Genomic DNA, 288358 nt, shown 5'->3' on the forward strand with positions numbered 1-288358 from the left:
AATTTGCATAGTCAATCCTCCAAAGGGGACTGCAGGGGGTAGAATTTCCCAAACATGTTTTAACCACGGGGCACCTTTTTCATTTAACATTTCATCAGCTACGTGTTTGGTCCTGGAAATACAGCAGTAAATAAGATAAGAAGTTTCTTTGCTCTTACAGAATTTGTAGAACTCACATGTCAGTCATTTGCCCTGCTAGAACATGAGTAGAAACGAGCACTGACATATCACATGCCTAAATATTTAAAAGTTATACATTAAGCTAACAAATTGTTAAAACGTGTTCCTGCTCTTACCTTGACTGATATATCTGCAAAATGACCTGAAAGGCCAAGCTTTTATTTAGAACTTTTGAATTTCTTGGTGTTTGTGCCCTCATGGTAAAGGGAGAGCTTGTTCCTGGCTATCTGCTCCTGGCCTCTTTCCCACTTCTCTTCCTACCCCAGGAGAAGTGTTGCTTGCATATTTGTAGACACACAATCCCTTTATCCAAAGTCTACTCCCTGCCCCTGAGGAAAGCCAAAGCACCAACGGTGGAGGGGGGGGCCCTCGGGTAGGGGCCCCTGTGTCTGGTTCCAAGGGTAGTACTGCTTACCATATATCACCAATGGATACCCTGTGTTCTCAGGGATGTGCTTTGGGAAAGTGATCGAGTGCATCATTTTGAAAACAATAACAACCTTGCGAAGACAATGCCATAGAATTTTGGTTTAAATATAGTTAGTGTTGTCTTTTGTAATAGACAGATTAGAATGTTGAAACAGTTAACATAAAGGATTGGAATTATAATAAATGAATCCACTACTTTTCTAGAAGTCAGATTTAAACTATGACATATTTTGTCTTAAACCTGGCAGTAACTGTTAAAGGCTTCTGAACACCAAAGACCTACCCAGAGCACAAGCATTTTGTTCTGTAAGAGAGGTTGAGAGCTACCATTCAGTCCTCACTCAAATTTTGAAAAATAGCCAGTGTGTATCACTAGTAAGTTGAAATAATAACAAATAGCAGGGAAAAGAGAGAAAATGCAAAAAGTTGATGGAAAAATTATAAAAGCACAGTCATCAGTGGTCATGTAGTATATAGGAACAAACAGCCTTACCCCCTCAATCCTTGCTCTATAGGACTTAATGGTAGCTCCATGAGTCTCCATAGATTTAGAGTGCAATTATTTTTGTATTATTTTTTATTAAAACAGATAATGTGGTACAATAGATTTTTCCAAAATGTTTAAAGTGGAAAAAAATGTTTTGAGATAATGGCTTCTGTTATTAGTAATATTCACTTATGTGGCATACCTAACAAGGGAATTAATGTATCTAATAGTTGCTGAAAACTTCCAGATTAATGACTTTCACTAGGATAACAATTACCACTCTTACGCTTAAAATCCTGGGCAGCATGACTTGTTTTTCTTTTAAAGGAGGCTTCTCTTTTCCAGCGTGCTCCTGCCCACACTGCACAAAGTCCTAGGAAGTCTTTTAGAGACAAGTGTTGATCTCTTTATTGAAGGATGTATTAGGAAGAACTCAGATCATCCCCTGATAAGGATGCCTTTGAATACTTGATGGGAGAACTCTTTCTGCCCACTGACTAACAAGTTTTTGGGGGCTAGAACGGTATTTGCTGAAGGATATTGACTGGCTGGATCTATTGCTTATAGGACCTGACTAAAAGTTGCCTTTGTTTTCTTTAGAATGTGTTGCAGACATTTTCTGAAAGTGTTTTGTGATTTACTCTGACAAAATGTTTACCTGCCGGTATGTTTAGTGGATGAGGCGGTAGAACAACGAATGTGCAGGTATTATGTACGTGCCATCAATGTAAGTTGTTGACAGACATCAACTATGACAATACTGTGCCACAGATGTCTTTATTCTTTGCAGCTGAGCTTCAGAGACACGAATTACTCTTGATATTGCACAATATCTCCTCACAGAAATTATAAAGCCATTGCATGCCCTAACAGTGCTTATTTACACAGAACACCCTAGTTCGCTATTTCCCCTCTGGCTTTTCTTAAACAAGCAATTTATTCTCAACAGTTTTAAATTTGAAATCAATATTTCTAATAAAATAGTTTTACACTTTTCATCTTTATGTATGGACATGTATTGGAAGAGAATCCAAATGAGTTTTAGCAGTAAAGATGAGGCTATCAATAAAAAACATTCTAGGGGAGTCTATGAAAATGAAATATTTCTGCTTATCTTTCAACACAAAAAAATATGTGAATGGACATATCGTGTAACTTTTATTCATTCACTAGATATTAAGTAGTAAAATGGATTTTAGGGAAAGGAAGTAAATTGATTGATGTCAAATTAAAAAATGCATTTGGTAGTTTGAAAATAATTTAAGCAGTTTGTTCTTTTAAAGTAAGTACTGAGTACTCTTCATTGATGCCATGCTCCAGTAGAACATGCAGAGAAAATTTACTTTGGGTTCCAGGGCTTTATAAGCAATCCTGAAGCTGCTCAAAGTACTTACCTGAGATACTGCCTAAATTATTCTCCACTAATTTGGGCAAGTGGGATGACACGTTTTTAAAACCACTTAAAATTACACAGGTAAGAAGAAAACTCACAAAATATAAATAAGTAAACAAAGAGACTAAAAATCACAAATAAGTAAATGAACAAAACAAAAATCACAAAGAGGTGAGTGTCATTAATATTTTGCTCTGTAGTTTATGTGTGTTTACAAAAAAATGATCATACTACATATTTCTTTAATCATTTTGTTGTGAATTGGTAATACACTTTTGTGATACAAAATTTTAAAAATCTACCACAGTATACATTTCGAAGTCTAGCTTTCACTTCAATCTGTTTTCTATATGACCCCAACCCATTTTTATTAGATTTTGGTGTATCCTTACACTGTTTCATTTTTTAAATTAAATTAAATTAAAAATTTTTAGGCTACTTTTTTATAGCAGTCTTAGGTTTATAGCAAAATTGACAGGAAGGCACAGAGATTTCCCATATATCCCCTACCCCCACACATGCAGCACCTCCTGTATTATCAACATCCCCCACCAAAGTGGTATATTTGTTACAATTGATGAACCTGCATTGACACATCATAATCACTCAAAGTCAGTAGTTTACATTAGAGTTCACTCTTGGCATTGTACATTCTATGGGTTTGGACAAATGTATGATAGTATACCTCCACCTTACAGTATCATATAGAGTATTTTTACTGCCCCCCAAATCTTCTGTCCTCCACCTATCATCCTTTCCCCTGCCCTCAACCCCTGGCAACCACTCATCTTTTTAATGTTTCCATAGTTTTGCTTTTTCTGGAATGTCATATAGTTGGAATCATATAGTATGTTGCCTTTTCAGATTTGCTTATTTCACTTAGTAATATGAATCTACGTTTCTTCCATGTCTTGGGTAGTTCATTTCTTTTTATATTGAATAATGTTCTGTTGTCTGGATATACCACAGTTTATTTATCCATTCACTTATAGGACATCCTGCTTGCTTCTCAGTTTTTGCAATTATGACTAAAGCTGCTATAAACATCCATGTGTACATTTTTGTGTGCACATAGTTTTCAATTCCTCCGGGCAAATAGCAAGAAGTGTGATTGCTATATTGTATGGTAAGAGTATGTTTAGTTTTTTGAGAAACTGCCCAACTGTCCTCCAAAGTGGCTGTACCATTTGCGTTCCCACCAACAATGTAGGGGAGTTCCTGTTGTTCCACATCCTTGCCAACATTTAGTGGTGTCAGTGTTTTGGATTTTGGCCATTGTAATAGGTGTGTAGTAGTAGCTCCTTGTTGTTTCAATTTGCATTTTCCTAATGACATATGGTGTAGAGAATCTTTTCATATGCTTATTTGCTGTCTGTATATCTTCTTTGGTGAGGTGTCTGTTCAGGTCTCTGGCCTGTTTTCTAATTGGGTTGTTTGTTTTCTTGTTATTGAGTTTTAAGAGTTTTCTGTATATTTTGGATAACAGTCCTTTATTAGAAGTGTCTTTTGCAAATGTTTTCTTCTCATTTTCTTGACATTGTCTTTTGCAGAGCAAAGTTTTAAATTTTAATGAAGTCTAGCTTATCAATTCTTTCTTTCATGTATCATGTCTTTGGTGCTGTATCTAAAAAGTTATTGCCATACCCAAGGTCACTATGTTTTCTCCTATGTTATGTTCTAGGAATTTTATAATTTTATGTTTTATGTTTAGGTCTGAGATCCATTTTGAGTTAGTTTTTGTGAAAGGGCTGAGGTCTGAGTCTAGATTAATCTTTTTGCCTGTGGATGTTCAGTTGTTTCAGCACCGTTTGTTGAAAAGACTATCTTTGCTCTGTCAAAGGTCAGTTGCCTGTGTTTATGTGAGTCTATTTTTGGGCTCTCTATTCTGCTCTATTGTTCTATTTGTCTAATTTTTCACCAAGTACCACACTGTCTTGATTACTGTATCTTTATAGTAAGTCTTGAAGTCACATAGTGTCACTCCTCCAACTTTTAAGAAATTATCATTTGTCAAATTTTGGTATATTATCAAAGAACACCCACAATTATCTGACAAGACTGGTAAATACTCCACCCTTTTCCAACCACATATCTGTGTGAGGTTGGACTTCTTTCATATACTTCAAGACAATATATTCTAATGGATTGAATTCAGAAGCATACATGAGAATCCAGCCAAGTTCCATTAAACCAGACAATAAAGACATTTGCACAGTGTAAAACGCTTCTCACTAAATTTTTATTTTGGAAAATACAGTTCCTTTCATGAAAACTTGCCATTTGTATTAACATGTAATGAGTTTATGTTACTTTAAAATGAATAAATATTTAACAATTTTCTGTTTCAATTTCTGATATGATAAGTATCAATATATATAACCCACCTAAACAAAAGCTCTTTGGGATCATCAATAATTTTTTAGAGTCGGAAGCCCCCTGAAACCAAAATGTTTGAGAATCATATTCTTGCTACTCTGTTAGGGTTGGGCAATTTGAAAATGAGTGAGGTCTGAAGGTTCGAGGCTAATCATTCATTAGGCTTGTTTTTGTTACGTGCATCACCTATTCTCCTAGTCAATCACGTCTCCATTGCCACAAGTGGAAATTTGTTTGCTTTACAGTAGCGCGTAACCTGAGCTGAACTTTTGTGAACATTTTTTTGTCTTTTCCTCCTCTTCCAATTTTTACCATTTTAATTGCAGCCAGATTATCTTGTTTATATCAATGCCTCAAGTAACCTTATTTTTATTCTTTTATTCAGAGTTCTCCAGGAAGCCCACTTTGTCCGTGTCAGCTCTGAAGCATGGGGTACTACATGGGAATGGGATATGGCTACACACACTGGTGCCTGAGGCGCTGCCACAAAGTTCTGTAGGTGACAGTAGGTTGTGAATGAAAATAAATCATCATTATCATCAGGAAGAAAATCAACCGTAACTTGATCCATTGAGCATCTTTATATCCTCTCTTTCTCTTTTTTATTGCATCTGGGAAAGTTCAGAGTTTGGAGATAAAGAATTTGTATATATATATTTATGAGGATATGGCATAAGTTTCTGTCTAGGAGACAGATGTTTGGTTACATATTCCTTTTAGAGAAGCGCTGTAGTTTGGTGTTTTAGCCTCAGTATTTGGCCAAAATTTTTGTCTTTGGCTTAGGCCAAGGCTATTGGAAGGCTGACTAGCCAAATGCCTATAGCCATTGTCATCTTAAATGTTAGCAGAATCAGCGTTGTGGTCATATAGGTTATTATCACGTTGAATCAACATAACAATGTCAACAACAGGAAAAAGGCATATCGTTCAGATTTATTGCTACTATCTGAATATTCTCTTTCACACACAGATATGCACTCTATATGTAGTTTGGAATGAAAAATATCTTTATAGATTTTAAATGTTGACACTCTATCAATCTGTTGAAGTATATAAATGTAAAGGTTATCACAAAAGTAAAATGTAGCAATAATTAATGATGATTGTGAAAATTGCTAACATTGCATACAAAATAATCAGAACATTTCAAATAACATATGTATAAGGAAATAGATTATATGTAAAGATTAATGTTAAGAGAGACTATGTTAGCTAGATAACTTTAGGAAGAATACTATATCCTCAGAGTCAGTAAATATTTATAAAATTTAAATAATACAAGAAAGAATAATAAAAATATTATAAAGGTTAGAATTAACCTTTGAAATTATTTCATTAGTATTCAAATATTAATGAAAATAACCTTTAAAATTATAGTATTTTTTAGTTTTTTAATTCCATTTAGGCCACCAATCTTTCAGGAAGAAGTTCTCTTGCGAAATTCTTTGCATCTTGAAGGGTGGATAAAAAGCAAAATGTTAAAGTTTGCCTTGTTAAAATTCCGGAAGGCGGGAAAACAACCCAAATCACGTACAACATCTGTGATAAATCATCTTTGATCTAGGCATAACAAAAAACATACGGAATAAAGGAAGACAGTGTTAAAGAAAAATAGAGAGCTCTTAAAATAGTATATTGCTCTACCAGCCTCAGTTGGAAGGCTGCATCTATTTAGCATCACTGATGAGGTGGATCGTGAACGCAGGAGCAATCTGTCAGTTTGATAGTACAGAGAAATTGTTCTTCCTGTTTTATGTCAAATTTAAAAACTCTTACTACTGGTTTTAATGATTAAATTGTAGTAAAAATTATTTTTTGGATAAAATTCCAAAATTTTTACATCTGAGAAGTCAATCTATGATGAACTGAGGTTTTGGTCTTAGTTTTGGCTGACTATTGATTTTATCATTTGTTCATTTTGCATTACCTTATAATTTGGTACACCTCTACTTCTTTAGAGCATTACTTCTCCAATGTGTAATAAATCAAGAAGGAAGAGCTCACAATGCTACTAATAAGGCTGGACACTTTCCTCTGTGCTTTTCTCTGTTGTTTGGTTTCATTATTTTCTCCTTCTCTGTGAAATGTTTATTTGCCTTTTGCCTATTTTGGGGGTAAACATTTATCTTTTTTCTTTTTCTCTTTTTTTTAACAACTCTATTTATTTATTTATTTACTGCTGAGGAAGATTTTCCCTGAGCTAACATGTGTTCCAATCTTCCTCTATTTTGTACGGAGGTCGCCACCATAGCATTGCCACCAACAAATGGTGTAGGTCTGCCCTTGGGAACTGAACCTGGGTCACCAAAGCAGAGTGTGCTGAACTTAACCACTAGGCCACAGGGGTGGCTCCTTATCATTTTTCTTATAGTTTTGTCAGAGATCTTCATAAATTTTGTTTATCTTTGTTTTATTATTCATTTTGTGGCTTTTTCTCCCCCCACTCTGCTTTTGATGAACATAAATTTTACATTTTAATTTGTCATATTTCTTGGTTTCTTTTGTTTGAAAAGTTCTTTCCTAACGTGAGGTCATAAAAGTATTCTCCTATATTTTTTTTTGCAAAAGTTTTGAAGTTTCACCCTTTACATTTAAAGCTTCAATCAATCTGGAATGATTTTTTTTTGTGTATGTGTTAAGGTATGGATCCAATTTTGTTTCCATTTGAATAACCAATTCTTCCAGTACTGTTAATTAAATAGTCTGTTTCAGTCACCATCTCCAGCATAAAATAAAGTTCTGTATGTGTGTGGTTCTGTTTGGGGTCTCTTTTTCCTGTTCTATAGGTCGATTTATCTATCCCTTCACAAATACTACAAATTTTAGATTACAACAGGTTTATAATAAATCTTGATTTTGGTGCAAAAATTGTTTCTCTAATTGTTCTTTTCCTCCTCTTTCTGCAACAGTGTCTTGACTATTTGTAAGCTTTGCTTTTCCTTACAAATTTTAAAATTGGGTTGCAATTTATTAAAAAGTTCTGCTGTGATTTTTGTTTCTCGAAGTAAACTTTACATACAGTAAAACATGCATCTTACAGAGAACAGATTGGTGGTTGCCGGAGGGGTGGAGGGTTAGGAGGGAAGTGAAATGAGTGAAGGAAGATTAAGAAGTACAAACTTCCAGTTACATAGTAAATAAATCATGGGGATGCAATGTATAGCATGGGGAATATGGTCAATAATATTGTATTAATTTCGTCAGGTGTTAGATGGTAACTAGACTCATTGTAGTGACCATTTCACAATGCATACAAAAGTTGAATCACTATGTTGTACACCTGAAACTAATATAATACTGTATGTTAAACACCTCAATTTTGAAAAAAGAATGGTAAAAAAGTAAAGAATAAAACACATATCTTAAACGTACAATTTAGTGAATTTTTAAAAGTGTATAACCTTACATAACCAATTGCCAATCAAGACATCAAATGTTTCTATCACTTCAGAAAGTTCCCTCGTGGCATCTTTCAGTTAATCCCTACCAGCCACAAGCAACCACTGTTGTAGTGTCTATTTCCATAGATTAGTTTTTGTGTTCTTGTATTTTTAATAAATAAGTTCATTTGGTATGTACTCTTTTGTGTCTGGCTTTTGTTTTTTGCTCAACATAGTGTCTTGAAATTTATTCATGCTTTGTACATATCTGCAGTTCATTATATTTTACCATTGAGTAATATTTCACCATTTGGATATCCCACAATTTGTTAATCCATTCTCTTGTTAATCATCGTTTAGGCTGTTTTCCTTTTTTTGGCTATTGTGGATAAAGCTGCTATAAATTCACAAAGAAGTCTTTGTATGAATATCCATTTTCATGTCTCGTGGTAAGTACCTAAAAAGTGGAATTGGAGGGTCATAGGGTAGGAATATGTTTAAATTTATAATAAACTACCAAATAGTTTCCCAAAGTGGTTGTACCATTTTACATTCCCACAAGCAATGCATGGGAGTTCCAGTTGCTGCACATCCTTGCCCAATGTTTAAGAGTGTCAATCTTCTAAATTTTAGCCATTTTAGTGGGTGTGAAGATCTCATTGTTTTTTTAATTTGCATTACATTGATGACTAGTAATGTTGAGCACCTTTCCATGTGGTTATTGTCCCCTCATAAATGTTCTTTTCTGTAGTGTCTGTTCAAGTCTTTTGCCTATTTAGTAAATTGGAATGTACATCTTGTTATTATTGAGTTGGATGATTATTTTTCTATATTCTAAATAAAAGACTTTGCCATTGTGAATAATTTCTCCCAACCTGTGGTTTGAATTTATTTTTATATATTGTTCACTAGCAGTTGAGGGCTTCTGGTTTTAAACTGTCTGTGTTTTTGTTCATTTTCAAATGTCTTTATTCCACCCATTTGGGATATGTTCACTCGACATAGAGTTCTATCGTGACATTTTTCCCTCAACAGTTTAAAAATGTCATTTCATTGTCCTCCAGCTTCCATTATTTCTGATGCCAGGTCTTCCTTTGTTTGTGTTGTTGTATATTGTGTATCTTTTTTTCTCTTACTACTTTAGATTTGCTCTTTAACTTTGGTGTCAGCAGTTTGACTTCATGTACTCAGGTTTTTTCCCCCTTTGTGTTTATTTTGTTTGGGGTTCACTGAGCTTGTTGGATCTATAAGTTAATGTCTTCCAACACATTTGGAAAATTTTGGTCATTAGCTTTTCAAATATACATATATTTTGCCTTATCTTCTCTCTCCTCTCTGTCTGGGACTCTAGTTACACAGCGCATATTACACATTTTATATTATAGTACAGGTCACTGAGTCTCTGTTAATTTTTTAAATAATTTTTCTCTCTTATTGGATAATTTCTTTTTATTTGCTTTCAAATTCACTATAACATTCTTCTGCAGTCTCCAATATACTAAGCCCGTCTGGTAATTAAAAAATATTTATCAGCATAATTTTCAGTTCTAGGACTTCCATTCAGCTCTTTTTAAAAACTAGTTTCTAGGGGCTGGCCGGGTGGTATAGTGGTTAAGTTCACCCATTCTGCTGTTGCAGACCAGGGTTCGCAGGTTCAGATCCTGGGCATGGACCTACACACTGCTCAACAAGCCATACTGTGGTGGTATCCCACATACAAAATAAAGGAAGATTGGCAAGAATGTCAGCTCAGAGACAGTCTTCCTTAAGCAAAAAGAGAGAGAAGAGAGCGTTTGGCAACGGATGTTAGCTCAAGGCCAATCTTCTTCATATATATATATATATATATATGTTCTATTTCTCTGCTAAGATTCCTTATATGTTTACTTATCATGACCATCTTTTCCTTTAAGCCCATGAACAAATATATAATATTTGCTTTAAAGTCCTTGTCTACTAATACTAACATCTGGATCATCTTAGGTCTGAGTCAATTGCCTGCTTTTTTTCTTGGTTATGGGTCATAGTTTCCTAACTTTTCATATGCCTAATAATTTACTATTGTATGCTGGACATTGTTATGACACATTTTTGGGAGACTGGATTTTTTTCTTTCAAAGGCTCTTGAGTATTGCTCTGTAAGGCACAATAAATTACTAGCAGATCCCTTTGGTCCTGACAAGTCTGCTGTAATTTTTTCACTATATTGCACTTATTTTTGAAAATTTCAAAAATCTCTCATATGTGTATTTACACACACACCTACTTGCGTGAAGTTGAAACACCTCGTATGACTTGAAGATATATTACTAATTCTGAAATTATTACCTTCTATTATTATTCATTTCTTTGTAAATATATTCTATTTTCTTAATTACATTGTGAGCCTCAGGGATGGATCTGTATTTTATATCTCTTTGTAGTCATGGCAATTGACACACAGCTGGCACTTGATAAAAGTTATTGTTTTTAATGACTGTGAAGAATGTCTTGCTGTGGTCCTTTGGGCTTTGCTCCAGTTCTTCTTCCATAGCTAGTCTTACTCCACTTGTGTGAGTAACAAACATTGAGTTTATTCATTCATTCACTCATACATCCATTCATCTCTTCACTCAACAACTATTTACTGAGAACCCACTCTGTGCCAGTTCCTGTCCTGGTGCTATGATTACAACAATGAATGAGATGAACAGTGTTTACACCCTCATAGAATTTATGACTTAGTGGACGTCGAGAGTTTAGTGAAGCTACTTCATGGTACTGCCACTTGCACATCCATTTTGTTTGGCCAGCAGGCCTGTGAGGGGCTTAAATTGACACCCCCATATGCAAGAACTGGATAACAGAGTCACAAGTAATTGTAGGTTCTTGATATAACTTCCCCGACAGCTCTTATGATAAACAATTTCCCCCACCCAGGGCCTTCCCCTTGTGTGCCCCTTAGATAAGCCCCCTGGGGAGCTTACCAAAAACCTGCTTTTTTGATTTGAATTGACCGAGCCAGGCTTAACTCAGAAGTCCCAAACTGCTCCACCCATGTAGCCTAAACAAAGCAGGTGCCCCAGGTCCTGCCTCTCTCTCTGCCTGCACCCTGCCTTGACCTCCCTGTGTGACCCTTCAAGGTATGCTGTGTACTTCCTCCAGGACCCATGAGTAATAAGCTTCAATATTTCAGTTTCTCTGTGGTCTTCTTTTGCTCATATCATCACCCTGTGCTCTACTTAACAAATATTAATTGAACAAAATCATAATGGTGGGAGAGACAAGTAATAAGGAACTAAATAAATAACCATATAAGATAAAATTAGTGTTCTATGAAGAACACATAAAACAAAGGAAAGGGATAAAAAATAAAGGAGGTATCTACTGTGGTGATGCTGATGCATGTGTGTTTTCAAAAATAGAGTTGTGAGGCAAGGCCCAGTTAAGTGAGCGTATATAAACAGAATAAGGGGTCAATTATCACATGTGATTTCAGGGGCATTAGAAAGGCTGCATTCTCCACTAAGCTTCTGAAATCCAGCTGTCTGAACTTTGTTCCTTTATCTTAAGACTTTATTGCCTTAAAATGCACATCCCTTTGGGAAAGTTACTATTTAGACTTTTACCTGTCAAATATTTCTGTGTGAATGAGTTTCAGAATTTTTATGAAGAGATGAAAATAATACTGCAAGAATGTATGGAGTCAGTGTAGTATAGTTGTTAAGAGTGTAAAGTGCCTGGGTTTTCAATCTTGGCTCTGCTACCCACCAGCTGTGTGGCCTTCATCAAATTACTTAATCTCCTCGTGTCTCCATTTCTTCAACTATAAGATGGGGATAATAATAACATCTATCTTAGTATCATTGATAGGATGATGGTATGTTATATTTTCAGAATTTTCATGGCCCCTCTAGAGGGATTACGCTTTCTCTGGAGGAGGATTACCCATCCCTACTCCATTGTCAGGCTTGAAATGTGAGTGTAAGTGATGTATATAACTTATGAGCAGAAACTTTAAGAGCCATTGTATATGTGTGCCTTTCTCTTTTTACTCTCTGTCATAAGAAGGGTAATGTCTCACAAAGGGGTTTCCTCAGCCTAGATCCTGGAGCACAGAGGACAGGAAGCAAAGCCACAGCCAAAGTGAACATATAAGTGAGAAATCTATTGTGTCATCGTGAGCCACTGAAATTTGGGGTAATTTCTTATTGCTGCGTTCTATAGCCTAATCTTACAGATACATACGAATTATTTCAAACATGCTTATAGCAATATCTGGCACATAGTGTACATTAAATAAATAAGTAAGATCTTGAGGGAATCTGGCTGTTGAAGAGAGGCTGTAATAGAATTACAAATTTGCGAAGGCAGCAAAACTAAACTTCTTATCTACTTCTTTATTCTATCATAATTTTGTGCTACAGATATAAAATATGGTGTTGTGTTATTGTTCTTAATATCTGAGCCAGATATTAGAAATAAGACGCTGGCATTGAATGATTTGCGAATGTGCTGCGTTATGACTGTTTCCAAAGCATTTCTGATGGAGTCTTTACTCCGAAGCCCCTCTGTACCCTTCTTAAGAGTAGAGATTATATGGCCTATTAAAAAGTATGTACATCATGCCTGTTACAGTGTTCTCACAAAATGATCTCTCCTTTATGCTTTTTGACTAACTGGATAACCGATAGTTTGAAAAAAGGGGAGTTCTGTTCATCCTCTACATGTTATGAGAGTGACCATGATTTTCCGAATCACATTCTACTTTTTTGTTAGCTAAGTAATTATAGCAAATTCTGAAGCTTATATTTCTCCTTAGACTTTTTTAACGGAAATTTAATTATTTCCAAGTTATTTTCACAGAAATTGTTTCCGATGGATTAACTAGGTAAAGGAAGAATGAGGAATATTTTCTCTTCATGTTTGCATCTACCAAAAAAGTCATAGGTTTAAGAATATATTAGAAGTTGATCAAAGCAATAATACCTTTTTAAAAGGGTAGATTAAAGGAAATTGACTTGTAAAGTCATCCAACAATTTAAGTTTTGAAAATCTCTTCTATTAATATCAATATCTACTGAAAATTAGAGAAAAAATCCCAAATTACTGAATTGTTAAATATGCCTGTCAAATTGAATTAACTGCATTTCATTTTTAAACATTTAATTTACATTTGTATATTAAACATTTGTAGTATATAAATGTTCATGCAAAATATGTCAATGCTTTTAGAATTAAGGGCATTATGAATTTAGTGTAATTACCTGCTGCTTAGAAATTTGTCAGGATTTTAGGCTTGAAGTCCTAGTGGCTACCATATGCCAGCACAGAACACTTGGCTGGGCAGTGTTGGGCTCATAGCAGGCATTATTGACTGATTTTGCTAGTTCTATTCATGGGTAAGTGATTTGCTGGTAAGAAGTTAGACACTTTAGGTTAATATTTCTCTGAGGGAATGAAATTGTCTTTTTCAGCTTGTTACTTAGTAATTCTAGGTTCTAAGCTTTAGTCTCAAATATGTACATTTAATAACACATGTGCTTGTTGATGAATCATGAATGTGTAAACATAATTTTTTCTTTTTTTTTTTTTTGGTGAGGAAGATGAGCTAACATCCATTGCCAATCTTCCTCTTTTTTCTTTTTCTTTGAAGAAGATTAGCCATGAGCTAACCTCTGCTGCCAATCCTCCTCTTTTTTTGCTAAGGAAGATTGGCCCTGAGCTAACATCTGTGCCCATCTTCCTCTATTTTATATGTGGGATGCCTGCCACAGCATGGCTTGATAAGCAGTGTGTACGTTCGCACTTGGGACCCGAACCAGTGAACCCTGGGCTGGTGAACCCTGGGCCACTGAAGTGAAGCATGCAAATTTAACTGCTGCGCCACTTCTTTTTGCTTGAGGAAGATTGTCGCTGAGCTAACATCTGTGGCAATCTTCCTCTATTTTGTACATGGGATGCTGCCACAGCATGGCTTGAGGAGGGGTGCGTAAGTTCTCAGGGATCCAAACCTGCGAACACCAGGCCGTGGCAGCAGAGTGTGCAAACTTAACCACTACGCCACCAACTGACCTCCCATAATTTCTTCTTTTTGATATTAGTATGCTTTACATTAAGATAAATTAATGTAATTGAATTCCTTTTCCTATACTCAAACTTTCTGTACTTAAATTGTGAATTGTCTACGCTCCATCTTGGCCATTCTTCTTTAACTACCATGCTCTTTTGACTTCCAAATTGTTACCTCTAGCCTGACTTCTACTCTGAGTTCTGGACTTTGATGTCTAACTGCCTTGCTGACTTCTCCTGTAGAAGGTTTAATAGGCGTCTCACATTTGTGTCTAAAGTACAGCTTTTCATCTCACTCTCAAACTTTGCCTTTCCCGTCTTAGTAAATGGTACTACCAGTCAAAAAATTGCTCGAAGAAAAACTCTAGGATCCCTTCTGATATTCCCCTTTCTCTTGCCATCTCTATCCAGTCTCATCAGCAAATTTTGCAGATTGTGCCTTAAAAATATATTTCAAAGCATTTGCTTTTGTCCATCTTCATTGACCCCCTTTTATTCTTAGTGACTCTCATCTGTCTCTTGCCTGGATTACTGCAGGAGACTCCCAACAGGTCTCCAAGTTTCCCCTCCTGCCCTCCTCTATTCTCTTCCCTTACACAAGAGCCGAAGTTGTCTTTCAAAAGCATAGATAAGTTCACATCTCTTCCATGTTTAAAAGTTTGGAATGGCTTCCCTTTGGTATGTAGAATAAAATCTGAATTCTTTATTCTGATCTGAAGATATTTATATGATCTGGTACCTGCCTATTTCTTTAACTTCATCTGGTGCTGCTCTTTCCCACTCATTCTGCTCATTCAATTACAACATCCTCCTTTGTATTCCACAAGCATGCCAAACTATTTCTTGCCTCAGAGCCTTTGCATTGCTGTTCTCTGCTGGAATGCTTCCTCTTTTGGCTTTTCATACTGCTGTATTCTTATCTTGCAGGTCTCATCTCAAATGTTTCTCCCTCAGAAAGTTGTCCCCTGATGGGAAGGTGTTCCCTTCTCCATTATTATCTATCACATCCCATTTATTTCCTTCAAGCTTTTATAACAATCTGTCTTGTTTATTTACTGACTTGTTAAGACATCGTTTGTGTCCCTCACCTTGAATGTTGGCTCCATGCATGTTGCCTTTCTGTCTTGTCCACTATAATGGACAATATCCTTAGTGCTTGTTGCTTCAATAATGACAGTTCAGGACATGTAGTTTAAAAGCTAGAATAAACCTGTGGCACCTTGACAATTAGCAAAGGTGAATACATAACTGCATCGGGAAGCTTGATTTTGAATGAATTATGCCACCTTAAAAATAAATTATAGTTTTCTACAATGTGTGAGATGAACCAAATAAAGACTTAATTTCTTATAGCTCCGATGACTTCTGTCCTTCCTTCTTTCCCTTTCTTCTTCCCTTTTTTTCTTTTAACCTAGATTGAACCTGAGTACATAGTTGAATGGCAGATTTAGTATCAGAAACTCTTTGAGCTGGAAAGGATGAATAATATCATGTAGTTTATTTACTGAATAAGAAACAGAGGTTCAAAAATGAGAGATTTTTTTTTTACCCCAGGGTCATAGAGGGAAAAGTCCAGGAATTATTTTTTCTTCTTATATATTCTTTTTATTATGTCAATAATAAATGTCCATTGGAAAATACAGAAAATATAGAAAATTAAATTAACGTCACCTGAAATTCTATCTTTTAGATATAACAACTATCAATGTTTTGTGGTATATCTTTCAGGAACTGCTTCTGTGTATATTCAGTAATACAAATAAACCAATCCAAATTTCAGGAATAGCTCTGAGACATATTCACTAATATAAATAAACCAATACAAACCTACATGTATATTTATATATATGTATATCTATATCTATCATCTATCTATAGATCATCTATCTATCATCAATCAATGTATCTATGTACTCATTCTAAATAAACACATCTTCTTCCTTTGCTTAATAATGTTATAATATCCTTCTTTTCTGCCATCAAATATACATCTAAGTCCAGGGGCGATAGTCAAAATCCTTAATGATTACTACTTCACAGGCACCAGGCAGTCAGTAACCTGGGGGTTTAGTGCATCAGTCTTTTAATCGCTAGATCAGGAGGTAGGGCTGCGGTCACCCAGGGGGAGGCTCAGGAGATTATCCAGGCATTGGATAGAAGGCAGTATTAGTTGCCAAATGCTATAGAAATATTTCAGTATAACTAGTTTACATTTTCGAACAGACAAGCTAAATATCAACTTCATAATCATCATTTTTAGTTATTGTATATTGTTCCATGATGTGGTAGGTAGAATTATGGCCCCCTACAAATGTCCCACCCTAATCCCAGGAGCCTGTGAATATGGGGAGATATCACTTCCGTAGTTGTATTATGTTATATGGCAAAGTTGGCCTTAAGATAGTGAAATTATCTGGGTGAGCTTAATCTAATCAGACGAGCCCTTAAAAGCAAGGAACTTTTACTGGTGTTGCAGAAGGGGAAATTAGAGAGCTGTGAAGCCTGAGGACTCCCTCTGCCATTGTTGCTTCCAAGATGGAGGTGGCCTCAATTGCTAAGAATGGCCCTTGGCTCTCAGCCAGCATAGAAATAGAGACCTTAGTCCTATAACTGCAAGGAACTAACTTCTGCCAATGAGCTAATTGAGGCTGGAAGCAGATTTTATCCCAGATCTGTCAGATAAAGAACACAGCTCAGCAGATAGCTTGATTTTGGTCTTGTGAGACCCTAAGCAGAAAACCCAGCCAAATCTGCCTGGACTTTTGACCTATGCAACTAATAAATGAATATTGTTCTAAGCAGCTAAATTTGTAGTAATTTGTTACAGCAGCAATAGGAAATTAATATACTTAGTATGAGGGTACAATAAATTATTTGACCAATTATTTATTTTTAGGTGTTTAGGTAGAATCTTGATTTTGTCTGTTTTTATGCTAGCATGAGAAAGAAACATCAATAAGTAGTTTTGTGCTTTCATCATTTCTCATTTGTCTGATTATTTCCTGAGGTAAATTCTTAGAAACGGAATTGCTGGGTCAAAATTTTTAAAGGCTTTTTGTACACACTGTCAAATTGCTCTCTGAATTTTTTTCTTTTTTTACAATTTACTTTTCTACCCCCTTGTTTTACCCACCATTGTAACACTGGTTGTTTTTTATTCTTTTTAGTATTCGATGATATGATAGGCAAAATGTTAGTACTACATTGTTGTTTTAATTTGGATTTCTTTGATTACTAGCGGATGCAGAACATGTTTAAAAGTTTAGGGATGATAAGTGGTGATAAGCTTATTGTTCTCTGACACCAAATGTATTCAGCCACGGACATTCTAGATTGTAAGCAAACAACTAATGAAAAGTTTAAAAAAATATTGAGTTAATTCACATATATATACATATATATATACTCAAAATTTGGAGGACAATAACAAGATATTAATAGTCAATCGCAGTTTCATAAAATTTACACGTAAGATTCTACAGAGAACTGTTATTTCAGATAGAGGTTGAGAAGTTAGATACAAAACCAGACGTTTGGAGAGAAAAGAAATTTTTTTCCAATTATTTTATTAAGGTCATACTGTTTTATAACGTTGTATAATTTCAGGTGTACATTATTATTTATCAGTTTCTGTATAGACTACTCCATGCTCACCACTAATAGTCTAATTTTTATCCATCAACATACCTATGTGCCCCTTTCTCTCAGCCACCAACCCCTTTCCACTTTGGTAACCACTAACCTGTTCTCTTCGTCTATGTGTTTGTTTATCTTCCACATATGAGTGAAATCATGCAGTGTTGGTCTTTCTCTGTCTGGCTTATTTTGCTTAACATCATACCCTCAAGGTCCGTCCGTGTTGTTGCAAATGGGACAATTTTGTCTTTTTTATGGCTGAGTAGTATTCCATTGTATATAAATATACCGTATCTTCTTTATCCATTCATTAGTTGATGGACACTTGGGTTGCTTCCACATATTGGCTATTGTGAATAATGCTGCAATGAACATAAGGGTTCATAAATCTCTTTGAATTATTGATTTCAATTTCTTTGGATAAATACCTAATAGTGGGATAGCTGCTTCATATAGTATTTCTATTTTTAGTTTTCTGAGAAATCTCTATACTGTTTTCAGTATTGGCTGCACCAGTTTGCATTCCCACCTGTGGTATATGAGGGTTCCCTTTTCTCCATATCCTCTCCAACAATTGTTATTTTTTGTCTTGGTGATTATAGCCATTCTAATGGGTATAAGGTGATATCTCAACATAGGTTTGATTTGCATTTTCCTGATGATTAGTGATGTTGAACATCTTTTCATGTGCCTATTGGCCATCTATATATCTTCTTTGGAAAAATATCTGTTCATATCCTCTGCCCATTTTTTGATCAGGTCGCTTGATTTTTTGTTGTTGAGTTGTGTGAGTTCTTTATATATTTTGTTGGATATATGATTTGAAAATATTTCTCCCAGTGGTGGGTTGTCTTTTTGTTTTCTTCCTGGTTTCCTTTGCCTTGCAGAAGCTATTTAGCCTGAAGAAGTCCCATTTATTTATTTTTTCTTTTGTTTCCCTCACCCAAGTAGACATGGTATTTGAAAAGATGCTTTTAAGACAGATGTCAAAGAGTGTACTGCCTATATTTTCTTCTAGGAGTTTTATGGTTTCAAGTCTTACCTTCAAGTCTTTAATCCATTTTCAGTTAATTTTTAACAGCAACTTTGCTGTAGTTGTTGATTACTTTTAATAGTTTTCTGATGGGTTCTTTAGAACTTTCTATATATAGGATCATGTCATCTACAAACAGTGAGAGTATCATTTCTTCTTACATAGTGCTAGACAATGGTCTACTTTTGTTCTTTTGCGTGTGGCTGTCCAGTTTTCCCAACACCATTCATTGAAGAGACTTTCTTTTTTCCATTGTATGTTCTTGGCTCCTTTGTTGAAGATTAACTGTCCACAGATGCGTGGTTTTATTTCTAGGCTTTCAGCTCTGTTCCATTGATCTGTGTGTCTATTTTTGTGCTAGTACCATGCTGTTTTGATTACTACAGCTTTGTAATATATTTTGAAGTCAGGGATTATGATGTCTCCAGCTTTGTTCTTTTTTCTCAGGATTGCTTTGACTATTCGGGGTCTTTTGTTCTTGTATATAAATTTTAGGATTCTTTGTTCTATTTCCATGAAGACTGTCATTGGGATTCTGATTGGGAGTGCATTGAATCTGTAGATTGCTTTAGGTAACATGGGCATTTCAACTATGTTTATTCTTCCAATCCATATGCATGAAATATCTTTCCATTTCTCTTTATCTTCTTCATTTTCTATCAATAATGTCTTATCATTTTCATTGTATAGGTCTTTCACCTCTTTGGTTAAATTTATTCCTAGATATTTTATTATTTTTGTTGCGATTGTAAATGAGGATTGTATTCTTGACTTCTCTTTTTGCTAGTTTGTCTTTAGTGTATAGAAATGCAACTGATTTTTCTAAGTTTATTTTGTACCCTGCAACTTTGCTGTAGTTGTTGATTACTTCTAATAGTTTTCTGATGGATTCTTTAGGACTTTCTATATATAGCATCATGTTGTCTGCAAACAGCAAGAGTTTTACTTCTTCTTTCCAATGTGGATAGCTTCAGTTTCTTTTTCTTGCCTCATTGCTCTGGCCCAAACCTCCAGTACTGTGTGGAATAGGAGTAGTGAGAGTGGGCACCCTGTCTTGTTCCTGTTCTCAGAGGGATGACTTTTAGTTTTTCACTGTTAAGTATGATGTTGGCTGTGCGTTTGTCAAATACGGCCTTTACTATGTTGAGATAATTTCCTTTTATACTTATTTTATTGAGAGTTTTTATCATTAATGGATGTTGGGGGCTGGCCTGGTGGTGCAGTGGTTAAGTGTGCATGTTTCACTTTGGCGCCCTGGGGTTCACTGCTTCAGATCCTGTGTGCAGACATGGCACTGCTCATCAAGCCATGCTGTGGTAGGCGTCCGACATATAAAGTAGAGGAAGATGGGCACGGATGTTAGCTCAGGGCCAGTCTTGCTCAGCAAAAAGAGGAGGATCAGTGGCAGATGTTAGCCCAGAGCTAATCTTCCTCAAAAAAAAAAATGGATATTGGATCTTGTCAAATGTTTTCTCTGCATCTATTGAGATGATCATGTGATTCCTATTCCTCATTTTGTTAATGTGGTGTATCACATTGATTGATTTGCAAATGTGTGTCCCTGGTATAAATCACACTTGATCATGGTGTATGATCCTTTTAATGTATTGCTGTATTCGGTTTGTGTATACTTTGTTGAGGATTTTTGCATCTATGTTCATCAGCAATATTGGCCTGTAATTTTGTGTTGCCCTTGTCTGGCTTTGATACCAGTGTAATGTTAGCTTCATAGAATGAGTTAGGAAGTGTTCGCTCTTCTTCAATTTTTTGGAGTAGTTTGAGAAGGATAGGTATTAAATCTTCTTTGAAAGTTTTGGTAGACTTCTTCAGAGAAGTCATCTGGTACTGTCCTTTTGTTTTTTGGGAGCTTTCCGATTACTGTTTCAATATCTTTACTTATGACTGGTCTATTCAGATTCTCTCTTTCTTCTTGATTCAGTTTTGGGAGGGTTTCATGAATCTAAGAATTCATCCATTTCTTCTAGATTGTCCAAATTGTTGACGTGTAGTTTTTCATGGCATTCTCTTATATTCCTTTGTATTTCTGTAGTATCCATTGTAATTACTGTTCTTTCATTTCTAATTTTATTTATTTGAGACTTTTCTCTTGTTTTCTTAGTGAGTGTGGCTAAGGGTTTGTCAATTTTGTTTATCTTCTCAAAGAACCAGCTCCTAGTTACATTGATCCTCTCTACAGTTTTTTTTTTTTTTTTTGGTTTCAATTTCATTTATTTCTGCTCTAATTTTTATTATTTCCCTCCTTCTGCTGACTTTGGGCTTTGTTTATTCTTCTTCTTCTAGTTTTGTTAACTGTAGTTTAACGTTTTTCTTGTTTATTAAGGTAGGCCTATATTGCTATGAATTTCCCTCTTAAGACTGTTTTGTTGCATCCCACATGAGTTAGTATGGTGTGTTTTCATTTTCATTTGTCTCCAGATATCTTTTGATTTCTCCTTTAATTTCTTCAATGATCCATTGGTTGTTAAGCAGCATGTTGTTTAGTCTCCACATATTTTTCACTTTCCAGCTTTTTTCTTGTAGTCGATTTCTAGTTTGATAGCAGTATAGTCAGAAAAGATGCTTGATATGATTTCAATCTTCTTAAATTTATTGAGACTTGTCTTACTTCACAATACATGGTCTATCTTTGAGAATGTTCCACGTGCACTTGCTGAGAAGTATAGAGCAGAATCTTCTGCTGTTTTGGATGAAATTATCTCTCTATATATCCAATAAGTCCATCTGATCAAGCGTTTTATTTAGATCCACTATTTCCCTGTTGACTTTCTTTCTGGATGATCTATCCATTGATGTAAGTGGAGTGTTGAGGTCCCCTACTATTATTGTGTTGCTGTCAATTTCTCCCTTTAGGTCTTATATATTGTTTTTATATGTTGCTTTATATACTTTGGTGCTCCTGTGTTAGGTGCATATGTATTCATAAGTGTTATACCCTCTTGGTGGAAAGTCCCTTTTATCATTATATACTGTCCCTTTTTGTCTCTCTTTGTCTTTTTTATCTTGAAGTCTGCTTTTTCTGATATAAGTATGGCAACACCTGCTGCCTTCTTTGCCATTTTCATGGAGTATTGTCTTCCATCCCATCACTCTGAGCCTGTGTTTGTCTTTAGAACTGAGATGTATTTCCTGAAGTCAGTATATTATTGGGTCTTGGTTTTTTTTTTTAAAGATTGGCACCTGAGCTAACTGTTGCCAATCTTTTTTTCCCCCTGCTTTTTCCCCCCCCCCCCCCCCCAGTACATAGTTGTATATATATATATTTTTTTTAGTTGTGGGGCCTCCTAGTTGTGGCATGCGGGATGCCGCCTCAATGTGGCCTGATGAGTGGTGCCATCTCTGCACCTAGGATCTGAATCAGTGAAACCCTGGGCCATCAAAGGCGGATTGTGTGAAATTAAACACTTGGCCATGGGGCTGGCCCTGGGTTTTGTTTTTTAATCTATTCAGCTATTCTGTGTCTTTTGATTGGATAATTCAATCCATTTACATTTAGAGTGATTATTGATATATCAAGGCTTAATACCGCCATTTTATCTCTTGATTTCCAGTTGTGTTATCTTTCCATTGTTTATCTTCCTTTGTATTGCTGACTGCTATTTCGGTTTGGTGGTTTTCTATGGTGGTCCTCTCAGTTTTCTTTTTATTTATTTATGAATTGTGGGTCTGCTCTGATCTTTTGTGTAGTGGTTACCGTGAGGTTTGCATAAAAGATCTCGTAACTGAGACAGTCCATTTTATGATGGCCTCTCATCTCCATTAGCCTAAGCAGGTTCCATCCCAATCCTCTTCCCCTTCTGAGTTATTGTTGTCACTAATGATTCTGTTTTGTGTTATGAGTTTGTGATTAAATTGTTTATAGTTATTTTTGATGCTTTCCATCCCTTTATCTTTTATGTTATAATTGTTTGCTAACCTGTTCTGATAGAGAGCTGCAGTTTTCTGATTTTGTGTGTCTATTTCTTTCCCTGCTAAAAGCTTTGTAGACCTTTGCCGTTTTGTTTCACGTATGAGGGCTTCCTTTATCATTTCTTATAAGTGAGGTCTAGTGGTGATGAACTCCTTCAGCTTTTGTTTATCTGGGAAAGCTTTTATTCCTCCATGATATCTGAAGGATGGTTTCACTGCATAGAGTATTCTTGGCTGAAAATTTTTGTCTTTCGGTATTTTGAATATATCATTCCATTCTCTCCTAGCCTGTAAGGTTTCTGCTGAGAAATCCACTGAAAACTTCATGGGGGTTCCTTTGTAGATTATTTTCTTCTGCCTTGTTGCCCTTAGTATTTTTTCTGTTTCATTGACTTTTGACAGCTTTAATATTACACGTCTTGGAGAAGGTCTTTTTGCATTGATATATTAGGAGTTCTATTGGCTTCACGTATTTGTAAGTCCATTTCCTTCCCCAGGTTTGGGAAGTTCTCAGCTATTATTTCTTTGAACAAGCTCTCTGCTTCTTTCTCCCTTGCTTCTCTCTGGAATACCTGTAATCCTTTTGTTCCTTTTCCTAACTGAGTCAGCTATTTCTCAAAGACTTTCTTGATTTTTAAAAAATCTTAGTTCTCTCTCCTCCTCCACCTGAAGGATTTCTACATTTCTATCCTCAAACTCACTAATTCTTTCCTCTATAATGTCAGCTGTATTTTAAGGACTCTATATTATTTTTTTTATCTCATTAATTGTGTTCTTCATATCCAGAATTTCTGTTTTTTAATTTTTATAGTTTCAATCTCTTGGGGGAAGTATGTCTTCTTCTCGTTAATTTTCTTTCCTGCGCTCATTGAACAGTCTTTCTGAGTTTTCTTGTGACTACTTGAGTTCCTCTATGATAGCTATTTCAAATTCTCTGTCATTCAGATTGTAAATTTCTGTGACTTCAGGGTTGATGTCTGGAGATTTGTCATTCTCCTTTTGTTCTGAATTATTGTTGTAGTTTCTCTCGGTGTTTGATGAACTAATCTTTTTCTGGCTCATTTGTGGTAGTTTCAGGTCACAGATTCCACCTACCACCACTGGGGGATGGAGGGGGGAAGCAGGAGCTGTGTTTCTGATCCTGCTGCATGTGCTGGAAGTTGTGCAGGCATGGTGGCACTCCTGCAGCCTGGGATAGCATGCACATGCATGTTGGCTGTTGCTGCCTCTGCTTATAGTCACGCTGGCTGCTGTGCTTAGTGGTGTGGCTTCTTCACTCAGTCTGAGCCAGAGTCACTCATTGGGGCAGCAACAGCATGGTGGGCACTCTCATAGGCTGGGATAGCATTTGTGCACATGTGCGGGGCTGTTGCCACCTCTTCTTACAGTCACACTGAGGCGTGTTTCCACTTGTGGAGCCATGATGTGCTCCCACAGTCCAGGATAGTGTTTGCCCATAGTCTGGGCTGTCTCCGCCTCCTCTTATAGTAGCACTAGCCTGTCATGAGAGGCCCTGTGACCTTGTTTGCTGCTGTTGGGGAAGGTAGGGGAGTGCTCACCTATCTCCACTGCTTCCCAGGGACCCAGTCCATCCACCTTCAGATATATGGCTGTGTGGTTGTGTTGTGGAGGTATCCTCCATTGGTCAATGAATGTCTGTTTAGTTGTAAATCAGAGGGGGAGAGACAGAGGGAATAACTCACTCCACCATGTTGCTGATGTCCTCCCTCAAGAAAAGCAATTTTTAGTGAAGTATTAATGAAACCTACAGCATTTAAGTTTTTTTCTTTCTTTAATTTTCAGCCAATTCAGATTATCTTTTTTTTAGTAAAGTCCCATGGCAATACTACTCTTCAGGGTATACTTTATAATTGCTATGGTATGTGTCTGTGTGGGGAGGAGAAATAATATCAGTTATTGATAATAATAATATAATGTAATCACGAGTCCCTTAATGATGGGGATTATATTTTTAGAAATGCATCATTAGGAAATTTCATCATTATCTGAACATCACAGAGTGTACTTCCACAAACCCAGATGGTATAACCTACTACACACCTAGGCTCTATGGCACTAATCTTATGGGACCACCATTGTTGACTGGAATGTCATTATGTGGTGCATGACTGTATAGTCCTTGAAAAATATCTGGGTAAAGTAACTTTGGAAAGAAACCATCTAGTGCTTTTTACCTTAGGGGAAGCTATGTTCATTTCTTTTCCCAAAGACTCCTTCTATTTCACCTATAAATGTGACTCTTGAAAGTTAACCAAAAATGTCTTCTACATTCTGATATACACCATGCCCTCTGTGTAGATATGCTATCATTATCCTGTGAGAGGAAAGGAAGGGCCCTGTAAAAGAAGCAGTGCAGGGAGGGAAGAAAGACAGAGTCCTTCAAAATTTAGGTCAATGGATATCTACCAGTATATTTTCAGTGCTACCTAAAATATGGGAGCACAAGATATTTGCTTACTGTAACCTGGGACACATTTTTAAAATTTTTTTTACCACTCTTAGAGAATCTTATTAGAGAGTAGAAAAACAGAAAAGGTGTGATATCATAGCAATTTTTTTAAGGTAGAAACTGAAACCTAAAGTAATCATAGTACATTATGGAATGTTGTATTTTAGGCACTGTCATTTTGATAAAAAAGGAATTAGAGACGACTGTAAATACTTATTCATTTTCAGTGAGTGGTCCTCCCTGCATTATTTATGGAAGGACATTTTATAGATAAGAAGTAGCATTTGATACAATTGTGATTTGCATCTGTCATCATCAAACCTTGATTTTGTCTTCAGATTTGTTTTCACTTTCACAAATAAAAATGACTCAAATTGAAATTTAAGGAGAAACCTCCAAAGAAACCTTTTGATTAAATCTATCAGAAGCAATAGCAGTGTGGCTGTTTAGCATGTAGATGTAAATTCCTGTTTCTATTGACCTTCCCTGCAGGTTTATGTTTGATATATCTAATTTCCTGAAGTGTTTTCTAAGTTATGGGCATTTTGATTAAAAATATGCTCACAAAACTTTCCAGACATCCTTTCAAGGGATCTTAGAATTTATTTAAGATGACACTACTATAGCAAAATGCTGTTGGTACAGAAAAGTCTTCAGAAGAAAAAATACGATTTCGTTATTCAGATTTAGAGCTTCAAAGCTAGAGTTGTTCTTATGAAAGGAAAAAAGTTTTCTCATGGTTAATCTTACTTTTTAAATAGAATGAGGTGATGGGGTATTTGTAATGAAAATAGTTAAGGAAATACTTTACATCATGGTAGGAGAATGCTTTTGTCTTCAATATTTTTTATTGTTAAAACACATACACACAATGTGTAGTGATGTATGTGGAAAAAAGTTAACCAATAAAGATGTATAAAAAGTAAAATTATTCCCACTTTCCCATTTCCTAGAGATAATAACAGGTCACATTTGGGTTTAGATCACTTAGTACCTTTTTCTATACACATATAAATACACACATAACCACAAATATACACAATTGTATGTAAATGACAATGTGATCGGGTTGAATTTATTCTATCACCACATCTTCCTTTTTGGTTTTTGTTTTTTTTAAAGTCAGATTTATTGAGTTATAATTTACATAATAAAATTCACCCTCAAGTGTACAGTTCAATTACCTTTGAGAAATGTATATGGCTGTACAACCACCACCCCAATCAAGATACAGAACATTTCTCTATATAGAATTTCTATGTATACAGCTCCCCAAAGTTCTCTCATATCCTTTTATAGTCACTTCCCTCCCTCTTACCCCGGTTTTTGGCAGCCACTGATCTTATTTCTATTCTGTAGTTTTGTCTTTTCTAGAGTATTATATACATGGAATTTTTGTGATTGGTTTCTTTCACTTAGAATAGTGCTTTTGAGATTCACCTTGTTGTATTTATCAAGAGTTGCTTTCATTTTATTGCTGAGTGGTATTTCCACCTGTGACTATATTTTTATATTGTCACAAATGTCTAAAAATGTTATATTTATATATATTTTATAATATATATAAAATGTATATATTTTATATATTGTTTGTCTATTCACCAGTTGATGTACATTTGGGTTATTTTCTATATTTGTCTCTTATGAATAAAACAGCTATATATATTCACACACAGGTCTTTATGTGGACATATGTTTTCATTTTTCTTGGATAAATACCTAAGAGTGGGTTTCTGGTCATAGTCGTATGGTGTGTTTTTAAATTGATAAGAAACTACTAAACTGTATTCCAAAGCAGCTGTATAGTTTTGCATTACCATTAGTGATTTTGAGAGTTCTAGATGCTCCACATCCTTGTTAGCACTTGGTATTGTCAGACTTAAATTTTAGCCATTCTAGTGCATATGTAGTGATATCTCATTGCGATTTTAATTTGCACTTCTCTAATGACTAATGGTGTTGAGGATCTTTTCATGTGCTTATTTTCTATATGTGTATCTTCTTTGGTGACATGCCTATTCAAATCTTTTGCCTATTTTTTTTTTTTTGTGAGGAAGATTGGCCCTGAGCTAAGATCTGTGTCAATATTCCTCTATTTTGTATGCATTGCTGCCGCAGCATGGCTGGATGAGTGGTATAGGTCTGCATCTGGATCCGAGCCCACAAACCTGTGCCACTGAAGCTGAACTTAACCACTATGCCACCAGATTGACTCCTGCCTATTTCTTAAATTGCATTTTTTGTCTTATTATTGAGTTGCAAGTTTCTTTTATATATTCTTGATACAAGTCCTTCTCAGATATGTTTTGCAATTGTTTTCTTCCAGTTTGTGATTCACCTTTTCCTTTTCTTTTTAAAGAAATCTATATTTAAATTTTTTATTTTTTCCAGTTTTATTGACATATAATTGACATATAACTTTATATCAATTTTAGGTGTATGACATAATGATTTGATATATGTATGTATTGTGGAATGATCACCACAATTTGAGTTAACATCATCATCTCACAGTTACAAATATTTTCCCACTTGTGATGAGAACTTTTAAGATCTACTGTTTTAGAAACTTTCAAACATACAGTACAGTATTATTAACTATAATCACTATGCTATACATTACATCCCCAGAACTTATTTATCTTATAACTGGATGTTTGTACATTCTGACCACCTTCACCCATTTTACCCACTCTCCATTCTCTGCCTCTGACATCCACCAATCTGTTCTCTGTATCTATGAGTTTGGTTTTTTTAGATTTCACAAATAAGATCATATAGCATTTGTCTTTCTCTGTTTGACTTATTTCACTCAGCATAATGCCCTCAAGGTCCATCTATGTTGTCACAAATGGCGGGATTTCCTCTTTTTTATAGCTGACTAGTATTCCATTTATTCTATATCTTCTTTATCCACTCATCCATCAATGAAAACTTAGGTTGTTTCCACATCTTGGCTATTGCAAATAATGCTGCAACGAACATGTGGGTGGATGTAGTATCTTTTTGAGGTAGTGATTTTCTTTTTTTTAGATATATAGCCAGAAATGATATTGCTGGATCATACGGTAGTCCTATTTTTAATTTTTTGAGAAACCTCTGTACTGTTTTTCACAGTGGCTGCACCAATTTACATTCCCATAAATAGTGCACAAGTGTTTCCTTTTCTCCACATCTTTGCCAACGCTTATCTTGATAATAGCCATTCTAACAGGTGTGAGGTGATATCTCATTCTTATTTTGACTTGCATGTCCCTGATGATTGGTGATGTTGAGCTCTTTTTCACGTACCTGTTGCCCATCTGTCTGTCTTCTTTGGAAAAATATCTACTTAGATCATTTGCCCATTTTTAAATTGAATTATTTGTTTTTGTTATTGAGTTGTATGAGATATATTTTGGCTATTAAATTCTTATCATGTAAATGGTTTTCAGATATTTTTCTTCTATTTGTAGGTTGCCTTTTCATTCTGTTGATGGTTTCCTTTGCTGTGCAGAAGCTCTTTAGTTTGACGTAGTCCCACTTCTTTATTCTGCTTTTATTGCCTTTGCTTTTGATGTCAAATCTGAAAAAACCATTGCTAAGACTGATGTCAAGGAGCCCACCTACTGTTTTCTTCTAAAAGTTTTATCATTTCAAGTCTTGTGTTCAATTCTGTAACCCACTTGAGTTTATTTTTGTGTACAGTGTAAGATAGTGGCCTAGTTTCATTCTTTTGTGTGTGACTGTCCAGTTTTCCCAACCGCTTATTGAAGAGACTATGCTTCCCCCATTGTATATTCTTGGCTCTTCTGTTTTAAATTAATTAACAATATATGTATGTGTTTATTTGTGGGCTTTCTGTTCTTTTCTACTGATCTATATGGCTGTTTCTATGCCTACAGTATACTGTTTTTATTACTATAGCTTTGTAATATAGTTTGAAATCAGGAAGTGTGATGCCTCCAGCTTTGTTCTTTCTCAAAATTGCTTTGCTTATTCAGGGTCTTTTGTGTTCCAGACAAATTTTAGGATCGTTTTTCCTATTTCTGTGAAAAACGCCCCTGGAATTTTGACAGGAATTGCATTGAATCTGTAGAGTACTTTGGGTAGTATGGGCATTTTAACAACATTAGTTCTAATCTATGAGCATAGAATATCTTTCAATTTATTTGTGTTGTTTTCAATTTCTTTCTTAATGTCTTATAGCTCTCAGTGTATAGGCCTTTCACCTCCTTGGTTAAATTTATTCCTAGATATTTTATTCTTTTTCATGCAATTGTAAATGGGATTGTTTTCTTAATTTCTCCTTCTGATAGTTTGATATTAGTGTATAGAAATGCAACCAATTTTTATACATTGATTTTGTATCCTGCAGCTTTACTGAATTCATTTATTGGTTCTAAAGGTTTTTTGATGGAGTCTTTAGAGTTTTCTATATATAATATCGTGCCATCTGCAAATAGAGACAGTTTTACTTCTTTTCTGATTTGGATGACTTTTATTTCTTTTTCTTGCCTAATTGCTGTGGCTAGGACTTCCAATACTATGTTGAGTAAAAGTGGTGATAGTGGGCATCTGTGTCTTGTTCCTGATCTTAGAGGAAAAGATTTCAGTTTTTCACTGTTGAGTATGATGTTAGCTGTGGGCTTGTCATATATGGCCTCAGTTATGTTGAGGTATGTTCCCTCTATACCCACTTTGTTGAGAGTTTTTTTCATGAATGCATCTTGAATTTTGTGAAGTGCTTTTTCTGCATCTATTGAGATGATCATATGATTTTTATCCTTTAGTTTGCTAATGTAGTGTATCACATTGATAGATTTGTAGATGTTCCACCATTACTGCATCCTTGGAATAAATCCCACTTGATCACAGTGTATGATCCTTTTAATGTATTATTGAATTTGATTTGCTAATATTTTTTGAGGATTTTTACATCTATGTTTATCAGTGATACTGGCCTGTAATTTTTTTTGTCATAGTGTCGTCTGGTTTTGGTATCAGGGCAATGCTGGCCTTGTAAAAGGAGTTTGGCAGTGTTCCCTCTTCTCTTAGTTTTTGGAAGAGTTTGAGAAGGATTGGTATTAATTCTTCTTTGAATGTTTGGTAGAATTCATCAGTGAAACCATCCAGGCCTGGATTTTTATTTATTGGGAGGCTTTTGATTACTGACTCAATCTCCTTACTAGTAATCAGTCTGTTTAGATTTTCTAATTCTTCATGATTCATTCTTGCTAGGCCATATGTTTCTAGGAATTTATCCATCATTTCTAGATTGTCCAATTTGCTGGTGTATAATTGTTCATAGTAGTCTTTTATGGTCCTTTTTATTTCTGTGATATCATTTGTAATGTCTACTCTTTCATTTATGATTTTATTTATTTGAGTCATCTGTCTTTTTTTCTTGCGAGTCTAGCTAAAGTTTGGTCTATTTTGTTTATGTCTTCAAAAACTAGCTCTTAGTTTCACTAATGTTTTCTGTTCTCTTTTTAGTCTCTATTTCATTTATTTTCACTCTGATCTTCTTTATTTCCTTTCTCCCACTAACTTTGGGCTTTGTTTGTTCTTTTTCTAGTTCCTTGAGGTGTAAAGTTAGGGTTTTTTTTGAGATCTTTTTTTTTCTTAACGTAGGCACTAATCACTATGAAATTCCCCTTAGAACTGCTTTTGTTGCATCACATAAATTTTGGTATGTTGCATTTCCATTTTCCCTTGTCTCTAGGTATTTTTAAATTTCTCTTTTGATTTCTTCTTTGACTCATTGGGTGTTCGGTAGCATGTTGTTTAATCTCCACATATTTGTGAATTTTCCAGTTTTCTTCTTGTAGTTAATTTCTAGTTTCGTATTATTGTGGTCAGAAAAGATGCTTGATATGACTTCAATCTTCTTAAGTTTGTTAAGACTTGTTTTGTGGCCTGATATATAATATATTTTGGAGAATGTTCTGTGAACACTTGAGAAGAATGTGTATTCCATTGCTTTTGGATGGATATGTCTGTTAAGTCCATCTGGTCAAACGTTTCATTTAAAGCTAATGCTTACATATTGATTTTGTCTGGATGATCCACCTATTGATGAAAGTGGAGTATTAGAGTCCTCTACTACTTTTGTATTGCTGTCTATTTCTCCTTTCAGGTCTGTTAATAATTGCTTTATTTATTTAGGTGGTCTGATGTTGGTGCATAAATATTTACAAATGTTATATCCTCTTGCTAGATTGACCCCTTTATCATTATATAATGTCCTTCTTTGTCTCTTATTACAGTCTTTGACTTAAAGTCTATTTTGTTTGTATAAATATAGCTACCTTAGTTTTCTTTTGATTTCCACTTGCATAGAATATCTTTTGTTACCCCTTCACTTTCAGTCCTGTGTATCATTAAAGTTGAAGAAACTCTCTTGTAGGCAGCATACAGTTGGGTCTTGGTTTTTGTTTTGTTTTTACCCATTCAGCCACTCAATGTCTTTTGATTGGAGAATTTAGAGCATTTATATTTAAAGTCAGTGTTAATAGGTATAGCCTTGTTGAGACTTTTAAAAAAATTTTTAACGGAAAACAAAACAGACTCTTTCTGGCCATTATGTAATTCTTTGGGGGTTTTTTTCTTCTCTCACTCTATTCCTTTGTGACTTGATGATTTTCTGTAGCAGTATGCTTAGATCCCTTTGTCTTTCTCTTTTATGTATGCTCTAGAGGCTTCTTCTTTGTGATTACCATCAGCGTTACATAAAACATCTTGTATTTTAAGCAGATAAGAACTTAAGTTCAAATATAATGATGTGTCCTTTTTCCTATTAGGTTGTCTTTCTTTTCTTCTTCTTTTCCCCTTATTCCTCCTCCTCTTCTTCATTATCTTTTTTTCATAAATTATTTGTATTTTACGGTCATTAGCTTCTTTGATGTTGCAAATTCTTTCTCTGCTATCATTGGTCTTTCAACTTTGTTTAGTAAGCTTTTCACTGTATGAATATTTTTAATGTAGTCATCTATGCTGTAGTTGTTGTTAATTCTGCACTTGACCTTGATTTCTTAATTAAGAAGGTGTTCTCCAACCCAAGATTAGACACATAGTCTCCTGTTTGATTTTGGTATATTTATAATTAGATGATGTGAGCTGGGGAACAAATTATGGATATTGTTCCTGTATAGATAGCCAATGGTTTCAGCACATTTATTATATACATTATCCTTTCCCAATTGTTTTGAAATACCACTTTTATCATATACTAAATTTCTATATATAATTTGGGCTATTTCTTAATTCTCTTTTCTGTTCCATTGATCTGTTTCTCTGTTACTAAATAGCACCACCCTTTTAAATGATTCTTCCCAGCTAAACCATAATTTGAAAAAGAAGACATGGTGATCACTATAGAAGGTATTAAAAGATAAACTGAGGCATTCAAAACATTTTAAGAGTTTATTTGAGCAAAAATCAATTCAAATTGGGCAGCCAAACTGGAAAATGTTAGGAGCACTCCACCAATGGAGCTAGTGAAGATGTGGAGGCAAAGCAAGGAAATTATTTGTTTAGCTATAGCTTAAGCAATTGCCTTATTTGGGAAAGCCTAGTTGGTTATTTATAATTGATCCTTAATTCCTATTTCTTAACATGGAGGCATTTACAGGCTTAGGTTTTCGTTTGTTTATGTAGGTTGCCAAGTCTTTAGAACCATCTCAGTCTAATGGCCTCCTTGTTTGTCAACTTAACAAAGGTGTATTCTCAGAAACCTTCCTTAACCACTTTATTTCTCTGTCTCAATATTTTGCAAGACTTGATGTAGACAAATGAGGTTGATTTAAAGAGACAATCACACTTTAATTCTAATTTCACAGCAAAACAATACATGGAAGTCTCTTCTATTTGGCTGTTCATCCATATCTTTTATTATATCCTTTATAATAACTGGAAAATGTAAGTATGTGTTTCCTTGAGTTCTGTGAGCCATTATAGCAAATTATTGAAGCTAGGGAGGTTGTAGGAATCTCCTATTTGTAGCCAAGTCATTCAGAAGTACAAGTAACAACTTCGGACTTGCAATTGGCATCTGAAGTGAGGATAGTTTTGTGGAACTGATCCCTAATCTGTGGGGTCTGTGCTAACTTCTGAGAGTTAGTGCCAGAATTGAGTTAAGTTGTAAGACACCCAGTCAAAGTCTGCCAAGAATTGGAGAACTGTTTGATGATGAAAAACTCATGCATTTGGTGTCAGAATAGAGGAAAGACTTTTCTTTTACACAGGTAAAGCAAACTGTTTTGAACAGTACTTACTAATATAATTGTCTTTATTGCTTATAATCCTTTTATTTATGTTGAAAAGCTTCCCTGGAATTTTAGTAAAATTTTCCCACATTTATTAAGCATAGATTTCCTTAAGCTTATAATTATATTCTCATTAGACACAACCAAATTTTGATTGTATGATAGCACAGTTTCTTGTGGAATAATGGATAAGAGGAAAAATTTTACAATTTATTATATGGATAACTTCTGATATTTCAAGCTTTGGAATAAATTTTATTTTCATGGATTTGGATGTTTTAGAGTAAATTCTGCAATACAGAAGCCAATGAAAACATAGTCAAAGTGAGTTTTATTATAACTCTATCTGTATTATTTGTAACATACTCCTATTACAGGCATCAAAGACTAAAGTGACATGATAAATTTCTTCTTGCTTTATTGCTGACTCAAAAGCTGGTTTAAGTCTCATTCTTTTGGATATCCGGAAATCTGAAATATAATAAATTATATAATTAAATTTGATATTGAGCTAGAAAGTGAAAGACACTTCCTTTGAAAGATATTATTTTGTTTTCTGTAATTTTCAGATATAGTTTGAGATCAAAAGTATTTAACATTATATGATATTTAAATATAAATCTGATTTTTTTTAAAAACAGTGTTTCAGTATTAGTTTGTCAAGTGCTAGATGAACCTACTCTTCTTGTGTTTGGAGAATTTGATTACACTTAGTATTTTGCACAATGAGGATACTTAATGAAAGCTTTTTACTTGATTTATCATACCCACTTAGTTCTTCTTCCAAATGCTCTGAATTTTGACGTAAATTTTCCATTGTGGATCTTCTAGACTCTGCCAAAGAAAAAGAGAAGAGTAAATTTAATGGTTTATCACAAATACAGTTTCTAGTTATTTTGAGCTTGAACCTAGGAATCTCTTTTCAGGGATATGTACTCATATCACCTGTGTCACCAGGGAAGATTGTATTGATCAAAGATGGCCACACTGGTATCTCCCACTCTACATTATGACCTTGCCAGTCCTCAACAAGAGGTGGAATCTAATTACCCTCTTGAAATTGGGCAAGCCTTAGGACTCTTTAGTAATCATTAGAATGTGGAGGAAGTGACTGCATGACTTCCAAGACTGGGTCAGAAAAAACTATGCAGCTCCACCTGGTTCTCTTGGAATGCTTTCTTTGGAGGAAGACAGCCACCACATAAAACGTCCTACCACCCTAAGACTGCCATTCGGGAGAGGTCATGTACAGATGCTCCAGTTGACAGTCCCAGCTCACCCAGCCATCCAGCCATCCTGCCAAGGCTTCAGTTTGAGTGAAGCTGTCTTGGACCCTTCAAACCAGCCCATCTGTCAGCTGAGTACCACCATTGGGTGATCTTAATTGATCGCTAGCCAAGCCATACTCAAATTCCTAATCCACATAAACTGGCAACTGGAACAGACACCTTTTGGAGATAAGATGACTTGTTAATGCAATCCTTAGAAGGAAAATTAATTTAGAGAGCAATATAAAGCATCCAAATAATGAAATCAACTATGGGAAGTTTATGTATATAGACATGTTAATTTGTTACTTACCTTTCTTATCTGCCGTTTTACTTTTAACTTGAATCCACTGGGACTAATCTAATAAGATGCTTTTTATCCTTGCTTAAGACTGGCCTCAGTCTCCCGGTTCCCCTTCATTTCCTGTGTTCTATTTTTCATAAAGTTCTGTACATTTCTTATTTTGTCCCCATCTCCCACCCACCACAACTCTTGAAATATTTCCACTGTATCCTCACTCTATTTTCTGACATTCCTTTTACTTTCTTGCTCTAACAGAAACTTGGCTGTCCTCTGAGGGCACTGCCAGCCCAGATGCCCTTTTTTGTTTTTCTTTTCCTCAGTCTTCATACCATTGGACCTGGAGATTAATGGGTGTCCTCCTCATCAGCCTCCCTTCTTCCTTTCCTGAAACTCATGTCATCAGTTTATACAATCAACTGTTGTGATTTACCTACAGCTGGAGTCATTCTCAGTTGATTTTATCACTGGCTAATTGTCACCTGACTAGTACTTTCTTAATTTAGCAATTTAAATGTACATGTAGAAGATTCTTTCCCCCTGGGCCTCAATTCCTTGAGCTCTGATCTTTTAGATCTTGCCCTTTACTCTACCACAGCCATTAATTCCCATAGTCATACTTAGAGCTTGTCATTACCAGTAACTGCAAGCCCCCTCAAACTTAGTTTCCAGCATTCAACTACTTGACTGCCAGCTTTTATCTTTCTAGATCACTCCCCCTAGTACCCCAAAATCATAAATTCTTCATCTTCACTGGGACCTCCAATCCTACTACCTTTCCATTGTTCCTCCCCATTTTGATATCTTCTTTCCCTTCTTTATACAATTTAAATTCTATGGTCATTCACCCCCTTGCATATAGCCTGACTTTTTTACCCTTTTCCCACTTTGTCATACACACTTGGCCAAACTATAACCCTAGTTAAATCCACCTCTCTTCCCATTCCTCTCCTGTACTGTATAGCTCAGTGTGGTTGGAAACAACCATATGACCAGGCCTCACTTTAAATTTATGGCCTTAGACATAAGGTGGACCCTAATGCTTTAGGCCATCCTATTAAACATTCCTAGTCCATTCATTTTTCTACTCTCCTAAATCACTGTTTAACTCTTTCTTCTGTTTTCTCAAACATCTAACTGTCCATATGCATCACCATTCTCAGCTCATCATTTATTTTCCAGTTTCATGGAGGAAATAAAAGACAGTAGGAAAAGTGTCCCACAAGCACTGTATCGAGAGTTACTCACCTACTTGCTTCTGTTCTGTATGCTCAGTCTTCCCTATGCTCTTATCTAAGGCCAACTCTTATATTTTTTCACTAGATCTCATCTTCTTTTGCCCATACAAGACATGGCTCCAGTAATTCCTTCTGCTTCCCACTAATCAGTTTTTTTTGCTCTCTACTCAATCTTCCCCATCAGCATATAATATTTAGGTGAAGTCACATGAATGTGGGCAGAATGATACATACTGCTTCTGGGTCTGAGTGCTAGACATGGGCATTAATTCCTCCCTACAATTTCCCTTTTCCTCAGTCCTGAAGATGAAACTATTACTGTGATTTGGTTTCTGTTACGCAGACAACGACAGCCCCCTAAGTCAATGGTTCTCAACTGGGGGTGATTTTGCCCCACGGGGGACATTTGAAAATGTGTGGAGACATTTTTTTGTTATCACAACTGGTAGATGGAAGTCCCACTGGCATCTGGTGGATAGAGGCCAGTTATGCTGCTAAATATCCTACAATGCTCATCACAGCCATTCTCCACCCACCTCTCCAACAAAAAATCATCCAGCTCAAAATTTCAATAGTGCAAGATTAAGAAACCCTGCCCTAGGGGATGGTGGGGGAACAAGATATAAGATCATGGTCCCCTAAATACCTGCAGGGCTCCCTTGTAAATGTAGATGGCTCACTTCAGGATTAAGGAAGAAACAAACTTTTATATTCTTAAATTATTGTACTTTTGGGACTCTTTATAATAAGCTTAGCCTTTACCTTAACTAATAAGTTCTATCATTCTTTTAGGTAAAGAACCACCTTGGGCTTCTCAGTTTAATATTTTTCATTGCATCACAATATATAGAAAATTCTAACATCCTAATGTCTGTTTCATACCATCTAAGGTCTTAAACTCAGCATTCCCTTTGGTTTGGCAGGATATAACAATATCTCTTAAGCTGGAGAAGTCTTTCTAGATTTTCCAAGTTCGAGATTATGCTTGATTGGTCCCAAATAATTGTTCAGCATTCATTTCCCAGATGTTGAAGAAAGGTGATTTTTATTGCAGAATATTTCCCAAGTAGATTCTCCGAGAAGAATAGCTATACCTGTAGCTATTCTTTTACTTAACTTAGGCCACAATTGCTAGTTTAAACAAAAGACATTCACACTCTCTTTGTACTAGGAAATCTTAGCAATGATTAATTTACACAAAGGAACACCTGAACTCATCATTCAGGTGTTCTGATATTTGTATTCATTTCTAACAAGGTGAGCACCGCAGGATTATTGGACTCTTGGTTCCATCATTGTAAAAGCACTCATTTTGATTCTTAACTTAAGTTTTGTGCTGTGGGTCTCACTTATGGTGGGATTTGAGATGTTTGATCTGTAGGACTTCAAGGAAGCTAGGAGAGTAGGACCAATAACACTCCAGCAAGGGAAACCAGAACCACTACAAAGCTGAGAGTGTGATATTTGTTTATACTGTCTACCATTTCAGTAGAAATAGGCACTTCTCTGTTTCTAATAGTAAAGACTCTCAAATGGTAGATTCCATCAGTAGGCAACAAAAAGATCTCATTTATGCCACCACTTAGCCTATATTGTACCAAAGAGCAACAGAATAAGTCATCAGATGCTGAATGGCAGTAAGTCTACCATCCCATCTCTTTACTTGAAAACAATGGTACATAATTTTCATATAGTACAGACTATATATAAATGAGATTTTTAAAATGTTATCTGTAGAGGAGTATGAATTGAAATGGAGGAGACACTATGTGGTAGTTTTGTGACTGAAAAGGCAAATGAATTTTTATAATTTTGGCATGCAAAACAGTTTTAGTGGCCTTATTCTAGAAAAGGGTAAATAATAACTTATACATAAAGGTTGTGTCAGAGTTTATAGACCAGACCCTTGGTAATGGATTCAACCTTTCCACAACGAATCAAAAGTATTGTTGTATGCTCACATGAATATACAGTAGTCATTACCTTAAATTTAAAACTCACTATAAGCAGCAAACACATAGAGCAAGATATGAAGGCTGTATTGTATCAGTGTAGTCTGCAGAGAATTTCTTCATATGGTTTTTGCCTTGTTGAAATATATGGTGCAGTTCAAAGCTAAAGGGATTACTTCTGAATAGTCATCACAGAGGTTGATTACATTCGTATATCATATTTAGCTGGACCCTGCAGGCTATTATTCCATTAGCTGTGCTGGTCCTGCTATTGTCAAAAAGTTGATCACCTAATGTTAAAAGACTGCTTTCTGTTGATCTTATCAAAATGACTCAAAAGGTTTTGCTAAAAAATAAAACTGAGATTGTGTTTTATGAAAATGATTAAGAATAAATACTATGTATAAAAGATGCTCATATCTTATGGGTGATCTTAGCATTATGCCATTATTAATGATGAGATTATATTTTGCTTTAGTATTTCAGCACATTTTACCTAAAGTCATAAATTCAATTTTAGTAGAAATAGTATTGATAGTAGAGCCTCAGAAACTGATTTCTAAAAAAGGAACAGAAGTCTCTCCCTCCTCCCATGTATTCAAACCACACAAAATTAACACCATGAATAAGCCCAGTATATCAATAGCAACACAATAGTACACCTACAATGAACAAATTATAATATGGTTTTCCAAGGGAACTGTACCAAGGAGAAAAGAGTTTTGAGGAAATATGCACATAAACTGAAAGCTTGTCATTCATACTTGATAATCAGAAAAATCACTTCAAATTAATTAATTAATATTTTAACTGTTTATTCTTTAGACAATGGTTGCGTAGTTTGACATTTAATCACAACAATTGAAAAATTTTAAAGAAATGAGTTAAGCATATATGCTTATAAACCCTAAATCCCGTTATCAAAATAAGGCATATTTCAATAAGCTTGACTTATAATGTATGTTATTATGAATTAGCTACAGATTAAGTAAGGAAATGAAAGTATATCTTTGAAAAAGATATTGACAGGTATGACTTTATTATTTTAAATAACCTATGTAAAATTTTCATTATAATCACATTACAAAAGCTGTCCTCTGGGAACAAAGATGATTATGAAGCAACCTCAGTTGAACAGCTAGTCTTTGAATTATGTTCCCAGAAGTGGTGACGGATTGGCATAGACTCATGTGTACTTTTTGGCATGGTCTTCCTTGCAACTGATGGTGTGTGAAATGGCTGGTCAGGGATACAGCCTGTGATCCTGGAACACAGCCAGACACTAATTTTGGCCTCATTAGCCCTGTTCTCTAATCAACTGAATTTTTCAGCAAGTGGAAGTTTCCTAATATTTCTTGTACTTGTCTTTAGCCACCCCACTTCATACTCAAAATAGAGAAGGAGTGAGTGTCAGTCAAGAGGAAACAGATGGCACATTTAACTGGGATTTTGAAGAAACTTTAATGAAGGGACAATTGAGAGACGAGGGCAGGGCTAAGGAACCATCAAGGGATGCAGAGGCACCCAGTGACTTGCATTAGAGGGATGCCATGCCATTATCTTCCACAGGGCTGAAGGGTAAAGAGGGAGAGGATGGTGTTATTGCACCTTGAGTTAGAAACAGAGATTTAGAAGAGGGGTCACCCAATAAAATCTAGCAGCTGCAGTCATAGAGTGCCACAGCTGTCAGAACTGAGCTGAAGTCAGGGCAGAGGAATACCTCCCTGACCGCTCCACCTTCCTAACTTCTGATCTCCTGCTAGTGACTCCCTTTGGATAAATCCAAACCAGGAAGCCAGAAGGCAAGTGAACCTGAATGATACAGTCTGAAGTCAATCTCCTCGGAGACAGAGAAGACAAAGTGAGAGAATGGATCTTGGAGGGCATGTGTGGCAAATAGTATACAATAATTGCAAAGTGCAACTGTCATCAATTTAGTCATGTAAAGCATGGTTTACGTGTCAACATATTTGAGGCTACTATATGATTTGATGCTTCTCTTTTCCTTCTCTTTCCTTTCCTCTTTCTCTTTTACCTTCTTTTCCTTTTCCTTTTTTTTTTTTTGTAATATTGGTTTGTCATTCATGGTGCTTCTCATCTTACAGTTCTATAAAAATTCTGTGAAAAAAAGCCTGAGATTATAGGGTTAATCTCACTCTGCCAAAAAAAATATGTGAACTCTCTTGGTAATACTTTCCTACTTTTTGTTAACAAACAAAGGTAATCTGTTCTGTGTTTTGAAGCAGAAATCATGATGTGCTTATTTCATATCCAATGAGTATAATGGTCAAGATATAAACTTTGAAGGCAGGAGGCATCTTTCAAGTTTGGGTAGATTCTCTTAAGTATCAAAAGCTGATGTGTATTCTTTCATATTACAGATTCTGGTGTGTAGCAATTCCCTTTCCAAGGGGTTTTGTTAATATTTGAGGCCTATTAAAATTTATACAAGGATTGGAAATATATTCTAATTCAAAATTATAGATTCTTTTTTTCCCTTAAGCATTATTATCTTAAATTGATGAAATGGAGCTAGACCTGGATGAAGCATTGAAGATACCATATTGACACAGAATTATACTGAATTTCTTCTTCCAGATATATATATATATATATATTTGTTTTTGAGGAAGATTAGCCCTGAACCAACATCTGCCACCAATCCTCCTCTTTTTGCTGAGGATGACTGGCCCTGAGCTAACATCTGTTCCCATCTTCCTCTGTTTTACGTGGGACGTCTGCCACAGCATGGCTTTATAAGCAGTGCCATGTCGGCACCCAGGATCTGAACTGGTGAACCCCGGACCGCCAAAGTGGAGTGTGTGAACTTAACCACTATGCCACCAGGCCAGCCCTAGATAGCTTAACTTTTAGTGAGAGTCTCTGATTTAGGTGTATCAATCTGTTCAGACACTAAATACTTTCATAAGATGAATAAATAATGTCGATGTCTTCATATAATTCTTTGGAGGAACCTAGCAGACTCCCTTAGTTGAGGAGATGGGGTGGAGAGTCTGAGAAAACCAAGGCAACAAGAGTTAGCAACTAGTGTACTGGAGAGGAGAAAGCTGCACACAAGGAGAATTCTGGAGATTTGTAGAGGCTGCCCTCAAGTATTCAGCAAAGCACAGATTAGAGCATAACCCAAGAGTACATGAATGAATAGTACACAGTGTCCACAGAAGACTGGGAATATTACCTGTTATCACCAGCCAGACTGGAAAACCTCATAATTCATGGGGCATTGGGTAGGGTCCTCAAAAGGATCTTGTCTCAGAGGTGGGGAATAATTATCTTTACACTCAATCTTTCTCTGACCCCACCTAACAGATCATAAAGGCAAAAATTGAGAGGCTCAAACTGCCCCCAGGTAACTTTATTGCATCTCAAAAGAAAAACTTGAGAATATTCACAGGAATGCAAAACTATCCAGCACCAAAAAAAAAAAATAAAGGTAAAATTCACAATGTCTGGCATCTAACAAAAAATTACATAGCATGCAAAAAAGTATAATGAGGAGAAGAATCAATCAATCAAAACTGACCTAGAGAGACCAGCCCAGTGATACACTGGTTAAGTTCACATGTTCCACTGTGGCAGCCTGGGGTTTGCCAGTTTGGATCCTGGGTGCAGAGATATGTACCGCTTGTCAAGCCATGCTGTGGCAGGCATCCCACATATAAAGTAGATGAAGATGGGCACGGATGTTAGCTCAGGGCCAGTCTTCCTCAGCAAAAAAGAGGAGGATTGGCAGCAGATGTTAGCTCAGGGCTAATCTTCCTCGAAAAAAGAAAACTGACCTAGAACTGACACAGTTGTTAGATTTTGGAACAAAGACATTAAGATGGTTATTATAACTACCTTTTCAACATTAAGAATGTTAAGTAGAGACATGGATGGTATAATAAAAGAAAACACTAGTGAAACTGAAGACAGAGTAGTAGTAACTACCCAAAATAAGACAAAGAAAAAGAATTAAAAAGATGAACAGAACATCAGTGAGCTGTAGGACAGCTTTAGGCAGCTAACTGTACATGTTATTGGAGCTCTGGAAGGAGATAGGTGAAGGATTGAAAAATGTTTTTAAAAATGATGCCTGAAAAATTTTCCAAAACTGATGAACGTCACAAACCTACAGATCTAAGAAGTTCAACAAACCCCAAGCTCAAGACAGAGTACTAAAAGAAAAAAAAATCTGGATCGCACCTAGAATTTTATACCCAGTAAAAATATCTTTCAACAATGAAGGCAAAATAAAGACTTTTCAGACAGACAAAACTTGAAGCAGTTCATCAACAGCAGATTGCAGAACAGGAAGGACAGAGTCCTTAGTGAGAAGGACAATGCCACCAGATGGAAATCTGGGTCTATGCTAAGAAATGGTAAGTACATGGGTAAATATGAAAGATTTTTTTACTTAATTTCGTCAAATGACATTTGACTGTTTAAACAAAAATAGTAACAATATAGCATGAGATTAATAATATATGCAAAAGTGTAATGTATGACAACAACAGTGCAAAGGCTGGGAGAGGAGAAATGGAAGTATGTTATCTTAAGGTTCTTATACCATGCGATAAAGGTCTAATGTCACCGGAAGATAGACTCATAAACTGAAGATCTGTGCTGGTCATCACTTTTGGTTTTACATTTTAGTTTACATTTTTCATTTTAACTGTTTTTGTTAAAAAAAAACCCAAGATTTGAAAATCAATATTCCTCAACTTCGAAAATGATAAAGTCTGTCTCAAAACATTCACTTGAAAACTTATCCTTCTCATATATTTCCCTGCACTAAAGTTCAAGAATAAGTTAATGAATTAAAAGCAATAACCATTTCATTATCACTCTCAAAGTTTAATTCTCTTTGACCCAATTATATAAAGTATAACATATGTAATAGGAACCTAAATGCTGATAGATAGATTTGGATTTTTTTTCTGGTGCCTTTATCAAAATATGAAGTTTGGAAAATACACAATATTTTCCAAATGTACGCAAACTCCATGTTCTTTTCATGAACAGACTACTTTAGAACAGAGGATTATATAGGAAATGATATTTTTAATGAATAATCTAGAGATATAAAAATGTTTTTGCAAAATTTGAATTTTTAAATGTACGTTGAGACTTACAAAGAAAAGATGTTAGATATACAATATCCAGTCCAAATACAGTAAGATGAGTAAATGTGTACCTTATCAGCAGCAAAGTAGTTCCTAGAAATATATCTTCCTTGAAAAACAAAACCATTTCCCCCACCAAAATCCAAACTCAAAACCTTATAGATCCCAGAGGAGGTAGCCTTCATTGTTAATTTTCATGAAAACGAGTGACCCAGGGTCTATTTAAAATAATGACAAAGAGAAATAAAATTTGAAATAAATACCATTTTCCATGTGACCTACATGTTTGTGGTCTAGAAGTGTGCTGTCCAAACCGGAAGCATCAGCATTACCTAGAGCTTGTTAGAAATGCAGACTCTCAGGCCGCATGCTCAGTAAAGGAGTAGTGGTAGCTGCTTGTCTTTTGTTCAGTTGCAACATTCAGATTATAAGTAAAAATTAAATTTGCTTCCATGGATTGAGAATGTGTTTTGTACTAGGGAATGTGATATGGACTTTTAAAAATCTCCCAACCACCATGCCCTAGATGTTATTATCCCCGTTGTACAGATAAGGACACCAAAGGTTGGAGAGATCAACTTGCTCAGTACCACATAGCTGAATGGCTCAGTGGAGATTCAGACCCTGGTCAGTTTGGATCCAAAGCCCATGCTCATAACTTCTATGCTCATTCTCACTCCAGTGAAGTCAGAGGAAGGAAGGCAAGCAACAAGAAAGCATCCTAGACAACTGCATTATGCTAGACTTGGAGAGGTTGACTTTGTGGCAAACTGCGCTGGAAAGCCTATTTAGTTCTTAATTACTGTTGGTCTATTTAATTTCTTGTCTTCTAGAGGCTGTTTCTAATGCAGCAGTTAAAAAAATTGCCACATGCCCCAGAGATCTCCCTGAAGACCACTAATCTGACACATAGGCCAGGACAACAGAGCTTGGACTAGCGAGAAACCTCAGCCAGGGTTTCCATCATGTGACTTGTTGCCTTTATTTCATTATACTTTGACTCAACCCCTAATGGATTCAGCTTCATAAAGTCAGAAAAAGAGGGAAAGAAAGCAATTTATTCATGTTTTCACTGGAGCTCACTGCAGACATGAAATTTCTCTAAAAATGCAAATCATTTGGTACAACACAAGAGAAACTCAGTAGCTAAAGCTCTTAGAGGAAAGTGCTTTCCCAGGGCTAATGTTTTTATGCCCAGTGATTGAATAAATCAATCCATTTATTACAACATCTTCACTTGAGTTTTTATCCCTAGATGAATGCGTCTAAAGGTACTAGAGGACTTTTCTTTATCACTAAGAAAATTGATTACACTTGTTAATTTGGCTTTTAATCTTAGATATATAAAAATAAATACCATAAACAAGTGTAGAAGAAATCAATATAGATCTGTTCAATATCAGATTGATCAAAAAAGGATTTAGAAAGACTCTTAGATGTAAAATACTAATGTACACACTAAGCCTTTGCTTATGTAATATGACTTTAGACAAGCTCAGTATCTGAAAGAAACTATTCCTGAAAACAGAAATGGTGCACTTTTGTTGCATTAAAGAAAAATCCCCAGAAGGCCTAACTATCTAAGGTATTTAATGTGAACCCTCGTTTTTAAAAGATTTCTTATCCTTTGTCCAGCCATTCTTGTTAACTCATGGGGCACCATATCATAGGTTTTGTTTTGTGTGTATTACATAAAGCAGAAATTACACTTAACAAATGTAAGGTTGATCATAAAAAATAGATGAAACAACACTCTGGAAAGCTCAGATATCACAAGAAAAGGCTATCAGTCATTCTTCTCAGAGAAGGTGAGGACAATGAGAAATAAAAATCATACACAAAGACTCCTGAAATTCAACTTAGACCAGCTCTGGGCCATTATGATGTGTTTTGTAGAACTCAAGTAGCAAACCAATTGCTCAGTGGCCAATCTTTTGACTAAATGTATTTCTTATTTCACTTGTATAATAATGAATGAGACAGAGATTTGTGCTACTCCACTCTCAGAATGACACAGATTTTAAACTGCTTTTCCAGTAATGGCTATAGTTTACGTTGAATAGACACCGTGTTTGTCAACTGGTAACCCTCACTCATTTGTCATTCATTCAACAGATATTCATTGAGCACCCACACATTTGAGGGATAGGTGCTGGGCTATAATTTGTAGTAGTGTTCAAATTAGACGGATCGAGGCCTACACGGCTGGGTGGGGCAGTGGGAAGCTTAATCTGCAATCATGGCATAATACTCTCTGGATTAGTGCCTGGTCTTCAGAGAAGAAAGGAGAGTTTTACATGCAATTTTTTAAAGCAATTAATTTACGATAGTCTAGTAGGGGGCAAAGGGTTTCAAAACAAACACTGAGACATTAATAGAATATATACAAGTGCATTTAAATGCTTATCTCAGGAAAAGTAAGCCTGTTGGGTTGTCCACGGTAGGACTCAGATTCTTTGATAACATGATTGGTGGGTCAAAAGTTTGAAAAGCAGAGAATCTCTGTGTTAGAGCATGTCTCCTCAACATGTGCACGTTATACAACTGTGCATATATTTTGACTTATAGACAAGTAGAAGCCATTTTTGAAAAACTGCTTGTGGTTGGAAGTATATATAACCACCATTTCTTTGTGGTCTTCAGATTATGGACTTCCCTCTTTTGAAAAGTAATATATTGTCCCTGTAGCTGCAGTACCTTGCATGATGTCTTAGAGATAGTACATACTAAATGTTACCTGAACAAACACAGTTTGTAGCTTATGATTGACTTTTAAAAATATGACATAATAAAATGTCACTTGGCACATAGTAGACAAGCAATAAATGTCTGTTTAAAAAAAGGACAGAATGGGGCTGGCCCAGTGGCATAGCAGTTAAGGTCATGCACTCCACTTCAGTGTCCTGGGGTTTGCTGGTTTGGATCCCGGGCATGCACCTACACACCATTCATCAAGCCATGCTGTGGCAGGCATCCCACATATAAAATAGAAGAAGATGGGCACGGATGTTAGCTCAGGTCCAATCTTCCTCAGCAAAAGGAGGAGGATTGGCAGCAGATGTTAGCTCAGAGCTAATCCTCCTCCTCAAAAAGAAAACAAAAAAACGACAGAATGAATGAATATGTCTACTCTTAAACATTTAGATGAGATCACAAAAGATATGTAATGAAGACAAAACTATTGGTTTGAAATGCCAGATAATTTTTAAAAGAATTCTCCAGCAAGATCTAGAGACAACTCTTTAATGAGTACATAGAAATAGTTTTTAAAACTGGTTTTCCTCTTGAATATATTATCTGCTCATCTTGCAAGTAAAGCAGGAGAAGTCTAAACTTTCAGTCACAGTTTTCTGAAGTGCTACAGAGAAGAAATGAGATTTTGATACACAATTGTTTAAAATAATTTAAAAATTAAATTTAAAGAAATATTTAATTCTTGCTTCCTGTCTTAATGAAAGAAGGTTTCAGCTACACAATTTACCTTAATTTTCATGGATTCAATTGTTTTAAAGAGCAAAGAGGGTATCAAGTCACCTTTCCCCATTTCAGTTATTAATTGTAGTACTCATGGGCAGAGAGAGGAGAAGAGAAAAAGAACAGAGAGTCGGAAGGCTGTTTATCCTTACTACACAAATCATCTCCTCCGAGTTTACCTTCTTTGGCTGTATTGCACTGTGGTTGGGGGAAAAGAAAAGGTAGTGTATCTTAAAACCAGGCATATTTTACCTGGAATGACATTACACAAATTATGCTTTAATGAATGAGAGGATATTAAAAATGATAACAATATGTATTCAAGTGATCTAAGTTACTGGAAAAAGACTACTCTTATGGCTAATCCCATGTGAATGAATTAGGTTGAAGAAAAATATAAAACAGGCTTTATAGGGCCGGCCTGGTGGCTTAGTGGTTAAGTTTGTGCGCTCTGCTTTGGTGGCCTAGGGTCTGTGGGTTCGGATCCCAGGTGTGGGCCTACACACTGCTCATCAAGTCATCCTGTGGCAACATCCCATATACAAAAAATAGAGGAAGATTGGAACAGATGTTAGCTTGGGGTCAATCTTCCTCACCAAAAATAAATAAATAAATAAATAAATAAATAAGGCTTTTCAGTGATAAGACAATATAATATGTATATATCTATATAAAACATATAGATATCTAGGGGTTGCCCAGTGGCATAGTGGTTAAGTTTGCATGCTTTGCTTTGGTCTCTCAGGGTTCACAGGTTCAGATCCTGGGTGTGGACCTAGCACCACTCATGAAGCCATGCTGTGGTGGCATCCCACAGAAAATAGGGGAAGATTGGTACAGATGTTAGCTCAGTGACACTCTTCCTCAAGCAAAAAGAGGAAGATTAGCAACAGATGTTAGCTCAGGGCCAGCAATCTTCCTCACACACACACAAAGGAATTATATAGATATATAAATATTTTATATATAAAGAATATAAAGATATAAATAATATATAAATATATTAACATAAAAATGTTAAAATCTATATAGTGTAAACATAAGATACATTAAAAATATATATTCATCATTCTTGCTGTTTTTATCTGACCTTCAAAACTGGGAATATAAAAACCAAATACTCTTTCTAGGTAGTTTAAAGTTGTGTTGATTTGATTCAGCATCATACAGCATTTCTTTACACATGTTGGGAAAGCCAAGTAAATTACATATTGACTTGAATAGAGCCCTTTATATCTATACACCTAAACCACCTATTTAAAAAATTTCCCTAATACAGTCTCTGATCTCATATCTCAGTTATCTCTTACTCAGGCTGATCTAGCTTTTTTATTTAAATATTGTCACATAATTACACTTTTCTTTTTGGTACCTAAGATCTTGCTCTGGGCTGAGTGATACTTTTCATTAAGATGGTATACAAACAGCATATTTGGAATGACACTAAAGAGAAGTGATATGCTTTATGCATAGTACTGACGACTTTATGAGGCCACTTTTTCTAAACTATAAAATATAAACTAGGTGTAGTACAGAGGTTTAAACTTTAGAAAATAAAATTAATAGAATAGTCCCACTGCACTGACATTATTATGAAGGGAGAACTTTATTAAATCCTTTGTGAAAGAGAGGAAAAATAATAGGCCCTACGATAGATTGAATGCTTGTGCCCCTCCCCCCAAATTCACATATTAAATCTCAATACCCAATGAGATGGCATTTAGGGGTCAGGCCTTTGGGAGGTGATTAGGTTGTGAGGGTGGAGCCGTCACGAATGGGATTAGTGCCCTCATAAAAGAGGCCCCAGAGAGCTCCCTCACCCCTCCACCATATGAAGACATAGCAAAAGGACAGCCAGCTATGAAGCAGGAAGTGGGCTCTCACCAGACCCCGAATCTGCCAATGCCGTGATCTTGGACTTCCCCGTCTCCAGAACTGTGAGAAATAAATTCCTATTCTTTATAAGCCCCCACTCTATGGCATTTTTGTTACAGCAGCCTGACGGTCTAAGACAGGCTCTAAGAAATCTGTAATTATTCTCTGCACATCATATTCTTTACTTTAAAAGTTAACTATTTTTTGAATAGGTGATACATGCACATGATGCTTTTTTTAAGGTTGGATAGTGAAAAATCTGTTTGAAATCCTCAATCCCCAACTACTTATTCCCCCTCCCCCGAGGCAACCACTGTTACTGTTTCTTGGGTATCCTTTCAGAAACATTCCATGCATATTTAAAAGGATAAAAGAATCTATATTTACATATAAATATATAATACATATTTATGTCTTATTTATACACAAATGTCATCATACTATGCACATATTTCTGTGCTTTTTCAGAAACAGTATATATTGGATATCATTCTCTTTCTCTTTTTAAAAAATATACTTTACTTCTTACAGCAGTTTTTAGATTTAGAGCAAAATTGAGCAGTAAGTATAGAGAGTTCCCACATACCGCTTACCCCCACACATGCACACCCTCCCCCATATCAACATCCCCCACAGAGTGGTACATTTGTTACAATTGATGAAGCTACATTGGCACATTATCACCTAAAGTCCATAGATTACATGAGGGTTCACTCTTGGTATAGTGCATTCTATGGGTTTGGGCAAATATATAATTACATGTATCCATCCTTATAATATCATACAGAATAACTTCATTGTCCTAAAACTTTTCTGTGCTTTACTTAGTCATCTCTCCCCACTCCCAACCCCAAACCCTGGGCAACCACTGATCTTTTTACTGTCTTCATAGTTTTGCCTTTTCCAGAATATCATACAACTAGAATCGTACAGTAAGTGACCTTTTCAGATTGGTTTCTTTCACTTAGTAATACACACTTAAGGTTCCTCCATGCCTTTTCATAGCTTGGCAACTCATTTGCTTTTAGTGTTGAGCAATATTTCAATTTTTGGATGTAACACAGTTTATTTATCCATTCACCTACTGAAGTACATCTTGGTTGCTTCCAAGTTTTGGCAATTATGAATAAAGCTGCTGTAATGATCTATGTGTAGGTGTTTGTGTGGGCTAAATTTTCCATGCCTTTAGGTAAATGCCAAGAAGTGTGGTTACTGGATGGTATAATCAGAGTATGTTTAGTTTTGTAAGATACTGCCAAGCTGTCTTCTAAAGTGGCTGAACCATTTTGCATTCTCACCATCAATGAATGACAGTTCCTGTTGCTCCCCCTCATCGGCAGCATTTGGTGTTGTCAATGTTCCAGATTTTGGCCATTCTCAGAGGTGTTTACTAGTATATAGTAGTATCTTGTTGTTTTAATTTGCAATTCCCTAATGACATATGATGTGGAACAACTTTAAAAAGTCTGATCAGGTGATATTTGATTAAAGTTATAAAGGAAGTAAGCTGTGGGAATATCTTGAAGAAGAGCAATACAGACGAAAAGAACAGCAAGTAGAAATATCCTGAGGTGGAAGCATGTCTGTTATGCTCCAGGAGCAGAAAGAAGACCTTTGTGGGAAGAGGAGTATAAGGGAAGGTGGAGGCGGGGGAGTAGTGGGAATGATTATCAGAGAGGTAATGGGGGCCAGATCATGCAGGGTCTCTTAGGCCATTGTTATTATGTTAGGTTTTGCTTCCTAAGAGATGGGAAATCATTTGGAGGGTTTTAAGCAAAAAAGTGACATAATCTAACTTACATTCTAAAAGAATTACTCTGACTATGGTTTTGAGAACAGACTATATGGGAAGCCATTGCAATAGTCCAAGCAAGATGGTGGGGAGGTGGTGGCTTGGACCATGCTACTAGCAGTGGAGACAGTAAGAAGGTGCATGATACTGGATATACATTTCAAGAAACAATTGTTAGGATTTGTTGACAGATTTGATGTGAGGAGATTAAGGATGCAACCAGATTTTAAATTTGTGCAAGTGGAAGGATGAAGCACCCACTAATTGAGGCATGAGAGTCTGAAGGGAGCTCCATTTGGGCCTATTTGAGGTGAGTGATGAAAGTATGATTTTGGGCATTCTCAGTTTGAGATATCTATTAGATATTCAAGTGGAGATGTCAAGTAGCAATTTGTGTTTACAAGTCTGGGATTTGGGGGAGAGCTCCAGGCTGTATATATAAATTTGAGAATCGTTAGTGAATAGACAATATTTAAGGCCATGAAATTGGGTGAGATCAATAAGAGAATAAGTGCAAATAGAAAAGAGAAGAAATTAAAGTTTGAGTCATGGGTCATTGTAACATTTGAAGATCAGGAAGATTAAGCGGAACCAGTAAAGGAGATTGAAAAGGAGCAGCTAGTGAAGGAGGAGCCATTACGGTAAGCCAACTGAAAAGAATATTTAAAGGAGGAAGGAGTGAAGAACTATGTTCAGTGCTGTTGATAGGTGAAACAAGATGAGGAAGACTGAGAAATGCCTATTAGATTTGGCAATGCGAAAATCATTGATGAGTTTGAGACAAGCAATCTCCGCAGAGCTTGGGCTAGAAACCTGGTGTGAGTGGGTTCAGGAGAGAATGGGAAGAGCATAATTAGAAACAACTAATATAGATGATTCTTTTAAAGAGTGTTGTTATGAAGTGGAGCAGAGAAATGGGACAGTAACTGGAGGGGAACGTGAGGTCAAAAGAATTTTTTAAAGATGAGAGAAGTTACAGCACGTTTACATACTGATAAGAATGCTCTACACACCATTTGATGTAGATGGAGAGAGACAGAATTTTTGGAGGTAATAGCTTTGAGAAAATGAGAATGGATGAGATATAGTACACAGTTGGAGAGGTTGGCCTAGGCTAGGAGCATGACAGTCAATCTTTAGTAAAAGGAGAGAATGTATATTAAGCGGAGATGCTGGGGGCTGGGTAGATGTTGTGATGACATTTATGGAAGTTCTTTTTTGATTGTTTTTTGGTGAAATAGGAAGTATGGTCATCAATTAAGAGTGAGGATGCAGGAGGAGGTGTTGGAACTTTGAGTAGAGAGGACAAAATATGAAATAGTTAGCTGGGAGAAGGGGAGAGAGAATGAACTAGGGAAATATTGGGATTGGGGTTAGCATTAAGGGCCCTCTTGAGGTTAGTGACCATGAGTTTAAAATGAGATCAGTCAGCATGTCTGTATGTTTTTCTGCAGCAACATTCTGTTGTAAGGATGCAAACAGGAAGCACAGAGTTCAATTTAGTTAGTGTCATGGTTTTACAATATGAAAAAGAAAGAGGCACAAGGGATGGACCACAGACTTTAAGCTGCTTAAAGACAGAAATAGTGTTTCCATGTGGCAATTTCCTCCTAGAATTTTTCAAGAAATTTGTATGTTTTGTTGATTCCTGAATCCCAGAAGAAAAAAGATAAGTTGATAAATTTGGAAAACAGGTAAAAGAATTATAATTTCCTGTGAGAATTACAGCTTAGTTACATAAAGATGTTACTTTTTCTTTTTTCGAAGGGATCTGCTAGCATCAAGTTGAAAGCAAGAGCAGGAAATGCTGACACTTCGGATCAAAGTTAAGGTTGAAATTTCTGGAAATGTAATGAGAACATGTAAGAGAGAAATAGTCATAATCTAGTCAGTTAGTCTTTCTTTTAGCTGTCGCCATGTTATAAGTACGAGTTTGTGGCATTGCCTGCTGCTACTGGTGAGTTGTTCATGCAAATAACATAAACGGTACTTGGCTTACGTGAGTAGTATACTTTATACAAATTCTATGAGTTGTGATCCATGAAATAAGTTTGGAAGCAAAAAGAATCCTTGAATTCGCCTTGATATGTGATCCTGAGTAGTGGTGTTAAACTGCTAAGAGATTGGAATGTTATATTATTTGAATATTTACCCAATAATGTTTGCTGGCATTTTCTAGTGTTTGAATATTCACTATAGGTAAAAAACAATTTTACTCAACAATATTTCTTTATATATCTATATTTTTTAGATTATAGACTTTATTTATTTATTCTTAATTTTTATTTTTTTGAGGAAGATTAGCCCTGACCTAACATCTGCTGCCAATTCTCCTCTGTTTTGCTGAGGAAGACTGGCCCTGAGCTAACATACATGCCTATCTTCCTCCACTTTATATGTGGGATGTCTGCCACAGCATGGCTTGAGAAGCGGTGCATAAGTCCGCACCCAGCATCTGAACCAGTGAACCCCAGGCCGCTGAAGCAGAATGTGCTAACGTAACCACTGTGCCACTAGGCTGGCCCCTAGATTGTAGACTTTTTAATAAATTGATAATAATTCAAGAATATGAAGACCGGAAGTATTTAAGAATAACATAATTTAGGGAATTCCTAAGAATTCCTAGAAATTTTATTTCTCATTCCCAAATCCCAAAGAGTAATATCCACTGAGAATTTGGAAACACTAGACAGAAGTATGGAGAGAGGGAATTGAAGAAAAACAAAAAGGTGGTAGGATCAACTTTCAATAAGCCCTGACAGGATCCCATTTATTATACAAGGTAAACTGGATGGTTAGGAGATAGCGGGATGTTTGAAAATGAGCTTATAAAGGGCAATGTGGTTTTTGCTATTGAAAAGGTCTAGGTTTAACTACAGGAATGAATAGGTAAGATAAGGTGGAAGACAAGGTCATTGAAGGAGAAGAGGTCAAGGGAGTGAGAGAAGAAAATGTTGGAAGGATCATTATGTGGAGTGACAATGAACCAGGGCCAAAGATTCAAGAGATGAGGAGGGGATACATGGAGATGGATGATTGCAATTAGAAGAGGTTGAAAAGTATAGTGTCATTACTTGAGATTTAAAGGTAGAGTTTTAGCCAGCAAGAAGTGGCAATAAGGTCAAAGCTATTTGTCACACCTGTAGGCCAAATGGCCCCCAGGATATGGGAGAGAAAACAGCCATCACTTGAGAGCACTACAGAGAGAGCAGTGTCCTTGGGGGACAGCCAGGTTTCAGTTAACACAAGGCAGTAAAAGGACTATTGGGAGAAGAGGTGGAGAACATTGTCTTTCTGCCGTGAATTTTTGAGGCTCACCGGAAGGATTTCAGTAGTTGAAAAGGGTTGAGAGATAGGATTAGAAAAAAGGGTATGTAGAAAACCTTATGAGTACAGGACAGTCTTGGCTTCTTAGGATTTTTTATCATCATTGCTATAAACAGTGATAAGAGAGATAGTGAGATTACTCCTCACAGCCTCAGGCAGATAGTGGAGGTAAAGCTGGGGTGATGAGCCCAGGCAACTGTAGGAATTTTGCCTGGAGCTCACAGAGATTGGGGTGCCCTCGTTACTTCTGCCAATTTTGATGTCAAGCAGAGATGAAATGACATTATCCAGAACACCTGGATCTCTGGTTGAGTAGGAGGAGCTCTGGGACCCATCTGGACTCTTGCAGTGGAGGCTGGGGGAAGGGCAGTCTTATCCCAGTCGCCTTGGGTTATATTAATAGATTTCCTAATATTGGGCTGTCTTCACACTCCTGTTACAAACCTCAGTTGGTCATGGTGTGTTATTCTTTCAATAGTCTACCTGATTTTGTTTATTTGAAATTTTGTATCACTGTTAGAAAAAGAGATTGGTACATGATTATTTTTCTCTTTTAGTGCTTTGTCAAATTTTTGTATTAAATTTTATACTGGTTTCATAAAAATAACTGGATGCTCCCCTCTTTTTTTTTTTTCTGTAACCTTGAAAAGTTTAAGCAGCACTGGAGTTATCTATTCCTTAAAGGTTTGGTAGAACTCAACTGTGAATGCTTTTTATATTTTGAGGATTGAAATGTTGCTATTACTTGTTTTTATTATATTGGATTATTTGGAAAGAAAATCTGTGGTTTATTTTTATGGCTTTAGCACCTAGCCTGAAATGAACTATATTATTATTGACATTACAAATTACGATTCATATTTCAAGAGGAAAAAGTATAAGTTAAAATACCTTAACACAGGGATTTTTATTAGCCATTTCTCTCCATTTTCAAGGCTTCCACTTTAGTTTAGCCTCTATTACCTGGTCTGTTATAGCAGTCTTTTTTGTTGTTGTTGTTTTGTTTTTTTAATTTTTATTTGTTTCAGATGTACATCATATGTCAAATTCTGTATACATTACATCATGTTCACCACCTGAACACTAATTATAGTCCATCCCCTCACATGTGACCCTAATCAACCCTTTTTCCCTCCCCACTCCCCCCTTCCCCAATGGTAACCACCAGTCCAATCTCCAATGCTAGGTGTTGGTTTTTTTTTTGTCGTTTTTATCTTCTACTTATGAGATCATATGGTATTTGACTTTCTCCATCTGACTTATTTCACTCAGCATAATACCCTCAAGGTCCATCCATGTTGTCACAAATAGACAGATTTCATCATTTCTTATGGCTGGGTAGTATTCCATTGTGTATAGATACCACATCTTCTTTATCCATTTGTCCCTTGATGGGCACCTAGGTTGCTTCCAAGTCTTGGCTATTGTGTATAATGCCACAATGAACATAGGGGTGCAAGTATCTTTATGCCTTTGTGTTTTCAAGTTCTTTGGATAAATACCCAGCAGTGGAATAGCTGGATCATATGGTAGATCTATCCCTAATTTTCTGAGGATACTCCAAACTGCTTTCCATAGTGGCTGCACCAGTTTGCACTGTCACCAGCAGTGAACAAGGGTTCCCTTCTCTCCACACCCTCTCCAACATTTGTCATTTCCTGTCTTGTTAATTATAGCCATTCTGACCGGAGTGAGGTGATACCTCATTGTAGTTTTGATTTGCATTTCCCTGATAGCTAATGATGTTGAGCATCTTTTCATATGCCTGTTGGCCATCTGTATTTCTTCTTTGGAGAAATCTCTGTTCAGATCTTTTGCCCGTTTTCTAATTGGATTGTTGGTTTTTTTGTTGTTGAGCTGTATTAGTTCTTTGTATGTTTTGGATATTAACCGCTTATCTGATGTGTGGTTTGCAAATATCTTCTCCCAATTGTTAGGTTGTCTTTTCGTTTTGTTGATGGTTTCCTTTGTGGTGCAGAACATTTTTAGTTTAATGTAGTCCCCTTTGTTCATTTTTTCTTTTGTTTCCCTTGCCTGGTCAGACATGGGACTTGAAAATATGCTGCTCAGACCAATGTCATAGAGCATACTGCCTATGTTTTCTTCTAGAAGTCTCATGGTTTGGGATCTTACATTCAAGTCTTTAATGCATTTTGAGTTGATTTTTGTGCATGGTGTAAGGGAATGGTCTACTTTCATTCTTTTGCATGTGGCTGTCCAGTTTTCCCAACACCATTTATTGAAGAGACTCTCCTTTCTCCATTGTATGCTCTTGGCTCCCTTGTCGAATATTAGGTGTCCCTAAACGTGTGGGTTTACTTCTGGGCTCTCAATTTTGTTCCATTGATCTGTGTGTCTGTTTTTGTGCCAGTACCATGCTGTTTTGGTTACTATGGCTTTGTAGTATAATTTGAAATCGGGGAGTGTGATACCTCCAGCTTTGTTCTTTTGTCTCAGGAATCCTTTGGCTATTCGGGGTCTTTTGTTGTTCCATATAAATTTTAGGATTCTTTGTTCTATTTCTGTAAAAAATGTTGGAACTTTGATAGGGATTGCGTTGAATCTATAGATTGCTTTAGGAAGTATGGACATTTTAACGACGTTAATTCTTCCAATCCAAGAGCACGGAATATCTTTCCATTTCTTTGTGTCTTCTTTGATTTCTTTCAACAATGTCTTATAGTTTTCAGCGTACAGGTCTTTCACCTCTTTTGTTAAGTGTATTCCTAGGTATTTTATTCTTTTCGTTGCAATTGTAAATGGGATTGTATTCTTAATTTCTCTTTCTGCTACTTCGTTGTTAGTATATAGAAACACAACCGATTTTTGTACATTGATTTTGTATCCTGCAACTTGACTCTAATCCTTTATTATTTCTAAAAGCTTTTTAGTGGACTCTTTAGGGTTTTCAAGATATAAAATCATGTTGTCTGCAAAGAGTGATAGTTTCACTTCTTCTTTTCCAATGTGGATCCCTCTTATTTCTTTTTCTTGCCTGATTGCTCTGGTTAGGACTTCCAATACTATGTTAAATAAGAGTGGTGACAGTGGGCATCCTTGTCTGGTTCCTGTTCTTAGAGGGATAGCTTTCAGTTTTTCTCCATTGAGAATGATATTTGCTGTGGGTTTGTCATATATGGCCTTTATTATGTTGAGGTATTTTCCTTCTATACCCAATTTATTTAGAGTTTTTATCATAAATGGATGCTGTATCTTGTCAAATGCTTTCTCTGCATCTATTGAGATGATCATGTGATTTTTATTCTTCATTTTGTTAAGGTGGCGTATCACATTGATAGATTTGTGGATGTTGAACCATCCCTGCATCCCTGGAATGAAACCCACTTGTTCATGATGTATGATCTTTTTAATGTATTGTTGTATTTGATTTGCTAGTATTTTGTTGAGGATTTTTGCATTGATGTTCATCAGTGATATTGGCCTGTAATTTTCTTTATTTGTGTTGTCCTTGTCTGGTTTTGGGGTCAGGATAATGCTTGCTTTGTAGAAGGAGTTAGGAAGCCTCCCCTCCTCTTCAATTTTTTGGAAGAGTTTGAGAAGGAGAGGTATTAGGTCTTCTTTGAATGTTTGGTGTAATTCACCGGGGAAGCCATCTGGTCCTGGGCTTTTATTTTTTGGGAGGTTTTTAACTGCTGTTTCAATCTCCTTACTGGTGATGGGTCTATTCAAATTTTCTACATCTTCTTGGTCCTGTTTTGGAAGGTTGTATCTTTCTAAGAATTTATCCGTTTCCTCTACATTATCCAATTTGTTGGCGTATAGCTTTTCATAGTATTCTCTTATTATCTTTTGTATTTCTGAGGTGTCCATTGTAATCTCTCCTCTTTCGTTTCTGATTTTATTTATTTGAGCCTTCTCTCTTTTTTTCTTGGTGAGTCTAGCTAAGGGTTTGTCAATTTTGTTTATCTTTTCGAAGAATCAGCTCTTGGTTTCATTAATTTTTTCTATTTTTTTTGTCTCTATTTTGTTTATTTCTGCTCTGATTTTTATTATTTCCTTCCTTTTGCTGATTTTAGGCTCTGTTTGTTGTTCTTTTTCCAGTACCTTTAGGTGCACTTTTAGATTGTCTATTTGGGATTTTTCTTCTTTGTTGAGGTAGGCCTGAATTGCTATAAACTTCCCTCGTAGAACTGCTGTTGCTGTATCCCACAGATTTTGGCGTGTCGTGTTTTCATTTTCATTAGTCTCCAGGAATTTTTTTATTTCTTCTTTGATTTCTTCATTGACCCAATAATTGTTCAGTAGCATTTTGTTCAATCTCCACATTTTTGTGGCTTTTCTGGTTTTCTTTCTGTAGTTGATTTCCAGTTTCATACCTTTGTGGTCAGAAAAAATGCATGGTATTATTTTGATCTTCTTAATTTATTGAGACTTGTTTTGTGGCCTAATATGTGATCAATCCTGAAGAATGTTCCATGGGCATTTGAAAAGAATGTGTATTCTGTGGTTTTTGGATGGAATGTTCTGTATATATCTACTAAGTCCATCTGGTCTAATATGTCCTTTAAGGCGAGTGTTTCCTTATTGATCTTCTGTTTGGATGATCTATCCATTGGTGTAAGTGGAGTGTTAAAGTCCCCTACTGTTATTGTGTTACTGTCTATTTCTCCTCTTGTGTCTGTTAATAATTGCTTTATATATTTAGGTGCTCCTATGTTGGGTGTGTAGATATCTACAAGTGTTATATTTTCTTGTTGGATTGTTCCCTTTAACATTATGTAGTGCCCGTCTTTGTCTCTTATTACAGTTTTTGATTTAAAGTCTATTTTGTCTGATATAAGTATTGCTACCCCCGCTTTCTTTTCTTTGCCATTTGCATGGAATATCTTTTTCCATCTTCTCACTTTCAGTTTGTGAGTGTCTGTAGGTCTGAAGTGTGTCTCTTGTATGCAGCATATACATGGATCTTGTTTTTTTATCCAGTTGGCCACCCTATGGCATTTGATTGGAGCATTTAGTCCATTGACATTTAAAGTAGCTATTGATAAATATGTATTTATTGCCATTTTGTCACTTTTTCTTTTTTGGGGGTGTTTTAGTAGTTCTTCTCAGTTCCTTTCTTTTTCTCTTGCTCTCTTCACTTGTGGTTTGATGGCTGTCTTTAGTAATATGTTTGATTTCTTTTGTCTTACTTTTTTTTCCTGCTTGTTATAGATTTCTGGTTTGTGGTTACCATGAGGATCCTATTTAATATACTATGCATATAACAGTCTATTGACCTCTTTCTAAAAGCTCTAGTTTTTCACTCCCCTCCTCCCACGTTACATGTTTTTCACATCATATATAGTCTTTGTTTAGTGTGTGTATCTCCATCACCCTCTTATCATTGAAATAGCTAATTTTAGTACATTTGTCTTTTAACCCTCATATTACCTTCACAGGTAGTTGATCTACTGCCTTTACTATAGTTTTACCTTACAAGTGATTTTATTGCCTGTTTTTTCTTGTGGTTGTTTTGCGTTTTTTTGATAATTTTTTTCTTTTATCTCTATTTGTGGTCATTGCTTTCCCACTTAAATAAGTCCCTTCAGCATTTCTTGTAGAACTGGTTTCTTCGTGGTAAACTCCTTTAACTTTTGCTTGTCGGGAAGCTCCTTATCTTTCCTTCCATTCTGAATGACAGCCTTGATGGATAGAGTATTATTGGTTGTAGGTTTTTTTCCTTTTAGCACTTCAAATATGTCATGCCATTCTCTTCTTGCCTGTAGGGTCTCGACTGAGAAGTCCACTGACAGCCTGATGGGCTTCCCTTTGTATGTCACTTGCAGCCTTTCTCTTGCTGCTTTTAGGATTCTCTCTTTGTCTTTAATTTTAGACATTTTGATTGTAATATGTCTTGGTGTGGGCCTCTTTGGGCTTCTCTTGTTTGGAGCTCTCTGTGCTTCCTGAACTTGGATGTCTGTTTCCTTCCTCAGGTGAGGAAAATTTTCCTCTATTATTTTGACAAATAAATTTTCTGCCCCTTTGTCTCTCTCTTCTCCTTCTGGGACCCCTATAATCCGAATGTTAGCACGCTTGATATTGTCCCAGAGCTCCCTTACACTGTTCTCATTCTGCCTAATTCTTTTTTCTCTTTTCTGTTCTGCTTGGGTGATTTCCTCTAGTCTTTCGTCTAGCTCGCTGAGCCGTTCTTCTGCTTCCTCTACTCTGCTATTGAGTCCCTCTAGTGAATTTCTCATTTTGAGTATTGTATTCTTCATTTCTTATTGGTTCTTTTTTATATCTTCCAATTCTTTGCTGATGTGCTCACTGTGTTCATCCATTCTTCTCTGCATATCTGTGAGCATTCTCATTATATTTTGTTTGAATTGTTTGTCAAGGAGGTAGCTAGATTCTGTTTCACTTAGTTCTTTTTCTGGTGTTTTGTAGTGTTCCCTTGCTTGGAAAGTATTCCTTTGCCTCCTCATTATGCCTCTTTCTCTGTGCTTTTTTCTTTGTACTAGGTGAGTCGGCTATGTCTCCTGATCTTGGAGAAGTGGCCTTATGTATGAGATGCTTTATGAGGCCCAGCAGTGTGCTTACCTCTTGTCACCAGACCATAAGAACCAGGAGTGACCCCTTTGTGGGCTACTTGTGTTCTTCTGCTGTGGCAGGGTTGCTCCCACTGCAGGTACCCAGGGAGTCTGATCTTTCCTTCCCTGGCCAGCTGTTTGTAAATCCGGTTTGGAGGGGCCTCAGCACTGTTGGCTACAAAGTCTATTAGCACACTCTTATTGCAAGTGTCCTCTTAATTGAGTTGGTACCCAGTGTAGCTGGTTGCTAGGCTCAGGGTGTACAGTTGTGATAGGCCTGAGGCCAACAAGGCTGATGTCACTTCTCTTAGGAGTGCAGCTGGGTAGGGCTAGCCCTTGGCATGGAGGCACTCAGTTGTTTCAGGCTTTGGAAGGTGGGGCTGATCCTTTTTATGGCTATTTGTGAAACACATGTCTTCTGCCACTGATAAGCCTCACCCCTCTCTGGACCACATACACTGTCAGCACAGTCCTGGTCCGTGCACACTTCTCAACCCCTGCAGCATACCCCAACACCACACTGCAGAGGCCCCCACCTCTGCCCCAATGGCCCCCACAGTTCACCTGGTCCTCACACAAGCCCTGCCCCACAGAGGCAGACACCTTTGCCTGCCTGTAGAGGATCAAGGCACTCAGTCAATGCAGGATGAAAAGTAGCCTGAGGGCTTGCTGTTAGGTGGGGCCAGTCCCTAGGATGGGTTGCCTGCCCTGGCTGAACTGGATTAAATCTGTGCTCTAGTGGGTGTGGCAGACCCCTGGGCTAACAGCCCAACGGACGCACCTCAATGGCCCCCACCTGTGTCATATCTGCACTCCTGGACCAGCTCAGAACAACGGCCCCCACCAATGTCTCAGTCTCCGGAGAGGATCCTCCTCTCACCAAGATGCCCCCAGAGCCCACCAGGTAAGTCTTGTTTCACCAAAGGACAGTCAGCCTTCTCTCTGGTGATTTTAGGTTGCTGCAATGAGTGAGTTTGTGCGTGGGCCCTTTAAGACCCGGATCTTTTCAGCTTTCGGCCGATGGCTTTTCTGGGGTGTCCTCGCTGCAGTTAATAGCCAGCAAAGCCAGATAGTAAGACCCCCCTCTCAGTTGGGCTGAGTCTGAAGGATGGTTATAGCAGTATTGCCCCCCGCTCCGGACCTCACTCCTCAAGGGAGGGCAGCGTACCTTAGGGTGGCTTCCGCCTGGTCTGCTGAGAAGCTCCACTGCTCCCAAAGGTGGCTTTTTTCCTCTCTGGCCGGAGTTACTGCCTCTTCTGCTTTCATCAGGACTGTCCCTTGTCGTGGGGGTTCTTTTTATGCAGTTTTCAGTTTTCAATCCAGGGTGATTCTTCCTAAAATTGTTGTAACCTGGTTGTGTTCATTGGAGGAAGCGAGTTCAACGTCTGCTCACAGCACCATCTTGACGAGAACTCCTCTGTTATAGCAGTCTTTAACCAGTCTCTCTGGCTTCTCTCCTTTTCCTCTCCAATATCCATCTTACATTCTGCCCTCAGATTAATCTTCTTAAAGCGCTGCTCTGCACATTGACCCTCTGCATGAAAACGTTGAGAGGCTTCCCAATGACTAAAACACAGCCCAAACTTTTCAATGCTCTCCATCTTAACCCACCTCACCTTCATTTCCCACTATTTCCCCGCAGGAACAGTATGCTCAGGTAAACTGGGTTCTTTGCCATTTCCCATACAATTTTTGTGTCTTTTCATTGTTGTCCTTTGTTTATACAGTTCCATTATTTACACTTTTTCTTCTATTCCCCTGTTCCTACTGGCCAAAGAGCCCTGCTCATCCTTTGAATTCAACCCCTCCATGAATACATCCATAATGACAGAAGCATCTCTCATAGTTCTTCGAAACACTCATGTATATGTATCTAGTATCCTCTATTAAATTGAAAACTTCCTGAAGGCAAAGATCCTAACTTAGAGATCTTTAGAACACTTACAGCATTTATTCAATAATTAATTTTTGAATGAGTGAATTGATAAATCTATAAACTGATAATGATTTATTCTAATAATTTAAGGTAAATTTGAAACATTCTAATTTAGTATGGATTTGACATGCAATGGAATTTAGTATATTTTGACTAACAGATGAACATTTGGATGAAAATATATGTTTTGTATACTTCTGTAAGTATGATATATATCGCAGTTAAAAAATTAATGAGCTTGTGTGAAATAATGAGAGGCATAGACCTAATTTAAAACTTGTTTTCCTTGAAAAAATAATAGATTAGTACTTAATGGAGCCTAAGAAGCATATTTTAAAATATTATTAGACAATATTTAAATAGAATCTACTTAGTTATCTTACTTTGCGTTAGTGTGTTATTTAGCTCTAGCAATGGATGATATTGCTTAAAATCAACTGGTTTCATCTTGAATGACAAATGTCTACCAAAAATGTCTTTCTAAGTGGCTTTCTCAACACCTCAAATAAGGGCTTGAGGAAATACAACTATTACATTGATGATTTTCAAATAAATATTTCAACAAGCCAGGCTGTTATTAGCATGTGAACACAATACTACATCTTTTCAGTGTACCTAGACATTTACTTCTGAGAGACCACTGGAGTCTCTTTTACCATATCAGTGAGGTATTTAAAAAAAATCAGATATGAATATTCATGATACTATCTAGCTTAAATTGTAGCCAGAATAGCATCCAATCACTTGAAATGTTTCTTCAACTTTTAAAGAAGAAAATAATAAAGCAATTCTTCCTTTCCAATAAATGGAAATGTTAGATAACTAAAGAAGAAATGTTAGACTATTGTCCGAAGGATAGCTATAATTTTTTTAAATCCCAGTGTCTCTCATTTCACTGAAATGATTGGTCAATTAAATCATATTTTGTGTGATTTCTCTATTATTGAACTTCTTCCTAACTAAGGATTTGAACACAATTTTAGCTACAAATTTTTATAAATACATAACGTTCACTTTTTCAGATTTAAAAGAAGTAAACATGAATTTCCAATAATATTTAAAGCCTATTACATTGGCTAGATAACTAGATTATATAAGTGGTCCATTTATATTACAGGATGAAGATTATGAGAAAAACTGGAAAAGGTGGACATATATTAGGATTCAACAAAAATAGTAAGATCTATTGAATGCTACAGAAGATAATTTTCTGTCTTTACTGAGGAGAAAAAACAAAATTTTAAGGTTTGACTTTAGTAAGAATCCTAGGTAATGGGAGAAGTCACTAAGGGAAATTTCAGACAGTGAAGTACTTTAACCCAACATAGAGCTTTATTAATGAAAAACGTTCTCACTGTTACCTGCTGAAATCCAAGCAACGGCCTTTCAACTTTTTATCTTGCACATAGTAGGTACGCTTAATAAGCATTTGTTTTGCTGTTGGCTGTATGAGTGTGGTGTGTTTTGATATATGAATGTGCCACCTTTGGGAATACTATGCTTTCATGATTTAATGTTATTAAATAAAGCATTTGGAGCTTTGCAGTCCTTCTTATACTGCTTATATTTACTTTATCAATCCATACTTAGTCTACCATCTATTTCCACAGGTTAAAAAGTTTAATGCAATATTCATTTTGATAATGTATTCCTCCCTAATCCTCATACATACCTCATGTTTTCCTGTTTTTATGACTTTACTTATGCTGTTTTTTCTGCTGATCTATGTATGGCCAATGTGACCTTCAAGGCCTTGTTCAAATGCCCCCTCCACCATGAAGTCATTCATTATGCTTCCAACTGAAAGTTATCCTTCTGTCTTTTGGAACTCCTGTAGCACTTTTTTCCTTCCATTGCACATATTATGTCCTACCTTATATTCTGGTTATATGTATGCACGATTTTCTTCCAAATTTTGAAATTAGGGCTTTTTAGTCAATCTATCTCTCCTTCCTGGGGCTAGGAATTCCAGTGATGGTTCTGGGGTGGCCCTTTTGCTAAGCATATAAGTGGACATGTTGCTCTTGGCTGGTCAAAGTCTGACTTCCAGGTTATGACCAGGTATACCTTGTGACACCAAACTCTGCTGCAACCCAACTATCAGAATGTTTTTGTGGCACTTTTGGAATAGCATGAGAAACTGTATTGCTGAGGGTTAGTAAAGAACTCTAGAGAGCACATGAGGATTCTTCTCATTCTCTCTTTCTGTGAGGAAAGAATTCTTGCATCTCTTACAGCTGAGATGGTATAGAAATCAGTTTGTATAGTAAATAGATAGAATTAGAAATAAAAGAAATACTTCAAAGCACTGAAGAAAATTTTTGTTTACAGATATCAACATAAACTAATTTTCTTCCCTCCCTCACTCCTTTCTTTCTTCCTTCTCTCTTTTCTCCCTCCCTCCTTTTTTCCTTTCTTTTCCTCTGTCCTCTTACTTCCTCTTTTAAAACAAAATAGTTGATCAGAGTACTAGATTGAAATAAAGGTTAGATTAGATCCGGCTACATATATAAAACATCATTTAATGATGTAATATTCTTTTCAGAAGAGATTTCAATGGAAATATAAAACAAACGAAGATAACAGAAAACACAGTGCAAAACAAATTCCTCAGATAGGACTTTTTTTCAGCAAAAACATTAGCTAACTTGTCAGGCTGACATCACAAGAGAAATCAGTCCTCAGGCCCTGAACCTTTTATTCTTTACCTACATTAGTCAAAGACCTTTGTCCTAGCAGGAAACGCCAGGCAAAGGCTCTAAATCTCATGTGGGCAACGCTCTCAGGAACATGGGTTTTTAAAAAAGAAAACATACAAGAAACCTTGAAAAGCATTTTATAATAGGCCTTAGGAGGGTGGGAGAATGTAGTTCATAATTAATTTCATCCAGACAATCAGATTTTATCTGGAGAAGTGTTTTCACTGCTCTAAATTGGAAAATTTCTATTACCTCACTTACAGATCACTGAAAATAAGTGCCTTGCCATGCTCTACCCAAGGTACAGTCACTCTGTTTTCAAGCTCAAAACAGATATTGATTTTCATTTCAAACTCTAATGCCAAAATTAGCGGTGTCAGGTTGAATTAGAGGTGGATGGTTTATAGAGTTCAAAAAGTGAACAAGCAGCAGAGCCAGACTGCTTTTTCTGGGTTATTCTTTTTCTTTTCATGTCTTAAAGACAACAAAGCCTGGAATACAAGACATCTTTCAGTTTTTGACACCCAAAGAAATGTTTAGTCCAATTCCACTCATATGTTTTTCCCACATCTGTTTCCTTCAAGTGTCAGTTCAGGGGTGAATACCCCTAGTTTGAGAATTATTATAGATTGTTTTGACTTTCTTCTGCTGGGCATTTTGCTTCTTATTTAGCTTTTGAAAAACCAAAATTTGTATAGCAGTTTAAATCGATGGAGCATTTCATCTATAAAGGGGGTAGGCAGCACAGTCATTGAATTGTTCCATCAGCAGAGTGTGGATCCTTTAGTTCTGGGATTGATTGAAGGAAAATAACTACAAACTGGGCTGGTGAGAGTTTCCCTCACATGGAGCAGTCAATCACGGGAATGGATGGAGCCCTGTAATAGGGACATTTGGAGCGTTCATTCACTACGAGGAGAAAATGCCCACAAACTTTAGTTCCTCAGACTTGACTTATCAATAAGGAAGAGTGGCTTATTGCTAAGTGTGGCTTATTTGTCATAAGGAAAAGTATAGCCAGGATGGCTTCAGGGGACAAAGAGGGAAAGAAATGAATATTGATATCCTCTGAAATACCCTATGTGTCTATACAAATAATATCTCAATGTTTCTGGTTGTTACTTATTCTTACTCTGAGTGAAGAAGACTTTTATTAGATGGCTCCCATCCAGAGATGTGTGTTTGGAGTGTGTGTGTGTTTGAGTGTGTGTGTGTTTGTGTGTGTGTGTGAGAGAGAGAGAAATAGACAGACAGACAGAGACAGAGGAGGAAGGGAAGGGAAGGCAGAGGAGAGAGATGAAGAGTGAATGGGTGAACAGTAGCAGAGAGAGACCTGGAGCTTCCCCACATATAGATTTTACAGGATAAAAAGAGATTCATGTAGTAAGTGCCTACAAATTTCCCAAGCTGTCTTCTCATATACATTCTAGGCCCACAAAGGGTGTAGCACAGTTATCGAATTATTCCATGAACATACTCTGGAGACCTAGTAAACAGCTCTAATGGGCAGGATGGGTGGCAGGCTCTCTGTGCCCTCACAGGTGTCGTGTGTGCCACTGTCATCAACTATTGAAGTATGTTGTCGTCTGCTTACTTGTTGGTATATGAGCTCTTTGATGGAGGAAGTTGCGTTTTATTCATCTTATATTTCCAGGGCCTAGAAAGTGCCTAGCTTATAGTTCGTACTCAAGTGTGGTGAACGAATGGCTTAGTGGGCTATATGGCTACACCCTGTAGGGACGTGTGAGTATATATTAGAGGTGTAGAGGGGGAGTGGTCCCCTCACTCTATAATATTTTAGGAGTGAAAATTTGAAAAATTAAAAGGAAAGTGGAAAGAGATTTCCACTCATTCATCATCAATACCCACTTGACCAAGATTCAGAGAGCAAATAATGCTGAACGTCAACACCCAGATCTTTGGTGTGGTACTGGACTATCACCAATTTTGATCAGGCACATGCCATATTCACCAGTGGGGACATTGGATAAAGGATCTTAGGAAGACAGTGGCAGAAGTTGGGGGACCCACGGGTAAAGCAAGAATGGGGCAGGGGCCGCAAGAAAAAAAGAGCATAGGGCATCCTGAGCCAAGGGAAAGCAGAAGAAATTTGTTGGCAAGAACTAAAGCCTTCTGGAAATAGAAGGGAGAATGAAATGCTGGCAGGTAGGTAGAGACCCCCTAGTCACGGAGCTGGGACTGGCATGTAATATTGGGTGTTGAGGGAGCTAACCTCAGAGTAGCTAGCTGTGGCAAGGTTCTCTGTTGGTTGCAGCAGGGAGCTTGGCTGGGCAATAGAGAAGAAATGAATAATGCCATTAAATACAGTTTAGCTAAAGTCTGAACTATAGACTATAGTTTAGCTATTAGCTATAGTCACATTTCATACTTTATGAGTGGAAGACTGCTTAAACTATAGCTGATAGGAACAATCTTTGTGTCTTTAGAAACCTCAGGTCTTCTGATATAAAATATAGTGCTCTTCTGCTCACCCTACCTTGACTCAGGCTGTACTTATGTTTTCAATAATTTATGGAACAGGATAGTCACGTATCAGCAGTGTGGAGTACATAAAGACTACTCAACACTTTGAAACACATTGTGTAAGGTTTATTACTCAAATGTTAATATCAAATGGTGCTAAGTTTTTAAAACCTTTTTTTCTGTTGCCTTTAGTACCAGTTTCTAGCACTCACACGGAAAGAAAGGGCACTGTTACCTCACAATGTATTTCTCTTTTTGTCTAAAGAATGCCACAATAGGAAAACCTATTTGCAAAGAGATACTTTGCTTTCTATGTTGCAATTGGGAAGCACAGCTAGTTTACTCTGTCTAAACTCCCAGCTCAGCGATTGATGTTAGAGAAAGAAGCTCAGTCTCCTAGAGTGAGTGGAGTTTACAGACTAGCCTTCAGCTTGTAGAGCCTCTGTACCAGCCCTAGGGGAGGATAGATTTTATAAATAAAATATTTGTGAACAGCAGTAGTCACAGCATTATTACAAACTTAAAAAAAAAAAAGATATCAAAGGGCATGGTTACATGAAGCAAGCAACAAGTCAGCATTCACTTCTCTGAACCAAACAGGGCTACAACACCATGCAGGACTTGTTAGTATTCTCAAAAAAGGATGGAGAGTTGCACTGAAAATTAGAGATGTTAAACATGTTGCAAATTCCAAATAGACTTGGTACCAATTTTTCAATCAGCTTAACAAGATGATGCTCAGGATTTGTGAAGCAATTGTGTGGTTGGATGGGGAACCCTAACCTGAGAAATTCAAGTAGCAGTGATTTTCCCTGTAGTTTGATCCTGCTGCAAACATGTGAGCACAGTGAAATAATGGTTTACAAGTATTTTCCAGATAGTTTTAGTTTAAACAAAAATACCACTTTCAGGTAATTTTTATGTGTTGTTGTTGTTGGGGGGGGGGGGTTGTAGTTGTGTGTCCCCCCCGCCCCACCCCCCAAGACGAAAGAGTATGTTTGGAGAAATGCTGGAGGGAACTGTTCCTCACTTCTCCAGTTCTGTAGGTTGGTCTGGTTTCTGTCCCCATCTAGGCGTGATTGAATACACATTTAAGGTTTCGCATTACAGGTCCAAAGGTAGCTCAAAGAATGACCCAGAACCAACTCTAGCCTATTCCAGGAGCTGGTTTATCTCTGGAAGCTTCAATTCAAAAGACTTTTTGTTTTCTTAAGACTAATGTTATCTTCTGACTCAACATGTTATAGTTTACTGAAATTCAACTCTCATGTTCAAACAGACTCAAACTCCGTGATTTGCTTCAGCAAAGTCTTTAGTCAGGTTTGGATGCCTACTTGTATTATTATGCTAATGTTTCAGAAATCTTAAGTAGACATCATATCTATGAAGTTTAAAATGATACATGTTACGGATAGCATTAGCAAAACAGAATAGAATTAGGTATCTGGAGTCTAACATGATTTTGCCCAAAAAGTATTCTGTGGTTAGACTATCAAAAGCTTCACTGTATGGGGGCCAGGCCAGTGGCACAGTAGTTAAGTTTGCCTTCTCTGCTTCAGCAGCCCTGGATTCACAGTTTCGGATCCCAGGCATGGACCTACACACTGCTCATCAAGCCATGCTGTGGCAGCGTCCCGCATATGAAATAGAGGAAGATTGCCACAGAAGTTAGCTCAGGGGCCAATCTTCCTCACCAGAAAAAAAGAAAAAGCCAGCACAAAAAAACTTTCACTGTCTGTTTAGGAAGACATTATTGAGAAAAAAGAGGTAGCTCTCCACTGGGATTAAGAAAAGGTGCCTCCATATGGACAAGTCGATTTTCAATACAAACTAAACATCTTCCACACCGTTCAATCATAAACACAGTCTTAGATGGATGGCAGCTACATAGTGCCTTTTCCTCTTTTTATAGTCTGGGAAATAACCCTCAATTACACAAATTAGAGTAGGTCAATTAAAGAACACAAGGGCACAAAGATTATGAAGAAGATTCTCTTGTGTCACAAATTATGCATGAAAAACAATTCTTCCTCTCCTATTCTTTAGTAATTGGTAATCTTTCTAGAACAAATATATTCAAGTAAGCTTCCAACGCACACTTTGTACGTTGCATGCATAATCAATGTTGAAATAAGAGCTGGATGCTGGTGAATGATATTTTTGGAGTCAGAGGGTCAAAGCTGCCTTGTATTCCTCTGGGTAAGATGTGGAAGTTGCAGGAGATTTTAACTGAGTATTATCTCTAAACAGGTTTTTTTTTTTTTTTATAGACTTGCCTCTGTGCTCCCTTTTACTTATTTTTCCTTTAGTGTGGTGTAGTATACATAATTTAAATAACCAGGGAATGTCTTTGGGCTCAAAACCACCTGCTGGCTTATATTAGCTAATTAATGGTGATTTATCTGAGCTACTAATTTGAGTGGAGCTGATTGCCTTTAGGAATTTGGGAAACGCTGTAAGAATTCTGATTAAAATTATGCCTTTGTGATGGACAGTCTCCTTAAAAAGCTTAAAAAATGTTGCCTGTTAGCAGATTTAAAAAAACAACTGCCCAATTGATGACCTCATGTTCTTTTCCAGCTCAAATTGTGTCTTATGGTAGCTTGCTTTTCTTTGCGATTCAATTTTATCTCTGCCAGGCTTCTTCTCATTTTGTCTCTTACATTAGGGTTTATTTGCCTTTGCTTGAAAAATAGAACTGATCTTGAGTCCATAGAGCTTAATAATTTTCACAAAAACTTACACAGTTGATTCATTTTAGCCAAAACTGTTCATCAGCCTGCCCTGATTCCCAGGGCCTGAACCTTTGCATTTAATGGTGGTACAACGCCTGAGGTAGGTATGTTATAGAAAGCTCTCAGCGGTCTATCTATTGGATCAGTGTAATTTCTTTTTTCTCTGCTGGTCTCAATGTCTCTTAAGGCAATGTAGTCTGTAGACAACAAAAGCTGGTTTCTACTGTGATCCCACTGCTGTTCCAGTCAACCAAGAATCACCTCCCTAGATAAAGTGTATCGTAGACCACTGCTAATACACAGTTAGGGTTCGCTAAAACATTAATTTTATTAACTGTATTCAATTTTGATTTCAGGAAAATGTGCAGTAATGAGCACATGATTACTACTTTGAGACTTTTGGATTTAGGAATGGTTTATCTAACCTAGGCATGCCCCCCTGACAATTCCTCTCTCCTCCCCCCAAAGTAATTCAAGTTATGATAAAATGCATAGTGTTTAATGGATATATGTTTTCCACATCTACTTATTAATTTACACATATCTTTTAAAGAAGAAGGTACTTTTCACACAGATACATTATTATAGTTAAAAAATTTAACTATTGAAAAATAGTCATAAAATAATTCAGGGTTAGAAAGGAGATGAGAACTGAGTTCTCAGTGACCTCAGACTTACGGTTTGTCTGGCTTGTCCAATACCATGGACTATAGCTGAAGTATGATTTGCCATTTTTTTTTCTGATTTCTGATACACTTCTAGGACACGAACACCTTTTTAAAAAATATATAAACATTATATGCCCATATTCTGTATCAGTTGTTAAATTTGACAACCCAAACAGAGCTTCGTTATTTCAATTTTGAGCTGCAAATATTTAGCTAAAGTTATTTCTGGATTTGGGGCTTGCAGTCAGTTTCCTAGGGATGCAGTTTTTATAGCAGTCTGTTCTTTTGCATTTTCAGTAGTTCTGCTCTCCTCTTTCATTACTCAGACTCAGGACTTTTGGTACCCAAACTCCTCTCATCTCTCTGTATTTTAATTGTGGTCCTTTCAGTTTCTTAGGACCTGCAAGGCTCTTTAGCCATGCTGAAGTCAACCAATTCTCTGTTGCTTGTGCTCTGCTTCTGATGTTTTCTTTCTTTTTCTTTTCCCCCCGTGAACTATGACTGCTTTAAGTAACTGAGAAGCTCTTCTTAATCTCTTCATTAATTTTATGTTGGAGAGTCATATAGTCTTAGGGATATGAATGAAAAATTTTTCTAGTTTCTCCCACAGATACTTGGTTCTCCTATTCCTGACTTTACTAAGTACAAGGCATTGTTGTTGAGGGCAATTCAAAGTCCAGCTCATCGTGTGGCGGTTATAGATCTCAGACATCCCTGCTCCAACCCAAATGTAGTGTAGAGTAGGGTAGAACATAACATGCCTCCACATTCAAATTACTCTTAGTTTACTGTGAGATTGAAAAGGGATTTTGTTAAAGGTGATGAGCAATTGAATTTAGGTTAGTGCTCTTAGGTAACACAACGAGCAGTGTTCTTATCTCCTAACTTTCAGATAGAGTTAGTAAAATGACACATTTTTTAAAAAGGTAAAATCATTCAATAGTTAACTGATTGAAGGTAGAGAGCACAGCAAAACAACAGAAATAGAGGTGATACCAGTTTATTTATCTTAGTCACCATCTAAAATGAGTTCTGAAAGAGAGTCATGGACTGTGACCTCCAAACTGGCTGCACGTACAGACTTCACCAAAACACCTCTTTTTCTTCCATCTATACCTTATTCCTTTTTTGGATATGGCCCATTAATATTTATAGAGTGACTTCATGCAAGTTCTAAACTTTGTTCTGGGGAAAAGATCACACTAAATAATGGGGCTGATTATTGGTAAGCCAGAGGGGGGACAACGATGACACACACTCGAACTTAATTTTCACATTTCCACTTCTTCTATGGCAATGCAATGTAACGCTGTTTCCAGAGCACAAAGTGGAGGACGTACCCCAAAAGCATCTTAATCAAACCATTTTTGGAAAGTTTAGCATATGCATTTGAAGTTCTTGGTGATTTCCAACACTCAGAACTAGTTTGGCATTAAGTATTTCAATCACTTTGTGATCTGTTCCCTTTCAAGAGTGGTGTAGGGGAGAAAATAGACTCCAAATCATAGCTACTGTCTTGTGAAAGGTTCTTATTAAAAACAGCAGATTCCTGTAGCCCAGAGGGCTGACAGCTTCTTCCAAAGCAGAAGCACTGCTCTAAGCTAACCTCAAGGGGCTACTGGAGAGAGATGCAGCCTTCAGCCCCTCCCTGGGGGTGGAAGGACTGAGAGTAACATATCCCATCACAACCCCAAGCCTCAGTCACCCCAATAAAGAATATTCCTTAAGGCATTGCTGACATGCAGTTCCCTGGTTAATTGGTTTACAAGGATTTCAGTAGAATAATTAATTTTAAAAAGAAAGAAATCAGGTAGGGGCGGTACATATACCTAGGCTCAGTTAGGTAGGAGGTTTTTCTTTTTTTATTGTGTTCAAACACAGACATCATTTGCTTCTATTACATCACTTGTGCTTGACATTTTATCTACAGATGATCAAAATATAATAAAAGGATCACCTCCAGACTAAGGCTCTTACAATGTTGAGTAAAGCGATGCTTGGAGACACGATGCTGAGGAACAGAAATGTACTGAATAAATTCAGTTCAAACAGAAAGATCATGTCCTGAGGTGCCACTAATGTGAGTGTTTTTGTTACTGTCTGCTAAAAGTGACAGCAACTATAAAGAGAGGTGTTTTTTTCTTTTTTCTTATTTTTTCCAATGGAGATCATCAGTTTCCAGTTTACCAATCAGGCTCTTTCACTTTCCATGCATAGGTTTGCTGACTTTAAGTTTGGCCATAAGCATGATTTATGTATTTTTATATGTGCTACAAAAAAAATCTTCATCAATGTAAGTCAGATCTTAATGTACTATTTCATCATTCTATAGATTTAAAAAAATGCAATCAAAAGTTTGGAAGAATTCTAGGGCTCATTTAAAAATAGTTAGCCCTCTATATCTTAAAGGCATATACATATAGATATATTTTAAAGTGTAACTGTCTGCTTTTTTAAAATTTAAAACATTACATCCTCACTATAAAAAAAGAGAAGCGTATGTATTAAGGCAAATTCACATGGAAGAGGTAAAATTTTCATAGAAAGTAATTCTTCATAAAGCTAAGTTGTAATTTAAATGCCTAGTTATTTCTTTAAAAGAAACCAAAATTGCAAGTTAACATTTAGGTAAAATGCATTCAAATTTCCAGGCTTTAATATCTAAATCAAAGGATGGGCTAAATTTGGAACTAAAACTACAAAATGAGAGCACATTAAGTAATTTCTTCCTGAGAGCATCTCTGCATATGAAGTACATGATCCTTCAGTGATGACAAGGGATCATTCTTCCCACTTCAGCACTAACACAGTTCATTTGGTTTGTAATGTGGCCCCAAATAAAGTGAATCGATTGGACAGGCAGCCTTCAAAAGACAGGCAGACCTTGGCACTTGCCAAGTTTACCATTTTAAATTTTAAGTGATGATGATACTCTATGGCTGGAAAAAAAAGAATAATCTTGGTCTGGGAGTGCAAATTCAAAGCATATAAATCAACTGTCAATAACATTGACTGAAATGTTTTTAAAGCTTCAACTCTCTAGAGAGGACTGTTGCCCAGAATATATGGCCTCTGCTGTAAACACATACGCAGGTCAGAGAGCTGAAGTCTCAAGGAGAGCAGAACACCAAGGGCAAGTTGAGGGTTTCAGAATTGGAGTAAATCTAGGGAGCAGAGAGGTCTTGAGTCAAAAAGTTATTTACTCAGACTCACAGTGTCTTAGTTCAGCTGTACTCAGCTAAATGTTGGGAAGAAAGCCGTCAGATCAAGCCAATTAATTCTAATAGATGAATGGCCATAACCTTTTACAAATGTTTGTATTTAAAAATGAATGTTTGTTAACTTAAAAATGTCTAATCACTGAACCACAAACCGAGAAGCAAGATGTATGTAAGCAAATAATTCTGACACACGAGGAAAGATGCTTTTGATCAAGAGATGATTATGTACAAGCCTGGTCTTTGAGTTGGCATCTACCACAGAACACATTTCTCCTTTTATTTGTTACTATGTTCATAGCTGCTTTTCTTTCTCTACTTCTACACCAATAGGTACCCTCAAATATAAAGTTTTCAATTCTTTTCAACATTCTTATGGCATTGATGATGGGTAAGGAGGCTGCATTGTTTGGAGGGGATGGGTAGGGCTAAATATTTCTAAGAGAATATTTTATAATATGTTTATTGCACATGGACAGCCTGTAGGATAAAAAAAGAGAAACAAGAAAACTGAATTAGTATTTTTTTAAAGTGGGTTTGTGATAGAGCCAAAAGTCTCATAATTGCAAAATTCCATTACAGTGATTTTCAAAACTGGGTTAAGTGACATAAATACATTTCAGCATTAGGTTTTATGGGATCTTTGGCAGAGGATGAAATCACAGGGTTTAATGAATTGTTAAATAACTTTTTCTCAATCAATTTATAACCCAAAAAGGAAATATAGCCTCTAGTTAGGTTAGAAGAGTTTGTTAGAAGGATTGTGAATTGAGAAGAGGCCTTAGTGGGTAAAATTGGTGTTATTAGGACGAGACATTTAGAAGTTGTTCAGTTCTTAAATGAATTGTTTAAGGTTAAGAAAGATGATTCACAAATTCCAATCAGAATTCCTTTGAATCATTCACTGAATCACGCTGTAAACAAAACGTTTAGTCCATCATTGTGTCGGCAAGTTGGCATTCTAGATCTTTAGAGCTTCCTTAGTTCTCGACATGAGAAAAGAATGTTTTCTTATGATCTTAGTGTAAAAATCTTATTCTACTTATGATACCCTAAATCATTCCCCTTGTAGTTAATCATGTCTGGTCTCTGGGATCCAAGAGCCCTGGTTTCAATCCTAGTTCTACCACCCTCTGGCTAGTCCTGGGGTCGAATCACTTTATATCTACAAACCTCCCTTTCCTCAGTGGTAAAAGGGCCTCCCCAGCTCCATTTTCTTTCTGCTATTTTTAACAACCATCCTTGGTCCCTCACTCTTCTGCTCTCACTGCCAAGGCCTTGGATTTTTCTCTACCTTTTTTCTCCCCTAAATGAAAACTTATTGTTCTGTCCCGTTGCCTCAAGGCCTGGCGAATGTGTTAGCTAACTAATAATTCCCCTCCCAGATAACAAAATGCCTTAATTTAGTGGAAGCAGACATTCCTTCTTAATGATAATAACTTACATTTGTATTATGATTTATAGTTTACGGTGCTTACTCATATATAATCTCAGTTAATTCACCCGGTATCCCTGAGGTAGGATATTATTATCTACATTTAGTGGGTGAGGAAACTGACACTAACAAGAGGTCAAGTGATTTTCTCAAGAATATGTGCACAATTTGGGACTCAAGTTCCCGGCCAGCTGACCCTATGTTCAGCATTCATTCCAATTCATGGATGTAATCAGTAAAGTGCTCAGGTAATATTTAGAAATACGAAAATTTCAGAACTGAAGCATGGCTGATATTGCAAAAAAAATAGTGGAGAGTCCTAACTGCCACTCATAGCCAGGTGTGTTAAGGCAATCTATTTAAGCTGTGTGGGCCTCAGTTTCCTCACCTTTAAAATTCAAAATTAGGTCCATTTCAGTTTTAATATTCTGCAACTTTATGAACATATGCATATGCATTATGAACATATGTAGTTGTAATTTCTACATCAATTTTCATTTTATTTTCAGTTTATGTCAATAGTTTGCATAGAGAGTTTAGTTATCAGCAAGCACGATAGTATTTCAAAATGTATTGTTGTATGTAATATTTTTAAGAGAAAAGAAGAGAAAGGACAGAGAATTGACTATTAAATTTAAAGATTCAAATAGGAGAGTGTAGCTACCAATTTCTCTTGATCAAACAACATCTTCTGTGGGGTTGTCCCCTGTATCCAAAAGTCCTTACTTTTAGGAGGGATGTACACAGAGTAGTGAAGAAAGAAGGGGACACACGTAGCCATCCCAATGACCCAAATCAACTCCAGCCATCAGGACGGTAACTGATGTGGAAATAAGATCTTTGACATACATACGCGTGGATCAAATTTTAAAAAGTCAGATGCAAAACAGTACTAAGCCATGTAGTCAGTGCTGATGTTGCCTAAGTTGAATACAATTCTCTATTTATTATTATAAACTGTCTGAAAAAATCTGGCTTGATTTTACAGGACAGGCTAAAAGCAAAATTAGAGAAAAAGATGACATCTTGAAGGTTTTTTTCCCCTCCCATTAACACAACTAGGCTGGCTGAGCTGTGAAACTGTGATGGAAATATTAGAGCTGTTGTGCCTGAAAAAAATGCTGTGATCATTTCATTCTTCCTGTCTTTTAATGCTCCAGGGTTTTGGAGACGAATAGGAGCAATAAGTTCACTTTGCAGAATTAATGCAGTAATTCTTTATCATAAGAGCAGAGCATTACCTCAATCTGATTTTGCTACAAAATGGTTCAAAGTCTATTTTTAACGATGGCCCTAATTTGTTAACACCTTTTAAATTATTAATCCCCTTTATATTCAAGTAGTTATTGCATGTCATAACAATGTATCTATGCAGGGAAATTTAATAGTATTTTCTAGATGTCAAGAAAAGGCTTGTTCTGCAAAATGCTATTAAAACTGATAATGAGCTAAATATTTGCCATAGCAAACACTGAAATTACTATATCAATCAGCATTGGGCTTTCTTATTCAATAAACAGAAATTAACCTATTAACTATGCCTAACTTTCAGCAACAAAACGGTTGCTTTCAAGCATTTCTCTCCTCTTCAAATCTTTCTTTTTTTAAAACTACATATTGCTCTACAATATCAGTTTCAAGTCAAATCCGTAGTGTCAGTATTTATGAAATTGAAGCTACACAAGGCATAATATCATGAATGTTTTGCTCTAGTGACTGCAAATATTTTTGGCTTTCCTTTTAGATAGACACTGACGTATACACAATAAAAATATTGTATATCATAAAAATCAAATACTCAAATTATGTTTTGGAATATTTTCTTGATTTCTAGGACTTAAGAAATATTTATATTTTACTTTATGAATTATGGAGTTTTACTAAGGTGTACCTACAAAAAATATACTGAAAGGTAGTGTAAGAGTCTACCATTGGTTATTGATAGCTTTTAGATACTAAAATAAGGATATAGGATATATTTTTCATGCATGTCCCAAATAAAGATGTACATCCAAAAGCACTGTACACATTATTAAATACAAAAGAAAGTCAGCCCCCATTTCTGCTGTGATTTAAGCAATATAGAATAAATGCATCTCCACCTGGTGCGTGTACTCCACACCCAACTACCATCTTAGTTACACTTTGGGTTGATAATCAGTGTCACACAGAAGTGACCCAGAATGGGTTTTCATCCTGATATTTTTCTCTTACTCCTCATACAGTTTAAGGAGACTGTAGATCTTCAACAGCTTTCATAATTTAGAAATTTCTAAAAAAAAAATTACACCATACACTCTAGCTCATTTAAAATAAGGCTAACGTTAACAGTCAAATGATGAACATTAGAGATTACCCCTGTAGTTAAACACGATAAAAATAATAAAAGTAACATGCACACTGTGCTTTAAACTTTCTCAAAGCTTTTTGTGTCTATTTGTTACAACTTCCCTGAAGCGGGCAGGGTAAATATCATCTTCACTGAATAGATTAAAAGGCAGACCTAGACAAGGTCGATGATTTGTTCAGCTAGTGGGAGCACTGGGAAAAGAACGTAGACTTTATAATTTTTAGACTGACAGTTCTCATGGTTCTCAACCCTAGCTGCTCCTTAGAATCACTTGGGGAAGCTTTCGAAAATTACCATTGTGTGAGTGCTACCCAATTAATGCCCATTTAAACCCAAATCCCTGGGTGAGAGGTCTCTAGATCAGTAGTTTTAAACAGCTGACAGAAGATTCTAAAGTACACCAAGAGTGAGAACACTAGAGATCTTGTTAAAATGCAGATTCGAATCCAGTAGATCCAGGTGGATCTGAGCTTCTGCATTCCTAAGACTCCCAGGTGACATCCACACTGCCAGGCGCAGACGCATTTTGAGTAGCAAGACCGTACTTCCTCCTTCAAATCAGTTTTCTATTACCACCTTGATGGGAAAACTTAAAATATCTTCACTTTTTAAAAAAGAGAATCTTTTATGTTTAAGGAATTGGAGGCAAATATTTCCTTGAGCGGGACTGTAATTTCTTTGACTTAGATAAATTACGATTTGCTTGACAGAAATACACTCAACTGAATTCTGATCTTCACGGAGTTCAAAACTAAGCATAACTTAATAAGAGATAACATCCTCCTGATTCAGAAAATTTGGGGTCAATGACCAAATAAGGCAAAGATAGTGGTTCAAAGCATGGCTTCTGCAATCAAACAAACCTGGGTTCAGATTCCAGTTCTGTTGCTAACAAGCATGTCTCCTAATTTCCCGACACCTCAGTTTTCTAATGTATAAGATAGTAGCAATAATAATATTTGTTCATTTATTCGATAAATACATCCAACCCTTGCTTGATACCAGGCACTGATACGGGGAAGCCAAGGTCCCTGCTACCAAGAAGCTTACCTGTACCTAACTCACAATATCTTTGTAGGACTAAAAGAGATACTGCATAGAAATTGCTTAGTGTAGGACCTAACATGTAAGGGCTCAATAAATGTTAGCCATTATTTTATATTAGCTCCAAAGTCTTAGCTGTTATTATGTCCAATTAGCACATACTGTTTTGATATCTTGATAGCTCCAATAAGGACAGGAACCATTGATTAAATACACTAATCATAATTTTGGATACAGAACAGAGCTCACAGGCATATTATGTGACTATGCCCAGGAGCAGAGAGCTAAGCCTTCATTATTAAGAAATGTGTGGACTCTAGTTCTTAGTTTTATGGTCAGTTTTTGGTCAAAGGTTGTATGTTGTTCAGATGTTTCTAACAAAACTGATGAGTATGTCTGTAAATGTGGTCAATAAATGAAAGTGATGGCAATATTGCAAAAATATTTAAAATTTCCTTAAATGCAAATTTATTGATAAAAGCTTTGCATCTCATTTGCTTAATATTTTTGGAAATGGCTCATTTAATTATGAAATATTTTCCTTTTTAAGCAGAGTTTCCAGTTTTTACATTTTTAAAGAAATATGGTTTTCAAGAGGTATAGTTTCAAATATGAAATTTCTCTCAACTGCAAAACTTGAAATGTGGAGAGCATAAAGAAAGATACTTTTGCTGAAAAAGCCCTTAAAGATGGTTGGATGTAGGAAGGGCACAGGATTAAAATACAAGAATGTCAATATTTTTCTTTTGTATCAGACTTCAAGCAAGGTGGGCCATTTTCATAAGCCAGACTTCACAGAGGTAGAACATAGAAATACCTTATTCTAACACATATAATGAGAAATATACTTTAAACCAAGCTCCTCGTTTGCAACTTAAAGCACCTACAAGCTTTTCTGGATGAATGATTATAGGCTAGGGTTCGATTGCCCCCCCCCCCCCCGTACTGTACCCTGCTCCTGGAAGCAAGGGTCCTCGGAAGCAGAAGATACTTCTGTGACCACAGTAAGTCTACCTTCCTCATTATAGAAAAGAAAATAGAAGCACAGAGAGTTGTAGCGTCTCTGCCAACTCATCTGCCAGGTGGCAGAGCAAGGACTAGACTCTAGTTGGATTTTCATATACCACCCTGACTTCACTTTTAATTAGGAAAGGGGAGATTATATCTTTCTTATTTATGTGCCCTGGGTATTTCTGATTTGAGCAGAGGAGTTCTAAGACGAGAAAAGAAAAGCTGTCTATATTCTAATAACTAAGAGGGCATGTTAAAAGCATAGAAGTAATCCCCACATAATCTTCCCATTTCCTTCACAATACTTTTCGGCAGGCTGTTTACCATTTGCTTATCTATCCTTCACCAATCCTCTCTTCTCCAGCTGCAGTTTTCTAAGCCTCTCATTTTTCTTTTGTCTTACTAGAGTCTTAACTCTATGAATCCAATATATGGTGCCTTTGAAGTTTCATGCCAATGTTGGCATGGCTAAAATTATATGAAGATTCTTAATAGAACGCTTGTGGGGTTTCTCTGCTTTAGAGAAGTCCCCGAGGTATCAAAATAGTGAAACAGCCAAAAAATTTTGTTCGCAAAGTGGAGGTGGGGTGTGACGAAAGAGAGAAGTCAACATGACTCCAAGAGTTTTGCCTTGAGGAACCAGAAGAATGGATTTGGCATTTAACTGAGAGAAGATGCTCAAGGAGCAAGTCTGAGGATGTGGAATGGGGGTAGAGTGAAGGATAACCAGAAGCTCACATTGAGTCTGAGGTGTCTATTAGACATCCCAGCAGAGATGTCACGTGGGCAGTTGACCACGTTGACCTGGAGTTCAGGGACTATCTCAGGGGATACACAAATTTAGGAGCTCTCAGCTGTATTTTCCTTTTTATCTTTGTGTTCTATTTCATTAATTTCTATCCTTTTCTCTATTACTTCTCCTCTTTTACATTCTTCAAGTTTATTTTGTCATTCCAGTTTCTTAATTTGTATTTTTAGCTACAAATGTACATTTGTATGTTTAGCCACCTCTTTCCTAATACGAAGATTTAAGGCTATAAATTCCCCTATAAGAGCTGCTTTAGCTCTATTCCACTAATTTTGATATTTTCACAGATATTCAGTACTAAAAAATTTCTAACTTCTTCTTTGACTTTTTTTTGAAGAGGCTATTTAGAAGTTTTTGTAATTTTCAAACAAATTTTTGTTTAAATTATCCTAATTTGACTGAACTTTGGACAGAGAACACGGTCTGTGTGATATCCATCCTATGGATTTTGTGAAGGTTTGTTTCACAGACATCAATTTTTAAAATGGTTCATGTGTGCTTGAAAATAATGCATATTTTCCCACTGTTAGATATAATTTTATATATGTTCTTTATATCATACCTTTAAATTTGATTGTTCAGATCTTTATTTTTGCAGATATTTTGGTTTGCTTAATCCGTCAATTACCAACAGAAGAATGCGAACATTTCTTATAATGGTAGAGTTGAAATTTCTCCATGTTTATTCCATCAATCTTTGCTTTATACATTGAAAGCCTTTGACATTAGGCCCTTTGCATCAAGAATTTTGTATCTTCCTGGTAAATTGAACTTTTTATCATTGTGTAGTAACTCTCTGTCTTTAATGCTTTATTTTGTCCAATAAATAAAAGTTTCATTGCTTTCTTTAGTATTTGCTTGTATATCATTTCCTATTCTTTTATTTTTCAACCTTTCTGGTTTTAGGTGTATTTCTTATAAACATCATATAACTAGATTTGTTTAATTCAGTCTGATAATCTTTGTCTTTAATAGTTCACAAGATAATTTAATAAGATAATCTAATCAGTTTATATTCATTGCAATTATGGATTTATTTTTAGCATATAATTTAACACTTTTCATTTATTCTGATTTTACTTATGTTTTGGGTTTTTTCCCTCCTTTTGGTTTGTCAAGCTTTTTCACCTCCTTTCTTCCCCTCTTGTAGTCTGTTTCTTTTAGTTGTTATCTCAGATATATATGTATATTGATGTTTAAAAAGCGGAAGGTTAATTAATGTGTTGAACCTAGCATTCCATCCTGAATTATATGTAATTGTTGCTTAGAAATTTTCCATCTTCTTTGCATCCTTCAAATTGGATTTTATAATTTTTATTTTTTTCAATGATTGTTTAGATTTACTTATATGTTTATCTTTTTCTCACCATTCTGTCTTGCATTTCAGCCCTTTCTTCTGAGATGGCTTTCCTTTATCCTTTAGTACATACTTTAGAATTTGCTTTAGTGTGGTTCTGTGAGTAGTAGACTGATTTGTTTGAAAATATCTTTCTCCTGCTCTCCAACTCTAGCTAAGTCTAACTATCTTTATACTTTAGTGCCCTGTACCAAAAATTAGCTTAACTTTGTTTGAGAGAAACCACAACCATGCTGATTGGCCTTTGTATTCATGAACACTAACCTCAAGTGGCCCATTAGATTTGCCTTAGAATAATCATATCTTGACCTAGTCCACGTACTCTCTCATTCTCCTAGAAAATGATTTGTATCTTCTCTTTTCTCCGTAAACCTCTCAATCCGACCTTTAGATAATGATGTTGTTTCTTATTTCACTAAGAAAACTGGAGCAATTAAAAGATAATTTCAATAAATTTCCAATACATCTACTCACCTCACTTGCCTTGTGCCTTCACTCCTGTTTCAATGGAGGTGTGTCCATGCTGCCATTAAAAGTGGACCCTGCTATTTGTGGGGGAGATCCAAATCTCCCTTGCGTAGACAAGAACATTGCTCCAACAATTCTTTTCTCTCTTTCATCATAATTTCTTCCCTTTCTATTGGATCATTCCCACCTTACCCCAGCCAATAACTCTGGGACCTCATATCCCATCACTTGTCTTCTTGCTCACCCCTCTTAAACCAAAAGTGACTTTTTGCTGTTCCTCAAGCATGACAAGCACATTATGTTTTTGTTCTCTGGGTATTTTCCTTACGTTTTCCTAGCTTAGCCATTCATTTTTAAAGTCTTAAAAATATTTGCTCCATATTTCAACAGAGATAAAGTGTTTCATGGATATGTTGTCATCTGTGCTCTTTTCTGAGCTCGACTGCTAGCTCCTCCTTTAGAACCCAGCTTGTACTTGTAGAGTACTCTTGTTCTCAGACCTTGGCCATTCTCCTCTTTTGCTCTGTCAAGGTTATTTCATGAAGCACTACTGCTTCAAATACTATCATAGCTGTGACTCTTAAATTCATATCTGTAGCCCAGTCCTCTCCTCTGAGCCCCAGACTTACATATCCAACCCCTGCTTGAAATCTTTAGTTGAGGAGCTAATAAAAATCTTGAATATCTAAAACATAACACATCTGAAACAGAGCCCATGATTTTTTGCAGTCAAAATCATCTCTACCCAGTTGCTCAAGTCAAAAATTTGGGAATCATCCTTTATTTTATTCTTCACCTCAAATGTAACCCATCGACAAGTTTTGTTGTTTCTAGATGAAAATATATCTAAAGATTGTCTGCTTCTTTCTATCACCACATTCATGCTACCACCTTGATGACAGCCAAATTTTCAGAAAGGGACAGAACTTCAGTATGTCATTCATACTTTCTTTCTTTTTCCTCAATTTTCTTTTAGAGAGAATTAAGTTCGAAAATCTCCTTCCCACTTAGCTTTCTGTATTCTTCATTCTTAGGTTCTTATAGATTCTCTTTTGCAGAGAAATAGCTGCACGTGTACACACATCAAACAGCAACTTCCAAACCCACATTCAGGCACAATCACATCCCATATTTGCATCTGTACATGTGCAAGTACACATTTCTACATCAGGAAAGAAATAGACAACATATTGAGTTAGTTTCTAAAGATGATGAGCAATTTGTAAAAAGCAGTTTTGAAATGCTCTTCTAAGATTTATAGGCTGGGCAGCAATGTCTTCAAACAATAAGAGGAGGAACCTAAATCTGAATTTGTATTTGGTCCCAATATGACCTGGTGAGAACCCCTGTAGTAAAGATAATGTGTAAATATAAGAAAAAAATAAATGTCACATTCCAGAATTATTATGAGAGGGCTTTTGAAAAATATTTTATGATAATCACTTATTGCCAACCTCAGTGGAGTATTTCCTGGCTATAATTACATTTCCATTATAATTTGATTCCTTTCAATTAATTTCCAAATTTTCCCCAAATCATTTCTTACCATCCCCGTGTTTAGGTATACCTTGATACCATAAACAAATAGGAGCAATAAATTTTTAAAGGACTTTACTGTAGCTTACAAAAAGCTTTGAAATAATATTGTAAATTGAATTCAAGCAAAATATGTGGCACATTCTTACCCTAGATCCATTGGTAAACAATGTATAATATCTGAGATTTATCAGTGATTTAAAATATTGACTTAATTAAATATTTTAAATAAAAGAGAGAGATATGATTCTCTGTTTTAATTTTTGTTACAATAGCCATTACAGTCTGGGGTTCTAGAATAGATTAGAATTAGATTAGATTTGGCTCTATCTGGCTGAGTCTGGGCATCACTACGTTTACGCCACAGTCTTTGGCTCTCAACTATTGGCGAAACTGCCAAGGGCTCCTTTTACTTCCTTTACATTGGTTCTGAATTTCCTCTTAATGGAATTCTACCCTGGAAGCTAGTCAAAATAAGATTGAATTTATAGATTTTCATGTAGAATGGAACCACCTGCTATTTCCACTGCTTTTAGAGCCTCTTATAACTAGATAGCTAAAGCTAGAAAGTGAATCTTAAATTCAACACTACATTCAAATAATCTTTTTGGCTGATAAGATGCTATATTTCATCCCCACCTCATCTTAGTAATGACATTTATAGCTGCTTGGGATTCTAGACCTGTAGAGAGTCTCAAAAATTGGAATATTTTACAATTTGAAAGTATTACATATATTTCTACTTCTCTTTGAAATGTTGAGGATAGTAAACACAATTCTAACTCAAAATTTTGGCTTTAAGAGAAAGCAAAGAACGATTAAATGTGTATCAATTTTCAGTATGAGAGATAAAAGGAAATAATGTTTAAGACATAAGGTTACCTGCTTCCTTCTAAAATCCTCCCATTTGAAAGAAATGTGACATTATGTTTTGTAGTCGAACTTTTAAAATATTTTAATTAAATTTAAACAGTTGTGAAAGGGCAATTTTAGAGATAAAAATTCCCAGAATTCGTATATTTTTCCAAATCTGCTAAAATCTATCTGCTTCCCCCAAATAAAACTTAGTGTACTTCTTTTCAAAGTACATTTATGGGTAGAGACCACAATGTCCCAGTCATTTCAGTAATATGCAGTGTTGGGCATCTTAATGGGTATAGAATGGTCAAAGGAATACTTTTCTGAATGAATCTTTCTAAACTTGCTGTGTGTGTGTATCATGAAGACCTTCATTTTTTGCATTATAAATATACATTCTTATCATTTAAAATGCCTAAACTGTCCAACAAGTACAAAAAGAACAAACAAGAAACATGTTCCACTGCACTCTCTCCCGGGACCAGCATCTCCAGCTGTCTTCCAGGGATCATGTGTCCCATTTGGACAAATGAGATAAGACATTCGGGCATGTACACACTGCAGAATGTCTGTAGGAATTTCTTTTTCTCTAGGATTAAGTGCTCTTCTTTAGGTTAGTTTCAGCTTCCACTCCTTGAGGCTTCTCATGGCTCTATATTTTTGCTGCTGAACAAATATTTATTGAATGCTTTATATATTCAATATATGTGTATCTCACTGTGCCAAGTTTTTTCACACTCAATTCTTCCAACAGTCCTGTAAAGTTGGAGTGATTTGCTCATATAAAAAATTAGAAAATGGAAGATCAGGTAGTAAATGGCTGGTATTGTATTAGAGTCCACACTTCTCGTGTCTTGATACATATAACTTCTCTTGATTCCATCCTAGGGGATTAGAGCTTGTGGATTTGCATGAGTCTCACAAACATCAAAATATCCTGACAATCTTGGACTATAATAGAGGATTGCAATAGTCACATAAACTTTGTGTAATTTACTAGTCAGGTGTGCATGTGCAATAGAGAGTACACAAGAAAGGCAGTGATTTATAAAGGAAAAGAAAATGGCAGCAAGCATATTTTGATATAAAAATACACCTTCCCCTTGTTGAAATAGTGTATGTTCAGAAATAGACTTGTCAATATAGTGTTTGGAACAATAAAATGAAAAACAATAAAATATATAGCCAGATATGAATAGAAAAATTGCTACATTGGATAATCCACAGTATTAGAGGGCTTGACATCTTTCCCAATCCAAAAACATATATCCAATAAAATATATAGAATGTGTCATACTGAAATGAGTTAACTTTCATATTAACCTCGAGAAAAGGGATTAAAGATTCAAGCTCTGAACAGCAGATTCCTTTCTTTCAAGACTCCTGAAGCTGAGATTTTGAAACCACAATAAAAAATATGGCCCAACTCCATTATCTCTAAACAAATGATGGTTGAAAACACATGCAATTTTATAGTTTAAGATTAAAATCTTGAAATGCGGGGCTGGCCTTGTGGCCGAGTGGTTAAGTTCTTGTGCTCTGCTTCAGCAGCCTGGGGGTTTCGCTGGTTCTGATCCTGGGCGCAGACATGGCACCGCTCATCAGGCCATGTTGAGGTGGCATCCCACATAGCAGAACCAGAGGGACCTACAACTAGAATATACGACTATGTACTCGGGGGCTTTGGGGAGAAGAAAGGAGGAGCAGGAGGACAGGGGAGCAGGAGCAGGAGAAGGGGAAGAAGATTGGCAACAGATGTCAGCTCAGGTGCCAATCTAAAACAAATCTTGAAATGCACATGACAAACAAATCGGTAGATTGTGAAGTTTGCTCAGCACAGTGTAAAGTTAACATAAGGACTCTGTTGTGAAAGACTACTCAATAAAGGCAAGCATTATATAAAACCAATTCTTATATTTTGGGTTTAGTAGGACTTCATTACTAGCAAGCTTCACTAACATGCTACTCCAGTACTGAAGTATCTGAAATTATTCACCTCTGGTGTAGGACTACCAGAAAATGAAATTTTATCACAGTAGTATTTTGAAATGTTTTCACTTTGGTATCTTTAGAAAATGAAATCCACCTAGCTGTGCACATGGAGTGCCTCTCTACATGCTTCTCCTTTTATGCATGTATGGATTATTAAAGAAATTCGGTGGTAGAAACTCAGTGGTGAATTAGATGAGGATTCTGATAACTAAGAGAAAACCTTGACTTGTAATTTTCGACAAACAAAATTCTAAAATGACAACCACAAGCAAGTCACCAGGCCAATTGCTGCTAGGAAGCAAACCAATAAACAAAACAAAGGCAGCTATGAAATATGCTGTTTGGCTAATGAAAGCAGTACCTACAATGACATCTTTTAGATGTAAGATCCTCATTCATAAGTGAATCTTGTGGCGCAACTGTCATTTACAACTTCCATATCTTTACTTTTACTTCTACAAATTGATTTCTGACATCTTGATTTAATACACAATGAAGACTCTGAAACTTCTAATTTGTAGCACATTTCTTCACTCCTTTCACACAGTAGTCTTATCTTGTCTCCTAATAGTCCCTTCCCTGCCACCTTTGTGCAGAAAGTGACCACTTCTAAAATAAATTATTCAGTTCATTATTTTACAGATATTAAATATTATGTCTTGGCCATTCATATGGAAAATATCCTTATTTAAAATTAATGGATTGTTGAGAGTGCATTAATTATCAAAAGAAGGGAAAAAGTAAAATAAATAAGATAAAATGACTGTTAATTACATTCCTATAACGTTACTTAAGAAAAAAATATTTATTATGTAACTAGTTTTCTGACATTACTCTGTTGGAGAAACAGAGAAATATATTTGGGGGTATCACATTCAATGCAAAAACTAGCTCTTTGTTTTTGTTTAGTAAGAAATGATAGTGACTGGTGATGAAAACTTTTTTTTATGTCAATGCAATCTATTACATGATGTAAAATGCTGTCAATTATAATATTTTGTTGTTTTTAAAACTATCCTATAATACCTGCAGGGAAATGTCCGTGAGAGTAGAAAATGACAAATCTAACCAATTTATTTTGTATTTATTACTTTGCTATGGATGACTATTTAGAATAGGATATAGGAGCCTGAAGGCAAGGAAACCTGTTTTATTTAAGTTAACTAAAGTTTTAATCACCATAGGCACGCAAGTTAACATCAGCAAAAAAAGACAATTTGGATACAAACACATAACCTGAAAAGAACTTATAAACCCAGAAACCCATGTGGTCCAGTTCCAGAGTTCTGTCACAGGAGAGGAAATACAGTCCAACAACAAAAGCAGTTGACATGCAATTCAAATTCTTATTTTTCAGATATCATCAAAGGGGATTCAGTCATAATCCAACATACCACATTATAATCTCCCATTTCTTTCATTATACAATTCCTGTACACTCCCCACACCTCTCCAAAACTTCACACAAACCTCTCTCTTCTCTTCTCTTGCTTAGCATCTTAGTCTGTATCACCATTCACTTTGTTCTTCATTCTTTTTATTTTTATTTTTTTTAAAGATTTTATTTTTTCCTTTTTCTCCCCAAAGCCCCCCGGTACATAGTTGTATATTCTTTGTTGTGGGTTCTTCTAGTTGTGGCATGTGGGACACTGCCTCAGCGTGGTTCGACGAACAGTGTCATGTCCGCGCCCAGGATTCGAACCAAGGAAACACTGGGCCGCCTGCAGCGGAGCGCGCGAACTTAACCGCTCGGCCACGGGGCCAGCCCTGTTCTTCATTGTTTTATGAATGAAGACTTAACCTCTATGTAAATCAACCTAGTCTCTCTCTTAGCCGATGAAAATCTTTTTCCTTTGGGGAGGAGGAGGTGGTAAAATGAGCAGGGATGGACATGAGGCCTGTAAACACTCATACACTAACACTTTTCAAGGCACCATGGGAAAGGTTTTATTGTAAAATATAAATCTAAAGTAATCTGCTATCCTTAACATCACTTCTCTAACATCTGTTAGCAAGAAAGACAGTCATTTAAAACATGCGTTAGAAGAAGAATGAATGGTTTCAACTGTTCATCACATTTTTGGTTTCTCAACTGAGAAAGGAGCAAAATTTCAGGCAAAGGTAGAACATCGACTGCTCAGTTTCTAAAGTGGGAAGAGGCAGCCTCTTATATCTAATATTAGGAATGTCTCTGATATATGTCTTCTATATTTGTGCTAAACAATACTGTTTCTTATAGGCTATAGCATGACACATTTTTACAGATATTATCTTAATTATTCTCTCAAGATTAAAAAAGAAAGCTGAGTCCATGGATTAATGAAAATTTAACAGGGCAATTAACCCAGGACCCTACTCTTGAATGGTGCTTCCAACTAGCAACCTTAGACTCATTTCTCTCTCTAACCTTTCTAAAGACTTGTGATTGAACAATTAGCTCAATAGGTGAATTAATTTTCAAATACAGTATCCCCTCATTTTTCCAACATCTTTCAAGAAGGTAAATGGTGAACTTTTTAGGTGACTTAAATTTGCTCCACCTAGTACCAACACTAAAAATATTTAAAAATAGTGCAACTGTTGCAGACAGTACAGTAAAATGGACAGTGTGAGATGTGCTCCTTGAAGATATGTATTCAAGTTCTGACCCTGCCACTTACTCTCTTTGACCTTGAGCAGGATGCTTCATCTTCTGTGAGCCTGCTTCTTCATCTGTAAAATGGAGGATGAACTAAAAATCTGGGGATCTTTTACCTCACTAAAGTTTTACAAAAGAAAATTTCCCTGCATTCTTAAGCAGACTAAAAATGAGTGTAATTTAATCTTTTCTTGATGGCTGAGGGTCATCAACAGAAAAATTAATTATGTGATATAGTGAAAGCCCATTCAGTTTGTAAGGTCTTTCAGGTCTCAGATAAATGGCCCCAGACTTTGGGTGCTTGTATGAATGGTTGTGTGTGTGTGTGTGTGTGTGTGTGTGTGTGTGTGTGAATCTTTTTATTTTCCGCTATTGTTTATTGATGTTGTCACTGGGTCTAGTTTATCACTTGCCGCCTTGTTTTAATACACTATTGAGGGGTGTATTTACTCTTCTATAAAGTAGGTTGGAATTTCCTCAAGGGGGAATGACAACAACAAAAAATGTTTGGTTTGTTGAAGTCATCAAATTTTGACTGATGGACGAGTGAGGTATTTCTACATTATAATCAACAACAGAGGTCAAAAATCAGGTTCTGGTGCTATAATTGTAAGTCCATTTTCTTCTGCTCCGTCCTCTGAGAAGATCGAGGACAGTTGTGAAAGTATCCCTTCGTTCATGACACCTATTTGAAGACAGTTATCAGGTTATTAGAGAAGCTTTCTTTCTCACAGTTTAAAGGAGTCTCAACTTTTACTCATGTGTCATATTTTCCAAATGGCTAAACTTCTTCATTATAATTTTGTGAATTTCTTTCAACACTTTCATATCCCTCTTGAACTGCTTGATTTCAAAACCGAAACTTTTGTCTAGCTTAATAATAAAAGATTTGTTAACAATTCTGTCAATAGATCTTAAAGTAATCTTAACACTTTTGATATTATTTTCATTTTCCTAATGGTTAATCTGAAATAAGAATTCAAGGTCACCAAATTAGTGCTACTGAGGAAACCATATCCTATGTGTTAGAAATGGCTTATTAGAGATTTTATATATGTGTGTGTCTATACACACACGCATGCACACACACACTCCCAATTGAAATAGTAAACTTGGAGGGTTTGGGACACCAGAAGAATTTTCCCTTGAGTTTCTTAAAAGACTTGATATCAGTAGTTTGAGTGCTCTCTGAGAATAAAACTGAGGAGTGTGACTGCGTTTTGGAATCAGGTCATAATTTTGAAGGAAGAAGACTCTTCCTCTTCCTCCAATGCATCATCTTTGGAAGTCCCACCTTACCTTACGGGTGTGTGTAAGCTGTAATGCAGGGCTGGTTGCTGTCTGTTCTTCTATAAAAATTTCACACAGCCAGGTGATATTTTGGGTAATAATCATAACTATGTTTGAAATACATGCTTTAAAATAACATAGTTGAATCTACTTGTAAAGCTTAACCCAGTCTAGTCATACTTGATACAAAGATAATTTGGATGTCACCTCATTTGTTTATGCTCTTTGGGCCAGCATAACTTCCAAAGAATTCTCCCCACTGAAGGTCCTACTCTGAAATCCCAAGGCAGTCTCATGTCACCACATTCTGTACAATGAATTTAAACCTGTTTCTGAAATCCTATTTGTACTTCAAGTCTTTCCTGGTTATTTTGACATAGCATAGGGTAACAATCTATTTTTCTTTCTATTCCCTACTGCAACATCTGTAAGTATTTGGCTAACATTTTGATCAATGTCCCAGAAGTAGTGCTTAGGGATTGAAGGAAGTGATAGATTATCAGTTAGAAAATCTGTGTCAAATTTGGAAGCTGATATTTAGGTTCAGAAAAAAAAAAAACTTTATAAAAGCCAAGAACAGAAATAAGAAAAAAGAACATTTTAGATATATTGTTTTCATGTAAATACTATTTAACATAGAATCTGTTTCTGAGAGCCACCAAACTCATTTGTGAAGGGAGGATGGGAAATTGTTCAAAATAAAATGAAGATGATGATACATGAATATTATCTTATTGCATTAGGATAAATTGGCAGTAGTTTATTTGAGTTGTTGAGATAAATTCTCATAAGCTTAAAAGTGGGACCAATGAAAGAATTCTATTCAAATCATGCTCAAACATAATGCAACATAATTTTATGTATACTTATTATACTTGCCATATGTCAGTTTATAAATTGGGTGTGTGTGTGCATGTGTGTGTGCAGAGGGTTGAAATGGCAGTAGTGATAGTGAATTTATTAAGCCAAATATTTGAGTTGTTTCCCCGAAAGGGGGAAATTGATTTACATGATTGTTTGCTATTAAGGCTCAAATAAGTCTACCACGCTTCGGTTTTCTCTTATGTTTTTCAATTTCTGACAGCTGTCAGTATATAGATGTGATTACTTTATCTAAGCACCACAAACATTGCATTAGTATCTTCAGAAAATATACTGTGAAAGCTGCAGTGTCACTGTCCCAAATCAATTACTGCATTCTTAAACTTGCAGTGTATTCATTTGTGGGCACTGAGGCAGCCGGTGGGAGGGTATTGATTGGAGTATAATGTCATGTGTAGCAGGAGAGAAAGATGAAAAGTGTTTCCTGCTTAATGGGTTGGTATTAAGTAGGTGGGAATGGCTTCTAATTAGCCAACAATTGCTGTGTTTCCCGGTTTCCCTCCTTTCCCTCCTCCTGTCGGTCACCAGCTGCCAATCTGCCCCCATTTTTTTTTTTTATTTGGAGTTCATTGCTCACTGCAGTGAAAGCCTTTGTTTAAGAAAGAGGGCTCCCAGGGTCTCAGCTGCCTGGGTACAGCTTGCTGCCTACGATGAGTAGCAACTGTCAGTTTATTTTATCTCAACCTTTTCATCATTCTGCTGAAACTGATCGACTGAAACCACCTGAGAGACCTGAGGATTCCGTACCTACAAGTCATTAGCTAGGACTGCAGTCTCTCACCACAGAGCAAGTCAACTGAACACTTCCTGAAATGCAGGCCACTTTAACCCCATGTTTCCCCACGAACACATAAGAATTCTGTCCCTGTTTTGTTTTTGAAGCTGAGTCGATGGGAGATGATTCCTTTGACATACAGACATATAAGTCAGGATATTTTGCTTTGGCTAAGGGATGAGGATAATGTCCCTGTGACCGGCTTTGCTATGGTGATACCACTGATATGGGGGACATTGTTCCATCCACAGCAAACGTGAATGTGAAATGGGAAAACATTTCACAAAGTGACCTTATAACATCAGGTCTTAAGCCCCATTCTTTACAAACATGGAATGTGCCAGATTGAAGCCTGATTTTGCATGAGCGTGATCTATAATATAGCTGCTTAGAGGGTTTCCTGTTTCATTTTAGAACCAAGCAAAAAAAAAAATTTCCTACATACTTTAATGATACTTTGAAAACCTTTTTTAGAGAAACCATCTAACCTGTTATATCCAGAATGCATAAAAACAGAGTGACAGACATGATTGGAAAATTCCACTCATGCCACAGTGGAGGACATTGTTTAGTGAAAATCAATGACATGCGAAACTATTGACCAATGATGCTGTCATATACTACTTAGAATTGTGGGGTTGTGAATGCGTGGAATTTAACCTCATTTCAACATGGGTAGGTAGGCTTCTTGGGGAAGTGAAATTTTAGAAGCATTTAAAAGAAGAAAGGAAAGGTAACCTAGCAGAGAAAAAGATTATGATTTCTGATAAATGATTTGAAATAACAAATAAGAGTTGGACTTTCACTTGATTTAAAATAGACATCTAAAGGAGGTGAAAGGAGGGGCTGGCCCCGTGGCTGAGTGGTTAAGTTCACACGCTACGCTGCAGGCGGCCCAGTGTTTCGTTGGTTTGAATCCTGGGTGCGGACATGGCACTGCTCGTCAAACCACGCTGAGGCAGCGTCCCGCATGCCACAACTAGAAGGACCCTCAACAAAGAATATGCAACTATGTACTGGGGGGCTTTGGGGAGAAAAAGGGAAAAAAAAAATCTTTTAAAAAAAAAAGGAGGTGAAAGGAATAGATGCACTGATTTAAAGTGCTTTCTATATTTCATATGTGAATTTAGAATATTGCTAAGAAATGTTACCTGAAGACCCACTAAATGGGTTTAAATGTATTAGTGAAATATCATGCATTCAGGAGAAAAAAGCTTAAAATATTAAAAAACTTAAAAACACTACTCACACATGAGAATTGCCTGGTGAGCTTGTTAAAAGCAGATTCTGAAGTCCCTTCACTGGAGATTCTGAGTCAACAAGTCTGTGGTAAGGCCCTAGAATATGCATTTATAGCAACGCCTCCCACCACTACCAATCCCATAATTCTGATGCAAGTGGTCCTTGAGTTGCATCCTTAAGGAACTGCCTAAGGCTTATTGTGAAGTTTAATTTTCCACAGCGTATCTTAAAATACTTGTATCACAATAGAAAATGCAACAGAATATCTTGAATTACCAATAAGCCATTCTTTTTTTTTTTTTTAAGATTGGCCCTGAGCTAACATCTGTTGACAACCTTCTTTTTTCTTCTTCTTCTTCTTCTTCGTCTCCCCAAAGCCCCCCCAGTAAATAGCTGTATATTCTAGTTGTAGGTCCTTCTGGTGGTGCTATGTGGGACACCACCTCAGCATGGCTTGATGAGCAGTGCCATGTCCGCACCCAGGTTCTGAACGGGTGAAACCCTGGGCCACGGATGTACAGTGTGAGAACTTAACCACTCAGCACTCAGCCACGGGGCTGGCCCCTCAATGAACCATTCTAATTTCAATGTCATTTTTTCCTCATAAGAATATTCTACTTATAATTTCTTTAAAATCATTAAAAAATGAAATAGACTGGACTAGATTACACTAGAAAAATAGTAGACTGCTTCACATGTAGTAAGTATTGCTTTGTCAAACTCTTGATTCAGTTATGTATTCTATGTCACAAGGTAAAACATATTTCTAACTGTAGGTTTTAGTCAAGAAGGCTGCTGCTTTCCAACCTATTCGCACAGCAAAGTGATTTTTTGGAAAAGTCAATCAGAGGCTTATTTTCAGACCTCCACAACAGTTTTCCATCACAATTGGAATAAAATCCAAAATTCATCACTATGGCCTGAAGGACCTAAATTAACCGGCTGCCTCTCCAAGCCCAATTCTTCCCTCTCTCCTCCTCACTCCATTTGCTCCCACCGCATTGGTCTTCCTGTTGTTATTGGAATAAGCCTAGCTTTACCCGGTTTTCTTCTCCCCGCCCTCTAGATATTCACACAGCTTGCTGCATCATTTCAATCAGGATTCTCTGCAAACCACACTTCTTTTGAGAGGCTTCTCTGACCCTTCTGTTTAAAATATCCCTCCTCAAACCCATTACTTTCTACCTTTTACCCCGCTTTATTTTTCCTTCATAGCACTTAGCACTATTTGTAGTCGTCACCGGCCAGCATCTAAATATCCGTTTCTATGCTTAAGAAATTCTCTACTTTCTAAACGTAAGTGGAAAGTTGAGACTTTTTCTCACACTAGCTGTTGAAAAGCCAGATACTTTCCCAGCCTCCCTTCAGCTGGGCAGAGTCATGTGAACCAGGCTCCACCAATCAGCCGTACACACTCCAAACTTTGCACGGGAGCTGTGACTTGTTAAGCTGGGCTGTGCAGAATCCAACCTGGCAGGGCATGGCATCAGGTAGGATGCTGTATCATAAAATTTCCATATTAGTTCTCATGACAAGAAATTGACCCGCCAATGTGTATGCACTAGTTAATTTTTTTTTCTGGACATTTTTTGCTGTTATATAAACATGGCTCAAGTATATGCAAACCTGAAAGACTTGCCTTAAACATTTTCATTTCTAGAACAGGGCAGTTAGTTCTTTTGTATCCCTGTTAACAAGTTTGTATAAATATTTACATGGATCTAAAAATAGTTACTTAATTACACTTGCAATTGGATCTATTTGTGAATATAAATCGTTGCATTTATAGGTGTTTAAAATTTGCTTTAATTTTAGTATGTGGCTTGATCTTTCTCTGTTTTCCTTCATTTGATGTGCTAAAGAGAGTCAAGAAGAGATCCTGAAGAAAGAGCAATAGATTGATTTTGGTCTATCTTTTACAGATTATATTTTTCTTGGCATGTACTCAAGAAGCTAACCAGTAGAAACCTGATATTTTTAAAATAAGAAAAATTCCTATGTTAGATATAGAAACTGACAGTATTATGCATAATTATCTGTGCAATTACACTTGCACATGCTTGAAAATTTTTAGCCAGGAATGCTTAATAACATTTGCATGGTTAAATGAGACAGCAGAAACAACTGGAAAGGCCTCAGGGCATGGTCATCTATTTAAGCATCCACTTGAATTTTCAACGTAATTAGTCATATAATTGTGTGCCTAAGCTTAGTAGATTCGTGTAAGTAATTATAAATTATTAAAAATCTGTGTGTGTAATGTTTTGCTCTCTATTTCCTGCCAATCAAATTGCTAGGGAATATACTATACTAAGGTTTCATCATATAAATCCTCCTAATTTCTAGAAGAATATTTGCATGAAGAGCATTTATTTTTTCTATTAATTATGCTAAAGAACCTAGATTATAAAAACATTCATTCTTATCTGGGAGTCAAAAATACAGGGGGGACAGAGTAAAAGAATTTAAAGAAAATTAAATTCTTGGACCAGGGATATAATTTTTTATGTTCTGGTTACAAAAATCAAAATTCATAATAATGAAAATACTAAGATGAGAAGTTATTAGAAAGGAAAACTCCCACACAATATTCCAAAGCAGGGAAACTTTGGAAGAAATTAGAAGCAAACAAAATTTGTGCCTTCAACATGTTCATGTTTTAAATAACGTCACTTCTTTTTTTCAGAAGAAATCGTATGGATCAAGAATCAGTAGAATTGTCCTAATAGAGCCTTACTAAAGAAGAATTAAATCCACATAGCAGAGGATCTTTTTGTCCCCAAATTCTAGCAATGGTAGAAAGTGTTTAGCTAAATTGGCACAGAATTTGGAATCCACGACCACAAGTAAAAGGACTTAGTTAAAAGTGGTGTAAGACCCCCTCCCTGGGAATGAGATTAATATAAGCAGGTGACAACAGGGTTCCCCCCGGAGCTTTAAACCCTAGCCTTCTACTGGTACAGCTCCAGCATCTACTCTGGTTTGGCCATGGTTTAAACAGCCAACAAACTTTTCATAAGCTTTTCAAACTAGCAATTAAAGACAAAATTGAACTAAAACCAGACTAGAGAAACCCAGCTACATTTTCCTTGAAAGTGGTGAGTTCAGTGTGTACTGGAAACTGAAAACTGGTAACACCATCAGCTACCAAGAACTGTGAGCAGAATCTAAAACAAGCATAGTTTTTGTTGGAGCAATCAAGAATTCTCTTTTATTGAACTAAGGCAGCAGATAGAGAAGGAGACTCTCAGAGGGGAAAAAAAGAAAAAGGAAAAAAAACAGATCTTTCAACCTGAGGGATCTAGAGCTACATTATTATCTCCCAATGAAGTGAGCATTAGTTTGCTAGAGAAATACTTGATTCCTAATGAAGCAAACTTGTCACTTGTGTTGTAGAAAATATATGAAGATGGGTGAACTGTATGTAAAGGAGGAAACTTGAAATTCAGGCTCAAATTCTACTATCTTTTTTATTTAAAAACAATTAAGTATTATTCTGCCTTTTTCAGCATATTTCATTTTTGGAATTATTATATTTTCTTATGAGTTGCAGAAGTCATTGAATTCGCTAACCTCTTCTTGAACTTTATTAGAAGTACATTTTGTAATCTATCACGATTTAAATGAAGTCAGCAGAAAAGATGCATATCTTTCTTAAGCTTTTTGACAGTAGCAGAGAGTATATAAAGAATATATTTTAATGTTTCATCTCCCACGTGTCTTATCAAACTTGTTTTCTGTGTCTAGAAAGGGAAGTAAAAAACACAGGATGTTAAAGATCTCTGCCTTTAAAAAAATTCAGGCAGACCCACAACCTATAAATAGATGATTTATAAATCGTCATAGAGAGAAAAGGCTATCCTAGTTCATCCACTGGAGCTCCCACTGTTGCTACCTAGAGAGCTGTCATGAAGAATCCTGAAGCTTGTGGAGTCAGCAACGCCTAAATTAAGCTGTGGTAAAAATCCCACTGGGTCATCACAATAAAGGATTAGTCTGTGTTCCCACAAAGTCTGCTGCAGATATAAACGGTTTTCTAGGACAAATGTTCTACATGTGGAGATTTAGCAATCCAGGCTGCTTTGATCTTGTGGCTCCATAACGTTTAATAAGGCTTCTCGGTGATCACTGCAGCAGGCAAAGAATCAGCTGCAAGGTCTCTGATGGGCTCTCCTCTGCTTAAGCCCAGAAATAAATTTTGCCCCTCGGCCAGGACTAGTCACAGAGCCCTGTCTAGTTGCCAGGGGCTGAGAAGTACAGTGTTCCATGTGCCCAGAAGAGTAAAGAATCAGATACTAGTAAGCACTTGTAATTTCTACCCCCTTAAGCAGTGGTTACTGAACCCTCTAACAATTATATGGAGTAATTGAAGTGGGGAGAGAGACCTTAGCTTTCATCAGATTCTTTAAGGAGAGAGTGTTCTGTCATCTAAAACTTCTAAGAAGTTTTTTTTTTAAAAGGTATAGATTTATATTGAAGAAAGTAACACTTTGAAATTCAGGAATAGCTTAGAGAAGTTGAATTTAAGGGTAGATTCAACTTTTTGTTGAAGTTTTTTCAGACTTTAGAAGACTGGTCCATGTGTTGACATCATTATTCATCATTATCTTGCCCCACGTTGCCTGAATGATTTCATTATATTACAACTATAGACACTATATTACAACTATCCTAAGTTTTAGCAATAGGTAATTTTCCAACACTTGAAAAATCCTAATTGCTCTGAATAGGTTAAAGCACTTTCATCAGTCATTCATAGTACAGTGTGAATCAGTTTAATCAGATTGATTTCTTCCTAACAACACCCATAACTTTGATCCTCTGAAGGAATATGTGTCTTAATTAGGAAAGGAGTTAAGTTGGGAGGAGGGATAAGTAAATTTAGAATATGGGTGTTTTTAAAATTTGGAGAAAATGTCAGATTCTGAGATACTGCCAATACTTGAAAAGCGAACCTAATAAAAAGTTGGTTAGTCCACAGATAGTCTACAGTCTGGGTATTCCTTGAACACAGTTATGTGCCAGGCATTGTGCTAGTTGTTGGGGCTACAATAGCAACCACAGTTGCTACTCTGTGCTGTGATAATGGGTCAGCACTACCTGACATTTTATTGTTAGAGCGCTTTTAGCTGCAAGTAACATAAGACTCAGGTAAAAGTGGCTTAAGTTATCTCACATAAAAATAAGTGGTGGTGGGAGGGTTAGTTAATTCAGCACGCAAGGATGTCACTAGGATCCAGATTCCTTTTATACTTTCTCGCTGCCATCTTCATCATTTTGATAGCTTAGTTGCAAATGGGCTATAGCAGCTCCAGGCATCACATATTCACACATCAACATTTAAAGTCAGGAAAAAGGGAATCTCCTTGTGCCCCTTTTTAACAATGAAGAAAACCTTCCTAGGAATTCCTCAGAAGCTTTTCTTCTCTTATATCATGAATTACAATTGTGTCATATATGCTCCCTAAAGCCGTCACGTGGCAAGTATAATGAGGTCATAGTGACTGGCTTATATTAGTAAATATTCACTGGGGATAGAGAAGGGCTTAACTTCCCCACAAGAACATGGCAACTTGAGAAGAGAAAACAATCAGGATTCTCTTAGCAGGAAAGAAGTTGGCAATAACTGCTGGGTTGGCAACCAAGAGGGTCTTTCACACAGATACATTACGTCATTGGACCCTCAAGGCAACCTTGTAGGGTAGGAACTGTCATATTCGTTTATAGAAGAGATAACAGAGGTAAAGTCACCTAGGTTTACCAGCTATGAAGTGAAGGAGCTGGGATTCAAACAGAGATTGTCTGACTTCAAAGCCCAAATTCCTCACTGCGCAGTATCTGGTGAACTTGGTCAAAGAAGACTGCCCATCACTGAAACACGCCTTTTCCAGATTCACAGCTTTGTCTTCAATAGATCTGCCTTAATTCTGTGCTTTAGTCTATCTGTCCAAAAAGCCTCAAAGAAGTGGTATTGTAGAGTATGACTAAGGAAATTTGAAGTAATTGTGTTCAAGATTATGTAATGATTCCTCTCACATATCTTTATTTTTTCCCTCCCTCCTTTGCTATATGTTGATACACTTGTAATATTATGGCAAAAACAATGTAAAAGAGTCATCGTTTGGGGTTTAATGCAAATCATATTGAGGACATGATGCTTTAAAACCCAGAGTAATTCTTTCAGTTTTCAAGGTTTCCTGAAATTCAATTAGAGTAAAATGAAATCTAAAAGCATAAGAATTTTCTCAGAAACATAAGAATCACAGATTTAAGGAATAAAAAGAAATTCAGAGATCATATAGTTTAATCACCTCCTCATACTGCAATTTTACAAATGAGGAAACTTGTCCAACACTGAAAATTCCAGTTTACAAGGATGCTGGGAACAAAAGACTTAGCATACCAAATAATTATCTATTTGATATATCCTACATCACACACAGAACAGTCTCACAACAAGAAAACCAACATCAATACCAATTATATAGCTACTGGAAACAGTTTATGCTTTTTTTGGGGGGTGGGTGGACATTTTAGGATACAGCCAACTAGAGACATACAGTCAAACTTCTTTGTTTTGAAGACACATAGAATATTCCCTTTCTGTGTGATTATACCACCAACTGGATACATATTTAGGATCATTCATTTTATTTTATTTTAGATTTTCAGAGATTTAAAAATTTACTTTTGTTAGGGCTCCTTGGAGAAATGACTGATTCCAGATCTGAAGTCAAAGATATATATGATGAGCCTCAAACAATTTCTCATAGCAGATAGCAAGGAAGCCATCAAACCCAGAAAGCCTACACCAGAGGTTGTCTGTGGGAGGCTGTGATGATTTGGGGCCAAAAGATACCCAGGATGAAAAACAGATCACTCAGCGTAAGCCAGATTGTTTTTTCAATCTGAGAAAAAACAAGATGGAAATAAAACTAAATACCCTTTAAAGAGATCCAACCACTAGGCAATGAGAATATGGCTTCAAAAAAAGGGGGTTCCCACAGAAGAGATTGATGGGGTGAGCTCTAAGAAATTCAGTCCAAATATCAAGCCGTGGTGGTTCCCAAGTTGGCAGCTGTCTGCCTGGTTGAAACGGAGAGTGCCTTTATGGAATGAGATTTCTCCATTTATTTACATTTAAATCCACCTTTGTTATAAAGTCCACAATACTTTGTTGTTATTTCTGCTTTCAACAGTCTATTTATTTTTTGAAGATTGGAACCTGAGCTAACATCTGTTGCCGATCTTCCTTTTTTTCTTTCTTCGTGAACTTCTTCTCCCCAAAGGCCCCCAGTACATAGTGGCATATTCTAGTTGTAGGTCCTTCTGGTTGTCCTCAACAGTCTATTTTTTAAAGCAATTTTAAGAAGAAAAATTATTTTACTTTTACTGACATATTTCCTTTTATTTTTGGTGGGGAAGATTGGCCCTGAGTTAACATCTGTTGCCAATCTTCCTCTTTTTTGCTTGAGGAAGATTGTTGCTGAGCTAACATCTATGCCAATCTTCCTCTATTTTGTATGTGGCACACTGTCTCAGCATCGTTTGATGAGTGGTGCGTATGTCTGTGCTCGGGATCTGAACTCAAGAATCCAAGGCTGCTGAAGCGGAGTGCACAAACTTAACCACTACGCCACCAGGCCGACCCCCATATTTCTCATTTCCACATTCTTCATTCCTTAACGTAGATTCAGATTTCTCTCTAGATGCATTTTCTTTCTGCCTGGACGAGTTTCTCTAACATTTCTTGTACTGGTGAGTTAGTGATGAATGCTCTCAGCTTTTGTTTGCCTGGAAAAATCTTTATTTTACCTATGTCTTTGAAAGATATTTTCACTGGGTATAGACTTCTGTGTTTAATTGTTTTCTTTTAGTACTTTACGTAAGTTGCCTCATTCTCTTTTGATTTACATTGTTTCCAGTGAGATTTCTGCTCCTATTATTTTTGTTCCTCTGTGTGCAATGTGTCTGTCATCTCCCACCTCATCCTCACCCTCACTGCTTTCAGAATTTTTTATCATGTGTTTTAAGCACTGTAATTATGATGTACCTTAGTTAAACTGTTCTTTATGTTTCTTTTTCTTAGAGTTCACAGAGCTGCTTGGATCTGTGGGTTTATGGTTTTCATCAAATTCAGAAAAAAATCAGCCATTTATTATTTTTAAAAATATTTTTTTCTGTTCCCTCCTCTTTTCCTTTCCTTTGGGGTCTCCAAATTACTCAGATATTAGGCATCTTGAAGATGACTCACAGTTTTCTGACATGCTCTATTCATTTCTTTTTAGTATTTTTTTCTCTGTATTCATTTTGGATAGTTTCTATTGCTATGTCTTCAAGTTCGCTGATATTTTCCTCTGCATTATCTACTCTGTTGCTAATCCCAACCAGTTTATTTTTCATTCTGGACATTTTATTTCTTACTTCTAGAAATTTAATTTGGCTCTTTTTAAATATCTTCCCTAACTCTAATCTACAAGTTTAATCTTTCCACTACCTCCTTGAACATGAGGAATATAGTTTTAATAACATTTTTATGTCCTCGTCTGCCAGTACTATCATCTGTGTCATTTATGAATTACTTGCTATTTATATATTTCCTCCTCATTGTGAGTCATATATCTGCTTGTTGGCATGTCTACATAACTTTGATTGGATGCCAGATATTGTGAATTTTACCTTGTTGGGTGCTAAATACTTTTTATTCCTACAAATATTTTTGAATTTTGTTTTATGATTCAGTTAAGTTACTTAGAAACAGTTTGATCCTCTTGATCCTAGTTTTTATGCTTTGTTAGGTGGACCAAAGTGGCTTTTCATCTAGAGCTAATTTTTCCTACTATTGAGGTAATGCCTTTATGAGTCCTCCACCTAATGTCCCATGTTTTATGTGGTTTTTCCATTCTGGCTAGTGGGGGCACAAACTATTCTCAGCCCTGTTTGAGCTTAAGTGATTGTTCTTCCTAATCCTTTTGGATAATTCTTTCCCTAGCTTTTGGTAGGTTTTTTACATGCACATACTGATCAGTATACAGCTGAAGACTTTGCAGATCTCTGGAACTCTCTCTATATATGCATCTCTTTCATTTCCAGTACTCTTTGCTGTGACCTCTAGCCACCTTGGTTCCCTGGACTCCCAATTCAGTCTTCTCAACTCAGTGAGTCTTCTGGGCTCTGCCGTGGCTCCCCACTCCTGTGTGGCAGTACAACTTTCTCTAGGCAGTACGCTGGGAAAAACACGCAGCTCAGCTCATTTGTTTCCCCTTTCTCAGGGATCACTGTCTTGGATTGCCCGTCATCCAATTTCTGCAAATATTTGTCTTTGATGTTTTCTTAGTTGTTTAAGAAAGGAGGGTAAATCTTTTCCCTGTTACTTCATCTTGGATCATATAAAGTAGGCTAAGTAAAGTCCCACATATTTCTTTTCACTGTGAATATTTTTATGCAGACCTAAATTTAAAATGTAATCTTTTTAAATGTTAGACATGGCTTTTATTAACTATAACGTGATATGTAAGAAAGTGCAACAGATGGAAAGAATCTTGAACTAGAATTCTAGAGAACTGGATCATAGATCCATTTTGTCTTTCAGATTATTGCATGACTACATTTCCCTGGACCTAAAGACATTTGAAAATAAATGCAGACCAAGCAATTTCTTTGGTACCACACAACTGAATCATTTCATGATTCTATAAAGCTCAAAAACGTTCAAGAAGATTTTAACTCATTTTCAGAAGATAGAAAGAGTTTGTAGGAGTGGTATCAGATTTAGGAGTGCAGAGGCAGCTACAAACTAAAGTGCATGATGAAGGAATAATGATGAGTGAAGAACCAGGCTTATTCAAAAATTAGGGGCCCCAGGAACAACAAGGAAAGGGTAGATGTTGAGGAAATGCTGTGGGTAAGTACCACATAGGGTTGAAAGCAGGAGGATAAATTGAAAGTCTGTAGAGGAAATAGTTCCCCATGTTTAGCAACCTCAACAGTGCCAACCAGGGAAAAGGAACATTTCAAATGACATCAGATAGCTAGAAACTACTTTATTATAAATTCTAGCAGAAGGATAAAATATTTACACCTGGCATTTGTATAGCTGTTTCACATATTATAATACTAATACTGATACTAATAAAATCCCTTTTGTGGAAACCCACAGAAATTAGTGTGTGTGGGGAGAAAACAACAAATAAAATGCTCATGAAAATCTAGATTGCACTCTTAAGAACTATAGAATATCATATTTATTTAAAAGATGCTCTTACTGAGGAAATGTGGTCAGTTCCAGGGGAATCTTATCAATGATCTATTTAGAACCCCAGATAACAGGCTAAAGAGCCTTGAAGTGAAATCTTTTGCCAAATGTCGCAAAGCTAATTAGCATTCAATACAGTATTAGAACCCAGGTCATTGGACTCTTAACAGCCTGTCTCAATGACACCAAGTTGCCAGCAGGGTGAACTTTGATTCAGTCATATTTTTCTCCAAAATCTTCTTTGTATTTGTCATGTTTTGAACACATTATTAGAGACAGAGGTTTGCTCTGTGATGATAGGATGATATAAAATCTTCCTGCTGACTTTTTAGTGAATTTCATAGCATTGCTCTCATTGTTATGGTTATTTAACAAACAGAAGTAGATCATCAAAGTATAATAGAACATGAGCCTCATTTGTGAATGTGGCTTTTTCACATTCTTTAAGAAGGTCCAGTTTATGAATAAAAAATACAAGCCAAGAATAGGGTAGGAAAACGTGGCTCAACATTAAACCAAGGACTCAGCATTAAGCCAACATAAACCAAGGACTGAGACACATTCACCATCTTGATTGCTTTTCTTAAAGTATATTAAATGATTCACAAAACTAGAGTGATATTTTTGGCACTCAAGGAAACCTTTACATGCCATTTTGTAGGAAACAGTGCCTTTAAGTATTGACTAGCCAGTGTATTCATCTATTTCTATACTCAGGACTTGACATCCTATTTCTGTGATATAATTTACACTTGGCTACAATAAGAATGTGCATTAAAACTGTGATACCGATTTGATCAGTGAAGTGGTTAAAATGTTGGCATTTAAATGGCTATAATTACATTTCTAGATTAACAGTACTATTAAGTTGAATAAGGACAGCTTTTGCTTCTGTGTTACTGTTCCACATCTGGATTTGTAGTATCCAAAAGGCAAGATAAATTAGCCTTTCATTCAAAAACATAAATTTCATGATTGTAGAGATAATGGTTCTAGTAAGGAAAATAAACTACATTCTGGAGAAATCAGCAGAAGTTCATAGGTCCTTAAGCCTTCGAAAGCCAACCAATTTCTGCTGCTTCAGGCTTGAATAATGTTATTGAACTGCAATAAATTTGAATTCCTTCTAAATTTCTAAATTTGGGAGGAGGATCTATTCTTATTTTACTATTGGAAAGGAGGAATATGCAATCATTCTAATCATATCTAAGACTTGTTAGAATAGTATGAAGACTTCTATATTTGCTACGTTCCCTCTGAAAGGTACAAAGATGAGAGATGATTGCTGGTGAATCACCGTTCTATTTTATCTAGAGACCTGAGTGCTCTCACTGCTCTATTCCCTTAGGGGGTCATGTTCCTCTGCTTAAAAGAATATTGCCTGCTCTGTGAGCTAATGATTTGTTTGGAGGATGTAAGTCTCAGAGGTGAAGATAACTGCACAGCTTTTATAATGTATCCTTCAAATCTTTGATCTGCTCTTTTCTGAATACATGGGACCCCTCAATAGCAAGAGATTAAAGATGCCTCTTCGGAGAAGAAAGGCAAAGTTTGAAAGCCTAAAAGCTCCTCAGATTTCCAAATAATATTTCTGTATTTTTTCATTTTGTCAACATTATACTTGGTGTTATCCTACATTCACATGATAATTAGATGGTAATCAAAATATAGTATTGGATCTTTAATTTTTTTCCATATTCTCTAAGGAAGTGGGGAGCTATGAATCTTGTTTTCAAAAGTGGTTAGTGCCAACTAGTTTATGGCTAGGACATACGTACTCATTTTGAATTCTATTTAATTTGACAAATATTTACTTGGTACTGCTAGATGTCAGACATTGTGCCTGCTTTCGTAGGGAATACCAAGAATCAAGACCTGTTTTCAGAAACTCACACTCTCATCAGGCAGATAAGGCAATTACAGAAATGGTCATGATAGGATGCAGAATCTGATAAATAAATGCTTGGAGAGAAATGAATGACATTCACTGTGGGGGCAGAGAAAAGAGACGGTGTGCAAGTAAGGGGGGCATCAGGGAAGATTCTAGCATTTGAGAAGGACCTTGCAAGATGAATGAGATTTCTCTGGATGGGGCTGGAGCTGGAAGTAAGATGATAATAAAGTATGTTGTGTGTTTGTGTGTGTGTGTAGGGGGTAATCAGGGAAGAGAGGTGGTCCAAAAATGTTGAAAAACTTGTACTTAACTTGTAGGCAGTAGGGAGCTAATGAAGATTTTTAAGCAGAGCAAACATAGAATAATAAGAGTGGTGGTTTAAGAAATATTTTTGAAGCATTTTAAAGCAGATCTTAGTGTATTTGAGGTAAAAATATATCTATAAACAAGCAAGTGTTTTGATAATGTCTTACAGGTTTTCAACTACCACTAAAAATGTTAAACATGCCAGTAAGCGTGAGAATTAACTTCTCATTTATATTTGAAGCTGAAAAATTATTTTTCACTATTATAATGGCATAGCTTATCCATGCATAGATTTCTAATTTCAGTCAAATGATTCAGTAAGGGGTGTACTGTTTATAGCATTGTGGAGAGTTTAATCTTTTCCACCATATGAATAGCTGAGTTTTCACTGTCTGAATAATATTTTGAAATGCATTTTTTTGTTCTGTTCCTAAGTCCTTTAGAACACAACACATCCTTACCAAAAAAGTGGAGAGAGAAAATGTAAAAAAAAAATAGAAAAGTAAATGGGTTTTTATTAGAGTAAACAAAAGCAAAAGAGATTTTTCAAAAGTCGAAACCTTGATCACAGCAAATAGACGCAAGGCTCTGCTCAGAAGCTAGTTTTGAGGAGTATTTTTTTCATGATCATCATTGTGAAGGTTAGAGTTTATGCAAGATAAATTTGGTACCAAGAATGATATGAAGTCTACAGTGTTTTCAGAAACAAACGACTTACCAGTGATTGGATCAGGGGCAATGTTGCTTCTACTCTCCTTCCATGACAGCAGGTAGTCAAGGCTGGTGAGGTCCGCAGATTCTATGTAATTCTTCACTGTCTGCATCATCTGATGAGCTTTTGCTATTCCATAATGAACTTTTGTCTCATCCATTAGAGGTATGTTTGTGAGCTCTGCTGTTGTGTCAAAAGCTTGCTGAAAATATTCAGAAGCTTTGTTGTAGTATCCCTAAAAATGTAACAGAAATAATTTTTTGCCTAATTTTTATTTTACCATTCTGCATATCTACCCATTTTGGCATGTGCCACACTGATCTTTCAACAGTTATAGCAGTTCATGTTCAAGAATAAATAGATGGAAAGTGAGGTCTCTATTAGGATAAGGTTCTTAAAAATGATTACTAACCGTGCAACATCTTGAAGTTAATTTACTAAGAAAGCTGTATCTACCAGGTTGAACTGTGTGAAACTTAAGTGTTTTGGATAAAAAATGGTCAAATATTGGCATTTTCATATGGTCCAACCTAATATATGGTATCAAAAAGAAGTTTGGGAAAGAGTAAACCAATACACATTGATTTGGATGGAATTTTCTTACTCATAGCATTGGACTTACCTAATGAAATATTTTTGTTGTATTATTTTTTTAATTATTTTTTGAGGTCATAATAGTTTATAATATTGTGAAATTTCAGGTGTACACTATTATTTGTCAGTCAACATATATCTGTGCCCCTTTACCCCTTGTGTCCACCCCTTCAACCCTCTGGTAACCACTAATCTGTTCTCTTTGTTCATGTGTTTTTTTTATCTTCCACATATGACTGAAAAAATGCAGTGTTTGTCTTTCTCTGTCTGGCTTATTTTGCTTAAAATCGTTCCCTCAAGGTCCATGCATGTTACTGCAAGTGGGACAATTTTGTCTTTTTTATGGCTGAGTAGTATTCCATCATATACATATACACCATGTCTTCTTTATCCATTGATCTGTTGATGGGCACTTGAGTTGCTTTTATGTCTTGGTTATTGTGAATAATGCTGTAATGAACATAGGGGTGCGTAAGTCTCTTTGAATTGTTCATTTCAAGTTCTTTGGATAAATACCCAGTAGCGGGATAGCTGGATCATATGGTATTTCTATTTTTAATTTTTATGAGAAATCTCCATATTGTTTTCCATAGTGGCTGCACCAGTTTACATTCTCACCAGCAGTGTATGAAGGTTCCCTTTTCTCCACATCCTCTCCAACATTTGTTATTTTTGTCTCGGTAATTATAGCCTTCTCACAGGTGTATCTCTTTAGTTTTTATTTGCACTTCCCTGATGAAGCTGAACATTTTTACATGTGCCTGTTGGCAATCTGTATATCTTCTCTGGAAAAATTTCTGTTCATATCCTTTGGCTATTTTTTAATTGGATTGTTTCTTTTTTTGTTGTTGAGTTGTATGAGTTCTTTATATATTTTGGAGATTAACCCCTTGTTGGATACATGATTTGTAAATATTTCCTCCCAGTTGGTGATTGTCTTTTTGTTTTGTTCTGGTTTCCTTTGCCTTGCAAAAGCACTTTAGTCTGATGTAGTCTCATTTGTTTATTTTTTCTTTTGTTTCCCTTGCCTGAGTAGACATGGTATTCGAAAAGATGCTTCTAAGATAGATGTCAAAGAGTGTACTGCCTATATTTTCTTCTAGGGGTCTGATAGTTTTCTCTCTTATTTCCAAGTCTTTAATCCATTTTGAGCTAATTTTTGTGTATGGCATAAGATAATGGTCTACTTTCATTCTTTTGCATGTAGCTGTCCAGTTTTCCCAACAGGATTTATTGAAGAGACTTTCTTTTCTCCATTGTATGTTCTTGGCTGCTTTGTCGAAGATTAGCTATCAGCAGATGTGTGGTTTTATTTCTGGGCTTTCAATTCTGTTCCATTTATCTGTGTGTCTGTTTGTGTACCAGTACCATACTGTTTGATTATGATAGCTTTGAAGTATATTTTGAAGTCAGGGATTGTGATGTCTCCAGCTCTGTTCTTCTTTTTCAGGACTGCTTTAGCTATTTGGGGTCTTTTGTTGCCTAATGTGAATTTTAGGATGCTTTGTTTTATTTCTGTGAAGAATGTCGTCGGGATTCTGATTGGGATTGCATTGAATCTGTAGATTGTTTTAGGTAATATGGACATCTTAACTATGTTTATTCTTCCAATCCATGTGCATATAATATCTTTCCATTTCTTTATGTCATCATTGATTTCTTTCAGTAATGTCTTATAGTTTTCATTGTATAGGTTTTTCACCTCCTTGGTTAAGTTTATTCCTAAATATTTTATTCTTTTTGTTGCAATTGTAAATAGGATTGTATTCTTGAGTTCTCTTTCTTTTAGTTTTTTATTAGAGTGTAGAAATGCAACTGATTTTTGTAAGTTGATTCTGTACCCTGTAACTTTGTTGTAGTTGTTGATTATTTCTAGTAGTTTTCTGATGGATCGTTAAGGTTTTCTATATGTAGAATCATGTCATCTGCAAACAGTGAGAGTTTCACTTATTCCTTACCAATTTGGATACCTTTTGTTTCTTTTTCTTGCCTAATTGCTCTGGCCCAAACCTCGTAGTATGTTGAATAAGAGTGGCGAGAGTGGGCACCCTTGTCTTGTTCCTGTTCTCAGAGGGATGGCTTTCAGTTTTTCACCATTGAGTATGATGTTGGCTGTGGGTTTGTCATATATGGCTTTTATTATGCTGAGGTACTTTCCTTCTGTACACATTTTATTGAGAGTTTTTATCATAAACGGATGTTGGATCCTGTCAAATGCTTTCTCTGCATCTATTGAGATGATCATGTGATTTTGGTTCCTCATTTTGTTAATGTGGTGTATCACATTGATAGATTTGCAGATGTGGAACCATCCCTGCATCCCTGGTATAAATCTCACTTGATCATGGTGTATGATCCTTTTAATGTATTGCTGTATTTGGTTTGCCAACATTTTGTTGAGGATTTTTGCAGCTATGTCCATCAGCAATATTGGTCTGTAATTTTCCTTCTTTGTGTTGTCCTTGTCTGGCTTTGGGATCAGGGTGATGTTGGCCTCATAGAATGAGTTAGGAAGTAGTCTCTCTTCTTCAATTTTTTGGAATAGTTTGAGATGGATAGGTATTAAATATTCTTTGAATGTTTGGTAGAATTCTCCAGAGAAGCTATCTGGTCCTGGACTTTTATCTTTTGGGAGGTTTTTTTCTTACTGTTTCAATCTCTTTACTTGTGATTGGTCTATTTAGATTCTCTATTTCTTCTTGATTCAGTTTTGGGAGGTTGTACGAGTCTAAGAATTTATCTATTTCTTATAGATCGTCCAATTTGTTGGCATATAGTTTTTCCTAGTATTCTCTTGTAATCCCTTGTGTTTCTGTGGTATCCACTGTAATTTCTCCTCTTTCATTTCTTTTCTTTTTTTTTAATTTTTATTTTTTTCAGATGTACATCATATTTTGAATTCTGTATACATTACATCATGTTCACCACCCGAACACTAATTATAGTCCATCCCCTCACATGTGAGCCTAATCACCCCTTTTGCCCCCCTCCCCCTTCCCCAAAGGTAACCACCAGTCCAATCTCCAATGCTATGTGTTTTTTTTTTTTTGTCGTTTTTATCTTCTACTTATGAGTGAGATCATATGGTATTTGACTTTCCCCCTCTGACTTGTTTCACTCAGCATAATACCCTCAAGGTCCATCCATGTTGTCACAAATGGCCGGATTTCGTCATTTCTTATGGCTGAGTAGTAGTCCATCATGTATAAATACCACATCTTCTTTATCCATTCATCCCTTGATGGGCATCTAGGTTGCTTCCATGTCTTGGCTATTGTGTATAATGCCACAATGAACATAGGGGTGCAAGTATCTTTATGTCTTTGTGTTTTCAAGTTCTTTGGATAAATACCCAGCAGTGGAATAGCTGGATCATATGGTAGATCTAACCTTAATTTTCTGAGGATACTCCATACTGCTTTCCATAGTGGCTGCACCAGTTTGCACTGCCACCAGCAGTGAACAAGGGTTTCCTTCTCTCCACACCCTCTCCAACATTTGTCATTTCCTGTCTTGTTAATTATAGCCGTTCTGACTGAAGTGAGGTGATACCTCATTGTAGTTTTGATTTGCATTTCCCTGATAGCTAATGATGTTGAGCATCTTTTCATATGCCTGTTGGCCATCTGTATTCAACGCAATCCCTATCAAAGTTCCAACAACATTTTTCACAGAAGTAGAACAAAGAATCCTAAAATTTATATGGAACAACAAAAGACCCCGAATAGCCAAAGGATTCCTGAGAAAAAAGAACAAAGCTGGAGGTATCACACTCCCTGATTTTGGAGGTATACTACAAAACCATAGTAACCAAAACAGCATGGTACTGGCACAAAAACAGACACACAGGTCAATGGAACAAAATTGAGAGCCCAGAAGTAAACCCACACATTTAGGGACACCTAATATTCTACAAGGGAGCCAAGAGCATAAGACGGAGAAAGGAGAGTCTCTTCAATAAATGGTGTTGGGAAAACTGGACAGCCACATGCAAAAGAATGAAAGTAGACCATTCCCTTACACCATGCACAAAAATCAACTCAAAATGGATTAAAGACTTGAATGTAAGACCCGAAACCATGGGACTTCTAGAAGAAAACATAGGCAGTACGCTCTATGACATTGGTCTGAGCAGCATATTTTCAAGTCCCATGTCTGACCGGGCAAGGGAAACAAAAGAAAAAATGAACAAATGGGACTACATCAAACTAAAAAGCTTCTGCACCACAAAGGAAACCATCAATAAAACGAAAAGACAACCTAACAATTGGGAGAAGATATTTGCAAACCATATATCAGATAAGGGGTTAATATCCAAAGTATACAAAGAACTAATACAGCTCAACAACAAAAAAACCAACAATCCAATTAGAAAATGGGCAAACGATCTGAACAGAGATTTCTCCAAAGAAGATATACAGATGTCCTCTTTCATTTCTAATTTTATTTATTTGAGTCTCCTCTCTCTTTTTTAGTGAGTCTGGCTAAGGGTTTTTCAATTTTGTTCATCTTCTCAAAGAGCCAGCTCTTAGTTTCATTGATACTTTCTACTGTGTTTTTGGTTTCTATTTCATTTATTTCTGCTCTAGTTTTATTATTTCCCTCCTTCTGCTGACTTTGGGCTTTGTTTGTTCTTCTTTTTCTAGTTCTGTTAGGTGTAGTTTAAGATTACTTATTTGAGATTTTTTTTGTTTGTTAATGTTGGCCTGTATTCCTATGAAATTCCTTCTTAGGACTGCTTTTGCTGCATCCCATATGAGTTGATATCATGTACTTTATTTTCATTTGTCTCCAGATATTTTTTGATTTCTCCTTTAATTTATTCATTGATCAATTTGTTGTTCAGTAGCATGTTGTTTAGTCTCCATGTATTTGTCAATTTTCCAGCTTTTTTCTTGTAGTTGATTTCTAGTTTCATAGCATTTTGATTAGGAAAGATGCTTGATATGATATCAATCTTCTTAAATTTATTGAGGCTCGCCTTGTTTCCCAATATATGGTCTATCTTTGGGAATTTTCCACGTGCACTTGAGAAGAATGCGTATTCTGTGTTTGGATGGAGTGTTCTATCTACATCTATTAAGTCCATCTGGTCTAGTTTCATTTAATTCCACTGTTTCCTTGTTGACTTTCTGTCTGGATGATCTAGCCATTGATGTACATGTATAATGAAATATTTTCAACCAGCTTTTGTTTTTGGTCACAGCCAGAGATCATTTTGGCCAATCCCTTTAGTAAATTGCCAGTGAAAATAGATGTATATATCTGCTGATATGGCTATTACTCATGTTTTCCTGTGTGCATGTGCCATTCTTGACTGAGAATGTGGAGGTATCTATGATTTTTAAACAATGTGATCCTGATAGCGCTAGCATGACTCAAATGATCATTTAAATGTCTCTCTTCTAGTCCTTTACAACATTTTAAGTTGCAAAAAATCAAGGTTTTGTCTTTTTTTGTCATCCTTACTTCTCCTAAAAGCTGTTGTCCACAAATAAATAATGTTTACCTAACTCTTATGAAGTGTCAGGGCCAGTGCTAAGTACTTCATATGTATTATATCATTAGCCTTCATAATCACCCTATAAGGAAATGTTGTTATTTTACGAATAATGAATTTGAACCTCAGCACTGAGACTATCTTCTACCACCCCCAGGTCTTCTAAAAATCCTCATTAAAAGCTCCTCCCTTGGGGCATGGCCTAGTGGTTAAGCTCATGAGCTCCACTTTGGTGTCCCGGGGCTTCACTGGTTTGGATCCTGGTCATGGACATGGCACGGCTCCTCAGGACAGGCAGCGTCCCACGTAGCACAACCAGAGGCACTCACAACTAGAATATATAACTATGTACTGGAGAGCTTTGGGGAGAAAAAGAAGATTGGCAACAGTTGTTAGCTCAGGTGCCAATCTTTAAAAGCAAAAAAAAGCTCCTCCCTCAAAGAAGGATATTATTTTTAGGATTGAGCTATACTAGCAAAGACTCTAGGGAATAAAATTTCCTTTCTTCACTGACATGTAACCCTTTGGGCTCCATCTTCTCTTTTCCGCTCTCCTTCTCTCTCTCCCTCCAGTCTCCTCTCCTTCCTCTCTTTCTCTCATACACACAAAAACATGCATGCACACTTTTTCACAACAAATCCTTGCAAGACAGAATGTTTTACTATGAGTTTTCAAGTCATTTTCTCACAGCATTTTATTAAGGAACTGGGAATAAAAAACATCATAGAAAGTTTTTTTTTTTTGAGGAAGATTAGTCCTGAGCTAACTACTGCCAGTCCTCCTCTTTTTGCTGAGGAAGCCTAGCCCTGAGCTAACATCTGTGCCCATCTTCCTCCACTTTTTTATATGTGAGACGCCTACCACAGCATGGCATGCCATGTCCGCACCCAGGATCCGAACCGGCGAACCCCAGGCTGCCAAGAAGCAGAACATGCAACCGTAACCGCTGCGCCACCTGGCCGGCCAGAAAGTTTTATAACCTGCACCATCACAGGTAAAATGCACACTCAGCTCCATGCACCTGTGTATAATCATGGGGTTCACAGAATAGTCAAACTGATTGAATAAAGAGGTTTCTATCAAAGTGAGGAGGGGGAGAAACAGGGCTTATGTGACAGTTATGTTATATACATGAACAGCACACATAACATTATGTTATATGCCCAGAACAACAGTTTAAATGGTTCATTCCAATCAAATTTACTGATTTAAACCAAGTACCTCTATATTATACCAATGGTAATTTTTGTTTATTGAGTTGAATAATTTTTTCTCTTTCAAAGTATAAAATTTTTCTCTTGCAAAGTATGAAACATAGAATTTATATGAGAATAAGATTACTTAATTAGGAAAAAAGAAAACTGTATCAAAGATATTTGTATGTCAATTAAATAAATTATATTGATTGAGACATAATATAACTATTGAAGATAAAAATAAAACTAGTTAAAATTATATATTGTCCTGCTAGACATCAATGATATAGAACAGAGCCAGCCCTGGTGGCCTAGTGGTTAAGTTCAGCACGCTCCGCTTTGGTGGTCTGGGTTCAGTTCCCAGGCATAGACTTACACTGGTCTGTTAGTGGCCATGCTGTGCTGGTGGCCTACACACTAAAAAATAGAGATAGATTGGCATAGATGTTAGCTCAGGGTGAATCTTTCTCAGCAAAAAGAAAAAAAAATATGTATATGAACAAAATAAATGAAAATATATAACTGGACCAAACATTTCTATTTTTGAAAACAGAGAAGTAGAAATATCTAATTGTTGTTCTAGTTATAATTCTGAGTGTTAGGCTATTTATTGTTTTGGGTGAGAGTCTCAATTAGAAAAATGAGGGACCATAAATAATGGACATATTTGAATTTCCAGAATTATTTTACATATCGTTATGTTAGAATGAACTCACTCATTTGTCCCTTCATTCACTGAGCAACTACTTTGTGCCAGGCCCTCGCCAGGCAGTGGGGATTCAAAAGTGAACAGAGTTTATGGTCAAGTAGGCAAGCTGCTGCTAGTGGAAGTATTAATCTGCCTAAAACTTTTATTAGATCTTATTTAAGAAGTGCTTCTTTTCTCCTAAAATAGGAGCATTACAATTAGGTAATTATTCTTCCCTCAAATTGTGCCTAGTATTTAATCTTTAGACACACACTCAATTGCCATCAAACTGGTATCAACCTAAATTTCTCTAGTTTAAAACATTATTAAGGAAATACAACTTTAATTCTTGTCAGAGGCAAGAAGTTTTATACATACCATTTTGGGATGAAATTTCACTAGTGTGCATTGTATTTCCAGATTTTTATTCTTAAAGAGGTCAATATCTAAATTTAATTTCTTCTCCAAAGGTTTTGTCCAACCTTCCATAGTTCCTTTCTATTATCCACTTAATCCCTATCCTATTATAAAATTCAGAAGATTCCAGTAATTAATCCTGGCAATCTTAAATATGAGTTTGAGAATATGCAAGTGAATTTATGCACTTCATAAATAAAAACAAAAAGACAACTTTAATGTTATAAATCTCACTGATAAGCATTTAGTGGACAATTTCAGGACAAGATCTTGATGACATCATAGATCTTGAAACAAAGTTTGCATTATTACACTATAACATAGAATTTTCACTCACTATTCTGATTCTTACCAGATCCTTCTCAGTGCCTAAAATGTCACTGTATCCAATGAGAAGCTCAAAATAAAAAGGTGTTTTCTCAGTTCTAAGGAAGAATCATTTCTTACACATTTTCCCTACTATTTTAGTGTTGGAACTACCATTGTTTTAACTATGCAATTATTCTCTGATCTTATTAGGGAAAGAGAAATCTCATAAAGGGTCTATACCTAGTCATTTTCCCCAAAACATTCTCATTTGACTCCTTTACATTAATTACATATTTTCAATTAAAAGTCCATCAAAATATCATATCAGGAGAGTGGGATGGGTGACCCATCTTCCACAATTATATTCTAAAAGGTAAACTGAATAAAGGATATTTTTAAGATGTTAACTTTAATCATAATAACTCTATAATAATTACAGAAAACAGTAACTCCAATATTTTTCCAAATATAGTTTTGTATTATTATTATAGTCTCTTAGAAATTATTCTTAAGAATACAATTAGAATACATTGCATGAATAATATGAAGCCAGAAAAGATATGATGAGGACAGTTTATAGAAAGCCTTAAAAGGTAGATTGACAAGTATCAGCATTATTAGATTTGCTTTTAAAGATTCAGCATGAGTTTTCAAAATGGATAAGAGTGAAATAGAAGTTTGGCATTTCAAAAGTGAGAGATTACTACTCTCCAGTGGTATAAAACTGGTGCTTTACATATATTGACTCAATACCTACAACAACCGTATGATGTGAGAAAACTGAGGTATCCAGAAGGTAAATAACTTGTCCCAGGTCACAGATCCTGTCAGTGAAAGAGCTGGGCTTTCAACTCAGTCTGGTCTCAGAGTCGTTGCTTTTAATCTGTACCTCCACAGCCTCTCAAAATGATTAAGACAAGGTGGATAAACACAGTTTGAGAATGTAACTACCCTCAAAAATGAGAGATCCTATTCATGGTCAGAAGAGCAATTACAACAAGAGAAACAAGCCTCCTTCATACAGTTTCTAAAGGATAATCTAGGTAATAAAAGATAAAGTCAGGAGAAAATAGATCAAAAGTTCATCACAAACAACGCATTTCACTAGTAATGACCTCTTGAGTGAGATACTTTCATTTTAGACTTTTTTCTCTTCTTTCTCTCTTCTTTCTCATAACCACTCTGCTGCTAGAATTCCATATTTCCTTCAGAATTACTCTTGGGATTGTGCCTTCATCTTCTGAGGGAGCTTGCTGGGGCATTACGGCTGGATTGATAAGAATTTGGAGCATGAGAGCGGAATGCTAGTGTCAGCAGATAGGAGCCAACTGTTATAAATGAAATTCCTTTGAATTGAAATATTTTAATTGCTCTTCAAATCCAAAACCACTTAGAGTCTGCATTGGCTGTGAAGATATGAATCAGTGTTAGCAGCTTGTATTGACCGTGCCCAAGATGGCGCTCAGGTCCGGGAAGAAGAGGAAGTAAGGGGCGTTTCTCCTCCCAGTCACTGCCTTGTCCTGCAGTCCTGGGGCCATTCTGCATAATATATCGTGCGAAAGATCAAGTGAGAACAGGATTTTAAACTCTGCAAATTTCTCCCTGTAAGCAAGAAACACACATACTCACTTTTTCATTGTAAATGTCTCCAAGCATTGTACTTGCTCTCACAACATCTAGGTTTTGAAAATTGTTTCTTGCAATTTTCACGACTTTTTTCAAGTATTTAATTGCTTCTGTCATCTCTCCTTGGCTAGAATAAATAAAATAGGAGACAGTTGGAATATCATCTCATGTAATGTCGCAGTAAAAAGAAGAATTTTGTGTCTTTGCTTTAGATCGTGCCAGATGGTTATCAGGATAATGAAATGTAAAGTGTAAATTTAAAAAATATATGGCTTGTCTTTGTGGGAGTAGACAGTGAGTTAACACTTAAACCTTTAATCTCTCATTCATTGCTGGTGGGATTGTAAAATGGTACAGCTGTTCTGGAAGACAACTTGGCAGTTCCTCAAAAATTTTAATATACAGTTACCACATGTTCTAGCAATTTCACTCCTATGTATATACCCAAGAGAAATGAAAACATATGTCCACACAAACACTTGAACACAAATATTCATAGCGACCTTATTCACAATAGCAAAGAAATGGAAAAAACCTAAATGTCTATTAATTGAACAGATAAGCAAAATGTGGTATATCTATACAATGGAATATTATTCAGCCATAAAAAGGAATGAAGTAATGATATATGCTACAACATAGATAAATCTTGAAAACATGCTAAGTGAAAGAAGCCAGTCACAAAAAACCACATATTGGTGTGATTTCATTTACATGAAACATCCAGAATAGGCAAATCCATGGAAACAGAAAGTAGGTTAGTGGTCACCAGAGGCTGGGGATAGGGGGAAATGGGGAGTGGCTGCTAAAGGGCATTAGGTTTCATTTTGGAGTGACGAAAATGATCTGAAATTAAATAGTGGGGATGGCTACACAATTCTGTGAATATAATAAAAACTACTGTATTATAGAATTTAAAGGGTGAATTATATGGTATATGAATTATATCTCAATAAAGCTATTATTTTTTTTAAAAACCTTTAAAAAGTTTTAAATTTTCCATACTCCTTTGCAAATGAAGCTGGTCCTTTGAGGGGAGGCATATGTCATTTCATGAAATACCTGTTGGGGGTATTAGAGAAAATACGATGAAAATTGAGTATTCTGAACTCCCCCAACCAGGACTCCAAGAAAAGAGAGAGAGATCTAGCCGCAAGATGGAAGGAGCTTGATTTCTGGAAGGCACAACACAAGTATCTAGCAAAGTACAGAATTTATATAAGCAAGAAATAAGATTTTATTGTGATACGCCACTGAGATTTTGGAGATTAGTTAGAGCAACTTAAATGACCAAAACTGACTAAAATAAGTGACTATTTTTTTTTTCATAAAGAATAGAGGGGCACATCATTTTAAAGATTTCAATGAATTATTTTCATAAACTTATCTGAATTCTGCTCTTATTTTCCAAATCTGAGTCCCAAATACTCATTAGTTCCTCACGAGCTGAACGCCACCCCGTGGAGGTACAAATCTTAGTTTCACATGAGTGAAAGTCAAACTTGAGTAAGGAGAGAGGAGTGGGAAGAGTCTAAAAATCTCTCTAAAGGAGAATTATTTGAAAGCCAGTCTAAAGAGACAGTTGTAGTGATGTCCTATGTGAAGAATACTTGGGGCCCACTTGTGTATGAGAGGCACACTCTCATACAGCAAATGAGATTAAGGACCAAGGTGAAAAATATCTGAGCAACCAAAGAGAGAGTAATTTTTGGAAACAGCTATATCCAAGGTATAATATGCTGTGACTGCCTTTGCAGAGGCAGTTGAAGCCAAAGTCCAGCTCAAGGAACATTTGGCTGGTGATTCAGGGATGTGCCCCAGGAAATTAAAATGGTATGGACAAAGAAAGAAGTGATTTCAAAACAATGGATCCAAATTAAGTGAGCTGAAAAAATTTAGTATCTCTTGAATGTCTGGAATTTGTCTTTTGGTCAATCCCTAAAACACAATGGAGAATCTGAGATTATACGTAATCCCATTGTTAAATCATGTCAGAACCAATGAAATGTTTTATTAATGTGACAAAATCCAGAATTTAGAGATTTAAAAATAACAGCAAAGGGGGCTGGCCCCGTGGCCGAGTGGTTAAGTTCACGCACTCCGCAGCAGGCGGCCCAGTGTTTCGTTTCGTTAGTTCGAATCCTGGGCGCGGACATGGCACTGCTCATCAGACCACGCTGAGGCAGCGTCCCACATGCCACAACTAGAAGAACCCACAATGAAGAATACACAGCTATGTACCGGGGGGCTTTGGGGAGAAAAAGGAAAAAAAAATAAAATCTTTAAAAAAAAAAATAACAGCAAAACCTGTAATTGTGTTCTTCAATGGAGTATAAGAAAGGAGAAACTCTTACTTACTCCTGAATGTCTCTGAGCCCCTAGAACTGCCCTGCTTTGCTTTCATAGGTCAGCAGTTCCCAGTGAGCATCTGTGCCATGACCCTTAATAAACCACGAGATGAAATCCTGAAATGCAGAGGTTGTTTTGCAGTTGAGCTGCTTCTTGCATGGGCATTTCTTTATGTTTATAGGGCAAAGTTTTACTTCGACGAGCTCCAGGTAGTATGGTGACAAATGTGGCATATAGAGAAGCTTTGCTACAAATTTTTAAATTATTGCAATTACAGAAAAATTTAGCGATATTATTATCATATTTCATTGATTCTAATACCCACATTTTACCATATTTTGACATTTCTAAATCAGGATCTTTTACAACAGGTGGCATCTTATAATCTCCATCAGACAGGGAGCAGTCAAGTCATAGCTGTTGCTGCAGGGATGAACTAGGTTTATATTGCTGAAGACGACCCAACAACTGCAATGCCTTGATCTTTCCGTCAACAACTATTTAAAGATAACTTCAGGAAGGAATGCAAAGACTGGCTGTTTTCTAAAAACCTTTCATTGAAACCTTCTGGAAGACAAGAAAGTGCCAACTTCAAAATTGGCAGATTGAGTGTCCATGAATTGAAAGAAAATACTGGAGATGAATGATGAGCACTATTTTAGGAAAGGCTATAGTACCAACATTCGGGATGACACAAAAGATGATATATATGGGGGGGAAGGTAGTGACAATTCTGAGTTTAAAAGTAATTCAAAAGAATTGGACTTTGAATGCAAAGATGTTTGAGGAGTATAATAAATTTATTTTGTTTATATTTTCTGTTTACATGAATGCTCAAGAGTAATTATAAAAAATCTTTGTGTAAATGAATCTAAAATAGCTCTTTTATTAAGTATAAAATAAAAATTCTAAGTTATAAGAAAGTATTATGTCACATTTTAGTTAGAACAGTTTTCTCTCTTGGTAGTATATAAGGTGTAGCTTCCAGTAGAAAGAATCTTAAATTTAGTGAAATCTGAAAATAAAGCTACTCCTTCAGCATAATAGAGTAGGTTATTTCATTGGCTAGTAAATCTTTGATTAAAATTTTCTAGGAAGTTTAAAATTCACATTGAATTTATATATACATAATGTGACTAGAACATAATAAGATTGAACAACTCTAAAATTGGTCTAAGTACTTTGTGGTTCTTGTAAATCTCTACCTGTATTGATTTGTTTCATTTAATTTTATGCAAAAATTACCATAACTAATTTTTTGTGCCTGTGTTTGTCATGTGTGGAGAGTCATAAAGCGATCAAATATTCAACAGTGTTCTACTTTTACGATGGGCATCAAAATATCAACAGGTCTAGTCTTACAAATTCATTTGCAAAATGGCACTCATTTTCCTGGCTGCAGTTAAAACAGAAAAATTTAACATTCACCCAAATCTCTGAGGAAACAGAACTCAACTCAGAATAATTTTTTCCATGAATGTCTATGTTAGATGATTGATGAGCTATATTATTACCATATGCAATAAACAGTTGAGAAAGCACTTCTTGAAAAAGTAATATAAAAGATAATACTGTATTTTCAGTGGCAAGAATTTGAGATTTTTCACATCAGAAATGGTTAGTATATGGAATAAGTAAGTTCATGCAAAAAATATATTAATAAGATTAGAATATTCACAAAATAATCCCATGAATGTGGTGCATGTGTTAGAGTCATTACTGGGCAAATTAAAAATTGTTTGGCTGTTATACAAAATTAACTAGCATCAGATGGAAAATTATGCTTATAACCAAGAGGAAGAGTTATCTAAGATTAGAACTCATATTCATCTTGGAAAAAATGTCAAGCTACGTTTAAACACTTACTAAAATTAAATATTTTGTCTACATGTTATTTTTCTAGGATCTGTATGGGAATAAACACAGCAGCTCTGTGCATTATTATCCCATAGTCTTTGCTCTATGCTAAATATTTAATAAAACTAGCCTTCAAACATCAAAAAAAGAGGGGCGAATTGTATGGTATATGAATTATAGCTCAATAAAGCTGTTATTTTTTTTAAAAAAACTTTATCTTTGAATAAAAGAATGGTTGAACATTTGGGAAGGGAAACATTTATGCAGTACACATAAAAGTTAAGATTCCAGGTAGAGTGTGTGAATCTCAGTCACTGGATATCTGGAGTCCATGACTGTAAACTCCTGTCTGTCTCCTTGATATTTCAGTTAACATCAAGAATGTCTTTTTATTTCAGTAACATCTTTGAGAGACTATCAAATGCCCTACAATGTGCTAGTTGCTGGGGAATATGGATCCTGCCCTTAAAGAGTTTCACTGTCAATTTGGAGAGATAAATGTATATATTCATACATGGGATTAACTGTGATTGGCACTACAAAGTGTGTATAGCACTTGGAAACCTGGATCACATACATTTAAATATCTTCACAAGAGCAAGAGTAGTGTTTGTGGGGCAAATTTGGTCTTAAAAGGCAGTCAAAAAGATGTGGAGCCAAATCTAGTGAATACAATGGTGATCTCAAAGCATCTATATAAATTTGAAAAATTATAATATGTATTATACTATGTACCTTTGAATTTGGAACTGCATAGAATACTTAGTGTGTTTAGAGATTCGCAGGCCCCTTGCTCTACGCTCATGCTTCTTCTTCCTCCAGCCTTACCCAGGTCTTCAGCATAGGTTGGGAGTCCCTGCTGTTAACCGATCTGTCTTTCTCGCAAGGTTTCTCTCTCTCTAGTATGTAAGCACTCTCAGCTGATCTCTAGTCTCTCACTTCTCCTGTGTCTCTCATTTTCCTGGATCTCACTGACATTGAGGTCTCTGCCTACTCAAAGTTGGCTGTTTCCAGAGTTCTGTCCAAGGCCTTGCTCTCCCCTCCCATTAACTGCTAACTAATGGCAATTTCATGGACTCCTAGGGCGTGCCCTAACTCCCATATGCACATATCTGGCAAATCTATATTTCTAGCCCTGATTTTTCCCCTGTACTTCTCATCCACATCTCCAGTCGTACAAACATACTAAGCATGCAAATAAAAACGGTTCCTTCCAAGTGATGTCATTTAATGATGAGGCTGATGGCATTTGGGGAATTTCTCTTTAAGCAACTCCTCATAGTGCAGGGGTAGGAAGCATTAATAAGTAAGTTAATAAATTTTGTTCCAAAAACTGAGGTTGCCCATAGAGATTATCTACCATGCTTTCTAAATGTGACTGTAAATCCTTTTGGCTGTTTCCAAAAGATCCAACCCACTTCTCAACAATGATGTTCTGTTATAGGGATCATTCAAAAGAAGATGCCACAAGCTCAGAAGCACATCAAAGGAGTTCGATCTGAAACAGGTAGTAGCAGGATTAGAGGTATCAACTTTCATAACCTCCCAAGGTTTGATGAGGACAACATTCATTTTCATAGATAAACTGTGTATGTTTGCAAAAGTAAGTTAGATTGCTTTAAAGTCACAGTGCGCTATGGTGGATATTAGAAAGACCTAGGCTTCAATCCCAGCTTGGCCTCTTAGATGAGTAACTTTGATCACATCTGCACTCTTTCTCGGCTTCAGTTTCCTCATTTTGAAAATGGCCATAAATTGCTGTGAGATGAAAACTTACACACATGTATAGCCTGGCACATAGTAGCAATTCAACAAATGGCAGCTAGTATTATTATTACCTCTCAGTGAAATAAAAAGCCACCATACCCACAGCTCTCTACTTGATATTATCTACTAAAAGCCAAGAAGAAAGGTCAATTTAGCCAAGCATTGCTTTTTGAAAATCTTCCATCATGCAATGAATTAAACACCATGATGTGAACATACACTCGGCAAGACAAACAGGCACATGAAGACCTGGCATCTGTTTTCTGGGGGGCAGGGTCAGAGAACTAAGATATTTTGTTTACTTGAGTATCAGGTATGATCAAATGCATTCTTTTTTCCTTTCTTTTTGGTAAAAGAAATAGAATGGAATTTCACATTGCTGAAGTTGCGAATATTGTTTTTTATGGTTCTGTTCTCACTTCTTCCTAACAAAATTACAAATAATCTCCTTCCAGATTGAGGCATAGCTCAATTCCCTAGGAAAATTGAGAACTGTTTGAGGAATATTTCAAACGCAGACATGGAGTAAAACACCACGAGAGGTGCACTCATTACTTTAATTTAAAAATTTGTTTTGTGGGACAGCTACAATGGTATTGAGAGAGATGAAGAGTATAAAAATATTAACATATAAAATAGCGTATTATTTAGAATTTTGAGCAAACGTGTGGATTTCTAGAACTAAAAATGTTCTATCAAATTGATGTTAACTCTCCAAGCTCTTTCTTTGACTGTAGTAATCAAGAAAAAACTGATGAAATAATAAAAAAAAAGTAGAGACTTCTTTGCATATCATTTTAAAACCTTAGGGAAAAATTATTTTTATTTAGCTAAAATGGACTCGCTGAAGCTCATTTATGTTCATGTTCCTAAAAGCTGATATGTTTTTGATGCAAGTGCATTTTGGATTAGGTTTGGCCTGCTGAGGATTGTTAAATCACAACATACACAAACAAAAAAAACAAGTTCGGTGAACAAGAAATACAAAACAGTATAAATAAAACCATTGCTGGGTGAGTCGAGTTCTTTTTCTCCCAAAGGAGCAACAGAACTCTAAAACATCCAAAATTATCTAGAAACTGCTCTGACAAATAATGCTAGAGAAAAAGTCTTTCTATTATAAATTATATGCTCCCCTCAATGAATGCACAGTTTTATAGCCAGCAAAGTTGTTAATATACCATCTGAAATATAAACATTCTATATTGTTTAAACGATTTCCAAATGCAAAAGTTAGCAATAGATTTAGAAGCCAGTCTTTCTTTGGAAGGGAAAAAAATCAAATATTTTCTTACAGGAAAGCTACACGTTATTTGCGTAAGTTAAAGGACAAGGTTAAAATGTTAGACAAATATTAATTCCAGTTTTCTATATGCAGTGCACAGGTGCAACTTGGACAGCATATTATATGGTATAATCATTAAATTCATTCAACCAGACCTTAGAGAGTTAAAAACATATATTCTGAGGAACAGGACTCCTCGGTCCAAAGAATGAGAATGAAACAGTGCAGAATATTTGTGTATCAAGGTGATTCCAGTTTCCAACTGGGAAAACAGGACTGTTAACACCCACATCCCCTGACAACTGTCCAATTATGTATATCACACTTGGCCTACTGTTTGCAGTAGAAGTAATCAATAAAGGATGTGGTTGAGTGAACATAGATTTTGGTTGAACCAATGCATGAAAACTTAATCATTTACTCAGAGAGAAGAAATCAAATAGAGCAGAGATGAAACAGCCACTAAGGGGTTTGTTGATTGTGCCACCAAGTTTGTGGGCTACAGATGAAAGTAATAAGGCAAATGGAATCAGTGACAGGAGAAAATGTAAAAAGCTATTCTTAATTTCATGAATTAATAGAAATGTTTTGATGTATTTTGGAGGGTCATTTTTAGGAAATTTCGCATCAAAGCCTGGACGTTCCATTTTAAAGAATATATGAAAATTACCAGGGCATGTCATTCCTCTCAAGCAAGAAGAAATTAATTTTCAGCTTTAACAGAAAGGTAATTTTCACACTTGAAACTTTGTACAGATTGATTTAAAGATCTCTACTGTGGAAAGTTTTACAGGAAATAATTTAAACCGAGTTTGCAAGAAAATTTACAATTGGCATGGAATAAACCAGAGACTGGCTGGTTGTAACAAATGGGTCTTGAAGAACTCTCATTTTTGTGGGTTTTTTTTCCCCCTAGATTCTTTTTAACAGTCATTATTTGGAGAGTTGTGGCATTTTAGTAAATGACTAATTTCAGTAAATGAGGCCAAAAAAAATGCCATGAGGCAAAGTGAGGATTTTTTCCCTACGTATTTACTCAAATTGTCTGCTTATGTAATAATAATATTTACTTGGTAATTTCTCAACTCAGTCTCTTTCTTTTATACCGTAATTCTATAGCTGTGTCATAGACAATTGTTATCATTTTAGAATATCAACTCTTCTTTCTTTCACTAGTATTCTGAGTAGGGAAAAAAAGACACTGCAAATGCTTATTCTGTTACACTGCTTAAACCATTGTGCAATTAACAATATTCAGACCAATAGCAAAAATAACAAACTCTGTTCTCTATTAAAGCCTTCATCGGTAACTCTAATGCCAGGGCTGGGTCTAGCATCACCAAATGGGCAACTCTGTACTTTCAAGTCCCCGCTCTCGGGGGAATGTGGCATGTTTTTCAGTTGAAGGCTCAGTATAAACTCTTATAACCATTTTAGAAGTTTCCAGCCTTAGAGCTTAGTCACCTTTCATGCATACTCAGCTGATGGGCTTAGATACACGCTTATCCTAAACATGGCTATTCTCTTCCTCTTCCTGTCAAGGGCTACGATTGCTTTTATCCCTAGCAAGGAAAATGTTTGTTTATAAAATCTCTGTTTACAGAGATAGGGCTACTGTTAGCAAAACTTTTGCAATTGCACAGGTTAGGAAAAAGAGATTTGGAGGTGATGCTAAGCTTCATATGCAGCTTGATTTATTTCTCAGCCTCCACCACCATAATTTTGTCTATTTTGGTTGTGTGCCATTTCTTGCATGTTGCTGCTAATCTGAGGACAGTTTGGGACTATGAAAGAGATATACGTGTGTTTGCATGTATGCATGCATGTATGTATCAGGGAGCACCAAGCCCTTGAAGCAAAATTTTCTAAAAATGACCACAAAATTTATATCAAAGCATTTCTAGTAACTAATGGACTTCATTTAATACGGCTTCTCAGATATATAGGGTGCTGTTGTCTACCTGTATAAAATTTTTGTTTTTGAAACCTTAGTCTCTCTCATGAGTTATTTCGCCCAAAATGGTAAAAGAATGTACCAAGGCTTAAATGCCTCCATAACCACCAACAATGCTGCAAAATGGCAGCTTTAGATTGGAAATCTTGCTGTGGCCTTGGGACACTTTTTCCCTATGACCTTCGAAGAAGAGTCTCCTGTACTCTTTTGTCATTGCCTAATATTATAAAATTAAGAACCCATGTCTACCACACAAATCATTCATTGATGGCTTCATTAGTACTTTAGTAGATGGGAATTCTTCTAAGTGGAATTCATTTCATTTGGTGTAAAAGTGAGATGGGGATAAATCTTCTTGCCCATTATCTGTTTGCCCCAAGGCAGGTTGCTGGACTGTTGAGAGTGTTGGAATAGAATTGTCCTCATTCCTACCAAAAACCCACCTACTTCATGAGATATCAAATATAGCTGTATCCTCTTCTACATCTAAACCCCAAATAATACTTAAGCATATTAAAACATTAGATTGTCTGATGATGTTGTTGCCAATATTCATCAGAAAGCTGTTCAACAGACAGTTAGCTTTTACTATATAGACCAGGAATTCAAATCCTGGAGTGGAGACTAAAATATTCCAGATGAGACACTAGTTGAATAGGTGAGAATTATTTTAAGATAATCTCATGTCTCCAGAAGTTTCAAAAATAATTATAAAGACTATCAGTAGCCAAAGGGGCATTCCAACACTTGTCTTGTCCTATGACATAGTAAGTACTCAGTATATGTTTATAAAAGAAAATATTTTTCCCTGGAGTTTTATCTCTTTAGTTATGTTGGGACACAATGTCATTTTGTAAAAAGTATTTTATAAACATGTTAAGGGAGGAATTTATCTAACTCTGCAGGCTTCATCCAGGTCTGCTACCACAAGGCAAGACAAATAATCCAACCATTTTCTACTGATGCTGGGCAGTGTTAGCAGCAGAGTGAAGTGATTTAATAATCAAAATGAACTCAACAAAAGGGCAGAGTTGGTGTGTTCCAAACAGACATAAAATTGAATAATTATGAATCTCTTCTTTGTGTTCAAATATCTGCTTCTTTCCAGGTGTTGTTTGGAAAGTAAAAGTTTAAGGAATAGCCAGATTGATCTTCCATGGGCTAGTTACCAACCTTTATTTGAAGGGACCACAGCACTCACAAGTTGCTTGCTTTACCCACGGCTGGCCCTTCCTTCCTTGAGCAAACGTCCATATTCTCCATATAAATATGTCTGCGTCCCTAACCATTTATCCAGTGATGACTGCTTTGCATTTTATTTGGTATTTTGTAGGGCACCTTTAATTTCATTGTATCGGTATTTTAATATTTAATTAATTATATATTTAATAGTTAATTATTATATTGGCAATGGTAATTATATAATGAGGATCCACTTTCAGTTCACTAGGCAGTTAATGTTTTAAATGTCTTTCAAATAACAATTTTACCTTTTAAAACACCACCCTGTATGTGTTTACAACTGAAATACAAATGAGAAGAAATTAGAACTTGACACAGTCTATATGATTGTTATTATTATTACTAATATACCACTATTAAAAAGCTATATCTTAGATATAGGATATATCAAAAACCAAGGCCTTAACTTTGATAACTTTTCTTATTCTTATTTTATCTTCACGTAAATCATAATGCTACTATATAACGCAACAATTAAATGGAGTGCACAATGATCAATCACAATACGATGAGTGAGGGGCAAACCACATCTTTTCTGTGGAAAAAATTGCATCAGAAGTTGTTCATGTATACTTTTGTTACGTTTTCAATTTTAAATGAAATATTGGGAATATTGTTTTTCCACCCAATTGTTTATCCAGATATGCTCAAAGGAGAGATGTCTTAATGGAAGAAGTATGACTGAAGCATAAATGGAAACTTTCCTCAAAGAAGAGATCTGGAAAGGTTATGGTGAGCCATGGTTACTGAAGCGTACTATATATTTCTGTGCTCTCTGATTTTGTAACCTGTGAGATGTGACCTGATTTTTCCCTTTCATTCAAGGTCATCACTAAACTTACAGAAAATCAAAAATAAAACAATACAGAGGAGGAATAGACAAAGAAGAGTTTAGGTGCATCTCTTAAAATACCACATTGGTTTAAAATAACTTACGATGAAAGGGTCACTTAAGAAGGGCACTGCTTAAAATTTAAGCAGGCAGTAATGGAAAGCGACAGACCTCAAACAATTTAAGTCTTTCACAGCTGAGTGAATTCACAGTGACAGCAAGACAAGGCTGTGCTAACGTACCTCTGCAGGACCTTGGCGATGGCCTCATATGCTCTCCCCAGGCTGAGATCATCATCCAGCTCTGTAGAGATTTTACTGTAAGTGTTAAGGACCTATCAGAAGGAGAAATACATATTAAACAAAGAGCATGACCGGATTCACTGACGTTTCATTTCATACCAGAAAAGATTAAAATGAATAGTTGTTTTTAATGTCTCCATAAAATATTTTTTGTTTATTAAAACTTCATATTGGTTTGGTTTATCTACAGTATAACTTGTTTCATAGCCATCTCTTTAAGCCATGACAGTGAGGTCTTACTTTTGTAAAACTAATTCTTTTCCTGCACAATCCCAAATCTTCCAATTTATATAACTTAGGTGTGAATGAATAATTGAATGGTTTACAACATTATTTTAAAATATGGTACTATTATCTAAGGTAATATAAGGCAGATTATACTATTCTACAATGGCAGCTTAAATATCACTTTTCTTTCTATAAATAGCTGTTTGTAAAGCATGAATTTAGATGCTGGGCAACTTCTAAATCTATCATTTTATTAGATGCATATCTCATAGTTTGTACACGTATTCGGTATACACTAAAAATATTTCTTGCAAATGTAGTTTATTAGCAACAATCTCTTCAATAATCTAAAGATTACAGCTGCCACAGCCAAACATATGATCTTAATTTAATTTAACACTGACATCATCTGTATGGTATAATTTTCCTTTTTATTCTTTTTCCCTTTCAATGGCTAGAAGGAGGAAAATATGTGAAACAAAATCCCCATTCTTTTTTCTTCCTTCATTGTTACTTGACCCAACCTATTACACACATGAGGACACAGGAAATCTCCAACGGCCTCTATGGAAATCCTTTTTGCACATTTTCTAGGAAAGAATTAGTGAAAGTCATTTGACAGCGTGTGAGGGGACATATATACACGCTATGTGCTACTGACTGCATGAGGCAGCTTAGAAGGCAGATTTAAGGACTAGAGGCAGTGTTGATATTTGACTTTACTTTCTTAAAGTTAATATTTGAGAAATAATTTCAATGAGGCCATTGTGATACCTCATAAAATTTGTTTTATTTGTGGTTTACAAATGACTGCTTGACACAATATTGATATTAAAACCTCCTGATACATATTGATCCAGTGTTTTAATTCTTCTTAAACCTGCAAAGTTCAAAATTTTGATTCTTACTTTTAAGCCTCTTAATAAACCTTGTATAAACCTGAGAATATTCTTTTCACTCTGTCTTGGATAGCTAATAACACCTAGATTAAGTCTGACATGACTTCACAAAAACCTTTCTGAGACAAGGGGCAGAACCCCTAAAGTTTGAGAATTTATAAGAGACCTTATTGAATCCAAATATCAAAACACGGTCACACAACACTTAATGACAGGGATACATTCTGAGAAATGTGTCGTTAGGCAATTATGCTGTTGTGCAAACATCATAGAGTGTACTGAAGAAGACACCCCAAAATATCTCTTTAACACGAGGATGTTAAAAATTTGCCACGCCAAAATATGTCTCTTTAACATGAGGATTATTTTAGGCTGATTATTTTTATGAAGTCTTAAATGGGAAGAAACATGCTTGCCGCCCACAAGGCATTTACAGTCCAGTGGAAAAGAGTTTGGACTGGTGCAACTGTGTGAATGAGCAATGACTGAAGACAGACTTCTCCAGAGCTTAAACTGTGCTTATACTGCACCTCTCTCCCACGTCCCTGGCCACCATGAGCCCTGAAGCAGTACAATAACATCCAGAGACATCCAGTATTATCTTAGGGATGTGACTCTGTAGTCCACGGATAGGAGGGTAGGTGCCAAAGAAATTACAGGTAAATATTTCAGTGTTGACAGCTCCTATCCCACATGAGTATGTAGTACTTCCAGGGAGCAGCAGGGGCAAAACCCAGCTCAGTCTGGGCTTTTGGTTTTGGCCTCAGACTTGATTCCATAGGAGCTGCCTCATGGAGCCAGATGTGGTCTACTGGAATGAATGCTCACCTTAGAGTAAGAAGACTTGGGTTCAAGTCCTAATTCTTCCACACCCAACACATGTGGTCTAGGAAAGCTCCCTGAGAAGCTTTCCTTAGAAGTAAAAAAGAAAACCTACATCTGAGGGTTGTTGTGAGGCTACTATGAGATAATATAGAGTGCTATGTAAAATTTAGGACAAGAATTCTTTGGGAATCTCTTAACTAGTCATCAGTGAACAACTGCTGGTGGGAGTTTCCCTCTTCAAAGTAAAGACAACACATTTTATTTGTTGCTTGAGAGAATTCATGTATCAGCTTAAACACTTTACCTAAAAGCAGGAAACATATAGGCAATAGGAAGAATATAGATCATTATTGGCCCAATAGGGAAATAACCAATTACAGGAAATCCATAGGACCTTGAAAGTGCTATAGAAGAGCTCCTCTAAACCAAAGACAAGGCCTCTGTCCCTCAGGAATGTGAGCTCTACTGGGAAAGAGTAAATTCAGACAGGAGAATCATAAGAATACAAGGTAAAACTCAGCAGATTGGTGAATCATGTAGTTCAGCCTAAGTGCACTAGGAAGGACATCATTAAAACAAAAAGAAAAAAGCTCATAAGAGTAAGTGGAAAAATAACACGAGATTGCAAATTCTGTAGAAAGTAAAGATGTTTTACATTAATCTTATAGTAAGCTATCTTACCTGCTTTTGAAAGTAAGCAAGGTAAAATTTGGAAATTAATAAATATTGATCAAACTGAATTCTTAGAGAAAGAGTGGAACCTTTTTCACAAAGAATACTTCACGTGAGAAAACGCAGTGTGGCAGTCTGTGAGATCCACTGTACTTGACGGAATATCCCTGTGGCATACAGTATGTTTAAAACAGATCCAGGGTCTGGAAGATTAAATTCTGTCATCACAAACCGAAGATAAGAGGTGAGAATGAAGAATCTCAGGTGCAAAATATTTTGATGAATTGAAAATTTATTATATATCTCTAAATTTTATGGGCAGTGAACCTAATCAACCTTTTCAAGCCAGAGGAAAATTCTGATTGAGAATGCTACTAGGTAAATTTCAGTGAACACAAAACTGTGCATGATAACAAGGTTACCAAAGTTGGAAAAGGCAGTTCACATACCTAATAAAAATTACATGCTACATGGCCACTCGATCAAATTGCTCCAATAATTTCAGTGAATAACAGAGATGAACCTTTGAAAACTATTTCGCTAGAAGTTTTAAAGCCAATGGACTTTATCTTCCCACTAAAAAGAAACTGATTTACTGGGAAAGATGTTTTCAAATAAAATCCAATTTCTTAAAATGAGATAATTTCTATTGGTCAACTTAAAAAACAAACTTGTAGAATGCTTAGCATAAAAAATGAGAATGTGCAAAAGAATAATGCTTCAATACACTACAAATTTTTTGAAGAATTGTTTGCTGTAAAATCAAATTTTAAGGATCATTAATTTCTTTTGCTGCAATAGTCTTCAAGGGAGCGTTGCATTTAAGTCAAAATTGTTACCTGTCAACAGAGTGAGTGAAACACGTTTATATATTCATACATATATGAAATATATATGTGTAAATATATATATAGAGAGAGAGAGAGAGAGATTGATAACGAGAATAGACAATTAGGCTTGTCCTCCCGGAAGATTTTAAGAATAAATTCTATGCCTGAGCTTTGGCACCTTTAAGGGAGGTGCCTAATAAGAAGGCATTCTTATTTCTAATAATTTCAAACATGCAATTGTTTTCTTTCCTTACATGTTTAGTATCTCCAGTTATGAGGGAGCGTTGGAACAAAAGAAAATGAACTATTTGATGTGGACCCTCTCTTCCTGTCTTCCTCTATTTTCCCTTTCCTTGTCCACTGCAATTCCTCTCTTACAGTCCCTTTATTTTAGACAAGACTAAAACAGGAAAAATTCCAGCACTCATGGCCTTTATATTTGCTTTCACAACTGAAATTTACTTTAAACCGTTATGATGACTACCACTCTGGTCTCCTCATCCTGCTGCCCAGCCAGCCATTATCAGAAAACACTGTCCAAGTTCATTTGTTTTAAAATCTCTTTATATTAAGATAATTGTAGATTCACCTGCAATTGTAGAAATAATACAGAGTACTCTTATATACCCTTCACCCAGCTTTCCCCAATGGTAACATCTTGCGTAACTATAGTACAATATCACAACCAGGGAATTAGTGTTGATACAATGCAGCCACCTTATTCAGATTCCCCCAGTTTTACAGGCACTTGTGTGTGTGTGTGTGTGCGCGCGCACGTGCGCATGTGCAGATCTTAATTTTATGCTATTTTACCACATGTATATATTCATGTAACCACCCCACAGTCATGATATAGAGATGTTCTGTCACTGCAATGATCCCTTGAGCTACCCTTTCCCAGTCTATTTTTAATATATTTGCTGCTTAGAAGAGAAAGAAGAAAGAGAAAGGGAAAAAATTTTCTTTTTCTCTTTTCCTTCGGTGAAAGAAAGGTCTGCTTTGGGAAAAGTTCTGAAATAACTTGCCATCTGCCCTCTTCCCTTTCGATACACCTCCCCCACCTGTGTGTTTGTATTTCCCCTAGGGAATTTCCTCATCTTACTGACAGAAGAACGTAGCTGATTAAACTAATTCATACTTAGGTATGAATGACTGAAAGATCGTTAACTCTGCCAGAAGTTGCAGTTTTAAAAGGAGGGTGCTTGCTAGTCCCAAGTCATTTCTTCTGGGTGGAGTTTTATGCAGTCTAACAGAGTGAAATGAAACAATTCAGAAAGTGTGTGGCAGGATAATTTGGGGCAAAGTTTATTAAAAAAAGGCCAGCCTCTTGAAATCTAAGCCCATGATATGATCCCTTAACCAGGGACCGATATTTATAACCTCTTGTTTTGTTTTTTTTTTCTTTCTGCTTTTTCTCCCCATATCCCCCCAGTACATAGTTGTATATTTTAGTTGTGGGTCCTTCTAGTTGTGGCATGTGGGACGCTGCCTCAGCGTGGCCTGGTGAGTGGGGCCATGTCCGCGCCCAGGATCCGAACCAGTGAAATCCTGAGCTGCCGCAGCGGAGCGCGCGAACTTAACCACTCGGCCACGGGGCCGGCCGCATTGTTTTTTAAGTCTACTTTTGTACCTTCAGGTTTTCTAGATGCTCCACATGCTTTTCCACATGTTCCTCATCACAGTAGCATGGAAGAGATGAAAAAAGGGAAGAGGGGAACGGGCGGCAGCAGATGTGGGAATCAGGCATTTGAGTCACTGATACCTGAAGAGGTAACTACTTGCTATTTTCAGTCCCTCTCATCATCACTTTCTTCACAATGTTCACCCTTCAGAACCAATGTATTATGCAAAGAACTCTTCCAGTACATTCCATTAGATCATTAGATATGACTGCAAGATAAAATTATATATATATATATATATTTATATAGGTACATTAAATATATATATAACATATATATATATTTATAGATCTATTCCTTCTCTTAAAGACTTTACTATCTAAAGCAATAAGACTTACAGGCTTTGAAATTATATAGTACTGTAAGTCTGTGTAAAGGGCTAAAAATTTAGCCCAAAGACATTATTAATTCACTAAACAAATACTGAGTGTCTACTATGGGCCAAGGCTTGTTCTAGGTGCTAAGACTACAGCAGTGAACAATGCAAAATCCCTGCCCTCACCAGTGTATGTTGTATTTAGGTGATGGGGAGAAAATTTGTAGTTAAATAAATAAACGAGTGAATTTTAGATGATTGGAAGAATAACGAACAAAACACAACCGGAAAGGCTTCCCATAGGAAGAGAAACTCCATCTGCATTTTAAAGGAATGACAGGATTGGGTAACTAGGAGGAGGGCAGCTTGAGCAAAGATTTGGAGATGGAAATGAGTAATACAATGAGAAAAAAAGGTTTACCAGAATGCATAGAAGTGACAATGTCCAGGGGCCAGCCCAGTGGCGCAGCAGTTAAGTGCACACATTCCGCTTCTCAGCGGCCAGGAGTTCGCTGGTTCGGATCCCAGGTGTGGACACGGCACTGCTTGGCAAGCCAAGCTGGGGTAGGAGTCCCACATATAAAGTAGAGGAAGATGGGCACAGATGTTAGCTCAGAGCCAGCCTTCCTCAGCAAAAAGAGGAGGATTGGCAGTAGTTAGCTCAGGGCTAATCTTGCTCAAAAAAAAAAAAAGTGACATTGTCCAACAGAAAAGTTTGCTTTAAGGTTGATGCAAAGAATGTTTTGTCCAGAAACACGGACCAAGCAATGACTGTTTTAAGTGATGGGTATTAAGTGACAGACTTTCAAGCTGCAATTTATCTTTTTTATTACAAAGAAAGAATTTGATTATTTTGAAGGTAAGATGAGTCATTCACTTTCATCCTTTATTCTATGTGCATGTAAAAGTAATCTTTTGAAGGGCTTTTTTTATTCATGGTTTTGTTTTTCTACCTTCTAGGCAGCTCAACGTTGTTTGGTTAAAATATGCCACATTCAAGACGGTGCAGCTGGCTGGCTTGTGTCCCATTATTCCAAGTTTTCAAAATGTTATGCTGAGTTGTTCCTGTGACTAGGGAAAGGAGAGGACATATTTTCTTTCTCCTTCTGGCATAGCACTGAGTATGCACAACTCATACTAACACAGATCAGTAACACGAGGATTAAATGGGCCGCCACGCTCTGGCTGGTGACCCTAACTATCATTACTTTTGTAGGAAAATAACCCATAGAAACCACTATATAAAATAAGTTCTGGCATCTAGCCCATTTGAAACGGAAAATTTGTAATTTTGCAAAAATTTCAATGACCTCTAATCCTACTTTTACTCCATATTCTTGGTATTTTGTCCTATATACATTCCTTTCTCCACTTACCACCCTCCCCCTTACTGCTCTCTTAGTTAATTCAATATTTGAAATCAGTAGGAACACCTACTCTGAGGGCCTAGATCAGGCTTTGGAGGGACCTTATGGAATAATTAATCAAATCTCCCCCTGGGTGTTCAAAATTCTTCTAAATATCATAAGCTTTTGAGTAATGCAGGTGTACTACTGAGCTGAGTGACATGTGTCAGGTGACAATCTCTCTGAGCCTATTTCCTTGAGAGGAAAATGGAAATAAATAAAGTCTACCTTGAAGGGATGTTATAACTTTCCAATAGGATGAGGTATTTAATAGTACCTGCTAAAGATTTGAATGAAGCAACTGCTTAATTTCCTTAAGTATTTATCTTACTTATCTAAAGTGGTTCTCAAATGGGGGTGATCTTGCCCCCTAGGATATACTCAGCAATGTCTTGAGGAATTTTAGGTTGCCAAAAGCGGGAGGGGTGCTACTGGGATCTAGTGAGTAGAAACCAGAGATGCTGCTAAATACCCTACAAAGCGCATGATCGCCCCCATAACAAAAGATTATCCAGCCCCAAGTGTGAATAGTGTCGCTGTTGAGAAATCCTGATCTAGCCTTCTTTTGAACAATTTTCATGATTGGAAACTATTCCCTTGTGAGGCTAGCCACTCAATCATTGCAGAGTTATGTGAGAAAACTATCGCTTAAGTTGAAGCAAAATCTGTAACTTCCACCTGCCAGCCAAGGTTGCGTTTTGTGAGACAACACAAGATAAGTCCATCCCTCTTCCATGGGAGTCTTTTCAATATTTAAAGAGCTGTTTTCCCTTCTTACAGTCCCCAAATTTATAGTCTTCCAGGATCTGTGAAATAAGTGAGAATGAAACCCCAAAAGTTTAGTCACAGTTGAATGCCTTATTTCTAGTTTCACCCACAAGTCTGAATTCTAGAAGAGTTTAAGTAAACTGAGTTGGACCAAAAATGTCTGTAAAATCATAAAGAGGCATCCATCTGGTTTGTCTGTAAATAAGAAGTTCTGAGTCCACTGCTTAGGGTACATTTTTTTACCTTTTTTCTTCCTTACCCATCATAAAAAAGCAGCACAGCTAACATTTTGTTATACATCTCCTACACAAACCCCAAACTGTGCCATTTCATAACAAAAGTTCAGCACTGTGCTTAATACGGTGCATTACTTTGAGGAGAAAAAGACAGTGATACAGATTTATTCTTGTGCAATAAGAAATACAGAAATAAAATTTCAAGTTTGCCATCTTCAGCTTGAAATCATTGTCAAATCTTATTGGAAATACATTTATTCTGATTTCTGGCAATCTAACCTCCTTTAGTCATTTCACAGTTGGTGAGCAGAAAGGATGTTTCTGCCTCATTTACAGTGTCTGAACATGATTCAGACAATCAACTGCAACATTAGTCAAAGAAATCAGTGGCTAATGATTTCTGACAAGCACTGCAGTAACAGGCTGAGAACCAGACTGGGCAGCAACAATATTCAGAGCATTTACTGGAGCCAGCAAGAGGATTAAAATGGGGTAAACAGAACTGGTCTCACGTGACCTAAAGGCCCTTATACATGTTTGGCAAAGGCATAGTATCTGACATGCAATAAATACGGTAATCCTGTTTTATAACTTTGTTATATTGAATGAACACTGAGGATAATCAAATGTGCAGCTCTGTAAACAATAATATACAAAAGTAGTTAAATACTTTGCATTCTGCTGAAACTATATTCTTGTTAGGAGAGTCTAGCTTTACTATTTATATTGACCATTTGGAGCATGTACTCTTTCTCCCTGAAATGCATTACTCATCATTTGGACTATCTGTCACACACTGAATGTTTACATCACCCAGCACATAACGTGAAGGCTGTATGGCCTAGGGCAGAAAGGGCCGAGTGTCAAGACACGAGATCCAGTTTCCCTTCCGCCATGAGCTCAGGGTGTGGCCTCCGACAGGTCACTTGGTTACCCTGAACTTCAGTTTCCAAGTCTGGAAGATAATGGGGTGGGACCAAATGATCTAGAATTCTCCCTTTCAAAAGTATGATTTGGATTTTAGGAGTCTACATTGATCTATTTAGCAATTTAAGATATGCCCTAATTGTTATCAATAATTTATCCTTGGTTTTAAAATCTCATAAATTCTTTGTTTTTTTAAGCTTTAAAAAAAAAACCCCAAATGACAAGTTATTTCATTCAATTGAAATTTTATTTTCATACTTCCCCTTCATTTGAAAAATCTGGCATTCTCTTAATGAACTGCTCTTTAAAATGTCCCTACATCAGATAGGTGACAGCAAGGAGAGCTGAACCTACAACGCTTTTGGTTCATATTAAATAGCAGTTGTTACAAGTACAATGATCAGTGCTTTCAAAATTTTCTTTTATAGTCTGAAATTTTTAAGAATTTGATGAAAATTCAAGGTTATCCTTAAGTTTCATAAGCTGAGCTAGAACTGCTAGTTAATCTCTCACATTCTGGGAGTTTACATGTATTTTCAAAAGCTGTAAGGATAGAAATATATCTCAAAATATTTCCAAGAATCTTCTTTCACCTAAAACTCTCTCTCTACACATCCAATATACAGATGACTCTCAAACCCCAGAATAAGGAGATAGAATTCTTTTATATTTTATAGTTAAAAATGTTTCCTCAATAGTAAATTGGAACATATTGCTAAAAACTGCCATTTCCTAAATTGCTCATTGTAGTATTATAGTTTTGTACTATACTAATGAGAGACATAGTCATGAAGAATTTTTATTCTAATTATTGTTATTTTCTATACTGTAAATCAGAAAGCTTGGAAATACTGACCCAGTACAGCCCAATCATAGTGTGCATTTTTTTTTCAGGTATGCTTTTTTTTTGGTGAGGAAGATTGGCCCTGATCTAACATCTGTTGACAATCTTCCTCTTTTTTTTTTCTCCCCAAAGCCCCCCAGTACATAGTTGTATACCCTAGTTGTATGTCCTTCTGGTTCTTTTATGTGGGATGCTGCATTAGCATGGTTTAAATAAGTGGTGCTAGGTCTATGCCCAAGATCCGAACTGGCAAACCCTGGGCTGCCAAAGCAGAGCATGCAAACTTAACCACTCATCCACGGAGCCAGTCCCCCAGAGTGTGAGTTTTATTTACAGTTCCTTGAAAAGAAAATTTCCCTGCCCTTAATCTCCATTGTTGGCTTTGTTTTATATTTTGCTAGAAGGCCCTTGACCAAAGGCAGTCCAGTAATCGGAAGTGGCCTGACATAAAAATTTCTATTCAGTGGAAGATCATAGTGATTAGTTAGTTCAATCATGCTTTCTTAGGAAATTCAGACCCATTGAGCAGTTGGTCAAGGCAGAAGCGAGAAGGTGCTCAAAGATAAATGAAACCAAGAGAGTGATGGAATCATGTCAACAGAGCGAGTCAGACTGGCTGCTGCTGCTGTGGGGATAGTAAGAAAACTCAGCCTCTTGTCTTCCTTGGCTCTTCCAGTTCCCTAGAAACTTTCAATCTAGGAGGCCCAACTGTCCACTGATCCTGAGTATTCATGGCATGTGATCGCTCTCTCTCATTGCCACAGGAATCTTTACAACCAATTCCCTTACCTGAGGTAATACGAATGTCTTTCTCATATCCAAAGAATAAACCGGAGAAGTACCAAGAAAGAAAAGGGTTCTCGAGAGCTAAACTGCCAAGTAAATCACTTCAAGCCTTTTCTCCCTCCATGTTTATCAGTGAAAAACAATACAGGTTGATTCTTTCTGTGGCAATAGGCCAGTAGACACAGGTTATAGAAAATCATTGGAGATTTCATTGTCAGAAAAGATGTGAGGGAGAAAAAAGTTTGCATATTTTTTTAAACTAAGAAATTCTCAAACTCCACTTGGTTACATTTACATGAAGATGAAGAGTCAGTGTGACAAATGATTCCATTGTACCTATGGTGACATTACCAGTGATTTCAGTTCTCTGTGAATTATGGTCTAAAGATGGTGGTGGCAAACAGAATCAAATGAAGTGCCAGTCCAATTGAATTTGACCAAACATGCATTGTCACTCACTTTGCCAGTGCAGAAATGTCAACATTCATGTCCTGCTGGAATGTGCAGGATGCTGGGGAACCTCGCTTCAGCCACACAAACCTTTCACTATCAGGAATGAGCTCAGTTCTCTCCACCTCCACGTCCCTCTACCTGCAATGCTCTTTCTGATTTCATGCCTGACTCTTCCAGTGCTTGTGCACAGACACACACCACTTCTTTGTGCTAGTCTAGCACTTACCACTGTGTCATATGTATCTATTTGGTAATATTTGTCCCTCTCTAATTAGCTCACAAGTGGCAGGAGTACAGAAACCTTATCTGTTTTGTTCTCCATTGTGCCCCTAGCTCCTAGATGTATGTTAATATTGAATATTGTTGAATGAATATGGTAGAGCTCTTGGAAGGTACTGGTAGTGAAGTACTTGCAGAAACATTAATGTAGATATAATTAGTTGTTGTATGATATAATTATTAGATATTATAATAATTAATAATAAATCATAATTATTTATTATAATAATGTTATATATAACTAATAGGCTTAAAGAAAAATAAGCTTTTATATAAATTATTATATAATATTGAAGTATATTGTATATATTATAGCTTATATATTATATTAATGTTTCACATTATATCTCACCCAATAAAGGGAAATATATGGCACTTTATAACAATGGTAAATGGAAAGTACGTGAAAATTTTCAGTTAACAGCCAGTCCAGGAGAATTCAAGTTATCAGCAAACAAGTCAGGTTCCCAAAAGAGGACTTAAATGACATTTCAAAACGACATAAGAACCCCCTCTCTATATGTGTGCTTGTTTTATCCAGTCCCATTCTCAGATAAGTAAGTCTCCCCCATTACTAGCCCACGTGGTCATTCTGCTCTGTGAGGACAGGAAGATCCGAGGCTGAAATTACATTAGATTAGTCATGGTATCATGAGAAATAATTCTGCCTATCTCTGGAGGGAATATAAATCATTTCTTCTTTTTCTTTGAATCTAGAATTATGAGAGATAAATACAGTTTCTACCTTCAAAAGTAACAAGTTAAGACAGAGATAAGCAGTGAAAAGTCACTAGCTCGGTAACAAACCACGTTCCTCAGCTTCCCCCAAACTGGCTGCTCATCAACCTTCTTCCATTTGGCTGCTTTGAACAAAATGGTTTCTGGCTCCTCAGGGAAGGATCAAGGAGTGCTCTACGTCAGTGAATGACTACATAGATGGTTTTAATAAATACTGTGGTTTCACTAATACTGTGAACATTTCTCTATTTTTGCATGAACCAATTACCACCAGGAGATTTGTCTTTCCTTTGGCAGTAAAGCTATCATCTATTCATAATCCCTCCTACTAGATTTCTTCCTCATTTAAGGCAGGATTCAGTCAGATTTCATTTTGCTTCCCCTTCTCCGAAATCCATGAAAGCCTTGAAAAACATTTGAGCATCTTCTCTCTGGACAATTTCATATCTTTTCTACCACAAACCATTATTCCGGTAAACTCGGTAAACCCTAATTTCGATCCCTGATGTAATGCTTTCATATCAGGCTGTGTGAACACGTTCCTTTAAAATAAAACATGGTAGGAAAGTCTTCCTCTGAATGCCTGCACACAGAGGAAGCTTCATCTATTACCCTTTCACCATGATAGAAGAGACGAGAAAACAATTTATGAGTCATTTCCATTCTGACAGATGCGACAATGACTGGAAATGCAATGCCTGCCAAGAGCTTTTATCAAGTAGGTTATAACAACTAGTAATAAGTGTAAATAATAAATGACTGGAATCTTAGGGGAAACGGTGGCAATACGGAATGATTTTTGGTACTTCTGATGGGGCTCTGCTACTCCTGGAATTCCCTGCCTTCCCAGTAGAATTTTGGCCTGACAATAAACAACAGTTTAGTACTTTATCTAATCCCAGCCAGGAGGTGAGTTCACCAGCAAGCTTTTGCAGATGTTCACATCCAATAATCTATCCATAATTGATGAAACAGGGAGGTCAGATGTAATGGCTGCTACTATTCCAGCAACAAATAAATGGTTATTGACAAAACAAGCCAGTGTGGCGCAGAGCGCTGAGCAGTGACAGGCACGCGACGGTGCTGAACAGAGGCAGGGAAGACTACACGGATTCCTCAGCAAGCCATGTCACAGGAGGGCCACAGTGACACATAAGCAGATGCAAGTGACTTAGAAAGGAAAAGGGAGGTTACTGAAGTACAAAAAAGATGAAGACAGGCTGAGGCAGAGAAGAAAATGATGAGCAAGCCCTGGGCGAGGCTGAGGACCCAGGTAAGTACAAATGCGTGAACAGTTCAGAAATGCCTTTGAATGTGTGCACTGTGATCCAGACGTGTGGCTGCTTTTATTACCAGTGTGTCTTCACTCGTATAGCTGGCTGTCAAACTGCACAGCCTAGGTGACTCTAACGCTAAAGAGCTAAGAGTCTAATGCGTGCATGGGACGTTTTGGGTGCCCAAACATTCCAACTGAAGGACATGCATGGATATTCCATATAACACTGCAGATACCTTTTCTTTCCTATGTCCTAAAAAGAAAATCTACGAAAATCACGGATGCAGTTTGCACAATATTTTCAGATAAGCCCAAGACGCAAAATTATGGAGCTAGAAAATTTCTCAAGACTGGGATTAATCCTGAAATCCGTGCTGCTTAAAATCAAATTTACTGCAAAAGAATGTGAGTGGAAGGCAAAGTTTTCTTTAATAATAAAAAGCAAACGCTGTGCTCTATTCACCTCGACCTAGGCAAAGAGTATAATAAATGCATTAATCGAGTCTACTTTTATTGGCTGAATAAAATTCAAGATATTTAAACGTAAATAAACAGCTGAAATCCTACACCTCTATTCCAGTGCTAAAAAATAATGTTTTTACACAGTTTACTATGTAATATTATAAGATGAAGAATGGTAGAATGAAATGGTAGTCATTATTGCTATAGGTAGTCATAAACAGGCTTGGGACAGAGATGTTTTAAATATTAATATTCCTAAAATCACTTAAATCAATTTAACACTCTTTAGTGGTTTATTTAGAAGTGTGATTTATTTTATACTTTGCAACCAATGCCTTTGATCAGCTCTGAAATAACATATGAGCTGAAAATAAAAGAGCAAAACAAATTGCTGCCAGGATTCTTTTAGTGAGCTTTAGATTTTATAGCGTAAACTAGAAAATTACCATTATATTTGGCATTTTCAAATTATTTACCAATACTTAGAAATGGAGAATTACGTAGCCCAGAAGGAAAGGTGGAGATCATTGCTGTAATAACTCGCTAGTTGCTCTCCTTCCTGAGCCCTGCCATCCTCCTCCCTGGGGTCCTTCCGTTTAGCAACTTCGACCTGCCCCCGTCCCTGGGACCATCTCCGTCCCTGGTCTAAGGCAGAAGCTTGGCATCACATCAGCGTGCCATGGATCAAATTATGATCATAACCTTTGTTAAAGCGACTGGGCCCTTGCCATGTCTCTTGAGACCAAGTTCCCAACATGTGTCCCAGTCTGTTCTTCTTGCTTGAATCTCTGTCTTGGTACCTAGTCAGGTCCCTGCTTATGCAATCTGGAGATCTACCTCACTTCCATCAATATGCCTACATCTGGAGTCTCACTCCTGAGCCCCAGTCCCTGTGGCTTGGTGCCTGTCACTTGCCCATGGCAGTCACTACTGTTTATTGAGCAAAAACTACCTGTGCAGAGTGTTTTATATTCGTGGTGAATTTAATCTTCACAGAGCACTTTGAGATCAATGTTAATATTCCTATTGTACAAATGAGAAAAATGAAATGCAGAGAGGTTGGCTAACTCGCTGTAGTATACACAACCCTGAGTTGGAGAAGGAGGAAGGATTTGAACTGGGTTTGTTGAAGTCCTTGTTCTTACGCACTGTGCTATGCCTGCTGCTGGTTCACTCTGAGCCTGACTGTTCTGGGCTAGGCCTTCACTCACAGCTTTGCCTACTGGCACAGCTCCCAGCTCCCAGAAGCCATTCTCCTCTCACCCACTGCAGCCCAGCGACTGACGTTCTCGATGTTGACCTCATGTTTGCCTGGTTACAGTGTTGCCTATTACAAGCTGCTATTTTTTCATCACATGGCTTAATTATAATAGCTAATAATAGTCCATACAAACTGAGTATTTACTATGCCATTCCTCTGCCCACAGAGACCCCCTTTTCACTCAGGAGAAAAAACCTGGCTTTATAATGGCCTACAAGTCCTTCCATGATCCCATCCCTTAACTCTTTGACTTCTCTGCTGCCCTTTTGCTCTTCCTCAGCTTCACCGGTCCCAAGCTCTCCAGGCATATTGCTGCCTCAGGGCTTTGGCACTGACCATTACCTCTGCTTGGAAGGTGCTTCCCTCAAGTATCCACATGGCTAACTCTCATCTGCTTCCAGCTTTTCATCAAATGTCACCTCAATAGGCCTTCTCTGATCACCTATTTAAAATTCCCCCTACTCACTGCTTGCTTTGGCACTCCTCAATCTTTCCTTTGTTGTATTTTTTTCTTTTTTCTATAGTGCTTATTATCGTCTGACACACTATCTAGCTCATTTGTTTATTACCTTTCATCTTCATTGTCTGTCTTTCTCCAATGGGAATGCAAGCTCCATGAGGATAAAGATCTTTGTTTTGCTAGTGACATATTCCAAGTGTCTAGAAGAGGGCTTGGCCATTGGTGCTCCAAAACTATTTGCTGGATGAATAAGTCACAGGTTGTTCTTAAGACAACATGTATTAACTAATTTAATCTTCCCAATGCCCATGAGTAGGCGTTAATTATTATTATTCTTATCTCTTTTTAAAGGTGAGAAAACTGAGTTACATAGAGAGGAAGCCACTGGGCAAGGATCAAACAGTGGTAAGTGATCAAGAAAGCACTTGAACCATAGCTGTCTGATTTCAGAGACAGCACTCTTATCAGGCCCTCCCTCCCAACTCAAAGCCAAGATGCAGCCTGACAATGCCACCACGCAGGATGGGTCCAAATTCTGGCTCCCTTTGTCACCACCTGTCTTATCGTTGACCAACATTATAACATGGCACCCTGCAACAATGTTGTTCAGGAAATTGAACTAAGTTTAATGACGTGACCAAGGCCAAAGAGCTGGGTGACCAAACCATAGCCAGAACTCAGGATGTCTGACTCCTAATTTGGTGGTCTTTCTGGTACTTTCAAAACTGATTTTGAGGATTATAATAAAAACCTGGATAGTACTTCCATTCTCATATAATCTATTACAATAGACAATTAAAAAGTAATTTTGGCTTTGCAACCCTGTGACAAATATTAATGTTTATTTACATAATATTTTAAAAGGAAAATGTTTATTTTTGTCATATCTATGATATTATAAACATAAAAAATGAACATAAGAAATAATCACTGCTGTAAGCTAATATAAGCTCATAGGGAAAATGAATATGTTTAATTAAATTTAGAAAAATGTATAGTTAAATCATTTACAGTATAATAATAAGAACTAATAAACCATTATCTCTTTACTATTCCACTGGAATTTTCATCAACATGGTATATTAATAAATATCATCTTCATTTTACAAAGCAGAATGCTACAAGATTTGTCTGTGCTCTGGTAAGTCAGTGATGGCAGCAGGAATAGCATAATCCTTGCACTAAGGCAGCAAATCATACTTTTACTATTCTGCAATATTCACCAGCATTTATTGAAAGAGTATAGCATGCTAGACATAGTTCCAAGTACTTTCTATATATTAACCCATTTAATCCTCACAACCACCCTATGAGTTGGGTACTAGTGAAATCTTCATGCTGCAGGTGAGGAAACTGAGGCACAGAGAGGTGAAGTAACCCACCCAAGGTCACAGGATTAGAAGTGGCAGGATCAGGATTTGGAGTCAGGCGATGTGACTGCAGAGGCCATGCGCTTAATCACTGTATCACACAGTGATAATAATTGAGACAATAACAGATGGAATTGAAGTCTACTGGAAGGACCCCATCTCCCTCCCTCTATTTCATTTTTTCCCAAATTATAAATATTCTGTCCTACTAGATTTTTCAGCTGAAAAAACTAACAAACAGCACCTTTTGTGCTCTTTCCCTTGCCTTTACTAAGTGTTGGCAGTAGATAACAAATTTGCATCAGGAGCAAGAAGAGACTGGCAGTTGTAGGAATACTGTGTTGAACACACTGCTTTTGGAAAAGAACTCTATTACTTTGTCCTCTCAGACGTATTAACTTAGTGCTGTGACATATTTCATTGTCAGAAAAACATCCAGAGAAAACACAGCAAATTCAGCTAAGCAGTTAAGTCATAACCAATGAAGAATCCATGGTATGCCATTATCTGTGACAAAGGAGGGTAGGAGGCAGATGGGAGACACAAATGAGAGGTGAGAATTCCTGATGTCTCTTTCTCTGGAGAAGCTATAAAGCAGTGGGTCATTCCCAGCCTGATGCCACTTCCACTTCCTGCATCCTCTCACCCTCTTCCCCAAACTCTGTGCTGATTCTGAACTGGCCCAGCAGGAGAGAGGTGATGTGGGTGTTTTTTTAAGCTTCAAGTGTTATTCAACAATAATTTCTACTGGACAAGAATAACAAAATGTTATTTATACTGATCAGTAGTTCACGAAGCAGAATAGATGAAAATGTTATCAAAAATTTATATGGGAGATTTGTGATGAGACTCAACAAATAAGTCTAAAATCATCTGACTGACAACCCTGCCAGTTGCAACAGCACTATCTGTTGGGAGTGTGGCTCCAATCTGGGCTCTGTATTTGCTAGCTTCGTGACTGTAGGCAGCTTATTTAATCTAAGCCTCAGCCTTCTGTATGTGTGAAATAGGAGTAAGAGTAAACAGAAGAATACCGATAACATCTGCCTCTTAGGGTTCTTGTGAGTGTTAAATGAGATAAAGCCCGTAAACGACAAGGTTGGGTACAGTTCTAGACGCACAGCACACGAAGACACATTAGTTGTTATTGTTGTTCATGATGATGCTATTCTGTCATCTAGGGCTCATTCAATTTCATGGGAGAAAGACCACTCCAACCTAATTTAGGCAAAAAGGGAAACTAAGGACTCAAATGCCACTAAGAATTGTTCTCTCCATTTTTCAGCTTGGTTTCTTTCTCTGTGTGTTAGTTTTATTCTCTCAGTCCGCCATCCTCCCTGGCTCTGGGAGCTCCCAAGCTAACTCCTTCCTACCAAAGAGGATTGGCTCTGATTTGAAAAAACAAAATTATCAAGTAAGCAATCTGATTGGCTTAGTTTGTTCAGGGACCATCTCCTAGAGATTTTCTGGGGTGAGAAGTAGTGGTGGTAGTGATATTGGTAACCCCAAGGTTATAGACAAGACAATAGCCAGCAGAAAGGTGACAAGGGGAATGGAGCAACGTTCTGGGAAGACAAAGACAATGGATGTCCTATAATTTCTATTAACAATTCTGCATAGTTGTTTCTTCTGTGGCTTCATCTCATTTAATAGACCGTCATATTTTGGATTACTTAAACTAAAAACTTCAGATTCATCTTTGGCTCCACCTTGTCTCTATGCTTTCATCTACCCAGCCAGAAAAAAATATAAAATTGTAAAATGCCTCTCAAATGTGCCTATTATGAGCTACATCGCCATCACTTAAGTTTAGGGTTGCATCATTCCTTCCCTGAAATATTTCAGAAGAGCCCTACAATCAGTCTTCACTCCTCCAGTCTCTCTATCTTCAATTTGTCCTACACACACTGCCAGGCTGTCTTCCAAACAAGTTTCTGCCCTACTTGGAGACTTTTACTTCTTAACAAGGCCCTTGAAGATCTCATCTCACCACCCTGTCTTTCCAGCCTCTCCCACAACAGTCCAACTCCCGCAATGCTCACCTTCCAGTGGGAGTGGAATGTATTTTCTGCCCTCCCAGGTCTTTACTCAAGTTGCTTCCTCCCCACTGAGGAGACAGCTACCATTTATCTTGCACAATTCAATTCAAATGTCATCACCTTAATCTCCAAATGAGACAAAGCTTCCCTGTTGCTCTTCAGCTCTTGGTCTCTTGGTCCCCACTACAAGTATGGTACAAGTATATGCCAGTTGTCTATTTCTCCCATGGACAATGCAGTCTCGCAGCATAGTAAGAATCTACTTGAGTGTAAAGAAATTGCCCAGGCCTCATATTCAACACTGTGCACCAAAATAAACTTTAAAACGAATAATACCCATTATCAAAATAGTTATTACCATTCTTGTTCATATGGATTTTGGCCAGACTTACTTAGGATACCAAAAACTGTAGGGCTATGTTTTTCTCACTATTTAATTGTTTTTGCTTTTTAATTTATATGATTATCTTCTCACTTTACTGGATTATCTTTAAATGTCCTTTATTACTTGTTAAACATTTAATAACTTTAATGTTTTGGGTTGAGATGAGCTGCTAAAATGACTAACTGCTATGATTAATCCTATGCTGAAGATTTTTACTATGAATAGTCTATATAAAATCTGTTGAAAATATTAAAGTTTTTAAGTTTTAATGGAGTAGAAAGAAATAACAGGTTACTTTTTTCTTATTACAAAATCAGTATATATTAACTATAAAAAATTGGGGCAATATAGATCCATCACTTCCCAAAAAATAGAAAATTAAGGTAATCCATTATTTCAGCTTCCACAGATAACCACTGAAAACAATTTGGTGTTTCTAGTATTTTCATATATATGTATGTCTTATATGTATGTATATGTATGTGTGTAAACATAGGTAAGTACTATAGAATGCACATTGTTTCATATCCTGATTTTTTGCTTAAAATATCAATAATACTTTTATTGGTATAAAATATTTACTTGTGTCATTTTTATTGGCTGTATTGTATTGTATTACAGGGTACTCAACAATATTTAATCAATTTGCTATGTACATTTACTTTGTTTCTGGAGTTTTCACCATTATAAACAGCCTTTATAACATTGTATATAAAGGTTACAGCTAAATCTCTGTATATATTAATAATTATACAAAGACAATATTATAGCTAAATATTTGTATACATTATTTTCTTCATATAAATTCTGAAATGTAAGATGCAAGATTGTGAGACTTCTTAGAACAAAGCTACCATTTATTGAATGCTTACTAAGTGCCAAGCACGTTACCATTTTACCTCATTTAATTCTCACAGCAACTTTAGCATCCCCATTTTACAGGTGTGGAAAAGGAAGTTTAGAAGTCAAGTGATTTGCACAGGTATAGTCAACAGTGTCAACGCCCCTCCCATAATCTCTGCAGCCAAAGTCTGTTGGTGCCAGCACCTGGAACTTTCTGTTAGATGGCTGGGCTCATGGAAAACTGGAATTGCCAGAGAATTAGTGTCCCTGGAAGCAGCTCCCACCACAAAAGGATGGAAACTGGTGGATAAATGCACCAGCATCCTTGTCCCTCCAGTGGGATAACCACTTGTTTATACACTGCCTCCCAGAGTGTTCTAACAAGACAGAGCTCTGCGTACAGTGGCAACACATCTTCTGTGGCTTCCTTCTTTTGCTTCACTCCCCTGCTGGCAGAACCTCTCCCAAATAAACCACCTGTACGCAGATCCATTTCTCAGAGTCTGCTGCTAGGGAAACACCAATCAAAACATCAAGGTTGTTAGTCCAATAGTGCCAAAATGTCCACCTATCATGGCCCATGCTTTTACAGAAAGAATGCTTTGCGAACTTTGCAAAAAATATCTGAAGATGCTTATTTGAGCAACAACCTTGAGACACATTAAGGCTGCAATCAAAAGTATTTTGTGATTAAGTTATTTTATGTTATTTATTTATTTTGAAACTCTAGCACATAGAATCAAGTTAGCTTCCCTCTTTAGAGCAGGACGTGCTTTTATTGGTCTGTGCATGCCCTCTCGATTGTTTTTAATAAATTTTCTCCTTCATCTTCCCTCCCTACTCTTATTCCCTTTCCCCTCATAGGCCTTCTCTAATATGTCGCTGACGAGTTTCTCTGTGGATTGGGGCTGACGCACCGCAGGCTAATCATACACTGAGTCTCACCTCCCCGCCCCCGCTCTCTATGCTAGCTTCCACTTCTAACCACAGTTCCTGTTGTCTCGCATCCTTGCCAGCCTTCAATACTATTTGACTTCCTAATTTTTTGCCTCTAAGTCATGCTTTTATGTAAAAGAATATTAACCTTCTCCCTTGAAATGCTCACAAATGAAAGCCATTATACACATCTATACAATCAACTCCTGATTATTCAGGAACTGAACATCATTTTGTTAATTGGTTGGTTTCTTTGTTATCTTCCTCCCCTTTCTCTGACTATCCTTGGCTATCATCATTTTCATTTAGGGAAAAAACAAGAACGTCAATAGAAGACATTCATGGGAAAAATGAAGATTTAGTCTCACCCAGTCTATTTTATTAGTTATTAACTAAACTTTTGTATGTTTACTTAGGGAGAAAGTTGAAATTACTGGGTAAAATAATTTTTTAAGTATATGGATTCAATATCAGGAATATAGTATTACTGTTCTTTTAAAAGTCCAGTATATGTCATTTTTATTGAGCACTAATTATACTAAATAATCTCTAAAAACATAGCTGTTAAATGAGGATCAAGTCATTGTCTATGCTACAGACACATTTGAGAATATTTTGGATAAGTTTCAAGACGTTGAATTACATTTTTTTTTCTGAAGTTACCCCTTTCGTGTGGTAGCAGAAAGATATATAATTTGGCTCACTCTATAATGATGAAGTACGATGTGCACACTATCGCTATTTAACACATCTAATCCTATAATCATCCCCGCGCTCTTGCAGGTGTAAGGCCTCTTCTTCTTTCACAGCCTCCAGATCCACGTGTGCTAACAGCTGTGCCGTTGCCTCTAGGTCTGTCATACAATTAGTCTTGTGATGAACTATGCAGGTTTCTTTATTGCTCCAGAGAACATTTTCATATGCTAGGCCTTGAACTTTAAGGAGTATACATACATTATGTTCCATATGTCACTATTCGGTATAGTTGATTAGAGTACTCAATTTTCAGAGTCTCGTAGTTCACCCTCTTTAAAATGAACCAAATAAAAATAATTATCCATCTTGTCATTTTCTCTCAAAATGAATATCAGAAATTTTCGCAGAATTTCTTAAAATGTGAATGACTGAGAACAAAATTTTCAGCAGCTTTGTAAAGACCTACTGGAGCAGCACTTTGTTTTTACAATGAATAATAAAAATAATCATCAAGTTTTGGTTAAAGTGGTATTCTAGATCTCAAGGGAATCTAAAACCAATTTTCACATTTCAAAAAAATCAACAAATTTTATTACTAGGAAAAAATGATTATATTAATTTAGGCCATGAACTTCCTTTCCTGACATAAAATGCCTCTTCATTTCCATGAAAGTTTACAACTTGTAATTTTTTGCCATACAGATTACTGTTTTAAAAAAAATTTTAATTTTTTCTTGAGTTTTCTGATTTTTCTATAACACTTTAGTCATTTAAATGACAAATACTATAATTTATATGAGAAATACCATAAGGTATTCATCACTTAAAAAGAACAAAAAATAGCACACATGCTATTTTCCTAAGCCATAACATTGTAAAGAAAAGAACCATTAGGAAAATTAAATAGAAAAAACATTTAGAGTTAAACTTCTCATTAATGAGGAAATTAAAAAAACATTCAATTTACTAAGATTCTAGTCTGCAAATAATCTTTGCTATAGAAATTTATATTAAATTATTACTGTAACCTTATCTGTTTTAATGTTTTAGAAAGTTCATAACTTTACATACAAAGATAACAGTAGCAAAATTGTTAGTGAAAAATTTTACATTTTCATAATCTTCAAATTATTAAAATATATTTTTATGAGTACTTTAAAAATGCTATTTTCCAAGTAAGGTCAATTATTCACAAAGGTATTAAATAAGATCAGATGTGAAATACATGATTATACCAGGCTTTAAATATTGCTTAAAATTTTGAGTAATATCGTTTTATGTGGTTTGGAAATAAATCTATTTTTTCTAATTAGAAAATAGGACTATTTTCTTCTTATAATGATATTTTTTCAAATCCTTTCACCTTTCTTTTGCTTGTCAGATAATGGATATTTTAAACATTTCTCTACTTAGCAAAATGTATGGAATGAAAAAGGAAGTAAACGCTATCTCTGTACTGGTGGGAGTGTGTGTGGGGAGGCGGTATGATGCTAAACAGAAGAGGTCTGAGCTGCAACAATTGGGGGAAATAGGATCTGTAACAGCTGCTCCTTCGGATTCCCGAGAAGGAAACTGCCTGAGGTGGGTCAAGGGACAAAAGGATAAAGCAGATGAAAACTCTGATGTAAAGCAGGAAAATGACTGCTGGGACCCCCTGAGCTTACACCTGAATCGTCTCAAGCTGAGTGACGAGCTCTCCGTAGCATGCTTCAGAAGCCGCTGCTGAACTACGCAGGACCAGGAGGCAAACTGGCTGCAAGCAGGATCGTCTGCATGTTATGTATAATGATAACCAACGGTCCCCTGGGAGAAGGAGGCCATGATTTCCTCTGTGCGAGCATCTGAGCTCCCCTCAGATACTGAGGCCATTAAACAAGAACAGAAGAGTCAATTTTAGGTAATGATTTCTAATTGGCAAGTAAAGACAACTTCTATTTAATGGGTAGTGAATAGCTCTGATCTTTAAATAAAACAATAACTCAAATTCCGTTTTTTGGATAAATGCACTTTTTTTTACTCAAGGAAAAGTTATTAATAAATTAATATTACAAAGTTTTCCATGAAATGTTGATTTGTCATATTTCCATTATAAAAATGTGTGCCAATAGGAAGATAAATTTAAGCACTACGTAATTTACATATGATAAATTTAGTAAATTACAGCTAAGGAAAAAATAAGTATAAAGCAGGCACTTTGAATAGTAATAAATGTTACCTACCAGAGTATCATTGCTATCATTATTCAGTGCTAACTATACCATAGCTTGTAGTAATAATAGTATCTTAGATTTGAAAACTGCTTATAAAGTGTAAACATACATTTTTTTCATTTGATCTCCACAAAGATACAGTGAAGCTGCCATTGCCATCCTTATTTTACAAATGAAACTGAGCCTCCAAGAAGTTAAGTGACTAACCTGAGGTCAACAGCTGGCATGCGGCAGATGGACTACGATCCATGTCTCCTAGCTCCAGTCTCACATGTTCCTTCTATACTATAGTCGCCTCTGATACGAAGATTGTACATCAAATCCTACTATCTGTTCAAACATTTGACCACTTAATAACCAGAGACCTATTGCTATGTACACTTGAACTACATTCCATAAAGTAAAGATGCTCTTTATCATGTAATATAATTCCTAAATAAAGTCCTACTTTAAACACCTTTGACTATGTAGAATTTCACCTCACATTTAACATTTTCTCCTATCTTAACTACTGGTTTGGGAATACTTGGGTCTAGAGCAAAAATCAGAAGTCATGATTTTGTAGATATATGACCATCTAGGACTTTGGAAAATAATTCTCTTATACATATTAATGGTAATATAATAGTTAACGGTTTTCTATATGTTAGACCCTATGCCACAAACTTTATACCCATTTTACTACTTAATTCTAACAAAGCTGTGCTAAGCTAGGGAGTAGTATTATCCCCATCTTATAGATGAGGAAATCAGTCCTCAGAAAGGGTAAGTCAGTTGTGCGATGTCACGTAATGGGGTGGTAGCAGAGCTGGGATTCCATCCTGGTCAGCCGGATTTTAAAACCCATCATCTTAACCATTTTGTTGCCCTCTCACTCCAAAGAGCTGTTAAATGTACTCTCGAAAAAGCATGTTGAGAGCTCCTCATCTGAGAAATGCTAGTATTTACCACTTTTACTTTAGGCAAACCTCTAATAATCTCAAAGATCCCACGCAGATGTGAGCATTTGCATCCATCCCAGGCAACTCTAACCAAATATCATGATACCATCTTAAAACTGGCTCCAAACTGTCTTCTCAGGGTCATTTGCACAGAGCCGAAAGAAGATAGGAAAGCACGAAAGGGCAGATGCAAAGAAGTGATTGCTCTCATAGACAAACTGATCTGGACTGCATACATTAGTAGGTGTGATCCATCAGAGATTTATCATATCATCGCATAGTGTAAATGTACAGAACTTTCTAGGGTTGAAGTACTTGGAATAATGCACAAATGACCTAAATGAAGATAGAGCCTCAGATAGCATCTTTCTTGATCTCTCCTTTGCCTTGACTTCTTTACTTTCTTTCCCTCTCTCTCCTTTCATTATTTTTTCTTTACATTTTTTTTTCTTCTGACATGTACTTTTAGAGAATCTGTCACATATAGTGCAAGAAAATCAAAAATGATTAATGCAAGAGTGTTGGCTTCCTTTCCTTTCCCAGCCTACTAACTCCAGCAGGGCCTACCTGGCATTTCTTCTTTCCTCCTCCAAACCAGTCCCAGTCCTACTGGGTTTTATTATGCAGGTCAGAGTTAGAATTTTGGAAGGTGAGTAGGGATGTAAGAAGCAGAAATGAGCCTGCTGAAAAGAGCCAGGATTCTTGACCTGAGAGAGAGGAGGAGGCAGAAGGAGAGAGGGAAGGGAGAGGAGTGATTAACCACCTGTGAGTGGAATACAGGAGGGAACTTTGGGGTTTAGGAAGTGACATGAAGATATAGGCTTCAGAATACCAAGGGATAGACAAATTGAAAAATTTTAAAAATGGAAGAAGAGAGGATTAAAAAAATAATGTTGCTGTGAGTTAAGAATTCTATCCCTTTACTGTTCTTTGAGGACAAGTAAGTAGAAGTTGAAACTACTTTTCCTTTAGCTTGCTGGATTTTTTTCTTTTATTATGATATGATACTGAGAGAGAGCCGTGAAGAACTCAGATTTATTGGGGTTGCATAATGGTTTCAGTGGTAGATAAAAGTCTTCATTAATAAAAGTGACCAAAAGGAAAACTTGTTTTATGTATGTGACTGGAATATGCCAAGGCATTTGTATGTCAGCTAGATTATCATTTGGGTTAAGAGCCCACTGCTTTCAAGGGTGGAGCAACTTCTAAGGTAACAAACTAAATAGAGAAAGGAACTAAAAAGGAAAGAACCATCTTCCCCCAAACTTTCTGGTGGCTGAACATTACAAATAAAATAAGTCACTCTGCTAGAAATGTTTCTAATATATAATGGCTGTATCTTTGTTTGCATCTATTGATTTGAAAGAATAAATAAAATTTAATTATAATCACTTAGTGAAATCCTAAGAACATATCATTTTACAAATATGATCCATATCCTCTATTGTGAATATTTAGCAACAATCCATGAGTCGCTAGAATATTAGTGTAACTATTTTTTCTGATACTTTATTTATTTGCATTTTTCTAGAGGATGCTGCTGATGAGGCTAGAGATTTAGGTTAACCATGTATACAAGCTAACACCAATGTCAGAAGCATTCTAAGTTATTATAAAGATGCTGATATGTATGTAAACATAGAGATAGCTACTCTTTTGTATATGCAATAATTAAATAATAGTACATATGATAAATCTTGTACTAGGAAAAGCAAATGAAATATTAATAGGATGACTTTTGCTTTCATAGTATAATTTTTGATAGGCTACATTATTGCTAAATAATAGGAAGCAAATAATTCACTGAATGTACTGATGATTGAATAAAGTTGGTGTTCCTAAAATAATTAGTCAAATGGAGTACAGATATTCCTTGACTTATGATGGGGTAATGTCCTGATAAACCCATGTAAGTTGAAAATATCATTAAGTCGAAAATGCATTTAATACACCTAGCCTACTGAACATCATAGCTTAGCCTAGCCTACCTTACATGTACTCAGAACACTTACATTAGCCTACACTTGGGCAAAATCATCTAATGCAAAGCCCATTTTTTAATAAAGTGTTGAATATCTCATATAATTTGTTGAATATTGTACTGAAAGTGAAAAACAGAATGGCTGTATGGGTTCAGAACGGTTGTAAGTGTATTAGTGGTTTGCCCTTGTGATCTCGTGGCTGACTGGGAGCTGCGGGTCACTGCCACTGCCCGGGATCATGAAGGAGTATTGGTATATCATATCACTAGCCTGGGAAAGATCAAAATTCAAAGTATGGTTTTTGCTGAGTGGGCATCTCTTTAAAGTCAAAAAATCATTAAGTCGAACCATTCTAAGTTGGGACCGACTGTAATTAGAAAGGAAGAAAATTCATGCATAAAAACACAGTGATGGGGAGGCCCTTCCTTTCTCTTAAAATAATTTTATGGTTGCAATACTTGATTGCGGAAGCTGGTCCAACTTTGCACAAAGTCTTGAAGATGATTTTTTGTAAAACATTTTGTTCTTGGAAATCTTAGGACTTCATAAGATACATTTACCTTTTAAAATTCAGAATTTACTTTACTTAGAACACTTACAGGTCCAAATTGATGATGGCCAAAGGGAATTACTATTTCCTTTCTCAGCACCTAATATATGCAAGTAGCATTCTCCTCTTTAAATGTCAGGGTCTCCATGACCTCCTGCTCAGGTTTATTAGAGTCACTGTCGTTTCTCTTCACCAAATACTTTCCTCATTAGTAGGTATTTCAGGCCTAAATAAATCCGTTATTTGTTTTTAGTTTATCTCTATTCTGTCATTCAGTAAAGAACTCTTTATGAGCAAAAAATGGATGATGAAACTTGATTCATAATCCTGTCAACATATTCTTCTATTATATGTGCTAATCATTTATTAACAAATTAAAGCCTTTAAATTAAGATGCGTTAGGAAAATTTCAAAATTCCTTCTGTTCAGATCATTAGAACTATTAATTAGGAATATTTACTTGTGACAGGTTTCTCTAAGCCAAGTTTCTTTGAAAAAAATCATGTAAAAATCTTTTCACAGATGAACAACATTATTGGAAGGGAGAAATCTGTGAGAGGTAGAGGTTGAATCCAGAGGCAAGATACTGAAAATTTGAAAATATTCCAAATTATAAACTTAAAATACAAGTGAGAGAATGGAAACAGTGTATAAGAATAAAGACAGACTGAATATGAAAAGGGAAGGGAAATGCTAAATATAACCATACACTGTCTCATGCTGGCTCCAACATGACAAAGCTGATTTCTGGGCAATCTTTCCCCTCTCCACAGCCACACTGTGAAAGAAACACTGTCAGTGCTTGAAAACAGACTAAGATAGTGTTGGCATGATGGTGCAGAGTGGGAAAATGGGTTAAAAGAGGCTTTCAAAAGAAAAAAAATTTTTTTTGTTGAAGTCTTACTCTGTGATTAGATAACTTGGCAGATATCTAATCAATCAGTCAGGGGATCAATCCTATTTATTAATTGATTATGTAATTTTTTACAATATATTCACTAAATAAAGGAGCACTCTGTCCTGTTGTAGGTTTCTAATTTACGTCTTGTAAACTAGAAACATTGCCGTCAGAGGGAGAGAGACTGCGGATGGAAGGACACACTATAGTTTGCAAACAGATGGCTTATGTAACATGATCACCTTCACCAAGTCCAGGAATAAAAAAGCGGAAGGAGATTCAAATGAAAGTCAAGAATGTCCTTTATCTCTGGAAGGAAGCAGGAAAAAGTGACTAAAGTAAGACACTAGTGAGAATGAAAAGACATGGCCTTCGATTTGAAATCATAGCAAGATATCAGGTTTTCTGGGAATCTATTTCAGGGTAACAGCAAAAACTGCTGCCCTCGAAAATCAGTCAGAGCTGGAAGACCTCCATGCCCCGAATCAGGTCAACTGCTCAGCATCCATTTACCACCCCAGCCATACCCGAGCCCTAACTCCCTATCACTTGGTGATTCTTTGGTACCAGTTCCCTGCCTCCTGTTTTACAGTGGTGAATCTGATGCCTTCTCCACTTTCCTCTTGGCATCTTGTATCCAGACCTGACAACAGATCCTTCACTGGCGCTGGAGCTCTGCCTGTGGGTCTGGCCCAAATCTTATGCTTGGTTCCTGCAAGTCCTCAGTTCTGCATGAGCTGTGTTCCAAAAAGGAAACAATATTCTGCCATGAGCAAGGCCTGGCCTCTGAAGACAGCACCTGGTTCTTTCCAATTGCAAAGGCTACTCTTAATGGTAGTAGTGAGCTAGAGACCTTGAATATGGCCTGCCTGTTTTCCCAAAGCCCCCAGCCTGGCTGGAAAATTAAATGACGAGAATTAACTAAGCCTGACTCTAACTGAGGCACACACCCAGGGGAGGGGGACTGAGTTCTTACTAGAAATATTTGCAAGGAGCTCTCTCATCCCAGCCAAAACCTGGGACAAGAGGCAGAAGGAGTTTGCATGTTTCTGTCTGTTAGACACGCCCAGTTTCCTTGGCTTATATGCAATTGCCTATTCCTGGTTTTCTTCCTACCTCCCTGGATACCCCTGCTTAACCTCCTTTGTACCTCCTTTACCCAGCTTGGCCCTATGCCTTTTTCATTCATCACTATCAACTCTCTCTAGGAAATCTCCTCCGATTCACAGCTCCAATATGCTGAAAACTTACAAATTTATACAGTATCTCCAATCTAGACTTCCTCTTGAAGGCTTCCTCTTCCAGACCCCCATCTATTTGAGCTCTCCTTGGATATCTCAAAAATTCCTGAAATTCAACATATTCAAAACTGAATTCCCCATTCCCCCCCAAGCCTGCGTGTCCTTTAGCATCCCCTACCTCAGTAAATGACATCAGCATTTCTCCAGCTCCAAAGCCAGGGACCTAGGACCCATCTGGACACCTCTGTCTCCCTCACTTCCCATATTGAGTGTATTACCAAGTCCTTCAGAACTTTTGAATCTGCTTCCTTCCATCTTCACTACTACTAATAAAGTCGAGAGACGTAGGTTAATGTAAAAAAAAGTAAGAGTTAATAATTATCAAAAGTTTATTATATAGCAGGCAGGCACTCTTTTAAAACTTTATATAAAATATCTCTTCTAATCACCCTAAGTATTAGTTTCATAAAATTGATGTAACAAATTACCACAAACTAAATAGCTTAAAAATAAAAGGAATTGATTCTCTCATAGTTTTGAAGGCTAGAATTCTGAAATCAAGGCGTCAGCAAGGCCACGTTCCTTCCCAGGGCTCTCAGGAAGGATCCTTCCTGGCTCCTTCCAGCTTCTGGTGGCTCCAGGCATTTCTTGACTTGTGGCTGCATAACTCCAGTCTCTCCCTCCATCATCACATGGCCTTCTCTGTGTGTAGGTGCCTTCTTGTCTTCTGTCTGTTTCAAATCTCCTTCTGCCTTTTTCTTATCAGGACCCTTGTCACTGGATTTGGAGCCCACCCAGATAATCCAGGATGATCACCTCATATCAATATCCTTAAATTAGGGGCTGGCCAGGTGCGCAGGGTTTAAGTTCGCACACTTCACTTTGGAGGCCCGGGGTTTGCCAGTTCATATCCCAGGTGCAGACATGGCACCGCTTGGCAAAAGCCACGCTGTGGTAGGCATCCCACGTATAAAGTAGAGGAAGATGGGCATGGATATTAGCTCAGGGCCAGTCTTCCTCAGCAAAAAGAGGAGGACTGGCAGTAGTTAGCTCAGGGCTAATCTACCTCAAAAAAAAAAAGATCCTTAAATTAATTACTCTGCAAAGACCCTTTTTCTAAATAAGGTGAAATTCACAGGTTCCAGGGACTACACCCTAAAAAGTAAGTTATTAGTCCCACTGAATAAATGAGGCCACTGAGACTTAGAAAGTTTAAGGGACTTGCCCAAGATCACGCAGTTAATACGAACATGAGGTTCACATTTGCTTTATGGCTCCCTTATCTCTAGAAAAACAATTTCAATACTTTTCTTAAAGGAGTAATTGTTTCAAGAAATCTGTCCCTTGGACGCCAAATATTGTTTCCTCAACTCATTCATTACTAGAATATTCTACACCACTAGTGTTGTCTTCCAGAATTATAGATCAGATCCAGAGCCTGGCATGATGCCTGTAGTATAGAAGGTGCTCAATAAACAACTGTAAATAAATTAATGAGATCAAGCCGCTAGCCTCATCAAAAGTCATCAAAAATTCCACATTGCTCAAAAAATGAGCCTTACACTCTTCAACAAAGCATTCAAGACCCTCCACCCTCCAAAGATTAAAAAAACAATCTTGTAATGAATGTAGCCTTTATAAGAATGTCCAGAAGTCATGCAAGAAGAGATTGATAAATTTGGCCACATACATATCTAAAAGTTCAGCATGGAAAAATTTCGTAAACAAGGTAAAAAAACAAAGGCCTGAAAAAAAATTCACAACACATATTACACATATGCCTAATTTCCTAAAGACATAAACAGCTCTTGAGGAAGCAGGCACCTTCATTCATTGTTATGGGACCGTAAACTGGTGAAGCTTCTTTGACAGGAAGTTTAGAAATAAAAATAAAAACATAATTCATCTCTCTGACCCAGCATTTCCACCTCTAGGAATTAATTCTATAGATCATCTCTTCTTTTGACACAAAGCTATTCACCACACCCTTTGCAATAAAAACTGATTGGAAATAACCCAAATGCCCACCAATAGGAGATGGTTAAATCCATTATGGGACAACTATACCACAGGATACCATGTGGCCCTTTTAAAATGAGGCATGTCTATGCACATTAGTATGGAAGACGCTAACTCAACATGAAGAACAGTGTGCATGAAAGGCTACCAATTTGTAAACAACAAAAAGGAGACATATGTATATGCTATGAATACATGTGAATAATTTTGGAAGGATAAACCAGAAACTTGTAACTATATTTGCTTTTGAGAAAAGAAATGTGAGACTAACTATAGGGGTGGAAGAAAGATTTATTTTTCATTGTAAACTCCATTGTATTGTTTGAATTTATTTTGCCATGTGCTTGCATTATCCATTAAAGAGAGAGAAAATCTATAAGCTAGTTTTCACCTAATTTTCCAACCTGATCTCATAGTGTATCTTATCTTGCACCTGACAATTCATTGATTCTGAAATATGCTATGTTCATGCTGAGGGTGTATGGGTGTGTATCTAATGTTCTCTCATCCTTTACTCTCACACTTTCTGCCTGTAGAAATCCTGTCCCTCAAAAGCTTTTCTGTGCAACCTCCCTGATCTTCAGTGTTGGAACCAACCACTCTTAGCTCTGCACTCAGAAAACACACGTTCATCCTGCTTTGAATTATAGTTATGTTTACAAGTTGGTCACCCTCATTAAATTAGCTCCTAGAGGAAAGTGTGCATCTTGTTGACCCTGAAGTAATTGGAAAACAGTTTGCTTAGTGCATGTTATTAAGAAATATTAAGCAGGAGAGTCATCTAGGAAAATCTAAGTTTCCTATGATGACCCAATTTTAAGGGTGATAGAGAAAAGTATCTGGCCAAAATCCAGGAATCTTACTTAGCATGAATATCTAAAGAGAAAAGAAGAGATTCTAAGATCTTTATTTTCAAATAAGAAAATGAAACCAATGCCGTATATCAAACAGGATCATCACAAGAGATGCATGTGAAATGAAATAGGAAGCTACACTTGAAATATAGTAGAGGAGAGAAAAGAATGAAAGAAAAATGATTTCAGTTATAATATAGAAAAGATAGCTCTTGACATTTTTTTGTTTGTTTTTTGGTCAAACATATCAAGCCTGGTCACAAAATAGGGAGACACTGATTTTTATCATGAACCAGGCTACTTCTCAGATTGGGACTAACAATGCCCTCCCCCGGTGATGCCTTCTTCCTCACCACCTCACCTCCTCACCCCAACACTAAAGGTCCATGACAATGCAATTCACTCTGTTGCTTAAAAATCACAATCTTTTCTAAGCAAATTTTCTCAAATCATGTTATAAGTTTACTGTAATTTTTTTTTTACTATTTACTTTTGCTGTCATTTAAACCCATTTCCTCTTGTCCCTGGTTATATGGTGGTGTACAGGGTCACATTACTCCACATATTTAACTTTCATATATCCTAAAGCATTTCATGGTAATTGACTACATACTACCTTCCACCAACAGTTAAACCAATGTTTTCTAAGCTTCTAGAATACTGCTATTTTGTTTTAGTCTCTATACATAGGTACACTGACATCAGGCCCACCCCATTTCTTCTGGCCTTATAACAAGATACAATAAAGTAAAATAAAGATAATAAGACAAAAATTTTAAAATGGAGATGATTAAAAGTTTACTTCAACTTACTGTTAATGCTGTTTCATATTCTCCAGCAGCCAGGTGTGCTAAGCCCAAGTAATAGGAAGCTTCTCCTTCCATCTTCCTGTCATTTCCTAAAGTGAAAATGTAGAAAAATTACTATGGCATTAAAGACATTGATTTATTACAACAAACAGAATATTTGCTTTTTAAGAGAGTAGAAAGTTATTATAACAAAGTATACAGATTTATCAAAAATCTCTGAAACCTAACTGTACTGATAAAAAAAAAAGGCCGACGTTAATACAATTTACCTGGATCACACGTGTTGGAGTAAGGTACATTAGCAGTATAAATACGAGGATTTTAGCTCTACATACACAGCCCAGTATTATTATCTTGACATTCATATATGATTTCTATACTGGTCCAACATATAAAGACCTACAGCTATTCAGCACAGTTGCTACTGCGTACAGGAAATATTTGTAAAAGTATTAACCTTACGTGGTGCACAAACACACATACACAAACAGACTGACGTTCAGCTAAGTATCTAACAGGGAAGATAATTAACAAATTAAGAAATTGCTGTTTTGACAAGGTTCAATTTAAAAGTTATTGGTTAAAACTTGGGTGAGGATGATGGACGAGCCTGGGCTCTTGGTACAAAATTCCAGGCATATTTTGAAATCCAAACATTTTGCTTTGCTAATGACTGGTGATGCTTCTCAACATCTCAAGGAATTTAGCCTTTCTAATTTCTGTGTAATGTGTTTTATTCCAGGAATTATCGAATTCTTTTTTCCAAAAGCAAAATGTGGACACGTGTAACATGTGGTTCAATAAGACACACATCATACCATCTAATAAATGCATGATTTACTTACATTTGATATACTAAACATGACATAAATCTAATATGCTTACAAGAATAATTAAAGGTTCTTATTTTTGAAAAGAATACTATCCTATTCATACTTTGTAATTCTTTGACTTTCAATGTTACCTAACTCCTGGGCAATGCAGATGCTGACAGAACCACCCTCATTTTTGATCTTTGGAAAGTAAGCATCTCTAGATTTCTGAACTCTGCTTTTCAACCATGATGGATTTCAGCAGGAGTTAGCAGTTCTCTCTGCTGCATTCATTGTCACCACTCTCTGAATGACCACTCATGAAGCAGTGGCTCAATTGGAAGGCTGCAAGAAAACAGGATGCCAAATGCCAGTGACAGTATTTTTTTTTCTTCTCTAGCAATTTCACCAGTTACAGAGAATTATACCCTCAAGATCTCACTTCAGCAGAGTTGTAGGTGCCAGGGATCCAGGCTGGGGAATTTTATCTCTGATAATTCAGCTGATCCTAACTTTTTCTCTGCTTTAGGTTTTGAGTGCTGGGGATAGGACTGGGATAGGGAAGAGAAAGATGGGGTAGAAGAAAGAGGCTGTGAAAGGAAGTTGCCTCTTGGATAATTAAAAGTTGGTTATACGTGATTTGTACCTGCTGTGTTAAATTGTGCAGCCATGGTAAAGCACTAGCAACGGCATGCGCTAACTCATTATTTGCCTCTAATTTTATGTAAAGGACATCCCAGCAAAGAGGAGGAGAGAAAGAAAAATCTAGCCTTGCTGATAGAAAGATATTGAGGCAGCTAATTGAAAGAGTCAGGTCACACCAAATACTAGTTCTAAAACAGGGTTTAAGCATAAGAACTTTTCCAGCTTAACAATTGAGACAAAGTTAGGATAAAGTGAAAGCAACAAAATAATGGAGAAAAATATCAGCATTATTAAAGCTGAGCAACACATATACTAAAAAAAGGGCAAAATGCTACTTATATTGGGTAGTTTATTTGAGTGGGTTAAATTAATATTGACTTTGCCATCCAAATCAATAGTCATTTATCTTAAAGAAAATACTATGATTTTATTTTCAAGACCTAAATTATCCATTCTTATGCTAGTATGTCTGCTAGACAGTGTAGAGAGGGGATCATCACAGGTGGCAGGGATAATAGATATAGACAACGTACTTGGGAGCAACTCAAATACTTCATTAAAATGTACCCTAAAACTTTTATTTGTTATTTGGCTAACATATGTTCATTCATTCATTTATTCAATGAATGTTTATTGAGGACCTATTCTGTGCCAGGCACAGCTCTAAGCACTTGGAATGCATTAGTAAATTAACCAGACAAATTCCCAGTCCTTGGGGAGCTTACATTTTAGAGGATAGAGACAGAAAGAGACACAAAATAAACAATAAACATAATAAATTATGTGGTAAGTTGTATAGTGATAAGTACTCTGGAGAAAAAATAGAGCAGGGTAAGGGGAATTGGGAGTGCTAAGTGGGGGTACAGAGAAAAAAAGCAGGTTTCAGTATTAAATATGTTTGTCAAGGTGGTAGATCCCACTAGAAGATGGTAGTCACAAGATAATGAAATTAGAAAGAGATAACATAAAAATTGAGAAACTCACAACTATGTGGAAATTAAACACACTCCTAAATAACCAGTGGATCAAAGAAGAAATCAGAAGGTAAACTAGAAAACACTTTGAGATGAATGAAAACGAACATACAACAACCCCAAATTTATGGGATCCAGCTAAAGTAGAGCATAAAGGGACATGTATAGCTATAAACGGCTGTTTTAAAAAACAAGGAACATCTTTCCACCTTATAAAACTAGAAGAAGAAGAGCTAACTAAACCCAAAGCAAAGAGAAGGAAGAAAATAAAGACTAATGGAAACAAATAATAAAGATTAGAGTGGAAATAAATGAAACAGAGAACAGAAAAACAATAGAGAAAATAAACAAAACCATAAGTTGTTTCATTGAAAAGGTCAACAAAATTGACAAACCTTTACCTAGACTGAACAAGGAAAAAAAGAGAGAACTCTCAAGTTACTAAAATCAGGAAAGAAAGAGGGGAAATCGCTACAGACCTTGCAGAAATAAAAAGGATTAAAAGGTAATATTATGGACAATTATATACCAACAAATTAGATAAACTAGATGAAATGGACAGATTGCTAGAAAGACAAACTGCTAAAATCAACTCAAGAAATAGAAAATCTGGATAGATCCCCAACAAGGAAAGAAATTGAATTAGTAATCAAAATGCTTCCCACGAAGACAAGCCCAGGCCCAGAGGGCTTCACTGGTGAATTCTACCAAATATCTAAAGAATAATCATCACCAATACTTCAGAAACTCTTCCAAAAATTAGGAGAAAACACTTCCCAAATCATCCTATCAGGTTAGTATTATTTTGACATCAAACCGGACAAAGGCATCACTAGAAAAGAAAACTACAAACCAATATTCCTTATGAATATAGACAGAAAAAAACTCAGTAAAATATTAGCATAGTGAATCCAGCAGCATATGAAAAAGGCTATACACCATGATCAAGTGGGTTTATTCCTGGAATGCGAGGTTGGTTCAGCATGTGCAAATCAATCAATGTAATATACCATATTAAGAGAAGGGACAAAACACCACATGATCATCTCAATAGATGCACAAAAAGCACTTAACAAAATCCAATCCATATCCATGATAAAAATCCTCAACAAATTGAAATAGAAGGGAATTTACTCCATCTGTTAAAGAGTATCTAAAAAAAACCCATAATATGTTATACTTAATGGAGAAAGACTGAAAGTTTTCACCCTAAGATCAAGAAGAAGACAAAGATGTACCCTGGCACCAATTCTATTTAACATTGTACTGCAGGTTCTAGCCAGTACAACTAGGCGAGAAAAAGAAAAGGCACTGTAGGGGAAGCAAACTTTTACCTCTATCTTTGGGTTTTTCAGCTGGCCTGAGAATTAAATTGCCATAAGACAGATTAATAGGAGAAAAGCACACAAATTTACACAAGTTTTAGGTGACACAGGAGCCTTCACAAGGAAAGAAGAGCTAAAGAAATTGCCAAACCTCTGTGCTTTAACATTGGGTTGAACAAAGCGAGACAATTGTGAAAAAGTAACTAAACAACACAGGAAAGTTAAATGAAAATAGGAATATTTTGACAAGATCTGTTTGTACAGAATTTTCTTAGGGTTTTTTTTCTTCCTTCTTCTCTCTAAAGCCCCCCAGTACATAGTCGTATATTTTTAGTTATGGGTCCTTCTAGTTGTGGCATGTGGGACTCTACCTCAGCATGGCTTGATGAGCAGTGCTAGGTCTGTGCCCAGGGTCCAAACCGGCAAAACTCTGGTTTGCCAAAATGAAGCATGCAAACCTAACCATTGGGTCACGGGGCCAGCCCCCAGAATTTTCTTAGTGTTGACTCCCCATCAAAGAATGTTTCTTTTTTCGTTGTACAGAGAGGGCATCTTTTCACATGGCAGTATTTATCTCCTGTTTTCAGGATGAAAAAGGGAGATTAGAATGTCCTTCTTGCATCTGTTGTTTTTCAAGTGCCTTTAGCTCAAAAGACTCCTTATGTCAAAGTGGTTTTTAGGCTGGCATCTTCTATCACTCTTCAGCATCAAGATCAGAAAGGAAGACGTAAAACTATAAGTGCAGATGACATAATATCAGATGCAGAAAATCCTAAAGAATCTGCAAAATCCATGAAAGTTAATAAATAAGTTTAGCAAGGTTGCAGGACACAAGATCAAAATACAAAAGTCAACTTCTACACACAAACAATGAACAATCTGAAAATGAAAGAAAAATTCCAATAGCATCAAAAAGAATAAAATAGCAGAAATAAATTTAACAAAAGAAGGGCAAAATGTGTCCACTGGCAATTACAAAACATCATTGAAAGAAATTATATAATAAGTAAATAGACAGTAACCCATATTCATGGATTGGAAGACTTAGTTTAAGATAGCTATATTTTCCAAATTGTCTGACAGATTCATTGCAATCCCTATGAAAATCCCAGCTGTCCTTTTGGCAGAAATGGATACACTTTCCTAAAATTCTTGTGTAAATTAAAACAACACAGAATAGCCAAAGCAATCTTGAAAAAGAACAATATTGAAGACGCTTTTCCCAACTTCAAAACTTACTACAAAACTACAATAATCAAGACTATGTAGTAGTGGAAGAAGGATAGATATGTAGATCACCTCAATAGAATTGAGTGTCCAGAAAACAACCCTCACGTTTACAGACAATTAATCCTTGACAAGGGTCTAAAGACATTTTATTGGAGAAAGACAGTGTTTTCAACAAATGGTACTGGGACAACTGGATATTCACACACAAGGCATGAAGTTGGATCCTTCTCACACCACACACACACGCACACACACACACATACACACACACTTAAAAATAGATCATAGACCTAAATATAGGAGTTAAAATGATAAAAACTTTAGAATAAAATGTACCAGTAAATATTTGTGACCTTGGATTAGGGGAAGCCTTCTTAGTTATAATACCCAAAACATAAACAACAAAAGAAAAAGTAGATTATTTTGGACTTCACCAAAATTAAAAACTTGTTCCTCAATAGATATCATCAGAAAGTGAAAAGAAAACTCAATATTTTCAAATCATTTATCTGATGAAGGACTTGAATCTAGAATATATAAATGATACTTAACAACTCAATAAAAAAAAAGACAATTAAAAATGAGCAAAGAATCTGAACAGAGATTTCTGCAAAGAAGTTATACAAATGACCAATAAGCACATGAAAAGATGCTCAAATCATTAGTAAACAGGGAAATGCAAATTAAATCCACAGTGAAATACCACTTTATACCTACTAAGATGACTGTAATCAAAAAGATAGACAGTAACAAGTGCTGGGGAGGAAATGGCTAAATTGATACCCTTACATATTGCTGGTGGGAATGTAAAATGGCACATCAACTTTGGAAAACTCTTTGCCAGCTTCTCAATAAGTTAAACACAAGAGTTATCATATAACCCAGTAATTCCACTTGTAGGTATGTAAACAAAAAAAACTTGTACACCAACATTCATAGTAGCCTTATTCATAATAGACAAAATGTGAGAAGAACATAAATATCCATTAACTGATGAATGGGTAAAGAAAATGTGATACAACCATAAAATGGAGTATTATTCAGCCATAAAAAGGAATGAAGTAGTGATATATGCTACAAGATGGATGAACCATGAAAATATTATGCAAAGTGAAAGAAGCTGGACACAAAAGGACACACGATGTATGATTCCATTTATATAGAACAGGTAAATCCATAGAGACAGAAAGTTGATAAATGGTTGCTAGGGGATAGGGGAAGGTTGGTATGGGAGGTGACTTCTAGTGAGTATGGGGTGACTGTTGGTGGTTGCACGACTTTGTGAATATACTAAAGACCAATGAATGATGAAAATAACAGAATCATAAGACCATTGCATGTCTCATGCTATACTTGTGCATTACACCAAGGTGCCCTGACTAAGGAGCTGGTCCACAGTGGATGCCAGTACTGCTTAAATATTACACAGACCAATGTGGAAGGCATGCCTTATCCAGGCAACCATCAGTTTGCTGCTTCAGGCTCCCTAACCAAAGTAGGAGATGAGAGGAAGAAGCTGCTGTCAGAGCTCTGTAAAATATTGTGCAACCCCTTAACCTATCTACCTTCTTATATGGAAAATATGGGGACAAATGTTTATCAGTCTTAAAAGATAATGAAAAATTATTACAGCATAAGAACTAAGGTTTCTCTTGTTCTCCTTATCTGTGCTTTGGAAAGTAAGAGATGCTCTCAGAAAGGAGACTGCCCGGCAGGCTCCAACTGTTGGAAGAGATCCTGGGAACCTTCCTTTCTTTGTGAACTACCTTACAATTGAGCAAATGTGAACCTAAAGTAAAATACCTTCTCCTAATTATACATGATTTTACATTGAAATTCCACATAACTTTTCATGTGACTAAAGTTAGCTGCTGAAATTGATCTAAGAGCTAACTATTTATGTCCGTGTTCACCCCTTTGGGAAGGTACTAGATCACCATTCATTCAACAGCAGTTCATTCTGTGGGCTACATTTTTCAATGGGGGTGATTTCCTGTGGGTACTCCAACTAATATTACTAAAAGAAGTAACAGAGAGAATAAGCTGTTTACTTTCACTCTTTAGAAAATTAAAATCACACTCAGAAGATCAGTCTTTCTTACCCCAAATAAGCCATCTGTTACTCAATAAACCAATTAATTAAATATATCCATGGGCCAATAAACCTCAGTTCAAGAGCATAATTTCTATCTTTTTCTTCTTCATGAAAAGTCTACTCTATTAATAAATTATTATATGGTAATAAAATATCCTTGCTTCTCACAAAGTAAAAGCTTATGAGTATGTTACAAATTTTTTCTTTATAGTTTATACATATGCAAATGATATGGAATATTAAGGACATGATCAGCTCTCACAAAAGCATTTTTACTGCTGTCAGGGTGCATACAAATCACCTGGGGATCTTGCTAACCTGCAGGATCTGATGCAGAGGTCTCGGGGGTGGGACCCAAGATGCTGCTTTTCTCACAAGCTTCCTGGTGATGCTGATGCTCCCAGTCCAAAGGTCACGCTTTGACAGGCAAGGGTCTAAAATATATTAAGGTTCTACTTTCCTGTTACTCCTAACTAAATATTTATCATATCTTCCCTATGACCCGACAATAGGGAATTTACAAACAATGAAAGATCTCTCAGATTGTAAGAAATATATGACCTTAAACACACACACATATACCCACACACAACACAACACACACACCCTTAACTTTTGCAAATGTCCATACCTTCTCATTATAGGTTCATTCTTTTATAACACTGCTCCCAGAGGGTTGTAATTTTGGAGATAAAGGTTTTCAGGAAACTAATGCATTTCTTGTTGTCAGCACTAAGGCACCTCTGTTTTACAGTGAAATTTGAAAGTATATTGATGGCATTTGTCTTTGCATTTCATAGGAAATAATCACCCAAACACTTGAAGATTTTTACTCCACTCTTGGGAGAAGCAGTGTCTGCCCATTAAAAGAAGCAATGTGAGAGAGTTTTTTTCCACCCACCTTCTTTGGCTATTTCAGCAGCTTTTATTAGAATTCTGATGGCCTGTTTGTATTTTTTATTTTCCAGCATCTTGTCTGAGAGTAATCTGTAAGTCCTCAGGAGACTCTCACAGGCCAACAAGTTGAGAAAGCGGCCTGTCTCATCTTTCCACATCCGCCCATGCGTCAATTGATGGAATACTTCATAATGCTCAGCAGCTTCCAGAAGCTGACCTGAAGAATAAAAGCCATTCATAAATATAACCCACAGGCCAGAACATATTTTCAAAAATTTTGCATACATTATATGTTTTACTATTAAAGGGGGGAAAGCCACAAAATACAGTCAAGGATTTCTAAGAATGAAGAGGATTAAGCTGGGAAAGGAGCTCTCTCCATCTGGACCTCAGATTCAGCACTGATGTTGGATGGACACCTGCTAAACGGACATACTTCGGCTAGTAGAAACTGACCAGGATTATATACGTTTAGAGACAGTCTGAAAATCCAGTAATAATTATTAATAACCATATTAGCTAGCATTTATTTAATATTATGTATGCAACACACCAGCGCTATGAGTTTTATATGCATTCCTCATTTAATCTTCAAAGCAGTCCTATGGAATAGGAATTGTTATGATTCCATTTTACAGAAGAGAACGTGAGCTTAAGCATTTTGCCCAGATTGCATGTCTAGTGGGTGAGTAGATCCAGGAGCCCATGCACTCACCACTATCCTGCACAGCTTTCTCAATAGCCAGCCAGTCCTCACTCTCAAGAAGAATTCAGGTATCTTGAGAAAGGATTTTTTTTTTTTTTTACAAATTTCAAATTCAAATATTATGGAGCTTTAAAATACTTCTCAAAGTTTGACTGAGTTTCCAAGCAGGCACTTCTAGACTCTGTTTAATTTTGAATAATTAAAATGTAACTTAACTGCATTTCTGGATTATATTTTACAATATTGTCCAAAATACATCTTCACAGAGCCAAAACTCTAAATTAGCTCTAAGTCATTTCATTCCTTGAAATATGAGCAAGCACACTGCTGGAAGAGTGGTTTGCAGCTCCATGCTGTGGCTTGTGTTTCACTTGTGAATTGCCTTGTGGAAACGTTCACAATATCCTGTAATGTAAGTACTCTTTTATGGTATTGAAGTTACCTAATTGGAATTAACTGACAAAGCACTTATACCCAGGCATTCCAACAGCAGTGGTTAAGAGTGAGTGCAGACTCCACGCAGACAGTCTGAGTTCCTAGCCCAGCTTTACCCTCTTTGCTGTTTAGCCTCAGGCTAATTACTACCCTCTCTGTACCTGAATTTAATTCTTCTGCAAAATAGGATTATAGTGTAACTATTTAAGGAGTTTTTGTGAGAAATGAATTAATACACGTTCAATGTCTGATACGGACTAGGTGCTCAATAAACATAGCTACTGTTATCAGTTGGCGTAGTGATAATATTTTTCAAAAGTCCAACAGGCCAATTGAAACATAGCCACAAATTTGGGTTTTTAAAAATTGAAGTATAACTTACTCTTTCTGCAGAAAACCCATAATTGAGTCCTTATAACAGTATTATCATGACTGATTAAATTAACCTATGCAGGTCGTATCACACTCAATGTATTTCCTCAAGTAGGTTTCACTGGATATTACAGGATATTGTAGCCGCTGCCATGACTACTGCATATAATTTCCCACTATTTTTGCATTGAATTTATCAAAATTAGTATTAAAGTTTTAAAGAACACACACATAAACAAGGATAGTATTCACAAAGAAACACAACAAACAGAGGTGGATAATCAGCAAATCATCTGTACAAAAGCTCAGTAAAGGCACGGCCAGTCTATGCCCTTGCTGCTCCGTGCAGGAGCGCCTAGCAGCCAAGACACACAGCGAGGGGAATGCGTACTGCAGAGATATTTATAACCTTGTACTATGAAATTTCACATGATAGAAGACTACAAAGCCATAAATATGATGTTAGACGTTATAGAAGAATATTTCATTACAGGGACAGGTGTTTACGATAAGCAAAAATACTGGAAAGCATCAGAAAACATTTACAAAGCATTAACAGCGTTATTTGGGTGACGGATGGTTTCCTTTCTGCTCTTCTTTTTTCTTTCTGATGATTAGCATTTTCTAACATTTCTATCATCAAAATATGTACATGTTTAAATAAGAAATACAAAATAGAAACTATTTTTAAAATAGCGTTCAATCCTTTTTCATTTTGATACAAATACTCCAGGTTGAAGTTCACTGCTCTAATCTATCTTTACACTTAACTGACAATTTTTCTCCAACCTGCCACAAAAGCAGGCATACTTTTTCATTCCTCTCCTGTAGCACCTCTCACTAAAAACATCTTTCTCCAAATACCCATGACCCCCGTTTTTTTAAAACTTGAATGAGCGTTGCCATATATGCGCGTTATGTTTCCTCTGTTAACTATATTTCTACCTGTAAAGTGCAGCTCTGTGTCCCTGGAAAGATGTATACGAGTTCCTTTTTTTCCTCTCCAGTATCCATCTATTCATAAAGTACAGATACATATTTCTCTTTGGTCATGTGAGTAGGGAAAGGTAGATATAGGGAACTGTGAGTAAACCAGATAGTTCCAGAAAAAATTGGGACTGTAAGGAGGCTAGGAAGGACCTAACAGCCCATCTGTGGTCACATACAGTAACCAGATGGAAAGAGAGTCCAGAGGTGTGTTATAAAATAACAGATTCACTAAAAATTCCAGGAGGAGAGCCAGGAGACGAAGCTCTGGATAACCGAACAAATTACAATGAGATGCAAGTGAGGCATAATGAGGTAAATAGAATATGAGAACCGATAGCCATGTCCAAGATTTGATCCACATGGAAGCAGAAAGAGGAGGTGGGGGAGGGGCGAAAGTGGGGAAAGGAGAAGTGGAAGAAATGGGGAGAGAGATGAAGGAAGGGAAGAATGGAAAAGGTGGGGACTGTGTTTTGGTGTTTTATATAAACCAGTCCTCTCTCCGTGTTATTGATGCCATTCGGCATCCTGGACAGGCTGTGTAAGCAGGGATAAAGTAAGGGAGGTTCTGGGGACATCGGTTTCAGTTGGCTACTATGGAAGAAGGCCTTGGAATGATTGAGAAATAGTCTTTTCAGTTGAATTTGATTTTTTCTAGAGCTTTAGGGTCTGGCATCAGTGCATCACTGAGCTCATGATTATTGGCCAAGGTTCAGCTCTCAGAAGGGTCTCCTTGAGGTCTCTGATGAGGAAGGTGCCTGGTCCAAAATGCTCAAGTAAAAGAACAGAGCACTATTCTTTCCTGAATGCCTACTGGGTACAGTCAAAATGGAAGGTTTTTTCCCCTGTACATTATCTTATTTAACCTTCCAAAAACTGATGAAGTAAATACGATTATTACTCTTGCAGTAAAGATGAAACTGATTAAATGACTCAAATAGCCAAAAAGCAATGTTTGGGATTTAAACCCAGGATCACCAAAAACCCACACCACTTGGTTCCACCACATCAGGTACGAGTCAATGAACCAAGAGTCAGGAGTCTCAGGTGGAGTAAATCTCTCAAGCGAAGAACAACGTTTGAGTTATGTGATTTCCAGTCTCCTCCAGTCTATAATTCTGTGACTCTACTCAGGCGATCACTGGTACCCTCTAACATAAGGCACAGATATTAACTCCTGATGTGCTTCTCATCGGTCTTTCTGCAGGGATTTGAGGTATAGCCAGCTATGCAGCCTGCATCTAAATTCCCCACTTTAATCTAAAGGATGCAATGACATCTGTGGGAGCACCTGGAATTTCTCAGGTGCCCCAGATTCAGTCATCAGTGGCCACATCCAGCTATTCACGGTTTCACTTCCCCTTCCTTAACCATTTTGCCACAGATGGTCGCTGAGAATTCTCATCAGCACTATTTTAAAGCACAGTGCCTACACAGAGGAAGTGGAGTTTTCCAATCCTTCTCAGAGATCTAGCTATAATTTCTAAAGGCTGGTCAGAATTTGAAAGTACACATTATAATATAGAGTAATATTTTATTTAAAAATATTAAAATATATGTCTATAGTATGAAGGGAGCATAGAAATTTAACTATGCAAGTGTTTCCCTTTAAGCATGATTAACAGTGATACGATTTCCATCCAATTTATGTTTCTAACTATGAATAGGATTTTAAAGATTTTCTCACTTTCTGACTACAGGCTCTAATGTTAAGACTAGATATTTATTAAGATATAATGCATCCTGTTTTTATCTAAAATTTTAAAATTTAATATACATGAGAGAAATACTGTAAAAAGTCGTCAATATAGTGATCATTTTGACAAAGTGAAATGTAAACATAAATGAAGATCATGAACCGGTTTTTCAAATTTGGCTCATAGCATCCCTTTATAACTTCTTCAAAGTGTTCACATGTGTCTACCTTTAGTTACCCATAGACCCAGGTGAGATTTCCAGATCCCAGCATCAATCTTGTTGAAGGACAAGTGTCTACATAACTGCCCCCACTGGAATTATCAAGTGCTAAGATTATTTTCCATTGAGGAAGAGGGCAGAAAGAAGAACAGTTACACCAAGCTGTCACGAAAATAAAAGTTAACTGAAAACAGGACAGAAAAGAGAAGGCCTCGGGAATATTCATGAATGTGAAAGGTCCCCTGAGGAGACATGAGCATTACCATGTTGTACCAGGAATTACGGCCAATCTTCATCATCACTGTGAGTAACAAGGTCACAGGAGGAACCATGATAAGGAGGACATACTAACTATTGCTCAACTAAGTGCCTGGAAAGCATGGTTCTCTGCCAAGTAAAAATCCAGAGACTCCACTAATATTGCAAATGAATCAGGGAAGCAAACGAAGTCAAATGTTTTGTTGGCGGGGCTAGAGATGACCCTCCAGCAACACTATCAGTGATCAATTTATCTCAGTAACATGAGGTAGTATCAGAAAACGCATCTTAGGAGACATGCTGTGATCCACTGAGCAAAACAAGAGTATCCAGGTCTGGATAGAAGTAGCCTAAGCCTCAGTTTTTCATTTTTTTCTTAACAATTATGTAACATCTACATAAACAATAAGGAGGGTGGTATGCATTTGTAGTTTTTCACCTAAAGCAAAGTGCGCTCTTAAAATAGAACTACTCCCAAGGAGTTTCACTTTACCTAAAGCCCACACAAACAAGAAATACATCCATTTATTTTCAAATACAAACAAAACTCAAACAATATTGTAAACTGCAAAATGCTTGCTAGATGTCAAGACAAACTCTATGCAGAGAAAATAAGATTTTATATATTTGGGTATTACCCAAATTGTTGCTTACCCCTCTCCCCTGCACGACATCTCTGAAAGTTTATAGATATTTGTTGTATCACAGCAGATGTCTAGAACAAATATTAAGCAAAGGAGAATGTATATGATCTCTCCCATTTTAGTTTTTTTTTAAAGTAGGAAGATTGACTAGATATTAACACAAATGGGTTTAAATGTGAAGCTGCCATAAAAGCAGGAACATAAATGTAATTCTCCCAGCCGCTATTTTGATGCACATTTTTGATTCCATGAATATTTTATGAAATGGCCCAAACTAAAGCCATATAACATTCCTGCATTACTGATGCTTGCGCCCGTAAGCTACGAACATTAGAGGCATGATTGAGTGCATTAAAATGAACTCATTCAGCAGTGCATTGATTACTCGAAGGGGGAGGGAAAAGAAAAAAGAAAAAAAAAAGAAGTTGCTCCACGTAAGAAAGCAGCACACAAATCTAAAGTTTGCAATGTAATCAGGGCAAAAGAAAGTTTGAATAAAATAATATTTTATAAGTAAAGTGTGACTCTGTCTAGACCTGACACTAATTAGGCAAGGTGTTAATTATGTCCAAAGATGGCTCCTGGTATCGTTCACGTAATTTAAAATGTCACAGTCTCTAAGATGCACAGGCCGGCCTGCTTTAGCTCTATGCATCAGCAATTCTGAAATTAGCTAATTATTTCCTTTTCTATCAACTTGTGCATTTGCCAGTAAAAATAATGCCACAGAAACAATTGCATGAAAATAATTTGACGGGTCCATAAGGATTATTCCTTCAGCAGCACTGGCATACGTCTTAAGCACATGTAGTTCTAAATTGCGCACATTTGTTGAGGAATTTAGCAAAATAATCCACTTTAGTTTAAAACAACAACCTAAAGGAACAATAAAGCTTTATGCATATTATGTTGTATTTTAATGTGGAGCTACTGGACATCTTCAGCATTAAGTTGCTATTCCATACAATGTAGACATAAAATCTGCTAGAAGCAATATTGGACAGGAGCAAAAAGAGAAAAATGTTACTGAGCATTTGTAAAAACAAAAGACATTGCTTTCCATTTCAGTTTCACTGCATGAACAATTTATATTATCTTTAGGTTTTTACATTCAATTATGATAATTATAACAGCACTAAACGTGCTGAAATAGTTAAGGGCTTGTCAGACTTCCCAATGGAAACTATCAGTTTCAAAGGTTTAACTCGAGAGGAGATTTTTTTCTGTACTATAACCCACTGCACACCATTGTAAAATGGAATGCTGGAAAACAGAGATTTTGTTCTGTAACTCAATAGCATCCCTAATTAACCGGGAAGAAAACGTGCCCATAACTTTTCAGTAGGTCTTTTGGGATACAGAGAAGAAACTTAAGATGCTACTTAAAAAATAGAATCTTTTCTTTATCATTTTGAGCAAAGATTTCAGATGGATATTATAGGAATGCTACTACAACCCCGTTAATTGTGTTGGTCACTAAACTGGACAATGAAAAGGATTCCAGGAAAATAGGTGTGAAAGAAACTCACCAAAGACTTTACTACTGATATTAGCAATACTAGAAATTAATTTACTTTTTTTGGTGAGGAAGATTGGCCCTGAGCTAACATCTGTGCCAATCTTCCTCTATTTTGTATGCGGGACGCTGCCACAGCATGGCTTGATGAGCAGTGCATAGGTCTGTGCTTGGGATCCAAACCTGCAAACCCCAGGCCACTAAAGTGGAGCATGTGAACTTAACCACCACACCACTGGGCCAGCCCAGAAAGTTAATTTTTAACATCCAGAAGATTTGCCTGGATCTCTAAAATATTCTGGAGGAACTGTTATTTATTGTTGTTTTTTGTGATTTTGGATAGCTGAATTGTGGTCAGCAATTGAAACAGTGTACAAGCTTGACTGTTCCATGTCATAACAAACCTCAGACAGTTGGTTTCTAAGCGTTGTAATTTCTAAGGATTAAGCATCAGGCAGCTTTGCTCTTAAATGTTCATAATTGGAAGTATTGAAATTACTCAGTTCTTAAAAATGTGAAATGCTTGTATAATGTATAAACAATAGGAAATTAATACCAGCCATTATAAACCTTGTAGAGCTTATAGAGTTTACTATTTTCCTCATGTAATAAATTGCTTTGCTTTAATGGTTTCCATCTCACTTTAAAATACTAAGTAAAAAGTGTTGACAAGCATAAAAGTCTGAGAAGAAATAAAGTCGATATTGACATTAGATCAACTAATGAATTATATTGCTCTAGACTTAATCAATAATGTAATTCTTGCTTGAATTATATATTACTCATGATTTTAAATAAACCACATTCTGATTATGTGTATATGTTTATATGAGCAAGGAGAAAGGTGTGGAAGCATATAGTATACCGAAGTATCAGTATTGATTAACTCACAGAAGATGGAGGTGAGCGAGGAGAGTATTAACATTTCCCCTTAATTATACATCACTATACATCATGATACAATGTTACACATCATTGTTTTGATTGACAATTAGCATATGCTAGTTAGGATATCACAAAAACCTGACCAACTGAAAATAGTTTATCTGGGTGAGTATGGAGGGAGAAAAATAACGTTAGTTAAGCACTTATCATGTGCCTAGCACAATGCTAGCTACTATATATATATATATATACATATACATATACATATATATATATATACATATACATATACATATACATATATATATATATATATATATACATGTTAGCATCTGCATTTTAGAGATGAGGAAAATCAGCCTGGGGGGTTCTCTTGCCTAAATTGACATACCAAGTAGGTGGCAGAGCCGATGCCCAAAGCTCATGGTGCCTTTTCTTCCTCAAGGTGACCCCATTTTAGAATTTGTGTCCAGTGTTTGACTTAAAGCAGAGACTAAGGTTTGAACCTCAACACCATGATACAATCGGATGATTCGCATCCTTTCTTTAAGGGCTCTGGAACAGAGATAACAAAGCCAACCTTGGAGTGTGTTTGCAAGGGGCATTAAATCAGCTGTGTTGGCACCAGGTATGGTGTCTGGCACTTTGCAGACATTCAGTAACTTTTCATGCTGTGTTATCTCATTTTTTTCCAGGTTTGCCATTTAGAGTGAACCTGGATGAGCCTATTATATGGAATGCTTTGAAACCTAAATGTTATGGAGCAGTGTCCCTTATTCAGATGAGGAGCCATTTAAGGCACTAGCTGGAAACAGTACACTTCATCCAACACCCCTTTCCCTCTTGGTCAGTGGCGCCTCAGAAGACATATTTCTGGGGCAGCCCCTCTTCTCAGGTAGTCGGAGGAAATCCTGCCTCTAGAACAGTTTATCCAGTGTGGAAAGAACTATAGGCTCAGGGCAGCTGTTCAAGACCTCGCAAAGCTTTGAAAAAGAAAAACCTGCTGCAGAGCAGGCACCTCTGAATGAAGCTTCCTCTCTGTGCTACTCGTTAAGCAGTAAATAATTAAAACACCCTGAAAAAGACAGGTAAAATACAAGCAGCCATGTCAGTAACACAGACATGAAAGAGAAGGGGAAGAAAATGAATTTAAAAAAAAAGGCAATGAAATAATTCATTTGAAGCTCTAATAAAGTTTCATTTGCAGTCTTGTTTAAAGATATATCAGACTTTAGGGATGTAACCTAATTACATTTTTATTCTAAGTTCCATTCAAAGATCTTGGACTTTGATTCTTTAACATAGATCAAACATGGAATAATTTTCTTGTGGCTATCAATACTTAAAAAGGATCTCTTCATTAAATACTATAAGGTCTTATGAACATGTACACAGAGTAGATGGAGAATAAACTGACATGCCCCAAAAAGTGACAATTAATTTATATAGAAATAGTGGTGCAAATTCACTTAACTTCTGGAAAAAAGCTTTCCAACTATTAAATTCACTTTTATTCAAACATAAAGTGACTCAGTTTCTAATACGGATCTAGTCAGATACACCTTAGAAAATGTATATTAGTACCCACTTTCTAAATCCATTCTTGGAATTTACTCTGAAAATGAAGCGCTGGAAGTAGGAAGCCTTGCAATCATGCAGAGATTAAAGAGGAGATGCTTTCAACAGGCCTGCAGTCAGCCTGGCAGCCTCAGTGACGGGTGGGGAGCGGGTATGTTAGAATCGTCAATGTTCATACTTAGACACTTCTTTTTTTTACATTTATTGAGGTCATAATAGTTTATTACATTGTGAAATTTCTGTTGTACATTATTATTTGTCAGTCACCATATATATTTGCCCTTTTACACCTTATGCCCACTCTCTAACCGCCTTCCCCTCTGGTAACCGCTAATCTGTTCCCTCTGTCCATGTATTTGTTTATCTTCCACATATGAGTGAAATCATAGGGTGTTTGTCTTTCTCTGTCTGGTTTATTTTGCCTAACATAATACCCTCCAGTTCCCTCCATGTTCTTGCAAATGGGATGATTTTTTTTATGGCTGAGTGGTATTCCATTGTATATATATATATATACACTACATCTTTATCCATTCATCAGTTGATAGGCACTTGGGTTGCTTCCATGTCTTGGCTATTCTGAATAATGCTGCAATGAACACAGGGGTGCATAAGTCTCTTTGGATTGTTGATTTCAAGTTCTTTGGATAAATAGCCAGTAGTGGGATAGCTGGGTCATATGGTATTTCTATTCTTAATTTTTTGAGAAATCTCCATGCTGTTTTCCATAGTGGCTGCACCAGTTTGCATTCCCACCAGCAGTGTCTGAGGGTTCCCTTTTCTCCACATCCTCTCCAACATTTGTTGGTTTTTTGCTTAGGCACTTTTTGGATTGGCTCTATTTCATACTGTTACTAGGAAATCTGAATGGAATAATGGTTTGCTCTTCCAGAGAATCTTTTTGGAAAAGTTTCCTCCAAAGGGACTTTTAAGATACAAACTTAGAAGCAGTTTAAAAGGGAGGAGGGGACAAAACATAGGAATTATTTTTTAGCTATTAACAGGAAACAAATGCTCCCAATGACCTTATGGGGTTGTACTAGAGGTGCCAGTAGGCAGGGAAAGCACACCAGGACCTAAAGCGCCCAGCAGGAAAGCCTGCAGAGAGTTTTGGTCATGATTCAGCAGCAACACTGGGAGGTTTTGCTGGAGGTTTTTTTGTTTGATTATCCCCCCCTCAAAATATTGACAGTGACAGTGCCCATCGGTGAATCTATGTTCAAGGATAAACACTGAAGGAGTTGCCCTTTGTTGATTCAAGGGCTGCTTTCTCTTACTGAGTTCTGTTTGTAAAGGAGGCTTCACTGTTACAGATTTTAAAATATGATAGCAATTTAAATAGAAAATAAGAGTCATTTAAAACCAAAAATAACCATATTATGCATGTCAAAGTCTATTAATAGCAAATAACAAAGACGTTATTGTCTCATCACTGTTTGGTGCATGAATAAAATACTAGGTTTATAAAGACAGAAGAAAATTTCCATGTTCACTAAATTTAGGGTGACGGATCCACCCGGGTTTCCCCGGGACTTCTCTGGTCCAAACATCAAAAGTCCTGGCAACGCCCTCAGTCCCAGGACACTGGTGTGATTAGTCACCCTAACACCGACCCAAAATACAAAAGAATTTTGAAAATATAATTAAATAAAACATGAAAGTGATATTTAGCAAAAGTATAATGCAATATACATTTTACTTATTTTAAAGGCAAAATTATTCTATCAGCATGAATGAAAAATCTTAAAAATGACTAACACTGGCCTCATCAATCAATCAAAATGATTTTATTTTGGTCAAGAATCATTCTCCTCCTTTTCTATATCGATGCATAATTCTCAAAGAGTTGTAAAGAGATTAATATAATTTTTCTGCTTATCTAAATTATTTTATTAGAACTTTCCATATCACTTGTTTTCACAACAACATTTTAAAAGGCTGCACAATATTTTGGGGGTGTAATGTAAACTTTAATCATCTGTCTAGTGCTTAGATATTTAGATTATTTCTCCATTATAAATGATGTTTCGATTAATACCTTCATATATTTTTCTATGTTGTAAAAATTTTTTAGATTCTAGAAGTGAAATTAATAGATAAAGGTGTATGGAAAATTTTATGGTTGCGATGTATTGCCATATTATTTTTCAAAATCATTTAAATGATTCACATGATCACCAGCAATACACATAAGTATTACTTTAACGAATCATGATTGCTTTTTTGGTATGTTTTAAGAAGAGTTAAATGGCATTTTACAATTATTCAAATTAATTTTTAGAGAAGTTCGTTATTTTCCTACATATTCAGTAACATATCGTATTTCCTCTTTGGTAAATTGTCTTTTTCCATTAAATTATAGTCGTATTAACATTTTTCTTGTCAATTGGCAGATATTTTACACAGAATACAGCTACTAATTATTTGTTGTATATGCTGCATATAAAATTATGTTTTCTCCTTTCTCTGACCCCTTGCCATGTATCCGAATACCGATGCTGTCACTTCTGCTGTGTTATCTGGAAGTCCTCCTTCCTTTCCATCCGTTCAGGTAACAGACCAGCCCACTCTCCTTACCAGTCTCAAACCCTCCTAAATCCTCCCCTGATTCCAGTTCCTCCTGTTCTAGGTCATCCCACCAACAGTTACTGAACATCCTAATTCACACAAGGATTTCAACACATGATGGAAAGGCTTGTTATACAGCCACCCAAACTTGCCTCTCCTCACTCACTCAGTTCACTAAGCATTTTCTATTCCATTTTGCTCTCCATATTTGAAAGGCGCTCTATACTGTATTAGCCTTCATGGATTTGGTTTTCTTAGAGAATCATCCCATCCTTCATACACATAATCTGGATAGGCTAAAATGGCAGTGGAGATTAAGTCATGAGGGGGCCATGTCACTAGTAACCACTGATGGAATGGGATCCTCACTGAACACTACATGGGAATCTTGGGTAGGTTAGGGCTGGGGAAAGGACCACGAAGGCAAATGGTTGGACAAATTGACAAATGACAGAGGACATAAAGGAGATACAATGTTTTTATTCATAATTTTATCAGGGCCGGTTTTATTTCAGAAGCCTTTTTAAATAATAATTTTAATAAGAATAAAACAAGGAAAAATAAACCCAGAAGGTCAACTTTGTGAAGTCTCTGCTGGGCAAATCTTTGTATAGGGAGGCAGTGTCAGGTAGTGGGAAGAACACTGAACATAAGATCTGAATACAGATCCTACCTTGGCTCTGACATGCTTTATTTGTCATTTAACCTCTCAAAATCTATTTTCTGCAAATCTGAAATGGAGAATAACATCACCTACATCATGCATGAGAAAAAGTACTTCATATATATATATATATGTAATATAGCTTTCTGTGTGTGACTGCCATTATGTACATTGCAGATAAGTTTGATTTGTCCTAAATCTGTCTAAATGTTACTGTTAAATCAGTCTGAAGAACCACACACCTATAGAGACAGTTTGTGTGTATTTGTGTTGAGTATGACATAGAGAGGACAAAGGGAGCTGACGGATATGGAGCACTGGATCAATCTCTTGTACCTGCTACTAATAGACTATGTGGCCATGGCACAATTGTTTAATTACTCTGTTTCAGCTTCCTCATCTAGTAAATTAGGGTCTGGACTAGATGACTTCTAAGATCCAATACGGCTCTGAAATTCATTCATCTAAAAGAACTGAACAACTTAATTTCCCAACCCAACTTTAAACAATTGAGGACTGTTTCACAATTTACTAAATCCATATCCACCTGTTATCCCATAGAAAGGAGTTTTTCCTGACTCTTACTGCCACCCTTACAGCATCTCTTCTTGAACACCAACTTTTAGGAATCATGAACACTTCCAAAAACTTAATCATCAGAGAATGATTCTTCTCTTCTTCTATTCACCCCCAAACCACTACTCTTCAAAGTAGTACCTCATTTCTATGCAGGAGTCCAGCATCCAAGTGGAACAACAGGGACAGGCATAAAAAGCCTTCAAGCTCTTGAGACCAAGAGAATAGGTACCTACTAAGTACCTCCTGCACACACAAAAGTGATCCTACCACTTGGAAAGGAACAGGGAAGTTATTAATGGAGGAAGGCCTCCCCTCTCCATATATGCTTAAAGTTCTGAATGAAAAGAAACAAAAATCCTCAACAAAACTGGAGAAGGTGGTCTTTGATTTTTAAACAAACACAGCCCAAGAAGAAAACTTTAAAAAGAAGTTTCCTTAAATTGCTTAGTGGTAGCTTTGCATCCTCTATGTAGACCTATAGGGAGATCTTGGAGGGCATCACCAGCGCAGCAGAAGATGAGAGGACTGAGAGAGAAGGTCGGGAGCTCAAAGGAAGAATGAGATGAGATGAAGAGAGACGTAAGGGGAAATAAGAGCAGGGGCACCAAGTTAGGGGAGTTGAGCTGGTTCACCAACACAGGCCTTCTGTATCCTGTTGCTCCTGGCTTCCTGTGCTGGCCTCACTGAGCACTTTCTCCACTTGAACTGGGGATTCACTGGAATTGCTGCTTGTCGACCTGATACTGAGCTTTAATAGCATTATAACTCTTCGCAGCCTACTTTAAGTGATACCCACACCCTGGGAGGGAGAAGAGACAAGAAAAGAGAAGGCAGCATTGACACAGGCCTATACACTAAGCAGAACACCAGGCACTTCACTCATCTCATTTAATCCTCAAAATAATTCTCTGTAGAGCTAGAATTGATTTTTTTTTTAATAATGAAGAGTGGTACAAAGAGGTTAATATTAGGCTCCATCTCTGCTTTTCATAAACTGACATTTTTCTTTCCCTTATAAGTGAAGAAGTTGAAGAGTTTTTAAGTTTCCAACGCCCTCATGTTAGAGACAAGGAAAGCAAGATCCACAAAGATTAAATAACTCACCTAGATTCACATAGTTAACTAGCAAACGGCAGTGTCAAAGAAAATCTAAATTTATTGCCCAATCTGATAGTTTCTCCTCTTGTAGACTTCACCTGTAGCCTTATGCTCAAATGCCATGTGTGTTAGGTTAAGTATCTAGACCAAGATAGCCATTCAACGTCTATCAACTGTCACCAATTTAACTCCCGTGTATGAATTTGCAAGTTTCCAGTTTATATCTTTATTGAAAGCTTTTGTCCCACATTTCTAATATGCCCGTACATTTGGGCATTATCTGAAAACCAATCAATAATTAACATTTCTCCCCACTTTTCTACTTCATTAATAATGTGATTGGATCTATAATAGTTCTTTGATCTTAACAATTATTTCTTACCAATGGTAAAACTCTGCTCTCCTTTTCAATATTTTTTTAATTCAATGACATTTTTAAAATTAGCTAGTTTTTCTAGCAATTAAAAAATAAAACATGCACAGGTAACCAATTCTAACAGTGCAAAAGGGCGTATAATGCAAAATACGTCTCCCATCATTCCACATCACCAGTGCCCTTCTCCAGAGGCTGCCTCAGTTGAGATTTTGTGTATTTGATGGGTTTTAAATCCTCTCAACGGCACTTACATTTCTATTAATTTTTAATAAAATGAAAGAGAAAATAAAATACCACACTAAAAACTGATATATCTTTTGCATTTCTTTTAGTTATTAAAGCTGTTTTTCTAACAAACTGGCGTGTGTTATTCCATGACAAATAAGAAATTACCATGAAATTTCTATTAATTTTGATAGTGACATCTTTGGTGATATTAAAATCTTCGATATTATTGTATTTTAACCTTTTTTTTTTGAGAACTGAATACTGTGATGATAAAACTTCATTTCAAATGAGGAAGAATAAAAATATCTGCCAGAAGAAGTCACATTTATAATGAAATATAGAATAAGGTAAAAAGTCAAAACTCTAGGAAAAGATTATTTCTATGAGATATTAAGGAGTTTTTAGAAATTTCTTTACACTATTTTAGATAGTATTCAATTGATCACCACCCACGATAAATGTTTTATCTGTCAGAGTTTGAAATAGAGGAACATTACATTCTTCATATCACTCCACTATTATTATATTCTCTTTTTTTTTTGGTGCTGAAATAACATCTTTTTTTAGTTGGGAAAATGACTGACACCATATTGAATATTGTATTAGTTTCCCGGGGCTGCCATAACAAAGTACCTCAAACTGGGCGGCTTAAACAACAGAATTCATTCTCTCACAGCTCTGGAGGCTGAAAGTCTGAAGTCAAGTTGTCAGCAGGGTGGGTTCCTTAGGCTGCAAGGGAGAATCTGTTCAGTGCCTCCCTCCTAGTTTTTGGTAGCTTCAGGCTTTCCTTGGCCTGTGGATGGTGTTTTCCCTATGTCTTTACATCGTCTTCCCTTGGTACATGTCTATCTCTGTGCCCAAATTTCCTCTTTTTATAAAGACACCAGTCATACAGGATTAGGGCCCACCCAAAGGACCTTATCTTATCTTGATCATCTGCAAAAACCCTGTTTCCAAATAAGGTCACACTTACAGGTACTGGAGGTTAAGAATTCAACATCTTTTTGGAGTCTCCAATTAAACCCATAACAAATATGGTTGAAAATTTTCTCTCAAATGAGAAAACAAAAAGTACCAGCAATGTATACAACAGGTGTCCTGTCTTAGTAGTGTAGTTACTAGGAACTGTTAGTAACGACTCTGGAGAAGCAAAGCAAGGCAAAGCAGGGCACCATGTGTGACTCCATAAGGAGAGGCTACAGGCAGGATGTAAAAAGGCTTGCCCACCAACCAAAGAGACAACTAGAATCACAGACACAGTTAGAAGCGAGGTGCATGTGGGAGCTCAAACCCATGGTAAATCTGAGGTCAAAGCAGAGAGAGGAGACAGGGCAGAAGGATCAGGCCATATATGAGGCCAATCCTAAGAGGTTTCATTGCAGGAGGCCTTCCTTTGAAAGAATAAGAGCTGGCCCTTCCAGCTGTGCCTCCAATTACCCTAATGTCCAGACTGATGCACACAGGAAATGACATTCCCTGCAGACATAAAGTGCTTGGGCTTTGTGGAATATAATCAGTCACTGGGAAAGCTGACACAAGACAAGGGGTTTGCTCCAGGAGCCAGAAAGTTCTTTGGTTAATGCACACTTTGATTTCCCCAGGCCAATAGCAATGGAGTTCAGCTCACATAGCAGCGTTGGGAGGTCTCAGTTAACTACTAAAAGGCCCATTGGAAGAAGAGTCCAGTGAAGGATGGGGTCTCATGGTCTGGCAGATGATGGATTCACAATTATAAGTGTACATAGAGAGATACAGAAGGGAAAGAGAGAAGAAAATCAGATTGAGGATGGCAATGACACAAAGGGTCTCAAAAGTTTACTAGTCAAACTTTGGGATGGATGGATGGAGCAGAGCCAGGAATTCTACCCTACACTGTGTTGAGGCCCAATTGTGTATCCCAATCCACTCTACAATGTGCTGCTGATAGTTTGTACAAGTATAAACAACCAAAGTTTTCGATGGTTTACTTTTTTAATGTATAATGTTGAACTGTCATTATCCATTTTAAAGAGTCTTACTCATTTGAATTCCAATGTGCTTTGTAGGTGGGAGAGAAAAGCTGTAGAATTACAGGTAGCACATAAACCTCAGCCTGTTTTACTTTGACCAGAGCCCATAATTGGTGGTGGTATTTACTACTCATGCTTTGAGGGAGGAGGGTGTGTTTAAATCTCAGTATTCTCACAGGAGTGTTGTCTAAGTCAATGTTAATAACCACATTTGTTCTGGGAGAGAGAAGGATGAGAACTGCTACTATTGGTATAGCATCAAGGCCCTGAGTTTGGGGAAGCTGGGAGATAAAAATCAAAGGATGCAGAAGCCCATGAATGTTAGGTGGTGAGCAAGGGTACAAGGACTTTTGATATTAGGCAAATATACTGACATGGTTTGAGGCCATCAGATATTTCTAAGGCAGAGCAACACTGTGGCACAGTCAGAGCATGAGGGTCTGTGTGCTCACGGTAGGAAGCTACAGGCAACACATCTCTCTAAAGCTGTTCTTCAGCAATGGAAGCCTATTTGGGGTATGTCCACAGAGATTTAGAAGATATTTCTAGTTGTATGAATTGCTGCTTGGGATGATGGTTCAAGTGGAACTGGATGACAGAGATACTTTCAGAGTGACTTATCTTGAGGGTATCAGACCAGACACTCCTGATTTCTCAGATAAGGCATCTGTAAAGAATCTGCTAAATCTGTTAAATCCCTTCATTTGACTGAATTTCTGAGATGCCTACATGCAGTGTTCAATGTTGACAACCATGATGACGGTGCCTGCTCCTCTGACTCCTTTGTTCTAATGGTTGGTTTTTCTTCCACACTGGGTTACTGACTTGGCCTGGAGGGAGCTTCCAATAGATTTGAATGAAGGGAATTAGGAGTCCAGGACTGAGTCAGAGAGCTCGAGTTTTGAGCAGTAGATCTCAATTCCAAGAAGAACCATGATCAGCTATTGAGTCTGCACTAGATGGAGACACTCTGAGATTGGGTCAACCAAGGGGCCCACTATTTCCTCCTGAGTTTAGTCTTGAGTAATGATAATCATGGGATCCTGAAACAGTTTAGGACCCCATATATCAGGCAAAACACTCTTGTAGACTTGTGATGGAATCATTTCTATATCAGCTAGCTTTAAAAAGTTGTATATTTTAATTTTGGAGGGATCATAAATTTGCTACACATCTACTATTTTCATACAATACACAAACATAATGGAAAAAGTAAAATGCATCTATTTTTTTCTATATTAAAAAACAGAAAAGTAACTTTTAGAAGACCAAGTTATATTAGTAAATTGAGGAATTTGTGCATCTAAAAATGTTAAAATGGAGGTTTTCAGAGAAGTACAAAGACATTAGATATCACCTTCCAAAGGGAATCTTTAGACCGTTGCGTGACATTTTCAAGGAAATTACCAAAAACTGTTCACAAGACTTGTGAAATTCCTCATTGACAATAAGGGCATATAAATGTTGGAGACTGTGTCAGTCAAAGTTAGATTAGGCTACACTGTGGTAGTAAATAGACCCTGAAATTCCAGGGCCTGAGACAAAGTGATTTTCTTGCTCACATGAAGTCCTCTGAGGGTGGGTGACTCTAGGGCAGCTCTGCTCCAAATGCTCATTCAGGGATCCAGGTTGTTTCCATCTCATGGTTTCATCAACTCAACCTAAGTTCTCCATGGCCATCATGGCAAAAATAGAGATAGCATGGAGGACTCACATCTGCTCCTCTAAGCTTCAGCCTGAAAGTGACTGCTCAGAGCCTACTGACCAGAATTAGCATTTTTATAGTGACTGACACATAAGACTCAATAAATGGTAGCTCTTATAATTTTAGCTACTGGAAAACAGCATTTTGAATGGCTGGATAACAGTTCATCGTGTGTAATTACCATAATTAATTATTACTCTAACATAGGACATTTCTATTGTTTCCATTTTTTTTATTATTACAAATGATACATAAAGACATAATATGTAAATCTTTGTCTTCATGTCTGATTATTTCCTAGAAGCAGAACAACATGGTTAAAGGATATGGACGTATTTTAAACTCTTGATATATATTCCCAAAATTGTTTTCTAGAAATGTCAGCTAATTTATTCTGTCGCCAGCAATGTAAAAAACATGCTTACCAAAATTCCACAAGCATCAAACGCTGTCTTAACCCAATAAATCAACCACTTTGATTTCTCTGCATGGGAATTTGGTGCACTTTTTACCTATCCTATCAGCACTCTCACCCACATTACTGCAGTTATCATAGCACTGACTTGCTTCTTCCTCTAAAATGTAAGCCTCTGAATCAAGGGGCCATAAATACCTTTCTCAGCTATATATTCCCAGAACTTAGAGTCTTGTACATAGTAGGTAAACATTTGTTATAAAATTACAGGTGAAAAGTTGCATAACTTTAGTGCTTTAATTTGTGCTTTTTTATGATCAACATTGGCTTTTTTTCATATTTATTACCCAGTTGAATTTCTTCTTTGAATTGTCTTCTTAGTTCCCCTACCATTTTTCTACTGGTGTGTTAGTGGGTTTTCTCACCAATTTGTAAAAGTTCTTTATATAATAACGATATTAATTTATCATATTTACTTCAAATATCCCCAACGTTTTGTTTATCTTTTAATTATATGAGGTCTTTAATAAATCATTTTTTTTTTAAAGTACATGTCAAATCTCTCGATCTAGCGGATAGAGGGCTATTCCGCTAGCCTCGCGCTTCCATGAGGGGACTCCATCTCTCCTTCCTTCTTCACCTCTCTTTAAGGAAGAAGGAATGACGACGTATCTGGCTGGTGGAATTGTGAACTCTCGTCCCCTCTAGACTCAGTTCTCAAGGAGGTGTGACCTCCGAACTCCATGCCGAAGCTCACAGAGCAGGCATAGAACCTGGAGGAGAGTCTGAGCTTGACCAGTCTTCCAGTAATTAGGTGGTTAAGATGATCTGGGGGGATAATAGTCTGATTTGAACAGATATAAGCTCTGTTCCCCAATTGGCCTTAACAATTATGATCTGTCTGATTCTCATGTTTCTTCTGAATTGGTTCTGAACTTGGCTCAGGGAGAGGATATAATTATCCCTCGATAAATCCCATTATTTTCCTTTGTGCTTTATTCAATTGTTTTTATGTTTCGAAGGTCTTCCCCGTCTAAGACAGAATAAATATTAGCCTTTATTTTCTACTTTTTTATAGCTTATTTTTAAATTTTTCTCATAAAATTTAATTTTAAAATAAAGTACAGAAATAATTAACATTATCACAAAAATCTCTGGTAACAATGGAAAATCAAAAAGAGAAAAATTAAAATCATACTAATTTTATACTTTGTTTTCTATTTCCAAAATTATTGACATGATTTTTTTGTAGACTTAACTTTACGTTTAATCAGTTTCAGTGTTTATTGTCAGTTCTTTTATATTAGGACTTCCCTCTTCTTGTGTTTTTAATTTTGTTTTCTCTCTTGTTGGGTTGTAGAACACAATGTACACGGAAAAATATCTTCATAGCGTACTTTCTGAAACTTGCATGGGTAAGAATGTCATCCTGTTGCTTCACACGAAAACCAGAACTTAGCTCTGTAGGATACTTTCAATTCTCAACTTTACAGCATTCCACTCTCTTTCTCCTCCCCTCAAATCCTGCGGACTCTACTTCTTTTTGTTTTGTGGCATTTATCATTGCAAAGAAGAAAGCTGAGCTCGTCTAATTTTTGTTCCAACGCAGACAATCTGTTCTTTCTCTTTGGATGCAGGTAGGAGTCTGTGTTTATCTGAGTCATTCAAAAAATTCCCCATAATTTATCTAGTTATGAATTTTTTAAATAATTTTTGACTGGAGAATGAAAAGTTATTTCAATCTGCATATGCAGAATTTTTTAGGGTCAAGAAAGCTTTCTTAAAATGTCTTTGCTTATTGCTTTTGTTTCAGTTATTGTGTATTCTTCCTCAGGAACTTCCATATTTATCATCTCTCATTGTTTTTATCTCTTAGGCTTTCCCTGAATTTTGGGAGAGTGTTTCAAGCTGTCCTCAACATCACTGATTCAGTTTTCCATGGTGCCAATTCTACTCTTTACTTTTTCCACTCTCTATTTTAATTCTACCAACACACCTTATTGAAAGCCTTCCTTATTTCATCTGGGGCTCATTCTCATCTCGTTTGGTTCTATCCTCAGGCTTTCTTGTCTTCTACTTGTATGCTTCGGAAAATACTATGAATTTTTCTAAAATGATCACTTTGACGGGTTTGTTCTTTATCTGGGTCTTCAGGTTAACGCTTTGTTTTCCTTGCATTTCCTACATCCCTCAATCAGAAGCAGTCCATCTAGTCCTGGTATTGAAAGGCACTCAGAGTGGACAGTCTGTCTGGGCTCTGCTCACTAGCCACGTGGTACTGGTAGAATCCCCCTGCTTCTACCCACAGTTGGGGGAGAGTCAGTAGGAACAGCGCCTCACTCGATTGCAGTGTCTAGCAGGCATTCTCCTGCGACTGAGATTTGATCTTCTCTTACTTTAACTTACTGATTCTCTTCTACTTTGCTCAGTTCTTGAAAACATCTAGTCTTGGGAGAGGAGCTTCTTTTGAAACGTATAGTCTTGCTCATGGTCCTATCTTTGTCCTAGTTCTTAAAGGACAGGGCTTCTGTGTCCGTAATCTGACCGATGCCTCTTTATGTTAATAGCACTCCTATGCAGAACTTAAAGATGTCAGAGGTAAGGGTTAACTTGTCCAGGACTGATCCCTGCAGGCTACTGTCCCAGAAAAGAAGATGAACTCTAGCAAAGTTCCAAGGAAAGCATTCAGACTCAATGCTTTTAAGGCAGTCAATCCTGACCTATTGTGAAGGCATGGACCCCAGTCTCTCTCTCCTGACAGGGGAGAGGCCAGTGCTCCCCAAACTATGAATGCCCATGGGGCAAATCTTGCTATTTTTGTGCCATGTCCTATGGCTGCTACCACAAGGCAGAGACCTCAGGCTTCCCCCTTACTCTTCCCCTTCTGCTGATCATGCAGGGGAGGGGCTGGGCTACATCAAGCCATGAATGCTGAGCTGGCAGGAGAGGGCTTGTATCAAGTCTCTGCCACACCATGTTGCTATCGCATATGTCCCTCAATCACACCAGGAGTGTGACAATACTTCCCTAAACATACAGCACCCACTGAAAGGGCAATGGGAGACCAGCACACCTGCCACTGCTCCTGTCTCCGTGAGTTCTCTGGAGCAGCACTGCTCTGGCAGGCCTGCTGTGAGTGCTGCTGACCATTTACCTTGTTAGGATGGCAGTTGTCCCAAAAAACTGGGCAAATGTCCAGGCCCATACCATGGCCTTCTGGAAGCAAGTGAGGGGACTGGAAATAAATCAAAGACCAAGACTGGAGTGGGAGGAGTCTGCTGGTAATGCTGTGGTCAGCCTTCAGGATTCAGGATGGCCAGTTAGTGATTGTTAGCAGGGACTAGCTTTGAAAAATCCCGAGTAGTGGGAGACCTATGGGGTTAAGAGTCTCAGTGATAGAATTTCTCATTTGTGTGTGTGTGTGTGTGTGTGTGATATTGAAGGGAGTTGCCTAGGATGGGGTGGATACTTCCCTAAGAGGAGAGCTGAACCACTGCTCCTCATAAAATTAATGCAAAAAAAAAAAAGAAAAAAAAAGATGAAAGGGGACATCTTCCCCAGTGTTTGGAGGAGATGTTAGAGAAGGGAGTTAACCATCAACAAGATAAGGATAAGAGGGTTCCATGTTCTAACTCTTCTCTGTGAGATCAAGATCGTAAATGGGACAGTCCCTTGTAGTGGTGGCCTCTCTAGAAATCTGTTCCTGGATCTGCCTTCCACCACTGGCTGTATCAGGGGAGAGTGGGAGCCATTCCATTCACGATACTATCCTGCTCCTGGTACCTTCCGGCCCCTGGCAAATTGCACTAAGATACACTATCCAGAATCTATTCACAGAACTGACTGTCAACGGTAAATTCTAGGACCTGAACTGAGCAAGCCAACCAGAACAACTCTTTTTTTCTTCACAAGTTCCCCAGTCACTGGGAGAACTTGGGATCAATGCTGTGGATCCAAGTTAGCCTTTATTCAGGGCCGGGTCCCTGTGACTATGGCCTCTGCTCATGTTCATTTGCTCTATAGTTCCCTGAGAGTGCTGGAGCTATGCCCTGGACTACAGCCTGCTTGACTGGGCCCTGACAACCTGCCCTTTGCCATCTGCCGGCTGTTACCCTGCTTTAACCTGAATGGGCACCCCTGGAATCAGGATGCTGCCACCTGCCTCAGTACAGCTGCCACCTAGCTGGTGCTGTGGGGCCTCCATTTGCTTGTCTGGACCAATCAGATCAGATACGCGGAAGATACACCACCAGCACCTCAGGGAGAACCCTACAGCCAGGTGAGTCCCCAGTGAACTCCAACCACATGTTCTAAGTAGTCCTAGTTTACCCTCCGAATGAAAATTCTACTCCAGATTACAAATGCTGCACAGATAATTTTCACTATTGCTGGGTACATCAAACACTGAAGTCAGTCTCTAGAATTTTCACCAACACCAACTCAGTCATTTTATCCATCAAGCAATAAAGGCATGGCTCTTAGGGCCTGATTAAGGATCTGATTAAGAGCATAGAAAAGTATTTTAGATCTGACAAAAAGTGGTTGCAAAACACCATCTAACTTAAAAGTAATTTCATAGCCAAAAACATCCCATATATTATGGAAGATGAGTGCATTTTATCATGCTATAGGGTGGGGCATGTAAATGTGAGGAAGCCAAGGACCGGCAAATATGTAATCTCATGGCAGTCCCATGCTGATCATCTTTCCCAAACTCATCCTCACTCTCAGCCACTAAAATGATGTGGGCAACCATGGTACCATGGTTCTAATCACAGGATTAGTGAGCACTCCAATATTTGCTGAATGAATGAATGGATAGATAAATGAATGAAAAAATAAAGGAAGCAATCAATAAATCCTCCAATAAAAATACACACATTTGTGTGTGTGTGTGTGTGAGGAAGATTGGCCCTGAGCTAACATCTGTGGCAATCTTTCTCTATTTAATGTGGGATGCCGCCACAGCGTGGCTTGATGAGTGGTGCTAGGTCCACACCCATGATCCAAACTTGGGAACTGGGGGCCTCTGAAGTGGAGTGAGTGAACTTAACCACTACACCACCAGGCCAGCCGCCCCCCCAAAATACATTCAGAGACTGAAAAATCAGAAGAAGAGGGAAATTGAGACTTGTTATTTAATGGGTATTGAGTTTCAGTTTTGCAAGATGAAAAAGTTCTGAAGATTGGTTGCACAACAGTGTGAATACACTCACCACTACTCAACTGTAAAGTTAGAAATAGTTAAGATGGTAAATTTTGCTATGCATTTTTTTACCACAATAAAATGTTTTAAAGATATTAAACTGAATTAAAAAAATCAAAAGTAAAATTTATAGAAAAATTCAGAATATATCCATGATAGTTATCTGAATCTCACTGGGGCCACTCTTAAATTTTCATCAATGTAGTCTTGACTTCTTCAGTCTTTATTTTTAAATATTATTTCTTATTTCTTTAGTGACTTCTTTTTTGGGGGGCCAGTAATTGACAGTTCTATTACCTGGCTTGTCATTGTAACTGGGGGATTTGATGACTCTAATTTTAAAAACAAAACAAAGAACCATTTTTATTCTTTTCAGCTGAGGGAAGCTCATATATAAAGAACAAAAAAGTGCTAAATCACTTTTAGCATATAATTTTCAGGAATTTTCATAATTAGCACATCTTGGAGGTAAAGCAATTCTTTGTTTACATACAGCAGCAGCTATTAGCACAGGCTCTGAAGCCAACTGACTATTAATGCTAGCTCTACCACTAACCAGCTTAATCTCTCTGCGCCATCATTTCCTCATCCTCAAAACAAAGCTAATTTTTTAAAGCTTAAAAAAGTATTTACCTCATTCCTGAAATGAGAATAGTAACTTTTAAAATTCTAAGTAAGAATTTTACTTTACTTAAGCAAGAATTTGTCCCATGTTTACAAATTGAAAAACAAAAACTCTACTTTTAACAACAGGCTAAAAGTCTTAATGAATAACTTCTCAAATTATAGTAAGAAATGTCTCTTCAATGCATAATTTTATAATCACCTGTGATCCCCACATTAAAAAGTAACCACTGTTAACATGTTGCTGTATGGTACACACCAAACATAACTATATTTTACATTGTGTTTTGTATCTTATTTTTCTACTTAATTTATCATGAGCATTTTCTCAAATCAATCTGTATTTGGTGTTTACTATACAATGCGGAGTAAAATCCAAAGTCCTCACCTTAGCCTACAAGCCCCAATGTGATCCCAAGCCTCCTGATCTAATCTTAGCTCCTCTCCTTCCACTTCCTACCCCACCCACTGAGCTCCAGACACATTGGCCTTCTCGCTAGTCTTTGGGCATGCTTAGCATGCGTGTGCCTCAGGGCCTTTGCACTTACTATGGCCTCTCTCTAGAACCTCTCCCTCCAGAGTTTCACAAGGCTCAGCCTGTCATTTCATTCATGTCTTACCTTCTAACATGGGAACACCTTATGTGAAGTAGCAACAACTGTCTATCCCTTTGCCTTGCTTCTTTTTCATCACAGCACTTATCACTGCTTAATATATTAGATAGCTATTAGTGGCTAAGGCCTGTTTTCCCCGTAGAGTGTAAGTGCCATGAGGGCAAGGATCTTGTCTGTCTTATTCACATTTTATCCCCTGGCACTAGATTCTAAACAAATATTTGCTGAATGAATGAATGAATTTTGCCCTAATTTGTAATTTCATGACTGCACAGAACTCTGTTGCATGGATATTGCTTAATATATTTAACGAATCCCCTATTTTGAGATATTATAAATTGTACTGCAATGGACATGCCGAAACACATTCTCTTTATTACTTTTCAGTTGTTCCTCCGGGGCTAAATTAGGGCAGCAGCTTCCCAGCCATCCCCCTTTCCTCTTTTTCCTCCTCCCACAGCGTGCATCACAGCCAGACGTAGATTATATTACACTCCTTTCCTTGCCCTGAATGTACAGAAGCATAAGCCCAAGCTCTAAATGCTGGCATGTCCCCATGTTGCCTTTCCACTCAGTTCCCATCACTGCTCAGAAGTACACTGTCCACTTCAAACAGGTTGCTCCTCCCATTAGTTCCTCTAATTATGCTTTAGGGTACATAGTTCCCTCTTACATAACATATTCCTGTTTCTTTACCCGCCTAAACTCCACCCATCTTCCAAGTCTCCCACCAGGCCCTGCTGATTCCGCGCCTTCCTGTAATCTAGTCTGTACGATCTCTCACTCCTCTGAATTTTTCTGCTATTCCCCGTATCTGTCACTCAAGACGGCTCCTAACCATCTGCCATGTTCTAGCACCTTCCACCATGTAGATTACAACGTGCAATTTCCTGAAACACAAAAACGGTTTTCCCTCCTTTGTCAAAGTCCTATGCAGTCCTTGCCACAAAATAATATTTTCTAATTTAACTCTTTCACTAATGCCAAAACTTTTGTGGAAATGAGACAGTTTTTTGAAAGAAGAAATAGGATTATTCATGATAAAATATTTTCATCTTCCCATATACATTTTTTTTGCATATTAGCTACCCACTATCCTTAAATATTCACAAATGATTTTGATTCTGAAATTTTCATCGTAATCCTTATTAAACTACCATACAAAATGCTTCTGAAGATTTTTTGCTGTTTTAGACTTTGGCTTATCTTAAGATAACATGAAGTATGAAGTTTTTTTTTTAATAATTTTTTAATTTTCTATTTATTTATATTTTTTGGAAGATTAGCCCTGAGCTAACATCTGTTGCCAATCTTCCTCTTTTTTTTTCCCCAAAGCCCCAGCACATGGCTGTATATCCTAGTTGCAGGTCATTCTAATTTTTCTCCGTGGGATGCAGCCACAACATGGCTTGATGATCTGATGAACTGGCCTCCAAAGCAGAGTGCACCGAACCCAACCACTCAACCATGGGCCAGCTCCTGAAGTTATTTTTAAAGAAACATTTCCCTCAGAAATTATTATAAAATCATGATGGGGTGGTATCTGACTTACACAGATATTTGGGGGGGGGTTGTATAGCAGATGTGGGGTGCTAGGAGAATCACAGTGTGCCTTTCTTTTTTCATAGGTGAGAAATCACGTTAAAATGAACAAAGAGGGCTATGAGAAAGGAAAAACAAAACGGAGCAGCACGTGTGTGGATGAAGGATGCCCTGTGGCCGAGTGGGGAAAGATGCTTTCTCCCTGGGATCATGCTCCTGGGAACTCTAGGCTGAGCGCTCCGCCTCAGGTAAGAGGTATGTCTGCAAGCAACGTTGCAGGTAAGCCCATAAGTCATACCCTTTGCTTTTTAATCTCAAAAACTTACATACTAAAGCCTCAGATCTTGTCGACCCGCACGTGCACCAGCGGCAGCCCGGCCAATGGCCACTCACCGTCTTCCTCAAAGAGAAGCCCCATGTTTCCGTGCGCCTCGGCTTCTTTCTTCCCCCCGTCCATCTTGATCAGTTGAGCAATCTTGAAACATCGTTCGAAGAAGTGGTTCCTTACCCACCTGTCTTCAGAATTATTGAAGTAGCAGGCCAGAGCATACAAGTTATTATAGACATCTTCAAAGTATTCTTCGAAGAGAGAAAAACATTATAAACTGCATTAGAAAAATTTCTCACGGCATATCCCTTCAAATGGCAAGCAATGTAATAACATTTATTTTCTATTTTTCCTTAAAAGCATGCTTAACAATCTTAAAAGTCTAAATGCAAAAATTAATGCACTTTCACTGTTAGATTAGTTATATTAATTAAAGAATGTGCACACGAGGAAAGCAACAAAAATCTTTCTGAAAACTTAGAACATGTTAGAAATCGACATACTCTTTGGTTGAAACACTAGATTCTATATAGAACAAAAGACAGGATAATAGCTACTAGCCATGTGCTCTGTTCTTTTGGAAGAAATGAATATGTAGTACCATCAAGTATTTTTCCCACTGAAGATTTGAAAAGTATTTAGAGATTCCAGAGAGAGCAATGTTTCTTAGCCATGGCAAAAAGATAATGTAAATGAAGAAAGTAGATAGGATATGAAAATAGCAAGGTATTTTCCCTGAGAAGAAAAAACAATCATGAGGTTACAGATATGAGAAATGACGATCCGGATGACCCAGTAAGCTCCACACACTTTCCAGCAATGTTTCCAGGAAAACAAGCTACTAGCGATGTGAAGAAGGAGTGAATTTGTTAACAAGTTGTGCCTCAGTCTGGAAATGCCACTCTATTGGTGAATATGAACAAATTCATGATCTTTATGTCTTTTTGCATTTGTGCTGGAAGCACAGTTATGTGGTGGTCTCTGGATTACCTTTCCAAGGATTTTTTATAACCATTGTTATCTATTGGAATTCACTGAGACTAAGTGTTCACTACCATCAGAGGAGTCAACTCATATATTACTGAAAGGATTACAATGATTAAAATTATTTATCCATTGCCCACTAGTCCCCCTATAAGATTAAGATCAAAAGGCTCAGAAAGAAAATGAAATTAGGCTGATTACAACAAAAGGTAAATTTCAAGAACTCCAATGTTTCAAAAGAAATTTCTAAAACCTACGTCATTTCTTTACATATAGTGCTTCATAATTCCATAGGAAATTAAGATTTATCTTAAAATAAAATTTATACCTAAAAATTAAGTTTAAAAGAAAAGAAGCTCTCCCTCTCCTTATTTTTGAAGGAGCTGGGAATTCTCGGAGCCATTCTGCTTTTTAGGGCCATTCACAAGAGGCAACAGCTTAGGGGAAAAGTGGAGAGTCACCTGAGTTACTCACTTAAAACAAACACTCTCATCTCAGAATTGATTTCTCCTAAGCTTTATCTTTCCATTCCGAACCTTCTACCAAATGTAGCAATGGTCTATTTTGTAATAGTTTATATTTTTTGTCATATTTAGTGATTAGAGAGTTATTTTTTAAAGCCTGTAAAACATTTCATATCTTCCATTTTAAAAAAGTTATATAGAGAGGTTTTCTTAAAAAAAGTGACCCTGAAATAACTTTTCTGTTTTTCAGAAATTAAACCTCAATAGAAAAACAGTTCCAATATTTCATAGACAAAGTTTTGTGTGTGTCTGTTTTTAGAATGAGTTAAACAAGTTATCAAGATTCCATAATTAAAGACTACAGGTCAGCTAAGCCATTTTTCTATGGAAAAAATGGAGTGTTTTTCAGAGTATTAAATATAAAGGAATATATTAAAGTTTTGAATCTTTGGACACACCAAATACATGGCCTGTACCCTTTACATTCTAAGCTGCCTTTTCTCCTTGCTTGTAGAACACTTCCTTCAATTGTCAGCAGGTATAAGATGAAAATCAATTTTACTGTTGGTTTATTATTTATATCTGTATTCATTATGCTACCTAAAAGAGAGATTCCATGATGAAATAAATTTGGGAACTCCTCGTGCTAATTTCCCTTTCAGCGAGCCACACAATATACATCAGCATGTTAAAGGCTCTGATAAGTCCTGGAGTAAACCAACTTGCTTAACATCAATATTAATTCACCTGGTGTTTCTCAAATTTATTTCGCCTGACAATTATTTTTGTTTTGCTTTCTATAAAACCTATAAACATCCTGTAGGACTCTACTTGAGTAGCGTAGAACATACTTTGGGAATATTAAATAAAAGTTATTAGAGGGGGAGTAATGGTCAAGTTTGCATGCTCTGCTTCAGCCGCCCAGGGTTCGCTGGTTCGAATCCTGGACGTGAATGTACACACCGCTCATCAAGCCATGCTGTGGTGGCATCGTGCATAGAAGAAAAAGAAGGACTTAGAGCTAGGATATACAACTATGTACTGGGGCTTTGGAGAGAAAAAAAAGAGGAAGGTTGGCAATGGCTCAGGGCCTATCTTCCTCACCAAAAAAAGAAAAGCATGCCTAAAAATAAAAAAAGCAATGCAATAATTTTAAAAGAAAGAAAAATAATGTTATTAGAAAAAGAATTACTGCTTAATGCTTGACAATAATTTAAAGTCAAGTGTAAATAATGTTTGAATCATCTATTGATTTGGTTACCCATAATCATTATTGCCATCTCCTCTCTGGCCCCATGGGGCACAAGGCCCTAATCATAATGTTACAGATGGTACAGAGATGATTCACAACGAGTAATATAGGAAACATTATCAGGGACAAACAAACACTGTAATGAATGGAAAATAACCCAAAAAGAAATGACTGGCTTACCTTAAACACTTCTTTGCTATGAAAGAGAAAGTCTTGTTTTGTAAAGTAATTTAAATAACTCTAGGTTCCTGCTCTGTAAGTCTCAAGAGACAGAACTGACGTGTGATGACTATTGTTAGTGCCATAGCTTTGATTAAATGAACTTATATGACCCTAGAGTGATGGTCTTTCCAATGAGAAGCAATGAGAACACTCAGAGATACGTCACTTTGGGATAACTGTCTCAGATCTCACGGCCATATGGGGTGGAATCTTGAGACATTATTAACAGATTTCTACATTCTAGATTAAGTGTGTGTGTGTGTGTGTTTATATTGGTTTTAAGATTCAGGATTAATTCAAATTAATCAGAGTGAATGTGCACATCCCCCGTCCCATTTCCTAAGACGTTCTTAATTCAAATCACAATTTTTCCCCAGTAAAGTTCATGTGTTAAATGTGAAAAAATTATGCAAATTTTTAAAAAGAGCATACGAATGTTTATATGTCCTTTAACGGAAGTATTTCCAACAATGTTTTTTGCAATAATTTTAATTTTCTATATTTCGGCCAGGCAGAAGCCACTGCATTTTGAAGATAACCCTACAGAAGCGTTATTCTGAGCAAGAGGCAATTTTGTTCCATTTAACAAATGCAACATTAGTTACCATGAATATGTGATAATCGGAGAAACATTTTTATGATAGTTACTTTTCTTTAATAAAAGACTATAAATTAAAATGTTTTCTACCTTAAAGTAGACTGTCTAGCATTTTAGTTTCTTTATAATTCCAAAATGCTTTATGACAAGTTTCTCATATTTATGACACTTTATGACAAATGATATATTTGGCTCATATTTATGCTACTCAAACAAAAGTCTCTATTTAAAACACTTAGTGAATATAATGAATTTAACTTGAAAAAATGACTAATGGGCAAATTTTATCTTGATCAAGTCTATTTTCAGTGTAAATATCACTTCGGAATTTGAGGCTGAGAGTACAATGCAGGTTTTTTTACAATAGCATTTTTTATTTATAACAGTTACAATTGCTTGAGAAATTATATGTGACATTTTATAATTCACCAAAGAACTCTATTTTTAAAGTCAATCCTGCAGTTAAATACTTTTCATGATACAAATAATCACCTCCTATCTCCACACACACATAGACGCACACACACCCCTAGTTCACTTGTGGTGGTGTTCAGATTTTTGTATGTCTCATATTTGTAAGTCAGGTCATAACCTGATAAGAAATATGTATTAACTACACTACAGAGGCTGAAAGACTTCTGCCACCCCTCTGATGCTGCTTACATGACCCCATCAATTTTCCCCACTGTAGCGCTGGGTAACAAAAAGTTGTCTTATATTCTATTTTCCAATAGAAAGGCCTGAAATGAAATATAGACATTGTCATGTTTGGGCCTGAGCTACTCTTTTGAGTCCTACGATATCTTAACACAAAAAGTTGAAGAAAATAATAATGTAAAACACCAAATTTATATGCCAAATTCTAGGATTTCCTTTCTTTCTTTCTTTGTTTTTCTCTTCTTTTCTCTTTTTGTTGGTGAGGAAGACTGGCTCTGAGCTAACATACTTTGCCAATCTTCCTCTTTTTGCTTGAGGAAGATAGTTGCTGAGCTAACACCTATGCCAATTTTCCACTACTTTATATGTGGGACGCTGCCACACCATGGCTTGATGAGTAGCATGTAGGTCTGCGCCCAGGATATGAACTTGCAAACCCCGGGCTGCCAAAGTGGAGCACGGAAACTTAACCACTACACCACAGAGCTGGCCTCTCCTTTCTTTCTTTGATTGTATAAAATGACCATTCCTGATAACGTAACTGAGAAATACTTATGACAACATTATCAGCATAATTATAATAGAAATTAAAATATTTTCTTTAATAGTTGAAGCATATTGGCTTTCTGGAAAAGTTTAGAACACAAAAAAAGAATTTATGAGAAATTATGTAACGGAAAATATAAAATGAACAATTCTACTCATAATTGTGAACTGCAGGCTTTTCATGTCTTCTCACTATTCACTAATAAAAATCCTCTGATTGAAATCTGTAGGACTTACTGATACAACCTTCAAATTCCATTATATAAATTCTAAAAAACTGCCATAATTTTCAAATTATAGTACTCTTTGAAAATATCTCTTCAGTGAAAATCAATATTCAGATTATATATAAAGAAAACTATGGAAAGATTTATAATTAATGATACAAAAGATTTTAATACATTGGAAAGTTCTGCAGATGTTATGAGGTGCTATTCCTGTCTTCCCTGGCTTAGAATGACATCACCAGGATGCCCCTGCAGATCCTGTCTGGGCAGCCTTGTATGCAGCCTTCCCTATCATTTATTCCAGAAAGATGCTTCGTTGATTAGGTTGAACTGGGCTAAATTGTCTTAATGTTTCAAATGCATACATGAAACAACTTGGAATCTTCCCTCAGGCGCTCGCAGTTCTGGTTTCTCCAGCCCTGCTGCCCGCAATCCTTCCACTTACCTTTCCTTTCGGCCGCCTCGGCCCTGGTCAGGTAGTGGTAGAAGTGATCCAGCTTATCACGCTGCTCCTCCAGGGGTCTCTGCAGAAAGAGGGAACCAAATCTCGCAGGATCCCTCACGGCATCCCACTGCTCCATCAGAGAGAAGAGCTCAGTAAAGGACTTATGATAACCGTCTCGCAGCATGTCCACATAGATGTTCTTCTTGTACGAGTTCCGGTAACTGGGAAGAAGAATCAGAACACTCAAAGCGTTATTTCAATCCTTTAAATGCGTGCAGTGTTTTTATCCTACAATAATTAAAAGTGGAATTATGCTGACTTTTTCTCCTCCATGAAAGCACTGAGAACTATCTTTGCCTCAAACACTTATAAATTTAACACCTTCAGTTTAATGAAGGATGCCAGGAGCTATCTAAATACAGTAATTTTAATGAAATTATATTATAATACAATATCAGTTCCAGAGCTGAGCTCCCTTTGATAAGGACAAATAAACTAGGTGACCGATGTATTAGTCCGTTCAGGCTGCTGTAACAAAATATTACTGACTGAGTAGCTTATAAATAGGAGAAACTTATTGCTCACATTCTGGAGGCTGGTAGTCCAAGGTCCAGACTCCAGGAAGGTCTCCTTCTGATGAGGGCCCTCTTCCTGGTTCATAGGTGGCGCCTTCCAGCAGTGTCCTTCCATAGTGGAAGGGGCTGGGGATCTCTCTGGAGCCTCTTTTATAAGATATTAATCCCATTAGTGAGGGCTCCACCTGCATGACCTAACCATCTCCCAGAGGCCCCACTGACCAACACCTTTGGGGGTTAGGATTTCTACATATGGATTTGGGGCTACACAAACATTCAGACCATAGCAACTAACAATATCCAAAAACACTTGATATACTAGCCTCCACCAAAACAAAACAACACAAAGAACTCATAGGCCAAGTAAAAATTTAAAATATCATTTAATATCAAAACAATGTACTCTATATTAAGTGGTTTCACTGTATGTTATGGAGGTTCATTCATTCATTCATTCATTCATTCATGTATGGAGAAAGTGTTTACTGAAATCTATTACTAAGTGCATTTTTTTTTTTTTTAAAGATTTTATTTTTTTCCTTTTTCTCCCCAAAGCCCCCCGGTACATAGATGTGTATTCTTCGTTGTGGGTTCTTCTAGTTGTGGCATGTGGGACGCTGCCTCAGCGTGGTCTGACGAGCAGTGCCATGTCCGCGCCCAGGATTCGAACCAACGAAACACTGGGTCGCCTGCAGCGGAGCGCGCGAACTTAACCACTCGGCCATGGGGCCAGCCCCTTACTAAGTACATTTTTTAAGTTATTTTCAGTTAGGATTATGTTAATAGTATGTTAGATTAATATTTCATTTATAATTTAATAATAAATAATATTCAAGGAGATAAAGTGGCAAGTGAATATTCCATTTATTTATTTATTCAGCAAATAGCTATTGAGTTTTCTCCTAAGTGCCAGGCACTGTTCTAGACCAAATAGGTTCAATGCCATTGTGAAATCTGTATTTTAGTGGGAGAACACAACCAACAAATAAGTAAACAAATAATAAATAATGTCAGATGATGGAAACTGCTATAAAGGAAACAAACAGGGTTATGGGGATGGCAGCTGTGTCGTAGCTATTATTCCACTAAATGAGCAATCAGGCCTTTTATACTAATTACATTCTTTTTTAAGAAAAAAGTAGGAGACAATTAAATATTTAGAACAACTGACGTGATGTGATATTACTAGAAATAAAAATTTCAGTGTGTGGTGGAAACACCCTAGAATTACCAGAATACCCAAGGCTGAGGCCCGTTCTACCCAACCTCCCTGGACCTCATTTCTCCTCATCTGTAAAATGTGGATATTTATATATGCCCTGCCTACATCACGGGATTCTTCTCAGACCAAATGAAATTATGTATATGGAAATGCTCTGAGAGACGTGAAGTCCTGAACTACGGGGTCTAAACCTCTGGCTATGCTATAGATTCACCTACAGAGTTTAAAAAACAAGCAAACAAAACAAAAATGTCCAGGCTCCATCCACCAAGAATTTCTTATTTAGTGGATCAGCGTAGCTACAGGACAAAATATATAAAGGGTGGTAAGGAGGGGAGTGGTAAGAGAGCAGTTTAAAGAAAAAAGGCAGGACTCGGATCCTGGAGACCTCAAAGCCAGGGTAAGCACTTTGGACTCCAAGCCAGGAGTGAGGCAGAGCCATTGAAGGGTTTGAGCCAGGGAAATGACTCGATGAGATTGTATTTTAGAAAAATCATCTGGAACAAGTGTCCCAGCTGAACTGCAACCTCCCCCATCTGGCAGCCGATGCAGGGCACCTGTTACGGGACTAGTCCATAAAGAGATTAAGGGAACCACATTCTTAGGCCAAAAGTTCAAAAGCCACCATCTTGTATGAGACCAAAAATATTGGAAATTGGGAAGAGAGAAGACATAACAGCTTTTTGTTTGTGTCTGCCCTCTAGCCGAGATGGAGGAGGAGAGGATGGAGAAGGAAGCAGAGAGATGCTGTGAAAGGTCATGCCCTCTGTCTTCTCCGCTTCCCACCCACTCCTACACAAGGGCATGGAAAGGCAGCAAAGTCACTGTATAGTGTTTCTCAGCAGAAGAGGACCAGAACCAGCCCATATACTTTCCCATAGCCCCTGAATGGTACGGGCGGAATGCCATAATAGTCTAGTGGGCTCCATGTGTGACACAAGGTTAATGGAAAGAGAGGGCTGGTGTCTGCCACAATGTCACTGGCCACAGCAAGGAGATGTAGGCTAAAAGCCTGTTGTACAGGCTGCCCACTGGGGACTAAAGGAGGACACAGCTATAACTCTGAAAATAAGAAGCCTTGGGGAGCTACTGAAAGGGTCAGGTCAGCATATTTCCAGAGCTGACAGGAAAGGATGGATTGAGTGCATCAGAGATGGTCATGTGTATAGAACCCCATAGGTTAGGAATGCGGTCAGCTATAAGAGAAAACTTGCCTTGCAGTGCCTTCCAAACTACAGGTTTCTATTTCTCACAGCACAAGATGCCTAAAGGTAGGCAGCTGCCAGCCTTGGTTCAGTGGCCTGGCAAGTACAAGGCCCATGCCTCTGGGACTTTCTTAAGCTTTCCCTCATGCTTGTTCCCTGTTGGTCACGAGAGGGCTGCTCCTGTTCCAGACATCACATCCACCTTCAAGGCAAGAAAAAAGGGGAGAATGAGGCGGCACCAGTTGTCCTTCTCTATTATGGCGGAAAACAAAAGGATTCTTGCAACTACTAGTGGATTTTCACTTTGGTCTCATTGGCCAGAACTGTGTCATGTGGCCACCACTTGGTGCAAGCAGACTGGAAAAACAAATATCTTGCCTGTTCTTGGGCACATTGCTGCCCAAATAAAACTGAAGCTGTGTTAGCAAAGAAGAAAGGAGGAACAGATACTAGATAGGCAAATTCAGGTCTATTTCAAGGTCCTAGGTCAAGATCTGAAAGTGAATGCTGCAAACTCCAACTCCCAGAGTTGCCAGATAAAACTGGGCAAGATGCCCAGTTAAATCTGAATATCAGATAAACAGTGAATGATTTTTTAGTATCACTATGCCCCAAATATTGCATGGGACATGCTTATACCAAAAAAGTTTTCTTGATTTTGAAACTCAAGTCTAAGCATATGTCCTGTGTTTTTATTTGCCAAATCTAGCAACACTACTCCCCTCTACCCTGCACAGTGCTGTGTTGTTTCTATTTAGGAAAATAGGGTGAGGGGAAGGGATGTGTTAGAATCCTGAATAACCTGAGAAATCACTGAATTGGATTGACTTTACCTGAAAGAGACAAGATTGGATTTTTACACAACGGAGGATCAGGGCTCAGGGCCAGGAATTAAAATTAAGTTATAAAAAAATAAAGACTTTCAATTTAGCATCCTTGGTTGGGCTTGTGACTCCGAAATGCACACCTGATCCAAGAGAATGGCCAGCAGGAGGATAGAACTGGGAGCAGGGAGGAGAGAAGGGAGACTCTGGGCGTCCTGGAAAGGAGAGGCCATGGGGGCTGAACCCAAGGAAAGGTGGGAGGATAAATAGAAGAAGGTGGATTCAATACATATTTAGGAGATAAAAATATCAATTACTTGGTGATTGAATGGATGTTGGGATGATGGAAAGGGAGGAGCTAGGATGATAACCAGGTTTTCCGAGTGGGTAATTGGTAATTTCTAAAGAGAGGAACATAAAAGGATGAATAGATTTGGGGAAAGATAACGAGTTTGAGTTCAGATAACTTGAGTTTGAAGAGCCTGAAGGGACATCAAGTGGTACTCCAAAAGGCAGTTTGGGGTGCGGTATAGCAGGTCTGAGAGGATAAGGGGCTGGAAATCCAGCCTTGCTTCAAACGAGCACAGCCACTTTGTCTGTCTATGCCCTGGCCACCACCATGTTTTCTTGTGAGTGAAGAAAGCATTCTAGGGCAAAAACAAAGAAAATCAGGAATAAATAAAACTTAGAACACTGACTTTAAAAATAAACACACGTTAGGAGGCCGTCTCAGTTCTAATCCCAATCCAGGACAGAAACACAGAAGATCGCTCTCTGAGCCTTATTTCCCTCACCTGGAAGATGAGGGCGCTTTGGCTGGATTTGGTCCACCCAGCATCTAATTCCACTTCCACAGGTGGCAGCACTCCAAAGTACTTTTGGAAATGGCCTGTCCCATATTGTATGTCATCTTGGTGGGACTTGATTTCAAAGACTCCCTAGCCAAAGGCTGGGGCAGTGACCCAAATTAAGCCAACTGGCCTTTCTCTCAGGATTTTGAATCTTGAGGTGAGGAACACAAAGGTATAGACAGTTAGTTGTTGGAGCTCAATCAAGATGGCAGCGACATCCTGACAAGAGTCTCATGTAGTTCTTGCTACCTAGATCCATTCAAAGGTGCCACATCTTTGCCTTTTCTCCTGAGCCGGGTTTTCCCCTAAATTCATCTGGTTACCTAATATCCTTCTAATAAAATCATTTCCACTTTATTTAATCTGAATCAGTTTCTGCGGCCAGTGACCAAAGAACATGAACTGATTCAGAAGGGATGGGACTAAAATTGTTTCCAAGACATTTTTCAGCCTCAAAACATCCATGATATATAACTAATATCGATTTTTAAAATTTCTAGTACATTTTTTAAAAAGATCATTCTTTGTAAAAGAGATTTCAAATAGAAATGTATTTAAAAATGCATATATAACTACACTGATATCATCTCTATTTTATATACACATTTGTGTGCACACACACATACGTGTATGTCATTGTTTAAGCTTCATTACTAATATTTGAGAGCCGTAAAGAGCAATTAGTGATTAAACAAATAGGTTCCTATTTAAACTTTCATAGTTAGTAGAACTTATTTTTTTAACCAGAATAATTTTCATTTATTAAAATAAACTAGCATCTGAAAATAAAAATGGATGTCACTCTCCACCATTATATGTGGATTTCTCAGGCTTTATATTTCATAACAGAATCACAGCCAAAGTTCACTGGCTTTATGGAAAGGAATTTTTTATTTTTCATTTATTTTTTATTTTTTTTAAAGATTGGCACCTGGGCTAACAACTGTTGCCAATCTTGTTTTTCTTTTCTTTTCTGCTTTATCTCCCCAAACCCACCCTATACATAGTTGTATATCTTAGTTGCAGGTCCTCCTAGTTGTGGGATGTGGGACGCCGCCTCAACATGGCCTGACGAGCGGTGCCATTTCCGCTCCCAGGATCTGAACCCTGGGCCGCCACAGCACAGCGGGCGAACTTAACCACTCGGCCACGGAGCTGGCCCCGAAAGGAATTTTTTAAAACCACAAATATAAATTGAAATTGAAATTCATTGTATTTCTTATTTCACTTGGAATAAAGTTATTAGTCTTTGGTTTCATTTACATATCAAAACAAATATTAGTCTAAATTAAAATGTGTTCTTTTTAAGTATCAGAAGAATAAAAATCTCTTTGACCTGAAGTCACTATCCTGGGTGGAAATTGAGAATTCTGGTAAAATTTCTGGAGAGATTTGATAGTTTGGAATTCGAGGAGAATTCTCCTGACAGAAAATAAGCCATTCGCAGAAGCAGAAGTTGTGACATCTGTGGATATGCTGGACATCTGTGAATCTACGTCCTGAGGAAGGGCTTTCCCATTGCAGCCGCCAGAGACTGCCCTGGGCTAAGGGACGCCGCTGAGAAGAATGGACTTAAGAATGGAATTCAATGGTCATGCATTTCATATGGATTTTATTACAATTTAAAGGCATTATTCAATGGAGACTCTGTGTGAGTATTTTGAATTTTTATCAAAATTTCCCTAAAAAGTTCTAAGATCAAAAAAAAATCTTTTTACTGACAGAAAGTAAAACTGAACAATTTGACATAACTCCACAGAAGCTGAATGTGTAGAGATGCTGGGATTTGGGGAGCTTTCTGTTAAATGGGCACGGAGATATTTTATCATTTTAAAATTCTGCCTTAAACCATTTTGAATGGCTCCTATATAGAGAGCACCTACAATGTGTCAGACCCTGTGTAGGCATCATTTCTAACTCACATGATAACTCTACAAGGTACTACTTCTCTTTTTACAGATGAAGAAACTGTCTTGAGCGAGGTTGTGATTGCCCAAAGCCATACAAGCTAGTAAGTGGCAGAATTGGAATTCGCACCCAGCTTTCTCAGACTGCAAATTCTGAATCAAATATTGTTGATTTTTTTTCCTCATTCTCCTCCCCACGATTTTCTGTTTATTTGCATTGATTGTTTAGGAATTTGACATAATTGGACAATTACGATCTATCTAATTTGAAAGCCACTGTCTTTCTCTCTGCTAATCCATGTTTATGCTGCACTGGGGAAAGAGATCCGTGTCATTCTGAGTCTCCCAGAGAACCCCCTGCCTTAAAATAAGGGAGCAGACAACCAGTAGCATCTGTGCAAAGCAAATTAGATGGATGTGATTCCCACTCAGGGGTGTAAAGTCTAACGGGAAAAACACTGACAGAGACAAACACAGAAAAGGATAAAAAGCACAGCCTTATACAAATATGAAAAACATGAATAATTGGAATGAACAGATATGACAATTTATATTATTCTCTCTGTCCTTACAGGTATTTATACTAGTTATTAGTTGGACTTTCAAAATCAAAATGCATTATCAACTATTCTAATATGTGATTAACATATTTAACATATTTTTTCATAGGATGAACTGAAATACTGTATTAAGGGAAGCTTTACATTCAGTAAGATATTTCTAAAGCAGCCTAATAAAAAACCATACTTTAAAACGAGATCATGAAATTTTTATTTAATCTGACAAAGATAAACTCAAAAGATAGGTAATATCTAATCAAAAGTCAGGATAATACTTTTATTGCATTAAGTTAATATTTATAAGTCACTAGTGTGTTATCTACGTGTCAGTTATAACAGTCTTGCGTTCATATCGTAGGGATAAATGTTATTGGAATCACCTACGGGATAATTATAGTGACTCTTAAATTAATACTTAAATAGCTTCAGTTAATATAATTTCCGTGGAATAAAGTGAGCCACTATTCTTACTCATACTTTTCAGTGTAGGCAGATATTTCCTTTAATTAGAATGTGGAAAAAACCCATTTCTTGACAAACACACGCACTGATAAAAATCATATAAGTTATTTGGTACATATTACAGCTGTTTTGTGTAAAGGATAATATTTTTCCAAAAAGGTAAAATAAAGATATAGCATTTCCCTAGCCATATAAATATATAGAGAGAAGTTAGAAAGAAAAAAATTAACTATGTTTGAAATGATTTCACTTTAAAAGTGTATCGAATGCTTTTACAATGAAAACTGAAGGCATTTTTCTTAATTTTACACATTTAGGTTTTTCACAATTATCAGTCATCGTGTTGATTAATATGCATTAAGAATACGATACTACCATCATTCATATACATTTTTGTGTAATAACCATTGGAGAGTTGAGATTTTTAGGACTTTTAACTTATTTTCCATGTACTTCAAAATATAGCAAGAAAAAAGTTTCAATATAAAAAGGGCACTTTAAATTTAGAAGATTTCCAGTGAGTTGACTGGTCTCTGGGGGCATCTACTGGAAATTTAGCAAACTGCAGTCACATCATGCAAATTTGATAACTTTCATTACCCATCTTAATACAGATATTATTTTAATTGATATGCAAATAAGGTGACACTCAAAGAAGATAAATGTAAAGTTATGCATGGTATTCTATCTCATCCATCTGGTAACAGCAAAACATGTAGCTGTCTATGAGATCAGTTAACAAATACTCGACTGTTAAAAATGTAAATAGGGCAGGTGGCATATCACAGATTAACAGTTTTCAAAGCATTCAATTCTCGTGTTTGGAAAAATTGAAAATACATGTTAGAGATAAACATACATACATTTAATGAAGCATTTTTATTAGTCTGAATTAAATGCATATAAAAAGCACTTTTAAAATTATGATGGCTTCTCTAAAACAAATTCATTTTGCATCTCAGTGTATTCACCAATCATAAATAACCTGATAATTACTGCTTATTTTCTATATGACTTAACTTAACTCTTTACATGTTGATATCTCAAAAAGTAGAATTTGTTATACTTGGAACAAAAGAATTATCCTTTATTATAATTAGTCATTGCAATTAGAATTAGTCATTAAAATGAACATTGTTATTAATTTCTCCATTTTAGGTGAACTTCCTTAAAGAAAAATGAACATATTACAATCATTGCAGCTTATGTATAGTTTTAGCATATATTTCAATAAACAAAATAACTCTAATAATAATATTCCTGCAGTTAGGATTAATTATATAATAGGAATTTAATATCACGCCATTATAACAATTTGATTTTCTTTGTGAAATATATTGATCATATTTACTTTAAGAGAAAATTGAAAAATAATTTTGAAGATATATTTATTGTGTTATACTTATATTGTACCATAATATACTTTATATATTGCTAGAATTTTATGTAAAACTCTCCTAATAAAGATTGAAATATATAACATTTTAGCTTCATTCCAAAGAAGCACCAATAACACATGCATTAGTTTATATTGTTTTGGAAATGTCATTAGAATTACTATCCAAATAAATGTGATCTCACCTTTAATTGTGTAAACTGAAAAAACAAATCAGAACATGAGTGTTAATATAGCAGGCTTTTTGTTCCAGTTTAGATTTAGATTCATTTTAGATAGCTGGATTTATTTGATAACTTAAAAATAAATAAATAAAATCCCCGCCTCTCTTGAGAGGCTATTGAATAGATTTTTTTGTGATTTTCTAAACAATTAGAAGTTTACTAATTTGCATCTTTAGAGGAAACTGTTACATATACAAGTTTTGCTTTATATTTTTGGAAAATACAAATTTTCCTCTATGAATAATCAAAGTTAGAAAGCATAGTCAGACTTTCAACATTTTAAAAGTATATGTTCAAATTAAAAATGCCATTTGGAAAAAACTATTTAATCCAAGTTCAACCTTTAATTCTTTTTTTTACAAATCTAATAATAATAACTAAGAAATAAAATTTACTGCATAGTATTTTGTAAATAGGACTATTGCTAATATAATTCTTTCAACACAAAATAAAATACTAAAAAATTTGATCAGCAAAGAATTCTCCCAATAGCACAATAAGAATTGACTTCAACATGGGTTATTTTATTTTAGGATATATGGAATATTCGTGTAGAATGGAACAAAGATTACTTCTCAGATTCAATTATGTTAGAACTGATATTTAGCGTAAAAGGCAGTAATTTTTTGTGAGAGCAATAAATGTTAATCAGTCAAATAGTATTTTTGCTGGTGATTGTTACCCGATATCAGAGGAAAGGCGTGATTATTTAGCAGACAATATAGACTGCAATCCTTACAATATCTTTAAATAATTCCCTTCATAATATAAAGGCATATTTTATGTGCATACCCTGTTAAAAATGATTTACTTGAGTGACTGCCATTCGAATATTTGAATTGTCACCAATCAAGAATGAATAAACTATTCATCAGCCAATATAAAGTATTACCAAAATATTTACCCATGCTGCTGTCACACACTTTTTTTTACTGAAAGATTTTCTTTACTGAAAAATCTCAAACTTAATCATATTTAAAAAAACTTCTTCTTTAGAAGTTTAGTGAAAAAGCACTAGAAGAAACTCCTTATATGAAGTTAATTACATGTATAATCTTTATAAACGTTCTTATTGCTTGCAAACTCTCCCTAGAAATTCGAAGTTTTTTACAAAAGAATGTCTTAAGCCAAATATTAAACATGGAAAGGTATGAAAGAGTGTCACTGTTTGAGAAGAACTTGCAGTTAAAGTATTTTTCAAGCCAGAAGTACCACACTTGAATTCAAACACCTTTGGCTAAGCGAGGGAATCATATGAATTCTTGTTCTTTTCTTTCAATCCACACGATAACTTTCTGCTATAGGAAAACATAAACCAATGTATGTTGACTATATTGTTATTTAACCAATTAAATATAAGCTTGAAAATAATCTTAGTTTTTGGATTGAGTTATAATGATAAAAAAAGAAATCTGAATAAGTAATACAGTTCTATTATATATATACTGCATCCTAATATAACAACAATAAACATAGGAAAAAGAGGGGAAAAATAAAAAGTAAGTTTTGTGCTACATGACTGTAAACAATGGGCTACAAACCCATATAACCATGATCATGCTAGCTCATCAACTCCATATTTTTGTCTAAATTAATATTTGCAATTTTTATTAATATAAAACTCCATACAATATAATAGTCACTCTTTTTTTAAACAAAATTCTGTGAATGTTCTCTAAATTTTCTGAAATTCCATTATTTAGGAAATTTTGTCTCAAATATCATCTACATTTTTTCTTTCAGTTCATATATACATCTTGATAAATAAAAGAACTATCAATTTTCCATGTAAATTGAGTAAAATAGCAAACTTTTAATAAAAATGTTAACCTGGAGAATGTAAAGACAAAAGTTAGTAAAAACAACAAGTTGCATTAGAAAGAAAACTTCAGCTCACTGTGTTCTTTTTTCACTCAAGTATGTCATACATTTTATCTTTGCAAGTTTGACGAGTTTTGCAAGTAAAATTCTGTTTCCTCTACACTTGCTAATAGTCATGAGAATCTGTAGTTTGCACCTTCCCATTAAAAATGTATTGTATTTTTTTGAAATTATTCACCCCGCCTTTTATCCAGATCATGTCTTTGAAAGGAGGAAGTAGATAATAAATGGAATAATTCATGATTTCCCATTAAATATGAAACTTTCTTTTGCAGAGTTTAGAAAATGAAGTTCTACATAATGTACAAAAGTTGATTAGAACTTTTTTAACCTTTTCAAGAAAAAATCTTTCACATTAAACAACTGCATGAGGAGGTTTCTTTGGGAAAAGTAAACCAATCAATTCTTTACACCTATAGCTTTATCATATATATTCCAACGTTGCTCCTTTCAAACACACATTCCTATATAATAGTGAAGTAGTTATTAAAATGATGGCTAGAAAAATGCTATACATTGGGCTATAAATGTAACAAGGATCTAAGAAAAATATAATTGATATTTAAATTACAAAGGGAAAACTCACGTAAATTAAAAATGAAAACAAAACATTATTCATGCTCTTTTCAGCAATGGAATGGAAGACACTGTATGGGTAAATAATAAAACCTGCATTTAGATTTCTCTTATTATGACATTTCTCCTAGTGTGGTAATATTTTGCCATGAGAAAAATATATACCTTTATAAAACTTCTCTTTACAAACTATCCGTTGGTACGCCATTAATTATACTCTTTCGACTTTTTTTTTTTTTGGACAAAATTTAAAAAATTAAACCAAGTGATTTTTAGGTTTATTCCAGCTCTATCATTCTATATTTCTTGGATAAGACATCTGTAGTGGATTTAATTTAAGAGAAATGTCAAATTCTGACTTTTAGGGCATCAAGTGACCTCATTTCTTTGAGTTTTTAAGTTTCTATTGTAGAATAGTTCATCTTTTCACTAAACATATTTTAATTTTCCCCATATCAAAAAATTAAGAACATATATTTCCCTTTCAAACTTACATGCTTAAAAGATAACTACTGCATTGTAAGCCATGTGAAGAACCCTTTCATATTGTATGCTCTTTAATTACCGTTACAAAGGAGGTGTGTATTGCACATTTGAACGGTGAAGCCAGGATTTCTCACAGGCTATATGTACACAATGATCAAACTTCCAGAACACACATTTTGTTTTACATTTAGTGAAAACTAAACTAACAAAAACAAAAAATAAATGATCATTTTGATACTTTGGTCAGATGACATCTGTTTATAAATATCTTATATTCCTGAATGTTGTATTAATTTTATTGCAGGTAACTCAAACATTTAGGAAATTCCTACTTAAAACTAAGGGCATAGAGTATATCAAATTGAATATGGGCATCAAGAAGAATATTGAAAGAATAAGTATTTGTCAGAAGATAAAATAAAAGAGCCTTGAATTCAGACTTTTAAAAAATAGTACAAAATAGATAGTAGGGATTACAACTTCCTTGAGACAAAGAACATGCCATTTGTTTCTTTTGTATTTTCACATAATAGTGCAAATGCCAATAGAAAGAAAGCTTGTATAACATTATTAATATTAAACAAAATAGAATTCAAGCATAAAAAAATTAAAAGGGCATACAAATATCAGAGATTCATAAATAGATAAACTTACTGAGAAATATAGCAGTTAGGAAACAACACACCTGATAACATAGCTTCAAAATACGTAAAATTAACAGAATAAGGAGAAATTGATTTTAATGCTTTTCTCCCCCAGAAAATTACAAGTAAAGCAGCAGGATAAAAGATTTGAATAATAATTGTCTAGCTTGATTGAAAAACCATCTCAATCTAATTATTAGATTCTGATATAATTTTCTATATACAATACTCTACCAAGTAAATAGAGAATATATATTTATTTTTTAAACATACAAGGAATGTTTATAAAAATTGACAGTGTACTGGCCATTCTAGAAATTTCATAAACTGATATCACATATGGCACATTTACTGAGCACAAGTAAAGATTCACTCCCCAATCCTGCATTCCCCTCACAAAAAAAGAAATAAATAAAAGGTCCACAAGAAAAAACTACTCACCAGCAAATTTATAAATATATTTCTCATTTGTTCATTGCCGAAAGGGGAAACCACTAGAAATATTCATATATTTAGGATTGAAAGAAAAAAAAAAAAAACAGTAGCAAATCCTGGGGGAAGAAGTCATCATGCTACTCAAAAGGAAATTTATAATTCAAATGCATTTGTTAGAAAACAAGAACCACTGATAAGAGTGAAGAAGCTAGCTTTCAACTCAGGATGCTAGAAAAAAATCATAACAAAACAAACAATGACATGAGGTCAAATAAAGGACAGGGAAGGAAATATTAAAGGTAAATGCATAAATTTTAAAAATAGAGAACAAAAAGTTGACCCATAAAACAAAAGAACTGGTTATGTGAAAAGGCAAATCTTTGTATAATCAAGAAAAACACAAATAGATAAGTCACCAAAATAGTACCAGGAACGAAGAAGGGAATATAGATGCTGATAATAGGTATTGTAACAGCTAACCTTTATTGCATGCTTATGATGTGCCATGCACTGTTCTCAATACTTTACGTGTATTATCTTATTTAAACCTCAAAATACTTTTTATGAGATAGGTGTTATTGTTATCTCCATTTTACAGATGAGGAAACCATGGCACAAAGTTTAATTAACAATTGAAGATCATACGCCTGGTAAATGGTGGAGCTGGAATTCTAACCCCAGTAGTCTAATTCTAGAATCTATGTTATTAGCCACCATCATCTTCATACTACCTCCAAGATATAGAGAACGTTTCTATAGATATAGAAGAGATTTAAACATTATTAGAAAATATTATGTTAAAGTTTATCGTAGTAAATATAAAAATCTACATAAAAAATGGGCACTTACTAAAAATATACCAAATTATCAATTATTAAGATTGGCTGGAGAAGACTTAGAAGACTAATTACAATATATGATCGCTCTTCCTCTTGATCCTCCTCCCACCAAAAGAGCAAAACTATTTGGTTTTACAGTGGAGATCTACCAATCTTTCAATAAATAAGAAATTCCCATCTCATCCAAAATGTTTCAGAGGCACAGAAAAAGATGAAAAATTTTTTAGTTCATTTTACAAAATCCCAAAAGTGTAGCTAAAGAAAAGAAAAATATGGGTCAATTTTATCATAATTTAGATGCAAAATTCCCCCCATACCACCCTACTTAAAACAAGAACTCATAGCAAACTAAAACCATAATGACTAGTAGGGTTTTTCCCAGAATTCCAAGAATGGTTCGAAATTGGAAAATCTAGTAACTTCATGATAATCTCAGTAGATGCTAGAAAATTATTTAGTAAAGTTCAAAACTTATCCATGATTAAGAAAAGTAGAAACTAAAAAATGAATTATTTATTTTGATAATGTGTATCTATAAAACCCTATAGCAAAAGTTTCATGTTTTGTGATACATTAGAATTGTTTCCACTAAAGTCAGGAATGTGAAGGGATGTCTGCTGTCACTGCCATTATTTAACACCATTAACTGTTAACTGGAGCTTCTTGTCAAGGCGAGAGTCAATATCTTAATGATATAAGTTCTCTTAAAATAACATATAAATTCAAGGCAATCCCAATAAAACCTCGATAATATTTTCCTGACTCTTGACAAGATAATTCTAAAATTCCACATGAAACAGTTAATGTACAAGAAAAACGTGATTATTTGGAACAAAGAGAGAAATTGTCTGCCAGATATAAAAATATATTTTAGCTATGTTAATAAAATGAGTTGTGGCATTGATACAAGAAAAGGCAAATAAATCAGTGAAACAGAATATATATGTACAAGTATATGTAGGCACACATGGAAATTTAGTATTTAATAAAGGTGGCATTTCAATTCAAGGGAAAGTTTACGGGACATTGGTCTATTTGCAAATTTTTTTGGCTGGATTTTTTATATTATTATTTTTATATAATACAGATAGGTAGTATATACTCTATTACCTTTCTACACTTAATAGAACACTTAAATGATACTCGTCTCAATTTCCTGATCATCTCCTTAGCCTTAATATATATAATATGTGCATATTAAACCTTATCACTGAGACCTTTCAGATGCTTAATCACATCATTTGTCAAAGCGACTTTGTAGGCATTTAATTTGGACTTCTGAATTAGGTACTTTGTTTCTTAGATCCCATAGCCTCCTCTTTCATGAATTTTGTTGTATTCCCCTAGACTCTAAATTAACCTTTTTGGGGCAGGAGTGATGGGTCCAGAAAGACTGCATAGGAAGAGGTGTTTCCAGTCCTCTTATTATCTGAAAAGACTTTCATTTTGCTCTCAGTTTTCATTAATAGTTTATCTGGGTATAGAATTCTAAGTTAAAATAATTGTTCTGCATATTTTGAAGACATTCTTCCTTTTTCTTCTAGAACCAAGTGTTATTACTGACAACCGTGAAAGTAGTCTGCTATTTATTTCTTGATAACAACCTTTCCCCCAAACCTCAAAAGCTTCTGGTATCTTCTCTTTATATTTAGTGTTCTGAAATTTCATAAAGATGTATCTAAGTGGTGCTTTTTTTTCTTCTTTTTTTTTTCTGTCTTTCCTTTCTGATTACTTTAGTAGTCTCTTGCAGCCCAAAGATCTGTGTGTTTTTTCCACTCTAAGATATCTCTATCTCTACCTATATCTATACTATCTATATAGCTATTATCATTCATTCTTTCCATTTTCTTTTCTCTCTTTATTTTGGATAAATATTCACCCCCTGGAATGATATTCTGTATCTCATACCTGTTAAAACAGTTTCTATATCTTTTCAGTTTTAACTTCATGTGTTGAGAGAGATCTTTGTCTTTCTCTTCCATCCCTTCTTTTGAATTTTTTTTAAAAGAATTTCAGCAATCTTTATCTTAACTTTGAAGAATTCTTTTTTAAAAAATCCTTTCAAGCATCAGGTACATCTTTGAGGAATGAATGATTTTCTACAAGGTCTGTAAGGAAAGAAATTGGAAATCTTTTAAAGTTCTCCTTTCCCCTGGAGAAACTTTGTTTCAACCCAGATTGAGTGTTCTCATCATCTTTTTTTTTCTTTGTATTGTGATATTTCCTCAAATATCAGAGGATATTTGTCCATGCGTGATGATGAAGTTCTAGATTTCTTAACATAGGTTGCATGCTTGGATTTCTTCTCTTTGCAGGATTCACTCAGAGATGTGTGGGTCAGGAGAGCACAGGCTGGCTAGTCCTTGCATCAGTGCCAAATGAAAAGGCCTTTGTGTGGTGCCCCAGCTTCCCTGACAGGAATCCAGGCCAATTGTTGCTTTTCTTTAAGATTTTTTTCCATCACTCTTTATGAGGAATATTATTCTGTGATTTTCTTTTTATGTAATGGCTTATTCTGGTGTTGGTATCAGGGTCATTCCAGTCTCGCAGAATGAGTTGAGAAGTGCTTCCTCTTCTATTTTCTTGAAGAGTTTGTGCCTCAAATGTTATTTCTTCCCCAAATGTTAGGTAGAATTCACCACTGAAGACATATGAACCTGGAATTTCCTTTGCAGAAAGTTTCAAAACTATGAATTCAATGCCTTAAATGGATATAAACTAATTGTATCATCTATTTCTGCTTAAGTGAACTTTGGCAGTGTCTTTCAAGAAATTGAGCCATTTCATGTAAGTTGTTGAATTTATCAGCATAAAGCTCATTACCTAATAAGCATTTTAATATTTGAATAATTTGTAGTGGTTTCATTTCTGAAATTGGAAAGTTGTGTCTTCTCTTTTTTCTCTGATCAGTCTGACTAGAGGTTAAACAATTTTATTGATCTTTTCAAATAACCAGTTTTTAGTTTTGTTCATTTTCTCTCTGTTTTTCTGTTTTCTGCTCTCATCTTACCATTCCTTTTTCTCTGCTTTCAGCTTAATTTACTTTTTTTCCCTAGTGTTTTAAAATGAAAAATCAGGGCACTAATTTTAGACATTTCTATTTTTCTAATATAAGCATTTTAATGCTATTAAATTCCCTTTAGGCACTGCTTTAGCTGCTTCTCACAAATTTTGATATGCCATATTTTCTTTTCCATTCAGTTCAAAATATTTTCCAATTTGCCTTGTGATTTTTGCTTTGATCCATGGTTTATTTAGAAGTATGTTGTCTAGTTTCCACACTTGTGGGGGGTTTTCCAGAGATCTTTGTGCTATTATTTCTAATGTAATTCAATTGTTGTAAGAGAAAATATTTTTTAAGATTTAAATCCTTTTAAGTATATTGAAATTTGCTTTATTGCTCAGAATGTCATCTCCTTTGATAAAAAATGTTCTCTGTGCACTTGAAAATAATGTGTGTTCTGCTGTTGTTTGGTGGAATGTTCTGTAAATGTCAATTACTTACCTGTGGTATTGTTCAAGCCTTTGATTTTTTACCGATTTTTCTATTAATTATTGAGAGAGCAGTGTTAGAATCTTCAACTATAGTCCAACTGTAATTGTGGACTTGTTTGTTTCTCTTCTTCTTTCCACCAGTTTTTGTTTTATGTATCTTGAAGTTCTGTCATTAGGAACACAAACATTTAGGATTATGTCTTCTTGATGAACCAACTCCTTTTATCACTATGAAATGTCACTTTTTATCCCTGGTAATATTCCAAAATATTCTAAAAATGTATTTCTGAAAATCCTGGAATCTCTCATTTTTCTTCCTTTCTTTCTTATCATGGTAAGAATTTGCTATCTTTTGTACTTCTGTGTGGTCGTTTTAAACATAGGAAGGAAAGTGCTTAGCCATCCATCTTCATCTTGATCTTGAAGTGGAAAAGCCCTAAACTAAACTTTTAAGACAATGTTTTTTTTTTTGTTTAGCAATGTATTTCTTTGGCTACTTTGGTTGTAGGATAAGAGATTGTTTCAGACAAGCTTAAGGGGATTTTATAGAAATCTGAATTGGGAATATAGAACGACCAGCTCTTCATGAGGTGAACCCAGAAGGAGGTTTTAGATCCACAGTAGCACTGGGAATTCAGCAGGAGTCTGGAAATCTGATCTCTGATGCCTGTCTGATCCATTTTCTTTCTTGCCTATTCCTTCCTTCTTCTCTATGAATCATTTTTCTATCTCATTGCTTCTGCTTCTTTATAACATTAAATTGCCTTGGTCAAATTACTTAACCTCCCTATGCCTTGGTCTCTGTGAGTAATAACTCTTCACAGGGTTATTGTGAGGATCACTTAATACAGAGACCAGTGCACAGTATTCATATAATATATCTTACCCGTTACTATCTTGTCTGAAATAGAATGTAGCTAAGAGATGCAATATTTATGACAAGCTGTCCAGAATAGCCATTGTATTGTTCATTAGGTGTGCAAAGTCCTACTATGTTGCTCCATTTTCTTATATGAGGTCATGATAACTTTGTTTTGGAATTTACTATCAGGAAAAAGCTGTCCATCTTGAAGAACTGATGTGTTTCCTTTCATCAGGTCATGAGAATTCTATAGTCCATCACATCTTCCTTTTGTCCCAGAAGTTCAGAGTGAAACTTAATGTTCCCTCAGGAGAACTATATTAACTCTAGAGGGGAGTATATTTACATACTTCTGTATTTGCCTTTCATTTTCTATTTATAATCTGACAGCTGTGTAATATAAAATGTTAATTTTAAGTTTCTTCAATCCTTTCTAGAAAGAAAGTGAGCAAGAAACAAAGTTATTTTATGTAGGTCGGAAGAGTCTTAAAGGAGAATGAAACACAATCCCTGTTTTCAAAGAACTCTAAGTCTAGAGAAGAGCCCTTTCCTTATGGCAATTCACAGTAAGACATTTTTCATTGGAATTCAATACATGTACATAGATATTTCATATATGCATATATATGAAACAAAAGTGTAAAAGCACTAATATTCAAAATGTTCTAATCTCTTTAAATATTAATTCATTTAATCCTTGTAACCATTCCATGAGCCAGGCCCTACTATCATTATCCCTATTTTTTCCAGATGACGAAACTGAGGCACAGAAAGGTTAAGTAACTCGGCGAAAATCAATCAGTTACTTTGTCAGTAAGTGTGAAGCTAGAATTTGAGTCTAGGCGGTTTGGTTTTAGAAGCCATGCTCCATTTCACTACACCTGGCAGCCTCCCAATATTTAGCCTACATTGTACATTACTCTTTTCTATTCTATTTTATTACATTCTTTCATTTTTTAAATGCTAGTCATGACCCTCAAACTGCTGGGTCATAACCACTACCCACCAATGGGTCACAATCTATAGTCTGTTAAACATGATTCAAGAAGGAAAAAGACTTTACGTGTACATGATTATCAAGAGCGAATAAGAGAGTTCAAGCAGGCGCTCTGAACTCTACCACGTGAGTGAGGATGGATCAAAGGAGGCCTCACAGAGCAAGACACAGCTAAGCTGAGGCTGGAACATAAAAGTATACCAAGTGCCCAAGGCAGGAGGAGGAAGGGCATTTCAGGCAGAGCACATGTACAAGGCTACAAAGCGGGGAAAGATTGCCATTCATTGATTCCCCCCAACACCTGTGAGCCAAGTACTGTGTGAGTACTGAGGATGCACATGTGAGCAAAGCAGCCATGGCTCCAGCCCTCTTGAAGCTTATAGTCTAGTAGAGGAAAAATGACAAAGCAATGCTGTAAGTGCCATGGGAGGAGTTCTGGACATTACAGGTATTACAGTAGCAAGGCTACCTAATACAGTTGAGCCATTTAAGGATGAGTGAGAATGAAATGAAATGGTAAGGGGAAAAAGCATTCTAGGCCAAGGGAAGGGTAATACACTAAAGTTGAGAGATAAGAGAGAACATTGTTTAATGAAGACCTGGGTAAATGCAGAGACAGAATGGTGTAATGGTTAAAGGATAGGTTTTGGAACCAGATTGCCTAGGTCCAAATTCCTGCTCTTCTACTTAGCACCTGTGTGACCTGGATAATTTACTTAATATCTCTGTGCTTCAATTTCCGTAGCTGCAAATGGAACCAACATAGATTTTTCTAGGATTAAATGACTGAAAACATATGAGGCACTTAAAGCAGTATCTGAAACATAGTACGTGCTTAACAAATATTAGTCATTATTATTATTTGAGCAAAGGATAAATTTCAAAGTGGGATTAGAAGAAATCACATAGTCTGGAGTGTGACTGGCTTTAGTTAAAAAATATTGATTGAGGGCCTACTATGTGTTGGCTACTGTTATAAGTACTGGAGACTAAGGAGCGAACAATACATTCCCAAGCTGCTCAGGTTAGTTCAGAAGGAGTCCTCTTTGATTACTGCCTTACTCACTCCCGCATTCATTCCATCAGTAAGCTCTGATCTCCCTATCACCAAAATATATTCTAAATAAGACCTTTTCTCATCATTTCCAGTACATCTACCCTGGTCAATGTACCATCATCTCTCTCTTTGGCTGTTGCCCAGGCAAATATCCACAAAACATCCTAAGTGACCCTTTTAAAATGAAGTTCTATCAAATCATTTCCCTGCTTAAAATGTTCCAATGATTTCCCAATAGACTTAGAATAAAATTTAAGCTCTTCAAAATTATTCTGACCAAATAACTTCTGATCCCTTAGGAATAATGTGAATGCAATGAAAAAAAATTTTTAAGAGGAAAAGAAGTTTGGAAAGATTCTTTCTCACTGATTATCTAGGAGTTTTAGAAGACACTATAGTAATTCATTAATTATGTTATGAGGGACAATCAATTATATTAGGGCACATTTATCCGGAAGGTTACAACATATTATTGACTAGAGAAAAAGTAGCTTAATAGTTCTAAGAAGAGTACTGTTCTAATTTTGAAAACAAACAAAAACAAGTAAATTAATACATAATTAATTCAGTTTAATTGATTTGGTAATATCTGAGGAAGCCCCGGGAAAGCAAAAGAGTATTTGTGAGCCCATAACCTGATTTTGTTCTAAGTACTGAGAAGATGACACTGTTTATTATAACATCTCGAGTTTCCAATGTAGAAAATAGAATAAGGTACGGGTATGAAGCAATATCAACATTGATGATAATTTTTTAATCATAACGGAGAATGGAAAATGGTGTAATTAGTTTTGAATCTTTGCACGCATGCTTTCTTAAAACAGAGAGAACACGGTACCAAAGACAAAACTCAACCTAATGAAACCATCTCGCCCCATGAATTATGGGTGATGTGGCTGAGTTCATCCCACTGACTGTCAGTTCCGACTGATTCAACTACTGTGGTACCTGGGTGCTTATCTCCTCTCATCACTTTGCTCCTTGTTACTGAAAAAGCAACTTCCCAAGTGATTTCCAAATAGAGGAGTGCCATTGTGCACCTCGAGGTTTATGAGCTATTATAGGAAGAGCTACATTCTCTGGCTATATTCCATGTATTTCTAAGACTATAGCTTTATACTTAAAGCAGTCTTATCATAGTAATGACAAGTTTAAGCAATTTATAAAAAGATTTTAAAAACTGCTTGGAATATCTCAGCAGGCTACGTAAATTGTATTGCTTGGCACAGCATAAATAAATTTCTGCAAAGTTACTATGTGTTGAAATTTTAAAAAATTGTCCTTTCAGTTGGCATTACTAAGTTTGAAATGCATCTCTTATTAAAAACTCTGTTTTCTGAACATGATGAAAATGATATCCAGTGCAAAGTAAAACAGGTAAGTATACATTTTTAAAGAAAAATGATAAATTAATATCACTACCTAAATCAATACTCAAAGTTAATGCAAAATATTTAGGTTATTTATATTATTAATAAATGTTTTAAAAAGCCAAAGAAAAATGATCAATGACAGTCAAAGATAATAGGTAAAGTGAGTGTTGTCTACGTGTGGTTCACGTAGAGAATCTCATTTAACTTCCATCAGAATTTCCTCTTATTATCTTCTCAAATAGTTGTGGAAATCAAAGATTAGAGAAGTCGGCTAACCTGCATAAGATTACATACACAGGTATCAAGTACTAAAGCCATATTTTCAACAGAGGAAGAAACCAGCTCCCATAATAGCCAGAGCTGCAATGCCGTAATTCTCATGCTTTTCCCTGACAAAGATCCTTTTTTAAAGTCTATTAGAGCTGCTAAGTTTAAATAGTTTACATGAAAACAATATTTTAAAGCAAACTTTTGAAGGACATAAAGACAAACATGCCTAAGAAATTGGCATTTTTGTGTTCTGTTGACATTTGAAATCTTTGTTCCCTTTTTATCCCCCAATTTGCTTTGCTGAAAATCTGAGATCCTTTTTGCACCTAGTGAACAATCGTTTTTAAGTTCCTTCCAACTGCACTTTTTAGATTCCCAAATTTGAAAATTTATTGATGTCAATATTTTTTTATTATGGTCAAAAAGTCTTTTTTGCCCCTAGTTTCACATCCTAGAGTTCTGCTGTGGAAGATAATACTAGAATTTAAATAAATAAGTAAATAAAGAAATAAAAATAAAAAGGAATGGCACCCCTCCTCTGTTCTCATCTGTATTCTGTGCTATTGCTTTTTTTTCTTTTTTAACATATATTTAGGGGAAAGAAAGGAATAATTGTCTCTCTGCTTCAGAGGACCCAAATCCTGTCTCTTTATCTTGAATCAAGAAGAAGACCTTAACATCCAATTTACTACCTAGAAGGAAAGGGGCAGACTCTTTCCTTCTCTTCCCTGCCTGTTCCTGTTAGTCACGTAACCATTTATTTGGCAATTGCCTTCTTCAGAAAGAAGAATTTGCAAAATTCTGTACAGAATTTTAATTTGCAAAATTCTATACAGAGTTTACTACTTTACAAAACAGTAAAATGTTTTGAAGAGAAAAATAATGATTTCACAAAATTATTTGAAAGTAAACAAAATGAGTGACGCAGAGGAAGAGCACATGTGAAGGGGCCTAAACACCCATAAGGTTACCATGAAATATTAAATCCCAAATAAACATTTTCATCTTGTTACATATATTTTGAGTGCCTGGTCATTGTGCAAATTCAGGTGCTAAATTGATAACAAGGGTATGCGTAGTTCATAAAAGCACTTTTGGAAGGCAATTTTGAAACAAACGCAAGATGAAAACCTAAGACTGGCAAAACGCTAATTTACTTTGAGTAAATATAATACAATTTGAAATAAAGCAGGAGAGCAACGCTTTAAAAGATATGAAAATAAATGATTCTTTGTTTCTTCATAACCCAAACTTCTTGAATACAGTAACTGATGGTTCTAATGGCCACTGTGCTGACAAAGTGATGCTCAGTAAACATCAACTGACAATGCTGAAAGATATTCTGAAAGAAAGCAGTATCTTACAGAGGCACTCAGTTTTGAACTAAATCTATTCTTCCACATAATAGAACTTGATATCCGAAGCAGAAAATAATATTGAGCAGATGAACATTCTCTGTCCCTTGATGATTTTGTTTATTTGTATCCTCATATACATAGCTAAAGCTGCGAAAACTGCCCCCCAGAAATTTTTATTTGAATCTATAAATGACACTTTTGTTACTTAGCTACTCAAAGCAATTATGATATGATAATAAGTGACACAAAGTCCTTTTTAAGACCAATAATGCATTCTGATAATATAATACAGAATAAAAACATCCAAAGCACAGAAACACATGACCTTCCTTAGTTGTTAAAGATCAGTTAACTACTATCAAGGAACTATTTGAAGACTTATCTAAGAAAGTCAAATTATCAATGTACAAAAAAATGTACCTATTAGGCACAATGATAATCTAGTCACTTAAAATGTAAGGAAGCATACTGAAATTCCTTCTGTAAATATAGATGGTAAAAAACCCAGAAGCTCTTGCCTTTGAACTATTTTACCCATTCTAAGTAAAATAAACTCTCATCAATTGGATTTGGCTGCTATTCCAGTAAAACTACTTTAGCTTAACCTGCTCATTTATTCTTTTAAATTTTATACTCCTACTTATGTGCATAAAATACTTTTGAGGAGTTAAACTTCCTCAATTCAAGGGTCAAGCCAGCTACATACAACATTTAACTAAAAGTGTTGTAACCAAAGAATATTCATAGCAGTATACCTATTTCTTGATTAATCTTACATTTATTCTTTCACTCATTCATTCATTTAACATCTAGTTGTTGAGCTCCAACCATGAGCCAGACCCTGTTTAGGCTCTGGGGAAACAGCAGCATACCTACAGACACATTCCTGTTGCTGTGGACCATCCATTCTGCTAGGGATGAAGACAGTTGACATGTAAACTCCTAATGAAAGATGGGAGCCAGGTTACAGCAGAAATAGACCCAGATGATTTGACTGAGAGTGAGTGTGGGTGGGGTGAGAGCTACTAGATGATGAGGTCAGGGAACAGCAGAGTGAGGAGGTTACATTCAAGGTAACACCTGCATGACAAGAAGGAGTGTCAGCAATAAAGGCCACACTGAGAGGAATGAGTGCTGGGGAGAACAGGTGGTTACCATAAGGGAAGCGGGGCGGGGGAGGGCAAAAGGGGTAATTAGGCTCACATGTGAGGAGATGGACTATAATTAGTTTTTGGGTGGTGAGCATAATGTGATCTACACAGAATTCAAAATATATTACGATTTACATCTGAAAGCTATATATTGTTATAATTCAATGTTACTGCAATTAAAAAAAATTTAAAAAACATTAAAAAAAAAGAAGATAAAGTCAGAGAAGTCAGCAAAGTGCAAACCACACACAGCTTTAGGCCATGATGAAGAGTTTAGAGTTTATCATAAGAGCAATGGGAAGCTCTTGGAGGGTTTTAAGTAGGGGAGTGTCACGATCTTATTTTTTCAAAAGATCACTCTGGTGGCTGAATTTTGGTGGAGTAGAGGGAATATTAGAAAAACAGAAGACTATTCTAGCAGTCTTGGTAAGAGATGACAGTGGCTGTGCAAGGAAGAGAAGTTGATGAACACAGGATATATTTTGAAGTTATATCTGATAGGAAATACTGATGGAGTAGATAGGAGAGGGGTGGTGAAATTCAAGTCTGCCTTGTTGCCATCTACTGAATTGGGGGAAGATTGTGGGAGGAATATTTTTGGGGGTGGGAGTGAGGGGCAGTAGAGGTAAAGCAAATATGTCAAGGAGGCAGCTGGATATAAAAAATTTGGAGCTCAATGGAGAGGTTGGGGCTGATTTACAAGTTTGATAGCTGTCAGGTTATTACTAATGTTTAAAGCCATAAGACTGGATCCAGATAGAGAGTGTAGCTGGAGTAGAGAGCCTAAGACCCAGCCTTAGGACAACCTACCACTGAGAGTTTGAAAAGAGAAAGCCAGCCAGCAAAGGAGACTGAGGCAGCACAGTCAAAGAGTTTGGAGGAAAACAATAGAACATGGCATCCTGGAAATCACAAGTACAGAATGTTCAAAGAGAGACTGCTCAACTCTATCAAATGCTGAAAAGACATCAAGCAAGACAAGGACAGAAACATGACCATTAGACGTGGTAAAGATGGAGGACATTGGTTACCTAAACAGATTTCAATGAGTCCTGGGGCTGAAAGCCTATTTAGAATCAACTGAGGAAAGAATGGGATGTGGAAATACTGAGAGTGCTTCTGAATGCAGTGAAGAGTACAGAAAAATGGGGTAGAACTTGGAAGGGAATACGAAGTCAAGGGAAATACTAGAGTAGATATGAATGCTAGTGAGGTTGATCCAACGGAAAGGGAGAAATTGATGATGTAGAGGGAAAACATGTTTAACGGCAAGAGGAAGACTTGGAACAAGTAAGAGGGGTGGTATCCAGAACACAAGTAAGGGTATCATCCTTAGACAAAAACAGGTACTTTCCACCCATTGCAATAGGAGGAAAGTCATAGAGTGTGAGTTTACGTACAAGTAGGTTGGTGTATTTTGGGGTAGATGATGAATTGTTATTGTAGGACTAGAAAAAGAGCACATGCATATTATGGGTATCAAAGCTAATGTACATCAGTTGTATAATAACTATAAATAAGTATATCTATTACCCTCCTAGAGAAGAATAAGGGAGGATAGAGAGGGATTTGAGGGTATATCTTACATATTGCTTTTGTCTGATTGAAAATTTGATTCACCAATTTGTTCCCATTACATCCTTGTACACTGAGGATCTGTGGCATACCAGTTTGTGCATTTTATGTCATCAGAAAGGGAATCAAATTCAAAATTTGTCTTCCTTGGCTAGTTTCATCCTTCCACCTTAGTCTTCTCTGATTTCCTCTAGACCTCTAGGCTGCACCTCACAGGACAATCAACAGTCATTCATTCCATATTTGTTTCTTGCTCTTAGATCTTACTGTCTCAAATAGAGACAAAGATGGGGCCAGGTATTTTATGACAAAATATAATTTTCTCTCCCACTGTGAAAAATCTAGCATTAGATATAAAGTAAGGACTTAACAAATGCTTCTTGACCAATTTATCTTTTTAGAGTTGAATGGCTAATAAAACGTTTTATGCAGCAATTCCTTGGCTAACAGAATATGCATAATTCCTCTTGGCACCTGCTGGGTATTGCTGAGGGATGCTGAAATCATTCATCAATTTTCTCCTTTACATGCTATTCAATTAGTTTTTTGGGGGCAAGGTCTAGAATGTATATCAATCAAAAGCAGATTAGTGAGATAAGTACAAGCTATCTTCCCACTAAGGTTTGCATCCACTATCTCAGGGAAAGAGCTTTAGTTGAAAAAAATATTCAAATGAAAGAAGCTTTAAGAAGAACACAATAGCAAGGCTTGAGAATTATCCAGCGCTACTTGTTTTCTGTAGCATAACATGGATTTGAAATCCATTTGGTAATACCCTTAGTGAAAAAGATAATATTATTAAGAGAACACTTATTGGCATAGCTTATTTTGCATTGTCTTAAATCAAAGTTTTCTTCACTCCAGACTGAAAGCTTAGAAGATTTTAAGTATACAGATTTTTGAGCTTGTTAAATTATGTGAGACATTAGTTAAATTCCAAATTTAATAATTCTTAAGCCAATTACAGATATTTGATGTCATTATATTTAAATCAGAATGCAAATATCGCTCATACATATTTTTCTTTTAAGAAGTAATTGTATCATCAGACAATATTGACCTTTAATTTTATCCAAGTGGTCACCATGGAAAGTTAATGAATTAACAACCAGAACAGCGTTTAACCAAAGACCCCAGATACTACACGCAGCAGTCAATAAAGCTCCAAGGAAGACAGTTACTGTAAAATTTTGTCACTCTATAAAATAAAGTAGCTACTGACAGAAGGAACTATTCCATTTTTCCATGTCGTATGGAAACTGACAAAGATAATATCTGATAAAATGAAACATACCAAGAGACTTAGAATTTTAGACTATATGAAAACCTATACCAAAAATATCATTAGGAATGCTCTTTCACTGGTATACCATAGCACTAAACAAAACTAATAGAATGTCTTAAAAGCATTTGCTGTATAAAATATTTTAATTGAATCATTTAATGAATTCCATAAGATGCATGTGCATTTATAAGATTTTCGCTTTTCAATGCTTACATCTAAAGTTCTAACAGAGTCACTAAGCATGTAGGTAGGAAATATTAAGCCTGTTTAGCTATTCTTCTAGGTTTCCATTCATTTCTTACTAACCTTCATGGACTTTTATACTGTTTTTACGCTTACCATCAATTAGGTTATAACTAGTGGAAAATGGCAAAGTTTACGTTGTTCATTTAAAAAATAAATCCAGACAATTAGAATTATTTTAAAATTAACCAATAAACTATGATCTGTTAAATCTTTTTGTGGGTTCTTGGTGGGGCGGCAGGAGAAGATACCTTATTAAAGGATTTTTTTTTAAATCACAAGAAAAAATGAAATATGCATCTTTCTCTTAAAGCTTTTTTCTCCCCCATGGAGGCAACATACCTTAAAATGGAGGTTATTAAGCAATTAACGGCACAGGTTTAACTAAAATATTGCAAATGTGATAATATAAAATCTTGGTAAATATGAGAATTTTGAAAGCCATAAAATTAAAGACTTTGATATGTGTAAGATCAATAGATATGACTTATCACTATTTAATATGAGCTTTAATTTTTAAATGCCATGTTCCAATGAAAAAGTGTACTGCACAGGAAAATTGAAATTTCAATAAAGAATTAAGACAAAAGAAACAAACTTTATATTAAAGTATCTTTAAGAGGTTATACTTACGCAGCAACCTCCGCTTTTGACAATCCTTTGAAATTCTCTTCCAGATAATGATCTATGTCATTTTTTTCTTTGATCAATTGAGACCTAAATGAAATGGAAAGAAATAATAAAGCACTGCCTTATCAAGTTGAAAAGCTACCAAATATATAAAATGCCACCAGGAGAACAGCAATATTCAGGAATAATACCATATATAATAAACGTTCTACAATACCTATAGAGTTAGGTTGTTGATTGATAATTTCAAATTTTGAATTTTCTTGACTGGAAAAAGACAGGGAAGAAGATTAAACCCAATGTGTAAACAAATAAAAGACAAACACGTTAACAAAATCTGCATCCTTAAATAAATGGAGTTTTCTCCTCAAAGCTTTTAAGATCTTCCATGTTACTCACATTGTTTCACAGAATAATTTGCCAACTATAGAAGTGATATTCTCTTGGCACAGAATCCTGAACTAAGAATATGTATTTGATACATATGTGTAAAATTTATCTGTTCTAAACACCAGCAAATTTTGCTCTGAAATGCTGTTTGAGTGGGGGTTTTTCTGTCACACATAAAATTCAAATTGTTATTAAAAGTTCAAGGTGCAAAGTGATTTTAAGAGGACTTTACTGAGAAATATGTTACATGTTTAGTGCATTCATTCTTCACACCCCTTGCAGCTTTAAAAATAAGCTTACTATTAACATCTTACAACCATGGGAGTATGGGACTAAGCAAATATCTGATTTTACTCAGAAGCTAATGGAGAAGGTTGATACAAAACTTTGCTTTAAATGGTTACAATAAAAATATTTTTCTTCAACAAAATGAGTGCAAGAATAATATTCTTTAAAATACCTCTTATTTTAGGGATGCGAGATTGGGCTATGTTTCTGCTCATGTTGAAAAGAAAATGTAGTCTCAATCATTAAAGAAGACAGAAAGAATAAACTTTTTCAGACTTTGTTAATATTTCACATTATTTAAAAGTAAAATGGAAAATAATATATATATACTGGTAATATAATGTTATGTCAGTTATAGCCCAATAAGTAAATATGTGTATTATATACTGAAATTATGCATCACTGAAGAATTTCTGATTTTCAAAAATTTTTAAAAGAAAATTTGATTTGCTATTATAAAAGAATTTTTATGTTAGTATAGCCGAATGTATTTATTTTGGTCCAGGGGCTTTGGTCTTTCCCAGAAATACTGAAAATGAGGTATGATCCTTCTCAGAACAAAGTAGTCTCATAATGCTTTGATCATTATGCCTTGCAGGAATTGAAAGGAATGCACATAAGAAAAATAATCAAACCTACATATGTAAATTATTTATATTGATAAATAATATGTGCATTACTAGAAACCAATATGGCTATAAATGGCAATGTCTAAATAACACAATCTCAGTTAATATTCATAATCATGACAAAACACATTGCGTTCTCTGTCCTGGCATTTCTTGGCTATAACTCCAGGAGCTCGGCAGCCGTTCACGGGCAACAGCAGTTTGATGATGCGCTTTCAGGCTCCAGGATCATTTTAAGAGCTAAATTGTGCCTGCCAGCCTACCCTGTTAGTAAGACTGTGTCCTCTTTCCCCCAAAACAGAAATCAGCACTCACAGCCTTGTGGATTATAAGCCATAGACTTTTCACTCCTAAAGCATCTGCTTTCTATTCTCCACACACATTTTAAAAATGAAATGTATCTCCGAAGTTTTATAGGAACCATGATATAATTGGAATAGGAAATAAAATGATCATATGAGCACTAGCTTGCTAATTAAATATATTCTGAATATTTGAATGAAGTTCATCAATCCTTTTGAAACAGTAAATTTGAATATTTTGAATATAACAAATACTTTTGTCTTTAAACAATTTTGTTTTTGAAATATGATATTGACTTTTCTTACTGCAAGAAATTCATTCCGCAGGAGAAGAAATAAAAACCAGGGCCACGTACCTTGGAGCTGTTGTGGGGGAGCAAGGCAGCTTCTGTCTAGCTAAGGACGTAAGCTTTGGGCATGTCATGGGCAGTGGGGGCAGGGTGGTCATTCTGAACTATAAAAAGAAAACGAAATGGTATTTTAAAGGATAAATCTTCCAAAGAATCCTTTAAGACATTATTAGAGATCCACAGTCTGTCATCTGAGCTGAGAATGCCTCTGTGAGCAGAACTATAGCTCTTTATTCAGGAATGATACTCAGTAAGTGGATTCTGCAGGTTGCGTCTCTCATTATTTTCCTCCACAATCTGCCTTTTGGCCAATTTATGACTTACCTTCATCTCCATTATGAAGTACACAAGGAGAAAATCTGATAAATGAGTTGAAGATTCAGACAGTCAGGAGCTTTGGTATGAGTTTTGTTAAGTAACATGGTTGCAATTAAAGGGTGAAGGTTTTTAGGACAGCTGTGGATTTCAGATTTTCCTGCTTTGCTTTCCTGTTACAGTCAATAACTGAAAATTGCTCATACTTTGCTATTTTCCAAAAACTTTATCACTCACAAATAAAGGCTTTCCCTTAGAAGTGATAGATGCTAAGAATGACTCTCAACAAGGAGAGAGCTATCCTGAGGGACACACAGCTACAAGAGTGTAACAAATCACTTCAAAATATAGTGGGTTAAAAAAGATTGTTTAAAACAAAAATCATTTTATTATCTTTCGCACTTTTTGCCGGTCAGCAATTAGGACAGGGCACTGTGGGAATGGCTTTTCTCTACTCCACAATGGCTGGGGCTTCTGCTGGGAAGACTCAGAAGGTTAGGGGTAGCTCAATGGTAGGAAGCAGGAATCATCTGTCTTCACTCATATATCTGGTGGTTGATGCTAACTACTAGCTGGGACCTCAACTGGGTATGTCTGCCAGAATACATACATATGGCCTCCTCATATGGCTTGGGCTTTTTCACAGCATGGCAGCTGTAGACTTCTGATATGGCAGCTCCGGGCTCCAAAGGCAAGTATCCCAAAGAAAAGCCAAGTGGAAGCTGTATCTCCTTTTAAGGCCTGTCCTTGGAAGTCACATAGCATCACTTCCACTGTAATGAGCCCGCCTAGATTCAAGACTAGTGAACACAGACCCACCTATTGATGAGAGAGCATCAAAGTCACATCGAAAGAAAAGAACATGAGATGGGAGATAGTGTTGCAGCCATCTTTGGGAATTGCAATATGCCACAGTGGAGAAGGTAAGTGAGCAAGAATAAAGGTGGATCTATAAAATCAAGTTATATAAACCTTACCCTGAAGAGGAAGAAATGTGGAAATACGTCTGTGGATTTAGAATAGAAAAATTGTCACATGTTGCAAGGGTTTTCAGATGCAAAATAACCCATGCTTCTACTGTTAAAGAGAGAAGCATCCAAAAGCCCAGTGATTCCCCACCACTATTTCCGCCAGTTTTGACCTCTATCTACACTTAGCTCCACTAAGCAACTGGAAGGCTTGTTTTCACTTTTGAATCACTTGTCTTGCATTCACTACCTGTGTCTCCTAGAGTAAATGACTATCAATCTAGGCCTTGAATATATTCAACAGATATTTATCGAGCTTCTATTTGGTGTCAGGTACTATTGTAGGTGCTGAAGATAACAGCAGTGAACAAAAATCTCTGACCTCAGGAATTCACATTATAGGGGGTGGATATAGGGGAAAAACAGATGATACATAAATAAAGTACATAAAACACCAGATAAGATCTATAGCAAAAAATAAAGCAATGAACTAGAAAGTACCCAAATGCTCACCCAGTAGCCAAGGGATAAATAAGAGCAGAAGGAGAGGAAGTCAAAGAAGTTAAGAAGAAATTTGGTGTTCTGATGGTATAGGGTCTTGAAAGCTACTATAAAAATTGTGAGTTTTACTCTGATTGAGGTAAGAATCCATTGGAGGATTTTGAGCAGAGGAGGGACGTGATCTGACTTCCACATTGAAAGGATCCCTCTGGCTTCTCTTTTGAATTTAGACTGTATGGGGAAGAAGGGCAGAGAGCAGAGAGGCCAGCTGGGAGCTTGCTGTGAGTTCTGGGTGAAAGAGGATGGTGGTTTAGGAGGCAGAAGTGGAGGTGGGGAGACATGGTCTCACCTGAGGTAGAGCCTCCTGTAGATGGCTGAGACACAATATTTCTCTACTGCCGCAAAGCCATGGTGGGGGGTGGTGGGAGGGGGAGAGCAATAATACTTGAGGGAAAATCTTTTGAAATTCAGTGTAGAAATAGATAGTCTTGTGTTCTGAAAAAAAAATTATTACCCTAGCCTGAAAATAATTTTTCACATAATTAATGCCAAAATTCTAATGTAGATCAATGTCTTGTTTTAGATATAATAGAATCCTAATATTACCCAGATTATCAGGGCATGATATGATCCATGAAACATAATGTCCACTTATTTTTATACAGTTATAGCTTTAAAGTACACAGTCTAAACAGCAAATGTTAGTCCTCTCCTCTAGAACAAACATGAGAAACATATTGTATTATACTTCATAACTTCATAATCTAGTGACTTCTTCTGTAACTTAAAAAAATCTATTTTTCTGATCAGATGTTATATTCACTAGTTCTTGGGATAACCAGAACTGACTAAATGGCAACATTATGCAGAACATGTAGTGAGAAGTCATGATGAACATAGGGTTAGACCTCATGTACGGGTTTGAAGGGACACCAAAACTCCCCAGACCCAATTCCCATGAGCCTATTTCAGAGAAGCTGTGAAGACGCTATGTTCCAGAGTCCTCTGATGCTACAGAGCAAATCTGGGCCATCTCAGTTCTTAACCCTGATCTGTTTACCCCTAGCAGATTTCGAAAGGGAGAGAAGAAAGCAATGACTGTATTTGCTTCAGCTGGGACATTCCGTCCTCTATGAATTAAGACACTGTTCTGAGAGCCCCGTTTGCTTACCAAGAGCATTGAGGCAGGGGTGGTCTCTGCATTCTTGCAGGGGCCTTTGAAGGGTTCACCCAGGAGCTTCAAAATGAGGAAAAGCTACTGGTAATTTTACCAAATACTAGGAAGACCCAGCTACTTGTAGACGGACAGAGGGACCAGGCCCCAGAAGCTCTGACCCAGCCAATATATCCAATCAAGATAGGCATAAGCCCCCTCAAAAGTTGGGCTTCCAGTACATGATATAAAATTCATCCTTTTTGATGTTTACTTGGGTTAGATGATTTCTGCTAGAAAATATAAGCATTGAATGAAATCAAACGCAATGTTATACATGGAGAGGAACATGTCTTCTTTGTCACACAGATCAACTGTGATTTTTCTTTTTCTTTTTTTTTTTTTTTCAAAATCTGAGTTAACGTTTCCTACCATTAAAGTTTCAGCTGCCAGTTCCTTCATTTTGCTCTCCTCTGATCTGAGAACATTAGCAGCAGGAGCACCTTTACTCTTAAATTTAGTTTAATGTAAGTATTGCAAGCCCTGCTGGCAAGCCTTAAGGCACAAACTCTGAATGGGGGGTGGTCAGAGCTGAATGATAAAGTGGAAGAAAAGTTATTAACTGCATGTTGGAAATAATATCCCTTGACTAATCTGTTTGGGAAAGTTTAAGGTCAAAGTTAGGGTGGAAGTTGAGCAGGGCTCCCTCCCTGTTATAAACCCCTATCTTACCTTGCCTGTGCCTGCTGGGAAAGGGGATTTTGTTTTTCACAATATGTGGTCACATAAGGGTATTTTGCTTTACATAATAGATACAGTGTATACTGAAATTTTACACATATAATATTTGAACTGCATCAAATATTTAAAGGGATCCCGTAACAAATTATTTTCTTATCTAAGGAATCACCATCTTTTTCATGTTTTATAAATTTAGTCTTTTTTATGTTACATATTCTTAAAGCAGCCAAGTAGCTGTATTCCAGCATATAAAAGCAGCGAAGGGGAAAATAAGTGAGAAAAAGCGCAAGCATGCTTAGAAGCCTGTTGTTTCAGAGGTAAATTATACCTATCGAGTGAAGAAAGCCTTTTGCTCTTTGTTAAATGAGTTGTATCATTTTCCTGGTGTTAGATTGACAGTGTTCCCAGCTCCTAGGTGAGCTCTGACCATGAGGAATGGGACTAGTGCTGCGGAGTGACTCACCTAGGCCTGAAGCAGAAATGGGACACGTCCTTACCGATGGCACTGCCTCAGGGTTCTCCTAACTCAAGACCACAGAGGAGACCACACAAGGTGGGTACCACTGCAGAGTGGGGGATGGTTCAGATTCAGGTGAGTAAGGGAGGAGGAGAATGAGAGGTACCTCTCTGGCTGGTACCCAAACCAGCTTCGCCCCAGGAGCCAAGGGTGCAGCAGTCTGTTAGGAGGACCCAGAGGCAGCTCCCCCAGTGCCAGCAAGTGGACGGTGCTTCATGTGGCACCACGGGTGCTGAGACAAAGATCAAAAGGCTGCCTGAAGCCATTCCACTGCTGGTGTTCAGAAGACATTTGGTGGATTCTTTGATCTGCTGGTCGGCTCTCGTATCACACTTACAGTCTCTAAGTTTGGCCTCCACTTGAGAAGACAAATGAGAGTGGAGAAATACAGGATGAAAGGTTTGAGAGTGCTGGGTAAGGCTGAATGTGTCCCATGGCGTGAGTTGAAATTTCTGGCCCCCAAGTAAAATTCTTCAAAGAGTATCCCTCTTGCCCACTATCCCCAGAGATACCCTCATCAGGAAACACAAAGGAAGGGAAGGCCTAGCACTGTGTAGACAGAGGTTACTTGGGGAGTGATTCTGTCTGAGGCTGACCACTGTCTCCAGAATTCAGCCACTTTGGGGTAAAAGCTGAGATATGTGAAATAAAGCCAACAAACCACAGCAAGCAAATTTATTATGTGTCAAGAGAGTTCAAAGTAAATATGATTTTTTTATGGCCAACCAAATCATTTACAAGAATTAGAACTTTTAATATTATTACTACAAACACTTTTCCTATGGATGGTCAAAGAAAACTACAGAAGAAATATCAATAACTGTGCTCCTGAAAAGAGCAAAAAAAAAAAAAATTCACATGAAGACATTTAAAGAGTCACTAAATAGTTATGCCTTGTATCATAATTTTTGGACACTTCTAGCACTCCATGGTACATAATTAAATAGTTGTTAAATAAAATAAATAGAAATCATACATTTCCTATCAACTGAAATTTATCGGTGGTTAAATCAAAATCTAAAGCAGGACAAGTGTTTGAAGGCGGGCCATGTTTCCCTTAACTTACATTTGGAGATTACTGCTGAAGCTCTCTCCAGGCTTGCAGACTTCAGTTTGAAGATCAGGAAGCAAAGATTAATAGCAAAGGACAGAAGAAAAAAAGTTAAAAATTAGTTAATAACTCCTTCCCCCGCCCCAAATCATAAGATAAGATTCTTCATACAACAAATACTAAACACTTGCGTTGTGTTTAGATGAACTTTTTTTAAATCCCAAAGTATAGACTCTATGGCAGAAACTAATCATTAATTCCCATACATCTGAAATATGTATACTTATTGATATATTCCAATACAAATGTGACATTAGGGATAACAATTTGATCTAACTTACGAGAGACGCAGTTATCTTTACCCAAACCGAGGGCATCTCAGTTCCCTCTCTGCCCCCACCTAGTTCTGAACGGAACTAATAATTTATTCCTACGCCTGTTTATTTTTCCACTGTTCTCAGAGGATCAGTTGACTGGGGAGCGAGAAGAACGTCTTAACCCTGCTCCTACTTCTACTCATTTCTTGAGGGAAACGGCAAGGACCTCGGCTCAGGCTCAGGAAGCTTAAGACAGAGTCCACAGACTCACGGAGGAAAGTCTGTCGGGGTCAGGGAAGGGACAGCCTGGAAGAACAGCCCGCCTCTTCTAGGAGCCGTTCAAGTCCTACCACGAGCCTCACCTCAGCTGTTAAGAACCTCGGTGGACTGGTTCTGGGGAACAACTCTAGCTTTTTGTTCCTCCCAAGTGTGTCCCCCACCAGTGGCAGGTGCTGGGCGCCGGCGCTGCCCCCTCTTCCCACGGTGGGTGTAAGACCTGGCACAGCCAGTGCTCCGAGAGCGGACGCGAGAGCGTCTCCAGGGATACAGAGGGGACGGGGCGGGGTGGGCAGGGGCGGGGCTAGGCTAATCACAGGCTCAGGATTGGGGCAGCATCCAGATTTCTCGGACACGGGGGCGGAGCCTGGGGGGCGGAGTCTATTGAGGCCTGTGCGGGGCCTATAGACCCAGCAGGCTTTTCAAGCAAGGCAGTTCTCAGACCGCTTTCAGACGTTACTAGTTCACTTAATAGAAGGGCCTCGAATTTGCCGCCCTGGATCATCTCCTTCATAGCTTTGCATTCTCTATATTTTACAATATTTCCCTCTTGTCCACAAGATTGATAGGAAAACGATTGGCTTGTCATTCGTGACCCGCATGATCTGATGCCACTAAATAAGTCATTCATTCCCCTCTTCCTCAGCCTCTGTTGCAGTTGGAACCATCTTTTCCCTGCCCCGCAAAAACACCTACCCCTGTCTCCAGAAAGATAATCCAATTTTGAGTTGTGATGAGCTAAAAATTCAAGGTCTCTTTCATAGAATCTCCTTGCGTCCTGTATTTATATATACATACTTTTAAAATTTTACCTAACGCTTAGTATTTTATGTTCACACCTACCAAATGTCAGCCTGTTAATCTCAGCCCATCATTCCATCCCTTCTCTCACATGTAAGCGTAAGGAAGTGAGTTTCTTTGCTGTTCTTTCGCACATATAGAGAGCAAGAAGGCTTGTTGCTTATTACTTATCAAATATAAATGTGATGGAAAGCAAGACTTTTATTCACTGCCTACTGTCACATACTGTAGGAGAGTGAGCCAGCAATATTGCTCACATGAGTCCTTCTATTAACCATAAATCGATTCTATTTGGAGTACAAGAATAACAACTGTAACCACATTTTCACTCCAACATCTAATTTGCTACAGCAAATTACTAAATTATTTCCACCATGCAAATTTACATTATACATTCAGTTGATCACTGTGACTACCTGTGACAGGGCTCCAACTGGATCTCCCACATCAGGAATGCCCATTCTATTCTCATGAATTTGTCCCCCCTTTTTTCAGCATCACCTTAACACAACTCTACTGTGACCTGTGTGAATTCTGTTTCAGTCCTTGCTGCCTCTTCTGCTTTGAGGTTGTGAATTCCATGCACTTCCTTTCTCACATGAGGCTCTCCTAGCCTGGCTTTCTAGCCAGCTCCTTCTTGCCTCTTCAGACTTATTCCTCCTGCATGTTGCTTTTTCATGGGCAGTTCTTTGACTAATTTTCTTTCTCCTCTGCTTAGCATAAGATTTCTTAGAGCTAGGGAATTCAGTTAGAGAACTTTCTTTGCAAGAGACAGAAAAGCTGACTCAAACTGGCATAAGCAAAAATGGAAACTGATTGTTTTCTAAACCAAAGGATGCCAGCTTCAGGTGTAACTTTATCTAGAGACTCAGGCCCTTGTGAAAACTTCGAGGACTCTAGAAAACACACACAGAATTCAGCACATGGAATTAATCTCTTCCTCTCTCTACTCCTTCCTCTTAGACTTACTTTTATTATATGAGTATCACTTTGCATGGTGCCTGGTTTATATGAGTAAATCTCTCCTGAAAGATTGTGAGCACTTAGAAAACAGAGACTGTTTTATGTTTCTCTGAATTTTCTAGAATAATATAGGGGTTAGTATATAGTATGTGTTCAAAATATGTTTTGAATTAATTGAACGAATGACAGAATGGATAGAGGTTCCTCAAACTGATTCTTCTGTAGAATTCTTCTCCTTACTTGCGCTCTCTTTCCCACCTAGAACTGGTGAGGGAAGGGAGGCAATGCAATAATAGTTTGATGGCTATTACTGACCTAATAAGATCGAGTGCTCTCTTCTGATTTCTGCTCCGGAGAAAGGTTTTTAGGTAATGTCAGCTCCCAAAGAAGTGAATGACAATCCTCTAGTGGACGTCAGTACCTCTTAACTACTCCCCACAATTGTTCTTAACGTTCATTTAGTATCTCAATCATCACCTTCAAGATGAAAATTATTCTGAATCATTCTTATTTCACTGAACACATCCCCAAAGAACATATGAGGTAAATTTTTTTGCGTTCTTTCATATCGAACAATGTATGGTCATTTGGCAGGGTAAGACTTTCTAAGTCAACAATCATTGCCTCAAAATTTAGAAGGTATTATTTCATTCTTTTTTTTTTTCAGTATCCAGTGTTAATGATGATAAGTCTAGTGCCATTTTATTTTCATACCTTATAATAAGATCTGTGTCTGCAGTGACAACCCCAAATCTCAGTGGCCTGAAACAACAAAGTCTATCTCTCGATTACAATATGTAACCATCCCAGGTCAGCCTTGGGTTTTGATCTATACTGTCTTCACAGCAGAATCACGCTGAGAGGATCACTACCACCGGGAGCATTGCTGGTCTGTGGCAGAGAGGAGATAATAAGAGTAAATTTCACATTAGCTTTTAAAGGCTTCATCCAGAATTATAGTCATCATTTCCTCTCACATTTCATTGACCACAAGTCACATGGCCATACCCAATTTTAAGAGAGCAGGTAACTTCGATCTTACCAGTGCCTAATAGAAGAACCAATATTTGGTTCTGATATTTGAGTCTAGTAACTATGAATGGTCATAATGAATATCCAAGACCTGTTTTTTTCCCTCAACTCAGGCATTTTTTTTAAGGATATTTTCTTTATCCTTTTTGATCTAATATCTCATGGGATTTTCTAGGTAGAACTTGTCGGCTGAGTACTCACATCCTTCCTCAGATTTAGATAATTGTCTTCTACCATTTTGAAAATAATTTCTTTTTCTCATTTTTTGCTATCTTTTTCTATGGTTTTTATTTGCTGAATACAGACCCAGATTTATACGTTTTATCTCTGATCTTTTTTAAATTCTCTTTGCCTTTTGTTCTAAAATCTGGACATTTTTGACAATATTATTTTCCAGTATTTTATTGATTGTTTTGTGGGTGGGGGGAGGAATCATATTTTTTAGTCTTTGCTAGCTCTTGTGTTTTGATTTCTCCTTTTTTATAGAGTCTTTTTCTTTTTTTTTTTTTAAAGATTGGCACCTGAGCTAACATCTGTTGCGAATCTTTGTTGTTTTTTTCTTCCTTTCTCCCCAAAGCCCTCCAGTACACAGTTGTATATTCTAGCTCTAGGTCCTTCTACTTGTGGCATGTGGGACGCCGCCTCAGCATGGCTTCATGAGTGGTGCCATGTCCGCACCCAGGATCCGAACCAGTGAAACCCTGGGCCGCCAAAGTGGAGCCTGCGAACTTAACTACTCAGCCACAGGACTGGCCCCTCTTTTTCTTCTTTTTTAGATGCAATATCTTCTGAAGTATGTCTGAATATAGAAATTAGTTTTATTTAAGTTTTCTCTTTTCTCTAAATTATTTTTTCCTCCAGGAAAATCTTTTCTTTTGTTAATGTTGATATTTCTCTTTTATGTAGCTATTGTCCTTGGTTGTTATATTAATTAGCATGAGGTTCAACTGCCAGTAACAGAAAAAATAATACAGCATTGCAATGGCACTCCATGCTGTCAGCTTCCCGGTTCCTTTTGTTTTGTAGTTCCACTGTCTATGGATTCCATTTCCAAGATTCCAAGATCACTCCAAGATCACTCATTGCCAACGTGGCTGCTTTCCAAGCGTTACATCTGCATTTTATCCAAAGAAAGGATGCACAGGGGAATAATAGTGTACTCTTTTCAAGAAGATAAACACATCATTTATTGCTACATCTCACTGGAAAGAACTTCATCACATTACCACCTTTAGCTTCAAGGGCAGCTGGAAAATATTACCTTTATTTTGAGTGGCCATATGACTTGCTAAAAATCAAGATCCTATAACTGTGGAAAATAAGATAGAGGGGATATTGGGGGCAATCTGCACAAGGGTACAGATGTCAATTCACATATAAGAAAGGACTGGATCTCTGGTGTGAGTTTGCTCTATTGTCTGGATAGGACTGTTCTTCTCCAAGCTTCCTCCTTGAGTGACAATTTTCATAGCTCTGGAAGAGGTGGGCAAGTCATGTCTCCTTGAGTTTCCTTCAGGGTGAGAGTGTAAGGAACCAGCTATCAGACTGTGCCTTCTATTCCAGAATAAGGAGTCAACCCTGAGCTTCCAACATGTACACCTGGAGCCTGAACTTTCCCCTCAGAGTTCATTTAAAGTCTTTATAAAAGAGTTATTTAAAGTCTTTATAAAAGAGTTATGGTTTAATGTATTCCTTCCTGCTCTCTGCCTAGGGGCAAGGGCGTTAGATTATATCATGTTCGGACCTATTTTTTTCCTTTATTTTTAGGCCCCCATCTCATTCCATCCTTCTTCTTTACCTGCAGTGCTGAGGAGCGACTCCAGGCTTTACATTGAAAGACTGTCCTTAATCGCTTCCGTGCTGTGGCTTTCTCTACTTGTTTCATCCTTCACCCCGCTCCTTCCACTTTGCATCTTCAGTTTAAAATCTCTCATCCATTGACAACTCCTACTCTCTTTTTATCACTATTATTGATTTGTTTGTTTGTTTTTGGTACTTACACATTTTTATTTCACCAGGATGTTGGGAGAGAAGGGAGATAAACATATGTGCTTAGTTTGCTAGCCTCTGAACCTTTCTCAGGAAAGCGACACTAATTTAAGACAGAGTAAAAATTAAGGGTCAGAAAAGAGGGAGAAAATATAGAACAAAAATAGAAAATGTGGTGAAAAGAGACAGGGAGGCATAAAAGCCAAGTCACACACTGCCTGTCTTAAATGTGTAGTAGATAAATTAGCTAATATAATTTTCTAAAAATCTGGATCAAATGATTTATTTGCATGTGGTTTGGCTTTTATGCATCCATTTCCTCTTCCTAAACCTATATCCTAGGGAAATATCAACCTCCCATTAAGTACACTCCAATGGGACAGTATTAGATATCTGATACACCTCTAGCCAAGAGAGAAGAAGATGGCATAAGCAAAGCCAGTTTTAGGCTCCCACCTTGGAATTTGAATTTTGAGCAGCAAAACAAAGTACCTGAAAATACTTGGCATTCATTCCATACCACCCTGGCCTCTTGTCAAGGTAATTCCTGCCAAGAAACCATTGTTGTGGTTTCTGCTTCCTTAGCCTCAGAATCTGCATTGATTCCTGGCAGCACTCAAGCCCAATTTTTCAGACCTCTGTCCATTTCCTTTTGTCTAAATTAGGAACAGTAAAATTCTGTTGCTTGGTATAAAATTCTGCTGATGTCAATGTTGATACCAGAGGCTCCATTGTGGGGAAAGGATCTTCAGGGACAGGTAGGGTTCTTGGGATTGCTCATCAACATTAAAGTGAAAAGTAATGAAGCTTTGGTTTTTATTCTTGTAGGGAAACATAGCAAACGATGACGCTTTTGGTGAAAAAGTAATTATCAACTTAGATTACTTGTAACCCATTGTCTGTTGGATAAAACTCTAACAGATCATGAAGCTACCACCAAAGATCATCATGAAACAATGAGAAATTCAAGTGTTTTGGGTTGGGTACCTGTTTCTGGTGACACTGGATAATATAAACAAGAGAATGATAAACAAAATAATAAGTCCTATTCTCAAAACATGGACTAAAACCCTTTATATAACCGTCCTGAAAAAAAGCCAAGTGACAATCACAGCAAGAGCTGCTTCTACTGCCTGGGAAGATCTCTCATGTGACTGTAAGGCATTCATCAGAAAAGAGTGCTACTTTCACAATGGAAATGGAGTTATCTGGCCTTTTTCAGAAGACTTTGAATAGCCTAAAGTTCGAAATCCCTCTTATACATCCTCCACTGAGAAAATCTTCACTCAGAAAATCTCCCTCCTTTGTTTGATGTAGCTGTTCTTTCATTGCTTGAAGATACTGTTACTTTTTTGCCTGAGGTTGTTCCCTTGAAGAAATAATACAATAACTTCTTCCTTATTCAACATCTCATAATATCTAGATCTGTAATTAGATGTAGATCCCATTGTGTCCTGGGGACCAAAAATGAAACTCTGAGAAGGCTCAGGTGTACACACAGAATTTGCTAGTTTATGTAAGCAAAACTCCACACACTGTGTACGAGGAATTTGCTAGTTTATGTCAGCTACACTCTAAGGATATTTTTTTTCCTGTACATTGGATTCTGAGGGCACTTGAACAGAAAGAGTGGAACACAATATTGGAAAGAATAAGATTGTCATGATAGGTAAATTTTCCAGAGACTCTAGATGCCACGTGCTATCTTAGATGACTAGGTATATTTTATTTAAATTTCCTGGTTTAGTTAATGAATGTCTGGCCAACTGGAAAGTAAGTTGTGTTGCAAAAGAATTTACTTTAATTTCAAGGGATAAATTTAAAGTCTTTCAGACACAGGAGTGCTAGGGTGCATATCTCATATATGTCTCAGCTCTTAACTATGTTCCCTAAAAGAGTTTTGAAAATTTTCCCCTTGCCAATGATTTAAGATCTAAAGAGGAAAATGCCACAGCTTCTATAAGTTCTCCACTAACTTATTTCCCTAGTTTAAGAGTGCTGGTGGGAGATATTATAATTGAAATAAGCACCATGACGTCAATGGAGATGCAATGTTCCCAGGGTAAGAGAGGTCAGATTATTATATCTCAGTGGGAAGTTAGGTGTATTTACTGTAATATTCAGCCATGCCATTGTGTTCATTAGATCTCTCTACAGAGATCTGTGGCTAGGATTAATTGATCATGACATTTCTAGGAATCAAACTAATGGATAACCCTCCTACTCAGAACTTGATCTGTATGAGAAAAGAAGAAATAAAATCTCCCAAATCTGATAAATAGAGGTCTGGCTTAGTTACCATAATAGAGTAGAGAGTACTGATATCTATTAAATTCCAAGACTAGACCCACAGCCCGTTCAATGAAAGCTATGAACGTACCCTGGGGTCCAGAAATAACACCCAAAGTGCCCACTGAATATTTCTCCCTTTTTTTCTCCAGAGGTAACTGTATTTGTTTACTCAGGTAATTGCACTGGGGAAAGGACTATACCCAAAACTTTTGGATTGTGACACACTGGACACTAACTCTGAGCTAATGTTAATTTTTAGAGACAAAGGGCACCATTATTAATAGAATTAAGATAAAAAAATTTTTATGAAATTCTAAAATAGGCTTAGTAGATTCTGAGCCCATGCTATGGTTATTCTCCTAATGGCAGGATTTTTTTAGTGATGACCTGAGCTATAGAATAAAGGTTATTATGTTAGGAGAGGGTCAAGAGGCAGCTCTTGAGGTCTTCCCTTCATGCAGCAATTACCTTGAGTCAGATGATTGAAAAGATTTGCTAGACTTTAGCAAGGTTCACTCAGGAAGATTTCCTATAGTTAATGGACACACAGAAGCAGGGCCAAGAAAGAATGAGGCAACTTCAGATGGGTCCTGAACACCCAGATACATCTTCTTCAGTCCTCCCTCACTTGCATAGGATGTACTTCAACTCCAGAACAAAAGTTTACCAAGGGATCTTTTCTTTATTTTATTTTTAGATTTGAGTTAATATATACTTTATTTTTTTCTAATTTTTTTCCAGCTTTGTTGAGGAATAATTGAAAATGTAATTATATATATTTAAGTGTACAACGTGATGATTTGATATGTGTATACATTTTGAAATGAACTAAGCTCAAGATAATTAACACAGCCAACACCTCACATATTTACTCTTTTTTTGTGTGTGTGGTGAGAATACTTGAGACCCACTCTCAGCACATTTCAAGTATACAATACTGTATTATTAACTCTAGTCGCCGTGCTGTGCCCCTCAGAGCGTATTCACCTTCTAACTGAAAGTTTATACCCTCTGACCTACGTCTCCTCATTCCCCTCCTCCAACCTCTGGCAACCACCATTCTATTCTCTGCTTCCAAGAAATTGGCCTTTTTTTCCCTTTTAGACTCCACATATAAGTGATACCAAACAATATTTGTCTTTCTCTGTCTGGCTTATTTCAGTTGACATAATACTTTCCAAGTTCACCTACATTGTTGTAAATGGCAGGATTTCCTTCTTTTTTATGGCCTAATAATATTCAGTTATATATTTTATATATATATACACATATCATTATTCATTCATCTATTGAAGGCACTTAGATTGTTTCCATATCTTAGCTATTGTGAATAACGCTGCAATGAACATGGGAGTGAAGATATTTCTTCGAGATCCTGATTTCGTTTCCTTTGGATATATACCCAAGAGTGGGATTGCTGGATCATATGGAAGTTCTATTTTTAATTTTTTGAGGAACATCCATATTATTTTCCATAATGGCTGCACCAATTCACATTCCCATCAACAATGTACAAGGGTTCCTTTCACTAAGGATCTTTCATACTTCACTGATCACATAGCGAAAACCATGCTATGGAACCAGGTAAAACAGGTGCAGATTATCAAGCTATGTATTTTTAATAAACAATCTAGACAAGCTAGTACAGAGTGCATTCAGAGGAGCTTCAAACTTTAAGCAGCATGTTATGTACCACCAACTAGTACAGTTTGTTCTTATCTTGGCCAAGGGAGAGTACTCTGGCGCCAAGCATCACTGGAGATAAACAAAAAGCTACCATGTATCAGCTACACACTAACCTGAGCCTTCTCTACCAAAATAGTAAATCAAAATAATACTGCACCTCTGGGAGAATTTCATACTTGGAAAATTTAGGCAAGATAATTCTTTGCATATTCCCATTTAATTCTCTGTGTTAGCTAGACAAAATAGATGTACATCTTGAAGAATAAAAGGTTAATCAGATGGTAACGCACATTGTGCTGCTGTTCCTTGTAGAGATTTCTCGCTGGAGCAACCTGGTATGCAGCATATACTGCCTTCCACCCCATATTTGGATTAATAGAAAAAAGCAGGAGCAATTTGCTTTTACCTAGCAGGGACAGCAGTGCACTTTTATTTTCCAGCTCAGTAATCTGTCAGCGCTGGCTCTTTGCTGCAGTTTAGTTCGCAGGGCCCATGATTATCTTGCCATCTCACAGGGTATCGTGCTGGATCACTGCACTGATAGGTAGTCTGATAGAACCTGGAGAGCGAGAAATAGCAGGCACCCTCAATGCCTTGGTACTATAAATACATGCCAAAAGGCATGAGATGCTTTTTATGAAAACACAGGAGTCTTTTACTTCAGTGAAGTTTTTTAAGGGGGTTAGACAGATACATATTCCAAGGTGAAGGACAATGTGTTGAAATTTGCACATTCAACCAAAATGTTATTTGCATATCTTATGACTTTGGAGGCTGATATGAATTATGGCTTCTGATCTTGTCTTCAGCTGTTTCCTGCCCTGAGATAATAACTCTAGTTCTTGTTTTCCATTCCCAGGATCTGCCCTGATGTCCCCCATTTCTGAGTCTGGTTCAAACCATCACAATGATTTTGTGGTCCTCTGATATTTCAATGAATTAATTTTTGTAAAGCTAGCCAGAGTTGATTTGTATTACTTACAACTAAAGAATGCTAATTCACACAATAATTAAGAAAGTATAAGGTGATACAAATGAGATAAAATTTTATTTAAAAAATACGAATTAGTAGGTATTAGTTATGATAATATCAATTATTCACACCCAACATTTTAGAACATTATACATTTTCTAAGGTAATAGTTGAAACTCTAAGTCTCAATTAAGGAATTGCATTAAAGAAAATACGTAATTACATTTATTTTTCTATTGTTACAGAGAGTTGATAAAATTAGTTTAAAAAATTAAGGCCAAAATATTCTATTTGGGTAGTGTCAAATGATGACTTTTTTTGACCTGGCTGAAATATTATAAAATATTTTTGAGGTTTAAATATTTTCCAATTCTATGATAAATCAGGTAGACAAATCTAGCCAATATTTATGGATCATACATAAACAGTACACTGCACTAGATATTCTACGGTAAAACAAAAAGCCATTTGCTTATTGATACATGCAAGTAATAATTTTTATACTGAAAGCCTTTTTATAGATTTTCCCAATATGTATAACACTCTTATAATTGTTATAAGTGTTTTGCAGTTAAAAGAACCTAGAAAAAATACCTTTTAGGATTCAATCAAATAGAATCAGCAAATAGTTTTAGAACTATGCATTCTCAAATTGTCCCTTTGTTTGGCAAGATTTTGTAACATGAAAGGGGAGTGGAAAGAGAGAGTCAGCAGACCACAAGCAGGGTACTCAGATACACCAATGATAGGAAAGAGCACATCTGAAATTTGAGGGTCTGGGAAATGATTTCCTTAAAACTATCAATGTCTAGGAAGCTTGGAAAGTCTTCAAGATCTAGCTTGAAAAATCTAAGCTACCGTGTCTGACATCTTGACATCTAATGTGTATTTCCTTGGTTTCAAATTTAGTTTGAATTGTTTTCTTTTTTCTCAATGTTTACAAATCACATTGCTTTTTTTGTTTTTTTTTTTTTGTTGTGAGGAAGATTGGCCTTAAGCGAACATCTGTTGCCAATCTTCCTCTTTTCGCTTGAAGAAGATTGTGCCAGAGCTAACAACTTGCCAGCTTTCCTCTATTTTGTATGTAGGATGCCGTCACAGCATGGCTTGATGAATGGTGTGTATGTCTGTGCCTGGGATCTGAACCCATGAACCCCAGGCTGCCAAAGTGGAGCATGTGAACTTAACCACTATGCCACAGGGCTGGCTCCAAAATCACATTGTTTTTAAACCCAAAGGATACAAAGAACCAACTTTCTTTCATAACTTTTCTCATAAACATCAGTTGATATTAAGACTTATTTGTCCATTTTTGTTTCAGCATCTTCCTACTTTTGGTTCTGTTTGATGCAACTCTATGTTTTTTTCAGACTGCTAAATCTGCTAATTTTTAAAAATATTATTTGAACTTGAACATATATAGATGCTTTATTGTTAATTTTACTCATTATTTTGTACCTCCATACACTAAATAAATCTACAATGGGAATGTTTTCTATAAGTAGAGACAAATCTTCACAAAATAACATGCTTCAATAGTTGTCAAATCTCTTAAAACCTTAATTATGTGTGTACATAATAATAAACATATACTTGTATATACTTCTATCCAGCTGCTTATGTGTGTACAAATATCATCTTAAGATGTTAAGAGGCATATTAGTATTTCTCCAATGTAATTCAGAAATGAAGTTTTCTATTTTCCAAGCACAAAAATCTAACTGTATATATGCAAAGGGAATTCTAAATTCATGAACAAAAATATAGGATATAATGATATTTCTCAAAGACTGTCATAAACAAGATGACAAATATCACATTTGGTAAAATTCTACTATAACTTCTAGTATAGTCTCACAGGGAAACAACTTATTAAATAAAGGTGTAAATAAAAGCTGAATTAGACACAACAGGGAAAAATATGGAGCAGCAGTTCTAAGCACCAAGTTTGAAAGTCTAACTTTATCCGTCCATCCATCCATCTATCCATCTATCCATCTATCCATTTCAACAAGCCAGGTAGTCTATTAGGGCAGGAATACAAAGGTAAGCCATGTCCTCAGTGAGCTCACAGTCCAGAGGTAAACACAGACATGTAAAGAGACCATTGTTTCTTTGCTTTCAAGCTCTGTGACCCATCTGCACCAGTACAGAGAGAACCAGACTGATATCCTTCTCTTCTTGATGGTCTAAATTCTAGACCACCCGCCACAGCCAATCTGTTCCTAATCCTCTCTGCTTCTGACTCAAACTCACCACTCAGATCTGACTATCTCCTCTGGTAATGACCTCAAGCCTCCCAGGCATTCACACCCCACTAGTTATCTGCCTCCAGCACAGACCATAGTGGCAGATACTTGTCTCTGGATCATCCCAGTCCTGAGATGGTCACAGTACCATGTGACAAATGCTGTAAAGATGACATCACATTGAGTGCCTCAAGGAGAGACCATGCAGCTGTCCAGGACTGGATGGAAGTTTGGCAGTCACAAAAGACTTCACAGAGGGTTGGTGCCTAAAATGTGATTTTTGTGCCTTGAAAAATGAGTAGAAATGTGCCAAGTGTATTGAGGGGAATAGAATGGCAGAATACCATGGCTTACTTGATACACATGCATTCTAGAGTACAGAACAGAGAGATGTGGAAGATGAGTCCAATCCCAAAACCATGGAGCAATATAAAATTCTGAGCTCCAACCAAAACAATGAAAAACGCAACGCATGATAACATGTTCTTTAATATGTTTAGAATTATAATTGGGAGAGATATTGATTTATAGTATTAGTTATAGTCAGGACATGAGAGGATTATGAATGCTCCTCAAGAAGATTGAAATAAAGTCATTATTTGAAAATAAAATTAAAAAGCCATCAATCTTCTATGGGTGAAATTGGTTACTTACAAGAACGTTCTACAAAAAACTTTGGTCTATCTGACACCAAAGATTTTCTTCTAAATCAAATTTTTAATTAATTTTCTTTCCTCTGATCTCATGCTTACCAAGAAACCTCATAGGTATAATTTCCTTTTCTATGTAGAGATCCCTAAATGGGTGCAAAGAATGTTCTGATTAACTGACATGAATGTTTATGTTCTCCTGGAAATTATATTCTCACTGTAAGTTAATGTGCTGGCATTTGGTTTATGTTTCAGCATGTGTGAGTTTGGTTACTTTAGGTTAAAGCCTTTACTAACGCTGATCATCACTGGGTACTCTGCAAAGTCACATTTCTGGATCTGCAAAACTGAGAAACAGGTGTTTGACTAGAGAGGTCCATCCAGAAAGGGCCAGCTTATGAGGGCCAATTTAGAGACCATGGACTTCTCTTGATAATATCTCTATTTTAAGCCTCTTTATTACTTGGATACTCGGGTCCAAGAACCCAGAGGTAGGAGAGGGAGTGGTACTGCTTGGTATTACACCTAATAGCTCATTTGCAAAACTTTACTTCTCAGCAACACAAACCTACAATGTGCTGAGTTTGAGCTCTTAGTACCAAAGGGAGAAATGATTCTACCAAAGGATACATTTTGGTTCCATCGAATTTGTTCCTGAGTCTGCTGCCTGGTATTTTGAGCTCAAGTCATGACAAGTTTCGGAAACAAATAAACTTGTATGTACCTAAAATACTGAGATGAGATCACACCAGAACTTGAGGGAGAACAAACGTTACTAAGCAATTTCGAACTTGGCTCTGAATGCAATAACAGGTAAGATTTTTGGTTAATCCTTTTAAGGGATGGAATGATCGTCATTTTGGTTGTGTGAAGGAGAATTGCACTGGGAACAATAGTAACTTTTCCTTTTTTAATATGTGTTAAATATAGAAATAATGGTGTATGTTGATGTTTGGCACCCAGAGTGGTAGCTCTTAGTGGAAATTTGTCATTTTTCTTTTTTGGTCACCCAGCATCTGAACCTTCTGTCTAAATTTGGGAAATCTTGTGCCTACAAAGAGTCCACTTCCAGCTATAGAAGTTCAATATTCCAGAAAGTTACTTTCCCAGACTCCTTTGCAATGACGACACGGATACATTCTCAGTTTCAGCCAATTAGGTACATCTGCTTCAGGCTTTGGACTAGAAGTAAATCATGCAAATACAAAATGATCATACAGAAAATGGCAAGACTGGAAGCAGTGAGAGCCATCATGCCCCATTTTCAAAGGCAGTGCTGTCTAGGGCCCGAGGCCAGCATTGATGGAGTTAGAAGTCCAAGATTGGGTCTCTGCACCCTCAGACTTTCTGTGGCACAAGAGTATTCACAGGACCAGTTATGAAGCATGATTTGGGGTATTGTTCAAGGCTTCATGTTTGGTCTTTGTCTCTGTGAATATTCTGTGAGGGATCCAATATGATTTTAATAAAATTGTGTCTGCATATATTAACCAGAGTTGATTTCCGCTCTTTGCAACTAAGTCCCTGATTAATACTCTGCCTCTTTTGAATGGGTAAATTTTGAGACTTTTGTCTCTTACTGCCTGGACTAGAGCACGTTGCCCTTGAATGCATTCAAGGCCAGCACCAATCTGCCAGATACTGACCCTACTGCTGAGTAACTTGTTCCAGGCCTGAGCAGGATTAGCTCAGCCTCTGCTTTGTGAAGCTACTCACAGATGTACAGCATGTACTCAGCTCTGTATTGCTTCAGTTTTCCCAGCTAATAAGCGGCAGACCTGGGATTTATTCAGACTTTCTGACTCCAAAGTCCTTGCTCCTAATCATTATGCCCTACTGACTTTGATTAGTTATGTCTCCCGGATGAGAATGGTCCCTTTGAAGGTGATAGGTCTCACGACTCTTCCAAATCACATCATTAATATAGTCTCCATGTCATCAGATTGACTACCACCTACCGACAATAGCAATCATTTTGATTAGCAAGCTATATTGATTATTGAAACTTCTAATATCACCTGCCCCAAGCATCCTGAACCTCTCACCCCATTAACGTATTGCTTATATCTTTGCCCTTGCTCTTCATCAGTCCCTCTCTCCAGAAAGAATGGCCTGGTCTCAGCACCTTGTTCAGTCTGGATTCTACCACTGGAATCACTGCTGCTGCCCCTTCCTGACTTCCAAAACTCCTGGTGTGGTTCTTTCATTGCTCAGGTCGTTCCTTCGCCAGTCCCAGCAACTAGTATAACGTAGCATTTTATAGTTCATCTAGAAGTGCACGACGTTAACCTGGGTGATTAGAGAAGGAAAACTTAAAGAAAACTTATTAAATTGCAAAAGATAATGACTCCAGAATTCCTGAGTGCTCCAGTACATGATTCTTCCTTTTTCTTTTTTTTTTTTCTTGCAGCCCCATACTTCCCTCTCTTCTGCTCTCAGAACTGCTTTTGAAGTGGCAGGTAGTTTTGTGGAAAGAAGAAATCCTTAAAGGTATAGAAGGATTTCTGACCAGGCTGTTTTACTGAATAAGAGCTTACCACAAATAAAATGAACTTGATGCATTTAATTTTGTATGAAATTCATAGATGGAAGGCATATTTTTTTAAAAACAAAATCTTGCTGGGTTGATGATTCCTACTGGTTTCCTAACGGAAAAAAAAAAAATTGAGTGTCTCACTTGAAATACAAAATAAGTCTTGAAAATTCTCCAAATTATCTCTCCTAATTCCAAACATTCAGACTGAATGATGAGATGCAGACAGCAGTGCTGTTGAAGATCAAATACACTACCATTGTAAGCCTTCTCAGTAGATGGAGCAAGTCATTAAACACGAAAATTCTAGAAGAGCACATCAGTGTCATGTTTTACTGCTCCAACGACGCACTGAAGGAAGAGTAAAATATTTTCAAGAAATTTGACACCCAAATTGCTTATTCAGTGTTTCCATTTTCCCCTTTATCACTTTTCATTCCAGAGAGAAAAAGCTGAAAATTATGACAGAAAAGTTCAGATATTTTCCAACAGTTTATTCTTGTCAAATATTGATGAAATTCGTAATGAAAATAATTTTCATTTCTTTCCCTGTTAGTGCCACCAAAACTATCTAAGCAGATGATTATTTAATAAAGAGTAACACATATAGACAACTCATAGGAAGCTACAGGTACCGAAGAGAGTGTATCAAGAGGCTTGAGCACAGTGAGAGGGAGAGGTTATTAAGTGAGACAGAAAGCTATAAGTCAACTCGCACGGGCAGACTAAGCACCTGTAAAAGTAGCCCATTGTTCAAAATGGTTCGTGTTGCCTCTGAGACTGAGGACTTATGGTTATAAAGACCTAGTTGTGTTTTTGGAGAATTGTGTCTATAATCGATAGAAATTGCCTAGAAGAGATAATGTCATGACTGATAAAACCAGCAGAAGGCAGTGGATGAGAAGGAATTTGCCAAGTGTCCCCAGCAGTCTCCAGAGAAACTGAGGCTGAATCCAATGGCCAATTGCGGTTATTTAGCCAGAGACTTCCCCAGAGTAACGTAATCCTCCAGGTGGCTAAAGTCTGGCAGACGAGTCTTTCAAAGACATCTGACTCCTTCCTCCTTCTGTGCTCACCGGTTTTCTTTCTGATCTACAGTTTTCTTTCCACTGTGAAATAGGAATTATGTCCTAAGTAAACAGTCAGAATTTGTTGCCTTGGCAAATACAGATTTGAACGTAAATTGGCAATCTGGTATATAAACTAGTCTTTTTTAAAATTTTGGTTCATGCAGATCAGTTTCCGCTTCCTGACTATTTCTTGGTGAACTCGTAAATATTTGTCTTTGAATCTGCAAAATTGTAAACCAGACACTGAGCTACAGTTTCCAACAAGGACAGCCTTTACCTGAAACTCTACAGAACAGCTCACTTCAATATCTCCTGCTATCCCAGTGAGCATCACAGCCATTTAATTTGTCTATTTTCCAACTTGCAAAGACATAGGAATTATCTAATTAAGATAAGATTTTGTGCTTAGAGTCTGCAAACTTCACAAAATGACATACTATATGTACACATGAATATAGATATACATGGATACTCTAATTCTCATATAAATAGGTATTGTATATTTAGAGATAAAATGATCATTGCAGAAATAAATTTTTCTTATCCTTTTTCTTCATAATCCTTTTAAAATAAGAAAGTATTAATAATTATAGATTTTAATTTAGACCTCAGTCTTCCAAGTACTGTATTTTACATTTTGCTCTTCTCCTTAGCAAGCTACTCTTCAAATAAGGTTTGACAAATTTATTTTTTTTAATTTTCAGATGGAAAGCTTATAATTCTTTCAGTTCTTTATCCCAAGTAAAATTATGAACTATCAGCTGTTTATTCCAATATTACTTTAAACCTACCCAATAACATTAATTATACTCTTACATACCACTTCTAGGTGCTGAAAATACAGTGCTAAACAAGACATACCCATCTCCAGTCTAATGGGCCTTTTGAACATTACATTCTAGTGAGGGGAATAGGAGACAGAAATAAATGAACATGATGATTTCAGGACTTTGGATCATTAGAGAAGGGCTCCATGTGAAAGTGATATTTGACCTGAAACCTGAATGAATGATGGAATGGAGAAGTCAGGTACAGATCTGAAGGGAGAGCATCATAGGTAGATGGACTAGAACAGGCAGAGCTCCCGAGGTGGGAGCAGAGTTGGTATGTTGGCTGCTGGCAGAAAGACAACTCTGGTGCTTCCCTATGATTGCCTCTTCCTGATGTTCATACCTTTGGATAATCCCCTCCCCTGGTATATGAGTGATATCTATGACTTGCTTCAAAAAATTGAATATGGCAAAAATGGTGGGATGTCACTTCTGTGATTATTTTATGTGACATAAGACTCTCTCTCTATCAGACTCACTCAAGTCTTTCTCTCTCTGTTGTTGGCTTTGAAAAAGCAAGCTTCCGTGAATCTTACAATCATAAGGAATCCAATGATTCCAAAATCCATACCAGTGGGAAAATGGATGCTCCTTAGTTGAGGCTCCAGATGAGAAGCCAGCTCTGGCCAATTCCTTGATTACAGCCTTTTGAGACCCTAGGCAGAGGATGCAGCTAAGCCACGCCTGGCCTCTTGATCCACAGAAACTATGAGATAATAGATGCATTTTTCTAAGTTGTTAAGGCTGTAGTAATTTGTCACAGAGCATAGAAAACTAATACATGGCCCAACATTTAGAATACACATTTGGCTGGTGGGTAGTGAGATGTCAGAGATGAAGTAGAAGGGTGACTATACAGAACCTTAGGCCATGGTAAGGAAATTGGATTTTATCAGAAGTATGTTAGAAAGTCATTGGAGAGATTTAAGCAAGGGAGTAACACAATTTTTGGACATGTTTAAAAGTTCCCTGGCTACTCGTGAAGGGTGGGCTACAAGATGACAAGAGTGGACAGGGAGACTTCTCTGAAGGCAGCTGCATTCATCTGTCTAGGTGAGAGAATGAGGTGGCTTCCATTAGAGGAGTAGAAGTGGAGTATGGTGAAAAAGGAGAAGAGCCAAGAAAACTTTTAATGCAGTCTACCAAATCCTAGACATTTGGATTCAGCAGTTTAAATCATAGTGATTACTTTACTGAAATGGAGAAATCTGAGAGAGGTAAAGCCGGCATTTGCAGGGAGAACAGAGAGAGGGCAAATCCAGGGTGCTATTTTGATATGTCCAATTTGAGATGTCAGTGAGATATTCGGGGGAAAATGTCAACGAAGTTGTTGAACAAACAGCTCTGGAATTCAGTATTAATGATACATATATTTGCAAGTAATTGGAATACTGATCACAGTTAAAACCAAGAATGTGATGAAGATCAGTGAGGGAGGAAGTGTAACATGCTATGTAATAAGGAAAAAATTAAATAAACATATCAACTTTCTGACACTAAAAATAGAGAATTTCATTTTGTCAACATCTAAACTAATTGGCTGTTATTACTGTGTTCAATAACATTCATAAAATTATTATTTAATGGGTACTTAATATTTGCTTGGAATTTTGAGAATGGGAGTGATGTGGATATAGTAAAGCAAAGGTCGGCTGAAGGCCACTGCAGCCGTCTTAGTGGCCAGCCCCTACCTGGGCAGGCCTTGCTACGTCCCCCTCACCACTGCCCCGTTTCCATTGGAACCCTTGATTCAGCCTGGCAAACTGACTCTCCTAGCTTACCTTCACCCTTTACTGGTGTTATGTGGTCTCTTTGCTTCCAGGCTTTCAGCCATTAGTCATACTTGTTTAAATAGCAATTTTAATTTAGTCGTTAGAAATCATTACTTCCCCAATAAAATTACCTAATGGGATGCAGTTAAACTATATTCTTTCTTACGCTTCATTTGTAGTAATGCTAACACGTGACAGCCAGTTTAGTATCATGATTATGGTTAAAGAGTCAAATAGATTGATAAGAATGAACTAAGGGTCTAAAAAGCTGTGATTTGGTTAAAAGAAACAGAGGTAATCCCACTCTGAGTTTTTACTGTCGGATTTCTCATTTCTCAAGAGTGACTCTTATCTTTCTTTCATGAGCGCAAGAAAACCTGGAGCTCAGGAGTGCCTCAGGCAAGTGAGTTTGAAGGTCTTCTCCGAGATTGAATGAAAGATAATAATCAAAATCTAGGTCAAGATACTATTTATTCTATAGAGAATTGTTTAATCTAATGCTTTAAATTTAAGTCAGAACACATTTAAATATATAATTCATACCATGCCTATCAGATATTCTTAATGACTGCGCACATTGTAATCTCATTCGGACTATTTTACTTTGAGGAATTTTCTAACATCAAGTAGTACAGCCATTAAATTATTATTACAAAGATATCAAACTTCCTTTATTGCATCTAACTATTTCTCAAGACACAGGTATGCAGTATGGGTCTGAAAGCTTTAGAAACTTCAATATGCCTTTTCAGAAGGAGAGTGAAAACAAATATTTTATGGTAAAAAAGAGTGAAACAGAATGGAGAAAGTGGCAAAGAAAAAGAATCTAGTCTGATGGACGACAAGGAAAGTTTATCCTCACAGAAGCAGAAGAATCCATTGCTAGTTATCATTAGCAATAGCATGGGCATAATAAATTTTGTAATAATTATAAAAAATATAAGAAGTGAAAAAATGAGAATGAAACAAAATTTTACAACGTGGTGAATAATTGGTGGGGAATAAAAATAATTATTCATCATGAATACCTTTTTATGGGAGAAATTAAGCTATATTCCATGTGATCTACATTTCACCAAAATGATTCTAGTTTACACTATATAACAAGTGAACATTTGGTATCTAAGTGTATATAAATGAGCTATGTTAACTAGTTTACTCCGAAAGTTTCTATCTTACCAATCCATGTATATAGTTGGTTATGAATGCTGGTTCCATACGAAGAAACATATATCACGTCATGAATGAACTTGGGATAAAGTCAAAGTGAGTCCCAAAAGACTCAGAGACAGCTGTCCTGCTAATACCAGAAAATAGGAAAACAGACCACAATTGCATTCTCTGGCTAAAGACTCCACATAGCAATAGGACTCTTTGCAAGAAAAAACTAAAGTGTTAAAAGAGGCGGAAATAGTATGTTTGAGTTACGTTAGAATAAGAGTCAGCATTTGCATACCCTGAAGCTTACAGATGCTGAGGAGGTGGATTTGAGAGCTGGGGCCCTGACCTGTGGGATGAGGGAGTTATTCACAGTACAGTTCACACACTCAGCCACAAACTTGGAAGAGGAGGCCATTTCTGATTAGTACTTGAAAACAAGGAGAGTGAGGCATGACAATAGTAACAGGCTAGGGGGTCTGTCGGAAGGTTAGATCATGTGACTCATGTGACGAAGCAAAGGATTAATGAGAGCAAGGCCAGATTTCTGGCTCTGTTTTATGATCAAAAAATTGCACCGAACTTTGAACCAACTTTCACAGAAAACGATGACTAATGGTCACAAGGAGATTTGGTAGGTGTAAGGACGCTTAGTGGCAAATGAATTTCTATAACTGTTAGGGGCTCAATGGAAGTTTTCTAGGCAAGTGGAGATCATCTAGTCCAAATTACAACTGAGGAAAGTGAGGTCCAAAGAGATGAAACGATCATCCAGCTGAAGGTGGAGGAAGAAGAACGCAGGCCGCCCAGCTCTTACAAAGTCAGGCCTCTCCCCAAGACACAAGAAGGGCAATATGTCCTCTCTCCTTCAAAGACAAGGTGGCTCACTGAAATCCACCAATAAGCCCTGCACTGCCTTTTCAGTCACCATGTCCAACTTTCCCCCTAGTGAAATCAGAGTGAAATAATAGAACATAATTTAGTTAAGTTTTATTTCCTTTTATTTCTCATGGAGTTGCTAATGAGCAGTGAAATGGCCAAAAATCAGAAAAGGAGAGAAAGTGAAGGTTACAGAAAATCCACAAAGTGACTAATCAGCCCCAGTGTAACCGAGCATTAGCGCTAACATATTTATTCGGTGCTGATCAAAAACCTTCACCATGTTATAAAGTCTCAAAGAACCCAAGGGAATCTGGACCTGTTAGAACAATTTTTCTGAAATATAATGACTTGCCAGGCTTCCCCAGAACTAGTTGAAGTTTTTATGCAAAACTGAGACACTGGTTCTCTTACTGCAAAAGGTCTAGTTGTAACTGAAAATAAAAATGGTCTGCTGGTGAGTTGTTTCTGTGCATGATTCTGTTTGCCTTTCCATCTTCTGCAATGAACAGGTATTGATAGGCAACAGTTGATCTTTAGATGGGGGACAGGAAGAATGATGTATTGCTATCTACTTCTGAGCATGGACATGTGCACTCACAGACACTCCTGCAGAGTAATCAGTCAGTTCCTTTCTGAAGAGCTGTCATTCAATCCGCACCAATATATACAAATGCCAAAGGGCCCGAGTCCCAGGGATTGTTTTTCTGAGGTGGCTAACTTACTCCCACTGCCTTTCCGGGGCCCCATAGCCTCACTCCTAGTGTACTACAGAGACTCCATGGCCATTGCTGAGCCCATCTCCCTGGACTCTTTTGTCTCAGCCCCACCAACCCAATCCCAGACCTTCCCAGTCCCTTGGTCTTTAAAACCATTTCCCCCCATCCTTCCAAGTGACTGCCTGCTTCTGTGACCCAGCCTCTGCCCAGAGTTATCAGCCATTTTCTCCCTGCTAGCAAGGACAAGGAGGAATTTTCTAATCCTGAGAGCAATGGACAGAGGGGCTGAGGAAGAGGAAGAAACCCCCAGGAAGGTCTGTCCTGAAGGTGGACTATCTAGAACAATCAACCCCGTCTTCCTGCAAAGGTGAATCTTCTACTGGCTCATCTCCTGTATCTGCATCCATCCCCATCCTGGCTGTTTTAGGTGCAGCTTCTAGGAAGGGTGGGCAGAATGTGGGAGTAGAAAATAGATTATTCCCCCCAAACAATCCATCTCTTGGTGCTGCTGCATGAGTTGAAGTTCTATTTGTTAAAAAGCTATATACATCAATCTATTAGGTAGTGCTGTGTAACTTGATATCAACTCCATCAGCAGAAGGAGAGAAAGATACCAGATTTAATTCACCTAGCAGATACGGAAGAGTTAAATACCTTATTGAGACCCCTCAGGAGCAGCACAGGGTCAAAGACATCGCTGTGTGCTTCAGACCTGGCACAAAGGCTCCTGAGGGAAGGGGGTGCAAAGTGGGGCTGAAATCCAGCCCATTTCCACTTGTCTGTCCTGTGCCCCAGCCAGGGCTACAAGCCCTGGAGGGAAGGATGACTTTTTTTCTTTTTAAACAATAATTTCTTTCTCTTGCTCTAGTGCCCAAGACTGGGAAATTACTTTCCTTCTTCATATTTTTCTAAAGGAAAAACTAAGTTTGATCAATTAATAAGTGTGCTGGCAGATGCAAGAAGAGTAACCTCGTTCAGATCTTAAAAGTAACTTGGCTGAGTGAAATCAATAGCAAGGTTTTAAAAAAGTCCCTCCTCATCTCAATAGTAATAAACATGGAATGGATGCTTACTGTGAAGCAGGCACTGCACGAGCACTTTTTCATGTTCTATCTCATAATCCTCCAACAACTTAATGAAGCAGCTGCCATTACTGTTTCCTCTTTTAGAAATGAGGACGTGCAGTCATTGGATCTTACTCAAGGTTTTGTTGCCCAATTTCAGAAGAGATATTTTATTTTATTATTTTTTTTAATTTGTTAATTTTTTTACCTTTTGAAAAGGGAATCACCCTTGGGTGACGTATTTTTTTCACACAAAGCCACCTTTTATTGGCCAAGTCTTTGGTCGGCTTGGTGGGCTGCTACCACACAGAGAGAGTGCCTTTTTCCAAATTGATCTGCCCAGAGCAGAGGCCCCCCCTGGGGATAGCCAGGGCCCTGCCTCAGCATCACTTCTCTGCTCATTTTATAGATATACAAATAATTTTAATATCTTTAAATGAATAAATGGGATCAACAGTGATTTTTCAAGCTCTCTTTAGCAGTGGGATCATTTTTACAAATGAATTCTGGTAAACTTGGTGTCTAAATCAGACCTGCTCTGGTTAAAAATAAGATGGGGATCTGACTTTTCCCCTCTCCCCCAAACCATGGTTTACTGTGGATTGTGGTTGAGGATTTCCTGCTTATAAATTACTTTTAATGAAGTATCAGATAGTCTACATTAAGGCAAAACAAATTTCCACCAGAGGGTTACTCAAAATTTCTTCTTATATGCTCAAATCACTCACCACTGTCCCAGTGTACAAAGTACACTGGTAATTCTTCATCATCCATGATTCTTTTACTCCCTTGATTTTTATTTTCCAAGGAGACTAAGACTGTAAAAATAGTTGTCTTGGGGCCGGCCAGGTGACACAGCGGTTAAATGCGCACATTCTGCTTCGGTGGCCCAGGGTTCGCCGGTTCCAATCCCTGGTGCGGACATGGCACTGCTCAACAACCATGATGTGGTAGGTGTCCCACATATAAAGTAGAGGAAGATGGGCACAGATGTTAGCTCAGGGCCAGCCTTCCTCAGCAAAAAGAGGAAGATTGGCAGATGTTAGCTCAGGGCTAATCTTTCTCAGGAAAAAAAAAAAAGAAAAATAGTTGTCTGGTTTCCATGAAATAGTGGCACCACGCTGAGGATCACAAAGTCATCATTATTTTATGACAAGTTATGAAGCAGATGACACTCTTGATTCTTTATGTTTGTAATAAGTGCCCCTTCTTTTTCCTGGCTGTTTTATGTTTTGCTGGGTGACAACGAAAGTATACTACATGTGCATATTTTAGGTTCCATGAGTGTATATCCATGCATAAAATTCAAGATGACATTCTTAAGATACAGATGACTCCAGATCGGTTACCCATTATTACATTTTTCCTTTCAATCCAAATTCCTTTTCCGAATTCTGTGCTGAGAAGTGTGGTACTTAAAAAGAGACATTATTGGGCCCGGCCCCCCTGGCCAAGTGGTTAAATTTCCATGTGCTGCACTTGGGCAGCCCAGGTTCAGATGCCAAGTGTGGACCTACTCCACTCACCAGCCATACTGTAGTGGTGACCCACATACAAAAAAATAGAGAAGGACTGGCACAGACGTTAGCACAGGGCTAATCTTCCTCAAGCAAAAAAAGGAGACTTTATCTATCAAGTACCTTTATATTTACCTTTCCATCTATTTCAAGCCTTCTACATTTAAATAAGTATCCTCATTTCTTTTTTTGTTCATTCCAGGATTGTGATGATTAATTTTTACATGTTGGCTTGGCTAGTCCACAATATCTGAATATTTGGTCGAACACCAGTCTAGATACTGTTGTGAAGGTATGTTTTAGACGAGATTAACATTTAAATCAGCAAACTTTGAATAAAGCGGATTAAGCGAAAAGACTGAAGTTCCCGGAGGGAGAATGAATTCTGCCTCTAGGTGGCGCTAGGACTTGAGCTGCAATATCAGCTCTTCCCTGGGTCTCCAGCCTGCTGGGCTGACCTGCAGAATTCGGACCTGCCAGCCCCTAGAATTGCAGGGACCAATTCCTTAAAACAAATTTCTCTGTCTTTGTCTCTCTGTCTCTCTCTTTCTCTCTAGATACACGCTAACACACACACACACACACACACACACACACGCACACATCCTACGGGTTCTTTTTCTCTGGAGAGCCCTGACTAATAATACACAGGTTCTCAACTCCGGCGTGGCACACAAGCTCTCCTGTTATTGCCTACTCTTGCTTTCATTAAAAAGACCACTAAAATTTCAGTGGAGGCTATGTCCACATTTCCCATAAGTTGTATGAATATAAGCATTTCTTACTAATTGCTGTTGATTAGCCAAAAGGCAAATATTTAATTAAACCTTGAGAGATAATAAAATTGCAGATTAATTATCTATCTAGGAGAACATAGGTCTGTACATTTCATTAAGATGGTTTAACTAATAATCGTCTCTTATATCCAGTCTGAGTAGGTTGATTGTTTTCTGTGTTTTTTTCTTTCTGAAGTTCCCTGGAGGGACGGTGTTGCTTTTTCTAATGTCACACATTTGTTGATTTGTATTTACTTTGCTTCTCATCCATGTCCCAGTAGAATCACCGTTGATCACATCACAGATGAATACTTTGTTTATAATCCACAAAAATGTAGACTCAAGAGTAATTATTGACAAGACTGAATGACAATGAAGCCTCTTGAGAGAAAAGATTTATCTGGCCAGTGAGCAAAACTCAGTTTTCCATTGGTTTTCTTACATGCTTCTAGTTCCTAGAGTTTTTTCCTGGTGCTGCTCTTCTGTGGATTTCCACAGAACACAAGGGTCACTCTGGTATTAGTTGAGCACATTTTGAATGTCTACTTCCAGGACAGACGCAGACTTTTATTTGGTTATTTTAAAAAGCAGCAAAATGTAAACATCTCCATCCAGGTCTGAACAGAAGTGGCTGTGAGAGCTTCAATACAGGCCTTGTGAGATTATTCCTGAAGAGGATGAGGCAGGAGGTTTCCAGGGGTGGTTGCCAATGCAGAGCCATAACCACAGGGGCTGAACCCGGTGAAAAAAAAAATAAGGGCACTTCCACTTAAAGAACTGCTGAAATGATGCCCTTCTCAATTTTGTTTTCCATTAACTGTCCTTTCTTTTATCATGAAAACAGGTCATAGTAGGGAGGGTGTGTGTGCATGTGTTTTAACAGCCTCACTTTCCAATAAAAAGTTTGCAGTTCTATGTTGGTTCAGCTCATTCTTTTAAAAAATATTTTGAAATTCTCTGTCTCATGAAATCCAAATGCCTGGGAAATGCCAGCCTACTTTTAGGTTTCTTACATATGTTTGATTTTACCAGTTCTGAATTCTAGACATTCCTCCTCTGATCTGGCAGGAGTATATTTCTATGCAATGGACAACACACAATTGTTTGTCATCTGTGTGAGGCAGAGTTGATCTCTGGGACCAGATGGCACTACTACAGGGCTTGACACAAAGTTGTTAAAAAAGATGTTCTCCTTTAATGAAATGGAGCGAGAACAGTTCAGGAAACACACATTTCCCTGGCGCAGCACTAGCTTCTCATCTAAACGAGACTGCTAGGAAAACCTAGACAATGCTTGATAGATCGCCTCTGAGGATTGTTTCCACAACATGGGCCAGTGCCTGGGGCTCTGCAAAGTGAGGAGAATTAAACAATTAGCTGGACTGAAAAATACCCTACTAAGGCTCTGAGATATTACTCTGAGTAAACGCAGGCGTAATCCACTTTGTCCACTCAAGCGAGGAGTTACTTTACACAGTCATGCGTCATGTAATGACATTTCGGTCAACAACGGATCACATATACGTTGATGGTGGTGCCATACGATTAGTACCATACAGCCTAGGTGTGTAGGAGACTATATCATCTAGGTTTGTGTAAGGACACCCTGTGATTTTCACCCAATGACAAAATCACCTAATGATACATTTCTCAGAACGCATCCACCCATCTTTAAGCAACACTTGACTGTGTTGTCTTTCTCTAATTATGCATGCTACTCTGATTGTATTAATAATAAAGAAGTCTTATATAAAGATGGCATAGGCATATTTAAAGTCCTTCTGTGCATAGGATTCAAAGGGTTACCTATAAGAATAATACTTAGGAAAAAGATCACCTAAAATTGTTCTAGTTACAAAGCTGTCAATTTTGTAGGTCAGTTGTTTATATTAACTTCCTCAGATTTACTTTATGAATTTACACTGTGTAATTAAACACATAACATAATTATTTTTATTGTCACAGTTGTAACATCCTTGTAATTCATTTATTCATTCATTCATCAAGTTTCTTCTATGGGTCAGGCACTGTGCTGGGTACTGAAGACATATAACTAAATAAGTGCAATACAACAACTAACAAAAAGTAGTAAATTCTATGTCACAAGCAAAATGGGACATCTGAGAGCTTATATTCAAGGACAGATTGATGATTCACAAAGGTAACCAACCCTAATCATCATCCTCTTTTTGCTCTTTGCCATATGCACCTTAGGCACACACACCTTTTAGTGACAGCTAAGATGATATTTTCCGTTCCTTCCTTTCCTGCCTCCTCAAAAACATGGTGAGTTTGAAATTCTGACTGATTTAAACCATGGGGCTTAATAGAGGAATAGTGATTTACTGGCACTGCTGAAACATTATTCATTGATTTAAGACTCTTAAAGAACCTGCTACTAAATTATCTAGCTCTTGTTTGAAAGGAAACTCAAAGCAACCAGAGTAGTCACAAATACATGAATGTGGAAATAGTGCCTTAACTGGAATATTGGAGTGAAGGCTAGAGAGAGCTGGATGCAAAAGCTTAGCCAATACCAGCAGAGGGGTGAATGCAGAGGGTGCTGGTTTAAACACAACTCTAAAACTGCTACTAGGAGAGGGGACCAGCATGAGCCCAAATCAAGCCCGCAACCAGGTAGGAGCCTCTCATGTTCAATGCAGAGACTTTCCTTCTTGTGTGCAGTTATTTAGACAGAAAATGAAAACGTGCAAGTGTAAGGCAGATCTCATTCATGCATAATTGAAACACCCAAGGGTAAAATAGTAAGGCACAATGGATGACATCTGATGAAAAGAGAGCAAGAAAAGAGAAGAAGTTAAAAACAAGATACAAGACCCTGGGGACCGTAGAGAAGAATACCTGACACGGGCCAAATAATCTCAAATAAAAATATCCAAATTACCAGACAATGCAAATAAAAAGACAAATGCATGGAAGAGACATGAGGATTGGGTAGGAAAAAATGTTTAGAATATGAAACATTCAAGGGATGACTCACTGGTGAGTGAAACTCTTATTTGAACAAAATGCAACCACAATAGTATTTATGTAGCGCTCTCATAGACCCGGGAACTAAAGAGCATTAAACTAGCACAAGAGTCAGTGTCTTTAAGAAGTTATATTTTAAATGACCATATGATATTGGTATATATATACATATTCAGATATATTTAACTGTGGACTATATGTATGCATAAATATTAAAATTTTCTTAACCTACTGGGAGAGCAATGGTGTGTGTGTATATGTATGTTTTTGGCTTCCTAGTCATGAAGGATAAATTCCATTTTATTAGAGAGCTTTGCAAAAGTATTATGACAGGTATTTTAAGAATAAAAGTGACAAGTAAGTTGTGACCAGTATTTGAAGGACGAAAGTGACTGACTGGGAAACAATAAAGAAGTAGCGCAATTGTCCGTTTTTCTTGAAAACTCACAGGTAGTTTATTGACTGCTTATCATGAATCAGGCACAATTCCAGATGCTCTGGACTATTCCATTTAATCCCCACAAGAACTTCCTGAAAAGGCATTTTTACCCCCATTTTAGAATGGAGATTCTAAGGCTCAGAGAAATTAAGTCGCATAGCCCTGTCTGAATATAAAACCAAGCTTTTCCCATTACACGTTTCCTCCATTTCCTTCAACAGGTGAAAAGGGAAGGCTGACTGGAAAAGTTCTCACAATGTGATATCTCCAGTACTGGGGCAGAAATTCTTTTTATTCACTCATATGATGTATGTTTTCCTTAAACAAAGTGAATATTGCAAAAATAAAGCTATGTTTATTTTCTTTTGTTAGAAAAAAGAAAGAGAAGCCTCTAGATTGCTTGATGATTCTGCAGATTTGTTTCTGTATTTAGGCCCATGTCTTGCTTACATTCTTATCCCTTGCCATGAGAAGAAAACCTAAAGAGGTACATAAGTCCCACACCAATGGGAGCATGAGCGACTTGCAGGAAAATGATCCATGCCAAATACTCTATAAATTTACCATACACGTCCTTATTAACTAAGAAAGTAGTGATGGGGCATCTAACAATGTCAGCAAAAAGTTATTATACACCCTTATATATGAGGCACTGAGAATTCAAAGGACTGTAAGCCATAGTTTCAGCCCTCCAGGGACTCAAAATAAATCCGTCTGTGTGTGAACATGTACATATATGTACTTGTAAAAATGGGTAAGGCAAGTGATAAATGCCTCATGGAAGACACGGGCAATAAGTACAACAGGAATTGGAGAAGAGAGAGATCATCGAAGGCTTGGGTTCATTCAGCTTCCAACACATATGCCTCCAAAGTTTGTATCTATATTTCAAACACTGCTACCTCTGCTCTTTTCTGATGCTTTGAAAATGACTTTGAGTTCATGAATCACGGTCTCAGATTCCAGAGGACTATTATGATACTGTAGAAAACTGGTCCAATACTGTCACAGATGTGGGAACTGAAGTTCAGAGGGGCGGAGTAACTTACAGAAGATCACATGGACAACTAATTTACTTAGTTTCTCTGAGAGTAAATATGTTACACTGAAAGTATTGGAAATAAAACTTTTAGCTGGAAATCAAGGCTGGCTGTAAACAAAATGGAAAACATTGACCTGGGGAATCAAGCAACCATGGTTCTAGAATGATTAATAGTTTTTGGAGCTTGGAACATATCTCTTAGCCTCACTAGTGGCCAGCTGTCCCATCTGTAAAAGGAGGAACACTGAATTAATGATCTCTGTGGTTATTTCCATCAATGGGACACCATGATTTAGTGATTTTAGATTAGTCATCATTCTCTTTCCAACTTCACAATCGTCTTCTTTTTGAGTTAAATTTTTCTTTGTAGCTGTTTATGCTCCCATGTGTCTGCATTGCAACTGAGGGTGCAAAAGTCAGTGAAATGAGCCAATGCTTTTTCACTTTGCGTGGGGTCTTTAAGTAAACTAGAAGCATGACTGAGACTAGAATTGAGGCATTTAAACATTCCCCTGTTACTTCCTTTTCCATGACAAACATACACCATCCAACTCTGCCTGATTCATACCCTATTCAGTTGGGACCTGACACTATCAAAGTTACCTGGACATCTAATAATTTTCCTACCCTTTTCCCATCAAAGTGACCTGTGTAAACTAACTTTGGCTTCCTGAGGGTAAAGTCCTCACATTGTGGTCTGAATTTGCAGAAGTAGTTCTAACAGTATCAGTTCCAGGTCAGGTAGAAGGGAGCCATGGCAGTGTCTTCATCTTAGGAAACACTCATTTTCTCGTTCCCAAATGAAACTAAGAATGAGCTTTTTACACAGAATACTTAGTCCCTGCAGTAGAGTAAAACCAAAGCAAGCTTTAATGCTCTCCCACCTTCTTTACACCCAGTGAGAAGATGCTCAATCCAAAGAATCTGAAAGAGTTTTGAGTTTGCTCTTCTATATAGAGTGGAAAACAACTCCAGGACCCTGGAGGACAGAGTAGGTGTGGTTCTAGCAACTCGAAGAACCTCAGGAACTGAGTTAGCTTTGTCTAGTCAGGAAAGAACAGCTGCCTCACCAGCTGGACCAGACGTCATCTTCCCTTAGGCTCCTTCTGAGAGAGAACCAGGAGGCACTTTCTTTCATGACAGTGGCTTTATTGCTCAGATGGTAAGAAGCCAGGCCTTCAGTGACTGGGCTGCCCATGGATAAGTGTGCTCCCTCACCTCACTCCTGGACTCCTACCAATACAGGGGCATGGGGGAGGGAGGCAAAAAAAAGACGGATTATTTATTTTTTGTCATAAAGAGCTTTGAGCTTGCTCTCTTTTCACCCAATATGGATAACAGTTTATCTCTCTTAAACTGAGTACTATTTCTGCTGAAGAGATATTTTAAGGCAAATCATGTCTATTAGGAATTGATATCTAATATATCAGCACGTCTCAACCCTGGATAGACATTTATATATGCATCTGTGCACTGTTTCACCTATGAGTTGTTTTTATATTTTGGTGTGGGCACCCAAGCCCTACCTCAGAAGTGCTAAATCGGGACATCCAGATCTGGCTCCATGTATCTTTTAACATTTCAATTATCTGTTGAAAATAGTGTCTTTAATTGATAGCTATTATATTCGTTTGGAGCTATCAAATTTAATGTGATTAAGATCAAATGATTAATTGTGCATATGTTTATCCTTTTGTTACTAGATTAGATGATTTCTACTCCCTTCTGATTTTTAAAAATCCTCAAAAAGCTGTTACTAAATCAACCAACCATTAAATCAAAAAGATTGCCCATTTCTTATCTGCTAATGATCTTTTGTGGATATTGGCTCTTTAGGCAATTCTAGCTCTAATAAAAATTCTATGTAACTCTTAAAAATTGTAAGAGTTTGCCTATGTCCAAAGTAAGGAGATATCAATGGCATAGAGAAGAGACACTTGTCCACAGCTTGCAGAGTCTACTGTGGTGGAAGCCCTGCCATCTCCCACCAGAGCCCCTCCAGGCAAATACAACTGGTCTGAGAAGTCTACCCAGGGCAAAGCAGGCAGGCTACCTCTTTTTGGACAGGTGCTTCTGGTTAAAATTATCTAATAAATCGCATCCAAATCCCCATATTGGGAGCTCAACCTGCAGCAGGAGAGAGGAAGTGGAGGAGATGAACATTTCTAAGAGCAGTTGAGAAAAGAAGGGGAAATGGTTAGGTTTAAAAGACCACTCTATGAAATGACTGATGAACTCTTGGATCTATAAGAGGAATACTATAGACTATAACTGATCAATATGTTACAATATTACCTTGCAAATTGATACCACAATAAGTGGTATGATCATAACTTTAAAAATACTGTCAATACAGTGGAGAGTGAATTGGGAATGAAGGAGTGAAGGACAGTTAAAATCTCACTCTGGACAGGAGCACACATTTTGCTAATTCAAATTCACATTTTAGCCCTGCCACTTCCAATTTAGGCAGTCTTGGGCAAGAAACTTAAATTTTCTAGACATTAGTATTCATCTACCTTATGGGATTGATAACAATTGCTTTATAATAATGGAAAAAGGATTAAATAAAGTAATCTGCATAAGGTGCCAGACACACAACAATCATTAAATAAATGTTAGAGATTTTGTTTAGAAATGGATAATATTAAGGCTAAAAAACATTTCACATTTAAAAACTTTACAATTTAGGGGCCGGCCCAGTGGCTCAGTGGTTAAGTTTGCATGTTCCACTTCAGTAGCCCAGGGTTCACCCGTTCAGATCCCCAGTGTGGACCTATGCACTTCTTGTCAAGCCATGCTGTGGCAGGCATCCCACATATAAAGTAGAGGAAGATGGGCACGGATGTTAGCTCAGGACCAGTCTTCCTCAGCAAAAAGAGGATTGGCAACAGATGTTAGCTCAGGGCTAATCTTCCTCAAAAGAAACCAAAAAACTTTACATTTTACATAAAAACTTTAACATTTAAAGTTTAAACTTTTTAAATAAATAGGATGCTGGAGTAACGTTAAAAGCTCGTCTCATTTAAATGGGCAGTAATCTAGTCTGCTATAGAAATTCTGTGAATGAAAGGAAATAATATTTAGGACAAGAGGAGAATTCCCAAAAGTAATGTGAATTCACAAAAGTTTATAAAAGCAAATGTTAATAGTCCACACATTCACCTTAAAGCATCAAGTAAGAAATAAAATGCAATCATTCATAATGTAAAAGAGATGTACTTAAAACAGTAGAGACAGAGCAAAATAAAAATATTGTCTAGTGTCAATCATACCTCAATAAAATGGTTTAAAAATATTGTCTAGGACCTCACTGACCCATAATCCTAGAGACCCAGGGAGTACCTAGAGCTTGGTATTCCTGAAACCGTTATCCCCAAGTGACACCATTGGGAACAAGGACAGAGTGGATGCTAGCACATGAAACTACATTTAGCATCTGTGAAAACAGCCTCTTACCCCTTTCATAGGAATTGCATTTTGTCACTGTGATGCAAGATTGAATTTAAAGAGACTGGGTCTCCCTTCTAGATTAGTTCTCAGGATTTGCCTACCCAAACCAGTGGGAAATAAGTCAGAACTAGGTGCAAATATTGGCCTTAGGCAGGTCAGTCATTAAACTTCTTGTAGTCTCAACTTCCTCGTTAGTAAGTAGGCATAATAACACCAAACACTAACTCTCTTCCCTTTTTCTCCTTGTCCCTACTTATGCACACCTGTGTTAAACTGGTTTCCTCCAATAAACTAGATGAGTTTCAACTGGTTCCTTTTACATAAAAACAAAAGCAAGGAAGCCTCCTGGATACTTACTCACGTATGTTCCTGTTTGTTATTACCTGGCCACCTGCCTTGAACGTCAGATCATGCTTATTTTCCATCTTCACGAAATTGTAAGACTCGCTGTAGATCAGTCTTTATGATATATCTGTAATCTTGAGGTTTCTTGGGTTCTTGAGTTCTTGATTCCCACAAACTAGGGTCAAACCTCACTAGATGTGTGACTTTGGGCAAGTTTTGTAACCTCCCAGAGACTCAGATAATTCTCATAAAATATTCAATACTCAATAAGTAGCTGACTCCAGGTCTGATTGGCTCCCTTCAGTGCTTTGATTATCTGACTGCTGTTTCCTTCCTCTTTGCCCTCTGACCCCTGACTCCTAAGCCTATGACAGATTCTCTTGTCCTGGGTTATCATGCAGACCAGTAACCCATAATCATCTGACCTAGATTACCACTGTCAATAAAAGGGCAAGCATTACCCCAAAGGGACTATTCCCAAAAGAAGAGGGGGGTCCAGGACTACTAAGAATTTTCTTTTTCCTCTTTGGGGTAGTGTATGTGTGCGTGCGTGCGCGCTCGTGCATGCTCACATGTGCACGCACCTGCAGGTAGAGGGGTGGAGTGGACTCTAGGAGTCCCAGAAAGTCCTCTGTACTTATCTCACATTCTTCTTGAAATTTGACTTATAGCTGTGGCTCTAGCTATAGCCTAAACTATGTCTGCTACTAGGATTCTTAACATTATATTTATTTTTTTCATTGACTCATTTATTTGTCAATTCTACAAAGATTCACTGAACACTTACTGTATGCCAGGAACAGGTATAGGCTTGAAAGGCAGGAAATTTCATTGTGTAAAGGTCTACAGGCAACTATTATTATGAATGAAGTATCACAGAGTCAGATAAAGGGGTCGAGATAGGTAGGAATACACTAGAAGACTGAGAGTTTATTGCTGCATGTGACCCACCTCCAGGGATTTCTAGTTGAGCCCTATGTAAAGAGGGCTTGAAGCAAGAAGCTAAGGGAACTGTGTTTATGAGATTCCTTGAGACACAGGCGCATGAAGTTACTTTGGTGTCAATGTGTGATTTAGGGTTAGAAATGGAAACATTGCCCTCACTACTGGATACGATGGCTTTAAATCACTGAAGACCCCAATGACTGTGTCTCCAGAGTGTTTGTAATACTCTTGGGTACATAGTACTTAGTACATAGTACTTTTGATTTGGGTGCCAACATTGTCATGAAGGACACCAGAAACAATGGTCATAGTGAGGGGGTTTGCAGGCAGCATATAAATGAAAAGGGCTACAGTTGGACAGGAGGACCATGGTAGACACACTACAGACTGTACCTGGCTCACTTATACCTAAGCACATGTGAGACTTTAGAAACAGTGAGATTTTGCAAGCGGGTGAGATGATGAGTGAACACGTAGAGTCACACCAGTGAGATTAGTCACTACTATTAATATGATCCCTTATCTGATGTGAACGTAATGTCTGGAGAACTCCTTTTGCATCTAATTACACGCTCATTTGAATTAACGTGTTGTTAACATGTTAAAAAGAATCTTATTAGTCATTTCAACTGTAGTACAATGTAGTTTAATCAAATTGCTTTCCTGAAGTCAAGCTATAAGCAGAATCTGCTTCTCTGTAGGAATGTGAGTTTTGGGTGACAGAAGAAAGTAGAAAGAGGAGGATTTTCGTCACTATGGTTGTTCATTTCCATTTTTTACCATAAGGCACTTCAAGGAGGGTCATGTTTACGTGTACCAATAAATTATAAAGATTTGCACAGCCTTAAAGTAGTAAAATGATGTGGCACATATGGGAGAGGAGAAAATACATTGAAGGACAAAGTTTAAAAGTGCCAAAAGGTCCCTAGGAAGGTCTAGGCAAACTCTCAATTTTAGACTTTATAAGGGAGAATCTGACGCTGACTCTTCCTTGTCTCATCTCAGCTCAGCACAACTTTCTTTTCTCTTTTCTCAGATTGCCACTTCCTGCCATCCATCCTCATTATCCCGTCAAGCCTGGAGAATAAAGAATACGGCAAACAGTGAAGTGGGAGGGAAACTTGAGTCCTGGACCATGAGTGTCCGGTCTTCAATCTTCATCTATAGTTCATTATAACTGGCATAACCAACTGGTCCTAGCCTTGTACTTCTTCAATGAGAGTCATTATAATTTAATCTATAATCTATGTGTATACTCTACAAAACAAACAGAATGCTAACTTGATAGAAGTATATGTTTCTAAATATGCTCCTTTCCATTATTAACTAATATTTGCTGTGTACACGCAGGATACATGCAAAGCACTGTATCATTGACTTAAAAAGGCAATTTGGCTTCTACTATGTTAATCCAAATGTTCCAATTAGTTTAGTGCTTTCATAATTATGTATAATTCAGTTTGCATTTATGCATGAAATGTTTATTTCCATAATTGTAACAAGCACTTAAATTAATTACACTCTAACCTCTTGATTCTATGGGCCAACTGTTGAGTCTTTTGTTGATATTTTAAAGTTATGCCTTTTTGTTTTTGAATTTCTGCCCCCCTGTCTTTGATGTGTTGTTTCTTATCTTTGGAATTCTCTATGGAATAGTCTCAGAATAATCTTGCAGTTTTCTTTCATGACTGAAACTTTGCATTTTAACAGTTGTCTAGAGATAGTTTCTTCCTTGTGAAATATCAGTTTTAATAACAGGAAAAGAAAAATGCCATAAATCTGCACTAACCACATAAAGCTGAAATCTCTGAGAGACTGATTAACATGGAGACTCTACACAGGTTTTTCAATAATTAGAGGATGTGCTTGCATGGAGCCAGGACTGCTCTGGCCTTGAAGCCATTTCCCAGGGCAGCCAGCAATTATTACAGCCTGGAGTACATTTCTTATATTCTATGCCCCTAGCTATTGAAGCTGTTTTCAAATAAAGGTCTCTTAATTTCACAAAAAGTTAACATCACCTTGGACGAACAACATTTTTCTGCTAATACCTTTGCTACTTAGTTGAGAGACAGCCCTCAGAGAGAAGGCAATTAGAAATTCCTAATTTGTTGTTCATCCACCCGTAAAAGGTTAAGAATATTCTGGTCTCTGATTACATGAACTGAGCAGAGGGCAGAGCCAGCCTCCCACAGTGCCCTAGCTAACTGCCTGCCCTATCAGCGAATGCTGAGGAACGTTCTCTTCAGACACATGAGTGAGCTGATAGCTTTATTGTGGGTTTGAGTATTTGTTTTTATATTTTTGTCTCAATGAATTATAGATAGCAAATATAGTATGGAAAGGATTGTCATTTTTCCTTTTGGCACTTGGTACACTATCAGTATACAATAAATGCTAAATGTTGGCCATAATGATTTTAGAGAAAAAAAAAATCCATGTAATAGTTCATCACCAATGGCCACAGAGTTCTACTTTCTGAAGCATAATTGCTCTCATGGTCTGGCTGTAATAATGTAGCTTTATGATGTTATGAATAATGTAGCTCACTACAATATATTATTATTTTATTTCAATGAGTGCTGATGAAATTTTGACTGCATAATAAAACTTGCAGAAACATAAGGCTTCTGCCTGGTGGGTTTAGTATCTAAATAAGCCACACATACTGAAAATGACAAGAGAAAATTAATCTCATCAGTCAAGGTAATTGATTTGGCATTCGATTGTTCTTCACCTATTCCTTCTGTTCGACCAATGCAACGATTTGAAGTGGCCAAATGGGTAAATTGAGTTCAGAACAAAAGTCTCTTTTAGCTGGAGTGGGCGAGGGGATGGGTCTTAACGAAGAAAAGGAAAAACAAAGAAAGGAGATGAAAGAAGAAAGCTGAGAAAGTTAAGCAAACTCTTATGTTGCCAACTCTCTGGCAGTAGAGATGAACAACTCTGCTATGAAAGAATCGTGACTTGGCCTAAAGTTGAGCAAGTTGAACTGATTTAGTAAAATATGAACAATTTAGCTTGCCTCATTTTTTGAATATAGAAGAGATCCAGAAGCATCAATTCTTTGTGTCTTTGGGAAATTTAAATAATTCATTGCAAACTGCATTCAACACATTGACTTTTAATGCCATAAGCCCAACCTAACAAATACATTTAGAAAAGACTTGTTTTTGACTCTAATTGCATTTTGTGTCTAACCCTAAATTTTTATTTTATTTTGTAATATTTCTTTTTGAAAAATAATTGCATTTTTATATATTCTTAAACGTACATATCGTATAAAACATGTATCCTCAGTGAGCTTGATTAATCATCTTGACTCATATTTCCATAAACATAGAATACACAAAACTTCATTTTGTGTGTGCTACATTGATGATTAAATATCTTCTATAAGAACTTTGGGCTCTTGTCATAGCTTCTTCTGATCGCTGGGAGGTTACATAATCTTTCTGTGCTTCAGTTTCTATATTTACAAAATGGGGATAATATTCCCTGTTGTGTTCTCTTTTCATAATTGCTGCAAGATTAAATGAAATAATGTGTATGATGTGCATGCTGTGAAAACAATAAAGGGCTCTACAAATGTAATGTCATTATTATATCCCTATAGGAAACACTTTGCATACACAAAAAACAACAGTCAGTAAGTCAGTATGAGTCAAAGAAGGAAAGGGGAGGGAAAATGATACTGATTATAGATAGTTAACAATTTACTGTGTTGGTTTATATTTTTTGCTCATTTTTCTCAAGCCCTTCTAGGTGATAAACTAATCTTAAAGTAAAAGAAACCAATTTTTGAAGTGTTTTTGAAGTAGAAGTCCCAGAACTATGACTCTTAATTCACAAGCTGACCAAAATAATGGCAATTGTTGCATAAATGTAATATTTTTTTCTTTTTTGCTGAGGAATATTCACTCAGAGTTAATATCTGTTGCCAATTTTCCTCTTTTTAGCTTGAGGAAGATATGCCGTGAGCTAACATCTGTGCCAATCTTCTCTATTCTGTATGTGGGTCACCACCACAGCATGGCCACCGACAAGTGGTGTAGGTCCACACCTGGAAACTGAACCTGGACCGCCAAAGTGGAGCACGCAGAACTTAACCATTAGGCCACAGGGCCGGCTGGCATAAATGTAATCTTTAATTAAAGATCTCGTCTTTGAAAACAACTGTCTAGGAATCTGTTGGCCATAGCACCCTGCTACGTTTGAAACATCAAACTTGAAATGTTGAGCAAGGGGGATTACTTACCCACAATTCACCACCTGTAAAAAAAAATAAAAATGATTTGGGAATTTGGCAGGCTCAGTTCTTTCTCAGTGACAAGTAAAACTTTTCCCTCACAGATTAACATGCTCTAGATAGAACATAAGATGTATATTAAACATCAAAGTTCTTTAAAGTATAATTCCTTTCTGCTCTCTCCCTTTTAAAACATAAGTATTATTAAAAAGATAAACACTAGGGGCCGGCCTGGTGGCATAGTGGCTAAGTTCACATGCTCTGCTTTGGGGGCCCAGGGATTGCAGGTTCAGATCTCGGATGCGGACCTACACACCACTCATCAAGCCATGCTGTGGTGGCATCCCACATACAAAATGGAGGAAGACTAGCACAGATGTTAGCTCAGGGACAATCTTCCTCAAGCAAAAAGAGGAAGAGTGACAACAGCTGTTAGCTCAGGGCCAATCTTCCTCACCCAAAAAAAAAGAGTTAAACACTAAACAAATTGAAAACTTGTATTCATTGCTAGTAGATGCAAAAACAAAGAAGTTCATCACTACTTACCAAATGGAAGACTCTTAAGGGAAGAGATGATCCTTATCATTTATTTCACTGAGAAAGCCATTTGATGCTTATAATTATTAGAGATCAGGTCTCGTAAATATTTCATATTTACATTTTCACGGGCGTTCAGGGGCAACAGTTTCATGAGGGGGAAAGATAGAGTGGGAAAGTTTAGAATAGGACAATAATAGAATTTAGATGGAAGGTACAATTCATGTTACTTTCTACAGCCGTATTCAGGGGCACTAGTAATTTGAGGGAGACAAGGAAAAACTCTCCGCCACTATTCTGTCAGTTCTTGACTTTATGTCTGATTAAATGATCTTGCAAAATACTGGACACATTATCTTGAACACTACTCGCTGAACCAGTAACTGATCATGTCACCCTCCTCCTCTCAATCCTTCTAAGGCTTCGCCTTGGACCTAGAAGACTATCTCAAGCCCTTGATCCTGCTCCTGTGAGAAGTAGATCCGAAGACAGAACTAACAGACAGGGATTATATTAGGGGAATGCTTGTGTTACAGAGAACGGGATGGAAGCTGTGTTAGACTGGGAGCACCATCAGATGGCAATGCAAGTCTGACCCAGAGGGAAGGAGGAAAGGAGAGAAGAAAGGTAGTTTGAGTGCTGTGCAGTCTCAGCAAGTGCCCTGGGAAGTCGTCAAGTTCAGACTGGCTGTCAGAGGATGACCGTGTCTTCCAGAAATTAGTCTGCCTTAGGATCACTGCCATACACATTGCTGGCTGTAGAAAGCATTGATTCAGCAGAAGTGCAGCAATTGATTTCAGAGTGCAGCAGCTGGGACCCTTGGTCAAATATACTCCCCATAGTTGGAGATCTGCAAGGTGTATTTGCAGCCCATCCTAGGCCACATAGATCTACTTTTATACAGATTCAGAAAGCAGCTCCTCTGTGCTTTCTGTGGCCTTTTCTTTCTGTAGGAGAACCCAAAATAAAGAGGTGAGTGGGGTGAACTATAGCTTCCATTGCTGCAGTTGGTTTTGAGGCCAGAAGTGGGACTTATCCTCCCCCGCTGCGTTATCCATCCTAATTCCCTCTATACTCAACTCTTCTCTCTGTAGGTCTTGGCAGTGTTCTTTGAGCGTCTAAACTCTTGAAAATTGGAGGCTTCTCAGTGCAGAGTTGCTGCAAGAGTCCATTCACAGTTACAACATGGAAAGGGAGAACCAGGTGGTGTCCAAGTGGGTCACCTGGGTTTCACATGTTTTCACCTGCTTCTGTTGTGTAAAACAGTATTGCCTCCTCTTGCTGATCAGGGTCAATTACTCCTACCATAAGGTGAATCCTCTCTTCACCAGCTGGTTTCTGGTAACAGGGAGTCCAAAGTTCTCTGGTGACAGCCATAACTTGTAGTTCAATGCTGTGTCCTTTGGCAGAGTGCACTACTCTTGGGGACCAGGACTTCCAGCCCTGAAGAACCCAGAGTTGTAGGGACAGGAAGCACAAAAACACCAGTCATGGTAAGTAGGGCTACTCTTACTTCTACCCCTTGATGCTCAGACCCATGTCTCCTTTCCATGGAGGATGCAGCATATAGGATCTCTGACTAATTAAATACACTGCATCCTGGGGCATGGCATCCCACTTTTCACAGTGTTTCCATTGAGTTGGTGCTTCAATTACATCTTTATAAGGCTATTCGAGTGGTGTATGAGCCAGCTGCTTCTGGGTGGTATGATATGTGATATGACCATTGGATCACATGATCTCAGATTCACTTCATTGTGAAACTGATCTCACAGTCAGATTCTATACTGTGCAGGATTTTATGCCTGTGGATAAGGCATTCCATAAACCACCAAACTGCAGTGCTGGCTGAAGCCCTGGGATAGAAAAGGCAACCCCATACTTAGACTAGGTATCCATTCCTGTGAACTCTTGTCTTTTCCAGGATGGAAGTGGCCCAATATAGTTTGTCACCAAGTGACCAGTTGTTCTCCATGAGGAATGGGATCATACTGGGGATTCAGATTTGGTCTCTGTTGTTGGCAGGTTGGGAATTCAGAGGCAACCATAACTAGGTGAGCCTTGGTAAGTGGGAGTCTATGCTTTTGGGCCAGAATTCACTTCCATCATATGCCCATAATGCCATCACATGCCTGGGGTAGTTGATAATGAAGGCTGGCTAATATCCATTGACCAAGTCATTTTATCTACTTAGTTGTTCAAGACCTCTTCATAGTGGATGCTTTCTGGTAGACGTTAATGTGTAGTACAAAAATCTTCATGGTTTGTGTCCACTACAATATGTCCATCCAAATGCTTCTACCCCAGAACTACTTGTCTCAGGTCTTACAGTTTTTTTCTTTTGAAGTCTCTGAACAATTAGTTTAGGCTAGTGACCACTGCCCAGATATATTTATATATCTGCTCACCTTGAGTAACTGCATCTTCTAAACAAAGGCTATGAGCAAGTGCACTGCTCACAGCTCTGACAATTGGGAAGATTTTTGCTCTCTATGTCTTTCAGGGACATGTCTCACTGTAGCTGTAATGAAAACACCATCCATTTTTGGCTTGCATCCACATGCTGAAATGACTTAGGTTCAAGCTAGGGTCTTTTTAAGTATTTGGTCAAATTCCAACCTTTATACTTGTGTGAGAGACTCTGAGAGGTCTGGTAAAGAATAACAATGATGTGAGGTGTGCTGTAAACTGAACAGAGATTCTTAAGGTCACACAGGACAGGGAGATGTTGGAATTCCAATCCACAAAGCAGAGAAATCTTACTGAACAACTCAGGCATTCATCTGAGACTCCAGAAAGGCCATATCTTAGGAGTCAGGCTTCTCTAACCCTAAAATGAGGTCTAGTCTGACTGCCATAACAAAGCATAAACCCAGCCTTCATAGCATCAAGTTGATCTGCCAGTAAATTAACTGCCTGTCAGAATAAAAACCCAAAACTCAGCACTTTTTAAAGGATGATAATAAAATCCAGATTCTCAATAATGTAGCGTTCACAATGTCTAGCATACAATAGAACATTACTAGATAGGCAAAGACCCAGAAAAATGTGACACAAAATTAGGAGAAAAAAAAATCCAGAGATGACAAATATGCTGAAATTAGCAGAGATGATCTTTAAAGAAGCTGTTATAAATATGTTTAAGAATTTAAAGAATAAATGGACATGAGTGGGCAAGTGTACCACCCCAGCAGAAAAACAGAAACCATAAAAAGAAACAATTGGAAATGCTAGGATTGAAAAATGTAATATTAGAAATGACAAATTCACTGCATAGGACACTGCAAAAAGAACAAAAAGATCAGTGAACTTTAAAATAGATTAAAAATTAAACTATAAAACTAAAACACAGAGAGGAAAAAAAAGATTAAAAAAAAAAAAAAGAACAAGCCTTAAGTGATATGTGGGAATATCAAGAGGTCTAACATGTATGTATTTGGAATTGCAGAAGGAAAGGAGAGAGAGAGAGAGGCTGGAGTAGAAAAAATATTTGAAGAATAATGGCTCAAAAATTTCCAAATTTGATTAAAAATAATATCCCACAGATGCAAGAAGCCCAAGTAGACTGAACACAAAGAAAGCTGTACCTAGGCACATCATAGTCAAAATGCTGAAAATTAAAGAAAAAGAGGCAATCTTTAAAGCAGCCTGAGAAAAAGATACATTACATATGGAGTGGCACCCAACGGTGGGTGCCCGTGTCAGGGCCTGGGATGGTGGTCATCACTCCTGTCCAGTGGTGCTCATGGCAAGGCCCATTCTCCCCACTGTGTCCTGCCTGTATCCCAGCTCCTCCTCATTCGTGTCTCATGACACACAGAGATAAGAAGGACTGCTGAATTCTCTTTAGAAATAATGTAAGCTGGAAAATAAGGTGATGATATTACTGACGTGCCGAAAGAACAGACCTCTAAAAGTAGAATTCTAAACTCAGGAAAAACACCCTTCAAAAACAAAAGGAACATAAAGACTTTTTCAAATAAGCAAAAGCTGAGAACTTTTATCAATAGTAGAGTTAACTAGACTAAATGCTAAAGATCTTTGGGTTGAAGAAAAATAATACCAGATGAAACACGGGTCTACATAAATGAATGAGGAACATCGGAAATGGGAATAATAAAGGTAAAATAGAAAAGTTTTTGCCTGCATTTGAATTTCTTTAAAAACACTTGACTTTAAATAAAAAATATTAATATATAGTGGGGTGAGGATTATAACACATGAGGAAGTAAAATGTATGGCAACAATAGTACATATGATGGGAGTGGAAGTTACTGCTGTAAGATGTTTACGTTATAAACAAAGAGATACAATACAACTGCAAGGGAGACTAGATTAAGTTAAGGATGCATATTGTACTCCTTAGAGCAACCACTAGAAAAGTTAAAAAGTCAATAGAGAAGATAAACTCGATTACTAAAAAAACCCGGATCAATCCAAAAGAAGTCAGGAAAGAAGGAAAAAAGGAACAGAGAGGAGACAGGAACAGATAAGACAATAGATTTAAACCCTAAACATTTCAATTAAAAGGCTGACAGAGATTGTCAGTTTGGCAAAAAAATCAAGACCTGACTGTATATGGTCTACAAGAAACCTACTTTATATGTAAAGATATATATATATATATATGTATTTTATATACTTTTATATTATTTAAAGATATATATATATCTTTATGTATAAAGATATATATTATCCTTATATTTATATAAATACTTAGATATATATCTATACCATAATGATATATGTATCTTTACATGTAAAGATAAAGATCTTTATATATAGATAAAGGTAATAAAGGTAAGTTAGAAGTAAGAGAATGGAAAGATTTATAACAAATGAACACTAATGACAAGAAAGCTCAGGAGGTTTTATTACTATCAGACAAAGAAGACTATAAGGGAAGGCATGTCACCAGAGACACAGGGAATGTTTTGTAAAGATTAAAGAAGTTGTTTAAAAAGAGAGAACGATTCTAAATTTGTACACACCTAATAGCAGAGTTTCAAAATGCATGAAGCAATAACTAAAAGAAATAAAGGAAAAAAGAGAGAAAATAATAATTATCATTGAGATTCTATTACTCCTCTCTCAGTAACTGATTCAACATGTAGATATAAAATTCAGTAAGTATATAAACCACTTGAATAACTCTGTCAACCAATTAAAACAACCATCAGCTGTAGAACACTTTACAAAAGGACAATGGAATATACACTCTTTTCAAGTGCACATGAAGTATTCACCAAGATACACCATTTGTGGGCTGTAAAAAATGCTATAATTTCAAAGAATTGAAATTATACAGACTATGTCCTATGATTATGATAAAACAAAATTGGATATCAATAACAAAAAGTATCTGAAAATTTCCCCACATATTTGGAAATTAAGCAAACACTGCTAAATAACCCATAGACCAACGAAGAAATCTGAATTAAAATTAGAAAATATTTTGAATTTAATAATAAAAATATAGCCAGTCAAAATGTATGGGAGGCAGCTGATGAGGTGCTTGGAGTGAAATTCATAGTTTTAGATTTTTATTTTAGAAAAGAGAAAAGCTTAAATCATTTATCTAATCAGTCCACTGTAAAAATATAGAAAAAGAAGAGTAAAGTACAACAAAAGGATAAATAACAAAGATATGAGCAGAAATTACTGAAATAGATAATAAGAAGAAAAATTATCTTTAATGCAGATGACGTGATTGTGTACTTAGAAAATAGTGAAGAATTTACTTTAAAAAACCCTGCTATAACTAATAATTGAATTTAGCAAGATCACAAGATAAAAGGTCAACATGTAAACATCTGCTGCATTTCTGTATACTAGCAATAAACAATTGAGAAATGAAATTTAAAAATACCATTTACATTAGCATAAAAATGATTAGAGATAAATGTAACAAAAGATGTGGAAGATTCTTACTGGAAAGTACAAAACTGCTTATAGAAATTAAAGAAGATTTAAATAAATCAAGAGATTATACCATGTTCATGGGTTGGAAGATTCAATAGTATTATGATGTCAGTTGATCCGATATTGATCTATTGAATTAACTCAATTCTAATTAAAATGCAAGGATTTTTTTTAGAAATTTACAAGCTAATTCTAAGACTTATATGGGAAATGCCAAGAACCAAAATAGCAAAAACAATTTTTAAAAAGAACAAAATTGGAGGACCTATACTACCAGAATTCAACGTTTGCTATAAAACTACAATAATAGTGGCAGTGTGATATTAGCTTAACTATAAATATATAGGTGAATGGAGCAGAGTATACTGGCCAAAGATAGACCCAAACTTACAAGGTTAATTGACTTTTAAAATTAGAACCAAAGCAATTTAATGGGGGAATTTAAAATCTTTCTGACAAATAATGCTAGCACAACTGGATTTCATTTAGAAAAAATATAAACTTGACTCATACCTTATACCATACACAGAAATTAATTCAAGACATATAATAAACATAGATGTAAAAACTAAAACAAAAAACTAGGAGAATTCTTAGAAGAATATTTTCATGATCTGGGAGTAGGCAAAGATTTCCCAGAAAGTATTAATCATAAAAGAAAATTATCAATAAATTTGACTATATCAAAATTTAAAACGTTTGCTCTTTGAAAAACATCACTTAGAAATTGAAAAGGCAAGCCATGGAGTGGAAGAAAATCTTTGTAATACATGTAGCTGAAAATAGACTTGTACCCAGAAATAGAAATAATGCCTAAACTCAATTATTTAAAAAAAAAAAAAAGCCCAGTTTAAAAATGGCCAAAATCTTAGACATTTCACAAAGAAAGATACGCGAATGGCCAATAAATACATAAAAAAGTGCTCAATATCATTACTCATCAGGAATTACAAATTAAAAACACAATGAGAGGACTATACTCTCACTGCTGGGTAAAAATTTTAAAAAACACTAACAACACTAAATGTTCATGAAGATTTGGAGCAACTGGAATTCTTATATGTTGCGAATGGGAGTGTAAAATTGTGCAACAACTATGAAAACTTTTCTGGCTGTTTCACATAAAGCTAATCAGACGTGACTCAGCAATTCCCATCCTAGGCATTTACTAAAAAGAATTGAAAACACATGCTCACAAAAGATTTGTGCAAAACTCTTTGTGGCAGCTTTATTCATATTAACCCCAAATTGGCAACAATTCAAATATTCATCAATTAGAGAATAATAGATAAATAATAGGATACTCATACAATGGTATACCAATCCTTGATAAAAATGAATGAACTACCGATACATTCAATAATACAGACAATCTCAAAAACATTGTGCTGAGCAAAAGATGTCAGACGTGAAAGAGTGTTTACTGTTGATTCCATTTATGTGAAGTTCTACAAGCTAAACCAATCTATAGTGATAGAAATCAGAATATAATGGTCTTCTTTGGGAGGCCAGGAACTGACTGGGTATGGGTATGAGTGGACTTTCTGAAGAAATGGAAATTTTGTATATCTCACTAAGGGTGTGGATTGCACAGATGTATGCACTGTGATGCATACATGTCAATGTCAAAATTCATTGAAATGTGTAGATCTGTGCATTTCAGTATCTGTAAATTTACCTCAATAAAATGAATGATTCATAGAAAGTAATTTGATACTTCATTCAGCAGGAAAATAGCAAAGCTATTTTTCACAAGCCTGAACAAGTAAGCGTTTTGATTTATGTATTTTTGTATGAATTCAATTATATATCCTTGCTATTTTCCTACAATTATTAGTGAGTTTCTTAGATAATTTATTTAGACTATTATTAAACTCCATTTGGCCCACTATCTGCACCATATAACTATGTGCTGGCTCTTACTTGTGATTTCATGATCATCAGTACATGATTTCAAATACGGTGCCTCTCTCTTGACACCCCTCTCCAGGCCCTGGATAGTTGATTTATGCTGATGAAATACATGACAATATTTCCTCAGCTTAAAAGTTTCTTCCTTTTGTTTCGTTTTCACTTCAAACTACTTGATACCCAGGCTCTATTACATGAGTAAGACATATTTTTAATTGCATATTTATTTGCTTACATGACACACTTTGAAGAATTATAACCTATACAATATAGGATTAACTCAAAGATCTTGAGAAAAAATATATACACCTTTTTTTCTTTTTTAGGGGGGGAGGGGGTGGTGAGGAAGATTGGCCCTGAACTAACATTTGTTTCCAATCTCCCTCTTTTATTTGCCTCCCCAAAGCCCCAGTACATAGTTGTATTTCCTAGTTGCAAGTCATTCTAGTTCCTCTATGTGGGATGCCACCACAGCATGGCCTGATGAGTGGTGTGTAGGTCTGAAACCAGGATCTGAACCAAGGAACTCCAGGCTGCCAAAGTGGAATGGGCGAACTTAACCACTCAGCCCTGGGGCTGGCCCCCTATATACACCTTTTGTATTGGTGTTTGCCTGTTGCCTGGAGATAAATATGTATTTGCCTTATCAAAGGAACTAATCTGAAACAATAAGGAAGCGATGACCAAATGAAGAGGAAGATTATTCAGGTACAAATATATGCCAAGGGTTATTGGTCTGTATGCAAGTTTTAAAAATGCTTTGTTCCTTAATTTTGGGAATGCTTTAATGGAGTATCCACAACAAAATCATACATTCATCCAATCAGCAAAATTGCATCCCTGTATAAATTGGGAATTTACTCTCAGGGATAGTATTTCAGTGAATATGGTATGTCAACATTCAAACATGCTTTGGAGCCTGGGACGTAACCTAGAAGTTATGATAGAACAGGGCACAGGATGAGCAGGTAGTTTTGTTTAGAAGAGCAAGCCCCAGTTTAGAGACACTTGGAACAAGTCTATGCCTTAGGAATAGTAAAGAAATTGACGATAACTTCCAGTGCTTGTCTTCAAATATTGACTACAACATTATTTCAAATAAGCTGTTATTTAAATTGTCCAAAAGCTTGAGCAAATGTTCTTCTCATCTAGAAAATCATTTGAACAGTGTGAAAATGAGCTTATGAAGTGAACTTTTTAGTTCCTTTTCTCTGTTCAAAATCTCTTGAGAGAATGAGTTATAAGTGGCAGAAAAAATCTCTGATACCAAATGCATTTCACCTTATACATTTAGCTCTTCTGTATAGCATCATGGCGTAGATGTCTAATAAGTGCTCAGACAACTGGCTTTTCAATTTGGCTGCACATTGGACTCTCCTGGGTAGTTTAGAATAATTCGGATGCTTGGGTCCCACCCTCAGAGATTCTTATTTAGTTAATATGAGGTGCAGCCTGGCTATTAGGGGTTTTTAAAGCTTCCCAGGTGATTTTAATGTCCAGCAAAATTTGAGGAGCAGTGCTCTAGAAAGTGAGTGATAAATGTTCATCAGAAGAGGGGATTCTCTCTCTGTTGGAATTCTGAACTTATCAGAATAGTATTATCAGAATAGTATTAATGGAAAATGTGATAATTAACTGTGATGTTACGGACAGAGTTCATTTGCATAAAACTGAAGCTACTGTGCCAAGTTTAAGCAGAAATGAATTTATCTTGGAATATTCAATGGCTTATAGATTATAGGGGAGGTTGAAAAATAGACCGTAAGTTCAGCTTTTAGAAACAACTTTGGGAGCCACATTTAGGAACTGAGCCATTCCGGGAGCTGTTAGCGAATTGTGAAGTTATTGCTACAGTTGTCAATCCCCAAAACAGACCTCCACTCGCAGGATGAGGAAGACAGCAGCCTCAGGAAATGGCATGGTAGGAAATCACCACAGAACACCTAGGCACTTCAAAGATGGGTTTGAGAAACACAGAGAAGGTTTCTCTTAGGCAGAGTTGTTCAGCGGACCTAGGAAGATGAGAAGGAATGTGGTAGGTGCCCAATGGGAACAGAAGCAGAAAGAATGGCTTGGCAAAAGGACAGAGGCTTGAAAGAGCATGGGATATGTATAGGGATCTGGAAGTAGTTGGTTATAACAGGAGTAAAGGATGAAAATGGTGGAGTAATAAGAAAGAGCACAGTCTCTGGAGATAGACTCCCTGGTGTGGATGTCAGTACCAATACTTATTAGCTGCGTGATCTTGGGCATGGTATTTAGTCTCTTTGTGAGAATTAATATATGTAATGCTTAGACAGAGCATAGCACATAATAAATCCTTTAAAAAGCATTATTATTATTATTACTATTATTGTTAGGAAAGTAAAGAAGGAGGGAAGACCTCTCAGGATTAATGCTACAAGTTGTGGGTCATCTACTCCCTCCTGAACTCCTTCCCCACCACAGAAGGAAGTGGTTTTGTTGAGAATCACTATGTGAAAGCAAACAGAAGCAAAAGTTCACATGCTTTTGCGAGAGTCCAGGTGGGAAACAGATGATGATGACCTGAACTAAGGCAGTAGCAGTGAGGAAAATACAGAATCTAGCGACAGGAGGTAAAATTGACTGCACTTGGTAATCAATTGACTTTACAGA

The 288358-nt window shown here is 36.7% G+C and overlaps 1 protein-coding gene across 5 annotated transcripts; it reads right to left on the reverse strand.

Annotated features, from left to right (window-relative positions):
• Positions 1–33799: 33799 nt before the first annotated feature.
• Positions 33800–239159, reverse strand: TTC29 (tetratricopeptide repeat domain 29). Of its 5 annotated transcripts, XM_046657080.1 has the most exons (14): positions 239021–239159; positions 238357–238396; positions 235229–235374; positions 233102–233199; positions 231140–231223; positions 202754–202974; positions 197424–197609; positions 170109–170321; positions 162130–162215; positions 128946–129037; positions 117421–117544; positions 107094–107322; positions 34380–34442; positions 33800–34079 (listed from the first exon to the last, which is right to left on the reverse strand). In XM_046657080.1, exons 4-14 carry the CDS (start codon positions 233191–233193, stop codon positions 33943–33945), a joined length of 1527 nt encoding a protein of 508 aa, XP_046513036.1. In that variant the 5' UTR covers positions 233194–233199; positions 235229–235374; positions 238357–238396; positions 239021–239159; the 3' UTR covers positions 33800–33942. The 5 variants fall into 5 exon arrangements, with proteins under 5 accessions (XP_046513036.1, XP_046513035.1, XP_046513039.1 ...); XM_046657079.1 differs by lacking the exon at positions 235229–235374; XM_046657083.1 differs by lacking the exon at positions 235229–235374 and having other exon boundaries at positions 34376–34442.
• Positions 239160–288358: the final 49199 nt, after the last annotated feature.

The sequence above is a fragment of the Equus quagga genome, chromosome 3, assembly GCF_021613505.1.
Source record: "Equus quagga isolate Etosha38 chromosome 3, UCLA_HA_Equagga_1.0, whole genome shotgun sequence".
Taxonomy (NCBI): Eukaryota; Metazoa; Chordata; class Mammalia; order Perissodactyla; family Equidae; genus Equus; species Equus quagga.

What these genes read in the sequence shown, in the direction of transcription:
- TTC29 (XM_046657079.1), bottom strand. Translation starts at nt 233,193, where the DNA reads ATGACCACCCTGCCCCCACTGCCCATGACATGCCCAAAGCTTACGTCC. An exon ending in ATCGCCAAGGTCCTGCAGAG is followed by an intron (nt 117,545 to 128,945) that starts GTACGTTAGCAC and finishes TATTTATTCTAG; the next exon opens with CCAAGGAGAGATGACAGAAG. An exon ending in GCATTTGGAAGAAGAACTAA is followed by an intron (nt 34,080 to 34,379) that starts GTGGGTATGATA and finishes ATTATATTTCAG; the next exon opens with ATTTCCGGATATCCAAAAGA.